We start from the raw sequence: 288,358 nt of genomic DNA, 5'->3' as shown, positions 1-288,358 counted from the left end.
TTAATATAAAAGAGAATGCTCAGTTTTAAATTATTTTATGTGAAGAATAGACACTTTGCCAAATTCCAAAGAAAAGACAAAATTCCCTCAAGTACAGTTACCTGAAAAAAAGAAAAAACCCAACAACAAAAAACAAACCCTCACCTTCATTCTAACTGTTCAGTCAAAAATAGGAAATCGTAACACTGCTCAAATCCTGTCTTCCCATATAAAGCCCCTACCCTTAACACTGGCTAATAATCACGGCTCTGCAAGGCTCAGAGAAACCACTGCTTAGATCTCTTACTTGGGACTCGGCTATGGACGTTCAGCTCTGCATGCCACAGCCTCAGCTCAAGTGCCAGCCTTTGCAGCTAGCACCTGCAACTCTCATCTTTCCTGTCAGCAAAGCACAGATGGAGACGCGTACCATTCACTACCTTACCAGATCAGACAGCAAAGCATCAGTATGATTACTGCAGTTTACATCTGGTTTTTAAGTGTTATTAAAGCTGGGATGCTTTTTACCATGACCCACATTCCCAGAAACAGCATCTAACCAGGGCACAGGTTTTTCTCAAGTTTCCTTGCAGCATCAGGTATTATTTCAGTAACAACATTAGTAATTCCAGGTGTGTCAGATATTAATTGGAAGAGGAGAGATAAGGTGAGAGCACTACATTTTTAGGCTTGTTAATCTTCAGTAAGTAATGCATGTTCCTGCAAGGTTGAATAAAACAGAAGATTTGAATTTTAGATAAAAGTAGCCAGACAGAATCACTAAAACCAGACAATACTGAATTGGATCAGTCACTATTTCTTGAAAATTCACCCAACATAATAAAAAGATTTATCTGGCCGTTAAAAAAAAAAAAAAAAAAAAAATCACCTGGAATATTTTATAAGATGATTTAAGATGAATTGGTAAACATGATTTGTATTCATGTTCAGCTACTTAGAAGTATGAAAAATATGTGCCTTATTTTTCTAGAGGAATATAACATGATCTATTGGGGGCAGGGGAAATATGAGCACCCCCCACCCCCTTGAACAGGACTGTTCAAGGTGGGACAAGAGAGGGGGCACCATGAACTGAGCAAGATATAAGGAGAGAGACCAGGCTACTCAGAGGAGCAAGAGTGATTCTCCGCCTGCCTTTCCTTTCCTTGCCCACCTCTCTCGCTTGCCACCTCAGAGCAGCGCACACTTTACCCTTGATTTAATGCACAGTGGGATGTTGAGGCAATTCTTCAAATTGATTCTGGCATCATTCCAGGTTGGCAGCAGGGAACAATGAAGTCTTTTTAAAGATTTGTTTTATTTGTTCAGTTGGCATAAAATGATGATATAGAGTTAAAAATAAATGTGCTGAGCGCGCCAAGTATAAAGACTGCAGGTAGTGTTCTGCTGCAAACTCTTGACTGGTGGATGGTGTCTGGGGAATGGCGCTGTTGCCCTCTCAGCACCACGCTGCACAGTATTACTCACCGTTAAAAGGAAACGGGGAGGCAAGGACTGAAAGCCTGTCTCCCTCACTGCTATGCCAAGGAGACCGTACAGATTAGACAATCTTATTGTAGAACTACTGCCATTCTCTTGAAATAACAGTTTATAAAATGCCATAAATAAAACAGCTTTTCAAAAGAGAGTTGATATATAATGTTATGACACTTTTACAGCTGTTTGTTGCTGGCATGTACTGTTGTGCATGAAATTCAAATGTTGGGTGGATATTAAAAAGATCAAAGAGCCCTGTGTAAGAAAACACAGCTTCACGTCTGCATTTTAAGACCCCTATTAAATTACCATCTCAGTTGAGGGAAAGGCTGTCTCCCCCCCATCACCATCCGTCCGTCCGTGTGTCCCCCCCAAACAGTTAAAATAGAAAAAGATAGACCAGACTTTCACATATGCAGGATCATCATGTTGCAATAGTTTGTCATTTAAAACTGTTTACTAAGTTGCAGTGAAAGCCTTCCAGGAATAGGTGCCTTTCTTGCAGCGTGAATACTACATCATCATAGTGTCTCTGTTCACCATTGTCATAACTGCACTCCCTTGGCTTTTAGGACCTCAAAATTTAAGTTGTCCCGAGATCTAAAAGAAAGGATAAACCAGTAAAAAAAAAGTTTGAAAAATACCATTTCCATATATGTCTGTCATTTCCTTTTTACTAAAAATAATTATCTCCAAAATCTTCTAACGTTCTCAAAGCCATTTTGTTCAGAAACAGGAGCCCAGATGTTTTAGTCTGGCCAATGTTTTATTTCAACAACGGTTTAATTTTCAATAGCTTTTGCAAAGATTATATGATCTGATACTTCCAGACACCTACCACTTCCTATTGCTAACAGGCTCACTGCATTCTCACTTTGGATAGGCACTGGAGTGCCTAAATTGAAGTATGGAAGTTTCTGATCGACTATATTTGGACTGAGATTTCACGTAACAAGCTATTCACTTTAATTCATGGAGAACAACCGTGAAGCCCAACAAATCACTAGAAGCAGAGATTGTAGGGGTTTTATAACACATTTGTTAGATATTTTCTGAAGGATCTGGGCCAGTAAATATTAGCAATTAATATGGAGGTGGGCGTGAAATGCACGTGGGAAATCAAAATATTATTCAAATCAGAAAAGTGCAAGTTGATACTTGTTTTATTTCATGGTATTCCTGGTGGACTGCTGAAGTTCATTGTATTTTCACTTTCCATCTTTACCCAATGAAAAGCTCAATATTAAGTCAGTTCTAAACTTTTTTTTAACCCCAGAATCCCAAAGTCTTACTGTTAGAAACTTGTGGAACTTTTTTTTTTCTTTTCTCTTTTTGTCATTAGTGTAGGTGAGGACTTTCTGTCCAACGAATTGGAAGGCGTCATCCTCTGCTGATTGCTCGGCTTCCATTACAGTGTCACCTAGTCATCTTTCACATGGCTATCGTGTGAAAGAGGATGCCACATACAGAAAGATTTGGCTCCTTTGCAAGGAGTAAGGAAACTGAGCAAAAATGGTATTTGTGCAGAAGTGCTTGTAAAGGAAACCCTTAATTTTATAGCTAGAAATTAGTTCACGTAATATGTAGTAATGGAAACTGTCACCTCAGTATATTTTCTTCCATTACTCTGTTTGCTTTCATAATGGAAGACTTTTTTGCAATATCAGCTTCAGATACCTCTTCTCTAGGGTGTCAGTTTTTCTCCCTGCATGCTAATAAGCTTGGTAAGCTAAGTCTAATAACTGAACTCACCCAGAAATGTGCAAAAGTAACAAGAAAGGTCAGGTCCTAATTGGACATGTGTTTGAATAAGGACAGAACATACAGTATACGTACCCCTACAGAGGCTGACGGGAGTTCAGTGTACAGAGAGTGCAAGCCTGAGGGGTATGGATAGCTTTCCCCATGCTAGCCCTGGAAATCCCTTTCTTCCAACCCATCCCCCTCCAGTTATTAGCTCGTGCTATGTCTGTGTACAAATAACAATTTAAAGAGCAATTTACTGGAACTTTGGAAACAGACATCAGGGTTTAAATCTGATAAAGTGAGCTCTGCATTCAGTTAAACTCTTGCTTGGGGCACGTCTGATTTTTCAATGATTAATAACTATTGCAATGATTTCTATAGTTCAGCATTTGCCAAGAGACAAGGGAGCAAACACTCCTCACTGCACTGTGCATAAGGAAAGTGATGTCTTGTAACTGCCAGCATCCCTCTCCCTTATGCCTTGAATTATACCCTATACTCAAAAGGCACAAATGCTTTCAGCAATGGTGCAGATAGCAGCTAATGCAAAACATTAGCAAAGACGTAATTTTATCTTGCCATACTATGTGAAGACTTGCAGAAGTTTATTTCCAAAGGGGCTGAGATGGTAATCAACTCACATTCATTTACACTGCCCAGTTATGAGCATTTCTATTGTGCCTTATTGAGAGAGAGGATAATTTAGCAGACTCCAGATCACTGGTTCAGAGGTCTGTTATTAGTACTAGTACTTAAAAATACATTTGTGTTGAACATTTCTGTTGGATCTGAAAAGTCTGAGAGTGTGGTCCTGCTGGCAAGGGCCTTGCAGGATTTAAATTGATTTTTGAGATATATGTGCCTTCTCAGCTAATTTATATTTTCTGCCTGGTTTGCTTAAGGGCTTTAATTCAGTTACTGTGCAGCATGCTCCAGAAGTGTACTGTTTGAGGCTATACAACTGCATCATGTTGAGGAGATGATTGTCTCCAGTTCCAGACTCTGCTGGGAGCTGTTTTACACTGCTAGTACCACGAGCTCTCTCTGCTTTGTTCATGGGCTGTTTAGTACATTAAGCCCACCTGCTAGGTATTGCAGAAGAGCCAAGGAGTCACAGGGATTAATTGGATAAGCCGTAAGAAGTTAAAGCTTGCCTAGACAACTGCCAACTCCTGCCCTCAGACATATTTTCCCCCTCCTGTCCTGTTTCTCCCTGAAGTCCTAAGAATCCCGATTGTAAATCATGATCATTACCTCAGCTGTTTGCTTCCGGGGAGGTTTGTTAATTCTGGCTTTCTAATCTAGTTGAAAGAGCCAAGCTAATCTCCCGGTCTGGTGCAGGGCGATTCCCACGCACAGACAGGATCATTCAATTTTTGGAGCTTCAGGTACTAGAGACTGGGCAGCATTTTCTTTTCAAGTTCAACTTTTAGGGTAGATATGTACTGTCAGCTTCAGAAAAAAAAACCAACCACCATTGCACCATGTCTGTCCACCTGCTGACCTAAATGTTGGCCATTAAAAAAACCCCACCAACAAAAACCACCCTACCATTTTTATGTGACAATTACATTATAATGGCACAGGAACTCCTGTAGGTAAATGTCAGCATTTCCATTAACAACCCAGAGAAGCACTGATGTGAAATTAGCTGACTTCTGGTCATGGAGCCAGCTGGTATCCCTCACTCTCCAGCATCAGCGGTCTCAGCAGATGCACATTGGACTCAATGGATTTAACAATTTACCTTTAACCTCCCAGCCAGAGCATGGCTCCAAGCCCAGGCAGCCTGCAGGAAGCAGGCACTGCCACGGTCTCTCCAGCTTGGTAGAAGCCCTTCAGGATCCAGAAATAACACACCAAGCTGTTTGACAAGTCCTGACTTTGCACTTCAAATATTATCAATATTTGGCAGCAAACTTCATTTAATTAACAATCTCTTACTTTAAAAGCAGATATATTCTTTTAATGAAACAACAGTCCTGCTGCTTTGAAGAATTCAGAGCAAGATGAAGCTGGCACCTAATGATAATTCTAAGAAGCCTCATTGCACCTTCTTGGCAAAGCTGTTCAAAAGCCTCGTTTCATTCCCCTCTCTGATCAGCGGATTGTATGCTGCTTTCAAGCTATAATACACATTTTGCTTTTTGATGATGCAGTGAAGAAGCTGATGTAAATAAGTAAAAGGCGATGTCTTTAGAAACCATACTTTTAGAGAAGGGGGAACTCTAAGATCACTTTGTAGGAAGCTGGAAAGTCTTTAAAATACATCATGGCACACTTCTGTAATGGAATCCAAGATATATAAAGTGTCAGAGATTAAGGTTTCAAGGTTTAAAAAAAAAAAATTATGCAATTAGATTTGTAAAAATGTTTGTGGGAGATTATGCAGCACTGTCGCTATGTTTTTTACTCTCATTTAATGTGTCATTAAGACATACAAAATTCTTCCTTAGTCTATCCATCAGCACTGTTATCTCCAGCATGGCAGGAGCCTTGAAAGAGATAGCAAGATAGCTCTGCGGTACTGGAAATTCTCAAAGACACACAAACAAACAAAAAAACCCCACCAAAACCCAAATGTCAAACAATAGCTATCATCAGAGAAGTAAAACAAGTCTGGGTTTAAGAAATCCAGCTCATGAAATGCTGGTAAGCAGAGATACGCTTTCTGCTCTTTAACATTCAGCTTTCAATATGGATGAAAATTCATTAGAGTCTCATCTTTTTAGGAAACTAAATTATCACAGGTTTCTGTCCTAATCAATGTGGCAGATGGCTTGGTTTTCCTAGATAGATGACAGCATTAGAAACATTTTAAGACAGTCATATATTCACATATAAAGCTCTAGCACGCTTTATCTAAAAAAGTTTACATTTCCTTTACAAGCTGCTAATAACGTCTCATAAAATTAAAGAAATTATTAGCAACTGATCTTTAAAAGTAAATTACCTAAAGTAACTGTAATTCCACTTTGATCCATTAAAACTTCCATCTTGGTATTGATTTCTCTTAGGCTCCACATACAGAGTTTATATTTAAAAAATAAGAAAGAAATCATTAGTAATGAATAGACACTACATTGAAGCGGCTTAAATTCTCATCACCGCCCACAAAATTTTGCCTATATCTCAAATAGTTCAAGAGAGTCGTAAGAAGTGTTTTCTTACCCACCCTTTGGAATAAATAAATTTGAAATCAAGCTAAGTTAAACCTTAGTAGGAGGTCTGAGAGTCAAGCTCTACAGTCCACTTCCCAGCCTGTTAGGGCAAATACAAACAATTAAACTCTGAAACACTGTTCCTCAAGACTATCCTCAAGATATTCGGTGTGTATAAAGCTGATGCAGCTTTGAATTGCAGTTTTTAAAATCTGAATCCTAACACTAGAAGAGGATACAGACCCAGCAATCTGCGCTCAGAGTGGCAAACGCCCATTCACAAAAATGCTCCTTTAAGTCAACCGCTACTACCGCAGACAGGGCAGTGGCTGTAGCTGCCTCTCCTTTTCAGTTACCTGATGTTGCAGTAGTACATAGCGCAAAACACCCTCTATTCATCTCAGGAGTTCAGAGGTACAGCTCTGCCACGCAAACGATTAGGATGGAAAGGATTAGAGGGAGAGGGAAAAAAGAGGGTTAACTAGCATCCTGTCAGTTCAACAAGGAGTTTGAAACAAACTGGTTTGCACCTCCTCAAGTAACAGATTCTCAGAGTTTTATTAGTACAAGGATTTGCATAGACACAATTATATGAGAGAAGAGTTTAATTTTCAGCTTTTACTAGAAAATTTGCTAATTCGCCATACTTTCTTCTCATGGGTATTTGCTTTATAGTTCAATAATGTCAGGGCACAGGTCAGTCACTAGTGCTCTGCAGAACATTTATCATGAGACTACTAATTAAATTAAACAATTTACGTAATCTCACTTTCCAGTTCTCAACCTGAGCACAAAGGCAAAGCAAAGAGAAAGAAATTAACTTCAAAACAAATGCCTTATAATTAAATTTTAATTTTCATAAACATGAAGAAAGTTAACAGCATTCACTATTCCAAATTAAGAAGTCAGCCTATTCCCCTTGTGCACATCAACCATTAAATTTTAATGTTAATGCAGCGCTAGCAGTTCTTATATGGAGTTCTTATAGGACTCTAATCCTCACTCCGAGAATCATCTGCTCCAACATGGTCCCCTCTACCACCATTCAGTAAAGTTTGTGTACCCTTTATGCTTGAGGAAAGCAGGGAAGAAAAAAAAAATTAACATGGTTCAGTTAAGTTGAGCAGAGATAAAACACGACGTTATTTTCAAGCATTAATTCAAATTAAGAGCCAGTCTGCATCAACAACGCCAATTTGCATTTCTTGCTTTCTGCAAACAGTTTTGTAAGTAGAGAGATTAAGTTACTTATAGAAAAGTTACTGAATGACAGAAACAGGAAAGCATCTCTGCAAACCGCAAGACTACAACGTAAATTCAGCAGGGTTCCCAGACTTGGACTACAAGTACTGCCTGTGTAAATGTGTGCTGCCAGAGCAGGATATTCTCGCAGTCAAAACACAGCCCCCAAAGGACTGTACAACTCCTTACTGCAGGTAAAAGTGTGGAGTATCACCTGCTTGATCAACCAGGCCACAATAGGATGAAACCAGAGTAAATCCACCAAATGCATTTTTCTAGAACGGCAGTTCTACTAATACGCTCACTCACTGTAACTTTCCAAATCAATATAAGCAGCCAGACATAAAGCTTTTTGTTGCTGATAGAGACTTGCCTTCCAGGTCAGCGCCACGAACGTGGCACAGAAATGAAATACCAAACAGCAGAGGAGAAGCAGAGTTGTGCAGAAACATTTTTCTTGTTGAATATGAACAGGTTACATACACTTTGACACAGGCAGACAAGCCAGTTTGCCTGAGTAAGAAAAGCCGGATTCAGTTAAGCCACAACTTTTCTTGCCTTTGGTTTCCAAATCTGTAAACATGGACCAATAGCAACCCTAACCCCTTCATAGATCAGCAGTGCAATGGGGGTTCCCCAAAGCTTTGAAATCCTCAGGTGTTCCTATATTGATACAGAATTGAGGCAATGAAATCTAAAGACAGTTTAAAGATTTCAACAGTTTTCCTTTTCAATGGAATTAGGAGACAAACTGAGAACTACCTTATTTTTGTATATGGTATGAGCCTCAGAATTGTGAATCACTGCTGACTACATGAACATCAGGCTGCTATGAGGTTCAGCAAGGATCAGACCAAAATGAGACCATTTTTAGTGCTTTGGTTATTATTTTTCATTATAAAAGATTAGGAAAATGGCCCCCCTCCACTAAAGAAAAAATAATTTCAAGCCAAAACAGCAGAACAAGTCCACTAGGAAAAGTTGGAAAAAAGGACAAAATACTTCCAGCATCAACATCTTGATGTTTTTATGCAAGAAAAATAAAACAAGTAATTCCACAAAACCTGACATAAAATTTACTTATTTCAATGAGTCAAAGCTTTGATTTTTCTTTCCAGTTCAATCCATTCACACCATTTGAAAATATGAATCTGTGTTCCACCCTTTGGGGAGGCACGGTTATGTATTAGGAAATTGTGCTGTAATGTTCTCCACTGTATGCTTCTGGTGCAGCAGTCAGCCTTTTTGTTGCACTTTATCTTTAGCGTAACTACTGCCCCTGATAGAATTCTGCATGAGTCCCTGTTAAAAAATAGTGGTAATAAATTTTTTCCCCCAAAACGCAGGTAGGTATTCAGAGTCAGCTGTTTTAAAATTTATGAAAAGAAGCAGTAATTTAAACGTGAGATGGGAGCAATTTTATTCCCATTTCAACTAATGCTAATGTTCAGATTTTAGTTATTAAAATTAATTTGCTTCAATTATATTAAAATCAGTGGAACCGTGTGCCACTGTATTGATGGATAATAGCAATAAGCACTAAGTATGATGTCTGAAACCTGTACTCACTGTAAGCAGGGAGCACAAATGCAGCCACACAGGCAAGAATAGAAAAAGGAAAAGAAAACTCATCCCTTTCATAGATGAAAGCAGAAAGCTACACACAAAAAATTGTAATCCAAAAAGTAAACTTCTGTCCGCATTTTAGGCGTATCATGTCCTTTGATACCAATCTCATATTCATGGACTTTCCGAAGCCTGGCCAGATCTCAAACTTCATCTCCTACAAAGTTCTCTTGTGTTCACCTTAAGACACAGAGCTCATCAAGTTCTACTATGCACTTCCTTTACATAAGGCAAAGCCAAAGGTTCCTTTTTTGCCCCCACTGTCATTGCAAAAAAGCAGAGAATTAACTTCCCAGCAAAAGGCAGGGGTAGGGCTGCAGAACAATACTTGGAAAAAATGTCTTCATCATCTTGGTAATCTTTAAAGGAGCTCTGATTGACCTTATTTACAAAAGGCTCACATGGATCTAGTTTTACTTAAGATTGAAAAGCATGTAATAGGAGACCATAAAGGTAACAGAGGTAAAATTCTTCAACATTGTGATCAATTACAGACTACCTTATATTTATCACAAGTGGCTGTTTTTCTTTGTGCTGATTCTATGCCCTTTATCTTCTAGATTCCCCTTCTTCCTTTTTTTTTTAAAGATATGTTTATTGAATAATTAGAAAACCTTCAATAGAACACAGAAAAGAAATGAGCTGGTAAAGTATTTGTGCATTCAGGCAAATCCAACTGAAAACTGAAACCTGTCCTCATGGATGCAATGATCCTTTTCAGTTTTGACATGGAACAGAACTGAATATATAGGAAATATCTGCCACAGACCTAATTAGCCCTGAGAAGACACTTTATTCAGTGAGAGCTGTAATACAACATCAGGCATGGACTGTTTAAAGAGGATGATATTATGGGCCAAGTAGTCGCATCATCTGTAGCATTCCATCTGGCTATCTTTTGAGCAGCAGCACCCATAGAGATCCACATTACTGTGAGGTAGGAGCAGACCCCTACGCAGACTTCACTGGGAAAACGATCACAAACGTTATTAAAATACTTGCAATTTAGCTGTTGAACAGGTTGTACATGACTCAGAAGATCTCAGCCCCATAGTCTCAAGGTGCTACACCAAAGGCACAGCCATGGTTATATGCACCCTCACAGTCCACCATCCATCCAGACCAAGCAGCAATTTCTCAGCCTTCCAATGCTCCAGTAGAAGTCACAGCAGTTCACTGAGCACAGTGCAGCTCTTCATCACTGACTTTGAATAATGTGAAGAATAAAATCCAGGATCGTTGGATTCAAAGGCAGGAATGCTTACTATCTACAGCTCAAGAGACTGTCAAGTTGTAGAGACACAGAACCAAATTGTGACAAGTTCTGTTTTTCCAATTACTTACGTAGCCTTGAAAAAAATGCATGGTACTTAAAATACACAGGGTATGACACCAGTCGGAAAGTTTTCACTAGAAGACAACAAACCAGGAATAAACTTACAGACTGCCTGAACAGTTGAGAACTTGCTCTTGTATGTTTTCATACACTTGCAAGCCAACATAGCCTTTAGACAAGGTAGTAGTCCAGAAATTAGTTTCAGAGCTTGGCATTCATTAACTGAATTGTGGTATTTTAGTTTAAAACAGTGTTTAAATATGCAGGTTGTTCCTAAGCAACATTAGTCCCTTCGTCCCTCAAGCTGAGAAAAGATCTGCTAGAATGTAAGCGTCCCCTTTGAAATGATCATTTCTTGCACAACGGTTTTCAGGCGTAATAAATTATTCCAGACCTTAAGTTCACATTTACCTCTATTTTTTGTTGCCCTTTACTTCTTCATGGTAGCCTTAAAAGAATTCTCTTTAGGGTTCCAGTATTATATTGTAAACTAATGTAGACCTTTGCTAGCATTTTCATTTACGTGTAGTGTGAGTTATGGACCCCTTAAATGATACTGAATGGCCAAACGATATAGGGTCAAACAGAGTTTGCCAAAGTTAATGCATATCATATGCTAGACTGCATATGAAACTTAACTGCTATCATTCTTCCACCATACTACTTTTTTTTTTAATTTTTATCTTCTACCTTTGGAGAGGACAAGAGAGTCAATAATACTGTGGGGGATTCATCACACAATAGGCAGGCCTTTTTCGAGCAAGGAGCTTGCTAAGGAAAGTACTGCAGAATGATCTGTACATTTTAATGGACCTTGAACAAAGATTTGAGCTTTCCTTTTTTTTTTTTTTTTAAACACCACATGAATTTTTATTAGTATATTACTCCAGACTTGTTTTGAATACTTGGGGGTCACCTTCTTTGTTGGAGCCCGCATAATGGCATAGAGGGCAAAGTGGAGTGGAATGAATAAATAAGGAAAGATTACATTGTATCTTTCAAGGACAGGAACGACAAATAAAGTTTTGGGGGTTGTTTGTTTTGGTCCTTTTTCCCCTCTCCCAGTTTTTAGCTTTTTTTTTTTTAAAAAAAACTTGTCAACACCTCATGCACTATTATGCACAGAAAACATCTGTCGTACTTTGGGACTAGGGATTCATTTTTTTTTTTATATAAGATTACAGTTTGTTGTCGACCATAAGCAGTCTTGATAATTCAAGCTTTAAGTGAAGTTTGCCTAAGGATACCAGATAAGAGCTAATGACAACTTAATTACAGATGTCATTAAACGTTTAACCTTATCACATTAAGTAAAGCCCATCCCACATTCTTCAGTTCAGCTGGCAACAGTCAGCCAGGAGAAAAAATACCTTCCCTGAGCATAAAGCCCAATATATCCCAAAAGAATTACGGGTTTTGTGCAAACAAAAGTCAAACTATGCCACTGATAAAGTCTACAAGTGCATAACCGTGCCTCTCTGCATCTGGAAGGATCATGCAGAAACCTGAGTTGACCTAAAATGCCAAAGCGCTGAGCACTCTTGGCTACCACCGATGCATGTGTAGATTAAGATCCACAGCATCCTACAGAAGGAACTCCTGAGGTCACGGGCAGGTAAGGCCCAGAACAAAGGGATGATGTGTGCCCTGACTTAAAAATTCCTTCAACAGGAAGAAATATTAAAAAAGGCAACTCAGTTTCAAGAGCATGTTGCACTTTCAGAGCCTGATGGCATCTCAGGATCAGGGAAGAGGAAGGAGGAAGCACACAAGGAAGTGGTTCGGCTTTTTAAATAATAATCCAGATCGCTAACACCCCAGCTGTCCCCATGACAACTGAGCTGGATTGCTTTTGAATGCAATTGTGGATTGCCAGTTTTTAACCCTCATGAATAAAAGGTCATTGGAGAAACCCACTTACATGGTTTCAAATCTGGTTTTCAGCGAGGAAGTGATTTAATGTACATGTACTTTTACAAATTAATATAAAAAAATTTTATCTATTGTTTGAACCAATAAATACAGAAAAGGTATTCCCAAAAAGCTGAAATAAAACATTTTTCTGCAGAACAACCAGCACTGGAATGTGAAAATCCCAGACAGTGAATGTGGGAGTAATTGTAACTTTTCTAAGAGTTTTTAGGAAGTCATTTTGCAGCCACCTAAAAAGCAGCAGTTCCTCAAGAATTAAATTCCATTATATTAAATGCACATATTAGGCACAAACAATATATGAGATATCAACTGTATGAAGATCAAACTACAGCATATTCTCCATACAGCCACAAACAAATCCAAGCACCCTGAGTAAGTTTGTACCAGCAATTAGTGCAATAGCCTTGTTTTCTACTAACAAAAAAAGTCCATGAAATTTTGGCCCATATTAATGCAAGCATCCACCTGTATGCATCGGATTAAGGAATCAAGGTCACCTGGTCCCCAGCACCAAGTTGTTTTGTTCAGCCCTCAAAGTCCTGGTGAGGAAAGGAAAAAAAAAAAAAGAAAACCAGCAAGGGACACTCTCACCCCTCCAGAGTACTAGGTAGAAAAGACAGCTTTGGCTAGGCACCATCCTGCCTTTGCAGCCTAAATTAAATTCAATACTTCTCTAAGCACATATAGTAATCCTAGAAGTGAAGGCAAACACAAGGAAAGTAAAATGAATACAGGAGGGACAAGGAGAAAGTGCTTGCCTAACACACAGGATCAGATGAGCATATTAGGCAGGCAGACATCATGAGATGCAGAAATGAAATCTAGGCATGCTGTGCTTTCTGGCAGTAGAAAAAGAGCATTTTCCTCAATCAATACAGAAGTACAGCCAGGCACTGCTCCTTGGGATTGCCCTGTGACCACCAGGCTGAACTCTACACCACATGGATCACCCAGTACTATACTGAACAAAGATCCACAACATCACACCTGCATATAGCACAGGAAGGGAAAGGTAGCCCAAAGGAAGCATCCCTTATTATGAAACATTCCTTAATGAAAAGAATCCCCACACATTATTAAAAATGGTGATACTGGATCATGTCACCAATAAAAAACACATTTCTATGTTTGTTTGTACATGGCAACAATTGGTAGCAATTTTTTTTTTTTTAAAAAGACCTTTTTTCAAGTCAATGTGCATTTTAGATCTATGAATTTTATTTTTAAATACAAGAATTTTAGTTTTCCTATTATTTCTAAACATCAGTTATTTTTGTCCTACTCCATTTTATTCCAGTAGAACTCAATTGAGTTCAATAGTATTACTGTTAATTTATGTTAGTATAAATTGAAGAATAATCAGGCCTGGAAGACTGATATGAAAAAATTAGATGTGCAGCTGTGGTTTTTAAGATAATGCTTTCTGAATTACAACAGACATTATGACAGTACAGGGTAAATGTGTTCCCTCACCCTGGCTGTGTTAATATGTTCCCTTGATTGTACTATACATATCAAAATGTAGACTATGGTAAGAGAACAGATTAAAATGCACAGTTGTGAAAAGGTCCACAGACATTAAACAGTATAAGTGCATTTTTAATTGTCATATTTGTTGCAAGGGGGTTTAAATCAGAAACCTATCACTCATTTCAAGCTACAAGTGATGGAGCCACAAAAAACCATAACAAAAAACCACCAAGACTGTAACAACGTAAACTCTTGAAGCTGAAGAGCACATTTTATTGTTTCTTTTTTAAATATGTTTTCATAGATTTTAATAAGTGCAGCTCAAATGCTGAAAGTTTGTGAGCACATTTGATGACATATTACTTAGCCATTGGCACACTAGCTGAAGAGAGCAGTAGATTCTCCATGAGAGGAAGACTTTAAATAAGATTAGAGTTAGACGTGACAGAATTCCCACATGACGGATCCCTCATCTAAAACAAGATCTACTAACTTTGCCATCAAGTTTGTTGCTGCAATCTGCTTCCCCTCACTTCAGGGACTGATCTAACGCATTTCTAAATATCTGGGGGCAAGAAAGGTGAGAACACTAGAATAATACTTATTGTGGCAAGTACAGCGCAGGCACGTGTATAGCAGAATTCAGCCAGAAGTCAGAGCAAGTATATCAGCAAAGTGTCAGTCCTTGCTTTGCTCTGGCCATGTGTTAGCTACTGGAAATCTGCTTTGCGATTGAACATTTTCTCCTTTAGGAGAGAAAAGTAGTCCAGTTTTATCCCTTTAACTGTCAAAAAGAACTAGGGTCAAGTTTCTCGTTTGCCAGATTTTCATTTTGGCAATTTGTTGAACATCTCTTCCTCAGTTTCATGGAAATAGAGTTGGGATTTTTCTGGCCCATGAACACAATCAAGATTTATAGCTATCCATCTTAACTTGGTCTCGACATTGATGGCAGTTGCCTGATTTCACTCCACTGATGTCAACATTTCTGCATCCATTTAAAAATCAGGTAAGGATCTGTCCTCAGGTATAGTAAGAGACTCCTGGTTTGCTTCAGCAGTGTAAAACAGACTCAAGTAAGAGTCCATTATTTCGCATCATAATTTATGAATTCATCAATATAAAAGGCCATTATCAGAAAACCCGTAGAACATGATGTGGGCTGTGGTACATGTCAATGTTGCGGTAATTCTGTCATGATTATTTTATTAAGTGCATATTAGCATCAGCCAAGTTTGCCTCGCAGTCAATCATTTGGGGCAAAAGGGGAGAATATAGCAAAAATGAAAACATGCTATAGGCATCTTGTCAACCTTAAACTGTGATTAGCAAAACTGCCTTTTCTTGCTTCAGAGGTATCAGAATTTATGCTCTATCTAGACACACTACCTTTAAAACACTGCCATCACCACATGGCAGCTTCTCATTTTATACCACTTATAAGCAAAACATCCTTTGGCCTATGCTGACAGATGAGCAGCTGTAAGGGTTTGTGCTCCTCTTACATCTCTTTGCAACTTCACAGAAAGTCTATCTCTATTAAAAGATTCTAAAAATCCAGCCCACTTTATTTTCTCAAATGAATTAGCTTGAAAAAATCCTCTACTAGAAATAACTGAAGACGCCACACAGAATTATTTAAGACTTCATTTCTCTTCCAGTTACAGTTTGATAGATTCACTTTATATGACATCTACGGACAACACTAAAAACCTTCATTTTCATCAAATACCACCTTAATGTTGATGGAGCCTAATTGAAATCCATGGTGTCACAAATTACCCTAGGAGTAGAATTACCCTAAAACTACATCAGAGATGTCCATATAGAACTGCCAGAAAAGCTCACACTTCTTTTAGGCTGCAACACCACCATCAGCTCACAGCTGTTATAGATTAATCTGTCATTTTTCTGGCATTTTTGCATATTAATTTATGGTATTGATCGTGTAGAGCACTGGGGTGTGTCAGGGTTAGCTTTGAAAATGAAATCCATTCAAAAATATTTTAGCAATACCTGTCATTTTTTAAACTTACATTGTACTGTCCAAAGTTCTTGCTTATAATATTGATTATTCTGTTAGTTTCTGCTATGACTTATTCTTACAGGTGTCTTAGAGCCATAAAATGGTATAGCATTTAATCCACATCCCACACTGCAGCTCCATAAAGTCTGCCTTCTAATCCTGCTCATCAGGAATTACAGAGTTCAGGTAAAACCTCATGTAAAATGTCATCCCCAGTTCTTTATTTGTTTTCAAGTATGTTTTAATTAAACATTGAGGTGTGAAAAATGTCAAACCCACCTCTTCATAGATACCTGAATGCAGTTGTGATTAAAACAACAACTATTTATTTATTTAAAATGTAATCAACAGCATAAGCTCCTGAGAGTTGAAGCAGGAAGCGGTGCACAAGACACACCCTAAACACAATGCATTCTTTACAGGTTTCTCAAGGATGCTGCCGCTAGGCTCTTCTGCTGTTCAAGAGTAAACAGACTAAGCAGTAAGAGACATAGAAGTCAGCAGCTGAAATGGGCTGAAGTTGCTGGTAGCTTGTTCTCCAGAAACTATGATTTAGTATAAGTCTCATGGAATATCTAGCATCTGCATACTCTTGCCAAAATATAAACTGATTATTACTTGAGTCTGCCAGCAGCCTGAAACAACTGAGCTATAAATTCACACATCCATCATAAAGATATATTAATTTTAAAGCTGTCGAGAAGACACAGATTTAAAGAACAGCATTATTTGATTCCCAGTAGATGAAGAAAAGAAGGAATATCAAAACAGGAGTCTTGTCTGCTGTCACAGGTGGGTGGAGCTTGACAGTATTCATCAAACCCTCATAGCTAATTGGCACAGAGATAATGAGCAATTCAGGGCGAAGGTGACATAGGAGCAGGTGAAGCTGCAGGAATGAATACACGTCCTTCTTGAGTACGTGCACAGGATAGTGTTAGATGCTGTTTTGTCCAGCCATTGACTAGCTCTTATTTACATCTCTCATTCTACTCGTTATTCTACAAAAAACATTAAACCAAAGAGCAATCTATGAGTCACCTATGTTTCCTCTACGAAGATATGGTATTGCTGCTTGAATGCAGATATGCTAAAATCATTTAGTCCTGTAGCATTTTGCTTTAATTCTGCAATCACTTCTAAACTAATATGAAATTCTTGACAACATGAGCTTTATTCCAAATACATCTATTAATGCTTCCTGTATGAATAGCAGAGGTATTAACAGTAATCAACTGCTGATTGTTTTGCCTATCATGTCATTTTATTAACATGCAAAAACAACCGGCCTTAATAAAGCATGTTTTTGAGTCTCTAACTTCAGTCACTATATCAATATATTGTATTTTCTAGGATTGAGGAGTCTGAATAGTGTCATACGATTCTCATGCAAGCAAACTAAGTGTAAATAAGCTACTAAAGCAGACTGTCAAATTAAAGATATGAAAAAGACCTTTATTAGCCCCAGTGTTAATATTGTTCACTTCGCTAGAATCCTAATAAACAAGACAGGTGATCAGCAATTCCATTTAAGTAACGTAAGTGCCATGCTCTCACTCTAACTCCCCCACAAATAAAGCAAATATACTTGTAGGTTGATCAGACAAAGGAAATGGTGTTCAAAAGCACAACTTTGATAACCAGAAATGAATTAATGTTCCTACAGTGCTTTAGAAAGCATCCCACAAATACTCTTAAAAAAATCAATTGAGCTGTGTTGATATGCAATAAGCAGAGCACTTTACACTTAAAATCACCACTGCCCATTCCAACAGGAACGATTGCAGTTAAAAAGGTGTTAAGAACAATCATAATCTGGTTCAGAATTAAATCCATCTTCATACCATGGTTAAGGATTGTAAATTAAATAGAAGACGACTCCCTACCTGTAAGATTTGTACTAGTACTTGTGCCATGATTCATTTAAACCAATGAGCTCATTTAGTACAAGTTGATTAGAAATGCCCTGAAATCCCCCTCACCAGATACTTTCTGTAGCTAGGACATTGCTGTTAGAATGAGAGGGGCCAGCATATCCCAGGGTTACACACAGCCTCCCACAGCACTCTAACCTATAGCAAAATAGTCCAGTAACTGACACGTAATAGCAGTTAAAGAGGTTAATAGCTATCCTACAGCTGATGCAAAGGACAAAGAGAGCTGTCATTCTTACTTGGAAAATAAGATGAGGTCAAAATAAACATGAATTACTCAATTTACAGGAGGTCGGACTAGCCAATCTCAATGGTCCTTCTTGGCCTTAGGATCTATAAATTTTCTCATGCTTAGATTCAGTTTCCTCTGGCCTATATTCAAGCTTGCTTGTAAATGCATTTTTATTGTGTCAATGATCACACTGATAAATGGATACAGGGCAGAGGATAAGGTCTGAAGCATCTTTGCCTATAAAAGTCCACCAGATTTGAGTTTATGTAGCCCAAGATGCTTAATTATCTACACCAAGAATATTTTCTTCAAGCAAACACCAAGACGCTGTCAGAGATCCACAGGGCATGCTTGCCTTCTTCAATCACACGGAGCGTGAGATTAGGCATCTAAAGGCATGCTTAATTTTGATTAGCATGCTTTGCAAACTCAGCAATCCCACTGTTCTTGGACCTGGCCTGGGATTGTTAGGATAATGCCATAAAATTGAAAGGATAGAAGCAGCCAGAGAGAAAGCGGAACAGCAAATCTGAAGCCAGACCCTTGTGTCAACACAAGGGCTTTGTACTGGAAAAGCAAATGAGCTTAGGGTCTTTTTAGTAAAGTTACTGCCTTCTCAGAAATATTGGTCAGAGGCAGGCAGGTTTTTCCTATGGATCCATGATAGATGCAAAGCAGGGGGATGAGGAAGACATTTACTGAATCATAGACAGCTGGAAAAATCATGATATCATCCTTCTTTTAAGTCTGCTTTATAATTTGGTATCTATGGGGAGTAGCCTAATCTTCAGAGCACACTAGCCAGACCAATTAAGCCTCCATAAACATCACTCTGAAAAGGAGACTGTCTCCCCAGTAAACATCTACTTTAATATGATCACATTTCAATGCAAAGAGGGAGGAATGAAAAAGGAGAATGCCCATGTTTGGTAGATTTACAAAATTTAAGTTTTAAAGAACCCAGCATAAAAGGATGTAGCTCCATGAAGAATTTCAGCAGTAGGGAACAAGTTGATGTACAAAACCTTTCATCACTGCATAGCTAGGGGTCATTAACACACAGGCCTCAGGCTAGGGCATTAATTCCCCTCGCTGTCTAAAAGTGAGAGATATACAAAATAAGCTTTTCATTGCAGATTTGAACAGTGTTAGAGTCTGCACCAGGTCTATGATTTGGGGGCTTGGTTTAGTAAGGGGTTTTGGGTGGGTTTTGGGGTATGTTTTTTTTTTTTTTTTTATAGTGTACTTGTTTTTACCTACTGGAATATGTCCTGCATTGCAAGACAGCCACATGCAGGTCTGATAAACGGCACAACTGGATTTGTTGTTCCTGTTCGCAATAATCAAGCTCAGAATTTACTGAGCAGAAGTGGAAAATGTACTTGCTGAGCACAAGCACTAGTACCACTGCCTCTAAGTGCTAGACCACCCATACCCAGATAAATATGGCACAGTCTTGAGTCATTGCCTTTCAGCCTACTTGGCTGAACCAGCTCATTATAATAGTTTATTTGAGTACCTAATAAAATTACAGCATTTATGAAAGGTATCATGCATCTACACTTCCCACAGAAGTATATTTTTTGATCCAACAAGAAGCTATTTTACAAAGCCTTACGGTAACATGAATGTAAAGAAATCTTTTACAATTTGAACAGGAAAAAATGTGTAGGTAATTTTATCTGCCTTAATTTTTTTTTTTTTTTTTTTTTTTTTTTAAGATTCTCTTTGAGAAATAAGTTGCTGTGATGTTTTGAATGTGTTGGCCAATTGAGTGGGTTTGCAAAATAAAGACAGATGGCAATGGATTACCCAAATGTTTCAGAGTGGGAAGTCAGCCATTTGCTGTGCCTCCAACATGATTGTTTCCAAGATCCTACCCCACTCAGTTCCCCTACAGCTCACATACCACCTGCTGCCCTACTATGGGGCTACATGGTATGAAGAGGAGTGTTGCGGGTGACCACTGGTCTATCAGCTATGGGAACAGAAGAGAATGGTGTGGGAAATCCTATACATACAGTTTTCAGGACAATGTGTGAGTATGAGTGGTCAAGTCCCATTTGCTTTGAAGTCACTAGATGTTGGCGTGACTTTGAAATCACTGATTTTAAGAAATTCTTGGTGCCCTGGGTGACTTCTGAATTTTTCTAAGCATGAGGTGAATCATGTCAACAGCTACTCAGAATTGTCTAGAAGCCCTGGTGTCCCTGATTCTTCACTCACAAAGTGATGCCAGACTGGAACCAGATTAAAGGGAAAGAGTAAGACTACAGCCCATGCCTGGCTAAGACACAGAGGAGTGCAAATCACAACAGTAATGAAACAAACTTTCCAGGATGTCCATCACACAAAAGGCAGCTAATGTGTCCACTGTCTGGGAGAAGAAACTCCCAGGCAACGCCATTTGGGGAACCGAAATCTTTGTTGCTGCTCTAAAGCAGCCTCTTTAAACAAATGTTTTTTAAAAAAAACAATGAATATTGGAATATCAGTTCACGCATCTGGTTCTCTTCCACTGCAGCACCAAAAAGGTTCATTTCAAGGGCTGACTGATGGTATAACTCAGCTAAAACTTTGAAGTGGACTATTCTTCCCATCATTCTTTCCTTTAAATAGACAGACCACAAGACAGGAAAAAGTTCCCAGTCTCTAAAGCCACTTTTTATTACAAAATACAAAAATAAAGTAGAAGATAAGCCCTTAAATATAAAGAAGTCTCAGGTCTGCTGAGGGAGAAAAAGTAAATAAAAGGCTCAGAAACAACCCCTTCCAACAGCCCCAGGAAGGATGACAAGTCCCTCCTGTTTTACTTTGCTGCACAGCTTCCCTCCAGGTGTTGCTTTAGGTTGTCTTTGTGACCTGAGCTGACCCCCAAATCCCTCTCAGGGATCAGTCTCTCCTTCCAGCAGACTCCCTGCCTTACACCACTGCCCCTCCAGCCTGCCTGCCTCCCGCCTCGTCTTTCCCAGAGCTTTCCTTCCCTCCTTCCCCAAGGTGACCCAGAGCACAGCCCACAGGACAAAGCAAATGTAAGTACTTTCCCTCACTGCCAGCTGCACCCTCTCCAAAAAAACCCCACCATATGGTTTAGCGAGCTGTGAACCAACCACTATACCACTAGCCTGAGACAAACTTATAAATGTTGCTGCAAGAGCATGACAAGCAGAATTCCCCTCTCCTCAAGGCTGCATCCATTTACATCCTCATTACATCCTTACCTGCTTGATTTTCCCCAATTTTTCCACACAAGCTCATGTTGCCAACTCACTGCAGCAACTTTGTGCTTTGCCAGAGCTGCTGCAGCCAGACTTGAGTTCTTTGTGCACCGAATTTGTGCATAGTTTGTTCTGCAAATTTCTTCCTCTAACACGGCTCTTACCATGTTCAGGCAACACTTTATTTTTAGACTGTGATTCGTTCCTCACCTGCTTTCTATAGCCATAATAGACCCCACTCAGTCATGTTCAATTTCTTCCCCATAACACTGAATAGTTCACTTATATGCTTTAAAATACTGCGGCTACTTAAAAGTTTTCAGTCTCAGCTGTGAAGAAACCACACAGGATGTTGATCCTCATGCCCCTGCCCTTTGCCATCTCCAAGTTACAGCAATCAACTACTGATGAGCCCAGGGGAGATCAGGGAAGGTGGTATTGCTGCTCTGCAAGCCAAGCTTCTGTAAAACACACCCTGCCATCCAACAGAGCTTCGTGGAAAAATGGCATTAGTCTGTTTTTATATCTGTTTGTACAGATACAAACTGCCTGAGCTTATCTTCTCTATAGTACTAGCATTTCTACACTGTATATGCAGTCTCAGCTTCAGACAAAATTCACAGACTGGTACTCCATTCTCTTTTTTTCTTCCTTATATTCACATATAATAATGAAGGAGGAAAGAGGCTGTCAAATGCAATAGGAAATCAGAAAAAACAGCTTTACATTTCAATTACTTTTACATATCATTAGGGCTGCTTTGCAAACGTCTCCCTTGCAACGTCAGGAAACCATTTAAATCCTCACCTTCCAAGAGTATGAATTCAGACATTCCTACAGCCAGGTATCCCCAGTGTAACCATCTTTGCGTTAAACCACTGAAACTCCCAGTGATGAATTTAGAACAGCTAAGCTATAAATCAATTAGTTGCATTAAAGGATTTCCTGTTAAAAATGAAGAGGCTTGTTTCTCTCTTTCGTGATATGACTGAGCACTGGGATCTTTTAGTCTCAGTAACTAGCATACCAGTATAAATCTATTTTTTGCCAGTCAGTTTCACTCATGATCCCTGTGACACAATATGATGATCAGGAAACTTCAGAATAAAACTGTCATTCAATTCAAACAGATTTTAAAGAATTACAGAACAATAAGGATGCATAAAGCTCACTACCCTGGACTTCAGGAGAGCAGACTTTGGCCTCTTCAGGGATCTGCTTGGTAGAGTGCCATGGGACAAAGCCCTGGAAGGAAGAGGGGCCCAAGAAAGCTGGGTAATTTTCAAGGATCACCTCCTCCAAGCTCAGGAGTGATGCATCCCAACAAAGAGGAAGTCAGGCAAAAACACCAGGAGGCCCGCATGGATGAACAAGGAGCTCCTGGACAAACTCAAACACAAAAAGGAAGCCCACAGAGGGTGGAAGCAAGGGCAGGTAGCCTGGGAGGAATAGAGAGAAATTGTCCGAGCAGCCAGGGATCAGGTTAGGAAAGCTAAAGCCCTGACAGAATTAAATCTGGCCAGGGACGTCAAGGGCCACAAGAAAAGCTTCTATAGGTACATCGGGGATAAAAGGAAGACTAGGGAAAATGTGGGCCCTCTCCAGAGGGAAACGAGAAACCTGGTTACCCAGGATATGGAGAAGGCGGAGGTACTCAATGATTTTTTTGCCTCGGTCTTCACCAGCAAGTGCTCGAGCCTCACCGCCCAAGCCGCAAAAGGCAAAGGCAGGGACTGGGAGAATGAAGAGCCGCCCACTATGGGAGAACATGAGGTTTGAGACCATCTAAGGCACCTGAAGGTGCACAAGTCCATGGGACCTGATGAGATCCATCCGCGGGTCCTGAAGGAACTGGCAGATGAAGTTGCTAAGCCACTATCCATCATATTTGAGAAGTCGTGGCAGTCCGGTGAAGTTCCCACTGACTGGAAAAGGGGAAACATAACCGCTATTTTTAAAAAGGGAAAAAAGGAAGACCCGGGGAACTACAGGCCAGTCAGTCTCACCTCTGTGCCTGGGAAGATCATGGAGCAGATCCTCCTGGAAGCTATGCTAAGGCACATGGAGGACAGGGAGGTGATTCGAGACAGCCAGCATGGCTTCACCAAGGGCAAGTCCTGCCTGACCAACCTAGTGGCCTTCTATGATGGAGTGACTACATCAGTGGACATGGGAAGGGCTACAGATGTCATCTATCTGGACCTCTGTAAGGCCTTTGACATGGTCCCCCACAACATCCTTCTCTCTAAACTGGAGAGGTATGGATTTGATGAGTGGGCTGTCCCGTGGGTAAGGAATCAGTTAGATGGTCACATCCAGAGGGTAGTGGTCAATGGCTCAATGTCCAGATGGAGATCGGTGACGAGTGGCGTCCCGCAGGGGTCCGTATTGGGACCGGTACTGTTTAATATCTTCATCAATGACATAGACAGTGGGATCGAGTGCACCCTCAGCAAGTTTGCAGATGACACCAAGCTGAGTGGTGCGGTTGACACACCAGAGGGACGGGATGCCATCCAGAGGGACCTGGACATCCCCCAGAAGTGGACCTGTGTGAACCTCATGAGGTTTAACAAGGCCAAGTGCAAGGTCCTGCACCTGGGTCGGGGCAACCCCCGGTATCGATACAGGCTGGGGGATGAAGGGATGGAGAGCAGCCCTGCCAAGAAGGACTTGGGGGTACTGGTGGATGAAAAGCTGGACAGGAGCCAGCAATGTGCGCTCGCAGCCCAGAAGGCCAGTCGTATCCTGGGCTGCATCCAAAGCAGCGTGGCCAGCAGGTCGAGGGAGGGGATTCTGCCCTTCTACTGTGCTCTGGTGAGACCCCCCCTGCAGTACTGCGTCCAGCTCTGGAGCCCTCAGCATAAGAAAGACACAGACCTGTTGAAGCAGGTCCAGAGGAGGGTCACAAAAATGATCAGGGGGATGGAACACCTCTCCTATGAAGAAAGGCTGAGAGAGTTGGGGCTGTTCAGCCTGGAGAAGAGAAGGCTTCGGGGAGACCTTCTTGCAGCCTGTCAGTACTTAAAGGGGGCTTATAAAAAAGATGGTGGCAAACTTTTTAGCAGGGGCTGTTGCAACAGGACAAGGGGTAATGGCTTTAAACTAAAAGAGGGTAGATTTAGACTAGATATAAGGAAGAAATTTTTCACGCTGAGGGTGGTGAAGCACTGGCACAGGTTGCCCAGAGAGGTGGTGGATGCCCCATCCCTGGAAACATTCCAGGTCAGGTTGGACGGGGCTCTGAGCAACCTGCTCTAGTTGAAGATGTCCCTGACCAGGGCAGAGGGGTTGGACTAGATGACCTTTAGAGGTCCCTTCCAACCCAAACTATTCTATTCTATAAAATGCTGGATTATAAAATGATTTTTTAAAAGGAGTTCTGAATGTGCAAACATTATTAAAAACAACAGATGTGCAGCTATTTCATGCAACATATAAAACATTTTAGCTTCGACAAGATTAATGCAAGGGCTGAGACTTTCATACAAGCAAGACCAAAAAGCCTTACTATAAAAACGTCAGCTCCACTACAGTAACAACCTAATATCTGAAATACCCTATTCTTTGAGAAGAACAGAACTAAGTTGAAGATACTGAATTAGCCATTGCCAGTTTTGAATGGGATGGGGGGAAATGGAATGCCTTTCCCACGGTGCTTCAAATTTCACTGGATTGTGCCCTATGCTCTTTGATCAGGTAGGCAAACAGCCACATTCAACTCCTTTGACCTTTGTCAATGGTATCAGAGGCCACATTACTATATTTTTACCCATGTTGCAGTTAATCAGATGAAATGAAGAGGATCATTAGGTTAATTAGGAGAACAAGGCTCACTAATGGTAATAAGCAACAGAACACAGAGCAGGCTTCAGTGGATAAAATATAGTGGCAGCTATTGGCACAGAGTATCCACAATTATTTAAATTAGCCTCGGCTGAATAAAGAGTAAAGTCTGGTCTAGTAAAGCAGATAACCCACAGCCAGCCATCCTGACCTCAGTGCTCACATGCCAAAGCCAAAGTCTGGCCTGGAAAGAATTCTTGAGAAAGAGCACAAATTACAACCTTGTTCTGCAAACGTCTTCACAACTTGGCGACACTTCCATTAAATTTTATATTCAAAATTTTAGTCTGAAGTTATCTCAAGGAGAAATTAAAAGTTGCCTAATTTACCATGTGCAGCTCAGCTTTGACTCAGACTCTATTCTTGATCATTACATTATGCAAACTACTTCATAAAGCTCCATAATCCCCTTAATGCAGCCCACACTGGTTTAAAAATTAAAAATCACTATTGTTTCCATTATCCTTTTAATTGGATGATGGCATGACTAATATACAATATAAAAGTCAACTATTTAATCACACATAATCATCCTGTTTTACATTTTATTCATGCCAGGTACTTCTAAATTCAGATGTTATATTGTCAATTAACATAAAATTTATAGCTTTCAGCTTTTCAGACACATTACCTCTGAATCAGTAAAATATTGAAGCTTGATTGAAATGCATGGTAGGAATGCAATGTAAAAATAAATAATTGCATACCAGACACTAGATGTTCTAAACATTTCGTGTCAGATTGTTGTGATTCCTCTATGCACGCGAGAGAAACAGAGAACATGATGAGCATTCGCCCTAATAACAAGGCTTGTTGCACTGGCATCAGCTGCAACACTCTTGGGAAACCAAGAAGTTCCTTTTTGCTTCTCTACAAGAGGATAAAGGAAGAAAAGAATGACAAGAGCTTCTATTCAGCAGCACATAAGCACCTGCCTTACTAAGTGATTTGATGAGCTGATTCCTATGCTAAATTGAGCGCCATATACTGCTGCAGAAAAAAAGGCATCAGAAATTCCTCTAGCAATGTTCACTCTTCAAGAGAAATTCTTTCTGGCTGAAGCAATTCCCCATGCAATATTACACTGATTCTGTAAAGATATCATCTGGTATTTTATAGGATTTAAGTGACTGACTACATAAATTATTTGGTTAGAGAAAGAACTACACATGCATTGTAGCAGACAATATCAGAAGAGTACAAAAATAGCCAAGATTAAGGTACACAGGCAGTTCTTTCTGGATTGTGGAAGGAGGGGCTAGACGGTAAGTTTTTAGTTAATGCTCAAGCATCTTGTCTGGGTCATTTTCTGAAGCATCTCAGAGCTGCTCATTAATTTTTAAATAATTCTTAACAAATATTGATTTGCTAATCATGTTGTGAACACAGTTCTGTGATTTATTTTTTTTCTTTTGTTGCTGTTCTGATGAATTTTCTGTTCTGGCAGAAAAAAAAAAACAAAAGAGCTTTCAGTTGTTGAAAAGTCATGTTTTGACACTTTATAACAGATTTCTTCATTTAGACTTCAGAATTATAGAATGTTTTTAATCTTTGTTCTAAATGTAAAAGGTCAATATCTCAATGAAATGTCGATTTACCTTGTGCATACTTTTTTAGATTCAGTTCACAAAACATTCAAAAGGTTTGAACCTTATGTCCCTGCTCTGAGAAAATAAGTATTTTTCTAAAAGCTCAGATGTTCATTAGACAGAAAAACTTATTACTCATTCTAGTCCCAGCCCATCTTTATATTCCCCCTTTAAAAGATCCACTTGTCTATTTTCCTCATGGTGAAATATTCATGGATTGCAATTTATGCAAAGGAATTAGTTTAAACAGAATGCTTCAAAATTACTATAAAATATGGTAAACCATTTGAATGGTAGAGAGAACACTAAATCTATAGAGGACTCATTTATTTGGGAGGACAATGTATGAAACATCTGAAACACTCCACTATTTAATAAGAGAAAGTTGAGTTTTAAGTATTAAATACACTTTGGAGTAAGGGAAAGAAGGTAATATTTTTCATAATAAAGTAAAAATAAATTACATGCAATTTAAATTGTAGAGCCATTACAGAAAGCAGTAGTTAATGTCTATGTAACGCTTATTAGAAAAAAATAGCAATTGGCTCTGTTATTAGAAATAAATAGTAATTGGCTGAACTGTAAAACTCCAAAGCAGTCAGATGAAGTCAGTCTTCTCCTAAATTAAATAGCTGCCACCTACAAAACAGATATGAAACCACATCAGATGTGTAGAATCGAAGTGTAATCTGAAACAAAACAGGAAGAAAACCAAAAACACACTATTGAGAAAATAAGACTGCTGAAGACCAGAAATGCTAAAATTCCACAATATTTGCCAAATACAGTTTCTAGAGTAGTTAAAAGAGCCCCTCAGTCCATCACACACAGAGATAAACAAAGCTTAGATGTCGCCAAAACTAAAAAAATCAACTACATGGGTAGAGCTGCCATTTAACAGAAAAAAAAAAAAGGGGGGGGGGGGTTGATTGGGTTAGGGTTACCAAAAACAAACAAAAAACCTTGATCGGGTTAGGCTTACCAAAAAAATAATAGGCATTTCTAAAATAAGCGGTGCAGGGTTTTTGGTTTTCTTTTTTGCAATAATTGCATAGCATGGCACACGCAGTTTGTTTTTGAAAGGTTTTGTACAGTTAGGTGAGAATTGCCTCGTGAAGAAGAGGTTTATGTTTCATCTGTAAGATACTGTAGTTAAAATCTGGCAATAGCTCTTGCAGAAGCTATAAAATTTGTTGTACTTTTTATGCTGTAGTTGTGCTGGAAGATATTGGCTGGTTCGAAGAATTACTACGTGCAATCTACAGCCTGTGTATGCAGGAGGTGAGACAAGATGATCATAGTGGTCCCCTTGGTCCTTAAAACCCACGAGCAGATGGAAATGGCAAAAGCTATGGAGCTTCAAGAGTTCAGATTTTACCCTGACATGAATATGTAATGCAACCTATGCTTACACCTCTGTAGAATAGGACCAATGTGTGGCAGCCCATGTTCTGATAACTGAAAACAGGGCTGATAGGTGATTATATTCCAGTACGATACCAGCATTGTTTACAAACTAGACCCAAAAGCCAGGTCTTTTTGATCCTAGTACAGAAAGTTTCAGGTATATGTGGACATAAGAGAGGCCAGGTCGGGCCCTCTGGTTATGAGGCCATGTCAGAGTGACCGGTCAGAGCTTCCCATCACACAGAGGTTACAAACGAGCTACTTTCCAACCCCATTCTGTCCTACTCTCTGAACAGACTGAAGGAAGAAAAGGAAATTTCCTTGTGCTTCTGTCTGCACTCATTCACTTCCTCCTCAGTCTGGTGCACTCCCTGCTCTCCATGTTCCCCGTCAACTGCTTGGATCATCTCTCTTAAAAGGGAGGTGAAATAGTTGAACTTTTGAGCTTTTGCACAGACCGGCTGCTGAACAACCCCCTAGCAATGTCCTCATCAATGTAAAGGCAAAATAGCTTCCCCAAAGTATTAAAAAAACCCAAAACCAAACCAACAAACCAAAAAACCCCAAACCTGCTGCAACAGGGTTCCTGTCCTGAAGGTAAGTTGCAGAAGCTTGGATGAATATTGATACAGTGCCCGAGAAGGAGTAAAAGCCTTCCCTGGGACTGAAACATTTATGAGTGTCAGCACCACCATGGCATGAAGGAATATATAATTCTTTGCTCATATTTCCTCTCTTTCAAGTGGGTGGAAGATAGCCCTCAGCATCCTTAAGTACCTTTGTATACAGTTTCTGTTTGCTCATTTGGTTTTATAGGTATGGTGTTTTAGGGCTCTAATGTGTTTTCCAGATGCAATAAATCTAAGTAAGTATTCATAAAGACTTCCGTTTCCCCAGGATTACTCCCTTTTACATGCCTGCATGATCTCTACCAGAATCATTTTACCTTAATTAGTATCTTCTGTACAATGCTACCACACAGTGTTGTTTAAGAACTACATATATCATTGACTTCTCCCATCTAAAATAAGAGGAATAAAATCAGCATGGCACTGCCCATGTTGAATCACAGATGGCTTAAAACTGGATCTTGTTGAAAAGACAGCCTTTCTTACAAGTTCTAAAGTTATTAGAGTACTTTTTTAGCTTAACAATAAGAACAGATTCAGCTTCAAGTTTCAGACACTGTGTTTGGTAGGTTTTGGTTTTGTCAAGAGCAATTCAAAAGTATATTTAATTTTTTAAAAATTTACAGTTCACTCCATAGAAGTTTTCCTTTCTTTTTGTTTCTTGCTTTGCAAGGTCTGTTGACATGAATAATTGAACTCTTTTCAGTAAGATCTTTTGATAGGGAAAAAATAATGTAGAACACCACAAACAGTTATGTAGAAACAGACCAAAAAAAATACTTTGAGTTTGGTAAACAAGTCCTGAAATCAAGTCTGCCTCAGCATGAAAAATACATTTTAATAGAAAAGAACTCAGATTTCCCTGTTTATATAATATAACGTTAATGCCAAAGAAAAAAAAAAATTGGTACCATTTCAACGTGAATCAACACCAGACAGTGCCAGCAGCTCTCAGTTCACATTTCAAGCATTCTGGGGCTCCTATATGCTGCTGAACTGGCATTTCTCAAGAGTGATATCACATTAGCAGTCCTGCTGGGAATAACATCCAGAGCCTACAGGAGATATCTGAAAAGCCACCTAGCAAGTATCTCATCATATCGAGATAAAAAGGGATTTGGGTGGCACAGGCTTGCCTTTGCCCAAGACATTCACTGTGAATTCAACAGGTTATTTTGGTTTGGTTTTCAGGTTTTGCATAAACTGTTCTGTGCCCTGTGCTTCTTTCCCTCTTTCCTTAGCCTGGGGCAGAGGCTGGTACAGTGTCTCAGCACTAGGGTTCCTCTGGGATTATTCAAGGAATTTACCACACAGTAAATATTCGCATCTATTTAAGACATTTCTTATTATGCCCAGCATCAGTAAATGCATTGGTCCGTCTTGCCTCACTCTGGCTTGCTAGCTTTCTAGATGCTCTTTCATTTATAAAGGTGCCCCAGATGTCCACTAGTCTGGTTTCAGAGCTAAGGAGAAATCTAATGTCTTTATGCCTGCTTCTAAGTTTCATTTCACTGGCAATTTTTGGCATTCTTTCACATGAAGCATCAGGAGCACATGAAAGCAAGTAAGTGTGGCATGGCGGATTTAGTATCTGCTTCTATGTATAATTTTTGTGAAAGCCATTAAAACACAAACAGAAAAGTCAGTTTCCTATGGTATGCCCATGCTAGGGAGTGCTGCTGTTTCTATTAGAGAAAAAGGAAAGGAGAAACAGTGCCCACCTCTCTCAGACTGATATTTTGAAAGCGGCCTTTCTTCAACTGAAAGCAGAGGAGTCCTTTGAAAAGAGCAGATCTTGAAATTAACATTTGAGTTTTCAGAGCAATAAGGGTTGATTTTTCTATTGATTTTTTAGGTAAAACTGACCGCTTCATGTATTCAGAATGAAGACAATGGTAGAAATAGATAATATTGTTAATGAAACTTATTAGTCACATTTAAGGGCCCGTCATGAATAGATACCATTGTGCTATGCACACAGAGTAGTGAAGTATTCCTGCCCTGAAGATGTTCTGTAAAGAGAAAAAATAAAAATACATGAACTGACTCTGACAAACATCAGCTCTTTTTCTCAGCTGCAGGGAGGAGTTGGTAAAGATCAAGTAAAGGAGTGGAAAAAACCAAACCAACAGAAAAGGCTAAGTGAAACAGAACTGGAGAAAAAGGTGGTGGTATGAAGTGAAAAATACTAAGGAAATACTCCAGCAAACAGTCAGGAACAGGGTAAAGTCCTGTCTGAGCTGCAGGAGGCCCTGCCTGCTTGCTTCTGCTACTGCTCCTGCCAGCTGGGGTCTGGCTGGCTTCCTCTGAACCACAAAAAAAAGCAGTGAATGGAGCACAACACAGCCTCCTATCCAGAAAGGATATTACCCAAGTTAGCCTTAGAAAATCATAAAGCATATACATGATGAAAATACCACACATGGTCCTCTTTTAGTTTATAAGCTATCTATAGTAGTCAAAGACTTAGAGTAGTATGAGCAGATTTCAAAGAAACAGCTTGGCTGGCTTCCCTACAGAACTGCAATTGCCCAAGTATTCCTTCATTCAAAAGGAGAAAGGATTCCTCCTACTTTTCCAGGCACAATTCAGAACAAATAATTCAAAAAATATTCATATTATATGACTCAAAATGATCTTTCTCCTTCAGTGGGTCCCTAAAGCACCTGTACACTGAGTACAAAAGCCCTTCTCTTCATTCCAAGGGTGGATGTGTTTTCAGGCAGGTGAAGTCTCAGCAACTTGCTAATGCAGTAAATTATACAGCAGAAAAACTGAGGGTGACAACACATCCAGCTGTAACAGCAGGCACACAAAATGTAGGTAAACAGTTTAATTACCCAAACATTGTCAGCTCCAGAGAAACTGATGAAAGATTAAATTCCCTTTTTAATCCCCTCACATTTCCCCCATGTGAACAGTCACCTCCCAGAAGTACAACTCTATCGTTAAGTTAAACAAACACAAATACAGCCTGACCATTCCGCCTCAGCTTCCCTTCGCTTCAAATCAACCTTACAACAGCTCTAGTCTTTCTCCTTATCTTTTGGATGAACAAACGCATTGGAGGTAAATCAGATTTCCTTTTTCTGGTATGCAGTCAAGTCAAGGGGAAATCATTCTCTGTGGAAGCTCTTTGCAGCTCGTAAATAGGAGTTTAAGACTTAAATAATCATACATCCTCCAAAATACAAAAGTGCCACATGCCCTATGGCAGCCACAGACTTTGATTTGGTTTCGGTTATAATGGTAACAGCAAGGCTTCTAGCAACTTCAGCTGAAACACAATCAGTTCCACTGCCCTTGCCCCTCCCAAGCTACTGCCACCTCTGAGAGGTCTGTCCCTTGTACATCTCGCCATTTGCTATACTCGCTTTCCTATGGCTCCTGTCAAACAGCAGCAGGTTGCATGCTCTAAGTAAGCAGAGCCAATTGTTCAGAAGAAACAAGGCTTATGGCAAAGTTTCTGCTGAGCTGAAGAAGCAGATTTTACTATGCAAATGGCAATTGCAGCAATCTTTAAACAGAAGTTGTTGACAAGCTTTAGGCAAGGTAAAAACAGACAGAAGAAAGCAATTAATTTATTATTTTCCCCTGTAAAGAACAGGGTATAGGTAATGGCCCATTGTAAGCATGAATAATACTGAAGCTGCAAGCAACATGGTATAATTTTAACATTCTACAGCCTTTTTTAATCAATCTTATTGATGTTCATCACATCCATAAAGCTCAAAAGAATGGGTTTACTAAACTTAAGGAAAATATAAGCTCTCATTTTGCGCCTTTCAGTTTCTTCATTACGTTGCCATAATGTCATCAGTGTAATATATTTCACCCTTTTGCCTCTGTTTTAGCACTCATTTTTTGATTCTGCTGTGATCATATCTGGTTCTTTGAAGCAATGAGATGAGTTATCAATACTGCTTTAACTCCACTACCACATCCAGGAGAGGAGCATGGTGTGCTGAGGGTGAAAAAAATTACCTGCTTTAGGACTGGGAAGTCAAGACTAAGAAGCAGAACATCCTACCATCTGACATACTGGCCTAAAGGAGCTGTGGGACATTAACAGTGAGAGCAACAGATGGGACTGGTAGAAATGGCTGTAAGAGCCGCATGGCTTTGCGGGAAGACTTTAGCCAAAGATTTGCCAGTTTAGCAACAGGTTACACTCTGCTGAAGTCTGCAGTATAAAATGAGATCCAGAGAACCGCGTTATCTCTAGGACAGAGAGGTCAAAGAATCTATTATATCTGCAAACCCCAAACATTGGGGCAGAGCCACATGGCTGTTCCTGTAACAGCGTCAGGAGCCTGCTGACTACCTCTGGAGGAAGACTGCAAGACAAAGTTTATTTAAGCCAGTTCTTCCACAGAAGATAGGCAACGTTCTAGTCTAAGCAGCATAGGGCAGATCAGCAAGCTGTAATGGGCAAGACCAACATTGCATGTTCTTTTGAGCCAGCATCTTACTCTGTAGTTGATGGTTTTAATTACATTATCCAAGGTGGAACAGCTCCGCTGGAGGCAATTAGATGTTTTGTTTACAAATGGCTCATTCAAAAGAGCAAAGTCCAAATCCCCACCCCAAATCAGGCAGAAAAGGAATTTAAACTGCAGACCCTTAAGCCACTGGGGTATAGGGCAGTGAGGAAGAGCTTTGGAAAAACACTTTGCCAAAGTGTCTTTCAAAGCTAGGCAGGAAAACAAGAGACTTCTTATTGTGCTAGGGCTCATCCCATGTTCTTATGTCTTCTTTCCAAATGCCACCCTCCTCACACAAAACCAAGAGAGATCACTGCACAAGAGCTGAGATTTAATTAAGAAAATAAACGAAGTTTAAGAACTGAAATACGTTGAACTTTGTCAAAGTTTTCTGCATGAATGGAGCGTCAATCATTTTAGACTTTCCTTGCAATAGATACGATAACAAAGGGAAAGAAACAAAACAAAATGAACATGCACACACAGGGAATTGTTGATCTGATGGATTTTGTTTTACTTGAAAAGTTTGTGTTTTACCTGCAAAGTTTTCAAAGTCATCACTGAGCATCTGAAAAGAAATTATTCAGAAGTTGTTTGTAACCACATGCTTGCCCTCAATCCGCCTCAATCTTAGTTTGTAATTCCTTGGGGAGAATGACACTTTTTTTTTTTAAACAAAAAAGCAGAAAAAAATGGCTTGGAATCTTGCCACTTTCTTATTAAAAATGAGTATCTACGCCCAACTAGTTGTGTGCAGACAAAAAAAAAAAAAAATCTGTGAATACATAATTTGAAGCACAACAGCATGCAAATATATTCGACAATTCATCTTGCTTAAGAAGCCTAAGGAAAAAAGCACACTAAACAAAAAGCGTGTGAAGCATTCCAAATGCATCCTGCTATGTTTGCAGTGATCACTTTAAAAAAAAAAAAAGTGTAAAGGATAAGAATTAGATAACCCATTTCATAATGACTTTGTAAAGCAGTGATCCAAAGAGAATGAGACCACAGTTAGATGTTCACCATCAGTGCTGCTTACAACAGCTTGAGCAGCAGCTGCCCTATCCACCCATTTCTCCAAGCCCTGTGTGTTAATGCATACAGCCCCACCATGAAAGGTACGGATGAACACCTAGGGGAAGGAAGAAAAAGGCAGGAACTGTTTAGCCTAGCAAAAGAGTTCCCATGTAACTATAGCCTAACAAACTACAGATAAGATATTAAATGCACATTTGGATAATTTAAGTCATCCAGATCTTCAAGTTAATTTACTTCCATGTAAGTTTAAATTAATAAGATTAACTGGTAGATTTTTATCATCACTTAATGAGTTTTAAAGAAACATCATGAAGTTTTGAAGTTTTATTTTCTTTGCTAAATCAGGTATTTAGTCTATTTTTTAAAAGATAATATAGTGAAATATGTAGAATTATAACATTTCTGTATTAGGCAATTAACAGTTTTACAGATTAGCCTTCTTTGTACTAGAAGCACACAGGCATAGCCCAGTGTCTTTAGTGTAGCACACACTTATCCAGACAAAAAACCAAACACGTACACTTTTCCAAATTAGTAGCTGCCAAGAACTAATGCCTATCAAAGCTCAAGTAGAAAACCAAGCTTTGGATCCAGCCTTAATAGAAGTTGTTTATATCCTCTTCAAGCTTTTTACTTTCAGGAATCCAATTGTTGCATAACATTTATATACCTGTTACCTTTAGTAAGTCCTCAGAGGTCTAAGCAGCAACGTTCAAATATGTGCCACATCCACGCTCTCATAACTGGGAAGGAAATCCAAAAGTGACTGAAGTCAGGTAACTCCTATCACTTTCTGCTGTGGCTTATCATATGGTAATGAAATGTTCCCGAAACTTCACAGAAACTGTTCTTATTTAATCAAAATGCATTACAGTTTCAAAGACTTAAGTATTCAGCATACGTTTTCAAGAAATCTTTCTCATTTAAGGCAGATGTTTGTAACAAGGTTTTTCATTTGGATAAAGGTCACTAGCTACAGTTGGACAGGTCATTCTGTGCCACACAGCAAATTGTTTCTTTGACTCCACACAAGATTTAATATCCTGTGAACCAAAGCGTAACATGCTTTTTGTTTGCTAACAAAGAGCTTTATCACAAGCACACGCCAGCGATTACGAGTAGAACAGACCGTAACTACAGCGAGACAGACCTACCTCTTTGTCCTAAGAGCTCCAGGCAGTGGGCAGCATCTACTAAGCAGTCATTGCATATGAAAGAAAAGGGATGACTTTGACCATCCATAACAGTAGGATGTCCTTTCTCTGTTGCTCATAACATCACTTCTGCTTTTGGCCATCTAGGCCTTTTCCTACTTCCCTGTCTCAGTAGCCAGAAACCAAACCAGAAGTACCCAACTGTCAGGGTACATGTTTTAACCAACATTTCCCCTTCCTTCACCATTCAATGGCTCTAACCGAAGAACACCATTCACAACTTCAGTGGTATTGGGGTAGCTGGGTCTGTACATGACACAGGTGAGATAACCAGGCATGAGATTCTTCTTACTTGCTTCAGGACCTTCATGTATGAGTTTAGTTAGCCCTGCGAGCCATAGGAGCATCGTAAGTTAGGTCCATGAAACGTAAACAGATTTCATGTGTGCCTGGATATTTTCCAGTCTGAATTTAGGGTAAAAGATGTATTTAATACTCCACAAGAAACTCTCCACTCTGGCTTTTACTGTTGGGGTTGCACTGGAAGAGTGGCTGTGAACAAAGGACAGTTTGTGCTGCTCTTCCACAATATCTCAATACTATCGTCTGTTTCCATTAATCTATCTTAATTTTTCTTATCTTTATTGGATGATTACATGGCGGGTAAGACATTTCTCTCCCATATCCTCTATCTGACCAGTTTGAAATGTATTAATCTGAACAGCATCAAATGAATGACTAAAACCCATGGCAGTGACATTTGTGGTGTCAGAGGAAGCGTGCAGGACATCAGAACTTGATCTAACATCTCCTGACAGTTGTAGCTGATTAAATGCTTAACCTCCCAATTCTTTTTGCAGTTGATGCAAAATGAACACGAGAACCTTGCTAACAAAGGCAAAAGACAGAACTCATCCCCAGGGATTGCAGCTCATGTAAAAACATTTGAGCTTCCATGATCATTTACTACCATTTTTATCCTGCCTCAGTCTTCCACACCCACCAAGAACCCCTGCACTGTTAGCACACCTTGGGAAAATTCCAGGGAAAACACACCAGTAGAGGAGGCTGAGTCTGACCATACAGAAAGGCCACAACCCTAGATATAGTCTTTGAGGTGTGTCCTGGTTTTGGACACCATGACAAGGTGTTATCAAGCCCTTTATCGAAATGCATTAACATTTGGGTTAAATATTAGAAAGAACTGAAATATAACTGCAAGAGAAAGCTTTCTAAAAATTGCCAGATAAATGCAGCACAACCTGTTTGTCAGCAGCTGCAAATCCCACACATGTAGCTGCATCTCCCACTACACTTGATTTTAGAGCCCATAACTGTGAACACCAAGTGCCTGTTGTGAAGCTGAAGGCACAGAGGTCTTCACAAGCAGAAAGCTGAAAGACACCTCCTTTGACTACTGCTAAGTGCAACAGAGCTGAAAACCACGCCAGTACACAAACAAGGAAATGGTTTATAGCAGGATGGCATATAGAGCCTTGGGAGTTAATTGGCCATAAATCATTTAATCACAGAAAACACCAGGACAGCAGAATAGAGTCATAGTTCGGAACAATTTTGCAAAAGATAATAATAATGCTATTATTTCATTAGCAGTGTTCTTTAATGAACTTGTATTCAATTTCAAGATCTTGCATTCATAAGTATTCTAGAAGCCTCAGCTACACTCAATCTTCAGACATTTTACAAGCAATCACTGATCTAAATTCCACTTGAGTTATTCTTTACAGCATAACGTACTTAAAAGGTATCAAAGTATTAAATATAGTACAAACAAACACCGGTATTTAATTCTGTTATATAAAATATTTTCATCTGCATTCAAAAGATAATGCAGATAGCAATTATGATAATAGTACAGATTATACACTACAGCACCCATAATTTACCTGCTACAATTTTACCAAGGCAAGCATTCTATGTCTCTATACTACATGTCTATTTGCAAATTCACTGTTCGACCTGCTCTGTCTGATGTTAAATGTATTCATACATATTCAAATGAAAACTGAGAAAAGTAAGTATATGACCATGACTGCCTATTAGAATGCATGTCTTGCAGCAAATATATTAACAGTGAGCTTTTGGTTATTAGTATTACCAGGGCACTATTGAAAAGAGGAGCGTTGTTAGCCTCACTGTCCTGGACAGGTTCCAAGGCTGGTAATTGCTTTCTGCATACTAGAATCATCCCTGCATTTAGAGTCAAGACCTCAAGTTCCCAAACACTGTAAGCTAAAGACGACTTTCCACCAGCTCGCTGGAGGGACTATCATGTGTTAAATGACTTACTATATTACAATAGAAAGCAGTGTCACAAGCCACTGTAGTGTATATTGCAGAGATCAGAAGCCTCTAAGCGTGATTCAGAGGTGGCAGTCTGCAATAGATTTCTAAAAGGGGGGGGGGGGGGAGAAAAAAAGGAAAAAAGGTGCCTTGAGTTCTCACAAACAGCCGTTCTTAAAATTTGTATTGTTAAAACAGAAGTACACCCACAGAGAAAAGGGCTTGGAAAAAAAACCCCATACTATCCTTAACAACTTGCCGGACACTCATCATATTGGTCTTGTGGATTCATGCTCTTGATTAGTTTTCCTCCTCCATGCTGAGGCTAAATTAAAGGACAAGAGAAAGATTTCACAATTCTCTTTCAAGATCTCTTGTTAATCTCAGGGCTGCTTTTTTTTTTTTTTTGCCTCAGTTTACAAAAAACTAAGAACAAAGAAAATGTCCTTACTCCACATCGTTGTGTAGGCACCAGATTCTGTCAAAGTGATGTGCCTCTAGGATTTGTTACAAAGTTGACACTTCAACAGGTTTTTAAAGAAATTTTAAATAAAATAAGCTGGAAAAGGAAGAAAGAGATTGCAGGGAATGGTCCTCAGATAGATGAATGAGGGCACCAACACTGAAGATTCCAGAAGAACTAAGTTTCACTTGAGCTAAAGATCCTGCATATTATTTCTTTAAGGCAAGAAAAATTCACTACTCAAAGGAAAAACTTCATAAGACTATTTACAGCAGCCCATCCAAGCCATCTACTTGTCAATGCAGGATGGTTCAATGCAGTGCATCTTGCCCAGGCTAATCCTAAAAGTCAGGACACCTCTTCTAAAAAGGAAAAGCAACACCATAGCTTAATATACCTAATGCAATTATTAAGCCTCTCTTGGATTCCTGTGTATTTTTAAATAAACTTTTTCCTCACTGGTATTTGCCAAGATATTTTTATTATTTCTCCTCTCTCTTTTTAAAGGTTTTAGAACTCATAAGTTCACTCGTGTTGACCTACTGGGTTCACACATCAGACATCTCCTGTAGGTACACAGTGTTAGTTCAGCAGAAAACCATGCTGACCTCTCTGTTTATCTTACTTAGTCAGCCTCAGAAGAAGCAAATCAAAACACTAAGGGAACTCAGTTCCCTTGTCTGCGGAAGGAAGGGAACGACAAAGAAGGTTAACATTTTCTGTTAATTTTTTCCTTCAGAAAGATCCTCTCCCGCTCCTTCCCAAAGGATCTTGACTATATCCCAGGCAAGGAAAGAACTGCAGATATAAACCCCTGAATTAAAGTACCCAAGAATTTCTTTGGGAATCAGTGTAAGACATGACCCTCATCTTTTAATGCCTAACATTTCCAAACCAAATTTAGAGGTGTGCAGACCACGCCATTTTGAGTAGTACTACTTTCAGAAAAAAATAAAGCCTCTTTTAGACCAAGTATCCAAACACCTGCAGCCAGTTAAAAAACTTTAGCAGTACCTGTTTTGGTGAGCTCTAGCACAGTAAGGAAAATTAAACTCTGTTTTCTAGGTACACTTCCCGGGTAGCTGGAACTACACCTCTGGGTAAGAAAAGAAGGAATTTACCTAATATTTGGTTGTATATAAGATGATTCAGCATGCATATTGGCAAAAACTATGCTAGATACACGTCCCTTCCATTACAGGGAGAATTATTGATTCTTCCTTGGTTTGTTTCATTTTCTTCCAACTTTATCAAAGTAAGCTATTATCCAACCAAGACAGCTGCTGCTCAGAGCAGCGACCGGAAAAAAAAGCATCTAATTTGGTACTAAGTATTCAGGATGATAACAATCACTGTACTCCCAGCACATTTCACAAAGGACAAAAAAGAGTGTGCATGTTGTGGGAGGGGAGAAAATGCACATACTCACTGACTGCCAAAATGTAACATCAGAGCAGGAGCCCGTAATCATCAAAGCAAAAATGGATGTAAAGTAGCAGTGCAACTACTGTTAAGCTCTTCTTGTCTTCATGAGATTGGAAGACACAACAGCCTTTTTATGTATGTGTATGTATATATGCACACAACTATTAAAGCTTGCTTACTCTTCTACACAAGTCTTTGCAGCCCTCATAATCTAACCTCTCCCTCCCTGTCCCCTCCCCAAGATTTTCTTCCTTTTATTTTCCTATTTCAAGCAGAACAAGCTCTCCGTAGAACAAGCAAAGTGAAATAATCACAGTGAATTGCACACTTAGCAAAGCCTCCACGAGCACCAACAAGAACTTTCCCACGGAATCAACCATATGGTGGTATGCAGCTGTATGCAAAGAAAATACTCAGTTCTCTGACATGCTACACCAGAATTCAGAGTTCTCCATTTGAATCATGCACTCTCAGATTTTGCTTACTGTTTTTAAAATGTAAAAATACACATTTACAGAGGAAACCACATTTAATGGGACACTGCAACCACTAAGACAGATTTCTTGTAAAATAGCATTGTCTCCTGAACAGGAGTTTTTGAAGTATCTGTAACAATAAAGTGTTAAGAAGACCATGCATCAGATAGCACTGCTCCCCCTCCCTGCCAGTGAAAACAGTCTGCTTAACAGCTTGCATTCTTCAACCATTAATTCACTTATTATTTCTGGTTACCCACTGAGCAATTCAAAAGCAGAGCAGGAGAAATCCATGCCAGGACACCAAGAGACAGAAACTTAAAAAGAAATATCATATATGCAGTACAGAAAGTTTTCAATAGAATTTAAAAAAAAATACAGACCCAAACATCTCTAGGTTTCCACTTTCTGCTTTACCCACTGATTTGGTGTAGCACTCGGGACCCACCTGAATCCAATCAAAGCCTTTAGGCAGCTACCCCAATGCCTTTGCTCTGTACTCTCTGCAGAGTTTGCACCTGGGGAAATACTGGCCCAGAAAATTAACTCTGTAACTGCCACGCTACTTAGAAATGACTATGGCACCAGCTTTTGTCAAAGCCTGTTGTTCTATTAAAAAGTGCCCCATTTCCCACAGTGCAGGCGGCCATGCAGGACTGACGGTTCCACTCTCCTTGGTCTGTTTTGCAAGGAGAGTTTTACATTTCACAGGCTGTGACATTAGCCTGTATTTTTTCCTTGTGATGTTGCTGAGCAGAAGAAAATAGAACTCCTTGCAATTGACACACTCTTCTCCAAATACAAAAGTACTTGTCAAACTACTGCCTTAAAGCTTAAAATATCCAAAGAATCTAAATTTCCTTCCAGCACATCCAAAGGAGGCACCTACCTATTTCATAAAGAATAACTCAAAGATTTCTATTTTCTTCTGAAATACAGAGATTGGGCTATTCTGACTCATTCTTGGAGTGGTTTTCACACTAGTGATGAGACAATGACAAACTGAATGGCCATGTCTCTGTCATTGTGCCTCGTAAGATAGCCAAAAATTCCATTTTTCAAGAGAAAACATCAGCTGAGGGATGCGTAGTGAGAAGAATGGTTACAGAGCTTACAATAGGTCCACAAAATACATAGAAAACCAAAGCTGAATTTATAGCTATTGATTTGGGCCTCTTCTGTAGGACTTGTATATGTACCGGTAAACAGTTGAGTAGGCAGGAGTTGTTTTAAACACACATCTGAACTGAAAACTTCTAACAACAGCATACGCTAAGTCCCAGCGTAGCATCACCCAACTACTCCCTCTACCATGCCAGGGCTTCCAAAGTTGTTACAGTCATCCTCAACCAGCTGCAATGGGGCAAATCCCCTCCATCAGGAATAACCATTTCTACATCTTCCATGGAATCCAGGAGCTCTCCAACCTGCTCAGCATTCATAGCACGGAAAGATCTACATCCGAGGAGCCAGTTAAGGCATTCTCCTTTAATAGTAACTTAATTCAGAAATGAAATGGGACTAATATGCAGAAAGAAATAAGGGCAATATTTTAATAATGACTCACCCCAAAACTTCATATTGCAAAATATTTCAAAAACTTTACATGACAGGGAGAGCTGTATTGTAAAATGGCTTCACAGTGTTTTTTGAAAGTTTGCTCTGTATCATTGCAAATAGTGAACTTGCAGCTTAGACTGCCAGAGAAAATTAGCCTCCTAAGGATGTAGGTGGGCATTCCCTTGGGACTGATGAAGCCGCCCAAGCATGTTAGGTGCCTGACTCCACTGGGAGCAGATTCCCAGACTATTTATGCAAATTGCATAAGGTGCCTGTCTGCATCTTTTCATGTTTTATAAACGCCTCTGTGAATTTGGCCTTGGGTACAGTACAGAAAAAAACAAAAACAAAGCCAATTAAAAGGAGGCTTCCAAGTGGTGTTTTAGTTTTCTTTCTGTTCACATAAAAGTGGAAGATATAATGCTTTACCCTCCTCAAATGAATGTATTCTAGAAGGGCAAAGCATTGTATCCTACACTTTTATTGGATTGGATCTCAGAACACTCTCCACCAATAATTAATGAACATCGCCTCACTGCTCTTCTTTAATCTAGATAAGCATCAGCAATATTTTACACAGCAGGGAATAGGGGAACACAGGTGTTAAGTGGCTTGCCCAAGGTCACACTGCAAGGCTGTACCAGAGTTAGGAATTAAATCAGTTCTCCTTCGCAAGACACCCATCCACAAACTTTTAAAAATGCTACTGAAGTAATGCCGCTCCTCCTAAATTACAAAGCCCTGTAAGTGCTTACATGCACTCTGTGAACATCTTTAAAATCCTTGTAAAGAGAAGACCCTCCATTTACATGTCATGTTCCCCTGAAGTGGGATGCAGAACTAAGGGGAAGGGCTCAACAGTTGTCCAACAGTGCTGTACCGTCCCTTTCTTGCACCTAACTGCGCATTTGCCCTGGCCCAGAAGCTATGCATGGAAAGAAGGGTAGGCCAGAGGAAAATGAGTGTACTAAAATACGATATATCACACCACCCAGTAATCCTTAAAAAAAAAAAGAATTCTGGACTGTATTAATTTTCTATCACACCATCCTGCTAGTGAGACTCCTTTCTTAAATGTGATATTAATGGCCAAATAGCAGCGAAGCATCATTGGAAGTTATGAGGAAATGGCAGATTTGGGGGCTTCATGCTTGTGTCTGTTTCTTGGAAATGGGAGAACAATCTTCTCTCTTTCTCTCTCTTTCTCGTTAAAGAGAAGGGCTACAGACTAATGACAATGTGCTTCTGTTATTATGTCACATCAAAAGTTACTGTAACCACCAGTTTTAATCAGTATTTTTCAAACAATAAGGAATATGTATACTCCTTATGATCTTCCAGTCACATTCTTTGTTAGCTGCACTGTCCCCTGTTAACTGAATAATGCTATATTGATGTTGGGTGTGCAGTGCAAATGGGATGAAAGCATTTTGTCGTACAAAGATAAAACGGGGAAGTTTTGTTTTATCTGCTTCCCAGCTACCAGGTAGTTTCTGATATCCAGGTTTATCCTTCTTTAGCAGTTCCATGGTATCTTTCCACAGTTCCTTAACAAATAATAACACTAAGCATCACTTTGAAAATTCATAATCTGCTAGGGGGAGAAATGTTTCCAAGTATCATGGAATTATTTAGTTTTCCACATTAGAAAACTGACAGTGTCTGACAGAGGGCTGAGTTTTCAGCTCATTTGAGCTGGTATAGCTGGAACAAGACTGTAACTGTTGGCATTATTTACCATTGTTTACCACAAGCTAAAACTTTATTCACAAGAATAGTTCTTCATAAATACAAGTAGAGATGCCAAAAAATTAGATTTAAGGCTCTACTGCCTGTAACTGAGCTCTTTATGAATAAGGATTACTCACGAGAGCAGAAGGTGCCCAAGGAGACCACTAAATCAAAACATAGACTCAAAACCAAAAAGGAATATATTATAATGAGAAGAACAGGAGAAAAGTAAACAGGGCAGACATTTGGAGCTGGAGAAGAGTGGTAACAGAGAGTAAACTGCACCTCCCACATTCTCAGCTGTCTACAAGGAATCAGCTTCACCTGTTGCCAGTAAGAAAGTCAGATTATTGCTCTATTAGGACTATCCCGTGCTCTCATGCCTTATCCCCTGCAGAAGTCCTCCAGACATAAGCTATCTCCTTACATGCATATTAGAAGTAGGTGAAAGGGTGGGTGCAAACAGCTGCTTTCAGCAGCTTTCTGATGGCAGAGATTTTCTCTTAATCAGGAAGATACCCCAGTACACTTCTTGGATCACTTTAAACAGACTTTGCACTGAGTGATTGCCACTTGCATGATGTAAATTTACCTACTAAATTCAAGAATTTGGTGTTGTGTTATGAAAAGCTGTGAATCATCAAAATGGAATGCTAAAAAGCCTTATAGGTATAGAAGACAATAAAAATTAAGCTTGTCAAATCAAACAGGTCCACAGATGTTACATTAGTCTATGTGATATGGCAAAATTCACAGAAAATAAGTCCTGCAGATGTTGGAAACGTGATCTGTAAGAGGATATTCTTTGACAAGTGGTAAGGGGACTAGAATAAGAAAAATGAGGTTAGGGTAGTTGCATTTTAATCCTTCATAGCTTCGTTGAAAGTAAAAGTCTACAAACATACCTTGTTGTTGGATTACTGGGACAGGTACTGAATCTGAGCTATAATGATCACAAAATGTTTTTTACAGATTTTTACTCATTACCAAGCCCCCTTGAATCTGAGCATCCACTAGTTAAGAAACTACAGGAAAGTGAAGTGTGAGAGAGGACTATGTAGAGAAAGTGGCATGCTGCTGGTCTGTCATCCTGGCTGATAATACGTCATATCCATTCTCTAGGCACCACATCTTAATGACAAAAGAGGCACACTTCACAATGAGAACAGTCTTCCTATAGCCAAGCTGGAAAACTTCTGAAGTAAGTCATGGCTCTTGCTCCATTTGTGTGTCTGGGTTTTCCCCTGATGAAAACAAGGTCATGGAGTGGTAAGCAAGTAAGAGAGTGTGGAAGCATACATGAACCTTCAAGTTACGAGATACTCCCAGGTCTTTCAGTTTAGTTGCAGCTAATGATAATGCATCATAGGTCACAAGCATTAAAAGAATGCATGTATAACTTACGTCTGATAAAATATTTAATATGACTGTACTAGAAACCCTAATTAAGTGTGGAGAGTTTAAAGTGAACTGTCCAGATTGTATAGTGACAATTAACCAGCTGTGACTAGGAACAAAGGGAAAATAGCCTGTACTAAGGAAGAAACAGCAATGGCATTTACATAATTTACATACATTCTGATTATTTGTAAATCGGGATTGGGAAATAGCAAAGCTATTAGCTCCAGATAGGATCACTGGGCATTTGTGTTTATAGCCAACACTTAATTCTGAAGCAATATACATAGGCGTAGGTGGGAATGAAAGTCATTTGGAATTTAAGGAACTAGATAAATGTCATAAAAATAAAAGAAAGCAACCTTATATTTACAAGATTAAAAATTCCCCTTCAAATTGTAACCACACAGACACAATTATTTATTTTGGTTATGTTTGAAAGGATTGTATATTGATACTGAGCATTTCCTAAGAAGATTTTTAAACAAACGGTGTCTCAGCCTCTTGATTACTTCTCACTGGGATAATTCAAAGAATCATGGTTAGTAAGGGCATATCAAACTTCGTCTGAAAGGGTAATCAGAGTGGAACCATTCACCCATTCTGTATAAAGAATGGTTTTTACCTCTCATCGACTGTCCAATGTTTGATTTAAAGCAGGAATTTTTCCTCAATTTGATTTGCAAAATACAATTGGCAAGAACAAGAAAGACATTTTATTCTTTCTTATTCCTATGGAAAATTTCAGACTTTGTACTGCCTTCAAATACAGTATCATATTCCTTTTATCAATTTATAATTCAAATAAGGCACCCTTTCTTCTCTGTAGGCTTACAATGCAACAATATACATTAGTTAGAGATGTCAATGTATGTTTTATTACAAAAGTCAAACTAGGCTTTATCCATAATTTTCTAAATCTCATTAAAGGTTCTTTCATATTGCAGATAGGATAAAGTAGCACTTTAAACTTTATAAATCTATTTCTGCTAGTACAGGGAATCTATTGCCATCTGTAGTTACAGTATATGACAAAGGAATGCCTTGGGGGTGAGTCTGTTCAAATGCAGATAAGGTGGCCTGCAATGAATCACTGTCCTCTGGAAGTGACTAGCTTGTTAATAAAAGGTCAGAGATCATAGCATCACTATTTCTCCAGCAGAAAGAGAAGCAGTGACTGGATTTTCTTTATCACTTCCTTTTTTTTTTCGCCTCACTGAAGTACTCTCAAGTATCTGTCCTTGTTCCTACTGTCTCTGTTTTGCAGATGAGCACTGCCTTTTGAGACAGCACAATTGCATAATCTATTTCTAACTAGGTAGGACTACTATAGAATTGGACTGTACAGATTTCAGACTTCTTTGCGGGATGTGATTCAATTTCACTTTTGTTGTTAAGAACATACATTTCTCAGTCGCACAAAACCTCCTTTTTTAAAAATTAGGCTAATACCACAAGATGTGCCTTGGAGGACATTTCTAATCAGGGATTATCCTCTAGGCCTGTCAATGATGGCATGTTTATTTCTCTTGACTAATTCCACTGAATTTTCTGAATGAAAATATAATAATGAAAATTTCTCTAGATAACTTACCAATTTATATGTGGCAGTCAAGGTTATGTCTCCATTTAAAACTTGTTTAGCCTCAGGCTCCAGTTCAGTAAAGAACTTAAGATCATGACTAAATGCTTTGCAGAACCAGCATTTTGGTGGGTGCATCTTGGCTCAGCAGTCATTTCACAAGCTAAAATTCCACAAACACTAATCAGAGCTAGTTAGCTCTTCTCATATAAGTTTGTATTTGGCCAGAAGTCTGGGGATAGCCCAAATCCCCAGATACATTTTTATCATGATAATTTACCTAGTGAAGTTTGCAGTTAAAGACTCTAGGGCAGCCATTCATGTATTTAGACTGAGAAGACAGTAAGGCTGTAAGAGCTCTAGCTAGCCAGGAAATATCTCCCAACAACATAGTATATAATTGGTATAACCCTGTTTAAATTTATCAAATACACTCTAGGGAGCCTGCTCCCAGAATAAAACAATCCAGAACAAATAGACAATCAGGTCCCAGAGATACTCCTTATTATTGCATTTTACAGCGATTCTTTTTCAAAGTGATCCAAAAGCAGCAGGGCTGCAGAAGTCAAACTGATAAATGGAAAACCTTCCCTGAGAAACCTTGTTGACTGACAGATGGGAGAGAAGGGGAGATACAGCAGAGCTGGGATTCCAAATGAAGCAGCTGGTCACTGCTTAATGGATTTTATCAAGAGTGGAGGATTAGATTTCATTAACCTATACAGACCCGGTAGGTACAATTCACCTGAGCAGAGCAGTACATTTTATACTGTAGCAGACTTAGGAGATTGTCGAAGGGTTGTGTGGGTCTTGTCCTGATATGAATTTCTGTGAAGAAAGGGAAATAATAAAGGAGAATCTCGAAAGGCGGTTTCTCTCACCTGCTTTTCAATTTCCTTGTTAGAAACTTATATTACATCCCCAGCTCCTCTGACCTCATCCTACCCCTAGAGAAATCTTATGATTTTAGAAGCATCTTTCTAGGCTGGCCATCTATTTATGATGTAAGTAGAGAACATACTCCACACAGTATTTGATGCTTCTGATACCTAAGAATTGCTGCCACAGAAGGCCAGCCTTTCAGTCTAGAAGGGAACTGTAGAGAGAATCTCTCATTTAAGCATCCTTTTGTCTCAGTACAACTGTTGCATGAATCAATTGGAATGGTAGCCATAGACCCTTTGCAAGACAAAAAGGGTTAACACTATTTTGGGACTGTGTTTCTCCTTTCTTTGCTCAGTTTCCTCTAGCATCTTGGGACATTCCTCTGGATTGATCTATATCATGTAAGAAAATATCACAGTCTTTGAGTCTCTTTTACAGTCACGGCTGAACAAAGTTGGTGAAAATTTTAACAGTACCATTTTGCAGCATTTTCACCACCTTTGTGTAGATGACCATACCTGCATGAGGGGTAAAGATGTACAGTGAAGCCCAATGAAATTCTCCTACACACAAATGTTGACTCTGAAATATGCATATTTTCCATAGAGGGAGATATCCCTGCCACTTTCCCCACTTAAAATTTTAGAATGCATTTGGAATTCAGAGGAACATGCAATCTACTCCACATTGAACTCAATTCTCATTTATACAATGCTCCATTTATACCAGTCTGTCAGCTTAAAGGACCTTTGGAGCCGGAGTAATTACAGTTATGCACACTTCATGGCCCCATTATTCTGACAAAGTGGCATAAGGAAGCTCCGATGCAGAAGAAAATCAGGTCTACTTATTTTTTAATACAGTGACTTTAATATGGTTGTGTTTTATCTTAAATTCTGCCTATATATCTCAGTCCTCTCCTGTGCTGTTGTGTGTTATTTCTATTGCTTGATACTATACTCAGTCTTCTTGGAGTATTGTGTCTTCAATAAAATATGAGAACGTTAGGGTTGAAGAGTAAGCTCTTAATTCAAGTCACATACTGAGTGACAGGGGAATGAAAGCCTATGTATTTTGAACTTATGCCATTTTCATCCTTTCAGATGTGCTTGTGGTTCTGCTCTGACTATAGATGTGTTCTCAGTACTTATCAACAACAACTCCATACTCACTGCATGGTGGTGATGTTCTTAACTCAGCTCCTGTGACATCTCATTGTTTTGAACTGATTTGATTCTCCTTTCTGGCAATATTCCTTGCTTTTGTCCTTCCCAGTTTTAGTAATCAGTAAACTAAAGAAAAAAGTTAATTTCTCTCTTTTAATAATCTTTCTCCCATAAGCCAGTTACAGGGATCATCCTTGTACTGGATGGGAAATCTTTTGGACTTTTTTTAGCATTCATTCCACCATATTGCATTTTGGAAAGTTCCCCAAAACTGTAAGACAAAATGTAGGTGTGCTGGGACAGGCTGTAGGTAATCATACCAAGGGATCTAGATATCAAGGGACAGGTTCTAGGTAGCCATCTCAGTAGAGCTCTATGTCTCCTTGGGGTTTTAGGTAACATGGCAGGGGTTCTAGGTAAACATGACAGGGATACCAGATCCATGAGTTCTTGGAAAGCCATTGGGAAATATCTGAAAAGCTCTTGAAAAATTCCTAGAAAGATTCTAGATCAGTGAACTCCTAGAAAAGGTCTACAGCTAGGAATTATTAGAAAGCTCTGGGGAAATTCTAGAAAGGTTTTGGACTGGGAAAATCCTAGAAAACATGGGGGATTCCCAGAAAGGTTCTACATTAAGGAATTCCTGAAAAAACAGTAGGAAATTCAAAGAAAGCAGCAAGGAATTAATCTCTATTGTATATTCTGGAGCACCATACAAAGCCATATCTGGGTTATGCATCTTTAAGCAGCAATGAGACACAAAAGATAAAAGGAGACAGGAGGGCAAATGAAGAAATGAGAATAGTCACCTAATTAGCCTTCTTCACTGCCATAACAGAAACCCATTAGTTGCAATAATTTTCATGGTGCCTTTCAAGGATCCTTATCTTTCCTCACCACAGAATCCCATTTTCTATGTTGCTGTGTCTAATACTGCTTTCCAGCCTCTTTGGTGGAAGCCTACTGAGATGAGATGTGTTCCTAAATCCGAAAAAAGTGTGGAGGTGGCTTGGAAGTGCTCTAACCACCAAGTCTTTCATTTGCATCATCTAGTTCTTGATGAATATCAGTGTAAGTGCTGTGTAACTACTATACTTCATGATTTATAAAATATTGTAACAGTCTTGGTAATGCTGTGGCCAGAAAAAGACCTTTTTTCAAGAACTGTGCTGATGAAAGAAACCAGATTATTGTGAATTCAAAGGTGAGGAAGGGCCCTACTTGATGAATCTGAGTTTGCAGCATAAACTGTTTTAAAAATAAAAACGTGAGAGAAAAGCATGTTGGAGAAAGGATCAAGAGAGAGCCAAGAGAAGCAGGTGTTTTGACTAGCCTTCGGTTGTGGCCATCTATGTCTCCATGCAGACTTTAAAGTTTCAGGAGGCTGACTGCTACTGAGTCAGCCCCTCTGCATGACATGCCCAAAGATTTATGTAATGACAAGGCGTGTAACTCCTGACATATGACAGAGGTCAATTTGAGGGTAAGCATCTCCAGGAGGGAACAAATTTCCCCTAATTGGGGGCCAGCACACCTCCACCAGGTGGTAGACAGTTGATTCTCAAATTGGAGTGTGCCCTATTATCACACCCCTCAGTGTACACCAGTCTACATCACGTCCCTCCTGGAGGTTCATACAAAGAAGCCCACACAAACACAGCTTATCTCTATTTTCACAGGAAAAGTCCGTAAGTAAGAGCTAATGCTGCCAGAAGACTGAACACCCACCAAGTGTTTGTCAGGGAAATACAGGTCAAAGCAATAGGACTTCCAATTTCAGCACTGGAAGCCATATTTCCTAAAGTAATGTCAAATGATAGTGGAGCTCAACTGTGCTAGACTTTGTACATCAGAGCCTATCACCCAGAGAGACTTCGATGCAGGCAGGAGAAATAAAGCACAGGTGAAAGGACTGCCTCAAACAAGCAGAGCAAAAATGTCATGGTAGCAAAAGTCAGGCTGGTTCTGCAAAGGTAGGGTATTTGATGAAAAAGATCGGAGTTCTTTTCCTTCCTATTTGCCATTGCTTTCTAAAGAAGAATAAGACCCTGTGCTAGAAGCCTATTAGTAGCAACTGTGATTTAAATATCTGTAGGAAGCAGGATTCAGATTCAAGAATGAAGGGCATGAATTCTACAAGGCATATTCATAGAAATACATTTTTGTGATGCAAATATAATGCATGTGAAAGCTTTGCTCCCTGCAGCATCTAAGGGCTCATATCTGACAATTCTGTAGATAAAGAACAAGGTAATTAATTATCATGCCAGAAAATATTGTAGTGGTGCTCCCCTTCTGCAGCTTCTGTATGCGGGCAGTTCCACACCAGTTGTTCCAGTTGTCCCTATGCAATATTTGACTTTTTGAAAGTGGTCCCCCAAATATAAATGAGTATTTCAGATTAAAATTAAAACCGGAATGGAAATGTATTGTTGAAAGGCCACTGTTTAGAAGAGATTTCAGGGCAAAATGGAGTATTAAGGTTAACCTCATACTGTGTGAAAAGATAAAAATCTTTTCCCTGTGTCCCAGTTCACTACGGGTTCCCTTTTCCAAAGCTTGCTAGCTGCATTCTGGGAACAAGTTTCCTCCACACATGGTAGTTCTTTTCTTGGATGCAGCTGTCCACATAGCTAGAGTTAAGAGGGCACAATACTTTTAGAGGGAGATTTCTGATAACATTTTTTTTTTTCATTTTATGAGTAAACAATCAGATCTGGGCTCATGGAATGTCACAGAAATCTGTTTTTCATGTGTTGGTAGTTTCTTATTCTGATTGGCCTTAGGTCTCACAGTACACTAAAGTATGCAAATGCTATATGACTTATAGGTACATCTTTTAATACTACACCGTCCATGAAAGCATATCTACAAAGTAATCTGGTGAGGAACTGGCAATACATAAATAAAAAAAGAAAAAATTCTACTCAGATTTATCTCTCTTAAAGTAAATGTAGCTTGTGCACATAGTATATATATTTTACAACTATATCTTAGATAGGTGGTAAAAAATGCCCTCTTTTCCATGCCCATTTTGTGTGCACAAGGCTGCATTTGTATAGGCAAAAAAATAAAGGACCCATCTATGTACTTGTGCTGTTACGTTATTAGACCATCTAGCATAAGGCAGGAAGATGGTACACTTGATTCAGATTTGTATTTCTGGAAATCTGGCGTTTGATGCTAAGCGAAAAATGGGTGTGAGCTTTAGCAGTCACAGTGGGCCAGCTCCGTTATCCGGTAAGATTTAAGTGCCTAAATGTCTGTATGGATCTGGTTTGCGGTGTGTCATCAACACCGTTCTCACATCTAAACTGTTTCTCAGTGCATAAAAATCAGTAACAATGGCCTTGATTGTAGACATTTCAACAGGAGTTTAACTCCTGGTCATTCCTTCTTAGGCTAATAGGAATTTGTAAGGAATTAGCATGTTAATTCTAGAACTTCCTATTCCACTCCAGAGATCTGTCATCTTAAACGACTTCTGAGCATCAAGGCTCTCATGCTCTACTGTGCTATACTATTGTAGACATTTATCAGCTAGCAGAAGAGAGGACTTAGTCCAAAAGATTTGCTAGGTTTCAACTCTTTAAAACAAATATAGTAATAAAAATATGTTACCAATTCTCTTTCAGAAGGCTATCTACAAGGATGACTTCACAGTTTGCTGAATCACGCCATATGTGAAACATTTAATACATGGGACAGAAGAAAGACAGGAGTGCTGAACAGGAACCAAAGGATTTGGATGCATGAATCATATTGGAAAATGTTTCTATTATGGTTACTAAATCCTCTATTGCCTTTTTTTTTTCCAAACAGACTAAACAGAGAAATGTTTCACTTACTGTAGCACTATTAATACACATGGCTAGAACAGCAACAAGTTCCGTCCTTGCCTTGGTCTTCCAGTTGTCCCCTTCTTTACCAATTCTTGTCACTACAGGTCAGTTCAATTGTTACAGAGCTTTCCCCATAATACTGTGATTTCAAAGTAATTCCTGACTACATCCTTAAATTACCAACCGCTACACATGCTCCTGGATCTCCGGGGAAAACTAACCAGCGAGTTTACGTAACAATGCTTTGCACATGGGAAAATGACTGAAACAAATAGATGCAACTTAAACTTGTTGGTCAATTCCTTTTTGTTTTATGTGTCTGAACTGTTCAGCTCAGACAGGACAGCAGCTGCAGGCAGAATTTTCAAGGAGACTCTCTGCTTGACATCTTAAAGATATCCCTCCTAACCTCGATGTTTACTTTTGCAGTGACATTTACATGGATAAAGGGACTTGTCTAGTGATCAAGGTTCTAAAATGGATGATTTCTGTATAATATGCAAGTAATACAGAGTCTGTTCTATATGGTATTTCATATAACAATACTGCCATATAAATACACATTATGAAGCTGCTTTCTTCATGGTGGCAAGCAGTGTTTCAGGAAGAGAGAAAGAAATTCATACAATAGCAAGATCGTAATACCAAGGAATTCCTAATAAGCGTACAGTAAGCAGAGGAAACAGATGAGAAAAACTGGGAAATAAATGCAAAGATAGATTTATTGCAGTGCTAACAGATTGCATGAAATGTGGTGGAAAATGCAACAAACTGGGAAATAAATATTGAACTTCTCAGCTGCTCAGATAGATATGACTAATATTTACAAATTGGGAACGTATGTAATTCAAGTTAGCTAGCAGAAGACAAAATCCTAGAAAAGACAAGGCTTTTAGTAACCTCTTTACCAGTTAGCAGGCCTCTCTGATCCCTGAGGTCTTTTGACTTGATCCGCTAACTCATAGACTGCTTTGACTTAGGATTTTACTTCATTATACATTTTCCTAGTGACATTTTTGTAGTGAAGAGGCAAAGTATGGAAAGGTGATATCATAAACATTCAAGAAACAGAGTTTAACATGCTTTCACTATATGAATATAGAAATTTTAATAAACTCATTTATAAATGATTGTCTGTAATGCTACTGTACAATGGGTAAAGAAATCTAATTAACCATAGTGAGTCTAACAGCACTTCCACTGTCAGTCAACAGAGCTGCACTGTATGATGAAATTATTATGTGTGCTATTTGCTCTGTACACAAATTAATTGACATTTTGGATGGTTGCTACCATGATCGTTTTACAGACTGCACTTGAAATAAAGTAAAACACATACCAAATGGAATTAAATCTAATTGAATAATGTAATACTAGCCTCAGTCCATTTCTCGCCAATCAAAGATGTAATAGGTTTTGTAATACTAATTATTAATGACTTGCAATTTGTAGAACAGATTTTTAACAGTTGAGTTAGGCCACCCACCAGCCTGTAATTTTCAAATTATCTTTTAATTTACTGGGATTACAGATTTTAATATGTGATGAAGTTTCTTTCCAAACTCCTAATGCACTTAAATTTTGGCAATACATGGTTCCTGTATTCTGTACCTGCAACTCTACTCAGAAATGATTATTTTGATTCTATTCGGTAGCAGGCCACTTAAATAGTATAAACATCTCTAAAACCAAATAAAAGGCCAATGGTTCTGCCAAAAAATATGCAAGTTTATCTGAGCAAACTATACAAGAAGAGCGGATTGGTGGCTCTTGGTTTTGGTTAAGATAAGTGTAGAAGAGATGACTGAGATGATGAAGTAATAGCAAAGCCCAGAAATAGTGTGGACAGGTAACTTCAAAAAAATTACTTCCTCTCTTCTCGGTAGCCTGTGGGACTTGCCTAATCATATAGAAAAACAAGCAGCACATTCTCCATGTCACACGGTGAGAGACTGCGTGTAGCAGGGATTGGTTGTACCAGAAGATGGCAATCCTCAAGCATTTAAACCTCAGACCTCCAGCTCCCCAAAAGGGCCTGACTCCACAACCATGAATGTCTGTTAGAAGCAGTCTCCCCTGGTGGCAGACACAAGCAAGTATGAGTGATCACAAGGTCAGCGCCTAAGAGGTCAAAATCTATGCTGATGTACCTGATGTTCTTCATAGTGTCATATGCTTTTTTTCAGCAAAGTGCTCTACTGCATGCTGAGCTGAACCAAGATGCTTACAACCAAATGCTTAATTTTAATCATATGCTTACTTTGCTGAATGAAGACTTCTACTGGGGTTTGTCCTTACATCTCCAATACTTAGTTTAGCTTACCACTTATTACCACTTATTACCACTTTTATTATTTTAATGAAGAGGAAAAATTTCATACTATTGGTAATAAAGTGATTTGCAATATTATGCATTTTTTTCCAAACACTTTCCAAGTATTTTTTTTCTCTGTGCAGAGTAGAACTGAACTTCTAGCCTGCATTTGCAACTTACTCATATTAAATGAGGTTTTTTATTTTAGTGATATCACGCACAAGGACAGAAAGCTAACTGTGGGACACAGAATAACTTGTTCATGAAGGAGTTAAAGTATTCATCAACAGGAGCACTTTGAAAACACAGGAAATTCTGATCCATCACTTAGCTGTAGGCTTATGTGACATTTACAACAAGCGTGTATATTTTGAGATAGTTGACAATGACATCTTTATGTTTTTGTTATCAAAGCTTCCATCTTACAATCCCCTTTGGTCCTGAGTATTGTTAAAAATGTGCCAGGGTTATGGCTGTTCATACCTTTCCTCTCCTAAGTGCTAGAATGATCAGAGAAGAGCAAAGTTTTATGATCCCTTCAAGGTATTTGAAAATGACACTAAATGACGTTTATAAAGATTTCTAAAAGTCAGAAGAGCCTTATTTTCTTTCTGACGGCTTGTTCTCATCCTTTTGAATTGTGTTAGATGCCAATTCCTCCACTCTCTTTCTAGAAAAATACAAAGCTTAAGTTTCACAGTTCCCATAAAACTACTGACAGCACTTGCAGATCAGCCATCGTGGACTTTTTCTGAGTAACAGCTTTTCTTAGGACTTACATGGTATTTATCTTCAGAGCTTACTGCAAGCATTAACTGTTATATTTTTGCATCCTCGTGAGGAGTATCCCCATTTTACAGAGGAAAACTGAGGGAGATGAAACCAATTTAAAACCAGGCATCAATACAAGTAATTCTTCCTGGAACTTGGAAGATTTAGAGGAAGGAGTTAGGAGAAGGTTATTTTCTTCTGAACTGTTGCAAATGAACACAGAAGTTCAGTACACACTGTAGCTGAGGAAGTGCCATTCAGACTGCGGCTATTGCAGTCTGTTGACTATAACTGTAGTTGTGCTGTACGAGACCTTGTGCCTCTGGAAGCCTCCTACAAAAAAACCTGACTGCATGGTCTGTTTTAAGCACATGAATAACTCCATTTGCTGAATTACTTTTGTGATGAAAGTTATCCAGCTGGCGAAAGGCTGAATTGAGGCTTAATTCCAAAGGAAATGTGTTCAAAATCAAAGGGTGAAACTCCCATTCACTTTAACGGGAACAAGCTCAGACTCAATTGATGCTTTATGGACTTTTGCAACATGTGAAAGAACAACATCTAATGCTAAGATAAGCATATTAATCTCTGGTTTCAGAAATCTCATACTAACTGATTTTGCCTAAAAAAATACTGGATAAGTGAGGTATTTTCTTGCAGAATATAGATCTGTTTAAAGAAAACCTTGATTACAAAATGTAAAAAATCTAGAGAGAGACAAGAACGATACTACTTACTAAGTGTGCTTCCTCTCCCTTCTTAACTGCTATTCATAATTACAGAAAAATACAGCAATGTATTTCCCAGAAAAAGCAAAATGGTTCATGCATTGATACAGAAAAATAGTGAGTAGAAACAGGCAACAGTTTTAAAAAGATTGTGTCTCATTGTCCACGTGTGCACAAACCTAAACAATATCCACAGACAAAGAAGCCAGGGAACATGACTTTTTTCTGAGACATACATCCTCTAGGTTCAAGCACGAAGCTCAGGAGAGAACAACTTCTAATGAGTTCCTGCACTTCTCACCGGGCAGTCACGCAGGAAACGACGTGTGCTAAGAGTTTACCTCTTTCCAACCAAATGCCCTGGTGGCAAACCTTAGCACAATGGGAAAAGCGCTCTGCAAGCAGATACCCATTACATCCTAGGGGGAACACGACTTCCCAACTCAATCCACTCTGAGAGCAGCATAGCCTGAAAATTTACAGCACAGCTGCCTTGACTAACACATACATAATATTAATCTGATATTGCAATCACCATTACTCTATGTGGCATAAGAAATTACATTAAACAGGCACCAGGTGACAACTAGCTGTCAAAATCTGTAATAAGGAACCAGTAAGATCCATATCAGAATATTTTTCAAGATGTGTGTTCTTTTAGATTGAGATGACAAAGAAACCTTAGTATCAAAAAATATATATTGCTTTTGATCTTCTAATTAATTCAAACTTGCAAGAGAGGATGGAGGCAGAAAAACAGAAAGCAGGAAGTTCTCTTTCCTGCTTTGTAGCTACTACAGGTGGCTTTAGAAATAGACAGAAACATAGGGTGACATGCTGAGGTACATGACAGCAACTTTGTCTCCCTTTTACCAAGCAAAGTTGCCTTGAATGTGGCAGAAATGGTCTTGCATGGATTCTGGGGCAAGGTCTAACTGCAAGCAGTGTGCTAAACCAGCCCATCTGTGGTTGTTAGGCCAAGTGTGTAGATAAACACAAGGGGACACAGAAGAGGCATCAGTACAGACCAAATACCCCTGTTGCCAGAATGACCCTGCTGGAACACGAGGAGTTTGGCACAACTGACATCAGTCCATAGAGTCTCTGAATTGAGTCACAGCCGAAAGCTAGATTAAAAGAATGTCCCTTCTCATCATCCACCACTCTTGGACTACACTGCATTCAGTTATTACAAAAACACCCCCCCTCCAAATCCTGTTCTTTTACCTTTTTAATTATTTTTAACAGGCAAGTTCACTAATACACTCCCAGCTGTGGGAAATAAGAATATTACAAGGACGGTAATCATTGCACCACCCAAAGTCATTTTTATCTAGTGACTTTGATACTAGCAAAAAAATCAGTTTTCCCACTCTACATGCCTACTCAGAAAAACCTAATTCTGTGGGCGCAAAGCTGCCAAGACTCTCAAAGGACCTATTGAGGTTTATTGAGGAACTGCAAGATAGCATGACGTTTTAAACACTTCTGTGACTAATTTCTCACTTCCAGAAAAGCTAAATCACTGCAGTTTACATATGTCTTTTTGAATTAGAAGAATGTTATTTCACAAATACTTGATGTCTTAACACTGTTTGCTGGAGTTCAGACATGAAAAAGGGATTTGGACTGAAAATAAGTCTTTATGATAATGAATAGACTGACTCACAGGAAAAACACATTGATTGACTTAATAGTTAACTGCCAGTCATTTTCCTTGTTGCTTTGTTGGGGGTGTTTTTAACTTCAAATAAATTGCATCGTTATCTCTACCAGTAAAATGCAAATTCCACCTCAGTTTTGATAAAGACCATCAATACAAGAAAAGAATTACCTTCATGTCCATTGCACTGATGGATTCTTAGAGGCTGTATTTTTACAGTGATACGTTAAATTTTTTATCAGTTTCCTTAGTGAGGTCAGCACTATTTATAAGCACTGAAGATATTCTCAGAAAATACAAGAAAGCATGGATTTATGGAACAGGAGCACTAGAAATTAAATGGCAATATTATCGCTCAGTATTTATAGTTACATTCTCAGCAACTCACCTGTTGCTAGTGGCTTTCTAATACTAACTTGCCTAACCTCTGAACCAAGAAGATATTTAAGCATCTTTGTAATTTGAGTGGGGCTACCTAAAAGCTTAAAATGAGACACATGACTATGAGGAATGAGTTCAGGCACAGACAAATAGGAAATTGTTATGGGCAGCAGACTGCTGACAATGATGAAATCCCAACAACGCTAAAGCGAAGCCTTTGAGCCCCATCCTCCTTGGTTGACTTGGACCACCAATGCAGCATGCCCCACACATCGACAGAGCTGAGCAAGGGAGGACTGGAAGCTGGCCGAGTCCTGCGTTGCCTCACCACTTGCTGGCCACTGGTGTTACACAGCCTCAAAAGAGCTGGGCACTTGTGAGCCATTCTTACTCTTGAAGTGACAAAAGTCAATACTGCCTTTCTTACTGCAAATCATTAACCTGGTCTTACTGAATTCCGTGCTGAACTGTAGCCCATTTTAGAAATGCAAGATAATGAGATACATACAGCTTGTCAGAAGCCACATAGTTGGCACAATCAGGACTATAAATTCTTTCCTAATCCCATACTTATTCCCTGAGATTAGAGTTCCTCATACAGGAAATAAATAACTACCAAAGGTTTGAGTAGACAAATTTTTACTTCTTATTTTAAAAGAAATATGTATGCAATTCTTTATCATAGCTTCAAATGTTTGCATGGCATGCCCAGAAGTTTTCTGGTAGATTTTTGCAATTTATTATGATCTTTTACTGCTTCATCTGAAGTTACTTGGAAAGACATTTGACTGTACAGTCTAAACACAAAAGTCCTTTTTGTCTTCTACAAACAATTCAGTTAATTGCAATAAAAAATGACTAATGCAAGTTCCACCTGGAATATAAGTGTAAATATAGAATAAACTTCAGACAAGGAGGAACAGTGTCATATTTATGTGATTTATGACAGCAAGGTTCAATGCTATCACTATGATAATTTATTCCAAGCAACCACTTTCATTTCAATAGTGGTTAGGGTCCAGTTCTGGTAAACAGATTGGTAACATTCCCTGAGCTGGACAGTAATAGACTGCTGGTTTTGGATGATCTTCAAATCCCCATTTGGATTTGGAGACCCTCGAGCTTTCTTCCACCTGAGTGAACTGCAGCATTGGCCCTTTCTTTGATTTCGATTTAACATTGATTTTGGTTCATGCTTACAGCCTAGGCTGTTCCCAGTGGCAATTCGGAAGCTGACTCACAAGTTCTTCCATCATCCCTGCCATGGGGCCAGCAGCCCCTGGGACAGAGGAAAACAAGAGCAGGAACTGTTCCAGCTCTGCCAGCTTAATTGCTGGAAACATGCCAGAAGCTTCAGACAACTTCAATAGCAGGCCTTTGCTGATCTGACTTATTTTGACAGAAATGAGCTAGGGAGCGCACAGGCAAGCTGCTGTACCAGATCAGTGGGAACCTTCAGCAGTGCAGTAGTGATGAATGGCAGCAACCTCTTCCATCGACACAGGGTAAACCACAGTTCAACCCATTTTGCTCAGAAGTTGCCCAGTTCAAAACAATTTCTACAACTGATCTTTTCCAATCCAAGCTAATTTTGAGTCAAATGAGTCAAAATGCTGGCTCCTCTGAGAAGGTATGAACCTTAATTCTGCTTTACTGAATTGGAATGTGTTATGTTAGTACAAAAACCTTTGAGCATGTGGATTTTTTAAGTACTTTTTGAACTCTGTTTGCATAGCTAAACCAAAAAGGCTTTCTCTGTAAATCTGGCCTGAAGAAACTAGGTGTCCAGCTTGTAATTAATACGTTAGGTACTCTTAAACTCTGACAGAAATCCCAGCTGCAGCTTCTAGATAGTAAAATCCTCACAATTAAAATATACAAATATGCTTCAGACACCTGTCTAAAACCACTCTGCAGTCATTTTTACCTCTAGGCACATGAGTAGTCCAATGACTTCTGTACAGCTTAAAGGTTGGCAAGATTAAGCTTAAGAAGTCTAGCCAACTGTATAAATATGAATGGAACTCAAATAAATGCAGCAAATATCAAACCCCTACATTTTAGTGAGTTACAGAAGGAGTTTTGAATGGAAACTCATACAATAAAAAATTGATGCTGCAGCCAGCATTTTTGTCTGTTTCGAACTTAAAACTACACCAATGTACAGAGGAGAGTTATGTTCTGCTTCTACCCCAAACACACCCTACTATATTAAACCATTGCCAAATTCTACAGTGAAAGCCTGATCCAAAACTCATCAAAGTCTGCAGAAATATTCCAATTGATTTCAGTGGGCTTTGGAATAGGCCCATACTGACATCCATTCAACTTTATTGAACTAAGCTTTCCTGTGGAGCTGCAGCAGCCAATATGGCCATAATGACTGGCTTTAGCCAAGCTTTAAGGCTACTACTAGTCAAATAACATCACAGCAAGTAAATTACAGCAGAATGAACTCATTATTATTTCTCTAGATTTAAAAAAATGCATGTTTTCTGAGCTCACTACCGTATTTTCCAGGTGAAGAAAACTTTCAGTTTGCCTCTGATCCCTCATAGATTTTTCAGTCTGAGTCACAAACTACTTGTTTATCACAGGCCACTGAAATAAGTATAAAGTTTGTATGAGGATGATAAACATACCACGCTAAAAAGATGCACAAAAATCAATATATTTGGGAGTTTTGGCTATCTGCTAGCAGCCAACATCAACTACCTAATTTTTTCCTGCCATTAAACTCATTAAAGTTCCACTGACATCAATAGGAATTAAACATGAGCTTGCCGCTTAGGATTTGGCATTCTGTCTTGTCACCAATTTAATTCTTTGCTGACTTAAAGGGCAACACACCCTTTTACGACAGGTCATCTCACTTGCTTGAGACATTTATTTTCCCACATGTAATGCCATAATTTCAAGGAGACTAGTTTAGGAACAAGAATGTCTGTGTAAATATAAAAGATAAGGTCTCTTTGCGGGTTTATTATGTTCTGGATTGGGATGTTATTGTAAGAAATTAGTTGGGAAAGCCCAAAAGAGAATTTACAGTCAAATCCATGGAAAACGTTCATCTATTTGAGTAAAGGAGTTTAGTAAATGTCAATGGAAACATTTACTGAGCATTTCCTAAAGCGTGCTTAAATACATCTAGACTACAGATAGAGGATGCCACTCATGCCTTTTATAATACCAGAGTAGGAGATATTAACCTGGGTTTTAAAAAGGCATAAAGAATTGCATATGCTGTTTTGCATGACACTAAACACACAGAACACTCAACAAACAAGGCCTTGGGTTCAATAATAATTGTTTCTTCTGCTGATCTGAGCCTTCATTTGATAACGTGATCTTAAAAATTTCATTAACTTTTGAAGAACCAGATGCAAATCTTATTTCAACCTCTTTAAAAATCTATACTAGTTTGGTGCTTCTGGACAACTCGTTCAGTGCCCAAAGGCATATCTATGTAACGGCATACCTGACAAATGCCCGCTCACCCACAGGCTGCCTTAGTTCCCTAAATCCTATGCATTTCATTTTGCCCAAGAGGGATAATTCTCAATTGCCTAAACTTAAGTATTCAAATGACACTCAGCATTCTGCAATCCTATCAAGTAAAGAAATCCCTCTTGCTGCACAGTCCCACTGTTTAATGAAAAGACATCAAGAAATACGGGAATTCAAGTTAAGTCAAGTCATTTGTTCCTAAAGAATGACTGTGCCTCATGTCCAGCCTCACTGTTCTCACTGCGCAGATGATGGCAATTAGTTTGTTAAAATCCTGACTCTATAACCCATGAGAAGAGACAGAGTAAACATCAGCAGAGACTGCTGCAGTGCAAAGAGCACTTATACTACCCTGAGAACTAGCAAAATGAATACAAGAATCACACTGACTACTAAGTGCCTGCAGTCCAATTCTTGCTTTCAAATAGTGATGATTTTGTCCCATCCAGTTGCTTTGAAGCACTCAAGAAATCTGATCTACTGCAATTAAATACCGTCAGGATGACTTGAAACCTATGACTCCTACACATTTATCAGAGCCGATGAAAATAACAACCTAGCCTGTGGTTTTTTCTCTCAAAGATCCCCTCCTTCCCTATTCAGAGATCCAGGCGTCCTCATTTTGCTAGCATCCAGACAAAGGTGCATTTTACAAGTATGCCCTAGGCTGGAGAACTGTTTATAAACCAACCTATGTTCAATCTATTATGCATGCATCCCCCGCTGGACTATTTGTAATATGACCTCTGCATACCTGCCAAGAGCTGGGATATCAGTTTGAAACCCAAAGCATCTCTCTCCCTCCTCCTTCCCTCTGCCTTACAGTGATCAATAAAGACATCCGCAGTCGAAGCAGTTGCAGGATCACCTTTTCACACCTGCCCTGAGCCGGGATTTTCGTTTGCAGCCCAAAGCCCCTAGCCCCTGACGACACACCGAGCCACCCCCGAGGGCGCTACGGCCCGGGGCAGCCCCCTGCCCACCTACCCGCGCCGCGCAGCTCCCCAGCCCGCAGCCCCTTGGCTCTGCCAACGCTGCCTTTCTGCGCCCAGTTTCTCTTTCCGCAGAAAGGGAAACCCAACCTCTCCCCGCGCCAGGTGCACCTCTTTTTTGGGGGAAAAAAAAAAAAAAATTGGACCCACATTTTAAACAAAGTGAGCAGCAGCTTCTGGAATGTGCCTGAGAAGACAGACAGCCGCGGCCGCGCGGGAGGGAGGTTTTTCCTTTCGCCTTCCCCCTCCCCGCTCATGCCGGCCCGGTCCCAGCCGCAGACCCCCCTGCCGCGGTGCGGCCCCGCCGCCGCCCGCCCAGGCACCGCCTCCGCGGCGGAGCGCTCGCCCGCCGGCCCGCGCCCGTGCGCGCCGCCGCGCCGAGCCGAGCCCCCGCCGTGCCCGGCGCTGCCGCCCGCCGGCCCGCGGCACCCCGCAGCACAGTCTCCTACTCGGGGAAATGGCGAAATAGTCGGAATTAGGGGAGGAGGGGGGAAATCCAACGAGCTATGGTACCTCCTTACAGCTAAGGTGGTGGTAGGTGGCTGCAGCAAGCGGCGCGGAGCTTGACCTCGATTTGTTTTTGGGACTGCAGGCGGGAGTGGCAAATCCGATGAGCTGAAAAAAATAAAAAGCAGGAGGATTTGGGGGTAAGTAAGAGACTGCCCCAAAACTGACACTGCTTTTTTTTTTTTTTTTTGGGGGGGGGCGGAATCTACGCAGAAGTATTGTGGTTTGGGGAATGCAATTAGATAGGCATTGCAGCGCAAGTACTTCGCTAACTCTTGGCTGTATCCTCTTGTTGCCCTTCTTACCACCAAAGCCGCGAGAAGTTTGGGTTTGTTTTTCTTTTCCTTCTTGTTTAAATAAGTTTTAAAATATTGGCATTCTTAGCGAAGCCGGCCGGCCATGCACGCAAGCCCCCGCTGCTTGCAGACTCTGGACTTCTGCAATTGAGATTTGGGAGGGACGAGCGCCAATGTAATACGGCCCCCAACCCCCCGGTCCCGGGGCGTTTTCGCGCTGCTGTGCCGCCGAGCTGCGGGTCCGGAGCGGCGCGGGTGCGGGGCCGCGGCCGGGGGTGGTGGCGGGGGGCGGCGGCGCCGGGGCCATCCCAGCCGGGGAAGGGCAGCTCCGTGCGCGGGGCACGAACGACCCCTGCAGTCGCCTGGCGGAAAGCCGCCTCGGCTCGCCGGGGATTGCAGAAACCCCGGCAAGGCTGGAGGGAGCCGGCTGCTACGTGCTCCGCGCCGTGGAGGTGCGGTAGCATGCGGGGGGCGAATGCGTTGCAGCGGGTATTAATCTCTTTCCGCTCATTTTGTAGCAGCAGGAGAGGACCCCCCCTCCCTCCGCCGCCTCCCTCCCCCAGGCATGCTGGCACTGCCCCGCTGAGACGTGCAGAGTTTGGGGTTAACTTGCACCTGGCCACCCTGGAATAGAGACTCTCCGGACCGGATCAGTTGGGGTTTGTTGTCTATGTCTTGTTGGGAAATCTGGTGGATTTTTTTCTCACTCGTGGAGGAAGAGCCTGGTGCTGGCAGTTGGCTTCGTGGTCTTTTTTGGAGGGCGAAGGAAGGGAAGGGATCTCGCTTGAGCCGTGCAGAGAGAGAGCTCGGACATGTGTTGTCAGCACATCTGGGGAATACAGTCTGCAAGTCCAAAAGGAAATTTGCTGGGATCGTTCAAACTGCGATATTGATCTTTGTTATTTTTTTTCGCCGAGGGATGCACTTGGCATGAGAATCGGAGGATGGAAATTGTTTGGGAGGTGCTTTTTCTTCTGCAAGCGAATTTCATCGTCTGCATTTCAGGTACGCAGCTAGCACAGAAAGGACAGGGAGGCAGGGGAAATACCATACAGGGTTCCCAGGCTTCCCTTAGCAAGGGGCGAGAGGTACAGTTAAACCCAAATCAAAACAGTAGTTGAAAAATACACGAACAATGTATTTGTGAGTGGATTGTGATGGAAATCAACAAACATCAATCCCCCTCCCCTTAATGCCAATACCTGTGTAGCAATTACGATACACGGGTTGCAATAAATAACTACAGTGTACTGATTAAACAGATGCTTATAATTCCTAATGTACCTGATTGTGATAATTAATCGCAACATTGCAGTAATCCCAGAATTTCATAGCTCCTGAAGTTCTTTAACTCGGCCGATCTGTGGATGTTAAAAGGTTTGCGGTTCATTGGCAGAGTTGTCATGTTCTGGTACCACAGTTCAGGGTCTGCAAAGCAAGGAATGACACTGAAGAATGTGCGTTTGCTTTTAAAAGGAGCTTTACTGTGGCTGTGCTCTGAAAATGAATTTAAGAAAAAAATAGCCCCCTTCAAAGAACTCCTTGGTTGCTGGGATTCCAGCTTTAGGCTTCTCATTTTAAGCTTGCAAGGATCTCTCTCCCCTCCAGTATGTAGAAGTCGGGTAATTTCAGTTGTCACCAGAGCTTGTCCAATTAATGAATAGGCACGGCCGGGTGTCTAGCGTAAAGGATTGGAACAATTTATTCTTGGGGAAAACACTCCCTTCTACTGCAAAAGCCCTGGCTGCCTTGTTAATTTGTCATGTCAGTCATGCTGGAATAATTATGTTGCAGGAGGCAGGAGTGGGGAGGTGGCCAGTTTTGTAGTTTGGGACACTTCAGGGAGCCCCATGGGAATCCAGGCTGCCTGCGTCTCCTGCCGTTCCACTTCTCTGCAGGCTGCCTCTGCCCTCAAGTCATTGCATAAATCCAGAAATGGGAACGCAGGCAGCACAGGCAAGGCACTGCGGGGCGGGGGCGTAGGGGGTCCTGGTGGACATCTCAGTGTCCAGTCTGGAGGTGCTTAGGGAGAGGGAGCTCCAAAGCTCCCTTGGGGCCACGCAGAGATTGGCCTGGGCCAGCTGCCGGCTCCCAGCCAGCCAGCAGCCCCTGCAGCATCTCACCCTGGCAGTGCCTGCCCCCACTGCGCTTTCTGCAGCACTTCCTGACTGATCCACCCTTACAGCCCTTGGACTGGCGACACTTACGCTAACATTTGGGGTGGCAGCATCTATGTTTATTTGTATTGCCTGCACCTGCCCCAAAACTTTTTTATTCCTGAGCAAATAGTGTTGCTGTCGGCCCGCGGGGTATGTCAGCCCTTCTTTTATCCCTACAGACTGGCACCATCTGCTACCAGGCACCCGGATGACACTGGCAGCACCCCAGGCTGACCTTCCACTTGTGCCCATTGGTACCATCAGAATAATTCACTCTCTCACTCTTTAGAACAGCAAAACCTGCTGCCTCTTGTCATTTAAATCTCACACTTATCTATTTAGCTCAGCGTGATATGCCACCTGTCCAGTTCTCTTCAAATTAGGCACTTCTTAAAGTACCACAGTGAGACTGGAAAAATGAAGCTCATCGCTTTCTTGGCCATTCTGACAGTAATATCCTGAGACAGAAAGAAGCTGTCCCATTCTGTGCAGGTCCTTATGCCACGCATTTAGCTGCCAGTGTTTCCTAATCTCCCCCCCTCCTTTCCTCATCTTCAGACATGGGAACCGGGGCTTCTGAAACTGATAGTGCGATCAGTCCTGTAGGGGCTCTCATCGCTCTCCATCTCCCTCTAGCACTAAGAACAGACTGATAACCATCTCTCTTTTCTTCTTCTCTTTTTTTGTTCTTTTTTTGGGAATGAAGTGAATAAATGAATGCTGGGATGCTTTTGCTGCATGGTTAAAGCTGTGGTTTCAAACAATTTTAACCACATAGAGGATGTGTGCATGCATTTAGGCTTTTTTTTTTTTTCTTCCTCGGTATTTTTATTTTTTTCAGGAATCCTTGGGATTTGTCATCTTGGTAAAAGGGATTAAGATCTGTAGATATCTGACTGGCACTAATGCTTTGTATCTTTCCTCTGTCATCCTTTTCACACTATGTTTTGTAGCATATTATCTAGCTGGGATGTCTGGATAACAGTGTAAGTAAGAGAAGATGTAATGAAGCCTGTTAGGTTTGCCTCAACGCTGGATTCCAGAAACTGGGTATTTTTAGCACTTCAGTACTGGTCATTCATTCAACATGTTACTTAAAAAAAACACTGGTTGAGCACACTGCTGCAAATTACAGGGATGTGAATTAAGGAATGTGGTAGTAGTATTTTTTTGTTCTTTTTTCTGTTTCTTATTAAGTCAGTTGTTTCAGCAATGAAGATACAAGACTGGTCTTCTGTGCATGGATCTTTCCTGAACATTAGTAAACGCTTGATTCAGTGTGTATTTAAACCTGTGATGGCCCTCCTGCTAATTCCAGTGGTTATTTGGATTATGGCCTATTAAGGGCTGCTGTTCAAAGGGATGATGTCAGTCACTGAATTGAACAGACTATTAAGTTAGTTTATCATTATTAGTAAACTTATTTATTAAACATAGGTTCAATCTTATGTCACACTGTCTTTTGCTATGTATTTACATGACATTTAAATATAAATTATGCTGAATGTAGCACTTATGCTGTGTTTCTTAACTAAAATAAATAATGAAGTTATACAAATGGCTTTTTTGTGTCTCTCACATGCGTGAATTTTTGTGAGACAGTATATGGAAAGTAATTTCATCTATTAAAAAAAGGCACATATATTTTCAAAATATTTTATACCTAACGTATTTTTTATCAGTCAGTTACCTGTGCGTATGATCAATTGCTTCATTTGGGAGAAATGATACTGAGATTTAGGAATAATTATTTTTTTAATTACTGGCCCTTGTGTTTGGGAAATAATTTATCTGTGAACTTCGTAAACTGAATATTTTTGTTTTCTTGGCATACTGAATTAAAGCTTTTGCTACTTGAAGTTGCTTGTTTGAAAGGAGAATCTAGTTTCTTTGTGCAGATGCAAATAAGAAATAAGAACAGATTGAAGGACCAAGAAAACAATTTCTATTCTTTAGAAATAAATGAAAGCCCTCTCTTTCCTTCTAAGTTATGATGCATATTTATTCCTTTGAGTTGTAGTCTCTGAGGAAAAATAGTCATGATTTGTATTATGACTTTTGAGGTTTTGTTCCTTTTAATGATACTACAGCATAGAAGGAACACAGGGCAATGGAAGTGAAGATGTCCTGTAGATAGAATGCTGACATAAGACCTCTCTGGTTGTTGTTTCTTTGAAGATGCAGATAATCATGGCACAGGGATTATACTGTTCATATAGAAAGAGGATCATAGTTGTTGGTATGATGTCCAGAATTTCCTTCCTGGGTGATAATATTACCAAAGATTAATTAGCATCAGCGTTCTCAGGTGGGATGTTGTTGATCCCATAATGGCTGCCACCTTTGTTTGCATAGTCATTTGTATAAATCATGAGCAATTTTTTTGTGATTTGTACTAACAATCAATTTCAAGAAAAAAAACAGGATGCTGTTTTCAAACCCTTGCACGATACTTCATTTAAATAAGAAAATGCTACTGTCGTGGGCATTGATTAAGAAGGTTTCTATGTCCATTTTCTCTTAATCCATCAATGAAATGATGTATAAAACCTGCATGTTCAACATCTTTGTGGCTTCCTATGAACTGATATATTACCTCTTATTGTTTTGGCTTGCGGGAACTAATATGGATGAAATTCATGCAGTCCCTACAGCTCTCTCATTATTTGGAAGTATTTTCATCCTTTGCTGTTGTCCTCAAGTCACGTAGGGACAGATCCCTTTTATGATGTAACTTCTTTGGCCTGTTTGGCAGCACACAGGGGTGATAAATCATGTATCATGAACAGCTAAGATGGTATAAAAAAAATCCTGTCTATCAAGGAATTCCACTGTGTATTGAGCATCTCATGTAGCATCGCCTGGCATTGAGGGCTAGGGGTGTATTTGGAGCACAGTTGCACTTCATTCTCTGTCTTGCTGCTTCTGCAGTCTCTGAGCTCTTACTACCTGGCATAACAGAGAGTTGTCCTATAGGAACTCTAAATTATGCCAAGGCTTGAATTACCTGTTGAATGATGGTCTGTAAGGTCTGATAACTCTTATTCTCTTAGCATTGTACAACCTGAGATAATTCAAGCTAAAGTAGTCTTGTAGAAGAGAAGACTATCAAGGCTCTAATGTCCAGTAGTAACTAACAGTGAATCGTTCATTGTTATGTTTGGACAAAAATGTTGGAACCAAGTTAATTATTCTCAAATAGTGTCACTATTTTCTGGCACTTTTAAGTAAGAAATATAATATCCTAGGGGAAGGAATTATTCATAGCGCATATATATATATATATATATATATATATATGAGAGAAAGTAATCACTAGGCATATAGGAAGGTATAACATGCAGCCTGGTGCATCTGGTAGCTAAGAGCTTTTGGCATCCAATCCATTATAGTATTCTTTCCTGCTTTGTCCCATCTCCACAGCTTCATGTGTGTGGGCAAACCTTCATGCCTGCATGGAGTTTGTTGATGTTACTGAAAATCCACGTGGATTCGATCCTCCTGCTCACATTCAAACACAGGATGGAGGCCATATGTTGGATCCAAAGACTCTCAGTTCCTTAGCACTCGAATGCTTTCTCACTTCAGAGATGTTGCTGCCTTTTCAAAAGGTGTGAAGATGTTTCTGCTTTAAAGTTCTATGGAAATAGCCTTGTAGTCTCCTATAAATGTCTGCTTTACTCTTTTTTTTTTTTGTGTCCTGTATTTTTCATCATTCTATTTTTATTGTTAGTTTTACAGCTAGAGCGTGACCAGATAGGCGCTAAAGTGCCAAAACAACACACATATTTTTAGCTTATGTAAAGGTAGTAGAAGGGAATGTTTATGAATAGTTTTGCACGTATTGTGCTGAGCTGTTTTCCATCCAATAAGCTGATGGAAAGAAACTGGTAATCGCTGCTATTCTTTTCCAGATCTCAGTGATGAAGATGATACCCAGTTTTCAAAGGGACCTCTTCACCTTGTTGTGTTGCCTCATTGTTAATGCACTTGAACTAGATACCAAGCCTCCAAGACAAAATTATTAAGAACAGGAATAAAACCCCAACTCAAATAAGCACTCTCAATTTCAGGGTAGTCTTTAAGTCTTTAAGATATAACTGATGTTATAGAGAAGTTTTGCCCTTGATATTCTTGGAAAGGTTTCAGTTTTTAAATCTACAACAGCTAGATTTTAAATTCAGCAAGGATTGAAATGGCTTTCCATTTGCATTATGAAAATTCCTTGTATACCAATGAACGAAGAATTCCTGTTTACCCTAAAAGGCTGTTTTGCTTATTTGTTGCTATTGGTCAAATTATCGCTTGCTTTCTTGGTTGAAAGGTGGTAATTTAGCTGAGGAGGGAGCTGCTGTTTTCTTCGTTACTGATTCTTTATGGCTAAACTTAACATGGCAAAGACTGAAGTGGATGATTGGCCCATCTGGGCTGTTAATAGAAGACTATATAAAACTGTTTTATCATTATCTCATTACCAGCTCAAGCAGCAGACAAAACTAGATGACAGTTAGTTATGGACAACACTGACATACTGTGATAAGTGTTACTTTGCTCTTATCTTGGTTTTATCTTAACTATACATCATGTTGGAAGGAATAGAAAATAGGAATCAAATTTTAAATGACTTGTTTAGAGGCAACACTGTACAGTGTGACTGCATTTCCATTGTAATGCCATCAGAAAGTGCAAAAATGCCTGTCCATACAGGGGAGAATATCAGTTAGCAAAAAAAAAATGCCATTGTGATACATAAATTGAAACATTAATGGTAAATAAATAGGAAAGAAATTTTTTAAAAAGATAATAACCTGGCATTTAGGAGAATTTGCAGCCCAACCTGTTTACAGTTGAATTCAAAGTAGTAGAATATTTTATTGCTGGTTTAACTATTGATGGTTAAAAAGCTGTCAAGGGTCTTTTAATGGAATTTCTTGAAGATAAAATAGCAAGTTATTATTGTCATAAAAATAGAGGACTGAAACATTTTAGACCTATATTCTGTGTAGTATAGTAGCTTTTCTGGTGATGTAGACAAATATTGGGTGCCTCATGGGCACATGGGTGCCCATAAGTGTAAACTTCTTATTTGTCAATATGGGAAGCATTTTCATGCAGTGCTTAGCAGTTGACTGTTGAGGTAAGAAGGCATAAGGAAACCTATATTTACACCCACCTTAAAAGACTTTGGAACTCCGAGAATGTTATAAATGGCTTTAGAGTTGATGAGATTTGGGCCTTACGAATTGCAAAAACTTGAAGCTTGACAATGAGAAAAGCTTTAGATGGCAGGTCTCTCTGCTCCTGTGGAGTGCCAGGTACAGCCTATCCAGGATTACAGCCCTAAAATATTTAATGTTCTTTTATTCATCTTGAAAAATGGAAGGTCATCAGTTCCCACATACATAGCGTACTGAAAGCAATGGTCAGAACTAAAGAAAAGAAATGCTTTCATTGTTTGATGTATTTTTCCATATGAAAACATTTCTGGTTTAAATTCATGGATCTGTAACATTTGTATTTCTGTAGTAAAATTAGTATTAAACTTAAATGCCCCACAGTTTTATCGTTTGTAATATTATTGCCAGAAAAATACCACAGCAGCTGTAATTGACAACTAATTAGAATGTACTTTTTAACAAGATACTAAAATAGGCATAGAGATAAGATAATATCCATAATGTTATCTGTTCATTTTGACATTCTTTCTTCCTCCCTTTATCATTAGTGCTTAACTTGATCACGCTCAGAATACTCTGTTTGTCATCTAGCTTTTAAGTATGGAACAGATAGAGTTGTGCACTGACTGGTCCAAAGTGGCTTCTAAGCACATGCATGGAGGAGGAAACTAAGCAACATTATCCTTTTTTCCCCCTCTAAATGTGTTGACATCTCTAGCTTTTGGAAGTAGCATTTGAGTAGATGGATTTAGAGGGAAACATGGTTTTTGAAAAATCATCTTCTTGTCAGTTTTGTGGGTTGTTTCCAATTTAAGTTCTTTCCTACTGTCAACTACTATAGTGCCCTGTTCTGCTTCAAGAATAGTCATCAGAATGGAGTTTATCTGTTCTGCCATGGGTAGAAAGACTGGCACAGCAGGACTTCTACAGAATTTGCCTTACTAATGCTAAAGATAATGAGTAATAGAGAAAGGTCTTTTGGTATGTGTGACTAAGGAAAACTGCACCATTTGAAGTGATGTTGGAATAACCATGTCCTCCAGCAAACCCTGCCTGATAGCCGTACTCCCGATAGGATGGCAGCTGGGTAACTGAAGGAGCAGGTCAGGAAGGATTGCTACTGCCACAGCTAAATTTTGTTTGGCAAGGTGACATACTTGGGCCGCTAGAAAGAGCATTAATTTGCGTTTGCCATCATGGCAGAGAAAAGAAACTTCCTCTCCTTAGGAAGGAAGGTAGTGCTGAAGATTTGTGCTTGCTGGCAGAAAAGGATAACAATACTTCAGTAGTGTCCCCTGAAAGTGAAATTTTATGGAGAATGAGCTATTTGTTCATACATGGGTGGAATGCCATACCATTGGCAGCTGAGGTGTGTTATTTCCCATGTGGGAAGCTGCAGTTATGGAAGGGAAGGGCTGCTGCTGCTGGAAGGAAAAGGTGTTTGATTGACCCTATGCTGGTCCTAATCCTGCTGCTTGGGAGTGTGTGAACAGCTACTGACGGGAGATTTCTCTGACTGGGATTGCACGGTCTGGGTTTTTCTAAGAATGAAAGGTATAAATGAGAAGAGCTTTGTGTTATATTTCAGTCAAAAAGAAAAAAAAAAGATTAATTTCGGTGGCAGAGCTTGGAACAGTTTGCAGGGAACATATAGTGTTGGCCACACTTTCACAAATGGAGAAACTGAGGTAAAAATGTCATGTTGAAAGGTCACCCAGCAGCAATTTAAGTAATTACAGCCCATTTTCACTCTCATTTCTGCCTTGCAGCACTAGGATTACTCTTACACCTTGTTTCTGGTCAGACTATGACACTGAATCACCTCACTGAGGCAGTGAAGCACCTCACTGAAATGAGGGAGCGCAAGGCCTCTGTGGCGCCAGGGTCAGGAGGGAAGGCAGTGATGGACCCTGGGACAAGCCCACAGGCTCTGTGGCCTCATCCCCCATCCCCGGGGTCTGGCTGCTTCGTCCGTGTCAGTTCTGATCCTGCACAGCTGAGTAGCCTTGGGTCAGGCTGTGGAGAGAACTGTGAGAAGCCGTGTCTGCTGCCTCAGCGGCTTTGAGCTGCCTTTAACCTTGGCCCTTCGCCTGCCCTCAGCCTTGTGCCCTGCTGCTCCTCACCTCGCCTCGCCTCGCTGACTGGACTAACCAGCTTGACCGCGGACCTGCCTCCTCACCGGGGATGTGTTTCCTCATCACAGACATGCCTGGCGACGGCGGGAGGGTGGCTGACCTGTGTGGCTCTCCCTGCACCTGCTCCTCATGTCGGTCGACTGAGAGGCTGTGCTCCACAGGAAGGTGACTGCCCTTGTGGCACTGCCTGCCCTTGCAAACTCCTAGAAACATCTTCCTGAAAATGGTTTCTGTGAGCTACATGCTAACACTGCCTTTCGATTTCTGACTGGAGGGGGGATGGCTGCAGCTGGGCACACTCGAATTCAGTGGACGATGAAACCTGGCAGTCTGGCCCCAAGAAACATAAAACGACCATTTTTAAACCTCTAGAACTTGAAGCCCAGCTGAGCAGCAAGTTTGTGGTCATTCCTGCTCCCTTGTCTCTTGACTTTGTGCAGTTTGCTTCAGCTAGATTTATCCTCAGTGTTTAAACTTGTGTGGCTTCCCTGGGAGTGAAGGGTCACAAATGGGGCCTGGTGTGTCCTCTCAGAGGCTGGATCCCTCCTTCTCTCTCTGCCTGTGTATTACAAGGTATTTTTTCTCTTCATAGTAATAGCAGTGAAGATATCGTGAGGTATAATTATGGTATATTTAAGAATTACATCAATTAGAGTTTAACTTAAATTGGTTTCCAGGAGTTAGTGTGATATTAAGGTAAAATTCAGACCCGCACAAGGTTCCTCCATAAACGTGTTATTTAAATTCTGCTTAAATTATTAACATTCATTCAGTTGGCCTCTTTATGGTTTTATTGTGACTATGAGTAACAAATAGGTTCCTCAAAGTGCAGCACTTTGCCTGCCTCATGTTTCGCATCCACTTGGTGTGGATGTGGGTGACGACAGAAAGGTAAGGACACCAGAGTTTTTGGCCCTAAATTTTCTTTTTGAAATTTGCTCTCTCAGCAGACAAATAAGTTCCTTTACATACTGATGTAGTTGATGGATATGCTGTGTACACATATGTGAATTTATTTTGGGGGGGTGAAATCCTCACCCCAGGGCATTTCGCCCATGCTGTCCTTAACTCCCACTTTTTATTTTCTAATATATTCACGTGGCTTCACCATTTGCAGTTTTTTTGTTCACATTCATATTTATAAGCGGTATCTTATTGTTATAGTATGTTTTTGTGCCTGCTGGAAAACAAAGTAATTCCACAGTCTCCTCTCTCTTTTGCCCAGATGATCCTGAGGGTACTATGTGGCAGTTAGTAATTGCAAGTGGGATTTAAAGTTATCTGCAGATGCATAATTTTTATCTTCTGTAGCCCCCCTGGCACTCTCTCCAAGTTGTTAACAATTCATCTTTGCAGTCTGTAATTGTGCCTTTGCTCTAGAGTCACAGGTATTTAGCTCACTGTGGAACAGGATGCAAAATAGAGTAATAAATAATATGATTTATTTTTATTAGGTAGCATGAGTATGTTTTCATACTTGTGAGCTAAAAACTTAGTCATCCTCTTTAGATTTTGTTGTGAGACGTTAATATACAGATTCAGCAAAATGCAAAACTTACTTAAAAGACATGCTTAAGTGTTTTGCTGTATCTGAGTCTTAATATGTAATTGTATTAAAACAACTTAGATGAAGGATGTGCTGAAGAGCTTTGCTGAAGCAAGGAGTAGCAGTGGTATAATGCATGAATAATACAAAATCTTTGGAAAAGCCCAGCTAAAACGAGCAGAAATTTTCATAATCTCTTGATTAAATTATACAGTTGTGTAGAAACTAGTTTTTTATCCAGGTAAAATCATATCAGTTCTTTGTGTGGTAAAGTGAAGATACGGACTTTTGTAGTATGACTAACATAGCAAGAGAAACTGTACAATCAGAATTAAAATAATCTGGATTGTAGTTTGTTAATTTTCACTTTATGGATGCCCTGAATGAAACAGACACCATTTTTCAAATAGTAAAAAGATTTCCCCTGGACTACAGTGAACAAAACCAAAAAACTAAGAAGTGAAATAACAAGACATGAGTGGTAATACACAATGCTTTTTATATGTGAATTTCTGTTCCACCTTTTTCCAGCACAAATTTTAATTTTACTTTGATCAGCCCTCAAGTCCTGATATAAAGAGGACATCCTGTGTACAGACCTGGGCTGTGGGGCTGTGTGGCATGGTTGGTGGAGGGACAGCGGCACAGCCGTGCTGTGTGATGAGGGAAGACCCACTCTACCAGGCGGTGCCAACAGTCATGCTTGGGAAGCCTCATGCCAGTTTTGTGCAAGGAGCTGTCACAGCCTAGATTGCATAAGCAGAGTTTAGCCAGACTGATACAGGAAACTTCTTGTGGGGGATCTATAAAAATACTTGAGGTTCTGTCTATCCCTCTGTCTGGGACCAAAACAAGCCAAACACGTCCTCTCTACTGCTGAGAGAAGGTGGTAGCATATTCAGTATGTATCAGTAGAAAAATTCCTCACATTTTAAATGAGGTAAGGCTTCATATATGGTATTATGAATAAATTTCTACTGTGGGCAAGAAAGTTTACGTAAGTATTGCACTATTTATAAAAATGGTTGGACAAGCTCTACAATGTATTTGGGCTGTATCTACCAAAGGGCACAGAGCCTGCAGACTTTCTCCTTTCTCTCCTCCAGCCGTTGTCCTGCTTTGGCTCTACTTGATGCTTCACAAACAGCAGCAAGTAACTCTCATAACTCATGCTTGTAACTCTCCCATTTTTAGTTCCTTACTCTGTGGAACTGGGACCTTCTATGTCTACTGTGGTTTTATGTTTTTAAATACTTACTTTGCAGTAATAAAAGAGCATAACTGATAAGGTAGCCAGCATCTTCCTTTTAATGCCCCTGAAAAAGAACCTGTGATGCAGATTTCAGACCACAGCAAATAACAGTTGAATTTAAATCCTTTTTTGAAATGTCTCCCTTTCAATGGCTTCTGTATTGATATCCTGATAACAGTTGTGGAGGACCAAATGATGAAGTGTGTCTTGATCACATAATGTCATCACATAACTGGACACCTAAGAACTGATTGTAGTCATTGAATATTCCAGACCTTGATCTTTGAAATAGAGCATTCTTATGTATAAAAACAGAGTATATGACATAATACTATTGCATTATTTTTAAAACTCTTTAAGTGTTTTGGATATAACTTTCACTGATATTATATAAACTGTACAGAAATAATCTCCTGGCATTTGCTTGGAATGACAGTCATCAATTCCTACACGTTTGTTTAAAATCTTACATACACACAAAAAAGTATTTGTTTTACACAAGTTTGTTTCGGATACTTTTCCAGGGAAAAAAGCAAGCTTTGCTAATATAGGCTGAAATAAAGTGTAAAATAAAATCTTCAAATCAGCTCTTAGTTCACAGAGGTAGTGTGCAGTGGAATTACTCTGCCAAAAATGTTGGCACTGAGTTTAGTTAAGTATTAAGCAGAGGTCTCTTGGTAAATAGTCCCATTAGAAACATACTGTGACCTCTGCTGCTGGGATTCAGGTATGTGAGAGAACCGTGCTTAGGAGCTTTACTAGTCATGTGGTCAGAATGATTTTCAATCACTTTGGTCATTGCTGGATTAAAATTGAGGCTGCAGAGATTAATGGTCTGTTGTTACTAATCCACTAAACCTCTGTTCCTAGATCTTTTAAATTGACTGAACCTATAGATTGTTAAGTTACTGAGAGATATGGATTTGTAATGGTTTTAACTATCTTTCTTGATATTTGGTGTTAGCAGTATCCTATTATTTATTGCTCTTTGAGACAGTGATCTTGGCTGTTTTTGAATGGAAGTGAACTTTATACTTTTTATTTATACTATTCTATAGCACAGTAGACTTGTATCATTTTAAATGAATGTGGATGAAGAAAGCTTTACTGGGCTTATATATGAGCTGGCATTAGTAGAAGCTCAAATAAGAACAATAGAAATTAAATCTTGCTTTTACTCCGTTGTTACAAATGGTGGCCACTGTCCCTAACTGTCAAAATAGCCACTATCTCCCTTCAGCCTGTCTGCCATTAACAGTAGTGGTTGTCCCCTCAAGTGTGTTTTACTGACATTTGAAGGTGTGTCCAAAAGTGAAATGGCTGTTCAAGCTTTTGGGAAATAATGTTTTCTAAACTAGCGCAGTATTTGGAGTATCAGGGCTCAGGGCTATTCCCAAAGATCTAGCACAGTTAGACATAATTTCTGTACTTAATTTCAGTACTTTATTTCTGTGCAGGTGTAAGAAGTTTTCCCTGGGTGAAAAACAATGTACCAAAAAAAAAAAGAGGAAAGAAATGAGGAAACAGTTCATCCATCTACTGAGACATGAGGAAACTTTGGCCACAATAGTGTAGTGGTTTGGGTTTCAGCAGGGATCTGTAAACAAGATGCGTGAAGAGAGTTTTAACAGGTCTCTGTCAGTACAGTATGGAAGAGACAGGACTTAGGGGAGAAGGATTAATAGCATGTGGAAGAAATCAGACTGATTGTGTCTGGAAGAGTTCTAGGGGCATTTAATCTGAGTGGATAGCTTTACATTAGGCAAGGAGAGGGATGGAGCCCCTCACGTATGTGTTTTGGGCCCTATTTACTACATTTGTGCTTAAAGTTGCAAATTGGAGTTGTTTTGGCTTTCAGGTGTTTGTAATTTTGTGAAATACCCCATTCTAAAAGTGTAATTAAAAAAAGAGTTTGATTTTGAGTTCTAGAAGAATGTAAAATATATTCTTTTAAAAATTATTTCCTTTGATGAAAGGAGTTGAGTACCTGGTGCCTGCCAGATTGGTGTGGACACATGCAATGTCTACATGACATACAGAAGAAGAAATTGGTTTTGATTGAATAAATAATGACAGCAGTCTAGCTCTAAACAACTAGGTTTTGGTGCTTGTTTAAGCTGTGTGACTACCTCTTTCATAGGAAGCATGCTTAAATTATCATCTAATTATGTCTTTTTCTGAATGTGTTTTTGATTCCTATCATTATATGCTGAAAACAAGCAGAAATTTTTTGCTTTTGTGTTCACCGCAGAAGATACGGAAAAGTCATAGGAAAGTATACTTTTGCATTTTAACTGCACTTGCATTAATCTGCTTGGGAGAGGGGACTAAGCTGTATTTGTAATTTGTATAAATTAATAACCCATTAAAATCATTGAAAAATAATGCATTTCTGATTTAAAGGGTCAGTATGTCATAAAATTTTATGATTATTAAATGACTACAAATGTATTCTACATGTTTTTACTAACATACAGCAAGGTAACAGGGCTTTAACTTTATAATTGACTTACAACTCTGTCAGAGAATTCTAGTGATTAAAATAAACCCTTTATTTCATGCAACCATCTCTGTTTCTGAACCCTGGTGACTTGGCTTATTCTTTTGCCTTCTGGTTATCTCAGTAATAGTATGTCTTGATTAAGGACTGCAAAGAGCTTTTACATCTGCTCTTGTCACAAAGCTATGTAGGATAAAGTAGGCCAAAGATAACTCATCATGCAAACTATGGACCCCCAGTTATTTCTTTCCCTCCAGATTGAATATTGTGTTCAAATAAAACTGGGACTGTGGAAGTAAACCCAAAGCATTTAAATGGATTTCTGGCAATTTCTCAAAGCTCTCTTGAGGAAGAAGAAAATATTAATGGAAGACTGAAATGTATATGACTGGATGAAAAAGATGAAGTTATTGTCCTGCCAGCTATTAGGAGATACAGTCCTTATCCTATAGGAAATCAGAGTTCACCATCTAAGTGAAAACAACAGTCACACTTACTGAGGTGAATAAATCAATGAGAACAGTTATTGTGAAACTGAAAGGAGAAAGTGACCTCTTTCTTATTTGCGATAGAAATACCTGATACCAGCTAAACACGAGGCCTGTCCTCAGGTCATGTTCTATAGAAGACTAATTTGTGAGAACCAGACACTAATTAAACTTGCAACATAAGGGAGTTAATGTTTGCAGCTTCATACACAGGCTTTGAAGCTTCAGCTGCATGTTGCAAGTGATTTAGACCTGGGTCTAAATTATAGGCCCACAGTAGGGTGGAAAAAAGTACCCTGATCTTTAGCTAGCACTTAGGCCAGCCACTGAGCAGTTCTTCCTACCTAATCAGGTTCACATTGCAAACAAATAAAGCATTTGTTGAGTGGAGAGACACCAGGTAGCTTCTCTGTATCCCTGTAATGCATTTGTGACTGCCTACCGAATGGCTTCACAGGGTTAAGTCGAATTGCCCTACCTAGTAGTTGAAAACTTATTGTGCTGTCAGACTTAGCTTTCTCTGGTTAGACACTTTAGGGACCAGGGGCTTGACTGTCCACTGTCTAGCATCCGAAGTAGTTATTTATAACCCCACTGAGTAAGTACGAAATATGACTCTATTAGAATTATAGCAGTTTTTACCCACTTGGCTTGAACATAAACTAACAAGCAGCCAGATCCTATATTTATGTAAATCAACGTAACTCAAAAGATCTGTTCCAGTTAGAGAAAGGAGCTAGCCCAGAGCATACGTACTGCAGGCTCAGGTCCTGGGATATGTCAGTTTGGTGAGTTTGGCTTTTGATCAGAAGTAATATGCCTACTAGCTCTGTTAACCTGAATGTTTATTGCATGGTTCTAATCCAGGTTTAAGACTGACTTAAATATTTTAACAGTTGCAAAATAAACATATAGTCTGCTCATTTTGGGGGATTTGTTTTTACAGCAATCACACAGAGAACCCTATTATTGATAGTCCATTTTTTTAAAGCTTCTGTCATCTCTTGCACTCTTGGTATTGCTGTTTTTTTCTCAGTTGCTCTTGAAGGCAATATTAACAGATGGTATGCATTGCTCATTAAATCTCCATCTACACCTCTCCAAGGACTGCAAAGATGTTGGGAAACAGACCATGTTACTGCAGTAAGCACTTAGAAGCTTGGAGCTTACTGTGCTATTCATGAGCAGTTTTCACTATCAGTGTGTTTTGAGTGCTATAGCAGTAGAGTTACAAATACATTGGTGAGATATTTCTAATTTAGCCAAGTCCAGGTATGTGCCACTTTCTCACAGATTCAGTAAAATGTCTGTGTTTCTCTCATACTTGCCATATTTGTGCTTTGGTAGTGTCATAGTCAGCTGCTCTTCCCTTTTATATAAATGTCTTAATGCTGGACATTAAACCTATATATCTGTAACACTTAATTTCCCACCTCCGTTTACATGTGTCACCTGAGGTACCTTTGCTTTTCCTTGAGATCACTTTCTCTATAATGCTTAGCTCTTCTTTTTGTCCTGTCTGCAGTGATGACACTCTTTAAATAGATTAGATATATAGATGTTACTTTTAGGCTTTCTCAACTTGAACGTATCTTTGTCTGAAGAGGCAGCGCTTTGATGTGCGAGTCGAAAGGGCATTGTGCCAGTGTGGAATTCACTTTCCGTATGTTTCAAATTGGTGGTGAGAGATGCAGAAATCCAACTAGCAGATAAGAATTCTCATTTCGGCTTCTTTATTACTCTGATTTGGAACTGATGGGATCTGACTAGCAATCCCAAACACATCAATATAGCCAGAAATAGGGTGCTCCCATCTTGTTTCTCTTAAGCTTTTCTTTTCTTTAGTAAAGTGTTGGATCAGAAAGGTTAAGTTGTTGTTGATTCCATGGTTCATGGAAGGTTAGGATTTAGTTCACATTTCTTTCATAGCTGACCTGTGTTAGGGGTAAGGAAGCTAAAAAGTGCATAGTACATTACGTGGAAATGAGATCTACCCCTACCATTTTTACAGAAAGAAACACTTCAACCCTTCCGTGTTTGAGCTGGTTTAAGTGGGCACAGTAAGGAGTGGAAATTCAGTAATCTCTCCTAGTATTTTGTATTTGTGTTTTATGATTTTCTGTTGGCTAGGGATATTTCATGTTCTAAAAGCAAACTCTAAATAAAAAGTTATTTTAAATAATTTCAATAAAGGGCTACAAAAAGCTGTATAGGCACTCATAAGATTAAATTAACCTGGTTTGTATTAATTTAGATGATTGTTTATTTGGAAGAGGCTAAAGTGAACCTAGTAAACGCAGTTTAAATTTATCCAATACAATTTCTGAGCATAGGCAAGAAGATTGCCTACCTTACATGCACATTTGTTCCTTGTGATTTACAAGAGGCAAATGTTATGGAGATTTATAAAATGAAGGGGCCATCTAAAGTAGCATCAAGAAAATAAGAGATTTTTTAAGTTCCCAACTTAAGAAAATGAAAAGTAATACAATCAAGAGTGGGACAAAATGCTTTTTCATGTACAATTAATAGAAGTGGAGTCCTTAAGCATGAAAATATGTCATTGTGTTAATTCTCAACATGCCAGTGATACTATATTTGTCAGTAGCACAGTAGGACTGATCCTGATCCATAAAGGTGCAAGACAGTAAATGTATCAGTCCTCCATAATTTAAAGTGGTAATATTGAGAACTGAAGCTGCTTCACTAAGTAACTGGAAGACCTGAGCTGTGCTTAATTCTGCTTGGAGTCTTGCTTCTAATCGCATTAAAACTGCTGAAAGTTTTATGACTAACTTTCACTCTACCGAAATTGGACTGCAGGGACAGCAAGTGACTTTCACCTAAGATGTTTCAAAGCTTAGGCAGTTTGAGGTCATTCACTTTCTTTCCTGAGGATAATTTTCTTCTCCTGTTCACCCTCTGTCATTGCTTGCACCCATTCCTTAGCTCTGAGTTAGGAGAGGGAAAGGACAGGAGTACACCAGTATGGGGGATAAAGAGTATTTGGTTGTAAGGGTTGGAATAAAAGACGAGTGGAGGAATAGATAAAAGAATGAGGATATAGACTAACAGGGAGGATGCTGGCAATGGAAGATAGCACTGAGATTAGGTGTTTCATAGTGCACTTTGCCAGAAACAAATGAGGAAAAGCATTGATGACAGTCCACTTTCCTACTTGCTTTTCGTTCTGGTCCTAAATAGATAGGAATTGGATTGGTAGCTTCCATAAGAACAAGACAATCTTTTTGTCGGAAGAATCACGGAGACAGAGAGACAGAGAGCTTGACTGTTCAGTCATCAAATCTTGATTTTTTTTTTTTAACCCTTAATTAGAGCACAGAAACTGTCAGAATCCTTGAAGACAAAATTGTTAATAACTTAAATGCTGAAGTTCTTCACTACGTAGCTGTTGACCTTTGAGGAGTCTGACTGCTTACTGAGATTATTTCATTAGTACTTGCACATTAACTTCCTGCCAAAAAGTCAATCTGATTTTCCTTTGCATGGTTTTGTTATTTTGAAGGTCTTCAGCTGTGGAATAAGATCCACTATGTAACAAAGAGCTGGCAGAGTTGGAAGCCTTCCAGTAAAAGCCTTCCCAGGTTAAACTCTGGTGATGCTGAAATATCACAAGTGTTTTATGTGGCCTCCTTTCCCTTGTGCCTTACCTAACATAGCTGTTCTTGAAGAGGGCAACAGTTAGTTTTAGTTCCCACTGCCCCCAAGAGAATATTCTACTTGTTATTTACAGGATGGAATTTATACATCATTTGAACTTGGGACTTGGACTTTGCTTTTGTTCTTTTATCAGCCTCAAAACAGTTTTTTTAAAGATGTTTATGATGAGCTTAATGACCCCTCTCATAGAGTTGATTAGTTATGCTGTAAATGACAGTATGGATCTCATCATATTTAGGTGCTCAGCGTTTCTGCATTCTTGAAGACACTTAACACGAGCTGCCTGAAATAACATGTAAATACCACAATGAAAAAAGCACAAGGAAAGGCTGTGTCAGAAAGGGCTGACTGGAGGGCAGATTAACTACCAGTGGCTATTAGGAAAACGTCAGTTTCTTTCTGATGCAGGATAAAAAAGGAGGAAGATGGATGTACACTCTCTCTTCTTTTTTCTCTTCTTCCCCTAATTTCCTCCCCAAAAGGAGAGAAAGGTCAAAATGTCACCTGAAAAAGCTGGATGGAGCTAGCAACTTTCTAGAGGCAGTTAAAGATGTCTGAACTATGAATGTCCTATTTATTGAGCCTACAGGGCTGAGATCAAATTTTTTATGATAGGCAGAAGTTGATGAGCCTGTCAAATACTTAGAGCCTGGAGGATGAAGGTATGTTTTATACCTTATCATTAGACTTTGAGTTCTATCTTTTGGTATATTGGCAAGGCCTGCATTTCGCAAGGTATAGACTAAAGTAATTCGCATGTTCCAGTCCAGCAGAGTAAATAAACAGCTACATTTTGCAAATCTTGCAGATTCAGGATCAGTTTCAAGGAGAGCCCAGTTAGAAGCATATGAAGGCAGCCTGGCTTGTCCCCCTGGGATAGGGCATGCATGACTGTAGGTACTCATCTAGTGCCTGACAGGATGGAGCTCTCCTCCTAATTGGAGCTTTTGGATGCTACTCCAGCCTAAATGGTATTGTGCACAGTGAGTCAGCACAGCTCCACTGATCTTGCTAAATATACATCTGACTTGCACTAGCTGTAGGCTGTCTCTTCCCAGAGATGAGAGCTGTGGGTCTTATTTTGCTCTGCAGGTACTAAGGGAACTTGAAGCAAATGTGAGAAGGCATTATTATTATTATTCTCAGTTATTCCCAGGTTAATACAGTGGAACCTCTGGCTCAGGAGATTCCTAAACCTCTAGCTGTAATGGCTGGAAGGTTTTAGATGAAGGATCTCTCTTTGCTGCCTATTTTTGTATTCTTTTTTCCAACACTTTTGCTGCTGACTATTGCTGCAGATCAACAGTTCCCAAACTTGTTTGCCCCTGCATCCAGGGTATGGGATAATGGGGGATGGAGCAGCTCTGAGAATCCTTTGCCAGAGAAGGGAGGAGAGTGTGAAAGATCTGGAACAAGAAGCGTCCATGGATGTTAGGAGCTTAGAGCTTAACAGTCTTCCCCCATTGGGATTACTTTCTTTCAGGACCTTTGCTAAAAAGCAGGGGCTCAGCTCAATACCTGTGGCCCCTGGTTCTGTCCTTGCCGAGTGCAGTGCCTGCCCCTTTCCTCAAGTTTCTTTTTACTGCTGCAACTGCTGGTCCAGGTAATCACTTCCCCTCTCCTACTCCCAGAAGCTCTTCAGTAACCCACTCTTAAAGGAAGTACTCATGTCTCATCTACGGGGTTCTTCCCAGGTTGTTTGATGTGATCTGCTGTTGTTCTTTCATATAAATTACATCCACATTTATTATGGTTGCAAATATTATGCACATTTGTACACAGATGTATAGCACATCACATACATACATATATTTGCATATACGTGTGATAAAAATGGAGTCAGCATCTGAGAGAAACACATTTCCTTGATAAGCTTGAAATAAATTACAAAGCCTACATCTTTATCAGATGAAGTGCTTTGGGCTGGATTTTGGTATCTGCTATAACTGGGACTGGCTGGCTAGGTGAAGGCAGCTGTGCTAGGTGCTGAGGTGGGAAGACGAGCAGGCAGTTGGTGTGGAGGAGATTGCGCCCGAATGAAGTGCTGTGGAATGGTGGAGGCAGAGAGAGAAAGAGAGGAGAAAATTATGTCTGAGAGCCAGTTAGGTATGGGAAAAAGAGGAAAGACCTAACCTTGTAATTACTTTGGTAGGTACAAGAATTATGCCATTTGGTAGAATTTTTTTTGTTTTATTAAAAAATAAGAGTGGGGGAGAGGCAAGTGAGGAATTCATTCACACTTACAATCTAAAGTTATCTTAACACTTTAGAAATACCGGAAGTATGATTGCCTGTGCAAGGATTGTGTGGGAAAAGACACTAATTTAGCATATTCTCATTTTATTGCAGAGGTTGTAGGACACGGTGAATAAAGGAGGGGATTGCAGGAAGAGGAAAAGATAGTCGGAATTTAAGGCTTCTCTAGAGAATAGAATTTTATCACTGTCTCTGCCAGAATTTGTGTTGCTTGGCAACACACTTTAATCAAACTTTTCAAGGGTGGTCACTAATTGTATGCTTCTTGTTTCCCCCAAGGCCCGATTTGCAGAAGTGCTGAGCACTTACAGCTGAAACAAGTCAATGGGAGAAATGTTTTGTATGTATCAAATGCTCTGCAAGTCTATGTACTGTAAAAATTGTACACTGGCGCTACAAATGGGCTAATAAAAGGTAGAGAAAAATCTTTCTCTGACTCTGGCATTCATTTGCACATTTGTAGAAAAGGGACACCACCTCTTCAGGAACGCTCAGGAATCAAACATTTTGGGAGTTTGAATCATGTGCTAAAATCCGTGATACTTTTACTTTGAAGTGCTAGGAAGACTGGCTGAAGTGGCCTTTCACGGCACTGCCTGGTTGGCTTCAATTAATGAGCCTTTGAGGGTTTTCTTCTGCACTGAGGGTCTAAGCAGCAGCCCTTTCTCTCTATCTCGGTCCCAAGTGTTAGGCTGAGGAAAAAAAATACTCAAATAGTCATCTTAAGGAAAGCATAAAGCAAAACCAGTCCCCTCCTTTTACTCAGCTTTCTACTTCCAAGTGTTGGCCCCACCTAAATTTCTACTAACTTATCTAACCTAAGAACCATTAGGTTCTTACATAATTGTTAGGTTGTTGACTGCAGTGGAGGAGAAAGATCAGACCCTTAAAAAGACAGCTTTTGCTATCTTCCCAGAGATATCATAGCTTTGTAACGACAGCAGTCTTGTCTACTGTGGCTTAGACTGAAGTGTGGAAACCTCTTCCTTCCTAAAATCCAAACAGATCTTTTTGATAACTTTTTGAGGGGAAAGAGCAAACATTAAAATTAATCTTATTTCTGTCATGTTACTATAGGATAACGCTAATGTGACTGTGGGCCATATGTAATGAGGTGACTGGCTTCATCCAGCCCCTAAAGTGCTTCTTAATCTGTGTATTGATGATCGTAGACCATCTAGTTCTTCTAATGCATGGAAAACTATTAAAGAATTTCTATATTAGCCTTTTATAAAAGGATATAAGCATGTGTAGGAGGTAAGTAAAACATGTCATGTTTTAATCCATTAGGAGTGACTGTGGTTCTTAATTCAAAGCCTAGAGAAATGTAATTTATTTAAACAGTACTTTCTATTTCTATAGTACCTTTTACGCAAATATCTCAAAATGTTTTCCACTAATTGTTATACAGAAATAAAGAGATGCTGCTGCTCAGTGTGTAGAACCCTCTTTGGGTAGGTCAAAGACGGTTAACTCATAGCTCACTGCCAAATCAGAATAGTAGGTCTTTGCACTGCATTCAGAGACGTAATTGTCCAGACAAACTATAAAGCAATGAAAAAGCTGCCTTGAGGGTCTTGGGGCTTCCAGGTCCAAATCTTGTGTTGTTCTTAATGCAGATTTATGTGAGGCAGGGCGGCTTACAGCTAGTTAGTATTCAAAGTTGAAATAGTGTAAATGATGCCAGTTTTTATTACGTTAGTTAAGTCCAATGCGAATGTCTGTGTTAGCATTTTAAGTGGATTCTGACCTCATTTTACATTGATTTATGGTTGAAATTGTGTTTACAGTTGTGACGCTAACCTGACTAGTACTGTACTAGTTTCTGTTGACTGACTTCACATGAATTGATGGAGCCTCTGGGATTGCAGACAAGACTTTGACTTCTTTGGGAAACAGTGCCAGGGAGAAGGGTAGGGGGTGTTAGATGATGAAGAAGCAGCTTTAATACAAAATGCCTGTTCAGGATGATAATTGTCCTAAGGAAATAAGCCAGTGTATGTCCCTCAGGTGACTTAGTACTGTCAACCCCATTTCACCACAGCACTTGCGTACATGTTGTCACACTAAATCCAAGAATGTGGCTGCATGCAGATGGAAGGAAAGTGGTGCTATTGTTTAAGCAGGCATTCGGAGTTTAGGGTTTAATATTTTCCTTAGTCTGTTTTTAGCATTTCTTTGTCATTTCTTTTAAACCTGGGATGAATGAAAAGTTGTTCAGGGGAGAAGAGAAAGATTGGCACTTGAGATCAGAGGTGACATGATTTCAGAATTGTTGTGCTTTTTGAGCCAGTTAAAATTTGCTAAGCTTCTGGATCCCCTTGACACTTACCAAATTACAGCAGTGTTCTCTGTGGATCACCGCTGTGTTTAATAGCAACAGCATGGTTAATGCCTAACATTTTAATGTGTACTTAGCCTCTAATCTGTGACAAGTCTATAATTGTGTATTAAAAATTCTTTAAAGATGTATGATGAAAAGTGATTAGTGATCACTTTTAGATTATTGACTTAATTTCCAAAATGGAATGCCTAGTCTGTTGGGTTTTTGTTTGTTTTAATACTCAGTAATGTAGCTTGATGGTCCACAAGACCTTAAATGTTTTTTTACTCTTTGATGTAGAATAGCTACCAAAAGAATTAAAGGAAAGAAAATGTTGACATCCTTATGTGATATAGTTTGCTAAATGCCAGTCATGCCAAAGTGTCATTTTACTCATGCCAAATACAGCAAAAAGTTTTGCAATGGAATTAATTGAATACGACCCAAAGGAGAAAATTTGTTCTTTTACTGTGAGCTATTTCTGGGGTAGGGGAGAGGGAAGGGTGTAGATCTCCATTCAACTCAAATCCAATCTGCTGTTATCCCTGCAAAGACTGTTAGAATAAATATTGCCCTACAACTCCTAGGATAAATACTGAGAATTATTGAATTATCTTTGAAGAAAAGCATATTTTAAGAAAGCATGAACGCAAAATTGATTATTTTTGTTTAAGTAGTCTTCTGTTTTTTTGGAAGTAAACAGACCTTACTTACTTCCTCAATATCAGAGGTTGTTGTTTTGTTTACTGTCCTGACATCTCCCACACACTCAGGCTGCTTTCTAATGGCAGAAAATAATGAGAATAAATGGCGATTGTTTGTAAAGTAAATGTTATCATTTAGCAGGTGAACCTGCTGATGGCATAGCCCCACCAGCTGAGCTGTGTGGCAATAGTAAAAGTCCAGTGCCACATTCTTCATATCTACCTTGGGTTGCAGTTGGGGAAATCACAGTTAAAGAAATCCTTACTCAAAAAGAAAGATTGTGATACAGATGGGTCACAAAAACCTTGTGTTTGTTCTGGAACCATATTCAGTGCGTATTTGAAGTCATCAGAATAATTCCTATCAGTTTAAATGTTTTAGAATGCGCCTAGCGTAAGCTGCTATGAGAGCACCATTTATCAAAATGCTGTGTTCTGCAGTGCTGTGTCAGTCTTGTTAAATCTTATTAATCTTCGTTTGTAGAAGAAAACTCTTTGAGTTACATGGACTGCTTGCATTACGAAGAGTTATAGACTCAAGCTCCTTATGTATGATGATGTACCAATAAGAAGACCATAAACATGCATGAATTTGAGAACCAGGAGGTGAAGGCAGGACATGGTCAAACATTGCAAAATGGAGGCACATACAGAAAGGATTTGGCCTAAAGTCCGAAGGTCAGGAGAATAGTTTGAAACAGGTGCAGCCATGGTTAAACTGTTCTCCAGCTAAATAATGGGGTCTCTCAAGTTCTTGAACAGAGATGATCTTCTCTATTTTGTACTGTTTCTAGTATATGACCTATACAACTTTTTGGTGTAGCAAAAAGTACAAAAAAAATAAATAAGAGCAGTCTTATAAATAAGAGCATCAACATATTGCTGCACAAAGTTGTGTTGGGGAAAAAACAAACAGATGCCACATACACAGTACCATAAGGATTTACGAAACACATGATTCCTTTTAGGTATGTGGCTGGATCAACTCCAAGCATGTGTAGAAGGGTGGGGATCAGTCTGACTAACGTAAAATAAGTTGGCATCTTCTGGTACTGAGCTTAATTTCCTGTGTAGCTGAGTGAAAACCTGGCATCGTAGCATGCCAGTTGCAGTGAACCTGGCCTGGTACGAAGTTGAAAGCTGGATAAAGGACCCTGGTGTAAGATCCTTCCCATGCGTCCAGTTTCATCATCCAATTTTGACCCTAAGCATCTGTCTAACAGGGCTCAAAATCAAGTTTACAGAGTCAGTAGTATTGTTCATTGCATAATTGTATGGTCACCCTGACATACATAGTGGACTTTGATTTGTGTGCATTATTCATCAGCCCTCACTGGATTTCCCTGGTGGTTAGTGTAGAGTTTCATGAACAGCCAGGCAGGCATTTGTGCAAAGGGGAGAACTAAAATGTGCAGAATTCAGTCAGTTTCTCCTGGCTACTACTGTGACAACTTTAATGTCTATGAGATTAATGTCAAACTTTCTTAATTTTTTTTTTGACACAAACAAAAATTTGTTTGCTTTAGATTCATTTCAGTATTTCAACTATTTTTTAAAAAAAAGCTGATCTCCTCACTAGTTTGCCTAGCATTGAGGAGGTTATTTCAAGTGGACTTAGAGTTTATAGAATAGCTAGGATGTTACGCATAAAATTCAGTGTGTTCCAATGGGAAGATCAAAGGACTGGAAGTGACTTACTTCCTACAGAGTCTGACTTCTACCATCATCATTGTCACTGATGGTACCACTGATGCATACCTTTCCACCCATTCCTTACCTACTTGTGCTCCTCACCATCCAGATACAAATCAGATCTGATCCTGCAGCCATACAGCCAAGTTAGCCTCGTACTGTGTACTGTAGCTCGTATGACCTGCTGAGAGACAGAGCAGTCTATATCTGCTTGGATATATATGCCATGTGTGACTTCAGGCAAATCATAGTAAAGAATGACAAGCCAGTTGTCAGCAGAATGTGGTTGATACTTTCCTTTCAGGACTGCAGATGCTTTGAAGTGGGCAGTCTGGTTGGCCATGCCTTTCTCACCTGTAGCTGCAACCCTTTCTGCATACATAAATGAAAGGCTTAAGTGGCAAAGGCTGAAATACAGGGAAGGAGGCAGGTACAGGACACGAGGACATGATTTTTGTTAGATGCTGTGTTTATGGAATAGATCTATAGGTCTGCGTATCGCACTGTTCTCTGTTCCCATCTGCAGTGCTCAGCATATGTGGAAGACTCAGCAGGCATTTATTTGTGGATAATCAGGTATGGGATGTCTGTGTCTCCAGGGTATGTAGTGTGTTCTTCAGGCAGCTGCACAGGAATGAATTTACCAGAGTTATCCTGAATCGTTCTTTGAAGCATTCACTGATCAAAATTTAATACAATAAGAATCTTAACTGAAAGAAACAAAGCTTCTCTGAATTGACCTAAATTCAAGGACGTTTCCCTCTATTTCTGATATTTTGAAAGCTGGTTTACTGGGGCTCTTAGACTTACTGCTGTTGGAGTATATTACTTTGTACTATTACATTGTGGTTGTGTTTTTAAAGTTGAGTATCTATACATATCAATAGATGGACAACTGTTTAGCATTTTTATAAATTAAATGATGTAGGCAATGAGTATTTTTGATGGACAGGTTTTTCTGTCCTGCTGTCATATTCAGTAGTTCACACAATAGTTGGTAGGCAGCTAGCCTTTACGGCTAAGCTACTGGAATGAACCTATCCACAGCTTGCCTCCAGAAGTTCTGCCCCACAGAGTGTGCAGGAGGCAGGGCTGTCACAGCTCCTAGGATTTCTTTTATTTTTTTCAGTCAGCGTCTTGGCCAAAGATGGAACATTGAACAATAAAAAGGGTTAGAAGAGAAGCAGACCTTTAGAAGTCTTTAGAATAGAGGTAAATATAAAAATATGGAAGAAACCTGGGTAACAGGTGCAATGCTGTCTGATTTTCAAAGGACACTGGAGACTACCAGGCATCTCCGCTTTAGATATGCCAGGCCGATAAGGAAACATATACATTTAAAATCTACAACTTCCATTTCCAGTCCTGAGTTGGTTTTGCCCTCACTAAAAATATTCTTTCCTCTTGCTACAGGCAAGAATAAAAGACTGTCTGAAACTTCTGTGGATTTAGACTTGGAAGAAACAGGAACACACAGATGAAAGGAAGGAAAGCTAGGAAATCCCTGATGAAATCTTTGCAGTGGCATATTTCTCCATACAGTTCCCTTGAACTAAAGAAATTTTTTAAATTCTTACCTTTGGGGTTTTTTTTTAATTTTTCTTTTATCTGTGTCCAAAGGCTCATCTCTCAAAGACAGGGAGAGCAAGCTATGAACAACAGATACTCAAATGAAGGTAGGTTTTTTTCTACCTGGGATTTCTGCATCAATAATTTAGAAAGTGATTAAAATTCTAGATCAGCAAAGTGAAGCAGGTACAGGCATCACAGCCATCTTCCATCTTAACTTCAAAACTAAATGAAAGAGAGGAAAGAAACATATCACTGCTTTTGACTAATGTCTAAAGAAGTGGCTGAGAAGGATGAATAGGGGACATCTTTGCAAGGACCAGGAAGCCAAGAAATTTAGTAGGGTTCAGAAGGATAAGCTGCTCTCTACAGTCACCCAGGGTAGACAGAGCTGTATCATTTCTAGCCAAGAATATTGTTGGCTGGGGTAGGAATAACAGAACAGCAGCAGAGTGCCAGAATAACACTGCTGTCTCAGGAATCAGTCCAGAGAGGGGGAAGGGCATGACTTCTTCCAGGATCAGTGGATAAACACAACTATGGGCAGATGGATGATAGAAGTAATCTCTGAGGGATATTCCACAGAACTGCAGGGAAGCAAAAATGGTGAGGGGGAGGTATGGAGAGTGATTTGTCTCTTGTCAAGATTGGGAGCATGATAAAGTAAAAAAAAAAAAAAAAGTTCTTCCCCATCTTCACCTGATGAGTGGGGTAAACAAACAATGCTTCCAAGCTAGTAAAATTTTTAGGGATGTCTTTTGAAAATAGTCCAAAGTAAAAAGTAAGCCAGTAAAAGCTCTACCTTCAGGTATTTATATGGCCGTCGTCACTGTAATATCTAAGCAGTAATTAATAAATTGGAGTGTCGATACAATACAACATGGCTGGCCACTGAGATGAATAAGATATGTTCTGTTCTTACCTGTCTTGTCTTATCCTGGCAGCTGATCTGACTAGAGTGATTTTTCCCTCTTGCTGCTCCTCAGTTCCTCCACTGCAGTTCAACTTTTCCGCAATTATTTCCCATCTCTGATTTTAGAAGTCTGAAAAAAAAAAGCTGCTTCTCTTCACTTTTTCCAGGTTTGGATAACCTTTCACCTTAACATTGATGGCTACTTAGGGTAAACAAGTAGTAGTGAAATATATGTACTCCATCTTATCCATAGGGGTTGACTTGGTGTCATCATCAATGATGAAGACATCATTTGGGTTACAGGGACTTAAGTGGATTGAGGTGTCAATAAGACTACTTTATTTTCTTCTCTACTTTCCTAAGCTGTCTCTTGTGTTGTAAATTAAATTTATGCCAAGTAAGTTAATGCTGGTGATACACAATGTTCATATTTGTCTTGTGGCCAGTTTAATACTAATGGGATTCTGAGCTGTGCACTTTGTTTTATAAAATGATTCGGGGTTCATTAATGACATAGTGGGTAAGTATAATGGTACTTTGCAACCCTGGATAGCTTTTTATGATGCAGGGCCAGAGTCTCTGCTTGCTTTTTGGGGACTCTAAGAATCATTCTTGTTGGGAGTTGCTCTAACTTGCCCCAACTATCTCAGAAGCAAATATCCTTCTTTAGTCCTTTTTCTTTCCTCCAGCAATATACACTTATTTTCCACAGTTTTTCTAGGAATGTGAGTGAAGGAAATGTATATAAAACCCTTGTATTGTTAACATGGACCTTGGAATTTTTGATAGCCCATGGCATCTCATTGTTTGGTAGCACACAGAAATAAACCCGATGATCCTAACCCTTTTTGGCAGTTTAAAGGGAATTTAATGAGTTCATTGCTATTTAAGATTCTTCTATACTTGCCATGTATAGTAATGGGAACATGCATAAACTCCGGTCTCTTTTGAAAATCTGCATGATGTAGAAACATTATTTTGAGGAAGTCAAGATCTGCTTTAGTCTGAAACAGTATGTTGAAAAATAAACATCACAATCTTCTTAACACCACTGAAAGTACTGCTACTTACTGGAAGAAAGGCTGTCACTTGTCAATTCAGAAAAATTAGCTAGAAAGTGGGTTTTGTTTTCCCCCATTCTGTTAAGAAATGTCTAGTAACCAAGAACCAACTATTGGTTGAAACTGATAAACTGCAGTGGCAATGGTTGAAGAGCAATTACAATAAAGCTACATTATGATGGGTTCAATTTTCTGTCATGATGCCACTGCCTGAAATGGATCCATATCTTGGCTTATCCTCTGACAGATTTCTTCTTGATGCTAGCAAAGCTGTTATTATATGGCCAGAAAAACATTTTTTGACTTTGTGATCTCAGAAAGCGTCAGGACATAAGGTTTAAGAGCTGAGGATTTAGGTAGTCCAGTGAGCTGTGACATGATCTGGATTAGTGCCCTGACTGTCAACCCCAGGATGACTAGAAATCTAGGTCTCTGAATCCAATTCAGTATAATCAAAATAATTTTGCCTCCCCTTTGCCATTAGCTTTTGAATGACTTTGTGTTCTTTGTTGCTATTGTTTATATGTAGCTATGTTAGCCAGGAGAAAATCACTCTTCCTGTCTCCGGAAAGTGCATCATTTTGTGTTGACTGAAGTTAGAGTAATGTATGTACAAGACCTACAGATTGCCATTCATAGTTCTGCTGAGTTTTCAAGGGAGATTGAAGGCAGCATTCTTCCCTCTTTTTCATGTATGTCCCTTTGTTACGATTGTGGAAAATGCTCATAATAGTATTGCTTAAGCATTATGAATTCTCTGCATATGATGTAGCTCTTTAGAATGTTTCCATATCACGTTCTGGACCGCAAGTTTTCATGTGCTGTAAAATTCAGTGGGATTTGAGGCTACTGTGTATTTTGTAGGATCAAGCACCTAATATTGATGCCGTGCCGTTAGTCTTGAGGTTAATTGGAAGACCTTTATTTTTTCCCCTTGAGTTTGCCTAAGCAGTGATGAATACTTAAATTCTAGGCACAGCTCCCTCATGGGAAGACTGCTGAAGAAATAATTTCTCTTTCCTGGAGCCAAAGATTTGGGAAAAGAAAAAAAAGATCTGCCTGTGGCAGCTGACAGGACAGTCCCCAACTGTTTGTACTATTACTGATTGGTAACTTTCTGTTTAGAGAATACTGAGAGCAACTAGGGTCAGAAACCCGAGGAGACGTCAGTATCATATGTGCTTCTGAGGAAGGAACTTAGTGGTTTCCTCTTAAAGGAAGCCCTATTAATTTAGCATTAATAATGTATTGAACTTTAAAGGCTCAAGGATATTGAGGCCATTTCTTTGAAGTTGCTGAGTGTCCCCAAACCGCATTGAAATTAATGGGAGTGGAGGGCATGCAGTGCGATGTAAAGTAAGAGCTATTCTGAAGTTAATATCACAAGATATCTTGCTGCTTCTTACTGCATTATTTTATAGAGCTCTTCAGACTTTATATCAGACATGATTAAACAACTCATTGGAGAGGAACTACCCCATCTAACACAACACAGAATAGGCTATTGTGTATGCTGACATGCCTGTCAGAGACTCTGGAAAACATTGAGACAACCAAATTGTATTAATGTGGTTTAGGACCCATGAAACCCTAAGCATGCCATCAGTGACTGAGATGAAAGGTGCTGAGTTTCTGGCGTTACCCTTTGAATTTCCCACACTGCTTGCAATCAGTGTTATGTTCTAATTGCTGCAATACAGCTATATATTTTTCTCCCACGTTAATGTAATTGCTTTGATTTCTTGCAGTAGTTCAGCTTTGATGCAATTTTGACTCTTGTGCCAGAGGACAAAAAGAACTGTACCTCATTCAAAAGTAGTGTGAAACCCATAGATATGTATGGGGTCTGAGGAAGCAGAGGCTCGCATCCCTAGTTGATAGTAATTTGTAGGTAGAACCTTCCGCATTCTTTCATATCAAAGCTGCTCAGCTTTCCCAGACAGCACAGAGAGCTATGTAGAAGTTCCTTGTCTCTCAATTGTTTCAGAAATGAAGTTTTGCTGAAGAAGAAATTACGAAAAAAGTATTATTTTAAAAATTGAAGCAAATAACATTAAGTGTAACACTGCCTTAGTATTCCAGCCATCTTAGCCAAAAAATACCTGGAGAGGGCGAACATACAATCTTTTACATTATGTAGTTTAACTCTTGTACATGTGTGTTAGTCACATTAAAAGGGCAGCAGCTTTATAGGGACATTTGATGTGCTACAAACTGAGTTAGGAACAGTATGCAGAGTTTCGTGTTAAATTGGGTGCAGTGACATAAAGTAATTCACCCTGCAGGGCAATCCATCATTTACATTGGTGTTCTTAGGTGCTCAGGAAAGAGTGAGTCAAAATGGTTTTAACTTTTTCTGACTAAAAGCTTTAGATACAAACCGTGCTTTTGTTCATTTATAGTAGAACTTAAATAGCAGTTGCATGATTGGGCATATGTGCTTTATGGAAAAGTGCTTATTACAGGTTGGGACCCACCACCCAAACCCATATATTTATACAGCTTCCTTTAACAGCATGATATAGCATGCAGTTACCTAGCACGTTCATCTCATGTTCTTCATAAACATCATTGGGAATGACTCCTGCTTACACATAAGCTTATTTAAACTGTTTTGATAGTATTCAGAGGTCAGAAAGCAAGGAAGTTGTTAACTAATTACATTTCTACAGCTGAGTGAAGCACAACTTACAAGCGCCTAATGAGCACAGTTTCATGGGATCCCTTCTACTAAATCCTGCCGTTTCCTTTCTTGAACAATGGGATGATAACTGGTATTACAAGCCAGTTTTTTACAGGTAGATAAATGAAAGTGCACAGTCACCTGCAAGATTAATAGCAGAGGAAGAAATGATGTTCTGGAGTCCTGCCTGCCAGTCCTGTGCAGTGGCCTTTAGATTGGCTATCCCTTGCCTTTTCCCTTTCCTCACCTTTTAAGATTTGAAATTCTTTAGTGAAAATGTTCACAAATATATTTGATTGGAGGGGATGAGAATAATACCTGCACAAGATTCTTCTCTCTGCTGAACAGATCTGAGCCTTACACACACTTTGTACTTCCTGCAAACTGAGTTATTGCTAGATACTACCGAAGTCTTGCAGAGTTCTGGTGAGAGAGTGCTGTAAGCAGAATGTGCGTCCTCATATAGGCTTAAGTACTTGTAAATGTCTTAGTTTATGGTTCTTCAAGCAGCATTTAGTGACTCTGGACACTTGGTGGCTCTCATCAAAAGCCAACTACATAGCAGCAGTAGATGCAGTTGTTAGCTATGTTGTAATGTTATGCCACATTGTTTGTCACTGCTACCAGCATACATATGAGTCTGCTTGTATGAAATCTCACCCTTTGGCCCAGGTTTTTAATTGGAATCTTATCAGGAAACAAAATTACAATAAATAGAAAATACACAGAATAGTCAAGTCTCTGTGCCATAGCAGAGTTCCCATGATAGTGCCTTACTTTTGCCCTCTGACGTGATAAAAACAGGTCACGTCCGTTTTGCTTGTGTTGAATACTGTTTGGAATTCATAGCACAGTGAGAGCTTTTACACATGGGGATGGAGGAAGAAGGATTTATGGAATTGGAAAGTATTAACTTAATGAAAGAGCATTTGCATGTTTTCTGAGCAAAATGTTATCCAAAAAGAAAAAAAAAGAAGAAATCTGGCATAGCTGATGAAAGCATTTTATTTATTGATCCCTTTATAATCCTTTGTTTTCTTTTTCCTCCCTCATTGTATGGTGATGCATACAATGTAGGCTGTAATATTCATAAGCAGGCTAACCTTTCTTGTCCTGTAACTATTCACTTATAAATGATGCTTTATATAGTGCCTGAAGTATGTGTTGTTAGGTTCTTTTAATATAAAAAGGCTGCATAAAAACATCTTAAATATAGCTGCAATTATGTACAGACTTGTTTTAAACAAACTGAACATTAATTATAGAGGGCTGAATCTTCAGCTAATTGCATCTGCTTAGTTCCCCTGCTGTGAGGTCCACTTTATACATGTGTATTCCATTTGCTTTGAGGCATTTGTTGGTGTGAGCTAAAAGCTGGTACTTGTATGACTGAAGATGTTGAAACTGATTTTTTAGATTGAGTAAGTCTGTGTTCCCTCCAAAGTTTAGGCAACCCATCCTTGGGTTTAACAGTGTGCAAAATATCCATATAAAATGTAGTAATTAAAACTATTTAAAATAGTTACAAAGTATGTACATTACCTAAGATTCTGGAAGTGGAGTTTAGCAAAAATAATTAAACTTTTTCTTACAGCCCTTTTTTTTTTTTTTTTTTAACCCATCCTGCACTGTTCTCTGTAGGGCTAATTTTCTATTAGAACACATGATCTTCTGAAACACTACAGGAAAATTCCTCCAATTTTAATTTCTGCCATAAGGCACAGCCATCTTGGATTACTTGTCAATGACTGAAGAAGATACCTTGAGAGTGATGAAGCTGCTCAGTGAACTATGGAACTGTGAATGGAAAGTCAAATAGTATTACACAGCTAAGCAATAGCTTCTGCTAGCTGGGAGAGAAACAAGATACGGCCTATAAAAGCCCATAGTCTGTGGGACGCAAAGGGTAGATATAAGTGAAGATCACACCAGCATCTAATACCTTATAAATACATCTTCCATTTTCAGTGTGCACCATAGTAATAGCAGATTTGAGGATGTATTTTTCTTGTAGTAAGCACTATGCCATTTTTCTGTGAGTTTTATATCAAAGTATTAGCAATGAATTAATGCTTTGCACTGAGTTCATTATGAAACTGTGTGGCTCATAGTTGCAGCTGGTTTTCTTTTTAATCTTATAACTATGCAGAAGAGGTAACCGTGATAAAAATGTTATCGTGTATTTAATGCCACGGTAATACTAGCCAGGTTATCACAAGCAAGACTGTTAGGATAAGTTGAGTAGGGATAAGCATGCAGAGTGATTAATATAGCAATCAGAAGAGCTCAGATCAATAAAATTCAGATGAAAAAAGATTTTTTTTTCCTAACTGCTGTGATCCTGATTCTCCACAGTCTAGCATTTTATATCTGTGTGAAATGGCAGTAAAGTGAATGGAGAATTCTGATCTGGCAGGATTCTGCTCTTGGCTTATGCTCAGATGTGAATGACATAAATGATGGCATCAGATACAAGCCTTTCTATCTTTTATTTAAGTATAGAAAGTAAGTAAGTAATTGTAGAATGACTTGTTTATATCTTGCAAATAAGCATATTTACTGAGGGGTATTTTGTATTAATTACAGCATTTTATATTACATCAGCATTAGCATTCCAAGATGATGAAGACCTCTTTGTGCGGCAAATTATATGCAGGTATTTGAGCATCTGCATCATGGTACCTGGTATCTGATACAATGTTATCTAATGATTTTAAAATAGTTTTACTGGCTGAGCAACAGCTTCTCTTTGAAACATAAGCCTACTCATTTTAACCTCTAAGCTAGATATAGTTAACTGATGACTTTATGAAGCAGTGGCACCTTTTGCTGTTTGCATTTACTGTACATTTTTATGATCCTGTACAATGCTGTTCCCCTATACATGGAAGTCACTAGGAAACAAAAATGCACGACATCTTGCAGAACTTAGCCTGTAATTTTATGCTCCACAATGAGACATACCTACAATAATCTGACAAAATGAAAGCAACACATGTCGTATCAGCTCCAAATAAATACCCTGTCTCCTCTACACCAGCTGCATTGAAAGTGATCTGACATAATGGTGTTAATATCAGCAGAGCTACTAATCTCAGATACTAGTGATTTCAGTACTGAGGGAGAGAACGCTATAGCAAATGGAGGTCATTCAATATCCTCTAGCACTTTGGACAAATGTGGCATTTTGGACTGTCCCTACTAACGGCAGAATACAGTGCTAACACTGCTGTTACAGAGCTACTTGTGCAGGTAATCTACTCCTAACAGCAAAGTGTCTGTTCAGATGGGCCTGTTTATTTTGGTGCCTTGCAGAAGCAACAATATTGCTTGGAAGCAAAAGGCATACTCTAGGTTTTAGTGGTAAAAGCAGAAGTCTCTGACATATCAGAAATGAATATTTTTTTTTTAGATATTTAACCCTGTTTAGGAATACAGTATTGCTTTCTAGATCTTTTGCCTCCTCAGTATCTTATGTAACGGGTCATGCAAAAAAAAAAAAAGGAGCTGCTGTGGAGGACCTGCAGTGTTCTGGTAGGAACGTAGGAATATCAGAATCCACAAAGCAAGCACGCATGTCTCTATGGTCCGCAAGCGGGAGAATTGCAATGAGAGATACAATAGGATGCTGAGAGAATTTTACTATTTTCAGTGTCATGAGGTGGCACGTAGGAAAAATCCTTTTCCTTGGCAACAATTCCTGAGCCATAAGGTTGAACCTGTTTACCCAGGCACGGTGCCATTCTGTCAGATGGGCATTGATACACCAATTGTAGAGACCCTGCGTTGTATGTGCATCAGGTGTAAGTGTCCCAGATAGGATTCCCAGCAAGGATTGTCCATATGTCTGTCCATTCTAATTTTATATTCCCTTGTTCCATTACTAATCCAGGTATGGGTCTGATTATGTTTCAAAAATAGAGAACAGCTTTTTTCTCCTTTAATAAGACCTCTTGCCCACTTGCATAACATAGGTTGGAGTAATGGTTTAGGATAAGTTTTTGGAAGACAAACTTTCCTTCCTGGCCTTACCAGACCCCTTCCTTCTGCATTCAGAGAAATGAGAGCTTTATAAATCTTTTTCCTTTCTAAGCAAAGTCCCTGTAGGATCCATCAGGGTAAATCTTTGGCACCAAGCTAGATTTCATATGCACAGCAGAGTGGAAATCTGCACTATTTTGCAGGATGTTTTGGCTGAACTGGTATAAAGCATAGAGGTTTCAGGGTTCAAGAAAGAGCGTGGCACTGGGGATTGTCTCCCTAGCTGCTCTCTCTCAACCACCACCTGCCTTTCCTCTTGATTTCCTCAGTGGCCTCAGTTTTCTGTAAATCAGCAGGACTCCCAGCATTGCTCTTTCCCTATCTTAGATATTTTATATTGCTATGGTACAACATCTTATTTTGCTTATTGTACTCCTTTTTATGTGTTTCATTTTCATGTGTATTGAAGAGATAAGTATCTGATACCTGTGGAATGTGCAGAGTGATGCCAGGTCATGCTTTTCTCTGATAGCTGAAGCAATTGCACAGGCAGCCAGTTATTTAGTACAAAGCTTTGATAATGTAATTTTCTTGCTCATCTCATGCAGTCTGTTCCATACTAATGCAGCAGATTTGAAAACATATGACAAAAATCTTAGTTTTCCTGATATTCCTTTTGGAATTAGCTTTACTAAATGCTGGGGCAACACACTGAAGCAGAGCTGCAGAGCCAGCCTCTTTTGATTTTGGTTTTTGATTTTAAACTCTGAATAATGGATTATATTTTTCTTCTGGACCTGGCACGTATCATTTAGATTGGCCACAGAGTGGGCAAAAGCAATATGTTTTTTGCTTGTATATGTTTCTATGAATGCTGACAGTAAGCGGTTGCATTTGAAAATACCCATCCTCCCTGAAGTCTTCTTAACTTGCCTCTATCTACATATGTACTTTTTTCACCAACTTCTAAAATGCAGCTGCCTCTGGTTGGCTGAACCAGATTTAGCTGTGTATATTACTACAAGATGCACTTTAATGCAATGTAATTTTCTGGGAAATTTTAAGTAGAAGAATGACTGCTGTGCTTTGTGGGGACTCACTTATTAGTATCCTCTCCTATTGCTGAAGGATCCTGAAATCTTTAAGGACTTCCTTTGCAGAGCATAGAGGCATAAAAGCAACCCGCATAAACCAGTGTTGAGATCCAAAAAATTGCAGTTCAGACTGGATATGAATATTTTGCTGTTCAGATATTTTGATTTTGGGTTGGGATTTAACTTCTTCCAAATGTTTGTATAGTGCAGTCCAGCACAACAAAGCCACACACAGTTTGAGTTCTCTAGACAATGATATAAAAGTTAAAATAATGAAAATAATGTCATCTGGAAACTGTAAAGCGTGCACAGTGGAATAGTCATTGCAGTTTAACGTGTCACCATTCAACTAATGGAATGAGCATCAGTACTGGAAGGAGAAATCTGCATCCACACATACCCCATTCCACTAGTGTGTCTGGATTTCTGGTAAAGCAGCGTGTTGGTCCTTCTGTCAGTATGTTTAATTAACTTCAGCTTTACTTTTGTTTCTGCAATTTACAGTCAGTTAAATCATAAATATTGTTTTGTAACTGATAGAACAGTATGTAATGGTCCTCATCTTGTATCCTTTTTAGTCTGAATGTGACATCCACTTTGTAATTTTTAATGACAACAACAATTTTTATTATATTGCTGGAACTTTTCCCTGGGGTAATTGTGTCTTTTGTATATAATATGTGATCTATAAGTGAAACTGAAGCAGAAAGCTGGTAAATCCAGCATCTTCTGTAGCTGCGTATTTATGTTAAAAATTCTTGGACCTAGTATAAGAGATTGAAAGTATCTTATAAAACAAAACCAACCCAAAATTTAAGTTAATGATACACAAGGTAGCTGAGCTTTCTGCAGTTCAGTGAAAGAGAGTTTCTCTAAATATGAAAATATCAAGCAAAATACAAGTGAAGGCAGAACATATTTACATATCAGCTCTGATCTGCTATCTTATGGAAATCAGCTGCATGTTTGTCTTGCTGTGTGTCTGTAGGCCCTTTAAAAGTATTTCCAATTAACAGAGATTTTACATTTTTGGTTAAACATTGGAACAGGCTGCCCAGGGAAGTGGTTGAGTCCCCATCCCTGGAGGTATTTAAAAGACGAGTAGATGAGGCACTTAGGGACATGGTTTAGTGGGTGGTGGTGTTGGGTCGATGGTTGGACTCGATGATCTTAGAGGTCTTTTCCAACCTCAGTGATTCTATGATTCTATGTTGACCACAAAATTTGCTCCAGTTCTGATTTCCTTCAAGACAAAGAGAAGTAATGACCTTATGAGTAGCAAACTGACTGATCAAGACCTTTCTGCTCTTGGCTTTTCAGGAATTTAGAGAAGTCATTTAAGCAACAGTCTCATCAGGGGCAAACCGTATCCAAAGCTTACTTTTATTGTTACAGCCTTCAGCACCTTTCGTTGTGTAACTGCACTGTGCTATCAAATGCAACTGTAATAGAGTTGCATGTCACATATGCGTAACAGAAGCAAGTATCTTGCCTACCTACCAGGATGATTGTGGTGGGGGATAAGCAGCGGGTGCTACATTGCAGACGGACAAGATAGCAGAAAAAAACTTATATTCCTGCCTCAGCATTATAGCATAAGCCAATATTTGTGAAGCTATGGGCTATGCATTTCTGTTCCAGTTTTGGGACTCAGAGCACATGGGATGAGAGGAGAAGCAGTTATAGACACAGTTATTGCCTGTGGTTCACTCTGTCACTTCTTCCCTTTCAAAGTGAGAGATTATTGGAGAACTTGGGAAAGGAAGGGGAGAAACTGCTTTTCAGTCCACCAACTTGGACTCGGATATTGACTACTGTATATGAGCGCACCCTTTTTCTCTGAATTTTTTTCCCATACTGAATTTATGGGTGGCACAGAAACCATCAATAGTGCTATAGATCCTCATTTTCTACCTGACTTTTTAAGTTTAGTGATCAGTTCTTCAGAAGCTGAGTATGTTTTACTGTAAGAGAAACAGGGACAAGGTCCTCTAACATACAGAAGCTTAGCATAATTCAATAAATTGAATAAACGTCACTTGGGAACTTGAGGAATGGCTCTTCTGTAGAAGATGATACCCTGTTTAGAGTTTCCAAAGTTTATGTAATTAAATATTTCCTATGCTTTGCCTTCATTTTATGGTTTGATTATTATTCTTTGATTACTTCTTTCTAGCTCAACAAAATTCACCAAAAATCCATGAAGGCTGGTGGGCTTATAAGGAGGTGGTCCAGGGAAGCTTTGTTCCAGGTAAGTGTAATTTAAAAATCTTAGTTTTTATTAAATATTTTTTCACTGGAATTAATATAGTTGGGTTTGGGGGAGATTTTTTGGGTTTAGTTTTTTTAATCCATTGCAAAGATTTGAAGTACACAAGTACTCAACATCACATTGTAGTGAAGCATAGAAAGGTTTTTGTCAATACATTGTCCAAAGACCATGGCTGTTTTTTGGGAAAGAAACCGCTTTGATGACACGCCTGGTTTCTCTCAGTAGAGTAACATGATGCTACTTCGTGAATGTGTGTGTTCTGTGTATAGAAAAGAGAAAGGGAGGACTGAAAAGCAGTATTGTTAACTGGATGAATATACTTATCTGATGCAGCATTTCTAGATAATCCCATTTCTAGAAATTTAATAGTATATTAGGAAAGGAACCTAATTGAAACATGAACCTAACGTGCAAGTTTCACTGGTTTTTGTTTTGGAAACAAGAGACAATGAGTGAAAAAAGATTAAATCCTTACTTGGCTTCAGTAAGATTTAGTAAATGGTAAATAATCAGTAGGCAGCTAAAAGGATCTAAATAAGCAACACCAGCTGAATTTGATTAGCAAAAGTGAAATTCAGGCTAGCAATAGCCGGGCATTGGTCAATATTGGTAGAACTCCCCCAAAACATGTGCATTGGTCATCCTAATGCCTTATACTCCTTAACTATCATGTGGTCTGAGTAGGCCTTAGCTTGTTCTTTTTAGCTTTGGATCTCTCTTAACACATTTCAGGATTCAAGCTGCTTGAGACACTAGTAGTTCTTAGGCTGACAAGGTTTTATTTTGGTTTTGACCTGCATTTGACACCTGATCTTTTTGTGCTCCCTTTCTGTAAATTATTTTCTTTCTTTCGATACGAATTACTTTGTTGGGTCTTCACTGTTCCATTTGACTCGACGTTTCCCTTAGAAGAGGAGTCAGGAAACTTTAGCAACCTCCATTTTCTGTTCAGTTGTGGAGCTGATTTGACAGTACATTCCTCATTCAGTATACAGAAACATTTAGTGATTATTTTGTTCAGTATGTTTTCAGTGCAATTGAGATGAATATGCATTAATTTATGTATATTAGCTATATATTACAAGCTAAAACAGTGCTTCAAGTTCTATCATGAATGCACCATGAAAATTGCTACATGATCTTTATTTCCTCAAAATACTAGAAAATACTACTTGGCCACTGTGTGATCTATTCTAAGAATATGTAAATTGGATCTATCATCAGATATTTTCAATGTTGTGACAACAGTTACAATCTGACAGTCATTTGAATATCCAAAATAGTGATTATCTTGTTAGGAATACTAGTGCAAATGAGATGAAATATTTCAACCCACAAGTTTCTGGCACTGAAATTCTTGTGAAAAGCACATATGAAAATCAACATCTACAAGCCTGGAGCTTAATTACATACTGATGCAGCACAAAGTAGCTTTTCAGATTTACTTGAGATTGGTTTGGGCTGTCAAAGACGCTGCAGTGTATTGTTATGCATGTTTAGTTCCTAATGTTGATAGCAGGGGAAGAAACCTGGAGAACGTAACCACCTGCTTTCAAGAAATTTCAGCCTTCCTGATTTGCACGACCCAGGTAGATGCCCAGTAGAAGGTGAATGAAGAAATACTTGCTTAACGTACCTTCTAATTATTTCGGCTTAAAGTTATTGAGAAAATGATTTAATTGTAAGCATGTAAAGAAACGTGATCAGGTAATGCTTGTGGTATTCTAGTCTTAATACTGTGAGAAATTTGGACTTGGGAACATCCTTAGAAGATTAATGAGGAAATAATCATGAGTCAAACTTTCAAGAAGGAAGACCTTTTAGACTAGTGTGGAGAGACACCTCCTTTCTGAGAGAACCCTGAATTACCCATACATGTTGAATATCGGACTAACCTAGCACACATCCTCAAGAATTGGTTCAGAAGGACAATTATGAACAGTTCACTGAAGTGGCTATGCAGAAAGCAAGGGTAATTTGGGGGCACCTTTCTTGCAGACTGTCACGTTTCTTTCAGATTCAACTCTGCAACCTGCAAGCCTCAGCAGAAGAGAGAAATCCCATAAATTTTTACAGAACAAACAACTAATTTTTTTCAGCAGCACCTAGATTTGGGTGTCTTTGAAAACCATATTTAAAGCATTTTGAGGATGCATTTTATGGTTATGATCTCAGACTAACACATCACAAAGGATATGTTAGTGCATATTAAGTTTATCCATAATGTTAGCAGTCACATATCAGATCTCGCATGAGATGCTAATTAGCACCTGAGAGGTGATAGCTGCGAGGCAGTCTGAGGAGCTATAGCTGAAGTTGCTGACTGATGTGCACCGAAGCAAACAGCTATAGCCATCTGCTAAGATGTTTCCTTTCCACAGCTGTTTGTCCTGTCCCAGGGCTGGAAGTTACCACCCCCAAAGATATTAGAAAGGAATATTTGTCCAAGACACTGTCACTGCAGTTCAACACTAGCATCTCAGCTAATATGATTGACATGAATACAGCTCTTTAGCTGCTTGGGAGAGCAACCACAGGCAGAGAGATGACTAATTGGGGGTAATAGCATTGTAAAACACTCCAGGATGAGTTGCTAGAGTTTGTCTGTCACAGCTTTGGCTGTGTGAATACTTTTCGCCTACTTCAAAGCAAAGTCACTGTCTTTCTTTGAACTGTCACTTCTTCTTTCATGTATAGTTGTGTAAGAATGCATTTAGGAGTGTATCACAATATGCCTAGGTTAGACTATGCCATTCATAAGTTTTTTTGATTAATACTCTGTTTTGGATGCATTTAAGTCAAGTCCTAACAAATGCTCTGGATCCTGCGCAGATTTGTCTTCGAGCAGTTCATAAAATCAAACCATACTTCACTACGTTCCCCAAATCCCAGACTCCCTATACTCTAGGATAGATTTTAGAAAAGTTATTTTAAATCACTTTCTAATGTAATATGTTCACATATGACACATTTTTTCCCCCAGATTCTGGGATTCACAACTTAAATTACATGTTGTAAACCAGTGGCTTACAATCACTGATGTGTATCTCACAGGTGGGAGAGGATGTAGGCAGAGATGAGGTGCAAGAGCCATCACACTGTCTTTCCCAACTTCACTTCTTGCACTGCTCAACAAAGAAGAGAGCAATGGCGACTGACAGGTTCTCTCGCTATAGTAACTGTGGCTCAGGTCTTTCTTGGTGCCAAGCCTTGCAAGTGAGGGGGCAGAGTTGTCAAGTGCGTGAAGGAAGGTGCATCAGTGGCTGGATCTGTGTATATACTAGTGATGCATAAAACACTCTCCCATCTCTCATCTTTTCTAAAAGCAAAGAATTGCTCTTATGGTTTAAATCATGTAGGCAAACAAAATAGAAAGTAAGTAGTGCTTTAAAATATTAATTGAATGCAACTTAGGTTCTAAATTAAACTTCAGGGAATGTTCAAGGATGAAGAATGAATACTTTTCTTCATGCATGGTGATTTGCATAATAAATTATATTATTACATACTTTCACTACATAGACTTTTTCTGGCATGGAATATCAAAGTAGTTCATGATGGGTTAAAATACATTTAAATAACCTTTTTTACATCTTTTGTTTGGCTGAGTTTCGCTGTGACTATTAATATGTTGTGTTACTGAAGTAGCACAAGCATTTTCAGGGTGGCAAAGGCAATAATATTTCAAACTATTCTGTACCATTTCTTTTACTTGAAATAGATGTGCATAACCTTTGATACTCTTGTGTGTCTGACTGTATTGATTATCTTCCTAATGCTCCTGGTTTTTTTCATAGCATCATAAAAGTGGGCGTTGGTAAGCATAAAATATAAAGGTGGTTAAATCTAATTTGTGATCATGGAATTCACTTGCCAAAACTCCATCCTGTTACTGAAACTTTGGACGACATGTTAATACAAGGACATAAGTGTTTCTTGCCCTGTGAAGACACTGTCTTCATGACCCTTACTGAATTATACCAAGTCTAAAGTTACTTTACAAGGTGATAGTGCTAATCTTAGCTAAGAGGAGGAAGTCCATCTCTACCAAATAATGAGTGAACTTTGCAGAAGGAGCAGATAATGTTCTCCTCCTTCCTTATAATAAAGGTTGTAAAACAACTTCAATTCCAGATAAAGATCTATATCCACCATGATTCATTATTGGCTACAGATCACCAAATCAAAGGCTAAGATCACCCTTTTGCTGAGAATCTGAGATGAGAAATCCCCTGTTCATAGTTCCTTTCACAACTCATTTTACTATAGAAGGGAAGAGACTGCTAGAGATTGATAATACTCCTCCTGCCTTTTGCAAGGATCATGTTGATGGGATTATGCCCTAACATAGACCAGCTGGCAAAGCTACACTGACTCAAAAGGAACACAGGAGCAGTGTTTGTGAAGCACTGAGAAACTCCCTCCAAGGAGGAAATGCATTAATTTGGTAATGATTTACAAGGAAAAAAAAGCCCGAAACAATTGATGATCTTGGTCATGAGTGCCAAAACCTGATTTTAAACTTCCTGCTATCGCCATGTGCTTTTGTTATGGCCCACACAGGCAGTTCAAGTGTCCCTAGTTTCTCCTGTGTGGGCTTTAAGTTTTCTTTTTATTACAGCTTTAAGATTTCTTTTAAACTACAGATTTCTTTATGTACATGTCCAAAAATAACATTTGACGGGCAGGTCACTGTAAGAACCATGAACTGTTTGTCCATGGCCTGAAACTGAGAGATATGAAACTTCAAACCCAAACACACCTTAAACTTTCTGAAAAGCTCATGTATTCTGCCATCCTCCAATCACATAGGGGTCTATTTCATACATTAAGACTGGTGATCACTTAGTTTGGCTGCCTAAATAATGTAAAACATAAACCTGCTGATTACTACTCCTGCATTGCTCCCTTTTATACTAACTATAAAATTTCTTCCAGTCTTATTTTGGGACTTCAGGAGGCTGCAGCATCACTCACCGTCTGGTGCATTGTCTTGTCAGTGAAAACAGTGGTGCTGTCTGAGCTACAGTAATGTTTTAAACAGTCTGCACACACTCTTCAAAATCATTCAGTCTGGTGCCGGCTGTGGAGAATTAACCAGCCATATACAATTATTTATTGGAACAATCATAGCAGTTTTTCTTTTAGAAAGCAATATATTGGAACACTTCATTTCTTCAGGGTGATAGAGCATAGATTCTGGAAATCATTCACTTATTGATTGGAACTTAAGTTAGCATGAATAATATTTCAGCTTTGGTTGTCAGTTAGAGATATCTTGAAGGAAATATATTTTGTACCAAATATTTTCTTGGTTTCTTCCTTTGGTGATTCTGCAAAAACTGACTGTTTACAAATCATGTAACTAGAAAGGAAACTAGATTTTTTTGTATTTTTGCATGGGAGTTAAATATAATTAAAATGTAAAACCATTGTCTCACTTTTCAATGAATTGTTGATACAATTCATTATTTTAAAATAGCAACGAACAGATGAGTTGACTGCTTTTAATTTGGAAGAAGAAAGGAACACTGTTGAGCGGAGACATTTGATAGCCTCAGTTCTAATACAAATATGGCAACATTTGCTCATCTTCATATGAATTGTAACCAAATTGTAGCACTGAGTTTGAGATACTCTCACATTAGTAGTAGTGCTGCACTTAATGAGACTATCAGAATGAGTCTGTAATTTTGAAACTTCCATAAAAATGTAAAGAGGCTGGTTAGAGAATGACTAACACTCAAACGGTTTGATTTATCCCTGAACTTATGTATGAAAAAAGTGGAATTTAGCATATTAGGATCTGGTTATGGTTCTACATAATACTGTACCTTCACAAGTAAGTACAATTCCATGTGATACAACTTGGTCTCCATGTTTAGTCAACATACAGTCTTACTAAAAGAGTTTTATGGGTACCTGTCTGAATTAAAGCTGAGTTTTCCAGATTAATGGTTTCATGGGTTGGATTTTGCTGACAAAGCCTCCAGTGCTCCTGTTATGTGGATACTGACATTTTACTGGGAGATGAAATGTCCCCTGGCAAGTCAGTGATACAACTGAGAACCATGCCATGCTTCTTGATAGCAAGAAGTGTATTAACAATCTCAATCTATGTCTCTGAACTTCTGATCATGCAAAGCCTTAAGCAAATATAAATACTGTGAGTTGTTTTATGAATTTACCTGATTTTAATACAAATGTGAATCTGCTTGCTTTCATGAATAGATGGAGAAATAATGCAAGATACTGTGTTTGAGTGGTGATCTGTAATGTTCTCCTTCAATAGCAATCACAGCAGTGGTAGAAGAATCGAAGTTGACATTGATTGTGAAGATGCATGTGTGAGAAATGGGACTTGTTTATTCATTTAAGAAAATGCTACAAGCGGCTGCTGAACAAAATGTCAGTTTAATGGTATTCTAGGATGTGCACTAGGGGCGCCTTGCTTGTGTAATGGGCACGTTCTTAGCAAGTTCAGGTGCGAATATACAAGGTGTTCATTCATCTGGCTGTGGTCCAGCGGTCTTCTGTCTGTCCAGTAACTCTTAGTAATTAAGCAGGATTAAGGGCTTTGTCCTAAACGCTTTGGTAGCGATCCTTCTCTGGGGTTGCCAACCAAGCTGAATCCTGAAGTCTCATCTACCCTGTAAGAGTTGCAAAGTGAACTTCAAAGGCATAAACCACTTTGGCTGATAGGACAGCCCTGTTTGCTGTAATTTCAGTTGGGCCATTTCTGTTGCCAGTAACTAGCCCTTAGAATAAGGTGCCAACAAGGATGGCTGCATTAACTAGCAATATGTTAATTTTTTTTTAGCTACATCCAACTTCTGCAATGGCTTCCCAATACGCACAGGAAATTTTCTTCTATTTGGTTCCTAGTTTCTAGCTAGCTTTGAATTACCTAGAAATCTCCCTAGAGGCTTTCTGTGAGACTGTTTCCTGAATTAATAACTATGGTCAGTCTCAAGCCAGGAAGAAAAACTGCCACTACAGCTTTCTGAATGGCGTCTTATCCAGAGCTGCCAAGGTGATGGGCAGTGAGAGGTTTTTTGAAACTCCCTTTCTAAAGGAAATAAAAGGGAGGAACAAAAAGGAGGAAAGGGAGTAAAACCAGGAGATTGATGGGGTGAGTAGGTTAGTCACATTATCTTGTCCAAACAGCATTATAAAAGCTGTGATAGACTATGTTAGGCCTAGTTATATCAGTTTCCTTCCCCTATTTATGGCCTGTGTACCTTTAATGTTCCAGTGGTGGGTAGTCTAAGCTCACACTTAATAGGCAGAGTCAAAGAGAACCTACTGTCTGTAGATGCTCTATACTTGATAGTAATAGTTAGAATATTTCTTAATCAGAAGGAAATAGCTCCAGCTTTTTATCACTTTCTCCATTAGTTCTGTTTAGCAATGAAAGAAGACTATAATAAAACTTTGAGTCAATGCCAAGGAAGATGTACACGACCACAGGATGCTACATGGTGTGGCTCTCCAGGGCAGTCTGACTGTGGGAGAGGTGTCCTGGCAGAAGGCCTCCAGGGAATACACTCAGAAGAGGGCAGCTCTGTTTGCCTGCCTGCAGCATGGACCTTCTCCCCTTCACAACATCTGGTGGCACTGTGATTTGGTTCCCACAGCCCCCTTCTCACTTGGCTAGGGACCCCAGGATTGGGGATCATCCTTTACAGGTGCTTTTGTTACCAACATGGAACTCAAAAAGTTACTGTCTTCAGGTCCTTCCCACTCCTTTGAATACCCATCTATGCAGTCCTTTTTACAAGGGCCTTTTGAATAGAGTAAGTTACTGTCTTACATATGGCCTGTAGCTGCAACCGTTTTGCAAACAGATCTCGAATACTTTTTTCCCCCCTAAGCTTCCTTCACTCCTTCAACAAAACAAATAAATAAATTTTAGAGGGCAAGCAATGTGAACTAACCACGGTAAAGAGCTCTGAAAATCTAAAATTTTAAACCTTGCCAGACTTGTGGTTGGACCACAGTTCTTTGCTAAAGTGATCTCAGATCCCTTTTCCCTTAACAGCCTAATTATCTTTCTTGGGTGTGTTTTTTCCTCCTAAGTTATGATTAATATCCACAGAAGAAAAATTGCATATAACAGATGTATCTCGGACTTTGCTTCATTATACTGACAGGGCCAAATGATTCAAGTTGTCTTCCTGTCTATTTCTAGCCACAGTCAGGGACTGCAAAGGTCAAGCCTTCCCTTTATAACAAATACTGCATTGGATAGCATGTTGTATCTTGCTGTGTTACCAGCTGTCTAGTACCTCTCCTGCTGAACCTGCAGGTTCCTCCTGCTAGGACACAAGCAGTATCCCCCTTCTACTTCAGGAATGTGCTAATATGGAAGACCTTCAAGGCAGCAATCTGCAGATCCTTGTCAGTTATTGTACCTTACACTTTGCTGTTAGGTTAGATGCCAATTTTAGGGATAGCAGTGCTCCAATTACTTTTTGATGAAGTTGAAAATCCTCTTTCCCCCTATCCTGAAGTGGTTGCTGTTTACCTTGCAGTGACCCTAGTATGGGTTATAAGAAGAAAGAATAATTAAGTAGCACTAATTCTTTGAGACAGCTATACTTGGTAGGGCTACCACAACCTGCATGGGTGATGTCTTCTATCTGGGAGGAAGTTTAAGAGATGGCGGTTACCATTTGGGCATTTATATCTACAAACAGGAGAACAGGGAGCAGTATCCAAAACATCTGCTGTCCTATACACTGTGGAGTCTACAATCATTACAGAATCTTGAAGACCTACAGTTACTGTTGGTTAAGTAACTGCTCTTACTGCAAATTTAATGCAATTTATTTTTTAAAATATTATCCCAGCCAACTTTGAACTTGTTAAAAGTGAAAAGCCAGCAAGCCCACCTCTGTGATCCTGCAAGGGTTCACCATTCCATGATGAGCACATCCTCTTAAGCTTTTGCTTAAAAAAAGAAGGATCATTCCTGTGTTAGATGTATCATCAAAAGTTTGGGGTTTGGAATAAAAAGGTAAGGCTAATAATAGGAATCTTTTTTTTTCTTAGGTTCTTCACTGTGACCTAAAAGCAAAGGAAGGAATTCCAAGTATAGAAACTGGTATATATAGGAAAGGATTTATCGTATTCTTGACAAGCTAAGTATAAAACCAGTTGAAACAGTGGTCCATGACTAAGTCATTAATAAACTGAAAGCTTGTAAATCCTTACTTTGAAGGAGTATTCAGGATACTTCTAAGCACCAGACAGCAAGGCTCCTGCGTGTTCATGCTGCTGAGTATATATATTGGTGTATTCAAGGAGTTTATCTTATCTTATGCCTTGACAGGCTACTCTTCACACAGTATCTTAGTGGTTCTCGTCACCCTTTGGCAGTAGACATTTTGATGGTGTCCATGTCTTAGAGGAGTAGAATTGAGCACCAAGAAATCTGATAGAAGAATTAGTGGCTGCTCAGAGACCCAAGGAACTTTTCTAAGCTAATAATCCAAACAAAGTGAGTGATGACATCTGCCATGGTTGATTATGTAAGGAGGGGACTTAGAGCTTTGGCTATTAATGACCTCGTAGTAGTAGTCTTTTTTTGTGCGTGTGCATGTGTGTTTGTACAAGACGGATAGTAGCAGTCATCACTCCCTACATTAAAAAACCCCTTTCTTTATACATTTTCATTGTATAGTGTAAAATAAGTTAGTGTCTCTTGGAGAAAGTCACTGAGAATAACAAGGAATAGTATTTTTCTGTGCTAATAATGTTCTTCTGTAGTGGCATGCAATTGGACTTAATCAGAGAAGGGTTACAATTCTTCAGCTTATGTTTGCTTAGGTACTTCTCCCATAAATCCGTATGGGATGAGAGAGAAATGGAAGGGATCGCAGTATAGCATGGAAATAGAGATAATGAGTGACACTAAGAGGTTGCTCCTGTCATTATCCCACTTACAAAAAATACTCTTGTAAAATGCTTTGATTAAGAGAATGATATTTAAAGAGTACTACAATTACAGTTTGCAGTTATCAATTAGGAATCCATATCTTATTTCACTGAGACTATTTACATCGGGATATTTTGGTGACTTCAAGGAGATTATTCTTAACTGTTACATTGGTGATGAATCTAGCACCACTGAGGACTTTATATTAATACAGCATGCAGTATCCAATTTGTACCTCTCATTAGTACAATTTAGTGTCAGTAGTGTAGAATTTGCTACTTCATACAGAGGAAAATATGGTCACTGCAGCTACACCCTTATCTGTGGTTAAAATAAACTCCTGTAAATAAGACCACACCACTACTCTGTGTATGGTTACACAGAGTAACTCTGCTTGTTTTTTGTTGTCAATGAAAGCTTTAGTATTACTCACAAAGAACTTCCCTGTCAAATCTTGTCCCTTGCCTAACGGAGCAAGAGGTCAAAAAGAAAAGGAAATGAGGCTGTTACCTAAAGGTAGATACATCATATAGTATGCAAGTACTTCCCTCATAGACTGCTATGATTTAAATTGTGAATAGGGAATCAGAGGATTGTTATATCATAGTGTTTATTCAGTAGCCTGCAAGAACTTTATTTCTGAAGTACCATGTGTGTACGTGTAGGATTACTTGGGCTCTTCAATTAGGGGATGGCTATTGACTTGATAGTCTAAAACCACTCATTTGTACTCAGTGAAAATTTCCTCCTCTGTAACACCTCTCTAAAAAGGTCAGTTGTGAATTCACTGAACCATGAATCCATTGAACACACTCAGGAGCAAAATCCATGCTCATCATTTACCATGTCTGCCTGCCTATGAGTACATGGAATTATTATTTGGAGAAGTTTTACTGCTGTTACTTACACACATTAAAATACAGCTATCGTATAACATCACCCCACCATGGTATTTCTGGGCACATGCTACTGGTGGTCATCAAGAGATTTACTATCTCTTACAAAGAAACTCACCATAAAATACAGTCACCTACTTAATGCATTTCCGGCTACCCGCTGACCCTGCTCAGAGCTGTAAATCTCATTATAGTTAGTGACTCTGGCCAAAGAAGGAAGCTTCCTGAATGGTATTGATTGGGTTTTTTTCTACTACTGAAATATTACTTAAAATTGTCACTTCTTCCTTTCTGAATAGAGTGGGGTTTTATATTAGGGCACTTTTTCATTTTGTATTTATAAAATGTACAAAAATGCATTAGGGTTTCCAGACCAAGCAGTCACCAACTTTATAGTGAGGACATAAACCCTGAAAATAACAGCAGAACATCATAATGGGAATCCTGACAGGCCGTTAACTACAGCCGTGCAAATGGCACTGCTGTCATTCACAAGTGCATGTAGACAACATCACAGCCTGCAGCCTTTCAGTCTCTGGCCAAAAGAGAAAAATGCTGAGGTATGTAGCACAAAATAAGCAGGTCACACTGGAAGTTGTTCACTTGACACCAGAACACACTGCTGATAAGGTGTTCCACCCCAACACAGAGGTGGTTCTTTAGATCCTTTTTATGACCTCCCCCTAATTTATTTTTTCTGTGTCTTTAATATCTAAGAGCTTCAGTTATGGGAGCTCAGGTGAAGAATGTCTGTCTCTGTCTTTACACAGAGAGGTCATTTTACAAATATTAAATGAGATGTAGGTAAAGAAAGATGGATAAGGTGAGTTCAAGGCAACAGTATGGAGGTTGGGAGAGAATTAAACAACCAGTTTAGATACCTGCGTCACCACGCTAGTCTGCCTAGTGTCCCTATGCTGTTGATTAAAAAAGAAAAAAGATGTTCCTGCAGATCCTTTGGAGAAACCCACGTCTTTTGGCTGACTAAAATGAAGTGGTACAGCTGCCCCAACAGAGAAGCAACAGTAGGCAACAGGATGGGCACTGTGAACTTTGCATACCTCCTTCATGTGCATTACCAGATTTTCCATTTCAAAGGCTCATTTTAATAGAGCCGAAGAATGTTACATGATTATTTGCAGTGAAATTTTGGCGTTATCTCATACCATGTTATAACTTCAGAAGTGAGGAAGGAAGAAGGGTGGGTGTGTGCAGGCCAAGTAGTAGCCAATTGCCACTGTGTTTCAGTTTAAAAACGAACCCAAAGGCTGAAAAGCACTAGCATTTAAGCAATGACATTTCAATCAGATGGTGAGAAGATGAAATTTTTCTTTCTTGCTTACAAGAAATACTTTGGTCAGGCTGGGTTTAGTAATGTCTCTGAAATCCGGGCGTTACTTTGTTTCTACACTAGAATAATTAGAAAGCAAGTCTGGCTGAAGTAGTCCCTACAAAAGCCAGCCACTGCCAGTTTTGAAAATCCTAGGTTATTACTTTTGTCTGAAAATAGGTCCCACTGAAAACAGTGGTATTTGCTTGCTGAGTCAAGTGCTACATCCCTTGAATAAGGACATCAGAAGCTGATTCTTTAAAAAAAAAAAAAAAAATCAATATTTACAAGATTGTATTCCTTTTACAGTGTTTTTATTTAAAACCATCTCTTTCCAACTTCTTTAACTGGAGTGAAATTACTTATTTAAACAGCTGTGCAGTGTAGCCTCCATCTCTTTTATTCTAGAGTGTTTACACTGCAATTCCATTAATAATGTGCTTTTTGAGGATATCATGTTTTAATACTGTATCCTTTGTTTCTCATGGAGGGGAGGGGCTGAACAGAAGGAATAAACCTTTGTACCTGGGATCGTGCTAGTGTTACCACAACACTAACAGGTATCTGATGAACAGGATGCTCAGTTCTGAGAGGAGCCGCTCCTTCGAATCTCCATCAGATGCACTTAAAGCCATATCAGGGGCCAGCTGCCCTTCTACAACATGCAGATAGGAATGATGGCTAATTCCCAGCTTTAGTCCCAGTTTAGAACTGCAGGATTTAGCTGTTCTGTGTGACTCAGAGGATATAGTATATGACATAGGAGAAAGCATCTCAGATAATGTAGTCAACCTTTCTGTATTTTCAAACCAGGCTACACAGGCCACGGCTACAGAATACCCATTCACTATCACATGTGAGGCCATTTCCCAGGAGTGAGTGCTGATTCCATTTTGCTTTTCCTATCCAGCAGTTGAGCATCTTCAAATGGCTTTTCTTCCTAGTCTTAAATTAGGCTTTCTTAAAAGAAAGAAGAAATAAATGACTGAAGTGTAATAGGATACGGCTGAAACACATTGCATGGCCTTGGCAGGCTCTATTATCCACATACTATCTTCAGAATTACCCGGTATTTTAATGTGCATTTAAAATTGGTTAACAGAAGTATAAATTAAAGTAATGGAGAAACTAGTCTCTCAAGATTTTATTGTTCATTGTAATTTCACATTTATGGGCTTATTGCTTTGTGGCAGGACTTGTGGCTTTTTAGTTCTAGAGAGTATAGTAGTAAGAAGACAGTGCCTCACTCAGACCTTGGTGAAATCAGTGGAAGTCCTTCCACTTGACTTGAACAGGCTCTGTCTCGGGGCCATAGTCACATTATTCTTACTGTCGACTGCTTGGATCTAGTTTCCCAGTTAAGAATGCTGTCCAGTGCAAATTAATTTTTAGATAGACTTTTAAATACTGTATCCCAACTTATTTTACATTATTTTTCATGCAACTCCTATGCCTAGTTTAAGTAAAAAAGATAATTAAGAGGGGAAAATGAGGAAAATGAAAATTATGTATTCATTGAGATGTGAAATGAGATAAGAGTTGTGCGCAAAGATATGACTCTCTTCCTACACCTCTAACTCAGTGTAACCACAATGGAATTCTGGAGAGGACCAAAGGAAGAATACTAATTAAAGTGGCAAAACTGCATTCAATTGAAAGACATGAAGCTATTCTCCTGTATTAATCATGCTCAGGTTTCTGTCTGTCTTACCATTGTTTCGCCTTTGTTGCTGATTCTGTAACTACTCTTTTCACAGCCTTCTTTGAATTAGTAGTACATTTGGGCAGGCACAGATACACACTTAAGGAAGGATACAGAGCTACAAGTAATATTTGTAGAAGATAACATAGAAATTCTCCCAGCTTGTTACATCGTCATGAGTATTTATGCTTATTTGTATCCATTAATTATAACAAGCACTTTACATTTGCGTAGTTGTGTCAAAACTCTACCTAAAACACAACTAGATTGTGAAGAGAAAAATGTGAAGGAGCTCCAGAACATGAAGATTATAAAATACTGAAGAAAAAAAATAGTTACTCAGTGTCATAAACAACACTTCTTGATTTAGAAAGTCCAGTTTGAAACACAATATTTTTTTCTAACCGTTTTCACTTTCAGAACTGGTTTAGCAGTCTAAGTCCCAGTGGCCTTTTAAGATTGATGGCCAGATCTACAAACTCTATTTAAGTGCTTTAAAATGCAAACAACTGGCCAAGGAAAAGGAGCTAAGTGCATAAGATACACAGTTTCTCCCAAAAGGCTCTGGGAATTGGGCATCCAACTTGCTTAGGCAAGAAGATAACATCCCAGGAGGCATCTACTGTATCATCTACCTACAGTGCCTGAAGACCATCATAATTCTGACTGTAAAGTTCCAAAGTAATTAAATCATCTTTAAATAAGAACTTTAGTCCCTGGAAGTGTGTTCTCTATTCTCTTAGGGGTTGAAAGTGGGATAAATAACTGAAGTATTGGTTAACCCCCCCCCACCTCCCAAACCTTACCACATACTAAGTGAGAATTCAGGGAAATTTAAATTACATTAAAGCAGCATAGGCAGAAGAAATGGGTTCAAGTGAAATATGTTCTTGTTTCTTGCCTCCTTCTGGAAGGATTTCTGGTAAACTGTTTCTAATGTGCCCTTCAGGAAGCTGTTACTGAGATACTGGCATTTAATTTTCAATTTCCTGCTTGACCTTGTTCTGCAACATGAGTTTGCATTGGTTTTCATGCATAATGTACGTAAAGACACCTTCAACTACTTAGTACATAACACTGTTGCTGGGCCATATATTTAGAGTGAGAATTTTGTGGAGCATGCTGTTCATAATTGGAGAAGAGGGGATTCTTAGTTGCAGGCTCTTAAATACAAAGCTGTTGGAATATTGTCAACTGGCTTTAATAAGAAAATATTTTCACAAGTGTTTTAAAGACATATTTTTGCTTACCAATCACACACCTACAGACACATTTCCCAAACTGCATTAAACTACAGAATATCATCCTCTGCATTACATCTGCCTCTGCAGAGAAACAGTGCACTAAATCTTGCAACGTGACCTGTCTGCAAATATTATGTTTGTGGGATTGGGGTGGAGAAGGGGGGTACTGGGTTCTTCTTTGCATTCTATATGATTCTGGTGCTTTTATAGACGGAATACTTGTCTTGCCCTGCCACTTGCTATCACTGGATAGAGACAGTAAATGAACATTTTTGTCTTAAAAAGAAATGGCACAAGAACTTCTGTCTTATTTTGTGTCAGTAAAGGAAAGCTCCACTTTCCCTCCAAATGGCCTGTTCTGTGGCTTGATGTATTTGCTTTTATAGCCAGAATCTGCTGTCAGAAACAGTGCACTGGGCAGTCCAGCCCAGTACATACTATTCTATGATTAGGAGATGGAGTTTTTACTGATGTGACTTTTAAAACTCTCTTGAACTGCACAGGGGTCCTACATATTGCAGTGTTAAACATGCAAGCAAATTCATATTTTAGTGAAGTACTTTCCTTTTACAGCAGAAGTTTAACAAATAGAACCAGACAAGTGTCCTTATTCAGAGAATCTCTAAATTTGGTATGTGTTTTCACTCCCTAACTTGCGTCTTCACTTCGTGATAGATATTTTCAGTGACCCCAAGATGATACTGTGCCTCACCTCCGAATGGCTATGGGTAATCTTCTCACAGTACAACTTTATTTTATGTTCTCTCCCTGCCATACTTTGCATGAAAGTAACTGTTAAATATACAGAGAATTTCATATTATGAATGGATGTAATCCGAGATATATTTACATATCCTCACTGGCTGGCTGAGCTAATGCCCAAATTTGTTCTTTGTCAGAGTCTGAATTCACTATAAGCTTAACAGAAATGATCAAACTTTAGTCTAGCCTTTCCATGAGCTCAGTTGGATTTTTCATCCTGAGAGCCCCATTGCTTCAACAGAGACATTCAGCACCTGGTGGAGCTCACAAACCTACATGGTCCAAAGAATAAGCAGAAATAGCTGTATCTTTAGGCATTGCACTAATAAGTGATCAAATTCTGCTTCTTGTATTTCCTTCCTCTAAAACAACTAAAACCTCCAAACAGACTCAGCTACTGTGTAGTGCAAACCAAAATACCAAAGACCAGAGAAGAAGATCACAATATTAAATTTCACTAGCCTCTAACATCTTAAATTAATTGTTCTATTCATGCTGATATTAGGTTTCTGGGTTTTTTCAAGTAGGTTTTTCAGAACCACCTTCTTTACTACACGGCTCTCCAGTTGAGGTGCATACAGACACGTGCATGTGTGTATATACACCTGTATCTATAGAGAGTTTTAACATTTTTAACATTTAACACTCAAATGTTTGATATATAAAATGTTTATCTATAGCGTTCCTTATGTAAGACCTACAGCTGTGTAACAATAGCAGGAAATAATACATCCATGGTAGAAATTAATCTAGTAGTTGAAGAACAGCAGATGTAAATTATACTACAAGACAAAGCTTAGTTCAGTGGATTTTTATGATGTGTGGAGATGGATAAATTTCTCCTTGAATGCTAACTGAGATCTTCAACTGAAGATGCACAAATAATTTCAGGTTGGGTATTTTTTAATTTCTTTTAAGAACTGAAACAACCATTGGGATGCACAACCTTTTTTCCCAGCACTGTCTTGTCAAGAGGCAGTCACCTTATTTATTAATTCTTTTATGGTTTTTAACATTTTACATTTTTATGTGAATATTCTTCTGAAAAGATTTGGGCTTTTAAAAATCGGTTTTCTAGAAATAAGCCACAGGAAATCAGGATGATAGTGTATAATTCTACATTAATATCAGCCAACCAATATTGGGAAAAGACTGTTGTCTTAGATGCAAAAAGATGGGTCATCTTGGAAAATTCTTATGTCTCTCTGGCACTTTTACCCTGTTTCTTATTATTTCTAACGAATTCTTACTCTGTTATTTTATGTAGTTTCATCATGCTTGGGTACCAGGCTGTATGTGATGCACAGCTTTAATTATCTTCATGTGCCTTCAGAACACTCTTACTATTACTTTAAAATAGCTTGTACATTCCCATTTGCAAATAATCTAGAGTATTGTATCCAAAACAGTGTTTTCTGTGATAGCTGAATTGGGGATTTGAGCTGATTTTAAATTTCAAACACATCATGAATCGTTGAACCCTCAAACAACAAACCAGCCCAATTCTACTTTCACTTACAAAAATACATGCCAACTTTAGAGATGTGCACTGTGAGAAATTTTGTATTTATTTCTAGTGCTTAATCTACTGCAAGTAATTCATTTGATAAAAGATCATAGGAGCTTGGGTGTTTGATGATCTCATTTATAACCTAACGAGCATTGCAGTGTTCCTGTGCAGACACAACAGAGAGCTACTAGGGCTAATCAGCAAAGGGAGAATAGGATGTTTTGGATAAGAGGAACAGCATATCCATACTGTGCAAAGGATAGCAACAGAAAGGAAGAAAGTTACCATTTTCACTCCGATTTAGCAATGCAAGTTAGCATGCACTTAATCCAACGTCCTTTCCAGCTGCTGTATCTAAAGTTAGGAACGTACTTGTAGGAGGACCAGCAACCCACAATAAAGCACAAGAATGTCAACAGCAAACTTAGCTCTGATTGCTAGGTCCATGAGCAATAGTTTTATGCAAAATTGGGTTTTGCTTTGACTGAAATAAATGGAAAAATTTATTTAGTAAAAACAGCACAGAATTTTTTCACTTTCACAAAACTGGCAGCTAAATCCAAGAACATATGTCCAATTTACTGTGTGGGCAAGGCATTTCTACAGAACTCTAAAAATAAGTTGTTGTGTATGTTTTCTGAAGGTGGGAGTGACCTTCTGGAGATACTTGAGCTTTTAGGAATCATCTTCAACAGGAAATGAATCACCTTCTGAGTTCACCGTGTTCTGTAGGTATTTCTTGTTCTAAATTTAGAGTCAGTGGGACTAAGTCTCTTCTCACAGTTTTTACTTCAGATTTGCCGTAGTATAAAGGGTGTGGGGAATAATCTGGGTGTGGGGAATTGCTTTTGGATTCTGCCACAACCAAAATAATAGTAATATGAGGTATAAAAATAAAAATTGGCCAGTAGAAATGACTACCCTTTTGTTTGTAGGTGCACATTATGTATAATTATGTAAGACTGGTATGTAGCTCCCATTCTAGTCTCCATTTTCAAGCTGATTATAAATATCTAAATAAAATGAAATAAGAATTCCTTGTTGTAAAAGCATCCTAAAGCATCTCAGTCCAAAAGCACTAACTAGCTTCCTATGTGTTTGAGATTTTCAGATACCTTTTGTTTCTCACCTCTACGTGGTATTGCCATTCAGTGCACATAACAAGATACAGTATTGGAAGTACTTAAGGAGTGAGTGTTCAGGTATTTAAAGCACCAGTGATGGAAGCCTGTACGTATTTCATGTCACTGTAATCATATTCTCAGTAGTGTTTTTGCACTGTCATGGCCTCATCACAAGATACTACAGTTCTTAATGTCTGGTTTCTTGCCACTCAGTTTTGTTGAAACTAATTTGTAGATACTGCAGCTAATCAACTGATTAAAGCCTAGCTGCCTACACCAGGGCCCTCTGCTGGTTTACACTAATAAGGCTTTTCCAGTAACTTTTTTCAAAGCAGAAAAAACACATTCAACCTAGTTATGAGCAAGTTCATATCTGGTTAGTTCAGTGAGAATTCAGTGTTAAATATGGCTATAAGAGTAAACAATAGATAGTGAGCCTCAAGATTCAGTTCTCTCTTCAAGAAAGAAGAGGGTTCCATTTCTCTCCACTGGAGAAACAGTCCTATTTGATTGAGAGAACCGAAAGGTAACAGTCAACATGAGAAATCATCACCTGTCCTCAAAGTACTGAAGAGATTCCAGGATCTGGAAAGGAAGACAATGTAAATCAGTAGATATTCTTCAGCCATAGTCTTTGGAATGGGTCATGTGGAAGTGTTCATGTAGGCAAGCCAAAAAGATTGGAGAAAAGGCACCAAGTCCTAAGTAAACACTTCCAGTACTACTGTCAGCAACTCTCCTGATACTCACTCTGCCATGCCCCAAACACAACCAGTCAAGAGAAGCCCTAGAAGTCTGAGCTTCTTTGGAAAGAAAATCTCCTTCACATCAGCTTTCAGAGTGAAAAAATATCAGGTGGTACTTGTTTTGGGATATATGCTATGATTTCACGGGCAAACTTCCCAGAGATTGTTTGATGGAACAGAGAAGCCTCATGGCAGCAGGCCAGCTGGCATCCTCAACAGCACTTCATGACCTTTGGAACCCATGAGAAACAAGCAAAGCTTCTTCCACAGATGGCTATCAGCCTCCTACTCATCCGTTCCTCGTTCTGTGACTCTGAAATCAATATTTTCATAGGCAGTTCAAAATTCCAGCCGGACCTTCTATGGACATGCACTCTTCCAGCCTCTGTTGGTAACCATTTCTTCCATTTTTACATGGGCTTAGCCAATGGTTCTTGGTGTTGAAAGTCTTCACCCCCCAAACAACAGGGATTGCACTTTCCAAGGTGAAGTTACTGCATCATCCAGTCTCTTTTGTCTTCAGGGAACCCTGCTCTCCTCAAAATATCTACCAAAGCAAAAGAAATAAATAAACTTTGCAATGGCAAAGTGACTCAGATTCTACTTTGAAGAACAAATAGTTTTCTAGCTCTAGTTTTTGTATGTTTGCCTTTGGTCCTTGTTCTGGGTTCCTTGAATGCATCCTTCAAAATACAGAAAGAATCAATGGTTTCAGAGAGGGACCTCCTGTTGTCTGTTGATTAAGATACCTTGTCTTTCACAGCGCTGTGAAAGCTGAATTTTCATTTTAGTCTGGCTATGGCACCATCATATTTGAGTAGAAGAAAAATCAAGATTAATCCTGTCTTGTAACTAGCTAATGTTATGGACACCCCTCTGGTTTTTGAAAGACTTGCATAATAGGTCATTGAGATTGTTACCTGGGTTTCACTGTGAGTTAAGAGCAATTTACCCCTAGCTCAGATCAGATTCAACTGTTTTTACCTCCCTCCCCTAAATCTTTCCAACAGTCCTAACACAAGGCTAAGTCTTATCCCCACATGAGAAGGGACTTACTTCAAACTAGCGTATCAGTTCTGTGCATCTGTGATACAAATTATACAAGACTTCATAGGTAAATAGGAAGGAATTTAAATTTTCTGGTTCTGGGAGTTCAGTGCTCCATCCACAGACCATTTCCATTATTCATAACTGTATGTGAAGATCACTATAGTTCTTTTGGAAGAGACATCTCAGTATCCAAATATAAACTTGGATCATGAGACAGGGTTTCAAATACAGTATGTGCCAAATCATGTCAAAGCAATGAATAACCTTAATTAGAGGCTTTGCTGTACCCTCTGATACTAACTGATGGTATTCTTGCAGTTTGAATTAAGAAATATCTGATTCACTTTCATTAAACAATGTTTGATAAGCATTTTCTTCACTGTTTCTGGTTACATCATCAACTTAATTATAAAAAATTATTTTCCTGGGGACACACAAGTGTAATCAATGGAAATAAAAAACCCCAATCATAATACATCTATACGAAGGTACTTGCTCTAGGCTTTCTATTCTCCAAAGACATTTTAAAAAGACTGTTCCTCAGTTGTCTTTATGAAATAAACGGACCACAAAGTAATATGGAATAGTGAAAATGTTGCATTTCTGTGTTTTGATATGTATGAAAACGTAATCATCCTTGATTTCTGCTACTTTCAAATATATTTTCTGTATTCTGTCACTTTGCACTACAGTGTTTCATTTCACTGAAAACCTTTCACATATGGCCAGGAATAGGACCATCACTGGAAAGCTTATTCTTAGAATATTTCGAGGCTGATCATGAAAGGGCTATGTGTCCTCTGCATTGAAAATAAAATAGTAGTTCTTTGTCAGACCTCTAACATTGCATATTTTAAAAATGCTTATCGTTATTTGTAACTATAGGAGCTTGTGACTTTATACACTTTGCATACTGTATTCCATATTCTTTAATATACATGTTAGTACCAAATTTCAGTGAACATAATTTCAGTGTGTTTTGCCAACTCATAGCATGTCTTAGCAAAGGATGAAAGAACACTGAGATCTGGCCTTCTGACAACATGGTCCAGGAGTAACCCTTGTGTCTCGATAATGTTGAGGCTTTTGTTGTGGTTGTTTTTAAACCATTGCCACTTTCCTAATTAGCTTTTGTCATGTTGTCTTTGAACAGCTAAATAACTGAGATCTCTTTCAGGTGTCTTGTCTTTGAGATTAATTGTAAACATCTGCCAACTGGTGAGGACAGTAATTCTTGTAGTTGTTCAGCAGAGTTCCCGAAAGGATATTAGTTTATTTTCTAAAGCCCTGCTTTACAATTTCTTTGTAACCTCCGATTCTGTGTCTGGATTTTTCCTTTCTCTCCTTTATTAACAGTGTGTTCCTGGTTTTATGTGTAATACTTTAAAACAGTAGAAAAAGGTAGAAAGTAGAAATCAGCAACAAAGTAAAATGAAAATAGCCAGTTTATGTTGTATTTCATTCTTAAGATGGCATCGGACAAAAGTATGTGTTTATGTAATCTGTAGAATCTTTTTCTATTGTCAATGAGAAAAATTAATTGAAAAGTTTCATTGAAGCCTTTCCTATAAGGGAATAAAAGTTTTCCAGTATCATGCCAACATTTGGGAGAACCAAAAATATTTATTTCAAAGGCCAGTACAAGTAGGAATAGATGGGTACGTACATAAGCAACCTGAACAGATGGTTAAAAAAAATTAAAGTGGATGGCTGAGAAAAGGTCCCTCTGACATTCACTATTAGAGACAACAGTGGCTGTTAATAAAGCAGAGTTAATTCTATAGCAAGGAGTGAAATATTATTTAATCAGCAGTACTTCATACATAATTCAATTAACTGCCTTCACTCATCAGTATTAACGAGAGCTGGAGCTTGGATTAATGTGCTTGAGCTTCATAACAGCACTCCCAGTCTACTTAAATGCTGCCAAAACTTAATAAAGCGCTGCCAATCAAATTACAGTATCTGAACCCAGTGCATCAATGTGCTGATATCACAAATCATCCTATGCTCACATCATTGTTTGCTAATTCCTTATTTATGCTGATCTCTGCACTAAACAGTTTAATTAGTGTACAGTGGTAGAACAAGTTAAATTTCTTATCACTTTCTTGATGATGTCTTTAGGATCATTCAAGTTGCTGAGCAATAACTATAAATGGTGTATCCATGTGCTTTCAAACACAAGATTTTTTAAGTATTAACTTTAATCAGATGCATAAATTGCCATAGAGGGATTTCTATGAGTCAGAAAAATAAGGATGCTAAATTAATTTCTGCTTTGGTTCCAAAGAACATTTCTGTTGTGGTCTATGCTTTTCTAGGTATAACAAGGATCTCGCCCTCGGTTACAGTGAACAACACTGATTGTGCCATTTGCTGCTGCTGCTAGTACTCCTTGTGCTTTCTCTCACTCCAGGAAGAGAGAAGGGACAATGAAGGCTTCCAAAATATTTTCCTCTCTACTGTTGAGGGATTTGATTCTCAGAAGCTGATGAGGCTGCCTCAGCAGAAGCTGAGAAAATGATGCTTTGGTATTATGTCACATTCAGTGCAACCTGTGGCCAGCCTCAACTAGGAAGCTTCAGAAGAGCTAAGCCCAACCTTACAGAACTGCTGAAGGGGGCAGCAGCCTGAGGCTGCTTATTCCACCTTTAACTCTTCTGAAATAAATCTCTGCTGCTCCTCAAAACACTTGGCCGTGTTTCAGCTGGGTGAATTGAGGCCAGACCATGGCACCCAAAAGGAGATTGAACTGCTGAAAAGTTCTTTGAAATGTAAGCTCTGGAAGCATTACAAGCTGTCAGAAGAATCACAGTAAGATAAATGACATAGAGAAAACATAGACGAGCATGCTTTTTTTTTATATTTCTTTTTAATCTTGACAGAAGAAAAGAAATGAAGATGTTGGAGGAATACAGGTTTTGTATACAGCAAGGGCCTGATAGTTTCAGGAGCCCACAACACAAGTTTGAGGGAAATTTTGTTTAAAAGGAATTTGGAACTGTAGATCATTCAGAAACATGTTCTGGGGGGCAGAAAGGCATGTGCAAGTCACACTTGACTGGATTCTACCTGAGTAGATTCTACCCTTTACTTTGCCTTTGAAAATTATTCCTGTCATCTGGAGTATGTGAAATCCAAGGAAATAAAAGGTGTCATAACCATTCAGTTCCTCAATTCACGAGGTGAAATAGCAGCTAAGGATGAATTCCAAGTGGTGTCATTCTGTTGGGAGCTCTAGCACTGAATTTGGCATCAAGTCTCTTGAGGAAAAGTGAAGATTATAAAGTGCAGCAGAATACATAAAAGCATGAGGCAGCAACCAGAATTTCTCAGAAGAATAGAGAAACTGGGTCTATTAAGTACTTTGTAAGGAGGAACAATATTTATGCTATATGTTCACCAAGTAGTGCCATCTGAGGATTTAGCAATTAATCCAAAAAATATTAGATGGTAAAGGCTAAGTTGGATATATTTTAAAAACAGAAAACAGTGGAGAACCAAACCCTCAATTTGTAATAAAGTCAGCACAACTCTTATTAATTTAAAGAAAGCCTCACCAGTTTGCAACCTTTTCCATACAGTTAGTATTTCTCCTTTACCATGCTTTTGATAGGAGTTTTAACAGCGGAAGATGGAATGCTAAGTTGAAAGCAAGTATTTCCTGATCCAATATAGTTATCAGAACCTGTATAAGGATGGCAGATTTTCAGGGGTCCAGCACTGTGCAAACGCCTCACAGGTGGTAAAAGTTAATCTCTTGAGCATAAAATGAGCTATGTCCACATTGAAAAAAATAGTTTGAATCTTGTGATAAAATTTAAATCGTACTTTATCCTTTTGCCTTCTATTTAAAATAAATAAAGATTATCTGAAGGAAAAAGTACACTGTCTACACAAAATCTGGTTTAGATTAACAAAGAGGCACTCAGGCTTTCAGCCATTTTAAGCACTGAAGTCAACAGAGAAAGGAGAACCACTTTCTAATTCAATTTCTAAGTTTCAGACACTTTTGGTGACATTCAAAACAAAAGATTGATCAGAAAAATCAGCAGACAATACATGATGTGAAAAGTGCTACTGCAAGTATATTTCAAAATGGAAACAGAAGACTTGGTGATGAATGGACTGCAACAGGATGTTTTTCAGCAGTGGCTATGTTTGTCAATGATATAAAAAGCTGGCAGCAAATATAGCACTATTGACTTATGAATGATCTAGACACACTCAGTTTAAAAACAAAAGAATAAGTAGCTCATGCAATTCACTGTAGCAAAAGAGAATATGGCGCTTGCTGTGAGGGGACACATAGAAAACTGTCTCATTTCTCCATCTGTACTCTTAATAGTAACATTGTCAAAAAAACCCCAGTGTGTCAGAAGTTTTAATAGTTATCAAAAAAATGAGGAACAGATCCTCCTGCCAACCTTTTCTGCTTGTGAGTTTTATGCCCTCCACAGGGGGAGTGGCATAGACTCCATGCTGAACGTCACTGTCGGCCGTAGCTCCAAAGTCAGCTGTAAATTCACAGATCTCAAGGCTAGAAGATGCTGCTAGATAATGGGTATGGATTTTCTGTACATCATGACTATGTGTCATCCACCTACCACCTGTACCAAACCTAATAATTTGTCTGAATAAAGCAGTACTCCATAAACTTTACTGCTGAGCAAACAGCACGCTGTTGGCAACATCATACTTTGCTCTCCCTTTCAGCTCATCAAAAGATGACTCAATTACCATTTAAAAGTTTATACTGCCTATGAAGTCAGGGACTGTAGCATTAGTAGTCAGCTTGAATGTGTTTTGAAAAGAGTAAATGTATCTTAACAGGAAGAACTGACAGGTTTGCATGTAAGTGTTACAGGACAAGCTGCAAGTGTTGGTGTTAATTTTAACTAGGATTATGTATACAGTGAATAATGGGCAGATGAAAATGACAGATTCTGTCAACATTTAATAGGGGATGATAATTTTAGTAATGAAGAAAACATTTGAACAAGCCTGCCTAGTTTATGCATTTGCCCAAATTCAGAGACACCCAGATTCAGAGATTCAAAATGGAGGAATTTTTTCTCCCACTTGAAATCGCAATTTCTTCTCTTTCTGGAAAGGTCAAGACAAAAGGTAAAATTGGTAATTAGAAACATGCTTGTGAAGGTTTGAGTATTGTGCTTTCTTAAGAGCTGTGGCAGGTATTTGCCTCTTAAGGTGCTTTTACCTTATGGCAAAGTTTCAGGGAAGCTGCCTTAACATTATGTCTTGTTTAATGTTGAGCCTAAGCCCGAAATGTTCACATCATCTTGTTTTTAAGGAGTGAAAAGAAGCTTACTTAATTTTAAATCTATTTATTCTGCCCAGTGCCACCTGTTCCTGTACAGTCAGTGGCCAGAACAGTCATTGCCAAATTCAGGATCTGTGGAAGTTGTTTTCTAATGCAAAATTTAATAGGATTTCTTTACAATTTAGAAATGCTAATGTACAAGGGATAAGAAGAAGAACTAGGAAAAGAAAGAATTTAAAAACTTTTGACAAACTGGGGAATTCCAATTTATTTATTTAAACCTCATTCATGACAAAATATGGGGATGTGCGTGCCGATTGAGAAGCTAAATGTATTTATGCGTTTCCACACTTCCATGTTGAGAACTTTTTTTCCTTGTGAGAGTTATTAAATGTTAGCCACGGAGTATCCTGTCAGATACTGCTTAAGCTTAAAGGAGAACATCCAAAGATCTTTTTAAGGGAGTTTAAATAGGACAGCTGAGTTAGGAAAGAGATGAGTATTTAAGTATGAGAGCAGACAGAAGTAGACAAACTATCTGCATTCATCCGTCATCAAGGTAATGCACCAAAACTTGCCTAATAGATGGTTTGTTACAATCAAATTTTCATGCACCTTAGACTACAAAAATAAAGTAAATACAGAATATTCAGCTTAAAAAGAAACTAAGTAAGAATATCCTGTGTATCTTAAATTAAGGGGGTTTTGTGTACAGGCTAGCAAGTTGCAGGAATCATCCTAAACCTTATATGTTACTTAAAAGCACATTGTGACAGGGATCTAGTGGGAGTTCATATCAGATCTCTGAAATGGAAATTATCTTCTCCTAGGTTTGGGTGTCCTCACTGGGTGATATTCTCATTGGTTGGGTGTCCATTTTCTTTGCAACACCCAAGTGAGTTTTCAGGGATCTCGAGGTCTAGGATTTAACATCCAGCTGGGTTTTACATGAGTGTGAATGAAATTTCCAGCAGAAGATTTGAGGAGAAGCACTTTCCTCCTCCGTTACAGAGGGACCAACTATGATTTTACCAGGAAGTACAACTCATGAGTAGTTAGAAGAAGTAGATAGGTAATGCATGTGTTAAAGACCCACCTCTAACATACACATAATGAATAGTTCACAGGAGGAAACTTGAGTCCATCAAAATGTATTGGGTTTTTAATACTGTTAACACCTGTTTAAAATGTGAGCTTAATGCATCTTCAGCCTGTGGAGAGTAGTGGTTGCCTTGGAAGTAATATGTTTGTTTTGACTGCAGAAAATGAGGTTCATCTGCTTAATGAGTTATAGAGTGTTTTCAGAGTTTTAAGGAGTTATAAGAAGTGTTACCTCAGGGAAAAGAGGTCTTAAAGAAACCTCACTAGGCTGCAAAAACTGTGCTTCCTACTTTTTCAAAGAGATTTCTAGAACTGGAGACTTCATAATCACTGGCATCTTTGGAGACACCCAGGCAGGTCTGTGATGACTGCTGTGGACTTGTACATTAGGTAGTCCATCTGAACTGCTTTATCTAGACAACATTTCATAAGAACTTTTGATTTAAAATGCATCACAAAATCCTTCCACCAATGATGGCAGCAAGAAGCTTCAGATGGTATCAGAGAAGAAATTTTGCAGAGGTTAGTTTAGGGGGTTTTTCATTCTGCAAATTGGAGTGTATTTTTTGAAGGAAGAGAAACTGAAAATGGGCAAACTCAATTGTGTGAACAAAAATAAAGGTTCTTCCTCAGCCACCTGCAAATATCCCCCTCTGTTCAAAACGTTGTGTCCACTTTGATTTTATATGCTACATAGCAAACATAGAACATTCATGAAACATGCCAAAAAGTAGAAGTTAAAGGGGGAGTTTCAGGGATTGTAAAAGACATTAAGCATAAATTTGGAATCAGATGTACATAATTTATTTAGTATCTTTTGGCAAGTGATTTGTATTAGAATGTGTCTGTAATTCAGGGAAGCACTTAACTGCAAGCACTAATTGTATTTATAAAAATGTTTTGGCCAGAAGAGAAAGGGATTACTTGATAACTATGGCTTTTCTGAGGAAACAAAATGTTGAAGGATGTTTTGCTGAAGAAATGATCAAAATTTTTTGAAACACACACAAAAGAAGAAACAAGAGGGAACTTTAGATAATCTAAAACTGGATGTTTTTCCACCAAAAAACCTGCAAGACATCCATTTTGAATCACCAAGAGTAAAATTGTTTTCTGCAAAGCCAGATAATTTACTATTGTTAGCTACTTCTTTCTTGTTAGGAAATACTCAGTGCTCAAATTGTTTCCTTTTGAAGCTGCTAAGATTTTCAAACTTAGGATGTGTTGCCGCTGAATTCATTACACTGAGGTTTCAAAAGAGTGATTATTACTAAAAATCACAATCATAGCAAACCAGTGGAGTAACAAGAACACCAGGCATTGTTATGTTCTGAAATATCTCACACGCAAATACAGCAAAAAGTATTACTTCACATCCTAAGACTCAGGAGCAAATCACTGGGCCAAGTTCCAAGTAGTGATGTATAGAGACCATTTTCTTATTAAATTGGCCACAGTTAATGCTACAGAAAATAAATTAATACTCCTCTTGTACATTAGGTAGTAGGCTGGTTATAAGTGGTCCAGGAATTGTCATTATATTGCTCTGCTGGTTTCCTTCGGCAGCATAATAGATATATCTGTTACTCTAGCTGACAACAGCTAATAGTGCAGAACAAAGGAAAAGCATCACTATTGATGTAGGTGAAGCTTCCAATGACAATTGCCTAACTATAAGACTCAGACTTTGCCCTGTTTCTCTTGCACCACAATTAAATAGCAAGGTAATTCTGGGTAGTACCGTTAAGACTTTAGGAAGACAGTGTTGCTAACACTAGCCATGAGAATTTCTTTTGTTTGTTTTGCTAAGGTCTTGTGATTCATGTTCAACCTTTTACTTAGACAGAAAATATTCCTGAAATAAGCACTTTCCATTTTCCTCATAACATATTCAGTCTTTTCTGTTAAAGAAGAAAGGCACGCAGAGTAAAATAAGTTTAGTCACTGCACATAGTTTATAGTTGCTAAACCGCTGTTGCTCTTCTGCTAAGCTGAATGCAAACCAAGAGGGATTTTTATTTCAATGTGTACCACTACAGTTCAGCAAAATTTCTACAGCTGTTTGAAAAGCAGGGTAGGAGCCGAATTGTTTTGAATCTTGAAATACCTTTCCTAAAGCTCAAACAGAAGAGTCCTTGCATGTATTTTTGTGAGAGATCAAGATAGAAAGCTTTTCTTAAAAGAAAAAAATTCTATTTGTCCTGTCACATCTCAAAAAATCATTCCATTTGCTGTCTGCCTGGGACAGTGCCGAAACTCGGTTAAGTAAACTGGAAAGGAATACAATTTTGATTGTAAGCCTGGAGTTTACTTCTCTTTATTTCATCAGACCATACTGGAAAAACTTGTTGAGAATAAACTTCATCTATAGTGAACAGGTATTTGTACACAGCAATTTTAATAGGATTTATGATTACTGACTTAGCTATGGTAGCTTTGTGTTAGAGGAAGTTTAAACAGAAGCAAGAACACTAAAGATAGCTATTCTGTACTTACAAAGCCTTCTGGATATTACTTCTACTAGAAGTGCGTAAGTAATACAAAAGCGCTTTGCCATATACCTAAAACACATAAGGCTGTTATAGAAAAATAAGCATTATGTTCATGAGTAACACAGTTTGTGTTCACTTTTTTACTGAGAGCACAAGTTGAAATCGTGTCAACTAGCACTAAATGTATTCAGATCAGCTAATATAATTTGTGTTTAAAAAGGAGTACTTTATTTTTTGCTAGTGTTAAACCCAGACTGGTGCACTGATGGAACCACTTTGTTACGGTTCTAAATGACCTTTTGACAGGTGCAGTTTCTCCATTGGGTCAGAGGGAATGTTTACTTCAGTATGTTTATTCAACTAATTAAAATTGAAACTGAAAAATCGAGTGGGAACTTAAGTCAGAATTTTTTTCTTCAGAAAAAAACTAGGTAGAAAAGGTTAAGAGCTGGTAGTTCCAAAAACTAAGGAATTACAATTAACTAGTTCAGTTAGCCCTATTTCCAGTATTACTCTCTTCGTATTTCGATTTCTAAAAATATCAGCAAGCCTGTGACAGAGTTCAACTTCAGCTTGTATTTTCAGTGATTATGAGGCTACAGATTTTGCCTCTAGGTGACATTTCTTTGGATTACCTGGTGTATTTGATAATCATATTTGTAAAATCAACTCTAAAATTTATAAGAGCTGGATCCATAAGAAGGTACTTTTGACATTAGTCATTTTTGCAGCCTTTTCCATGTGCATGACCATAAATTTTCTACTCCATCTGGATGTAACCATTTAACACTTTTCTTCCTAAACCTCATTTTCTCAAGGAAGGTGTGATTTTATTCTTCTACTGCTAGAAAGACCATCAAATGCTGTATCCACAGGCTGAAATTATTCAGAAAATGAGATGTATTCAGTTCTGTGTGAAGGTCACAAGTGATAAAGCCTCCAAGGCACTATCTTCCTGTGAATCTTTGCTGCCAAAAAGGCAACGTACATTATCTTTTACACGTCTCCCTTGGAAGCAGTTGATGCTCATTCCTTCTGAGCTGTTACAGTCTCTGGCAGAGAGAAAGAGGCTGTTGGGAGTGTTCTAGAGCTATGGGCCCTCTGTTCTCCCCGTGACACACTGGGAAGTAGGTTGTGGTCTTTGTGCCTGTGAGAGATTTTACAGTTCTGCATTCTGTGCATTGCACCTCTGGCTAGTCTCTCCACTGCTTTGCTAAAACATATTGGGCACTGCTGTGATGCTCTTCAAGGTGGAGCAGTTACCTTCCAGATTGGATGATGCTTGTGCACTGCTGTATTTCTCACATAAATAGTGTGCTTGCTACTGTCATTTTTCACAAGCTGACATAAGTCATTGCAAACCACAGAAAGAAAATGTCACATGGTTATTACCTTACAAACTTATGCCACCTGCCAGCACTGGTCAGACGAGCAGCATTTTTTTGTAGCGCTCTGATTGACACTGGTATGAGATGTGCCTAGCTTAAGAAAACAGTTAGCTAAGGAAGGGTTCTGGAAAGATTACTGCTGTGCTAAACAGCTTTTCAGTCATAGTTTGTGGAGTTGCTAGTTGGAAATAATAGAGGGCTCTCCTTGCAGTTGCTATTTGATCTAACCTTGAGTACACACCTGACATTCACAACTCAGTTAATCCCGTTGGCTTTTCCACATCAAGGCGGTGCACTTCCATTTTCATGCACTGATGACAGCATAGCAGTGCATTTCCAAACCCTATCTTACATCAAGAGGGAGCATCCACTCCTTGCCTGTTACCTGCATCAATTCTTGCTGATGCATTCAGAGCAAATTTGATCTTATGATTCAATTGCTAGATTGAGTTGTGTGTTTGACTGCAGTTGGAAGCTTTCAAAGCAATTCGGGGGAGTTGCTCTTTCTGTCTTTACATGTATGTGTTAACAGTGAGATCAAATTAGAAACAGCAATAGCAGTGTATCAGAGTCACACAAGAGTATGATAGTGTCGCCCTACAACACTGCAAGGAGATAGTTCCTTTAGCCTCCATCCTTAGAGTGTCCATACTGTTCTGGCACTTTGGCTTACACTAACAGTCTCCTTGAGCTGTTTTCAAGTAATCCTCTCTGAACAGCCTATCCTGTGGGTCTACTCTCTGACCTGATGCTCAGTCCTGTAGCTACTGGCCTCCTGCCAGCTGCTGGGAGACTGCCGCGATGCATAGCCCTGCTTTGTTGCACAGCCTCCATGCTTGTCCTTCTCTGGCTCCTTCTTTATGTAATCCCTTGCCTGTTCTCCCCCATCCATCGAAGAGCCATTCACAAGGAGATTGAAGACACCGAACTCAGGGGAAGCACTAATCAGGCCCTGCCTATTTCAGATCCCTGGCACAACATGCAAACCCTTTAAGAACACATCATCTGCCCTCTGGCGGCTAATTTTAGATGGAATAATTATGACAATACCTCGGCATGGTTTAACTCACCACTTCTGATTTAATAATATATTGTAGCACTTGAGAAGGCCTTTTCTTAAACAAATTCAAGCATTAAAAAAAAAAATCATGCATGTCCTGGTCTTACACACTTTGATTTCTTAGCACCAAAGATCTAGTACCTGTAATATAACTAAATAAGATACATACATATATTTACCTACTTTTTGCAGAGAGTTGATTTAAAATTTAGACAGCAAAAGGATATGAGAGTAGAGATCAAAATCTGTATTCTGTGCTAAGTTCAACATAAATTTCAGTCCCTACAGGCTGAATCTATAGCTGTTGAAACTTGCAGGCTATCTTCTTTTTTGACAAAGTATGTAGAACGGCAGTGGATCAGTGTGCACCCTGCCTCACCTGCGCACTGCCTCCATGCTCTGTACTGCCACTCCCTGCACTGCTTTGTAGATTCCTGCCCAAATCTATTCCCCCTGCATCCAGCACTGTCTCCTCCCTTCCTCAGCTCCCAAGCAATGCCTAGGGTATTTATTTGCTTGCCTTTTTTTTCCCTTCTGTTTTTTGGGGGGAGTTGGCAGTGTTTTGGGGGTTTTTTTTGTTGGCAGACAAAAGCAGCTTGAGAACCTTCCCAGTTAGCCTGTCTGATGGGAGTGCTGCAGAACATTCCTCTGTATTTGACTGCAAATACAGAAACTTCAAAGTAAATGAGAAAACACTTACTGGTATCATTAAATACACATTTAGGTGAGTATTTAAGAACCTTCACAGCCTTGTGAAAACCAATATATTTGCAAAATGTTTCCTCACTGACAGCAGAACTCAGCAGTTTCATTTGCTGTATCTCTGTCCAAAAGCAGCCTCAGCAAGATCAGCAAGGTTGTTTGGAAGCTCAGATTCACAGCAGAATTCAAAACTGAATGCATTAACAGACCAAAAGGTTTTAAATATGACCTTGTCATTAAAAAAAGTGCAGTATATTTGAGCAACACATACGGCATTTAATCCAATGGTAGAGGAGTTCCTGATAATGGCAAGTTCGTAAAGGATATTAAAACCAGAAAATTTGTTTGAACAATAGGTATGCAAAACTTGAGTAAACATGTAGTATTTGCCTTGCATTTGCTACAAAAGCCAACAGGACCGTGGACAAACCCACTTGAATAGCTCTAACAAGCAGAAGCGGGTTTGGAGTTTGAAGAGGGAAGATGTGTATAACATGCGATGTCTCTCCAGCTATTTGTTACATTTTAGCCATTTGGTGAAGATGAATAATTTCATTTCTTCTCTAGTTTGTAGGGGATTTACAGATAGTCTTGTACCAGTGCAGTTTCTTTCCTCTTTAAGAAGTTATTCAGTATTTATGTTGTTTGTACAGGATTTTTCTGGACTAGACACCACACTGATAGAATTTTCAGATTATAGAAGTGGCCCAGTTTTTAAAGAAAAAGTGAGTCCTTTCCCATCTTCCCTTATTTTCACCCAATTTCAGAGAACTCAGAGAATGCATTTCAGTATTTCTGAAAATTAGGCCAATGACCAGCCTTACACTCATTAGACTAGTTACCACCTGACATTCAGCTGATTGATGATGCGGGGATTTGTTGGGTAGGAAACCGTTACATTTCCTATGCAGTGTATTTGTCCGGTGGTGAGCACACAGAACACAGAAATCAGATAATGTGGCATCAGCCAAAAGAAAACCCTTGCACTCAGCTATCCTCTTACATCTCAGACAGTAATTCCTGTGTAAAGAGTTTGTCAAATGTTGTAGAGACCAGTAAGATACAAACACTGTTCTTCAGGAGGAAGGGAGAAGACAGCAAGTGAGACTCCTCTAGAAGATCCTTAGTTATTGGGACTCACATGCAGCCAGGTTCATCCCGAGTCACAGGGACCACTAAGCCTTTTCTGCTTCTACCTGTTGCACACACAGGGTAGCAGAAACATCCCAGGAGTATTTCAGCCAAATCACTCAGTACAAGAGAGCTAGATTCTCCCTAAACATGCAGGTTTTCCTAGATAATGATTAAGCTGGCTTCTGTGCACAGCAGCAGCCTACCTGTAGAGGCTGTGTGCCATGTGGTGTATGTACAACATGTTATCAAGGAAGCAGTGACTAGATTCTTCCCTATCAGAAAGATCAGATCTTTAGTGTAACTGCAGTTAGGAAAAGCAGTAGATGACTCAGTGAAAGATCAATCACTGGACAGCAATTAGCTGAATAGTTTGATGTAACAGCTGAGGAGAGGCCAAGGTTTCTTTCCATTCCAAAATATTTTGTAGTAATGCCTCTGTTTAGAGTTGTGGCTTGACAGCACCGTGTTGGACTTCTAAGAGATCAGTATTACCCAACTTTTTTTCAGCCTGTTAGTAAGTGCATCTCATCAGCTGTCCTAAGGACTTCTGGCCTTTCCAAGAACAATCAAAGTTACAGAGTTTTGGTAATCTCACTGTGGAAACACAGCATCCCTGGGCAGGGCCAGAGCCCTGTGGAATGGGGTCAGAGAAATCTGATTACTCTAGAAAATACCAGAGCACAGAACATCAGTGTTTCTGTCTTGAACTGTCATTACAGATATGAACTGCAGCGCTCAGCGGTGAACTCCGTGCTTGCTCCTCACTTGTCTTTGCAAGTCAGCAGAGCCAGGACATTTCTGCATTACTTGCTGTTATTAGCTGTAAGAGTCTTGTGGGAAGCCAAAGTAGTACATAGCTACAAGTAATTCTCAAGAAGCCACTGTCACACACAAATGTTTTGGAGAATGGGACTGGTTAACCCTTACTGGATGCTCCTTACACATAACCCTTATGCCTCAGTGCCTGCCTTCTTCAGAGTGAATCCCTTAATGTGCTGTAGTTTCAGAATGTGATGCTCATTATATTCATCCTAACAAAGGAAGTGCTAACAGATGCACACATATACTGAATTTGGCAAGAAACAGTTAAATTCCATCTTACTACCTGACAGTTATGTTTGTTTTAGTAACAGTATGCTGTGAAGCACTGGGATATCCAGAAAGAGCACTTTTGATAGAATAAATATGCTGTCTTCTGTAATTTATGTTCCTTCTTTCATTTATATTTTTCAGCAAAAGGATCGATACTATCCCAAAGACATTAAAATAAAGCTGAATCTACAGAACAGAGCTCAAGTTATCTGCTGGATAAGCAGTCTTTCCCCTTTCCTTAAAACAATAAGTTCCAAATTATTTTTCTCTGAACAACTTTCTCCTGTGTTCCAATTTCATCTATGTGAAGCTTTCTTCACTTTTCTTCTGGATCTTCTTTAAAACCTTAGATCTCACTCACCCTGCCTCAGAACAGTTGTTCATTTTAATAGTAACAGCCAAAGTCCCCAGTTTTACAGCATGAACCACAGCACAAACAGAAAAACGAAAGATGAAGAAACATGAAGAGGAAGGTTGCTTTTAGAGATCATATGATAGCTCAAAACCTGGGTTTCCTGCATTTCAGTGCAAAGCCCTATTTAAAGGGCAGAATGACCATCGCAGCTTTTTTGCATTTCATCTTTTTCCCTTTCAGTCTACATTTAAATCCAGGCCAAACTCTCCCTCTTTTCCATCCCCCCAAATTACAATGAGCGTCAGACAAACTTACTCAGTTGTGATTGCCGACTTGCTCTTTGCCTGCTTCAAGGGGAATCAGTTGAACCCTGGCAGTGATTGATGACTGAGAGACTGACCAGCCTTGATTAGAAACTGCCAGCTGAGTGGCAAGTAATTGATCCAGCTAGTTACTCATACAAGCATCCCAGGCACTGGCAGATGTAATAAGGGAGCCCGGTGTATGACTGAATGGCAGATACAGGCACTGATCATCCAGTCCAGTATGCTCAGTGTCTTGTGTTGAGAAAAGAGGGAGGGGGTGTTGCCTTCCTCCCCTCCCCTTTTTCATTTTTAGCTCTTTTACCAAGAAGGATTTCCTTTACCCAAGACTGACATTGTAATGAGCACTCTGCACCAACTCCATTAAACATCCCAGTTTCTTTTTAACCTTTAAACCAAACTGTCCTTTAATCTGTTTTCATTTCCATTTCTTGACACAGTTATGGTAAACCTTTCAGCAGCGGAAACTTCACTAACATTACACAGAAAGACAGTTTTCCCCAAGACTGTATATCGTTTTGACTGGAATGAGAGAGAGAAGTACACTATATTTTCAGGATAGTAGTAACAATGGCCCTAGAAGATTGTTACTGAAGTTGCTTAGTTTTGGACCTGGATATACTTCTGCCTATATATGCACCCCTTCCTACTCCTGCCATATTAATAATGCAAAAAGAAGAGATAATATGAAAAGCATCAATAAGTACCTTTTAAGCAGCTGACCTATATTTTTGGGAAACATTAAAGCAGTATTTGATTGTATAGTTTTAGTATATGTGTTAACTCATCACAGTGTGGCAGAGAAAAATCTAATTACATACTGTTGTACAACTGCTCTTTACCCTAAGATTAACATAATTTATATAAAAGTGAATTAGTCTGTTTTAATCGGTGCAATGAAAGAAGTGGTAGTGTTTTTACACTGGTATCCCAAATGTGTAGATGAAAATAAGAAAAAGCTTTGCAAGGTTAGAGGTCAGTAATTGTGATTGCTAAATACTTTTTTCCAGGTAACACTCTTAATTGAAGAAAATGTTTAATTAGGCAGAAATAAGCAGCTATAATTTAAAAGGTAAATTGAAGAGGGTATTGCAGGATGTCTCTATTAAAGGCATAGCAGAAAATTAACACTTTTTTAAAGAAAGTATCTTTCCAGAATCTTAACTCCTAATTCCCCCTTCCAGATTTCTGTTCCTTCTCATTTATCCAGTGCAGTTGTTGAACTTCTGTCATTAAGAATCCTTCGTAGAGAGGGAGATGACACTTGAACAGACCAGTATGAAATTAGTAGTATGTAATATGATGCTGCTAGAGTTCTTCACAATTTTCATTTTTTTGATACATTTCAAGATTTATTGATGAAAAATTTTAATATTTTTTACCATCTTCTGAATAATGGTAATGCTGTCTTACTCTCAAGGATATATTTCAGCTGTCAACTTTTTGCTTCTTAAAAAGAAATCAGAATACTTTCAGTTCTCAAATTTGAAAACATTGTGATACTGTCTAATATTACTGCAGTCTGGAAATTTCTGTGACCAATTACTCACATGAATGCCATTCTATACTCTGTCATTTCTTTGGTGTCCCTGATTTATCTCTCAAAGCCTTTATGACTTTACGTTTGGCTTTTATGTAGAAGCAGAGCAGGTCATGTGGTTATCCAGAGGCATTAGTATGGTAATTTTCTTCAAGTTGAGTAGGTGGAAATAATTAATGGACTGCTTTATTGATGTACATAGATAGCTGATTCTCTCTGTGGTTTCAATTCCCAGCTTCAATAAAATAGCTTGAGATTTTATCTGAGGGACCAGTAATTACACAGGGCAAGAATAATTGCTGCACAAGTACAATCTGATTGTGTTTTATGCTATTGCCAGGGCTGGTGTTAAAGCTTAAATATATAAACAAGGATCTGTTGCATGAGTAAGTTGACTCCTTTTATTTAAACTCATGAACTCTAGAATAACTTAAATTCAGAAAATCTGTGCTCTTAAAAGTTGAGCAAACTTCAAAGAGGAAGTTACAGTCTTAGCGCAGTGCAACACAAATAACTTTACTGTCTTGACTAGACTCCATCTCCTATTATTGACAGTGACCAGTAGCAGATACCTTGGGAAAAATAAGCACCTATAAAAATAAGCACCATAAAAATTGGATCACATTTGTTACTTTTTATCTCTCAGACTGATGCAGATTTTATGTGAGGATTTTGGCAATTCAAGTCACTGTGGTATTCCTCCTAGAGTTCTGACCGACACTAATGAATTTGTTCATTTTATCAATTTATACTAGAAGTCATTTTTCTGATGCTTGATTTTGAGACAGGTTCTCGGATTCATTCCCCATAAAGAAGCTCCTGTGTGGGAACCTCCCTAGGCACCTTTGTAAGCAATAAGGAAAAGAACTGATACAGCTTTACTGCTACATTATCTTTCATGCGCTCCTTTTACAGTTTGAAAAAAGTTATTAGTGGCTTTTATGCCTTTAGCAAATTGTTCTTCAGTGTCTTTTTTTGGCTTGTCTTATTTTAGTTTTAAATTTAAGTTGTCAGAGTTTATAATCTTTTCAATTTTTCTTACTTGGACACCATTTTTTGAAGCATGCTTTCTTATTTCTAGCCACCTCCTTTATTTTTCTGTTGAAGCTTGCTGGCTTCTTGGCCCTATTTAAACAAAGGCTCAGAATAAACACATAAAACCTTGAAACTTAGCTTATATTCTGGCAATCCCAGTGCCCATTTTACCATTTAGGTGTTCTTTTTAAAAAAGCTTCATCATTTTTATGTAGTTCTTCATTACACAAAAATCGACTACATAAGGCTTTTCATTCATATAAAGATGCCGAATTCAATGTAGTATGATATCTACAATACAAACTGTTGCTTCTCTAATTACTTCCTAAACCAAAGTCCCTGCATTGCTCAGACCTAAATCAGAGGTTGTTTCCTCAGTGAAAGGTTTGCATAGCTAACACTATTTTAATGTCCTACTTATTCCAAGTGCCCAGCACAGGAAGCATGATCATCAGATCAGTGAGACACAGAAGGTAGACAGGAGGTTGGTGGCAGGACAGTCTCCACTTGTATCTAGTTCTGAGGATGGCAGCTTTTTTTAAACATGCTTTTCTCCCAGATATCTTCTTCTCTATTTGATTTGCTGCTAAACTATCTCATTCATTTATATGAGGCAACACAAGGAACATAGTAGAAAGTCTGCTGTGTTTTTCCCTGAACTCGGAAGTTGTACTGAGAAATACGGGGCTATTTCCTGGATATTACAAAACTTTGCAATAATAGAAATCATTTGCCTACTGTGCATGAAACCTGCCTGCCCTTTGCTTTTGTTCCCAGAGCAGTAATAAATCACGTGTGTTGCCAAGGTTAAGCACTTTTAACAAAAGTTAGCTTAACAAATATAAGCTGTGAGTTGATCATAAGAGACCTTAGGAAAGTAATGCAAATGTACAAACAGGAGGGTAGAGCAGGGAGAGAGAGAAACTTAGGATTCTTTGAAAACTTTGAACAACTAAGAATGACTCCTGCCAGTGATTAATCATGGCACAGAATAGAGATCAGAGCCTTAAATCAGGAGAAAAGCAGAGAGAGACACGTGATTTTATCTTAAATAAATTCTCATATGTTTTATGGCTTAGAAACAAAGATTATGATTTTGGTGTAGAAACCTTGCAGAGCCACTCTTTGCAATTGCAGTCACATTTCCAAGTAAATGCAAGTATCTTTAAGGACTCCCTAGATTGTAAAGTTGAGAGCTGATGGGGTAACACTTCACCAGGTATGGCATGGCCTTCTAGTCTTTCACAGTCATTTCAGAATGGAGAACACAGCCAGGACTTGAATGTAGCAGACAGACACAGCCCAGCACAGCTTTGCTACCAGATGAACCCCCAGGAGTGCTCTGTCCTCAGGGCCGGGTGTGCTGGGAAGCACAGCATCATCTCACCCCACCCCAAGTGCTGCATCTGTTCTCTTCTGAGCTAGACCCAACTATTTCAGTCAGTGCATCATGAGGACTCTTCAGAAAATGCCTCAGAGAAATTCTGGCTACAGGCTCTTTATGGCTTTGCTAAGAACAAGATGCAGAAAGAGAGCATGAGGTAGAACTCTGAGAAACTTCTTTATAAATAAGCCCTCGACAGCCAGGCAAGTGATTAGGAGACACTGCTTAACTGTCCACAACCCTTTCATGACCTAGACAAAATTTTGAGTCCAGCATCATATTTTTTCTAAGATAAGTAGTATTTAAGACATGATACACAGCATGCGCCTCTGATCCTGTACTGGGAAAACCACTGCCTCCTTTCACAACGTAGATGCAGACTGTTACATGTCCATCAACACACTCTGTAGACGGTACCATTACGCTTATCTGCAAGTTTGCTGTACCTACAGCATAAGGGCATGCCACATAAGGGCATCCTTATCGGACTCTGTTCACTCATTGCTTTTCTCTGGAGAGGGGAGGCTTGTATTTATTTAGGCAAATCCTTGGTACTCATCACTAGGAGAATAGCATTCAATCCTTACTTTATTGTTCTAGCTGCTGTTATTTCACTGTTGTTATGCATAGGTTTGGTAAAAGCCATCAGGATCCCTCATTCTATTGTGTCATGCTGATACTAGAGCATCTTCATATATCTCAATATAAATTGTTCCCAGTGAATAGAAAAAAAGAGCAGCTGCAATAAGATACAGACTGAATAAGGATGTCAGAGATATTTTCATAGGTGTAAAATACAAGTAATCCCCCCACTTTCTCCCCATATAACCCCCCCCCCCAAAAAAAAAGTCTGTTTTCCATAGTGTGCCAACATACAGAGGAAATAAACTTTGAATTTATCCAATTTTCCTTCTGTTATGAGAAGGTTGAAGGCATGACATTGATCAGGCAAAAACTTATCACTTTATGTCTATGTAACATGTTTGCAACAAATCAGCTCTCAAGCGGTATAAATTTAGGGGGATTTATAGGCAAAGGCAGAGATGACATGACCAGTATACAGAAACATTTGGTAGAAAAACCAGTAGCTAGAGAACCTTGTTAAATGAGATTGTAAGCTAGTATGTGGGCTGCATGCAAACTAGCTTGTAAGAGCAGCTCCTGTACAGCACAGGAGCCAGGCTGCTGCCTAAAATGCTTCAAAGGTCCACACACAAAGATGCAGCATATTCCCACTCACACATGACTAGATTTTTAAGAAAATACAACCTAATTGTGGGGAAGGAGATACTGTTTCATTAGTGACTTAACCCCTAGTAGAACCCTGTCTGTTAGCTAAGCTGGAATAATAAAATGATGAATATTTTGATATGTTTTTCTAGATTCATACACTAATTTCTTTAGACTAAACAGTTAATTCAGTATTTGTGTTTAATTTAAGCCTTGGTTTCCTACATGAAGCCTCCTTGGATTTTTCCATTACTGTTCTAAATACTTTTCTATTACTTTGAGCATCTAAGCAGCAGCACTAATTACTGTAATTAAATGTAATCAGACATTAATATTCCATAAGATCCCCATCCAGTAGTTAACTTAGGTGTGCAGTCTTAGGTCAGTCATCCTTAATTAACCTTCAGTTAAAGCATAAGCAAAGTCGTTCTGATCACTGGAGTAAGTTTACCATGGCTGAACTTTCTTTTTGTCTAACCATAGATAACAGAGCTAGCAACAAGCACATATTGGAGGGATTCTTAAGCATGAGCTTCCTAGGCATTTAGAAAGAAATCAAAGATTGTAACACGGACTTACATGTCTGGGTGACAAGTCTAACCTTTGCAGTGCAACATCACAATATCGGAGCTCCACCTTCTTGACTTTCAGGTGGTAGGCTGGTGTGACAGGCATTGCACAGAATGCAAAGTTTCCCTGTCAAAAACAGAAATAACATTATAAAACATCCCCTCATAGCAGCTATTTTCCAGTGCAGCTTTTCTAGGACAATCCCAGTTGCATCATAAATTCTTTAAGTAATATGATCTTGAAGATAACGGCATGCCCTGTTTGGCTTGCCATTTGTGCTGGTTTTGGCTGGGATAGAGTTAATTTTCTCCATAGTAGCTAGTACGGGGCTGTGGTTTGGATTTGTGCTGGAAACAGTGTCGATAACACAGGGATGTTTTTGTTATTGCTGAGCAGTGCTGACACAGAGTCAAGGCCTTTTCTGCCTCTCACCCCACCAGCGAGGAGGCTGGGGGTGCACAAGAAGCTGGGAGGGGACACAGCCGGGACAGCTGACCCCAACTGACCCAAGGGATATCCCACACCATGTGACGTCATGCTCAGCATATGAAGCTGGGGGAAGAAGAAGGAAGGGGGGAGAATGTTTGGAGCGATGGCGTTTGTCTTCCCAAGTCACCGTTACGCGTGATGGAGCCCTGCTTTCCCGGAGGTGGCTGCACACCTGCCTGCCCATGGGAAGGAGTGAATGAATTCCTGGTTTTGCTTTGCTTGCGTGCGCGGCTTTTGCTTTACCTATTAAACTGTCTTTATCTCAACCCACGAGTTTTCTCACTTTTATTCTTCCAATTCTCTCCCCCATCCCACTGAGGGGGTGGGAGAGTGAGCAAGCAGCTGGGTGGTGCTTGGTTCCCAAATGGGGTTAAACCACGACATCTATAAAACATGATAGGAAAACACTTACCAAGATCAGCCATTTTCCTGAGGCTACACTACTCAGAAGATATTTTCCACCTGTCTCCCCTCCAAGGAATATCTTCCCAATGGGTTAAGTCTACTACAAATGTGAGGTTCAAATCCAGGCAACACTCTATGTGGCTCCCACAACAGTAGCCAAAAACTGCAAGCAGAAGCAAACATTCACACTGCAAAATCCTGCATGCAACTAGCTACAGCAACCGAAAAGCTTTTTATAAGCAGCTGATGGGGTTGTTTTCAGCTCCACCCTCTGGGCAACACACCTGTGCTCCTGCCCTGAGGACTCAGCCACATGCTCCTTCCCCCAGCCTGAGTTTGTAGACTTTGTCACACACAGTTTGTAGATTAGAAGGATGCTTTGAGGCTCAAAGGTTATGAAAACTTTTAACAAAATGTAAAAAGAAAAAATAAAGCCAAAAAAGGCATCAACATTCGGACCTGTGAAATTTCCACCTGCTACGCAAAACTACAGAATAATTCTGATAAAGTCAAAGTTGCCGTATATACTTTAGACAGGGACAAAGTGTGCAGACACAAATTTAAATGTGTCCTTTGTGTATCTTGTTAGTTGCTCTTTACTCATTTAGTCAGAAATTTTTTCAGCGTCCAAAGAGAAGTTCAGGTTGATCTTGTCTATAAATCGCAGATTAGATGCAATATGAACCTTCAGCCTGCAGTTACCTGATGAGAAGCGGTATATAGTTACATCACATTTTTCTTCTTTTTCCAATTAGGGGCACAGAATCTCTGAAAGTAACTCAGCTTGTCAAAAATCAGGTGTTCCTCCATGTTCCAAGCCATTGCACGTACAGGGAACTATCCTTCTTCACCATCAGAGTGTGGCTTTTCCAATGTGATTTTTTTAGATCAAAACTTCAACTAAAGAAAAGTTTGGGTGAATGGAACAGAAATTAGTAGAACCTGTCTAGAGGGCAGGCCTGTTCTCTGGAATGAGAACATCCATTGTTCTCACAATGTGTGAGCTTCTCTTATAATAATGCTGGTTTTTTTTAAGAATTCTACTAAATACGAACACTTTTAAGAAGTTGAGTAGAATGGAACAATTTCAGTCCAAGGACACATTGTATGTATGCAAAATTAGCATAAGGACTAATGGGTCACATTCCTATTGCTCAATAAATATTCTATAATACTAACAGCAAAGGAGCTATTAATAATTGAATCTGGGAATATATCTAGGTACTTTCAAAAGAGAAAAAAAAACCCCTTCTTTCCTGATACAAAAATATATGAAAAAATATGTTTTGGTCTTTATGCATGGAGTTCTAAATTTCAAGCGCTAGATGAATTTGCCTGTTTTCAGTTTCAGTGTATGTATGTAGACAGTATGACAAGTTTAATTATCTAGCTATCTGCCTTGCATGTATTTCTCTAGTCTTTCCAGACTTCTCTTAAACTTGCACTTTTTTATATTTTGCAGTTCCCTCCTTTTGGGGTTTGGTGAACTCAGCTTGGAATCTTTGCTCTGTTGGGAAAAGACAGTCACCTGTCAATATTGAAACCAGCCATATGATTTTTGATCCCTTCTTAACTCCACTTCGCATAAACACAGGGGGAAGAAAGGTATGTGTTCTATCAAGTTCTGGTATAAAAACAAGAAGTTAGTAGACTTACAAACATTTGCTATATTTTATATTTCTAAAGCATTTACACTTTTATCTCAGTCAGCTCTGAGGCAGAATAACAACAACATAGTGCTTTGCAGATCACATATTTCATCGCTGCTGGAGAGAGAGCAACCATACATTTTTAGGTGTCTTCTAGCACATATTTTTTTTTCATATTAACTATTACTTGGAACTCTGCTGTCTGGAAGAATAGCATCTCACTTAGAAACTCCACGTTTGTAATTATATTTGGTGTTCCATCCTGAGTGGCATTTTAAAGGTGCTATTCTAAAAGTGTTGTTTAAGATGGCCAGGACCTTCTTTTATTCATCTAAATGAGGATGACATTGCAGTGCCATCACGTTAAGGGGTAGTAAGGGACAAATGAGCTTCTTTATGTTATGAAATAAAAGGAACTATGAGATACGTATCTCAGCATGGGACAGGCAGACAGATGTGTTCAAAAAGTGTCTAGTTTCTGTGTTATCTACAGCATGTTGGCACTCATAAGAAGATTTTTTTTATTGGGCATCTCCTCACATATATTAATTAGAAAACATAATGGCAACATTTATTTTAATAGATCATAAGTAAATCTCCAAGGATACTGGATCAGATGGAAATTATAGGTTAGCAAAGACTATCTTACTCGTATAAAATCAGCATGATAATTTCTTGTTGGAAAGTGACTGCCACAGCTGACTGGTTTATTAACCTCTATTGCTGACCAAACCTTATCTTGTTTACCCGGATTTGGAAAGTATATCTTAATAAGCTGAGGTACGAAACCAGAGTCATTCTTGGTTAGATCATGTGTATACCTGTGGCGTAGGCACCTAGACTTCTAGGCTAGTCTCTGTAGATTGAAGGTGGAGGCAGGAAACAATCTTGACAAAAGGATGCTCTGCAAATGGGTGGAGATTGCTGTCTGAGGTATGTGTACATATAGAAATACTGCTGATAGATGCTTATCAGTGATCATATCATCCCTTTTTTATACTATATCTAAGTTACGTTAGGAGCTAAAATTTGCATGAGGTTTTTATTGTAGTAAAAACCTTAAGTTCAGTAAATGTTTCTAACAAGTTTTTGCAACTCAGCTATTAAAGCATTGTGCTAATGCATGTATATAAATCAAAATAATTCACAAGAAATTATTTATGACTATGAATTTGAAAAACATTCAAGCATGTGCATTTGTGCTTGCTGACCCAGTGCTCAGAAGCAGAATTGAAACTGTTATATGTCAGTGAAAAAATGCAGAAAGTTAACAAGTGTAAACAATGAAAGCATATTTGGATCCCAAGCATGTTTCACTTTTAATAATCTCATGCTCATATCAATAGCATAGTTAGGGACATTTTACATACATGGTTCTTAAAATTATTTTCTGCTAATTCATTCTTTCTGTTTACTAAAATAATTATACTTACTAAAAATGAGGAGTACAGACAAATTTTAGAGTATAGCACCAAAAAAAATTTTTGAGACCTACTTGGTTCCTAAATTGCCATTCAAAGCATTTCAAAAACCAAACTAATCCTAATGATTATGCTTAATGATTTTTCTTTCACTAAAGAACGTATTCACGGTATGGAAGTTTGAGGACAATCCTCAAATAACTAAGTTATCGATTCTGTTTATCCAACTAGAGGGTTGATATTTTTCAATTCTAAAATTATTTTATAAATAAAACATCTTGAACCTGTTAGCACTGTTGGAAATAGTCGTTAGTTCATAATGTTTTTGTGTTGCTTCCCGTATGTGGGGGTGCTTAAAAGGGTATTTTAAAGATTTTCTTGCTTATTCCATGCAGGCAGTTATCTCTTACTCAATCTGTAATACAGAACAATGCAGATTAAAAGCCATCGTGACTTACAATATCAGAACAAGCAGAGACTCTAAGAAAAGGTTATTCCAAAATGATTTATCTTCTCCTGTTGTCTTGACAAATGAGATTTCTGCTGGAAACAGCATGAGGTGTTAGGAATTTGCTTTGTACTTCCCATTGAGGTTCTGGTGGTACATGTGCACATACGTCAGAATCGATGTAAGCTTCGTCACAGAAATGATAAAATGGGGTTATCGTTACTTACTGAAGGACAGTAATGCCTCCAACTGTGGTCCAAATTTCAGGGTAATATGTATGTTTTGCTTTTTAAATAGAAATGCATTAAGGATTTTCATTTTGATACGAAAAAGTTTTATTGATTCTGCTACTTATGTAAAGGCTAACATATTTCAGATTATTTATAAATTATAGTATGACATAATATGAAAGTCAAGAACAAAATTATATGGAAGTTGTCAGTGGGTCAAAGCCAGGAGTTTCAGAATATTTAGTATCTTTAGCAATTCTAAGAATTCAACTGTTTTTTTGTACCAGCTCAGGATGAAGCAAATGTCTGATTATTAATAATAATCCGAGGCACCGATGGCCTGGGAGATGCTGTATCAATAACGAGGTGTTCTTACCACACTCACAAATATTAGCCTGCTGCTGTCAAACAGTGATGGCCTTCTATCATGTTACAAGAACAGGATTTGTTCTAGTTGTGGTTAGTCTGTTTTAGAGCAATTTCTAAAATGGTTCAATCAAAATTCTCCTTTGAGGAAAAGACTGCAATTTTGGTACCTTAAAAAAAATTCTTTGCTCATAGTTAAGGATTCAGTGTGGATTTGATTTGGCAGGTAGTATATTTGTGTTCACTTTTTTGGTAATGTTTTTTATATGTTAAAAATGGAGGTGTGTTTCATATGGGCTGAAGCACTTTTCGTTTTCAGGGCAATGAACCAGTTGATATAGCAGCCAGGGAATTTCTTAGACAAGACTTAACTGTGATTATGCTGTACACGGAAGTATTTTATGGAACTCATCCTAAGAAAAATGATGAATAAATAAAAAAGGGATTTGATATGGTTTCAAATCAAAGTTACAATAAGCTAGCTTACATACATAGTGAACAAGAGAGACAGCTAGTTGCACACAGTCAAAATTATACACCTCTTTTGAACAGGGAGCTGGGAGGAGAGTCAAGCCTTACAGAGAGCTAGATGGAAGGAAACGTTCAGTACAGTGAGTCTTGGAACAGTAACTTCAAATTTTTAACAAAATTTTTTGCCATTAAAGTAGAAATCCATTTTATTTCAGTTCTGATTTGGAAAACAATATTTCTACTTTGTGTGCTTCACTTTTGAAATTACCTTAAGAAGCCACAGAAGAGGTTCACCCACAGGAACAGAATCCAAGACCAGTCTAGCAAAATTCAAATAACACATACCTGGGTGATGTGATCACTGACTTAATACTTCCTCTTAACTCTTTCATTCCTTACCATTTGTTTCTCTTGGGCCTTTATTTTTGGGGGTGGGGAGCATTGCTTAATTACGTGTTTAGTTCTCAGTTTCCACATCAGCAAACCAAAACTGTTCCAAACCATTCCATTACAGAATTTATGACTAAGGATTCCACCTTAAGTACATACCTTTCTAGCCGATTCCATTAGAGAGGTTATTTTATTTCAGTATAAGTAATGGAAGGCATTTTAGTAAGCTAGGTTGAGACTTTCCTACAGTTATTTAGACCACTTGGGAATAAAAATAAAATTTTCCTGTCCCTAAAGAAAAGGAATGGTCTGAAAGAAGAGTATGAAGGATAACATCACTGTCTTCCTACCCCACAGCCTACAAGGGGAGAAAAGTACAGTCTGTGGCCTGTTACGCAGCAGGTGACTTAATAGTTACTTCTGACCTGAGACTGAGAAGAAACTTCTTCCCATTCCATTCAGGAGCAAAAGAGATGGCAGTGCAATGTGCCAAATATTTATACCTCTTTGATCCAAATTTTCTCAAGGAAGTTCCAGTGAGCAGTAATATATTGCTTTATGTGCTGTCCAACAATTGCAGTGCGGTATCGGGTCATGGATTTACAATTCAAGCATCATCAGATGTTACTCTGAATTGTGCTGTGTTATTTTGTATGTTTGTGCTTCTCCATTTCCTGAGAAAGTGGCTTTTCAGGTCCTGAAGGCTGAATATCATTGATACAGATAATTGGATTTCAAGATCCAGAATCTCAGCACAAGATATTTAACGACATGCAGATAATTTCCCAGAAGAAATGCTGCTTTTGAGGAAACTCCCCAAGTTTCAGTTCTCTCGCAGGCCCAGCTTTGTCTCTCAATTTCCATTTTAGTGAATTTAACATGCAGCCCATTTCAGATAAAAACAGCCCTTTTTAATAAACAATACAAACCCTTATTAATACGCAAATCACACTCCTCCGCTCTGTCCCAAAGAAAAACACCGTTTTACTTTCTCTGCTTTTTTTCTTTGGATTCACATAAGCACCAAGGCAATCAGCAACAGGATAACAGAATAACTTTACTGACAAGCCAGTGTAGTTTAGTGACATTTAGGCAGCAAGCACTATGGGTTTCAGTCTCCAAAGCAGGGATTTCCGGACTGTCATGGCTGATAGTAGTGGATGAACAAACCACCTCACTTCCCACTGAGCTAGTCCTCTGCTGGGATTTCTTCCTCCGTTCACCAGTGCTGGCAGTCTCTCTTCTCCAAGAGCTCTGCCTTTGGTCCCCCAAAATTTGTCCCCTGACTTACTGTAGCCTATCTGCCTTTGATCTCCTCATTCTCTGTGGACTTAATTTCAAGAGCCCTATTTCCAAGATTCTTTTAAGACTGAACTACAGTTCTGGGCCATACTTATTTTTTTTCTCCTAAAAACATGTTAAGTAACAGCATTTGCTTTAGACACTAAGTGCACCCTTGCCAATTAATTAAACCTTGTCACATAAGTGATGCTATGTGTTACTACACATTTTAGGTCATGCTCAAGGACTTAAATTGTGGTTTAAAGTGGGTAAAGTTCTGTTTAAAATAACTTTATTTTTAAGACAAGGCAGGCCATTGTTCCTGATGTTGACCTCTGAGGAAATAAACAAATTGATGTCTGCTGGCCCAGGACTGTTCTATACATTCTCTAGCTCAGTGTGCATAAAAGAAAGTTACTCAGTAAGATCCATAAGTCTGCCTTCTCATATGGGACATTAATGAATGCAATCACGTATTATTCAAATTAATATCTTTATAAATAATTGGTTCATTCTATGCATCACAGGATAATGGTGATATTTAGCAGTTTCTAAACTAAAATAGGGTAGGAGAAAAGAGATTTATGAATTGAAATCACTTAAATGGTTTCTCTGCCAGCTAGTTCTGATTCCATGCTGTTCAATCAATTCAGAGTATTACTAGCATTTTTCTCAAAAGTGCAATATATGACAACTGCCAAGCTTTGCTTTGGTGATTACTAAAAGGACAGATACTGGTGTGAACCATATTTCAGCACTGCAGGAATATAAAAACTGAATTGTTAGAAATTGTCCAGGAAGAATGGATAGCAGTAAGACATCAATGTCATCTGTAAACTGATTTGTGCTGAATTTTTAGAGGGCTTAATAATATGATGTCTTGATTTAGTGGCTTTAGAAAGTCAAAAGTCTGATGCAAACATCAAAAACTTCAATGAATAAAAAATGGACTATAGTATTGCTGCTTAAATAATTGTTTAACATTTCTAATATTTCTACAGTATTGCATGTTCTCAGATGTGTTAGTAAGTGAACATAAAATGAAACCAGCAGGTTAAAGTAACTTGTTTATTCATCCTCATCATTGACTTCAGAACAGGAAAAAATGCTAAGTGTTACTTCAGAGGTACTGGCAAACTTTGCTGTTAGTAGACCATACAGAGGGAAAAATATATCTTCAGGGTCTAGATCTGTCTCTATACTGGGACTTGTGTCCTTATCACTTCAGTGATCTTTTCTTGAGATTGAATCAATTTGGAATATGTGGCGACTCAAATGTGCATCTTGGTGTGTTCTACATTTGTGGTTGTCTGTGATAGCGGAGCTGAAATCGTAAAGGAGTCCTGAATGGGCACAAGAATGCATTTCTACAGCTTCTTCATAGTATCAAGGGTTTTTTTGCTCCAGTATAACTACTCTGCTTGACATCTAATCTTGTCTAGTGTCATAAAACAAGCTCACTTGTCTGCCATGGGAGACTTCCAAGGAGATCCTAGATTGGGCAAGAAGTGATTCAGCGGGCTTACTCCACAAGCTAGATTGTACCCTGGTTTAGAGCTCAGGATGGTCCCATTCTGGCAGCAGTACCTTTCAAATCATGTTAAACTGTATCTCAGCTGCAGCTGTGTAGTAATTAAAAGCAACCCACAGTATCCTTGCAAAGGTGGGTGTGCTAACCCTGGAAATGCATTCAATGGGATGTTATTTGAAACATCAAGGGGATCTGCTGCTATAGTCATTGGACAGTAGATCTATTAGGAGGATATTATTGAAGCTGGGCTAGCTGATACTAGCCAAAGGTCTTGTCCATTGCTTTATTTTTTCGCTCCTCAACTGTTTATTTCAATAAGTTGCTTTCCTGTTTCCAGTTCCTAATGATGTAGCTTCAAAAAAAGATTGGAGCAGCAGCTGGCCTCCAACTACTAAATAGTTTGATATATTCAAAGGAATTTTCAAAAGTACCAACTTTGTTCTTAATGCCCTTTTTCTATCTTCTAATATACATCGTGCACTGTTTTGATAGTATCTTATTCGGATTTATTTCATCCTGCACTTAGGTCTGTTTATATACCTAGATATTTATTTCAAGCCTTGCAAGGCTTGTATGTAAAAGTAACAAAGATCTTGTCTTTGTACTTGATTCTGTACTTGGAGCTATAACCACTGATATGAAAAGGCTGAAGATTTTTTTTCTCTCATGCTGATCCTGCTGTCATAGTAAAGGTGTGGAAGTCTCCTAACACCATATGCTTTAAATGGAATATAAGTTTGTATTTTAGCATTGCTAAAACACATTTCCTGGTCTCAGAAGGATGATTCATTCATTGCTTTTTTTGTTACAAACATAGAACAATAAATATATGGCATATTGAAACTTAGTAAAATATGATAATATTTTCTTGAAAGCAGGTATTTTTGGCACAATATCAAAGAAATGTTTTTTACTGAGAGCCTGCTGTAATGGATGGGGATGTTCCATGTCATTTTGTACACAGAAGTTGAATCATATTATCAAAGTCAAGGTATCTGGGGAAGATGCTAGCATATATAAGGTTATTGTTCAGCTGCCACCAGTTCATCTGAGGCAAAACATTTGCTGTGCCAACCAGAACTAATGAGAATCCACATACCTCTCCTCCTGGTAAATTCTGGCCTCAACATTTTACAATTTTGTGCTCTCAGTTCGATGGCAAACGGCTGCAATTTGTAAAGTAGTTTTTATGATCGCTGGTTATGTATATTGGAGACTTCGTTTCTTTTTCTTCTCAGAAAGCAAATGTTAGGTACCTGTTATGTTCAGTTATCAGTCTGATATTATTATATTCAGAACTTTAAACAGCTACGTAGCTACAGTAGCTAACATTACCTGTATTTAAAAACAGCATTACAGCAGTTTCTTAAACATTTAATTTACACAGCATCCAAGACAGATTTTCTTTTTTCTCTTTGTAATCCATATAAGCCCAGCTTGAAATTATTTTGAACCGATAAATAAATAATTATTCATCAACAGCTCAAAATAATTCTTCTTCAGTTCTTTTTATTTCAGTATTAGTTTATTCTCCTATGTGAGTTAAAACATTTGAGCTTTGTAGCTTCCTAGCTGGCAGGTAAGTATATTGCATAATAAATAGTGTTTCTAACAGTATGTTGACTGTGGTTTTGGCTCTTCACCAACTGAAGTTGCTGGCAAGACTGACTGTTAGCCAATCAGCCTTTATATCCTGCATCCATCAACTGTGTATTTATATCCAAGCTATTTTTCCTGAAGATGATTTACAAATTGCTCTGGAATTCTATAACAGAGTGTAGATTAGGAAACCAGTTTAGAGGTGAAGAGAGGAGACTTTGTAACGTATGTTAGGTGTCTGCTGCCCATCTAGGCAGGAGATACATTTTGGCTGAAGATCTGTTTGTGGGAGTAAGGTACTAAGCCAGCTTTCCGAATAGTTATGCAGACAGCAGGCACAGTGATTGCTTGTGGCCTGCTGGTGGCAGCTGTGAAGTGTGAGTTGTAAGAGACCCAGCTGCTGACAAACTGGAATCAGACGCAGCCATTGAGGAACCTGGAGAAAAGGTTCTCTTTCTTTTTTTACATAACTCTCACTTTCATCCAAAATGGTTAAAGCTATGGACTGGAGAATGGTTTGTCATTGGGTTGCAGCAACCCCAAATAAGTGAAAACAATCAGGAAATAAACTAAGATCCACATTGACTTATCATCAGTTCATTCGCATAAAAGTTAAGAAAGTTAAGGTTAAGTAAACCTGCTTTGTGGCTGGAGCATTAAGCACAAAAGAATTGCAAGTCTGGTGCTTGTGAAACTTTTTTTTGGTTTTGTGTCTCCAGCACGACAGATAACAGTTGTCTTAGTCACATGTCCCTGTATTGTTTTACACTGAATGTAATCAAGAAATCACCATATATTTGGCAGGGATTTCTGCCTGTCTTGCATCTGGAGTAGGTTCTTTATAATAGACATATGTCAATTCTGCTGTAAGCAAGAAAAGATGGGATAAATAACACTGCTGCCAGGGTGAAATACGAATTGCTGTGGCAGTCAAATGTGTCATTCAGAATTTTGAGTAGCAGTTTGGTGTTAGAGAGAAGTGCAAGTTCATTGTTTTTCCTTCTGGTACTGTTAATCGCTGATTGTTGAAGATTGAAGCAGGCACGGTTTGCTTATAGATAGGAGAATTAAACTGTGTATTTTAGGATTAGATGCTAGAAAGGAGCTTAAGGGAAAAAACTGAAGCAGTGGTCAATGAACTGTATCTAATAACCAAAAACAAATCTGTGGATCAGCAGCTTCTCATCAAACTGGGATCTGGATGGTAAAGCAGTGGGGGTATTTAAGCTGCGTGTCACTCAACAGGCTGAGGAAAACCATCAGTAGGTGATTCTGGAGCAGAGGAGGAAAATGTACATAAATTGGGGGTAAGAAACTGTTCTTAATGTAGGGGACAGTGTATATTACAGGGGGTTGCAGGCCTTGCAAGAAAATTGGAAAGAGAAAATAATCCTTTTGTATGTACCCTTTTTTCATTTGGGATATGTTGTTCCTGTACAGAAAGTGACAGAAAATCATAGCTCATAGTAGTATTGCTTAGATGTGTGGTAGCCCTCTGTGTCACTTAGGTAGGTGTTTGAATCTGTAACTATTGTTTGTTTTATGTAACTTTCAACTGAAAGCAATTATAACTGAACAGCTTTACCTCCAGCTTCTTTATGAAGTTATTGCTTGTGTCCCCGAACAAGAAACAGTCCCAAACTATCAGTGTAGGTCTGACAATGGAAATTTTAGCTTTTAAACTGAAAAAACAGAAGGAAGTTAAACTTGACTACCAAAAATCATTGGGGAGGCTGTTTTAACTGGCAGTTGTGAAGATGGTTAAAATAAAGAAACATTTCCTTTTGTAAACTTGCATAGAAGAATAGAAAAAAAAAGTAGACTCTTGATACATCAGTAGAAAATGCCAAATACATAACAGTCCCATTTTCATGAGTCTTCTCTAGGATCCAGTTCATCTTTCCTGTCTCAATTTAGAACATTTGTCTTATAGGAAAAATAAGCGTGTTTTTATGTACGCCTTTGTGTGTATGTGTATGAGACTCTTAGCTTACCTCCTTTTTCTAAAGCTGTATTCCATCATTCATCATTTCAGCAGTCAAATAAAGGCGAATGAACATAGAAGGTTTCTTCTGCAGTCTATTTTCCAGAATTTTTCAGAATCCCAAAACTGACTGTAAGACATTTGATTAAAGCATCGGTCTGGAGAAACAGCATCATTTGTAAGGAAAGTCAATAAACTGTTGATTTTTTGAATTTATGTTTTGTCTCCATTGCATTAGCTCCAGCTCTGAATAATGATGTGAACAGGTAACGGGATGGCTTCAGTAAAGTTATCTTGAACTTAAATCTGTATAACTTGCATCCCAGCTTAAAACCGTCTGAAGGAAGTTCATATGGTGCTGATATACCCTGAGGGGATTGTTTCACAAAGGCAGTTGGAGCATCTGAAGTGACTATTAAAAGATAATTCTGTTTTCTCAAGAAAGATGACTCTTTACTTCAGTGTTATGAATTCATAAGGTCTGACTATCTTAAAGCCACTTTTAGGATCAAGGTGAAAACATACATCATATAAATATAAGTAATGCTAATCTCTAACCTATGACATACTGCTCAGAAAAAAAAAATGTACTTCATACTGCACTCATTTATTTTAACAACTCAGTGCTACCTATCTCAGGGAAGCTATTCAGCAGAAGAGGATGTTGCATAGAATACACTAACTTACATGGCATGTTGCCACACAGGTACATTTGAGGTATATATCGGGGCTGAGGAGGAAGGGGAAGGAGAAGAGCAGGCAAGGGTTAATAAGGGCAAAATGTGTTTCTTTACTTTCTTTGGATGTGTAGTAAAAAGGAATGGGTATACCCTTTACTCCCATATCCTTTCTTCTGTGCCCCAGCCAGCAGCTGGAGGCAGCATATCAACATCATAATTCGCTACTGGTAGTATTAAATCCCTATACTCGCATTCGGCAGTCCTCCGTTCTCTGCCATGCAAATAGCACAAAGAAATATATCGCAGATATGACTTTAAATCACAGCATCTTCTAGGGCTATGCCAAGGGCAGCACAGCTGTGCTGAGGTGGCACTTAAAAGCTCCTTTGAAGATACTTTGCCTTAACTAAGTATTTAGCATTAACTAAGTATTTCATCTAGTCCTATTTCATCTAGGACTATTTAAGACTACCCAAAATAGTGTTCAAATGTACTGTGCAAAGAAGCCTTTGGAAAAAAAAAGGATTAAAATTTGAATAATTTTTAATCACACAAATGTACTTTTGGTATCATCACAGCCCTTCCAAAGAAATGTATTTTTGTGTTTAGTTTTGTAAAGCATGTTATTTATATGATGGACATTAATAGCTATGTTTGAGCGACTTAAGCTTTTGATGCAAATATACATTCATGATCTTTTCTTTCAGTGTGTTACTAAAAACAACAGGCTGCCATGGTTTCGATAGTCTGAAGATGGATTGGGATGTAACTCCCTGTTTGACACATATGGGGCTATTTACTAGGTATTGCTCTGTTAGAAACACAGAAACACCGTTAAACAGGTCTCCTGGTTTGATGTTGCCCAGGGACAGATTTGAACGCTGAGAAACTCTGCACCCAGAACGTCACTACCAAGATGGATTTGGCATGGACAGAAGGCAGTGATATTGGAGAGATTCTCGGATTCGTTAGCCACCCAACAGTAAATCCATGCCTCAAAATCTCAACTTTAGGCTTAAAACTTTGGCACTTTATCTTGTCTATTTGAAATCTTCTCAATGCAAGTAAGCCACTGTCTACCCCTGACCAGATGGATGTTGTGTCCAGGCTTTTTATAGTGCTTACACCACACTCCTTTTTAATATATATATATTTACATAAGGACATTCTTTGGAAGCACAGGGATGTATGCCAGCATCTATGGTCAAATTTCAGACGGAATGGTCCTCTATTATCGTGCAAAGTTTTGTGCCATCTACTTACCCACTTGTCATCACCCAAATGTCCTCAGTCCTTGAGGTAGCTACATATTGGTCATAAATGTTTTTTGTATCTTGTTTCACCTTTTAGGAGGCCTCTTTGTGACAAATCTTCTGTTAACACAAAGTGTTCCATAAACAGAAGAAATAATGCAGCCTGGTTTCCTGCAGAATCTCATTTTAGCTTCTTTATAGCCTCTGTCCCCCATTGTCATTTCTCCACCACGCCACAGATCCCCTCCATTAGAAGGCAAAGGCAGAAAATGCTGTGGCTATTTCCAAGTTCCTTTGTGCCAGCTAGCCTGCAAATGCACCTGCTGATTGCCCAGCTGACAGCTGCTAACAGCAGTCTATAATACCTGAGTTTTACCTGCCTGTTCCTCAGTACAAAATTGATTTGGTCCTTTCTTCTACCCAATTTTCACAAAACACTGAGATACCTTCTTCTTTGTCAAAGTTGGATGAAACTGGCCAACAGATACTGGAGTTAGTGCAGGGAAAGCAGGTCAACCAGTTTGTTACTATTATAATGAATTATTTGCAGTATCTTTTGTCATAGGCATCTTATTGCAAGCAGCGTGTGTTTGTGAAGGCAGGAGCTATCAAAGCTAAGGACTTATGTAACAAACAGGGAATTTCACGGGTAGATCTATATTAAAGAAAGAAATTGCATGTCCTGTAGATTGCCGCTGTTAACATCACCGTTTTGCACATCAGTGTTTAGCTGCTATTTGCTCCAGCAGAAATGCATCATTTTCAATATCTTTCAGGGAGTACAGCAGTGAGAACTCAACATCGTAAGGAAAATAAAGTTAATAAACTGATAAGAATGTAACATCGCTTAACAATATACCCAAGTAGTGTCTCACCCAAGGAGTTTTCATTCTTTTAGAAAAACTTTGTTTAGAAGATCCAGCAGCATTTGAACATAAATGGTATGCTGTTTTCTTACTACTGTGATAAATTCAAGTTAGGGAGCTAAGCGTCACAAAGCCTTCTGAGAACCACTGCAAACCGCAATGCAAGGACACATGTAAGAACTACTATACTTATACTGAGTAAGGTCACAGCTAAAATCCTCTTACAGTTATGTGGTAAGTCTCACAGGCCAAAGGTGCACTACAAGAGTATCTGCTCAAAAGTACCAAAGCTAGCTCAGAGAAGAACAAGCAGAGGTATCAGCTTAAATTATGAAAACAGGGTACCTGAGTTGGCACTGCACAGCTGGTCTGGAGCTCAGACAGCCATGGTGGGCATCTCTGCATTCGTCTCTGTGGTTTGGGGAAAACATCTGCCTAAACAGCTCAGGATCTTTGAATGGACTGATATTTTTCCAAATGTGTTCTTTAAATGCTGTTTGAAGTTGAAGGTTTGCTCAGTTCCCCTTAGAATTTTACTGCAAATATCACCAAGATATTTATATGTGTCCAGCTGCTTTATCACCTCCTGTTCCTACTCTCCCAAAACAGTGCAAGGGAAGAGGAGAAATTATTTAGCGGGAAGAAGTCTTAGACCAGTTTCATGATGAATGCTCACCTCTGCAAGGGGAGGCATAATATCCTCATGAAAGGACCAATCCTTCATTCTCGATGACTATCATGTTGTATGTATTGCTGCCTGGACTGCTAACAATTACCCCTCATCCCCTACAAATGAAGCAAAAAACATAAAATCAGAAACACAGTTGTGAATATATTCTTCACCATGAACTCCGAAATATGTTTGTTCATTGTGCTAATGAAAACCTCTACAAGGCACTAGATAAGAATCCAGAAACCGTCACAAGTGAGGGAGTATTTCACTTGCATCTCCATCATTCTTTGGGTAAAAACCTGTTTCATTTCCAGATCTCTGATAATGCTGTTAATAACGAGGTATTCTCAATCCAGTCTCTTTCCTCAGCTAGTTCTGGGCTCTCTGATTATCTCATTGAAAGGATTAAGTATTATTTTGGCCAATGGATTTTCCTCATATCCTCTCTTCCACTTAGACTTGTCTTTTCCTGAAAGCCCTTTAGCTGTAAAACCACATATCCGTTTCAACATCTAAAATCCTTTCTCTAGTAATGTTTGTCCCTTTTTAGTGCACCATTGTGCCCTGCATAACTAATCATATGAGTAATGGGATGTGCAGTGAACGATATACTAAAGAGATTCCTAAAAAGAGGAACTACTGGGAGGAGCGAAATGAATGCCAGCACTTCAACTTTTCTTCCTGCCTCTGCCAGATGCCATCTGTTATCTTTAGAATGTTTGGGACTACCTTTTTCCTGTGAGCAGCATAGAGGTGATTACTGGAGAGAGCGAGCTGTGCTGTTGAGCTGTAAGCTGGTGCTGCATGGTGTGGAAGTATGCAGCAGCCTTTAACTGAACACTCCACGCAGAAATTAGGAACAATATTACAGCATCTGGTGTATGTAATGGGAGAATAAAACAGCTGTGCTAGATGAAATATTGAGTATGTCAAATTATTACAACAAACTTTATAAATATTACTGTTAGTCTGACTGCAATCATTTTTTAATAGCTTGAGAAGATGGAAAGAGAGAGGAGTTCTGCACATCAAATGTTACAAAAAAGAATGATGCTACTGTAGAGAGCATGAGGACCAGCACCCAATTAGAGCAGACAGAAACTGGCTGCAAGCAAGAAGGAAACTGGAACAGCAATTCCAGAATGAAAAGGATAGTTCTCATCTCCAGATCTGCCATGGTAGCAAGAGTCCACAAAGCATTAAAGAGATATATTTTGCAATTTTTTGCAAAATGAAAGTTACATTTCATTAGCTTTTTATGGTATTTCGAGCCCAATCAATAAGCTTTACTACCTGTATCCTCTACTGGCTCATTGAAGCTAACTGGGCTATCAGCTTTCTGTCTTGATGCACTGTAGATGGGCAATCACACTTTATTTAATGACTAAAACGGACACCTGTGGTGATACCAGATTCTTCAATGAGATATGTAATTGTTCCCAGCTTATGCAGCTTTTATTGAATTATTATTGAAAACATAATTTCGTGCTTGGTTAAGTGGTAAATTTAATTGATTCGCTAGCAAGATACAGTAACAAATAAGACATTACCAGTATTACTTCTAAGAAAGGAGAGGAAGTTCTGTATAGCTAGCCAACAAGTATAAATTAGCTAAGCACTTGTTGGTTAGCTTTTCAACATTTACTGCTGATGGATTTAAAAGTCCAGGAAAAAACTTTTCCATCTAAAGTAGGTCAGTTGTGACTGAAAGTTGTCACTTAGTTGTAATATAGAAGTTGAGTCTTGTGGGTGTATTACAATCCTGGTTAGTTTTGGTAAAATGGACTTGCCACTGGTCCTGCTTTTTGGTGGCCTCAGGACACAGATGAGTCATTGACCGGGCAAAGGACTTGTGGCTGCTTATGGGATTTCATTAACCACAACTAAAAATTTAGCATCTTCCTTCATGTAGATGCGTGTGCGTCTATGCAATACTTTCACAAATGCATGCAAAAGGCACAGGAAAAAGGTAAGAACTATCCTTTGTTAAACTGAAGTCAGTGAGACATGTCTGAACATGGACTGTGTGCAAGGTACACCCTCTTTTTCCTTTTCAACACAAAACACATGAGAAAGACTTAGCTGGATGAAGCCATGGATTGCTTTATGCAGGACTGACAATAGTGCCGCTTGGAGCAGGAGATTGGACTAGAAACCTCCAGAAAGCTCTGCCAACCAACATTGCTTTGAGTCTGTCTGTTGAACAGATTCTGGCTGCTTTAATCCTTAGCTTCTCTCCAGAAACATTAACTAGTATTCCTCTGCTTTAACACAGGCATCTAAGAATAGCCTGAGGAAATGCCTGCTTTTCTTGGTAAGGAAAACCTGTCTTTTAGATGCCTGTAGTTTAATGAAATTAATTTCCCCCCTTACTTCTTGACTATAAAGCAGTTCGGACTCTTTGACACCTCAGAGTAAATGCATTGTAAATTAAAGGTAGCTAGACAATTTTTCAGTGAATTTGATGAGATGAAAGGGTAAAGCATTCACTGGAAATACATTTTTTTCACAATAGACTGGAATTTATGGAAACCCTTACTGACTTTGCAGTTACACCGGTTATTTAGCATCTGCAACACTACCTGCTTCAGCTTTCATCACTGTTAGCTTACCAGTTCAACTGATCATCTTATAAGCACAGAGAAATTGCATTGAATATACTTAAAATAATTTTTTTCTTAAAAAAACAAGATTATTTAATTATTTTTGCAACTTTGCGCAACATAAACACGTATTACAAGGTTTATGGCTTTGGTTCTTACTGGCTGAGCTAGCAGTATTTAATTTTAAAGTCCAAGTCACTTCATGTAGGTGAAGAACCAGAATTAGACACTAATATTTATGCTGCATCCCTAAAAGTCAATAACACATTAAAATGATTAGGTCTTTTACGCCACAATTGTCCAAATTATGTTTTCTCAAGGAGCCCTACCAACCTACAAAATGTTTCATCATTTTTCTACAAAGAATCTGTGGTGATATTTTTACTTGAAATAGCAAGATTTAGTCCTTTTGCTTTCTTTCTGCCTGAACTCCTGAAGCACTGCTGACTCTACAGAAGCCAGTAGGATTTTTATTCTGGCCTGTTGGTGTTTGCAAGCAAGTTTTAATTCAGAACTTTTGGAGTCTCTTTTGTATGGGTTTGAGTTTCTTCACGACCTTTTGAAGTTGAGGATCCAACACACTTCACTGGCCTAAATGTTAATCTTTTTTCACTAACCAAATTTTGCTTAATTTACTTTAACATAGAATCTCACTGCATTCAATGGAGTTGCTTTTGGCAATCAAAGGAAACTATTTGGAAGGGTATAGCAAGCAATATTTGGTTCTAGTTGAGGTGTAAGTGGATAAGTTAAGTAGTATAAATACTGCTAGGGAGTAAAAAACCCTGATTTTGCCAAACACATTTGGAATAGAAAATAGCTTAATGCATAAAAAAGAACATAACATAGCGAAACTATAGCTTTTAACTACTGAATCTATGTTTCTACAGTGGAACTCATTGAGTGTGGGCTTGAGAAATCACTGGAAGTTAAAAAATGATTACTGAGTTGAATACAGTAATTTAATGAATTAAGGCAAAAAAAATTTGAGAAATACACAAATTGTAACAAAAGCCTGGTTAAAAAATAGATAGAAGTTAGAATTTTCCTGGCATGGAAAAGTCACTTAACAGCCAAAGTTCTAAATAAAAGGAAAATAAATTTTTTAAAAACCACACAGGGGAGTAGTAAATTCGTAATTTCTGCTGCATAAGAATTGGCAAACTTCTTGCTAATAACTGTAACATGCCTTCTGTGTGGAAATATTTCAGGACATTAAAGACAAGGACAGGTATTTGGCCCAGTGCTTTTGCCTCCAATATACAATTTATGTCAGCTTTATCTTTCCATTTTTTAATACACTGGGTTTTTTCCATCTCTGTGAAAAATGGTCACACAGAAGTCAGGAATTCTAGTGAGACTAGACTTTTTTTGAAATAGAGAGGTGTGTCACTGTCATTGGTTTGTTTGATGTTATGCTGGCCACCATTTTGTATCTTTGTTATGAGACTCAGTAGCAACACAGCTGCTGCATGCCTTGATATTATTATGTTTTTAACCAAAGTAAAAATACCTTCAAAAAAACTTTAAAGATATCTGAATTGAATTCAACCATCTTTCCATCTCTGCTTGTCGCAGGAGGAAAAACTACTCTTTTCTATTAAAAAGCCTTTGATTAATTGTTCCTGGTCTTGATAGCCTTTTAGAAAAGGTTCTTTACAAGCGTATGTAGCCCTTCTCTATTGACAAAGGAAGTGCTCCATGTAATACCACATTTTCTCATTTAAATACTTTCTCAGTGTTCTGGTTTTTTTATTATGTTTGCAGCTGTTTTGAAGCACCTTAGCTGAAACCTTCAGAAGTAAAGTACACACAAATGTGCTTTATTAGCCTTTCTGGCTTTGTCTGTCATGATCCCTCGTAATTTTCTTTGAATGCATACGTCTTTCTTTGATAGTTGCATATGAGATTACCAGTGTGGCTCTCAACAAACAAGGGTGCATTTTAAAGGATAAGCAGAGTGCCTGTGAAATCATTGCACTGCATTACTGTAGCTTATCTTTCTACTTTCATGGTCTGTAGTCCTCATATGGATTTATTTCATGTGTGCTTGCACACAGCTTTGATAGTGCCTTGTACCCTTGCATCATTTGGCCTGCTTAGACTCACCGTAAAGCCTTATACTTAAAGGATAATGTTCATGATGGGGGAAGTATACAAGGCAATAAACAGCTTTCGCAGGTGATTAAACACACTGAAGCAAAGCTGCAGCATTTGAAAACCCAAAAAGCTGTTTATTGTAAGCATGGCAACATGTCGCAAAGAGAAGCTGTGCTTAACAAGCCACAACATTAAATAAAAGCTTTTCTTTGCCTTGTCTTGCAAGGACTGGGAAGTTTTGTAGTGCTGCCTTCATTTCACTGAATAGATCTTTCCTTCTCGTTTTTAATAGCGTGGGTGGCTTTCATTGTGTCACATACGGTATAACAGGAGATAGTTCCAGTGTAATTGCTTGGGATGAAAGCAGCAAAATGTCTTTCTTCAAATCGCTATGGAGGTTCTTGATGATAGTCCTTTCCTCCTCTCCTCACCCCACAAGAGGCCCCCTTTATTCCAAACTCCTCTTTTTGCTCTTGCTACTACACCTTTTGTCTATGTTTCATGATTTGGTTTTTTGGTTGTTATTTTTCTTTTCAATGGTATCTTCACCTCTACTTTCCCCAGCACTTCAAAGTTTTCCTAACAAGAATGCTTGAGGCTGAAACATTTAGCCACTTTAAGGAGGAGGTTAGAAGCAGGAGCATTATAAGTCACAACATTTTTAATGCTAGGGAATCTCTGTTACACAAATAGTACTGCTTTTGTAATGATGAGTTATCTAAAACTGAACAGCCTTTTTTAGCAATTAAAATTGACTAAACCATATGATCATCAAGAGTATTTTCTTTACAATGTGATGAGTCTTTTTTTATTCCAACAGAGGACCATTTGATAAACTCTTGCAGACTTCTGTGGGGCTTCCTGTCAAATGCAGTGAATAAAACCACATTTGCAATTTTTCAACCTCAACTTACTAGCACACATAACAGTAGTTAGATATCACCATGGCTATTTGTGCAAGTCAGACACTTAAGTGATACTATAGTTAACTGTTGGCACAAACTGTATGACAGAAAAATAAGTCATAGGTCAATATGGAAGTCTTCATATTCCTCACAGAAGACTGTCATTTTCTATGAATGTGAATGGAAGGAAACTTGCAGTCTAAGGAAAGAATATTTAATATTTTGCAGTGGTTCACAAAGACAACATTTTTGCTGTTTATTGCTGAGAATTACAGCACAGTCTGTCTCATTTATAAATTAGACCTTCAGGCAGTATCGTCTATGAAAGGAAAATATGAAAGGAATAATAGAAGTTTGGTAACTAGCTTAGATTGAAGCCATATGCTGTAAAACAGAATTCATCAGATAAAGCGATAGTCAGGAAAAAATCTGGTTAGCAATTCCAAGTAGTAGTCGACTGAGTTTTTTTTTTCTTTCATCTTGTCCTTTAATCATTTGTACAAGAGCAATGTGTTTTAGGGAAACTAATATTGACTCATTTATGCATACAAAATCATTCCAATAGTGTTGTAAAAAAACCCCTGTGTACATTACATTCTTGTCTCAGATAAATATAAATCCAGTATACTGGATTTGCACCAGTATTACTGAAACACAAATCTATCCTTGAATATCTTTATCCATTGTGCTCTGTTAAGTTTATCTAGGCCAAATCCCAAATGACTAAAATCATGGCTAAATAGGGAGAGCCAGCAAGAAGCATTCACATCATGGCAGCCCCTTGGAGAATTTGTAAGAACTGCATGCAGATGAATACAGTGTTTTGTGATGACTCCTTGAGAAGGCAAACTCAGAGCAGACACTGGTATCATAAGGAAGGACACACATAGGAAAAATGTGTTTCATCTACAGTCGCTGGAATACGTTCAAAGGTAACTGCTCATCCACAGATTGTGCTGTACCAATTCAGGAAAACGTGCACATGATGTGTCTGCACAGGGCAGAAAAGATGAACTGCAGAAAGAGATATCAGTCCCTGAATGTGAAAAAATATAACTAACAGTATTTCTGTGGATTTTCTGGGAAGACAGGTGTCATTTGAAGATGTGCTGAGGATTTCAACTGTCGCATTTGGAACAGGAATTAAGGCTAATGATAGTAAACATATTGACTTTCTTTTAGAAATCTCATTTCCCTCTAAAAGGAACATGAGTTGTTTGTTCCCATTTCAACTTAGGAAAGAAGCTCTCTCAGACTGATTTGGATTGCTTCTCACAAAGGTTAATTCTGTTCTCCATTTACTGTTGTCTTGTCAATCCCTATAATGAATATAAAGTAAACATAGGTAGCTTTTTATATTTATTGTATACTTTTGAATATACTCAGAATAATACGGAGAACTGGTTTGAAGGAAATAGAATAGGACGCTTGTATTTTGTAATTTTTAAATCGTTTTTAGCTAACCAAGACTGGTTTTGCAAATGGATTTTCTCCTTTTTGCCAAAGATGTAACATTTTTCATGTGTGAATTTGACTAGTGGATTATACATAACTAAAAGAATGCTTTCCTGATGAGTAGTCAGAAAAGCCAGATGCTTTTAGTGGGAGGTTTTTGGTTGAAATAGATTTGGTAGGGCTTTTTCCCCCTATTGCACTTTCCATCAAAATGTTTGTTGCTCATTTTAATTAAAAACATGAATTCTATTATTTTCTGCGCTATAGGGATGAATATCACAGTAAAGAATGTTTCAAGAGAAATAAAGCTATTCCATTAAAACTTTTTTCCTGAAACATAAAGCCATTTCCATTAAAGAATTTTCAGAGGAAACTTTGTAAGAGTTCTGGGACCATATTTTTAACATAGTTACATACCTAACAAAGATTTACAAATGTTCTGAACCTCATTTTCATCAACAGAACTTAGTGCCAGAATAAGTCTATGTCGTTCAAAATCACTTCAAGTGTCTATTTGCATCTTAAGGACTGAATTAGTTTTAAAACTCTGACCCCTAGACTTCTGTGAAGTAAATGATCACTTAAGGCAGTGTTGTCCTCCACTAGATTAAATAGACTTCTAATATTGTATCTTCATCTGAATATATTTTCACTTCAGCCACAGTTAATATGAAATATACTGCATTTTGTATTTGCTGCATGAAAGGAAGATTGATTTATTTCAGGTAGTTTATAGACTATTTTATTATTCACATCAAGATCTCATCTATTCCCTCTGCATTCATATTTTATAGCACTTTAACTGATTGATTTGATTTGACCCAACACTTTGATGGCACCTTTGCTGTGGATTCTGCACAAATCATTTACTTGACTCATTTCAAAACTATTTACCTTACCCTTGGGTTATTTTGTGAACTTCTGGCCTTTTGGTTCTGACCAGATTAAGCAGGCAAAATGCAGGTAAAACCCCAGTCCCTGGGGATAAATGCCTTATTCACTGACTTACATCATCATATTTACAGTGCTGTACAATACAACTGTATTCATACCAATGCAGCAAAGACTTCAGAGTTTAGGCCTGAATTTGTCTGATTTCCAAAGCACCTCTTGGTGTGCTGGTTTTTCTCTGTCTGGACTGCTAGGAACAAATCAGGTCTGGCATAAACGGTTTCATCCCCACCGAACTCAAATGAGCAATACTGGCTCTCACCCATGTCTGAATTTGCCCATTTTGTGACACAGGAAGGCAAAATGAGGTTTTATTCCCAAAGCTCGGTGGTTCATCTGCAGTATGTGAGGTAACTGTGATGGTGAGGCAGAAGCAGAGCCTGGATCTCTGCTCCCAAAGCAGACATTCTGCATTAGCCTTCCTCAATATGAAACAATTTAGAACTCTACTGTACTTCAAACATGCACTGATCATTTAGAAACCCTTAATAAACTACTCAGAAATGAGGCCTAGATAAAAATTCTTCCAAAAAAAGGTCTTTTAATTATTTTTAGAAAAAATAGCAAAGTAACTCTGGGTCTATTTTATGATTTCTTTCCCTTTATCTGTTTTGTTTTCTTTTCTCCATGGTCCTGCATCTCACAAATGAAGAGAGTTTTGGCTTAGCAGCGTGTTATCAGAGGATTTGATCCTTCTGGCAATTAACTTCCTACTGCTTTTCACAGTTGTGAATGATTCTCTTACTGGAGTTATGGCTCGTTCAGAACTTTCTCAAACTAAATTTACATAAGAATAATCTGGCGTTTGTGGTTGCTCTCATACATACACTTTGCATGTGCTATTTCCAATATAAATGCAAACCTCTGTCTTAGCTGTGTTAAATATTACTACAGTAGGCCGTAGAACTGCAATCCCTGAAGTGAAACTTGCTTAATGGGGAAGTTGTGCTGGAATATGCATCAGAAAGGCAAATTCATAAGCTTTCATTGTGAAGACTAACACCTGTCCTGTATGTATGCATAAAATCCCATTCACTTCAGTGAACCTGATTAATTGCACTGTAATGCTAGTATATTATAAAAATAAGTACTAGAGGAATTCTTTAATAGAAATTACTGCTATTCTCAAAGATATCATAAGCTTATAAAGAAATAACGTGGTTAATCTTAATTTCAAGATAAAATTCATCTCTCTATATTATTATGACTTTCAAACTGTTAATTCACATACTTAGTTCTAGGTTGATTTAGTTAGTACAGATTAGGATTGCTACCCCAAGCCGTTACTTTATAATTCTCTTTCTAGATCAGGCCTCTTTTTTTAAAAAGAAGTCCAAGTGCTGGAGTTTATTCTTCAGCCAAAATCTTTACATGACAAGGATGAAAAACTGATGGTGACTGTGTGTTTTCTAGGTGTTGTCTTTCTTGACAAATCTTATTTTATGTTTAATCTCTGGCTTCACTTTAGTTTACAAACATGCTAAAACTATTTTAAATCTCAGAGAAGGGTAAAATAAAGTTTCCAAATAACAGGTTATAAGTTCTCGACCTTTTTGTAGTAGATGTGCTGAGGGTGGATGACTTATTTCTCTTTGACTGAAATGCTTTCAGCATCTGGCTTTTGCAAACAACAAAGGCCATTCCAAAATGATTGTATTTGGGCTATGACCGAACCTATGCGGCTGTTATATTTACAGTACAGTAGATGTCAAATAACAGTCAAAGTAATTTGGGCATCACGGGAAATAATAGGAGTGATTCTAGTGCTTTCTGTGAAAACCTTCAAATTCCCATTTCATTAAAAATTCCACTCTGCAGCTGGTAGCAGAGATTACTAGGTTTCACCATCTGTGCAGATTAATGTTTCCTAAAGGAGAATGAATGCAACAGATGAGATGGCTGGCTTTTCAGATAAAACAAAAACCCAAAGTAGAATCTCTTCCCTGACTCTTGCATCTTACACCTGTTTCCTTTTAATCACATGACTGAATTGTTTAGGACAAACAATTCCAGCTTCCCTTAAAGCTGATTAATTTTAAGAATGCAGATCACCAAGATGTCTGTGGGCTTGTAACTATGCAGAATTAGTGATGGGAAGAGTTAGATTTTATTACAAATCGGTTGAACACCTTCTTTAGATGTTATTCTGCTCATATCCAAGTAAAATATCTTCACCCAAACATGCACAGTGATTTAAAGGCGTCACAGTATGTGCTACAGGCTGGATTAGCAGTGACAAGCCAACACGGGGAAGCTCAGTTGCTTCAAACCCACGCCCCTGTTGTTTTCAGTCTCATCTCTTTCTTTTCTACTGGCCATAACTAATCTTTCCAGGAGAGCAAGCATGTGATTAATTTAAATTGCGTTTTTAATCAATCCTATGTCACTACATATCTTACAATGTTATAATTTTCAAATTACATTAGCTTCACCGCACACCAAACACTGAAATAAATTCTTGGCAGTGATTACTGTATTAGGATGAATCAGTAAAATTAATAGAGTTTCTGGGTTTGCCAGGAAATGGGATCATTAATTTGATTATTTCTTGAGGGCAAAAAAGGAAAGCACAATAGGCAATTACGGTGACCTTGAAACATCCACTGTGCTTATCAAGCCAGGTATCAGTCCCTGCCTAGGTTTCCTGGTACACAGGCATGTCTTCCCTGAAATAAAAGATGTTTTGCTTTGTTCTTAAGCGTGCTGGCCAGTAGGGTATCTGAGACAAGGCAAAGCGTAGTGCAGTGGGGTCGGCAGCCTCCCATAGAGGCAGCCCGCAGCAGAGCGGGGAGGGGGACGGCTGCCTCGTACAGAGGCAGGTATTGCCAAAGCCTCTCTCGGTGGTAGCGGAGTTCCATGTTTGTTCTTAAAAAAGACACTCACCCATGCGTAAGGAACAGCAGTAGCTCAGGGTATTACCATCCATATGGATTAAACATTAAAAAAACCCAACACCCCAGAAACCAATTACTAATACAAACATGAAAGTGGATAATTAAACTCACTGGCAACATTGGTCCTTGCTCTCCCTTGCATTTTCCTTTTATTGAAACCCAGCTGTTCTTTGGCTGTTGCCAGGGGTAACCAGCAGTGACATTCAAGGTCATCGATGAAAAGCAAGCCTTTTTCCCATGAATATTTTCCAGTTTCTCAGAAACTTGCATCTTTGAATAAATTCCTTTAAAACAACATATTTTGGTCAGAATAGCACTTGGGTTTGGGTTTTTTTGTTTTCTTTCCATTCACTGCGCTTCTTTGGTCAGACTGTTACTGCTCTTCCATGTTAATTGTAACGAGCGATATCCCCAATAGCTCACTGTTCAAGTAATGTCTCTCAGAAGTGTATTACAGTGTCACCAAAGCTGCTCTGACCTCCTTTAAGACAGATTGGTGACACCATAGGAACATACTTGTAAAGCTTCCCAGAGCCGCCATACCGTCAGAGGCGGTTTGGTACCAGCGACCCTTGTCCCATTTGTGTATATTCTACTTGAGCAGCAGCAAGTCTATTCATTTTGGTATTTTGCATATGTTATGATTTTCTTTTCCCCTTTCTGTATTGTTGGTGATTCATTTTTATGTCGTTTTCTGCCAAGCAAATAGTTTATAGAGTTTATTAAAGAACTTTCAGAGGAATAAAGTCAGAGTTTCATGGGAAGGTAGGGAAAAAAACCCATTCTTTTAAATGGGAATTTTGTGGTGATTCATCATGCAGTTCTACTTCATATGATTTTGAAGTGGTTAGGAATATGCTGTATGGTTTAAATTGTTTTTTATTTGTTTTTTTATTTAACCTGTATTTGTCCATTGCTCATTTTATACTTTTTATGTAAATAAGCTGCCTGATTGTGGACTAGAGAGAATGAATATTTTCAAGTATGTTTGATATTGACTGTGAGTTCCCCATACATTGTTATTATTTTGTCAGCTTTCCAAACCAGTATTTTTCTCTAAAAAGATGCTGCTTAAGAGATGAATATCTGGGAATGGAGGAGTCAAGTTACGGCTTTGCTTAGGTGAGCATAACTCCCTTTGATGCAAGTGGGAATTTCACTTGTTTATGTGGTGTGTAATTTGGAAAAGCGCATTTTACATCTAGTTTGACCCAGGTTTTCCTATACCATATTTGGAAAATAGAGGGAACAAGCACAGCAGACATCAGAGTCTGTATTCAGTACCTACCCTGACCTAAGAGCATAAATTTCAGTGTTTTGCAGCCAGCAATTTGAAGGTGAAAACAGACCTGTCTACTTACCTAGGAGGGAATTCTCTCTCCCAGACTCAACACAGCTTTTTCAGAGCTGCTTAGTTGGCATCTAAAAGCACTGCAAGTGGTTTAGGCTGGATTATGGGAAGCGCCAATGACAGTACTTACCTATTTTACAAGCAGATTATGATGATTAAGTATTAATTGCTTGCAGTGTAGGTGGATAGATTTTAAAACTCACCAGAGGGCTTTACAGCTTTCCCGTGAAGCCTCCTTGATGGATAAATGTCAGACCCCATCTTAACAGAACAATTGTCACCGTCAAAATGTTGCCAAATGCTGGTGTGACAGCTGACATCGCAGGCAGCGTGCCTGGATCGGAGCTGGGGACTTGAACTAAAAGAGACGTAGCTGTAGGTTTATTCGCACTGAAATGTCGCTGCACCGGGGTGTGTCAGCAGAGGGATGAAACCTGCACCACAGATGGAGCAGTAGGTAAGAAGGGGCTTATACGCACAACCCAGCATCCCACAGCAAGAGTTTAAGACGGACGGGATTGTCATACTTTATAGAAAATACTGTCATTATTTTATTTATTGTACATGCATATTCATAGCATTCTCTAAGTGCTAGGGACTGAAAAGTGCCTATGAAGCATACAGCCTGGGTTTTGAGAGAATACAGAGAAATTTTTCTGAAGCCCAGAGCAGCTTTATGGATTGTTACAGAAATTCAGAGTGTATAGCTTAATTGGAGGAGTGTTTGTGCTTCACTGCGGGAGTCAAGGCCGCTCCTCTCTTCTGTTTTATCTTCCCTCCTTTCTTCACTTCACAGTCTAAATACCTGCAGTGGATTTCGATTTAATTTGCATCCTGCAGAAGGTAAATGGCAGAAGCTATTTCTTAACATTACTGCATTAGAACTGATTGTTGGAAGTTTTGCAAGGAAATCTTGTCACTCCTTATTCTATCAGGAGAGAGACATACTACTTTCAAATACGGTTATTATATATTACCTGTAAGGTAGCTTTTCTCTGATGGGCCTCATCTTCCCCTCCCACCTGGATGAGATGGACGTTTAAATCTGTCAAAATGCTCGTTTCATGCTATGAAAAATAACTGGACAACGGACAAGAGGCTTGTGGCTTCGAATTTGCATATGTGATAAATCATCCCACAAGCCTTTCCTCCTGCAAGAGTGTTTCTGGGATTGGGCCCTGTATTTGGAAAACGACTGATAAAGACTCTTTTTTAAACACCTATGATTTCAGAACAATGAAGCTTGCTGAAATGTAAGCACTTCTGAAAATGGTAATTTGTTTACATGTCTAGGAAATAAAAGGAACTAGCAGCTTTTGATGGTCAGGGCAACAATTCCTGTGTGCTCTTGAAATTTCTGGAAAATATACGCATATTCTATTTTGTTTTGCTTATGGTTCACACACACTCACTTGGCTTCACTGGTAATATGTGTTAGGAGAACTACTCCCCTGGGTAGATTTTGAAAGGGTGGCTCCAACATTAATATAAACTCAGTTAACTCTAGCATATTTTGATTTGCAGAAGATTAATGGACATATATAAGGCCTAAACCACCTTTTTCTTCCTTACACAGATTATTGCATTTATTTCAATGAATTTTTCAAATGAATAATGAAATATCAGGACATGACCCAGAAACATCTTATACTTAGCTGTGAATATCATTCAATCAAATGCTTTGCTCAGCATTACAGACTTTCAGTAGAACTGAAATTTTCCTGCAATATAACCACAGATAATTTGACACAAACTAAGCGTCTTTGCTGACTTGCGAAACAAGATGTTTCCACATATCATGCCTTTTGTGCCACTAGCCTCTTTTTAACGAGATTAAGAAATCAATAGTTGTGCTGTCAATAGAGTGTAAATATTTCGAAAAGATACTGTGGAATATTTCTGGCCAATACTTCATTCAGAAATGGAAAGTACGCTGACCCTACTTCAGGTTCATAATGAGTTGGAACCATTTCACATCTCTGAAATTCAGGGAAGAACTGTTTAAAATACAGGCCATACATGACTAATTAGAAAAAAAATAAAAACCCATAACATGAATTAAGCCTACTTGAAATCCCTAAAGTATAGACATTTACTGATGTAAATCCAGGGATATATAGCTACAGTTTTACTCTGACACTGTAAGTTTACATTGTTCATTGAATTAGTACAATGCTAAAAAATTCCCAGTGCAGATAGGTTTAGAAGTGCTTGGGCTAAACATGTCATATTACTGAGCTGACAGAGTTCAGCTTTGTTGAACATTCACAAACCAAACCTATTTTCTCACAGCTGTCTTGAATGCCAGAAATCTGTGTTTTTAGAGTATTCCCAAAAGAACCTGTTCCACTTCTCTGTTCATCGTACCACTGACTAGATTGTTTTATGCTCAGCTTCTTTTTGGTAGACGATTGACTGATTAGTTAATCAGAGAGATAGTTACAGACGTGCCTTCTTGGAACTACAGGCATTTCTAGAACAGGATATTCTGTCCTTTTGGTACTTTTCCCTAATATTCCAGTTTAAAATTGGTGAACCCGATGCACATTCCCATGTATCCACTTTATCCCATTTAAAAATAGCCATGCTGTTACTGCGATCTCATAACAAGACAGATTTTGAGTTTTCTATATTAAATACAGTGAAAGCTATGTCAGTAATAAATACGTGGTTCAAGAAGACACATGTTCCAGTCTAGAGAAAGCGAAACCATAAAAGAGGAGAATGTCAAGGGAGCGTTTATGTTTCATATGAGGTTATAAAGAAATATAGAGAACAGCTATAGTGCAGGGAAATGCAAACAAACAGGAAAAAATGGATTTTCAGATAACTACAGAGAAAGCTATTTTAAGTGGCCACGTACACTGGCAAAAGAATGAGTGCCTAATGGAGGTGGTCTGCTGGTTGTGTGGAGAACTGTACTCTGAGCATTTGCATCTGTCTCTCAAGGCAGAAGCTTCACTAGCAGAGGAGTCTTTTATATGACTTCTATATGTGCATCCTGCTCCACCTGCACTTGTGTGCAGCCTTTGCAGAAAGTTGTCATTATGGAATCCAAAATCACTTCAGCCTTAAAAGTGTAGACCCTATGCCAGGTGCAGTGAAATGCACTTTAGACATTCACTGCAGGCGCTGTTTCTGCTGTCTTCGTCTTGGATCAAGGTTAAAGACACAATACAAATCTGCAAAAGGCAAACTATTCCCTAATCAGCAATTCAGTTATTAGAATTCTGGCCTTGAAAGCAGGAAAATATAAAGGAGGTCTTAAAAAAAATAGAGGGGAAATCATGGAAAGGCAGCAGTAGACAGATAGATTTGGGAAAAAAGGACTGTTATCCACCCTTTACCCATCATTCAGGCTTCACTGGGGCTGCATCCTTATCTGCTGTGTAAAGAAACTTCAGGAGAAGCCCAAGGAAAAACCCATCTGCAGAACAATTGTCCTTTTTTTCCTTCATTTCATCCATTTTCAATGAAACTTACAGACCCAGCACCAACAGTTTACAAGTAAGGGGCTTACCCTTATCTCCATTCCTTTTGTGAACTGGAAAACAACTGCTGATCTGTAATCATGTCCAGCCACCTAAGGGGAATACAACTTCCTACTGCCAAAACAGACCACCACAGATACTGGTGAATAATTTAGTGAGTATAACCCACTTATAAACCTTACATCCAGTTCTCAGTGCCTATGCCCACATAGGAAATTACCGGGTCTCACATCTGAGAATGTAATGCAATACAAAAGAGTCCAGCGCTAATAGCACATTTCCCACCTGAATAGATGAACATTCAAGGTACATTTCTTACTACCACTGTCTTCTCAAGTACTTCAGACATCTTGACATAGCAGCTGAGCTCATCGCAATCAGCTATAAGAACTGTCCTGATGAAAGTATCCCTTTTTTTCTGCATGATCAGCTCCTTATAATCCAACCAAGCCAATACAGGTTCTCATATTTATATGGGCAAAGGGAGACACCACTGTAATAGCTCAAAAGCCAAGGGCATGCCACTGAGACACCAGTGGCAAATCACTGCCTTCTTGAGCAGATTTGTCCTGACAGCCCTATACAAAAATCAAGAGAAGTAAAACCATGACTTTACACACTACACAGCTGCCATATTACAAGCGATGATGGCAGAAAAAAAAAACCAAAACCAGATAGAAAGAAAGGGGAGAACTCAAGATTGCAGGGAACTTCTCAGAGCCGAGTTGGAAAAACAAAACCCACCACTATATAACTTCCCAGCTAGTTCTGGAAAATCATAAAATGATGAAACAGCAGCTGCCTTGGTCTGGAGCGGTACTGGTGAGCTGACGCCATGGGTGTATCATCCTTGGTTTTGCCATGCAGATAGGCATCAGCTGAATGTTCTTATTTTTGTCCATTTTAAAAGCAAGTATTTCCTCCATGAAGAGCGGAATTAATTGGGATTCTGCACATTAAAATGTCAACAGTCTGATTCATCCAGTGGCCTGCTATGCAAATAATTTTTTCTCAGTGGAGCTGGACGTATGTTGCCTGTGTGAACTCTCATTCCCTTGTAGCCCTTCCAGTTTCATCTAAACTTGTATCAGACTCTTTGTGATATGTTCTTCAAATATCCCAGCAGGTGTTTACAAAGGAAGCCTGCATTTCTAATAACTGGTTTGAAAAGCTACTTATACTTAGCCATGTGTTTTTGCCCGTATGCGTCATTTATATGTATTTTCTTTATCACTACTTCCTCAGAAAGCTAGTCTGTTCTTATCAAGGTTATTTTTCAGTGTATATATATATTGGGATGCTCTCCTATGCATTTGTATAGGTATAGCTTCTGTATATATTCACAGAGTATCCAAAATAAAAACCTATTAAAAAAAAGTTGAACTTAACACATGATCTCAGTTTTTGCAGTGCTGTAAAGTCACAACAGTCTCATTAGCAGCACTGCTGATATCAGAGTCAGGGCTGATGTGTTCAAGAAGGAAAGGGGAGCAGAGCTGAGTACCAAAAGCACTAGAGGGTCAAATCATATATACATCACTGCATCCAGTACAGACATTAAGATTATTCCAGATTTATACTACTGGAAGGAAAAGTAAAATTTTCAATTCTGTGGTCTCTGTACACTGTTTTTTGTGGTCATCTGTACGCTGCTAGCATTCCTTAAAGCAGTCTCAGTGCATTTCCAGAGTGAGCTGAGATGGCAGACAGCTACAGGAAGGATTATAACAGTTGTTTAAAAAAAAGGATAATGGAAGCAGTCTCTTTGGGAAATAGCTTTACATATTTCATAGCACCTGGCTCAATAGTGGTGATGCCCAAACTATGTTAGCAGTCCCTAGACACAACAGAAACACAAATAGTGAGCAGCTGCTTTGTGGAGACCACAAATAAATCATCAAAAATTAAAAAAAATGGTTCAAGGATTGTATAATGGAGATGAACAGAAGTACAGCAATATTGGAGCAGTTTTTGCAAATACTCATGCAGTCAAGTTCCTTAGATATGCTGCTTCTTGTCCTAATTTAATTCCCATAGGTTTTCTTAAGACAAAGCAAAACAACACCTAGAAGTTTCAGCCTGTTATTCTGGGAGGATTCTAACCTGAAAACAACCTGAACATATCCTGGGAAGGCTAAATAAAATCTAAGGGTCTCTTTTGGAGTCATGGCTAAAAGAGGGAAATACATGAGAAAAAGCCATCCAAAACTGTTTTCACATAATTTTTCCCAATTCCTTCTCACAAGTAATGAACACAGGGCATGTCTTTCAATCTCTTTTGAACCTGAAACTTTATGAATGATCGTGTTTTTCGATACGAGGACCTTTTGAGATACTCATCTTGGATCTGTCTCAGAAATTCCTAAACTGGGGTAAGCTACCCTCTTACGGGGGGTTAAAACAGAGTCAAATATTTTTCAGGTCCGCCTGCTCCTTCCATTTCATCCTGCATCTTTGAAGCAAATTAGTTGAGATAACAAAACTGGAAAACAGCAAGCACTATAACTTCCCAAGATAAAGCAGCATTTTTTCCAGGCTGCACCTGCTCCACCAAGTTGTAAAATACAAGCATCAAAGCAATAATACTGTTTATTTCCCTTAAGAGCATTGATACCTGATGCCAGTGCTTTGCTGGGGGGGGGGAATGGGAGAGGGAAGAAGATGCATCAGTAGGAGCATGCACAGCCTGGGAGGGGAGCCCTGCTTGGGGCTTCAGCTTGATTGGCTGACATCCTCAAACCTGGCAATAAAGTTTTACGGTGGAGAATAACTGCAGTGTCGAGAAGATTCAGCAGGAAATAAACTGCTGATGAAGCACACAGGTTAGGGGTTTGGAAGGTAGAGAGACAATATTTTGTCTGGATGAATCTGTAGATTTTTCTCTTTCAGGCTTCTACCATGAGTTAAAAATTGGCCCCAAACCAAATAATCCAAATCAAACAGGCCAAAGTCTAAATGGGTTAAAATCAAACCCTGTCTGGCTTTAATAAGCAGAAAGTGTAGCTCATCTTCACTGACATTGTCCTTTGCTTTTAGTTTAACAAGAACTGGATTTTTATGGGACTTCTTTTAACTTAGTTGTCTTATTTGCTTTTTAGTATGGCTGAGTAAAGAATGCTTGCAACATGCACTGGAACCATATTAAACTTTAATGAATAAAGTGCTAGAGTACCACAGGTTTAGTGTTAGGCTAAAAATGTTAGGTCTGAAAAGAGGAGACCAGATTTCCATTTTTATTTACTAATATAAACACTAGCGTTAATAATTAATCTAGGATTCTATTAAGGAATACTTTGTTGTTCAAGGAAAGGATAAAAATGGGAGGGGTGTGCAAAGGGTCAGTGAGACAAATGTGACATGGCGTAGACCTGCTCAGTCACCAGAGAAACCAGCTAGTGTAAATTTATTCCTGATAATGCAGAACTTCAGAAGAACTGATTAGTTTTGCAAAAGAATCTTTACAGCTCTTTGTTCATTTTTAATGCCTGACTTATATACCTTGCCAGCAGAATGAATAATTACTACCATTCTGCCTTTGTTTGTATTTCCTTATAGTCCAACATATTCTGCACCATCAAGACGAGATTCAAACACCAGTAATAAATTAAACTAGCTGCCATGGCACCTTTATTGTTTCTGCGGATTGCATCTGTTGACACTAGATGGATGGTACAAGATAAAGAAAAATGCCCACGTTAAAAGCCATGAGGGGGGATTTAAAACTTTCTGAGCACCTGAGTTTGATTCAAATGCTGATTCAGGTTTAAGTCAAATTAAATGTTACTTGTCTGCTCTGAACCATCCCAATAGCTCCAAGTACTGCTGCTCAGTGGCTTTGTTTCTACAGTATTCACCCACAGCTCTGAAAAAGGGAACCAGAGGCCAATTTAGCCCTAGATATGTATTATAACAAAAAATTCATGCTACCCATGGGCAGAGTTACAGAGGCAGGATAGCAGATCCTGTGCCTATCAGTTTATCCTTACTCAGAGGAGTACTATATAACAGGTTATCTTGCCTCAGGTAACAATCCCAAGGCATTGAAATGTCTTTTCTTTTCCAATAGGCAACTTGAGTATCTCCTCAGAGAATTTTTCAGGTTGTTAATTATAAAAAGGCAGTAAAATTGTAAAAGAAAAGACCGAGACTGTGATCCTGGATTACGCTGCTGAGCCATAAATACCATATAACTAGAGTTACGGGAAGAAATTAATAGAAAACTGAAGCTGAGTATCAGGAAAAACTTTCCAACAGTGAGAGCTACTAGACTAGGAAGGTGTCTCCCACATTAAACAGTAGATGCTCTTTTTACTTGAGAGTCTCAAAACTGAGCTGGACAAAGAGTTCCATGAGGAACCATCCCGAAGAAGCCTTGCAAACTGATCTTTTTTCCTGACGTACCCAAAGCACTCGGAGAGAATACGGAAGTCACTATGGCCTTGACAGGAAGCCCCTGTTCCTTTGCTTTCCTTGTCAGTGATGCTCCTTAACTTTATTATTACATGAGGTTAAAAATATTCAGTTAAAATATTTAGTTGCTCTCTCACTATATCAATCAATGGTTGCTGCCGGAGGAGAAGTCTTCATAAACATGGTGGTACACATCAGTGTCCGTTATACACAACAGAATGCATTTATTTTTCGATCAGAAATTTCTCTCAACCCTACTTTATTAATTCTTCCTAGTAATGTAGGTCTTGTAACATTCATCTGGAATGTTTTAACCTAAAATATTTAAGCAGGCTCTATAGCATTTTTCAGAGTAATTTTTGTTTTATTAATGACATTCCAAAAACAGTTTATTACCATCTATATGCAGTTCTTTCAAGGCTGTTTTTTGCAGGTCTAGCCTACATAGCATACGATGGGACAGTTTCTATCTGGTTTCATTTTTATTGCTGAACACAAATGTAGAGTTTGTGAATATTACTGCTGCCCTGCAGCTCTGGTAGTTTTTTATGCTCTGTCTTTTTAATGATTACGTGTAGTTTTTCTTCTAAATGCCTTTTCTACTGTGTACTGGAGTTGTGAAGTATTCACCGACTTCATGAGATGTGACCAATGCATAAGGAGGAAAGGGGATTTGATTATTTAAATTGCATGGAAAAATATGTATACTGTCAAAACAAAGAGGAGCGTAGGATTGTATTCTCACTTACACTCATACAAAGCAGGAGTAACTGCATTGAAACTAGCGGACTGATATCACTACAAACCCAATTTAAATATCAGTAAAATCAGGTCTACCAATTCAATATACAAGAATACTGTAGTTTTAAAGATCACATTTTATTGTGAAAACTGTTTACCTTTTACTTACCCTGCTGTCAGCAAAGCTAAAAGTAATTAAAACTGGCGTAAAATATTTTCCAAATCCTGGTTACTTTTTTTCATTTAGCAACACTTCTTACAATCAGTTTCTCTCACTTTATGTGGATTTTTTTTGCTGTAGTGAAAGCATTTTACTATTACTGCTTTTATTACTCATTATTGTGAATATGAAACTGCACAAATTGGCAAGGATCTCAGGAAATATTTTCATATCAAAACTGGTTTTAAACTTTTCTTATTAAGCTGTATATTTCAAGTTGATTGACGCGTACTAAGGTTTGGATTGGCTTGGGTCACACAGCATAAATTGAGCAATGCAGTTCAAAGCACTCTAGATTTATACTAGTGCAACTCAGTTAATGATCAGATTCCTAAAGTGGGATTAATCTCCTGTAACTGTAACCATCAAGTTTCACTTAGGCTACATCAACGCAGAGAGATGGGCATTTCCAGAAGTAATTCATCCTACTCTAACAGCCATCAAAGATAGGTGAATGAATTATACTCTGTAGGCACCCCTCGCTCTCCCCTAAGTATAATGGTAGACAAGACTATTAGTTTAAAACAAGACAATTAGGTATTAAATAGCAAAAATAAGGCAGGATGACTCTGGGCCCTCACATCTGAATAAACTGGAAAAAAACCAGACGAGATAAACTGTTTTCTCAGAAAACAAATCTTTTCGCCTTCATTTGCCTTATATTTGTGTACCTGCAGAAGCATTTAGACTGCATACGAGGTAATTGTTGCAACTGGTTCTCTTTGCTATACCACCTTCCAGCCGTTGGGCCTGAGGGGTTACATACACCACAGCACTGTGCAGTGCAGCATCAATACAGCCGGGCTACGGTCATTTTAGCTGAAATGGCTCCCTGAGCTGCACACGTGTGCTGGTAGGTGCTGGTGTTACTATGCAGCCTGGTTTTAAATCCTGACATAGAAACAACTCTGAAATATTATGTAACTGGGAGAAAGGACTTATATTGATTTAGTTTGTTTTTTAAAATGATCCAGGTTTTGTTTATTAATAATTTTACATTATTGCTGATGTACAGTGCAGCTTATAATAAGACAAACTATGTTTTCTTACAGTTATCTCAAGTAAAGAAAAGATAGCATTGAGGCTCATCTGATGAAATTATACTTCTGTAGTTTAAAAGATTTTCCAGTTTTATCTATTTATAAAATTACTTGAAGCTGAGGATTAAAGAGAAAGGTTTAAAGCAGAAAAGCTGATTTAAGACTGAAGATCTTTCTTAGCAGCATCCATTTAAAGTTAATCTTTGATCATCTGTGAAGCTGATTACCTAACATATAAAACCTATAAAAATTATCCTCTCTTTTATTATGGAATACAAATATTGTATTCTTTCAAATTCAGCTGATCATGAATAACATGCAGAAAATCTGCTAACAAAACAGTAGTCATAAATGTTACAGAGAGATACAAACAGACCACGATGGACGGAGGCAGAAGGATAGCAGAAAGCTTTGTCATTGTCAGTCGCAGCAGTGAAATAGAATCGTTGGATCACAGAGAGGGCTTGTAAGGCAGAGATATAGTTCTCCCAAGATAGTGAAGGGTTCAATATTTAAACATTCTTGACAGAGAACATAGAAGAGGTCCCTGATACACTCTTACAATCTAGCTATTGATTTCATGTGCTCTTCTGCCTGGATATTAAATACTCCAGATACCACTCCATGCATCATGCCAAAGTAAAAACAAAAAAGAATGTTCAGTTTGCCAGATTTTCTTGTTGGGCCCCCTGAATATTTGCTTCTTGCATTCTCCTCAGTAAATGTGTGATGCCAGCTAACTCAGTTTCTCTAGTCCAACTATCAACAATAGCACCAACAATACCAACATCCACCAAAGGCAAAGACCATCCATATAATCTCTTAATAGCAGAGCTCTTAAAACTGCTATACTTCAGTGTCTCTGCTGACCATTTCTGCCTCTTGGAAATTCACTTAATCTGAGGAGGCTTACACAGCAAGTAGGAAAAGTTTTCCGAAGTTTTTACATCCTCGGACTTACTGTAAATGGAGGGGTTTTCATTTAATCTTTTACTTTATTCCCACAAGCCAAGAGGGAAGGGGGGAAGAAGATGAGAATCAAGGACAACACTACTGGTTATCAGAATCCAGACAAAAATTAAGCAACTTAAGAGTCATTTCTCAGTTTATAAATCACTTTGTGTCCATCTCTGCACTTTTATTTTACACGTGTTTGTTTTTAAATTATGCAAGAGATTTAAAGTCTTCTCTGCTCCCATCCTATTTGTATTCCAAAGGTTCGGTTAACAGTGCACAATGACAAATATATGTAAGTCCAGAACAGCCTTGAACAGTTAGGAAAGCTGCTGGGGCATACTTTTTTCTGTACCTTCAGAGTGCTTATCTGTTGTTTTCATATACAAAATGAAAGAGTGCATGAAACCTAGGCTTATCGTTACTTTAGCTAGAAAACAAAATCTTGCTTGCCACAGATCAAGATTTCGCATTATCTAGATATGAAACCTTTCCATTTAATTTCTCTATTAAACTGTGATAAGGTGTTTGTTACGCCTTCTGCCACAGAAACCCATCACACATGGGATTTGTGTTTCCTGTCTATTATGTGCCCCCTAACTTGAAATTAAGGGCAGGCTTAGTTAGTTTTGTATTTAGGCAAGCTCTGGATACCCATTCTGAGAAAAAAAAAATCTCGTTTCAACATCTAATTTGGACAAAAAAAGACTAAGTGTAGGATATATCTGGGTAAAATGTGTCACTGGCAGATCAGTAATGCCATTTGCAAAGTGTTTTCACGTTGTCTGAAATGGCAGCTGTTGAGATGATTCTAGATAAAACCACTTTGCTCATTAAATGTGGCTTCATTGGCACAAAAATCCGTCCTGTGGAGTGCATTTTCTGAACTCGGGTAAAACCAAAGAGGTTGCACTGGTACAAAGACCCAGCCAAGGGAATCTAACTGCAGGACTTGGTGGTAGTGTGCTGCTTACAGTACTTAATCCACTGAAAACACAGAAGAGGGGTGGTTCCCAGGCAGTACTTACTGTTTTAAGAACTGACTTTTTCATATGAATAAGTCACTTTTGCTATTTGTTCGTGCTTGATCTTTGTTTCTTTACCATTTTAGGAGGCTTGGTGTCGATGAGCATTAAATTCAATTTCATGGGCTTTATGAGACTTATTTCTCAGAAAAATGCTACTCAGTGCATAGTTACTGGCACATCAAGAACAATGATGTACTTTTGTTGAAAACATGTATCTGTTTTCTAAATGACTTGGACTGTTTAAAGAGTTCGTGTTTTAAATAGCCCAAATAATACCGATCGCTTGCTTAGAGAAATAAAATCTGATTTATAGTAATTGAAGCACATTAACCTGATTAAAAATTATCTCTATTATCCTATATTTAATACCTAGCAGCTTTGTTGCCGAGACAGTATTGGTTTACGCTGAGAAGGGATTGCTCTGTCAAATAGGCATGTTCAGCAGCAAATAAAATAGGGGGAATTGAAGAAGTTGAAAGTGAAAAAGGAGTTGGTGATTTTAGAAGTGGTTATTTAATGCCCCGTGTGTTTATCTGGCCAGCAATGACAGTTTCATGGGAGGAAAGGAAGAATATCCTTTAGAAATTACTTGAAGTACTGGAGGGTTTTTCCTCTGAGATGACAACTCAAGGAAGATTCCTGAGCATGACACGTAATTGGAACAAACTACTGGAGGCTCAGAAAGCTCCATCCTGTCCTGGAACAGCTGTTTTACAGCGACATATAGGAGCAATGCATTTGGCTCCAACTTCCAGATCTACACTGACACCCAATTAAAAAAAAAAAAAAAAAAGAGTAAACTGAAGTATTGACAAGATTTTCAAAGTGGGTTAATCTCTGAACTCCAAAAGAAATTTAAACATATTAAAATCTGTTATTGCTGGTTTAGCACATCTTATTTTTGTAAGTGGAACAAACAAGTGGAAGATGTGAAATATGGCCCTAATATACCACTTCTTTAGATATGAATAGTACTACGGGATCCTTCTGGAAGAAAGCATATATAAACCTGTGAGTTGCTACCATGTGTTAAGTATGGGGCATATGTTATGACCTATTATCACAAAAAGATTTATAATCATTTTAGAAAGAGAAGGGGTATTAATCTTTGTTATTTCAATAAGAGAAAAAAACTTTAAACCTTTTAGATTCACATTCTAACCTTCTGTATTCCTTTTGGAATTTAGAAGTTAGGCATTTTTCTCCTGAACACTAATAGGAGTTGTTGGAGCAGAATCACTACTACCCTCCACCACAGTGTTGCATGCAACCCCATATTATTCTTCAGTTAAGAAACAATATGCCATTTCCCAGAGTCATAGATCCTATGTAATGTAGAATGTATAAGGAAATATATAACCTTATAGGTACCTATTTTTTCTAGATTTCAGTTTGCAGTGCAGTGTACCATTATACCTTACAAACTTGAACTATATTAAATATAAATCATTCACATGCATCATATGCTACTTTTTAAATGAAAAATATGCATTAAAAAGATTTGTTCAATCTTAGCCTTCTAGCATCAAAGATCAATGTGCAGTCTGATTAAGTTGTGCTCTATAGATTTCTGCAGTCAAGTTCATCAAAGAAACCATTTCTCTTCCTCTAATGATGCTTGAACCTAAAGTTCTTCTCTGAAGTACTTTAATTTTCACTTGGTCATTACAAGAAGACAGTGACTTAATGAACTGCAAATAGGAGAAGAAAGTAACATAAATCATTTTTGCATCCTTTTTTGTGGAATTAGCATAACTCTTCTTTCATCATTTTAATGCCTCCAGTGATTTCTCCACATATGATGGTAAAAATTAAATTATACTGCATTTTTTGCAATCCAGTGCATCAATAAAAATATAAAATCATTAGAATAATCAAGATGAATTAATGTCAGCAAACTGTAATATTATTTTACATTGTGCCACAGTAACTGTTAGAGTGAGTTTCCTGCTAAGATAATAGTCACTAAACATTTATCATAAATAATCAGTTAAAAAATTATAAACTATTCTTCTGTGAAGACCTTCTCCAAGACATTTATTTCAAAAATATAAGCCAATGGTTTCTTGCCTTACTGCTTCTAGCTGAAGGTAATACTCAGAACTCAAAAGTGAGATAGTAATTTAAGATGTTTTCTTTCTGGCTTCTCACAGTGCGTACTTTTGTATAACCTTAAAAATCATGTTGCCATTATATTTTTCTAAAATAGAAGACTAAATCAGTCATGAAAAAGAATATACCTGAAGACATAAAAACAAAATAAAAGCATGAATCACATCAGAAGGTAGTAAAAAGCAGACTGAAAGGACAGAAATAATTGCTGGCTGGTGTAATTTTTCTCAGTTTAGTGCACTTACGCTGATCTTGAATATGTTCAGTTTGGAGCCACCAGGAAGTGAGGATACTGGAGGATTTGCGTGACAACAGTCCAGTGTGCTTATCAAAGCAATACGTAGAGCAGTGAAAAACACAAACAGGTACTTGGCTATTTTTGTTAAGCCTATCAGCCCTAGCTGCAGGTACCTCCCAGGTATTTTTGAGAAAGAAGCTTTGTTTCGAAGTCATTAAAACATTTCTAAAAATTTTACGCTTCAATTTTGTGTGAAAATCTGTAGTAATGTCAATGGAGAAAGGAAATCCCCGTATTGTAGGAGCGCGCTGCAAAAGTGTTAATACTGTTTCAAAATAATTATAAGGAGCGTGAAGCAACCGCTATTCATGCAAAGGGAGATCTTCACTGCTCTACCTTGTTAATTGCTACTTCCAGAGAGAGGAAGAAGGTATCAAAAAGTAACATAATTTTTGGATTTGCACCAGCTCTGGGCTTGTCCAGAATTACAGAGTTTGTTCAGCAAACCACTGAACTAGGCAGCACTTTTGGTCCTCAGCTGTGTAGGTAGCGGTCATGTAGGAAACGGGTGGTCCTTCTCGGCTCAGACAGAGAAGCTTCAGCTAACTCATACTGGTGAAAGCAGGACGAAGTTTGAGCGTACCGGCCACAGCACAGGCCATTTGAAGATCTAGTGCTGGCTGGAGGTTTCCCCCTTGCTTGGCACATATATCGAGGGTAAAGCAAGGAATTGCTCCCGAGGTGCTCAACAACAGCTGGATCAAGCAGAGGGGAGTGCAGGGCAGTCCCGTCACACAGGCCAGGATTTTGTATTTAGTACAAAAAGTACTGCACGTACTGAAGGAAGCTAAAAAATATCTAAACGTCTGAAAAGCAGAAAGGAGACCCAAGAATACAAAACACATACAGCAGCTACTGACAGCAAGTAATGGTATAGGGGTGGCCCCAGGCGGCGCAGAGCAGTCCTCGGGTGGCTGTAACTGCGACTCAGTTCACCCTGCTTCCACTCTCCCCTCTCTCACTCTCTTCATTCCCTTTGTGTGCCAAAACCAAAGGTGACGTTTTCTCTGCCCCTTTTACAGTCCTTTTAAATGTTATGCTAATTTTGCATCCGTATTTCTGTTTCTACAATCTGCCTTTCTATTAATGAAAAAAATATTTTTCAACAATTAAGTTATTAGTACATTCTCAGTTCCAGGGGAGTGCTTGTTTTTATTCTTGAGTGTTGATTATAGGTGATGAGGTCCTTGCACTTGCCGTGTTCTGGAAAGGCTCTGATGTATATGTATAAATAAAATTAATATTTATGGTCAGTGGAGCCTATTAACCTTTTAAAAAACTGAAATTAAAAGCTTGGATTAATTGCAAATGAATGATTCAAAATTGTCATTTACACTTTTGCAATGTAATGGTTTGAAAACAGTAAATATTTTCAGCATAAGCGCCCAGTGGAAACTGAAATCACTGGTTAAAAAGAGATTATATGTAGCTTTTGGAAAATAAGAGTTTTCTAAACTTGGCACTGCTATACTTCAGCACTTCCAGCACTGAAGTTCCTTATAAAACCAGGATGGGGTAAAAAATCACTGCAGTAGCCATGCAAATAGGTCCCCCAGTGGCTTTAGGCATTCATTATTAAACACAAAGTAACACTGCAGGTACGGAGCAACTTGAAAATTAAGGCATAAATCTTTAACTGCTTGGGCAATCACCTATACAGGTAGTACTCCAACAACAGGAACTGTTTAGCTTCATATGCTGTAATGTTTTTTATGCATTTTTTCTTCATTTATTTTAGAAAATGATCTTATTTCAATAGTAACTCCAATGGGAGCTATTGTACAGTATTAGGCAACAGGAGCAGCTTAGTCCTAGTAACACACCTTTAAATATCATGTGGTATTTTTGAATACTAGAGATTTCAGTTTAGCTTTATGAAACTCTTGTAGTAAATACAGGATAAAGCAGTTCTTTATTAGACTTCTGAGTTACAAAGAGCCAAATACTGTTACTCTTGCTACCACCGGGGATTTGCTCTAATAACCATCAGTGAAGGCGAAGATCTTTTTCCTTTTAATTACACACACTCCCAAATCACTGGCATTATCTAGCTGTATTTAAGACTGGAATTTAATCCAAAAATATAATATAATTTCCATCATTTAAAAATTATCAATTTTCTTTTGTGTATTTCATGCGAGGGAAGATTTTCCTTCAGCTTTAAAATTTCATTTTCAGAAATATATGCACATGTCTAACTTTGTAATGCAATTGCTATTATTTTATTCAGTGATCAGTTACCCTTAAAAACAAAAATTTAAGAAAATCATAGTCCTCTATGTCACTCTATAGTCATTATAAAGTGTTTCACCTCTGAAATGCAATTTTAAGTGCTAAGGGATTTAAGTGTATCTTACTGATTCTGTACCAACTTTAATTACAACACCAATAATGTAGTTTTCCTGAATAGCCCTTCTGGAGAGTTGGCCAGGCCTGTGACTGTCAAACCAGTGCCCCAGCTTCTTCTCTGTTACGACGATGCATAAACACTGTTGTGGGCTGTGTGCACTTGATTCCTCTGCCACCTTACACTGAGGAGGACTAATATTTTCTGGCAGTAATTCAAAATATAGTCTAAGGAAAATACACTTGCTTATGTGTAATTGGAGACATAGCTTGTCTGGCCATATCTGTAGCATTTGTAGTCACATGAAAGAGGAAAAATTCAGTTAGGGTCCTGGGTCCCGTTCAATATTCTTGGCTCATTCTTATTAAAATATTGTTTTGCTGACAAACTGAGATGACAGCAGTGAAATATGAGATGGTAGAATCCCAAAATGTCTAATGCACTTACTGTACTATGCTAGCTGTGTTGTAAAAAACTAAAATAAATTAGATAATGCCACTTTTATTGTCATACTTCAATACTGCAGTGTACAGCCTTACTTTCAAACCCTCTCAGGTCATCCTGAGTAGTACCGACAGACCTGTTTAGAAAAATCCTAGCTAGGATCTACAAGGAAGGGAATAGATTTCTCCTCATTTTCTTATGTCTCTCTTGCACCCTCATCAGGCAAGCTAACAGAATTTTTAAGCAAATGCAAGCCCCTCCCTTATTTCCTGTTCATCCTCCCTGAAAAAAAATCCCAACCTCTTCTTTCTGGGGAATAGAGTTTGCATTAATTGCTGCTTCAAACAGCATATACTTAAATGTGGAAATTCAGTCTGAGATGAGACAGTAATGGAAATCTTGCCCCAAAAAAGGCAACAACTTTTCTCATAAGGATTCCAGTGCAAAAGAAAAGAGGCAGAGAAAATATGCTACAGGGCACATAAAGAATCGATTCCACACAAAATGTGTTTCAGAAATTTCCCACAAGGCATCAGCAGCTTCTTAACGCAGTTCATTCACAAATTCCTTCAGGGAGCTCAGTAAAGAAAGGCAGCTGATTCCGCTTCTCTACAGGTCCATGTGCAAGAGTACGTTAGAACGTACTCGAGGATTCAGAGAGGTGCTTAGAGCTTCCAGAGCAGCTGATACGCAGTTGACCGCTCATTGGCTTTGGTCCTAACAATTTAGGCTGAGTTAGGTCAAAAGTCCCTAGTGGAGCCGGTACCATTTTCTAATTGAAATGCAATGGCAGCCGAGTAGCTTGCTCCCTTGAATGTCCAAATCTTAAGTCAATGATGGCTAAATGAACAGAAACGATTCTCATGGCGCAGAACTCTATTTGTAGCTCTGCAGCCACCTATCACTCTAGTGTCTAAACTCATCTATCCATCTAAACTCAGTAACAGTTGCAGAAATCCTAATGGACTTCAAGGACTCTCCAGCAGCGTGTCATGCTTTTGGCAGCCAAAGCTAGGCTGTAAGCAGTAACTTCAGATTTGGACAAGGTGCTTTTCTGTTTCCTTTTCTTTATGCTTATTAATTCAGGTCTAAACAGGTCTAAAGAGAAATTGTAGGCAAAAGAGTGAATGAGAAGGGGAAGGAACAGAGAAGCACTGAATCCGACTACATTAAACGTGAAATTCTTTCTACAATAAATGGCTATTTCTGTTGCAAACTATGGAGCAGAAAAATGCGTGATTTGGCAAGATCATCCACAATAACTTATCAAACAAAATGGAATATAAAGAAAAAATTACTTTTGATAAACTTCTCAACATGAACTCAAGAGATCTTTCCAAATCCTGTTTTCTGAGAGTTTTCAAAAAAATACAAAACCTGTCCTAACTTAATTAAAAGAGAACACTTTACAATGTGAAACAGCTTCTGAACTTGAGCGGTAGCAACAAAAAATCCATACAAATTCAAAACGCACAGTCATTCCAGACTCTTGCATTAGTAGCTTGATCACCCGCCCACATTTTCTTAAATCTCTTTTAAGGTTTTGGGCTACAGACTACTGAAACTATTTTTATTCCTCATAATATTCTACATAGGGAAATCACAAGGTAAATGTTCTGGTAAATAGTATCTATGTGCACATGAATACCCTGAATGTCCTTTGTGTTGCAGAACAATAGGACAGTGTTTTTAATGCAAGCAAAGATGACAAGAGGAAGAAAACTAATGAACATCTGTAAGTGATTGGAAAGGTCTAGTGTTATTCGCTGCACACAGATCAGGGTGGGGTTTTTTCTCATGCGAAGAAGGATAATATATCAGTTTGAGAAAAAGGTTTGTGAATTACATGTAAAGAAGTCCAAAAGGAGAAAATACTGCAGGAGAAACAATGATGTTGGAAATATTCTTTATAGTTTGTAGAACATCCACTGAAGTTATCAGGTCTGTCCTGATGCTTCATTATTTGATGCTTCTAGGATATTGTAAAATTCTATTTTTAGGATGCCTCTATTTCTCAAGACTTCTGAGTCACAAAAATTCGTTTGTTTTAGCTAGATTTTTTTAAAAATTGGGTGCTAAATCCCTCCTGAAGTTCAATGATATCTAACTTCCTCAGGCTTCTCTGAAAAACTCAGTTTTAATATCTGTAAAACTGGTTAATAGTTCTAATATCATAAAGAGCTAAAAGCAATGGAAGACTTACTGACTTCATTAGGTTAACACTAACCACTCCTCTTCCTGAGAAAAATAATTAAAAAATCACTTATTGGTTGTAGAAATGCTCAACATAAAGCCTGCTATAATCTCCTACCGTGTTCACAGAGGACATTCTTTCTTTTATGCCTAGGGTCAGTAAATAATAAGAGTTGTGAGCAGTTGTGTTTACCTTTACTATTATTTAAATAAGGGAAACTGGTGGTTCCTCAGAGAAGCTCTGCATCACACAGACGCTATGTTCATCAACAGAATGAGCTGCCGCTGCACTGGGACTCCAGACAAACAGCCATGACTACAGATTGGTAATGCACATAAACCTGAGAAAGTCCTCCTCTGAACAGGAAATTTCTCTGCATTTGGCAGGCTGCAGCCTGATTCTGCGTGATACCAGCTCTGACTTGATGAAATTCACGGGCCAAAGTAGCAGGCAGATGCTGGGTATTCTAGTAGCATCTGACTGCCAAAAACCATTCTGTGGTGCTTCTAGACCTGGGCAACCAGCTGTGAGACATGGATTCAAATGACCTGGAAAGAAAATTTGGCTTCATTGAAATCGATGGCAGAAGTCTCTTTTTCTTCAGTGAAGCCAGGATTTCATTCCTGGCAGTTGCAAAGCTTCTGTTTGTACTGAATTGTTTTCCTACTGTCAAGTCTTGTTAGATTTGGGGGGGAGGGAGCTGTTTCTCCTGGAATTATTTCTGTAGCTGAGCCAAGATCTAGAGAATTTCTCTCAAGCAAACCACTTCTATTTTTTTTAATTTTCAAAGGAAACTTGGAAACTGTTCTTGCCTAGTGCCAAGGAAATGAGACTTCTTTTTTAGCAGAAAAACTAAACTTGGATACAATTTTATAAATCAGAATAAGACGATAGTAATGAGGGCTTCAGAAGCAGGAGAATTTATGAAGTTGTATGCTGAGCCATAGGCAGGCCCTATGGAAAGGGTTTGCATCCAAAGCTCCGAGAAGTCAGTGGTCAGATACCTCATATTCTTATTAACCCAAAAACTATTTACTGATGGAGTTATTGATGCAACATTAGAATTTGAGAGCTCATAGTGTGCAGCTTTACATGCTGGTCATTAAACAGCTTCGCTGTTGCTGGAGGCTACTGTGCATGTGGTATTATACCTCCCGGTTTGTGCTCAGCTCAGCTGCTGCCGTGTATTTACATGCACTGAGATGAGTGTCTCGGTTGCACAAGTGAAATTCTGATTGTCTCTATCCCTCCTCCAGCCAATCTGCGAGGTAAAGATAAGCAGATCTCAAACATGAAGAGACAGGTATATTTTGCAGCTACGTAGAAAACAGCTAAATATTAAGAATAAAATCCTGTTTTCTGTGCTAGTGAGAAGAGAAGGCAAAGGAGCCTAATGTCCCTCCCCGGTAGCAGATGGCAGTCTTGCACCTGGCTCCCCAGGCACTGGGAGCAGCTGCAGCTCCAGCCACATTACAGCAGAGATGTTCCAAAGCCACAGGGAGAAATCACATTCCTAAGGACCCTTTGAAATAATTTGGCATTGAATACCTTTTTTTGCTGCTGGAAAGGCCCCTTTTACATGTCAAAGTGGAAATGGCATGCAGAGTTGGTGACCAAGACCAGCTTTTGTACCACCAATGTAAACTACCATAGTTGGTAATTTAGCCATAATCATCTTTCATGTCCCTTGCTCAGTGGTATTAAGGGGTTTTCTGTCATGACAGAATAGTTGTCGTGCAAGTTTAAACTCTTAAGTGATTTTCTGTAATGCCATTTTTCATTTGTTTCAATTGGGCATAGAATAATCCCTACACCATTGGAAGAGGTTAAAAGAGTAATAAATGTTTTGATACCTGTTTTTGAATTCTTCACAGCAATGTGGTATAAATTGACTCCATCAAAGTAGCACCTGATGTACAGTAACATCACAGATAAGGAATTTTGGTGTAAATCCTATAGCATAGAGCACATGTTTGCACCAGTGTGTTTTAGAAACATGTTTTGTATTTTGAAAAATATTGCAGTTGCTTTGGTACTATCAGTGCAGCTAGGTGTAATCTATGAAATCAAGTGCTGAAACTAGAAGTATGATTCTTTACCTGGAGAATATACACAAGCTCTAGTCACTCCTACAGTTGAAAGAAAGACTGAAGCTCAACATTTACAAAGCAGAATTGTGTGGATTTCCCATCCCAGAATGCCCAAAGCAGCCTCACTTTGCATGTCCGTATTAAACATATCATTCAGTAGCAAATGACGACATTTCACCAAAGTTTGGCATATGTTTTATGTCTAAAATACAGGCTGGATGATGCACGTTAGATCTGAGCAATGACCCTAACACAGGATATTTGGAGGCATCAGAAGAACTGACCTTCCCAGATCAGTTTTCCTGTATTGATTTAGTCCTTGTATCTCAGCATTTAGTGACTGAAACAACTATTTATTATTAGAAAGCATTTTACCTGCTTAACTCATAACTAATTTTTAACACCCCTGGGGACTAAGCCTGCATCCCCGTGCACTGGAAACTTTTGGATACACTGAGGGGGTGGAGGGTGCATGACGGAACCAAAGTTAATACATACTTTATGCCGCCTTAGTGAATGTTAGGCTTTCTCCAGTACTAAAGACTGAAACTCGTATTTGTAGAATGCAGGAGGCTGAAATGAACAGTTTCCTGAACAATGAACAGATACTACTTAAAAAAAGATCTCTCTTAATTTTGTAGACTGTCATTTTGTTGTAAATAGGCTACTTTTCCATATTTGGGTTTTAATCCTGCAAATATGAAGGATATTTATTTATATTTATTTATAAATATTTATTTAAATAAACAGGAATTTTCCTTCTTTAGGTCCCTAGTTTGTCATTCATGTGCAGTTTCATGCCTGTACGTAACAACTCACAAGAAGGACACTGATATGAATACTCATTATTCCAACAAATAAGATTATTTCTGGACAGAGTTACACAGACCTAGTAGACAATGTATCGGACCAAATCACTGGGGTTAACTGTACTTTTATTATTGTATAACCTCTGAGCTTTCCATATACTGTGTCATTCTTGCTGACAATAAAAAAGGAGAGTTTCAGCCTTTACCTTTATTTAGTTGCACCTACGGTGTATTTTACAAGAATGTATTTGCTACTGAATGCAGTAACAAATCTTCAAATTTATTGAACAACTTAGGGCAGCAACCACTCTGTGAGGAAAATAACCCTCTATGGAAAAATAAAGCACAAGTTTAGAACGCATGAGCAAACCAGTTGATTGCAGTGCTCCAATACTTTAGTTTTCATTGAAATAATAATTATAATTCTAACAGAACTCACAAACTACTTTAGGGGTATTTGAAAATTATTTTAAAAGCCTTTAAAAATTATTAAACTGGTGGAGCATACCCTACCAGTGACTTAGACAGTCCTATTGCTTTGACATACTATATATGAGCAGCGTATAGCAATGTTCACTTTGGTTGGCCATTATTTCCCTTACTCATGCGCATGTTTGCATAAGGGTTGGAGACTATCTGCTGTGCTGCTCATTTGGAACTGAAATTTATTGTTCACTTAGCTCCTAAAAAAAATCTAATTTTTTAAGCCAATAGAAAATTGTGTGAATTATTCACCTTGGTTCATTATTATAAGATATTTTATGGTGACACCACAGAAGTCATTATTTATAATGTATGGGATCATCTTCTACCGAATGTTTTCTCCTTTATCTTCTTGTAAATGTCCTGAAACTATGAAGTATATCTTGAATCATCCAGTCAAAAGTGCCCAACAATGATAAATAGTCGCATTATGTGCACAGGATTGCAACTGTAATGTTTCTCCCCAAAATGCGTATTAGCTTTTACTTCTGAGAAACAAGACTTTTGATATAAATTTTTCCTTAAGTGCTTCACTTTGTCATAACACTGAATATCTACCCTGCAGTTTAGATGCAGATGGAACAAAAATTAGGGTTAGGGAGACTGTAGGCTTCTGGTTTTGAAAGAGAGTGAACTAAAATTAAAACACAGATTTAAGTGTGAAGGAAAACCTATTACTTGCCAGAAATAAGCCAGCTGGAGTAGTGTGTGTGAAGGAGAGAGAGACACTGTGTGTTTGTGATAAATTGTGGGAGTGAGGTTAACTGTAGCAGTCGGACTTTGGCAGATTAATGTCACGGAGAGAAGGTGACTTTTAAAATACCAAACCAGAATTTTTCTTCTGGAATTATGGCTACAGCACAACCAAGGATACTGTGACACCGAGTTGGAAAGCTCATTTTGTTTAAAGAGAAAATGCTCACCTGATATGTTACTAGATGTGGTCAAACTAAAAGACAGACGGTTAGAACTTGGTGAAAACTTCTCGTTTAATTGTGTTTGTAATCCTGATTCAGATAAGATCAGAAGTAACTTTCCTAGTTTCTGCAAAATATATTTTCAATGAAATATCTGCTTAGAAGCATCATTACACGGTGTTTCAGAAACACCGCACTCCTCACAACATTAGAGGCTTTGTCTGAAAACTGACCTGCCAGTCCAGTCAAGCCATCTCTAATCTTTAAGTAGTTCAGCACCTGGTCCTGTTCTTTCATTGTCCTCACAAAGAAGCCTAAACCACAACAGGTTTCCGGTTCAAGTCTTGAAAAAGATGCACTGGCCAAAATTAAGCCCTTTTTCGTGTTAGGCTTTATCATGACATCTTCTTTCTAGCTTTAAAATCCCAGAATGAAATCAATAAGGATTTTGTATTTATTTTGAGACTAGGATTCCATTCTTTGAACTTTCTGCCTTTACACATGCCCTTAGACATGGAGAAAGCCAGAACACCACTGTTTAAATCAATGTTGCTGCTCTATTACTGAGAGGAGAATCAGGTACAGCGACAACGTTCCTGTTGTATGTGTATGAAATGTTCTGAAAACAAAACCAACGGGGCATAAACAAGAACAGAATTTAGTTAATATTAGACAAAATATTATTGTTGCAGTAAATTATGAGGTGATGTCTTGCTGAGTGAAATCTCTGAGGAGCGCCAAAATTGTAACGTTATGTACTATATTGACAGGTTCATGTAAAATTCAGTACAGCCCGCTACCCCTTGGCAGCCGTTCTCTGCAAGAATGGATGTGTCAACCCTCATCAGCAGCGGTGGTGGCCAGTGCAAGACGTGCCTCAGTGCTCCTGGAATTTCCTCTCTAACAGGCTGCTGTGTGGGTGCTGTAACATCCTTGTCAAACAGACAGGTGGCTGGTCAGGGTGGAAAGGCCTTCCCACCGGTACTAACGCTGGCAGATGTTTTCAGTGTTCCTGGCAAAATAGTGACAGTTTAACTGAAAAGAAAAGACGGCGCGATGAGCAGCGAAACGCACTCCTGAACACCTCTGTAGGTGACCTGGTAGGCCTGCAGAGCTGCCTTCCATCAATATAAGGTTGGGAAGGTGGGCGGGATGTAAAGTCGATATTCTTGATGGATCCGAAAGAAAACTCCAAAGCACAGACCAGCCCCTTTTTACAGCTATTAACTATCTATTCCTACTTACTGATGAAACTCCAAAGCGTGAACAGAGCATACAGCAAAACAAGACATTTAAATGTTTAGATTTTCTCCCTGAGCACCGAAAAAGCTTTACTTATAAACTATTTTTTTAAGATAGACTAAAAATACCTGCCTCTTCCCGTTACCGTCCAGAAATCAATAGGCAGGAAAGCAAATTACTGCTCCTTCTCTTATGTCTCTGCTATTATGGTCTCAGTGGAGTGAAATTACTTTACAGTTAATTAGATTTTTAAAAAATATAGGATGGTTTCTGTATAATTCCATTGGGTGATTCTGTACCTCCCCAGCTTTTTAAATCCATTTCCGGGAGATGAGGCATTGATTTGGAGGAGATTTAATAACCCATTGGTAACTGTATAATCACCTGTAGCTACCATGCTAGCATTGGCTAGACTTTCTAATAGCTATAAGCAGCAGGTCAATACTTCCAGCAAAAATATGTATCTGTTTTAACAGCCCAGTCCTATAAAAATCATCTGGAGTTTTTAAAATGTGCATCTACTTCTGAGTTTTAGTTCAGCTCAGGAGTGTGCTTTCAAAGCAAATCTTCTCCTCATCTCTACTTACTGAGATTTAGTTCACATCTGGGGAACCACCTAACACGATAGCAGAAACAAAAAAATCTTACATCACTCCGTGCGTGGGGGCAACAGCATGGATGAGGATGTGTGGGGGTATGCAGGGGATTTCAAAGACATCTGAAAACACACTTCTCACAGTAAGCTCCTTCCTCCAGCACTCCAAAACTTCTGATATTTGGGACAGTGCATCTTCTCACCCAAGGTCTTGCAGTTAGGAAAAGGTACTCTATAGCTAGAGATAAATTTCAGAGGCATACTGAAAAAGAGAGCAGCATAATTTTTTAAATATTTTGATTTCTCATTTTTAGCCATCATAAATCTACTGCTGACATTTTATCTGGGTTGCTTAGGTTGGTGCCTTGCCTTGGATTTTAACTTTATCCCATGGAGAAAATAGAAACTGAAACAAAATTAAAAAATAACCCTCACGTGGAGATCCTTGCTACTGTGGCTGGACAATTTTCACTACCCATCTTCAGTGATGTCTGAGCACGATGCTATAGTTTGTAGTACAGATGTGACCTCAGTTTCAGTCTCCTGTTATTTCAACCACTTTCCTTTTGAGCTTGAGGTAAGCTCTTCCAGTAGGCAGCATGCAGCAGCACGAAGAAGTGGTATGCAGTTAGCACATCTATTGGAAACATTCCTCCAAATACTATTATTATACTTAGGCGCTGTGCGATTTGAAACAAATAGGTGGAAAACTCTGACTTTCCAGGGTGAGAGACCTCCCTGGGAAGTGCCTTCAAAATACATGTGATCTTGTGCAATTTATTGGATTTTGTAGCAAAATATTTGTTCTTGAGAAATCACATTATAGGTAGCAGAGGAAAGTCTTTAGCTGCTTAGCAGAGTGGCATCTGGAGCATCAGGAACTCCATCAGCGTTGGGGAAATCATCCTAATCTTTCCTTTTGTTTGCAGTGACATTTTTATAGGGGCTTTCCTTTTAGCACATCATTGATTGAGCTTGAAATAGCATAATCAACTCAGTGGGAATTACCAGTAATAGATTACAGCCAAATTCTACTTTCAGTTATGGCTGTCTGAGTCCACGTAATTTTGCTGCAGTTACTGTGTATTTACCTTAGGGTAACAGGGACCAGAATCCATGAATCTGCATTTCCAAGACAGCATGATATTTATAAACCTTGGAAAGTAACTACTAGTTGAACTTCATTGTTTAACTGTAGGTTGTTTTCCTCCTGAAGAGAGCTACCCATTATCATTAATTAACACTATTTAATCAAGATTTTACTTTCCTTCTGATTTTTTTAAGACATTCACATTTACACTGAATACTTTCAAACCAAAATTTTGTTTCCTCCTGTTTGACTTTAAATATACATTATAGTTTATTACTACTTTTTCCTTCAATCTTTGTATTACTTTCTTTTCTCATGTGTAGTTAATTTAGTTTTGCTAAGCTTGGTTCTTTATGGGAAAAAAAGAGTTATGCTGGGGTTTAAATGCTTTTGCCTCACTTTACTGATTATAATTATTGAAGTTGTGCTTTGAATACTAGGGGTTATTATTCACATCCTTTATCAGCTTTTATTTTAAAGTTACGTCCTGTTTTATGGATACACTTTCCTAGTAATATCTGGAGCGCAAATTGGAATTTTGGGTTTTTTGATCCTTGCCTCAGTGTACGAGCCTGATTTTCAGCTGATATTGGGGCTTCCCAGTTCCATGTAATTGCTACAAGTCCTGCAGTTTGGTCTAAGAAGTGGATATATACAAAATGAAGCCTTCGTTATTTTAAAAGAAGTGCTTATTCCCAATGGATATGCGAGAAAAAATGAAAATATGACATGAAAACAGTAAAAGTCATATATTAAAAAAAGAATCACTCCATATATTTCCTAAGCCACTCTCATTATTTCAGTGTGTTTCTTGGGAGTTTTGAATACTTTAGGAGTGGCCAAAAAATGAATATAATCAGTGACAGCTGCTTAAATGCGTCTTATTTTTCCTTAAGTTAATGTGTAGGTGAATTTTTGAGTGTTTATTATCTTTAGCAGTCATACCTTAACAGATAATAACAAATATTTTGGATGCATTTGTTTTTTGATCAGATTTTCAAAGTAGCTCAGTTCCCAGTTAACAAATATGGGAACCATCACTCTTTCTGAAGCCCCAGTAGCTTCTGTTGTTCTCAGTTTGAGTTCCTGGGTTCAATACACTTCTGAAAATACAGCCCTTGTTGGATATCTCTCAAAACTGATCAGAGTACAGGTGATGTCCACATACTGGAAAAGACATGAACATTAACTGGAACCTGCCATGCTGTCAGCTGAACAGAGAAGCGGACAATAAGGTAAAGTTACAGTTCCAGCATCTGAACTCTATCACGTGGAAAGAGTTTGAGCAGTACATCTCAAATCCGCTCACTTTTCCCGACTTATTAAAGAGTTACAGGCTGCCCCTGGTTGCAGTAAATAACAAAACGCATGCAGTAACTGGCCATGTCTGTCAGGTTTGTGACTAGAAGAATGTCGAGGTCTGAGCATATTCAGAAGCAGATGGGAGCCCAGCAGGTAGATAAACGCAAACCTCACCTTCAATGAGCACTTGACAAAGAAAGGTCAGAAATGAGACTGTGAGAAAAGAAGTCACAAATAACACTGAGCATGTGCCCAATGACACTAGGGAGGAGGAAGACGTCTTTCCTCCACAGATACAGTGTTTCCATATAATAATTTAGTTATGAAGCAATGTCTACTCAGTTTTTAAACTACTTTATTACTGACTGACATTTTCTTTAAATTTTAACTCGTGCAATTTAATGATAATCTTTAATTTTCTTCTACCCTTATAATGTAATGGGAAGCAACAAAAATAGTAAGAACTAAATTGCAGACATTATAAATACTTTTTATCAGAAGAATGTAAAAAAGTGCATTCATACACTATAATGCATGAGAATTTTAATGTGTGATGGCTTTCAACATTTTGTTTTCCTGCAATAACTGCTCTTTGGCACTAGTTTGTGCGTGATTAATATTTTTATTACTGTATGGAGTAAGATCTCTTCCACCCTAGATTGATGACCTAGTTTTTAGAAACATTAAGAATTTTCATGTCCCACGGACTAGTGGGAACTAAAGTTCCTGAGCTTTCTTCTAGAAGACCAAATTGTTATGAGCAGCCTATTTACCCATTTTGTCTATCCACACACAAAAAAAAGGTTCTCTGTGTAGTAATTTCCTGTGGCACAGCAAAGAAGTCTGGGTCATTTCAATCAATATGTTTGATGACCTGAGGCTTTTGGGTCCCTTTGTTTAATAGTATAGTGCAGAAAATATTCTGCTGAATTGATTAAATATCTACTTGAAATACTAGTATAAATAAGTGCTTTAGAGCCTATTTCTCTTAAATTGTTTCCATGTTTGAAAAATCATTCTTTAATGTGGACGCAGTACTTGCCGTATCTTTCTTTTTTCCGCTTGGTCCATTTTTTATGTGCTGTTTGAGTGTGACAGCTGTGATATCAGAGAGTCTCAGGAACCTGTGACTTTGGAAATAATTTCAAGCACTAACTTACAAGAACTAAATATTGCTGCTTTCCAATTTATGCTGCTAGTCCTGTCTCCGATTCTAAGTTATGTCTCACAAAAAGCCTGCAGGTAGGAAGGAGCTGGCAGTCAAGGTGCAATTACAAAAAGTTACCCAGGAGTTTTAGTTTGCACTTCTGCATTACCTTCCATGAGCAGGGAGGTTCACTGCGATGAAGGTTTTGGGTTTTAGGTCTAATGCTGTGGTTTGGCTGAATGAACTCTCTCTCTATCAAAGGAGGTAATTTTTGCCATGTGTGCATTGCCAAGGCTAATACCAGCCCATTTATGTATTTAAGCATGTTTTATTTTGTGCAGTCAGACTGTACCCTTAACTTTCTCAGGTATAACTTACTGGAGAAATGTTGTTCAGGAAGCATCAGAAGGCATTTTTGTAACTGGCAATGGAAAGACTATGAGTGAAATTCCACTGAGCAGGATTTGGTAAAAGGACATAGGAAGGCACAAAAGTGTATAACTTTCTGATTTACTCCCCCCCCCCAAGAAAGTAATAAAATTTCCTCAGTTTTATTAAAATCGCATAGACTACAAGTCAGCCCAGGCTGAAATTTTACCAATTCAAATGCAAAATTCTTAAGACCTTTTTCACAGATGATGTTAGCTACAGAGCTGTCCTATTCTCATTGCTGTGAGTACAGTGATGCTGACATGCAGATTGAGGTCAACTCATGTCTACCTGATAACGCTGATGTTGTGTTCACTGCTCTCACAGCATACCAAGCTCACACGCACGGTTCCGTCCTTCTAGCTAAACTGCTGAATTAAGGAGTCTGTGTACATAAATAGCAGTATGATTCAACTTGGTTCACAGAATCAATCGGTTAAACTAAGTTCATCTTTCATTTCCTTGACTGTTTATGAACATGTATGTATGTGGACACAAGTGCATTCGGGGCTGACTTAGAGGTTAGAAAAGCAGCCAGGGATGCAAAGATGCTTCATATGAGTTGATCTATATTCTTCAGACCCAAATATTTTTCCTTTATCAAGAATTTAGTGCCACCTGAACACCTACATGGCCTTTTACTACAGTCTGCAGGACGCAACATATTTAAGGGTCCAACATATTTAGCAGATTCTACCCTCTCATGACCCACCGCTCCTCCCAACTTACTGGGCCATCAGCTCCTGTGGAACCGAGATCCTTGACTCTGGCTATAACAGCATGCATGAGGACTGTGCTTCATAAAGATTGTGAATCTTCTCTGAGTGTCCTCACTGGCGTGCCTAATTGAAAAATGGGTAGATCAGAGGCCCAGAGTGAACTGACAGCAGAATTGGAGCCTCTGTTCATTCATCTATATTAAACAGTAAAACAACTTCAACCTGAAACAAAGCAGGCAAGGTGCCTGCTTCCCAGTCTCCATGCACGCACACCCACGTGCACTCCCTCTTCTCTCACCCACATCTCGTGTATAACAGTGTTGTGCAAACACACTTACGTATTTATAGCCTGCTGTAATGTTGTTGCTTGTTTTATTTTCTTGTGCACACAAGCCTAATTAACAGCTATCACTCAATTTATTCTTGATTTAAACATAATTAACAATATGCTTAAGTAATGATTTTGCTTATGTCTACTAACTGAAGCCAAACTTGTCAAACTATTGCTCCATTAATTTAATTCTTCCTCTTGATTTAGGGAAATTCAATTACTCTAATGCAGTTAGTCGTACAGTAAATGTTTTCAGTTCTCTTCTGTTGCTTAGACACTTCCACAGTATTTTCTAGATTATTATAATTTGTTGCCTAGGGAGTGCACGAGCAAAAAATGATATCTTTATAAATTGTCAGATGTACCTGACTATTCTATACAAGTTCTGTATCATAAAACGCATTAGCTTCATTTTGATTTTAAATAATCTACCAAATGTCTTTTCTTCTACAATATCATCTTACAAGTGGGGAAGAAAGTGATCCAAATAATTGTTATGATTGACAGTCTTATCTGTCACTGTCAGCCCAGCACATGTTCGCAGGATGTTCTACAGAGACTGGAGATGGGCAGGAAGGGAAGTATTCCTCCAGAAAAACCACTTTTCCCTGCAAGAAGCTGGGTGCTGGATTTCAACAGCTGAGGCTCCAGTGGACATGTGCCCCAAAAGCTACATGTTGGTGCACAGGGTGATCTTACAGGCTTCACCTCTGCACTGTGTGAAAAAGCAGTGTGTTCTCTTAAAATCCTTTAATTCTGCCCCACACCATTGCTGTTACATGCATTCCTACTTGGCTGTTTTAAGCATATGTCTATTTAAGTTTTTAGTCATATGAACCTTGTTAAAATCAGGGAATTGCAACTGCTCAGATCATTAGTGAATTCTTTCCCCACGTTAGCTGGAGGGGAGTCTTTCAAATATGGAGCGTGTCACCGTAACTTATTAAGAAGCTTGAAGATCCAATAGCTTGTTACATATTCTGGTTACTGACATATGAGTGTTTAGGAACAGAGGTACTATCCTTAAGGTCTCTGAGAATGCATACTGTGCTACACTGGATGAGTAATGCCATTTGCTTGCTAGTAAAATTCTGGTTCTTTGACTGGTTTTTTTAGCTGTACTCCTCTGTTCAGCTGCCTGGGACAAGGCAAGACAGGGATGCTGTTATGATGTCTCTCAGGACTTGAAAAGATATCCCAGTAGCACTATCTCTGCTGATGTAGAGATAGCTGTCTTGTGAATATTGCTGGCATTTAAGTCCCTAGCAGTTCAAAATATACCCTGAATAAGAGAATGGGTAGGAAAGGACCACGTGGGAATCCAAACGCAAATGTTCTGCCTTAGAGAGCAGCGTGTTGTTAGCTGCCAGCTTTTGAAAGGTTTGTGGTCATTTGGGGGGAATCTTCAGCCATCTACACTACGATGCTCCAGGAGCTCAGTGAAGGCTTGTTTTATTCAGTACAGCTGAGGACAAGGGCTTGCATTTTATGAGCGATCAGGCCTCTTAAAATCTCCCTTGATAAATAAAATAAATGACATGTGCCTCTGCTGTCATCATTTGAGTGAAAAAGACCTGGCTTGAAACTTCCCCAGCTCCCACCGATGCTAGCAGAACTCCAAATCCAGGTGTCCTGTCTATACTGCAGTTTATACCAGTTTAAGAGTGAATCAGTTTTGTTACATAGATACAGTCCCTCTTAAACCACGATCTGTCTTGTGTGTAGTATCAATTAAAAATAAATCCATGTAAACAAGTACATAGTTTCCAGATAAAGACTTGAAGCTGTTTAATTAAATTGGTCTAAAAGTAACAAAGTCTTTCATATATATACACACATACCCACACACATATATTTGTATGTTATATATTAGGAATACAAAAACGGTGGGAGCCCACAAGAAACAAAATGGAAAGAGGAAAGTGTTTTTAAGAGCTCTAAATTTGGCAGGGCACAGAAGGCAGGGGAGTGTTAGGCAAAGGGAAATCAAACTGTGACTAAGATTGCTGTGCCAAGAGCTTTGATTAAATGATGCCTGAGTTGCTTCCTGTGAATACCTTACCCCACCTGGTACACCCTACCCACTTGTTACAGATTTCTCCCAACATGAAGCTAACTTAACCGTAGAGCGCTGTTCATACATATGGTTAAGTAAAATTACACATCTTAAGCTATGAACAATAGCTGCACTACATCTTACCTTGCATAGGAATTTATTCGTATGTGTAGTACTTTCTGAAACTCTAAACATAAAGGTCTAGCATTCGAACATAATTCACATCAGGACCCCATCAGCCAGGCAACAGATCAAGGCCGGTCACCCTCCTCGACACTCACAAAGGGGTACATTTGGGCATTAGGTTGTGCATTTTGTGGTGTCCTACAAAGAGCACCTTATCCAGACCTTTGCTGATATTCATGTTACCCACAAATAGGATGGCACAAGAAGAGTCACTGCTAGTTGCTGTATATGGTCTTTTGTTACTGAGATGACATCATGTCATTTCAATCTAACTGAAGAGGTCTTTCTGTCAAAACCAAAGATGATCTTAAGCTTTGCTTAGAGCCAAAAATTTCACAAGAAGTTGGGGTAGGGTGGTGCCTCTTTCCCCAGTAGAAATAGCCTAATTCCGGCTGATCTTGCTATGGTTTTGAGTCCAAAACGTGGATTTTTTTTTTTTACAGGATAACCTGCATGTTAATTAGCTTGTTCTGAATTCCTAAACATTGCACAGATCTGCAAAACTCTATATTTGCCAATAATCCTCAGATCTCCTATACTGCCAGGAGACAATTTGTCATTTAATCTTAAAAAAAAAAAAAAATCATCAAGGAATTTTGAATCTTAAAGAAAAGCAAAACATTTGGACACAATGAGGTATTTGATTTCAAATAAAACTCTAGGTATGTGGACCAAATTGCCAGGTGACCTCCATAGTTTTTAGGCAAATGCATTTGCTTAAATTCATGTCTTGTGTGCGCGTATGCTGACATGGGGTGAGTAGCCACTTGACTTGTACAAGTAAATATACCCACCATTTTTCAGCCATGTTAGTTAGGGCAAGTTGAAAATTTACCCTAAACCTGATTTAATATCTCATAAACCCAATTTATATGTCCTCTGCTACAAATGATCATTGACTGAGTATTCAAAGCAGAAAGCCAAGTGAACTACACATAAAGAATGACTACTTATCTTCGCGAGGCATCCTTCCCTGTGCATATTGAATACTTTATCTTTCCAACGGTCCCTTACAAACTCTCTGCTATAAACTCCAGATCCGATTCTCCTCTCACAACAGTGTAAATCAGAAGTAACTATACTGAAGCCAGTGGATTTATACTACAGTAAATCCAACATGAGAGAAGAATCACTCAGTTTCACATTGACATTGATAAAAAGAACACCAGGCTCCATATACATAAATGGCAAGAAGCTTCCTTGAGTCCATTCCAGTTGGCAAAAGTTATTTGATAAATACATTTTAATGAGGCCCTTTTAAGCTGTGTTATATTTCACCTGATGTTTATATGGTAATTCTTAGAAACTGGTTTACTGCATGAAATATAAGATACTTTGATGCAGTCATCTATATGTATATGTGAGAACAGAAGGTTGGGTGTGCCACATATGGAGAAAATGTACAATTTAGGGTTCCCAAATGGCATCTTTACATAATTGTTGGAAGACTTAGAGGAGCTGAATAGCTGTGGTGGTAAAAAAGGAAAGAGAATCATAAAGCTAATGATAAATAAATATTTGCATGCACATGTCACACAATAATTACTAATTTAATGTCAGAAGACAAAGAGGAACAGCTGCTAGCTGTATTTTCCATAATAAAAAAGTTCACAGGAATTTAAATGTGGTACTGATACTAGATTTGAATCCCTTCCTGTATTTTGCAGGTATTGTTAAATATTCCCTGAAGTTATCCTTTCCCATATATTTTTAGTAATAAGCAAAAGTTTTTCTTTTTAAAAGTATGCGGATTCTGTGAAATGACAGGTTTTGCTTTAAATAGGATTTCACTTTAAAACAATAAAGAGGAAATTCGCTAGTTATCAATCCAGCATATTGCACAGATTGCAAATACCTCATATATTGGGGCTCTCAGCAAAAATAACATAATTTGACAGTAGTTTGGAAACAGACCTCTTGCTTGTCAGAGACAGTATGAATCCATGGCTGCACAGGTTTCAGCAAAGACAGTTTTTAAACAACTTTCTAGTATTAGCTTGCTAGGGCCAATTAGCTGCCAGTGGGATCATACTGTTTCTGGCTCTGGGGCTGCCTCTGTCAGCAGCAGCTCCAAGTTCTCCGAGAATATCAGGCAGCGTGGACGTGCTCACCATTGATCTAATGTTTCACTGAAATGCTGCTGTTTAAATGGAAGCAGAGTAAGTCTGGTACCAGTACCTCATGAAAACCCAGCCTGAAGGCTTCAGTGTTGAGGTTCAGAGCTGGAGACGGTGGTCTGCATGTATTAGTGACAGTGAGTTAAGCAGAGGGGAGAGAGAACGAAGGCCTTGTGGGATCTGACGAACTATCGGTGTGGATGCAAAGAAGTGGTGTCCTGCTTTATCCCCCAGACACTGTGACAGAGAAGTCAGAATAGAAGAAACTTTCAGCTCTGCTAAACCAGCCCATAGCAATATGGAAATGTGGTAACCTGCAGCTGAAAATGGAAATTTAAGCAACTCCTGAGATGTATGCAAGAGAGGATAGGCTCCTCCTGTGAATTTGTCCTGGAAAAGGGAACGTACTAAATACCACAGAGCTGAGCATGACAGCTGTACGGAATTACTCATATATTAAAATTTTGTAAGAAGAAATGAAAGCTTTGATTTTGTCTCAATTCATGTTGAATCATGTTGCATCCTGTAATAATAATCAACAGTAATTTTCAGACACCATTAAGATTTTTAGAAGGAACTATTTAATATTCAGGATTTCTTTTTTGTCTAATTTATCAATATCATGAAGTTAGGGAGGCTTCGGGGGGGAGGGGGGTGGGGTGTTCTTTGTTTGTGCTAGAATACACACAATCAGTAAAAGTCTTTCTGCTTGACCAGTCAGATTTTCCTTGCTCATTTCTAGAGTTTTCCTTTGAAACCAAACTGTTTAATCTTTCTCTAAAAATTGTTTACTCCTCTTTTATCACCAACTTGCTTTCATAAATGCTGTCAGTGCATATGATACCCTCTCTACTTCAGAACCTGCTCATAGCTGTATATTCACAAAGGTGATAAAATACATTTGATTTTCACTGAAACAAGCTTAAGGGCCCTGTTTATAGAATATCTCATACAGTCATGCAGTATTAATTCCATTTGTGTGGAAGTTAAGCTGTGAATTCCAAACAAAATAATTCTGCCTCACTGGGGTGAAGGTTGAATTTTAGAGTATAATCAAGTTCCAGAAAATGGAAATGCCCCATGTCACAAATGAGAAACTGTCTGCATAGTAACTACCATAATTAATTAAAAATTTATTACTATTAACTAGACTTAATTAATATCAAGCAGAATTTATTCTTCTCTGCTGCATACTCTTAACCGGTAAGTGGAGCACTTATGGTCTAAAACTTTCAGTGAGCACACTGCAAAGCTGGAATGAAACTTCCTAAGATGTAGTGGTTTTCATGTTAGTGTCTAACTTCTTGTTGCTGTATGGTGTATCTATACTGTAGGCTGCTAAACCATCCCATAGCTGTCATGCTCACAGAACTGAGCCCGAGATTAATTTTGCTTAACTTTGGAAAATGGAAGACATTGATCAGAGAGGAGCTCCTATCTCCCCATTGTTTCATTAGTCAGTTCATGGTTCTGACTGCTTCCCTTTCCCTTAGGCTGGGGCTATTTCAGAGCTCTACTGCTACCTCCGAAAGGTGCTTCATCGACTCCCTGTTGTAGTCCTGCAGTGGTGCAGCATCCTGTGTCTGCCCACCACTGAAAGACTGCTTGCTCATAGTAGTGTGAGCCCTGAAAGTTGAGCTTCTAGCCTGCAGCTCTCTCGCTGATCCCTGCAATAGATCTGAAAGTGTGGAGCTGGAAAATAAACCCCAAGCCACCAAGCTACAGCTCTTCCTAAAGCATAATGATAATCCTTTGTAGTGTTTGTGGTTTGAACGATCACTAACAACTGCATCAGTAGCAGAGACCCTGAAGATAGGCTGGTCACAGATCAGAAGGATATCAGGAAACATGCAGAAGCTCCTTAATTGATTTCTAATCCTTTTTCAGCCTTAATCTTCTTTTTCATAGTAAGATTTGGCATTACACATTTTCTGCACACATGCTTTCTAGATGATGTAGATTAAGTCTTAGGTCTCTGATTTGCTAGAAACAGCATGTCGGTAGGTTAGCTCTTACTGCAGCCTCGTACTGGAATAGCGCAGGATTATTCTGTCTGGGCTGGTATATTCAGCCAAAATATTCATTAAAAGTATGCGAAGTTGGTTCAGTCATCCAGGATTTTAATCCATGCTTTGTTCTGTGCTTCACGAGTGTTTGTTCAATCTCTTTGCCGTAGCTGGTCCTGTTTTATTTGTGCATTTATTCCAAAATTAGACTTTGCATATAGCAGTGCTGGAGCCGGGGGGCAGGAGGACTTCTGAATACCTTGTGGCTAGGGTAGGGGACACATTTCAGGAATAAGAACAAAAATACTGCAGATAGATATTTTGAGTACATATTGGTTATCCAATTATAATCAAAAGGCGGGTTTTTTTCCTTACTAGTTAATGGTATAGTGTCTTCTCATTTATGATGTGAATACAGAATATAAATGGATAGACCTCTTCTACTAATATGGCAAATATAGATGCAAGAAAGATAGTCAGCAGTGCATGCTGAATGGTGAAGCCCTATACTATTAACAAGACAAATATTAATCTTTTCTACTGAACTTTTTAACACCCTCCTCCATAGATATCCTGTAGCAGAATCTGAAGTCTCCCAATTTGGGACATTTGAAACATGGATGTTAGAGAATTCTGTCCCTATAAAATTCTGTACAAAAATAGTTTCAGGATCCTATAAAAGGATTATAATGGGCTTTTTCAGTGCTTTCTAGAGAAGCTTCTAGATTTCCCTACAGTTAAATAGGAATTTTCCATAAAGATAGGGAGGTTTTTTAAATAAGGACTTAGTCAAATTTACAACTACCTTGACAACTATCACCTGATCTTGCTTGTGCTGATTCTAATAGGAGAATATGAGGCTGTAACTACAGTAGAGATACAGAACACTATGTTCATCCTTTCAAACTCAGAAACGAAGGTAGGTCAGTGCTGACAATGTGTTTTGAATTGTTCCTGTGTCATACGCTCTTACAGCACTACCAGATCCACACTGAGGTAAGACTTTATAATCTGTCCCACAGTCTTGATCAGGAGAAAAATGTGTTCACTAGCTTGGATGAAGCACTGCACTATGGAAATGAAAGGCTGAACATTTACTGAGCATTTTCAGCTGGGTAGAACACACACATTCCTGTGCTACATGCTTTTGTCAGGATTTAGGTATCTTTCAGACGGCAAATTGCAGAAAGCATTCAGAAGTCCTCCTGCAAGCATTACAAAGAATAGAGACACAGAACAGATGACGGTTTTACCCAGAAGAGCAGAAGACCCTGGGGACCTTCCCATGTGTATTTAACTTGCTGCAGAGGTACATCGGAACAGGTACTATAGGAAAAGCAGACTTTATAACTGTGCTGACTACCCATATATATAGGACTGTAAAAAAGAGACCAAACGAACCAAGTCACTGAAAGATGAAGGGGGGAAAAAAAAAATCACTTTACACAATTACAGATGAAAACATTAGGATTAACATTTTCCTAATACCCTAAGGGACATATTTAGGAGTTTCCTAGGATTATTAAAAGCAGCCCTCGGCATTGAAATGTTATGACTTACAGAATTCTGTTTACTCAGCACTTCTGAGAATGACGTCATATCTGCTAAGGTGCCTAGATGTGGAAAAAGTTGACCTAGATTTTCAGACTTTCAGCATGCGTGGACCAATTCTGGTTCATCAGTCTTCACGTGTCTGCAGGTCCCTACAATGGACTCCACTGCCTTGAAGGGATTCAGCTGCTGCCAGCTGGTGAAGGTGGTTGGCAGTCCCATGTCTAGGGGGAACTAAGTTATGGACATTTATCGCTTTGTGCCTCCTCATTTCAGTGTGATGGCATCAGGGCCCAGAGTTTGAGGAAGACTGTTTGGGTCTAGACCATAGAATTTTTATCTTAGAAGCTGTTGGTTTCATTTTGTTTTGCTTTTGTGTGACTGGACGTACAAGGAAGGAAAGGCAGGGATTTAGGAGTATTAGATTTATTCATTTTTTTTTAATATATAAATGAAAAAGACAACAAGCAACAGTATTTAAACTAGAAACCTGAAATCCCTTAAAGGTGATTTGGCCATAATGTTTTTATTCAGGTTTTTACTCAATACCTATTACTATGTTGTCAGTTGTCAGCTTGTATATATCTCATTTTGTTCAGTAATCCCTTGGTGGTTCTGTTATGCTTTGTCCTCTGTAAATTTATGTTGCAAGTCTTTCTTTTTGTGCTAGGAAAGCATAAGCTGGTAGGAAAAAAAGAAAAAAAAGAATGCTTTTGTAAAAGAGATGGCATTACAGCCTGAACACATATCCCTGATAAGACATGCAAATAGGCACCTATGTATTTGGTTAATTATGTATATGCTTTTAGTCCCAGAATGGATTTGTGTATATACAAAACCACAGTTTCAATACATGAGCTACACTCACTTGAGGTGGAAGTTAGAATATAAAAAACATTTTTCCATTTCAAACAGAAACATTTTAGGATGTTTGCCCCTAGATGTATTTCGTTACAGTCTAATGTGTGCAAGAATTTTGCATTGTTTCCATTTTATTTGCTTGCTTTAGTAACAGGTATGCTATCATCATATAAACCTCCTGCCCATTTAGCCAGAGAGTAATCGATATAGTCATTCAGGTATGTAACCCTTTTTCAGTAGGTAGACTGAGCAGGTGGTGTTTGAAGACACCATGATATTCGTTAACATGTGCAAAGCTTTCATACGTTCAGACAAAAGTAAAATAAATTCCAACAGTGATGAAAAATATTTTTGCAATTACAGGCAACTTTTTAAACGTTACATGTTGACCTAGCCCTGGGTTTCCATCACCTTTCCTCTCTGAGTAATGTGATTAGCTGTAATGTTATCTTGAAGTATTGCGTGTATCATCTCTCTCCAGCAAAATGATCTAGATCGGAGGTAAGAATGTGTCTGCCTGTTAAATGGTGAAAGTGCTTAAGTCATTTCTCTATACATGAAGAAATCAGTTGTTGGAAACTCTTTGCAATTAAGAAAAATAGCATCCTTCTCCCCTTACCATGGTGGGTCATCTCCGACTTAGGAAAGAAAGCATTGCCTTTCCCCACCCTTGCGATCTTACGTTACCTCTAGAAACTCCTGCACATTCACTGCTCGTGCTAACCAAAGCTCCCGTTAAACAGCTTCTGCCCTTCGCTCAGTGACATGCCCATACTTAGGGATGGAAGTTGTCATTAAGGCTGCATGCATAATTCAATTTGGTGACTGAAATCACCTCTGAAAAGAGGAAATCTACCACAGAAACTTTTAGGGAGCCATGCCTGTCTGGTTTTTATGCGCAGCAGATTTGGCCCAGTGTCCTTATTGCAAATGAATGTCAACAATAGAAGGATAACAGATTAGAGTTCTAGCAAAAACTTCCCTTATAAATTCAGCCGTTTGCCAAGTCAGTTGATGCCCTACTTTCAAGACTGTCATAGCAAGCAATTCTGAACAGTCTCTGCTTATTAAAAATGGAGTACTAAAATCAATATAGCAATATCTTGTTGGAGAAAATTCAATTTATCAACAGGTTTGTCATTTTAAAGATGATTAAAGGACTTGTTTATTAGGCATCATACAGACTTTAGAAATAGTGGGTATGAAAATAATAAGACATAAGCCACAGTAGACTTACAAATCTTTCAATTACATCAGGAAGTGGATATTCTGCTGTAAGTGAAGGCCTGGAAGCATTTCCTATCTTTACTTTAGACCATATCAGTCACCAATTACATATTAAAAACTGGTACTGCTCACAGATTTCAGTAGCTCGGGGTAGACCCATTATTCAGAATCTGTGCATTTAAAATTGTTAAAAATGCCAAGTGTGCTGAAATTTTCATTAACATCTTGTGAGAAATACTTATTCTGATCTGCAAGAGTTAATTTTTGAAAGCTCCAGTTCAACTTCTGCCTAAGTCCTATCTAGTTAGTAAGAACATAAGCACATTTAAAGTATTTTCCTCTACTGCAGGTGAGAACAACAAATCTGAGTGTGAGAACGAACTCTCAAACTCACCTTCATCTAGGATAGAGAGCACGAGGCTGTCTTTACACTGTAAATAAGATGCTCGGTACCTTTCAACTTCTCAGCTATAATTCATCACAAATAGGAATGTGAACACACAAGTGCATGTGCAAACACCCAGACTTGGGAAAGATAACACTTCACAGGCATTTGGGAGCATTCAGCCTCCAGTTTGCGTGCTACAGAGAAGGAAAAAGGTATAAAACGTAAGAAGAAAAGCAATTGCTAATAAATGGGAATGCTGATCCATAACTGAGTATGAACTACTATTTTAAAAGATACTTCCTGAGAAGATAATAAAGATGAGCCTGTCAACATTATTGTTTCAACAGATTAAACATTCTTGAAAGTCTTTGGAATACATATGATAAAACACTTCTTAAAAATGAACTTGTCTTTTATGTCTGGAATGCTATGTTCCTATCTAAATTGTATCCCTATTGGAAGAGCGTTTAATCATATGCTGATTCCTAGATAACTTCGTCCCATAACCCCTTTCTCTTTTCCTTATGGACTCTTCTGCAAAGCCAGGTAAATCTGTATTTTGGTAAGCACAGTGACCAAGAAAAACAGAAGGGAACCGATGGTAAATTGGCATGATACAAAAATTGTTTTTCTAATAGCCTTTTTCAGAATCGTTTCTCACCATTTCTTTATGATTTGAGCTAGCAGAAAAGTGTCTTTCACTCTGCATGGAATAAAACACGCTTGGGAATGATGTAAGAGGAAAAAATTGCTTCTTGGTGTTCAGAGCTTTGTGTCATTTTGGTTATGCATAAAAGTACTAATTTACACCACTCCAGTGTACATGGAGCTGTACAGAAGATTTGAATACCAAAGAAACAGCTCTTCACGCATAGCCTTGCAATCTATAAACACAGCAGGTAACGTGGAATGGGGAAAAAAGCCAACCAACCAACCAACAAAAACCCCAACAGAATAAACACAAAATCTCTTGACCAAGTTTTAGCAGAAGAATGCTCATAAGTGAAGTCTTTCTGATTGAAAGGGTTTTGTATGTACATGCACTGGAATGACAACGTACACACCTAACACTGAGTCTGGAAACGTCAGAGGAGGCGAGGTCTGCCTCTGTGCTGTCATTTAGCCTGGAGCTCAAGTTCATGCCGTAGCCTAAATTTCCCAGTCTTCCATCCAACTTGCACATTGACTCTTCGACACATTTGAATTAGAGGCATATTGGAACACAGAGAAGATTCTTCTAGTTACGCTAGAATTCACAATTATTGGCTTTAGGGAGCTCTATTTCAAAAAAAATTTGGGGTTGTGGTTTTTTTAAAGTGCACTGTCAGGAAAAAAAAAGAGTTTTGGAATAGAGCGAAATGTCAGGAAAGGCAAAGATAAGTTCAGGATAGGATTTGTTTGTTTTTCTTTTATTTCTACCTCTACTGCAGTTCCACTGTTTTCTCAACATAAAAAGGTACACAAATGCTTTTGAGGCAGATAAAATGAGAAAAGTAAAACAGTCCTCTGTTAAACAGGAACAGTAATATTTGTAACTAGAAAGGCTAATTTATTCACCGTCTTTAAAGAACTAGAAAAAGCAGGCCAGGACAAAACAGCTCTCTTCTGCTGAAAAAAAAAAAAAAAAAACAAACAGTGAAATATGCCACTAGGCAGAACAGCTCATGATTTTTGCATGCCACAAAGGATTTGCTTTGACACATAATGAATTTTATTGAGGTCAAATTTCAAGTTATCTGAATACTAGTTTACCTCCAGAGATACAGGGCTCAGGAAATTTTTTTGCAATAACTATACATTTTTTCCTTGACAGTGATTTGGGAAGCAGCTTGATATTGTGAAATAGACTGCTTTCAAAAACTTGTTACAGTTCTGCTAAAAAAGCTGATAAAACTTTTGTCCCTTCCATGGCTAAAAAGCTGAGCTTTATAGATTCTTCTTTTCATTTCCACTGACTTATAATTTCAGTAAAGCATTCCCATGCTTCTCTGGCTACACCACGACACAGACACTGCAATTCCCCTTAAACAGGGTTCAGTTCATTACGTCTTCTTGGAACTTCATGGCTAGAGTGGTCAGAGGACTTTAAAAAGTAGCAGCGGTCACTTCATTATTTTAGAGGGTTCATGAAAACTTAATAGGCCCAGAAATTTAGAACTTCCTGGCAGCAAAATGAATTAGAGAAATAAAGAACTACAAGTGGGGTTTTCTGGCTCTTGTAAAATTGTATCATTAACCTTAATAATGGTGTGTTTTGATTGTGGTGTAAAACAGATGAACTTTGAACACACATCCCTTACCCTGCTCAGAAAGCTGTGTGCTTCTCAGTCATTCAGACAGCAATCATGCTCTGGATGCACAACAGCAAGAAGGTTTTGCCAACTTATAATCTAGGCCCGCGTGTGAGGACAGACATTTTTCTTCCTCATTCTATTCACAGAATTTAGTGAAAAAGAAAATATTTTATTTCTGTATATGTATATAGAGAGATATATAAATGTATATACATATATACACATATAGAGATACATATATATAGATGTAAATGTAATAGAGAGAGATAGAGAGAGATGCATGTATATACATATACAGATGTGTAGATGCAGGTAAATAAAGTGGTGAGTGTCTTAATAATCTACACAACACTACAGTGCTATTTGACCACTTAGCTTGCAAGATACTTCTCAGATTAATTTAGCACAGCCTTTTTGTTAATGCTATATACAAATAGTAAAGCAGAAGATACACCAACAGTTTAAAAAATAATTTAAATTAATCAACTAGCTATATCTCATCTGTTTAGCAGGGAAATTTCTTTTAAAAGTTGTGTTAGGAATGAAAGTACCAAAGAAAATGTACAAGCAAAATAAAGATATTTGAAAGTCTGAATACATTTATTAATATGCAATTGATCAAATGAGATATTAAGCATCTAATGTCTAAAATCTGTCTTGCTATGTGGAAAACATAAGGAAAGTGAAACACACGAGTTTCAATATACGTCCTATGAATTTCCATCTCATCTGGATTCCACTGGAAAACCTCTGACGCTTCAACCAAAGAGCTCTCTGAAAGAAGAGCTCTGAAATCCAGGCAGCTGCCAAAGGTCAGTGCATCTCAATATCACTCACTAAAAAAGGACTCAATTAGAACCACAGGATTTTAACATATTCAATTTTACATTTTAAACCCACATAAAAAATGGAAAGAGTAATTTTTCATTTATCTGGATTTCTCACAAGTTCGTAGGCTTCTGTACCATTTACAACCTTTTGAAAATTTATGTAAGCCTTCAGATTTTAAAAAGGCAGCTCTTTTGACATCCCTTTATCAGAGACAAAAATTATCAGTAACATGGTTTTTAATGCAGATTCTTCAAACTAAAATCTCGTTACTGATTGCTAGACTAAATTAGCCCCAGTTATTCTCTCGATTACTTATTGACTTAGCCTAATTCTAAACTAAGGTTAATGAACTAAAAGGAGCACGCAAATGTAATTTTTCCCTCTTTCATATAACGCTTGTAACTGTGTCACAGCACAGGATGAGACTTGTCATTAGTGGTAAAAAGGTGGCTATAGAAACGCAGGACTGCGAATTGCTGAGTCTAGTTCTGCAATCATACAGCATTAAGCCTAACTTAGAACACCCCGGAACAGCCTTTTTAAACACTAGAGCATGACACAGGCACACGACACTTCAAAACAAACTTGAGTTCTCTGCTAATAAACCAAAGTCGCTCCAGAATCTACCACCGTAAAGACACATCCATGTCTGCTGTTGAAGCACTAATAGTATTTATTTAAAAAAAACCTGACAGTGGTCTCAGCATGGAGACTGTGCGCCATTCTGTATACGATCACAAAGAACTTGGAACTTGACATAATCCCTACACCATTTTACCTGGCTGAAGATACCTGTGATTATTGTTGCCTTATCTGCTAGGTATCTGCATGCTGCACGGTTCTTGCTGCATGCAAAGAAGTCTCTTAAGGTCACATGGCAACATAACTTGTTTTCGCACATTCCTCTTCCATGGCTTCAGTTTGCCTGCAAATACTCAGGCTGTAGGTTTCAAGATACTACACAGCAGAAGACAGTGAACACTGAGATCCAGTCTGCTTTCCCACAGCAAAACATTCTTCGTTATTTCTTTTTTCACCCCAAACAGCATGTAATGGATCCCTCCATGCAGAAAGCTCTCAGCATCAAGATATGTCCCCCACTTAAAATCCTTACTGGTCCCTCAGGCCTTCAGCCAGCATTGGTGGAGGCAGATCCCTTGTCCAGTCACAGAAGCCAGTTTTTCTGCTTGCCTATTTCAATGATTTGATTATAATTTTAAAAATCCAATGAAAGCTCCGGGGTGAAATTCACCTACTACATATGGTTTAAATGTAGTTGGAATATTTTAGATTAAGGAGAGCACAATTTCACTGTAAAGCTAGCGTCAACACACACAGCAATTATTAATACTAGACACCAAAAATTCGGCTGCATCTGCTTCAGGCTTCATAGTTACTAACAAGCAAAAATCATTGCATTAATGGAGTAGTAGAAATACAGTAAAGCACTTTATTATCTCTAAAAGGCAGCATGTGGCTTATAGACTCTGTGGGGTATTACCAATGTCCTAGGAGCAGTTTCATTCATTCACATCCTGTGGCATATAATTATCTCAGACTAACCACGACCCTGCGGGTCCTCTATTAAAATTGTATTTTTGTTACAGAATGGTGTATACATTATTGAAGCACATTGTTTTGATCACTGAAAATTGACATATTGTGCTCATTAGCCAGTAAGCCTGAATATTTAATTTATGAGGTTTGCTCCAAGTTTTTTACAGGTCAATCACTTAGGGGAAGTAAAGAGGCAAAACTGCAGAGCAGTGAATGGAAAAGATTCTTACTGAAAATGGTGCTTTAAAAAGCAAAAAGCGTGTCATGCCATATGCTGATACATGACATATTACATTAGGCAGGTAAATGGGTTAATTGGACTCATTAACATCATTTCCTTTTTAAAACTTTTCAACTAAGAAGATGAAAAGATTATTTGAATCTTTAAACTTCTCTCTTACATTTTACATTTTTCACATGGGCCTTTTTTAATCAAATATTGATGATGATGATGCCTGTTGTTCTTCAAAGCTCAGCAATTTTATTGCAGCTCCCACCCAGTAAGTGTAACTGTATCAAAACTCTGGTGTTTCCTTATCTTTAATTCCCCCCCCTCCACTTTTTTTTTAATAAACACAACATAAGATCTACTGGTTTCTTGCCAGAAGAGGCACTCTGGGTATTTGCTTATCTGATGGCCTTCAAGCAACCTGCTGAGCCTGCATCCTCCAAACAGTCGGTTGTAGGCTAGAAACCTGCTTGACTGATGCAACAGACCCCGCAATTCTGTCCCCAAGCTGAAACCACCACTTCAGAAACTAACGCCACGATTACAGACGTGTCACACAAAAAAGATTAGTTTTAATTTTCTTCCTGGCTGTGGCAGTCCCCGTGGTACATAGGTGAAAGCTATAGGGGATGGGTCAACAGTGCTCTCTGCTGGCAGCAAGGAAAGCTTGCAGGAAACATGGCTGGAATTTGCCTTAAAATTACCTTCAAAAATAAAGCATGAAATACTTTGAATGTGTATCTATGTCTAAGGCCCCGAGACATTTATAGGCAAATCTATAGCAGATCATGATTTACAAGGTCAAGCAGCATGCTGTTTATTGCAAACATGATTTTGAAAATGACGTTATACTATCAGTGTTTCCACAATTTCTTTATATATTGTTGCATGCAACGATTAAGTGTAAAGATGAAGGCAGGGAAAAAGTATTATGAAAAATAACCATTCAAATGTACAAATATTAATCAAATGCACTTAAATAAAACTGAATGCTCTGTAGAAAACAGCAGAATTTTTAAAAAATCTAAAGTTCTTATGTGTGTGCATTTGTATGTACACACAGAGAATACTGCAGGACAAGGATAGAGCTCTCAGAAGTTTGGAAAATATATAGAACAATTGTCTCCTATTTGATTATATCAATCTCCTCTTTAAAAGAAGACTTTAAAAATCAAAAACACTCTTTTTAAACAACTGTTAAATAACTTAGAAGAATAACACCGTAAAATCGTTTTATTTCCCAGCTTGGATCCCCTCTAACAACAGCTAGAAAATCAAGACAGCAGCATAAAACTACATCTAAAACTAACTGGATGCCATAAGCACAATATTAAGAAAATAAACGTTCTTGTATAGCCATTGCTTTGAAATAAGGGAGTGTAATTCTGGTGCAGAGAACTTGAGTAGGTTACATTTGAAATTCTAGTTTGGTGCGATGCTTCGTCACTGTCCCTGAAGTCAGATTTCAAATCACAGACTTGCCCTGAAGTCTATGTAAACTCTGTTTTCAAACCCTGAAGCACTCTGCTTTGCACAAGAGAGATATAAGGTACTTACTGCAATACAATAAATTTAAATCAATGAGGACAGTACTTTATAGCACAGAATATGGTCTGGCCAAGATACTATGGACAACAATCAAAAAACATTAAAAGAAAGGAACTTGCTTGAGGGATTCAGAAAAATATGATTCAGTTTAACACTGCACTTAGGAACTCAAGTTCAGGTGACCTGAGCTACAGAGTGAAATTTTGCATGGGATGACCCCGTCTAAGTGTCAGGAAGAAAATAAAACCACCTGGCATTAACGCTGACTTACCCCAGTGAGACAAAAGGCAAGTGTGTGTCTTGCCTTTTTGTAATGCAATGCAATTTTTCCATTTTTTTTAAGCACTCTGAGACCCCTAGATGGCAGATGCTAGGAACAGTTTAATATTAATATTTTAATGTTTCCATGGAGCACTTGCGCCTCCATGAACCTGCTAGGGAGAGGAGTTGAGCAGAAAACCAGTGCCACGTTCCAGGTTCCTTAGGATCCGTGCTGCACTCCCTAGACCACCCACTGCTGTCGCTCCATGGATACCAAATGGCAGAACCCAAAGGTAATGACAAAGTATGTGGCATTAATAGTTCAGGTGCTGCTAACGGGGGAGGAAAGCCCACCACTCCCTGAGCTTGCAGAGCTGCTTTCCTGTTCCGCTGGAATATAGGACTCCAAGAGGAAAATACGGAAGCCAGGTGGCAGATGATAGAAACTTGATTATTGCAGGATATAAAACTGGGGCACTACGACACCTTCAAAACACTCTTCAATCCTCAGTGATTTGCTTCCCTACACAGTACTAGGCCCTTCTTTGGGCTGTATCTATTTTCATCCTAAAGAAAGGAACATCTAGTATTGCAGATAAGATCCAAGGGCACCACAGCAGGCAGCCATGCACAGTTGATTTTCTTGCTTCCTTACATTCAATGCTGCTCCACTGGCAGGTACTGATACAAGTTTAAAAATGTTCTTGGAACTAATCTTCAGACCACTCTTACCTGAATAAATCCAAAATGCACTCTTTCGCTATTTTGTAAAGGCCCCTAGGAAGCAAGAGAGCCTGTGCTACGCCTTGAAGAAAGGTGACAGTGAACTGCTAACGTAGCACGGGATTGAAAGGCAAAGAGTCCATCCCAGCTCCTTCTCCTTTCCTCTTGCATTCCCTGCTTACATTTCCAGCATGGCTTTGCCCTGAAACAGGCTTCTTTTTCTGTCACTTCTGCTCAGGGTTTTGAAGGCTATTTTAACACAGACTGGAATGTAAAGATGTAGGCCACAAAGGAAGTTCTGAAAAATTTTTAACTCAGGACTAGTTGCGGAAGAAAAGACGAAGTGAACAAGATATACAATTGACTAGGGCACAACAAAAATGCTTCCACAAATGCAGGGTTAAAAGAACATCGTTAGGAAAAAAATGTTTCGGGATTATTTGGAGGTTTTTTTCCTAATGGTCATAAAGGTCTGCAGAGTTTCAAGACAAACATGCATCAAAGAGTTTGTGTTTATTAGGTGTGCATTTTTATTGACTTTGCTTGTGTTCCACCTTTCAAAGAGCAGAATTAGGACTTTTTTGTGATCACAGGACCAGCAAGTTATACACAGATACCACATGAGTATTCAGATCTTACTTACAAACGTAGTATAGAATATATTAGCAGCGTGTGCCTGTGTGGCTCTCTTGCATCAAGATAAAGAGAGAGAATAATGCTGCTGGGGAATTATGTGCACAAAGCTCTGTGAAGCAAGAATTAAAATGAATGAGATTAAATAGAAAATAACTACATCAGGAATATGTTAATAATTTAATTAAAGTCTACCAAAGTTGAGCTATTCCACAATTAAAGTTGAAGCCCATCAACATCTGTTCTACTTGGGGATTTTGCCACAGGTAAAATTACCTGTTTGGGAACGTTTCTTAATGTATGAGGAAAATGGGGTCAGCTAAGAATGTGGTATGATCATTAACCGACAATGTTGGACTTCACTGTTTTCTCAGGCAGGCTTTTACTGACGTTTTAATGTATGTTTTCTTTACTATAGTCTCATTTCTAGTGCATAAGATAAATGTGAATATTGATCCTTTTGAAAAATAGGAGGGCAAGAGTTAGTGCTCTTTTTTTCCCCAAGTTGGTTTGCTATGTTTTCATCTTTATATAACTTTCAAGTCAAACAGAAACGGAACAAAAGGGTTACCTAATAACAGAGCAAGAAGCAACACAAAGGCCATCTTAGCACCAAAGATCAGTCCGACACATTAAGGAAATACTTATATAGATCTTAACAGATCTTTTATATTATCCTTTTAAACTACCCTATAACATTTTATCCAATCCACAGAATGGTATAAAAAATAAATACTCTGCTTTCTGGAGTAGCAGATGCTGTTGACCATACCAGGCAGAGTCAACATCTTTCCCGTAAGGCGCCCCGGTCTTCATACTGTTTATCTTGTAGGAGAATGTACAAAAATACAGAAAATACCTCCTCGTTAACTTCTGTGCCTACAGCCTTTTACAAGACCACATGCAACTTTGCTTTCTACAAAACCAACTCAGTTTGATGTTCTAAAATGAGAGTTGCTTTAAAGGCTTGGTGCCATAAAATATGGAGAATCCTTCTTTTGTCAGTAGGTTCACATAATGAATAAGATCAGAACCTTCTTTTTCTCCAGTAGCAGTTAAAACTGTGCATAGTGAAAAGAAAATGCATTATAGTCTGCTGAAAACAATGGAAGACGACTTTTTTTTTCTTGCATTGTTTTTTGCATGACGCTTTCCTACTGAGTATAAAGCATTTGTGGACTTCGAGCTTGCAAACAGAAGGTGATTGCACTTACATAATACTATGTCCTACAACTGTAAATGTCTGTACTTGAAATATACAATTTTAAACGTGATAAGATATTGGGTTTGTATATAAAACAGACAATATCCCGAACCGCAATAAAGAATTTCACATAGTGTTGCGGTGGTACTTCCCATAGTCAAGCACAGCCTACTATACAATCTGGGCAAGTCAGAAAGTCTCCAGAAATAAAAGAAAAATAGTTCCTAAATATTTCAATCTTTCATTCAGATGTAATCCGAGTAGATGACAAACATAAGACACTTCTATTCTTCTTGTAGTAAGCAAATGCCCATAAAAGAAGTGCCCATTAAAAGTTGCTAGTAATGGTGGTATATGTTGGCACTCTCAAGAAAAGAAAGGGGCATGGGCCTGTCAGGTGCAGTTTGGTCCTGAAGCTGGACTGGCATGTGTGGCTACTCTTCCCTCGGGCACACACTCACAACAAGAAAGCTAGTGCTTCTCTTAAACCTGAGAAGACCTTGCGTATCTGCTATTGAAGATCTTGGATTTTGTGCTTCCTGGTGACAAGGCTGTGTGCCCATGCAGGAGGTTTTTATAATCTCACTTCACGTGTTCATCCCTCCCTGCAGGTCAGAAATGAGGCACGTCAGATACTCCATGGCGTTACTGGTATTCTCCATCTGCAGTTACGGAGGGAAATTCTGTTTTAAAACAGTGAATACAATCTCATTACAAGCACTGCATTTTTATGAGGGGGGAAATGAGAAAGACAAATGTTACTCCTGTTCATTAATTTGCCTCTTATCATTTCCCCTCTCTGCTCTACAGAGAGTTATTTGATTCATATTAGGGGTTATTTGGGTCACTTTTACCTTCAGAGAGAAAATAATGGTAACCTAATTTGAGATTTGCACCAATTTAAGTAAGAAAATGGATTCTGAATATTTTGCATAGTTGCTAAATTTAACTGAGTGTTCAGTGAAGCATGAGTTTCCAAATGTGAATAAGAGGCTTTGAACCATTTTCCCCTATTTGTTTTTAAACTACATTTGTTACTTATGATGAGCAATTTTGTGTCATCCGTATGCAGTGTACTGAAACGGAATTCAATAAACTGACCTTCTTCCACCTATTAAACTAAACTTGCTACTTAATTATTATGCATGCAAAGTCAAGCAGAAAAACTAAGGAGCATTTATAAATAAGATCATTGTGTTTTATTTGCAATGAATAGGAATATTTGTGTTTATTACTTTTCATGAGAAATTTATTACTGTTTATTTTGAATTGGAATAAACACAAAAAATAGAACATCTGTATCAAAGCTAAAAAACCACAACAATCAAAATCTGTTTAATCTCATCCATTTAGTTCTATTGCACAGTCTGTTCAGTTTAACTTTTTACAACATACTGTGCAAGAAAACAGGTCATTTAAACTCCGTAATTAGTATTACAGATAAAATGACACTGCAGCAATGTTAACTACTATAGTAGTGATATAGTATAACTTATCATACATAATCGTCATGTCTTTAATTTTAAATTGAAGTGCAACAAAGCATATTTTTGCTATACTTACTCTTCTTAAAGTAAATGAATGTTATTCAAGTGTACCATTTGTATCCATGCAGAATGTTTTTAAATAAATCACCATTCTACTTTAACTCAAACTAGCATATTTCACTTTCTAATGGCATAAATTAAGGAACCTCTCGCTATAGGAACTTTTCCTATGACAGTAGAAATTATGACAGAATTATATTCCATGTGAAAAATTTCCACAATAATTTTCTTTTTCATTACAGCAGCTGTAAATCAGTTTGCAAATGAAGCACAACATTCACTCTTTTTAAAAATAAAGATGAATCTTGAAGAGCATTACAGCAGTTTGAGGTGTACTAGGAACTGGAGATACATGATTGAATTGTAATTAATTCTGTACTGCTATGGCTAAAATATCTGGCAATTGTAAACAGAAAATATTCATAACAAAACAAAGAGACTTGCAGAGGAGGACAGTGAAAGTTTTTACCTGCAGCTCCAGTAGGAGTAGGGCTCCCTATTTATGAATAATTATATCTCTGCTTTTTGCAGCACCTTTACTTTTAGGTAACTTTGTTATAAATATTAAAAGAAGGGAAAAATGAGTTAAATTTCAGATTTGTTCAAGTGTACTTAAATAATTTATGTCAGCTGAAATGTTCCCATTTTCAGTGCAGAAATTTTGTAATGAAGCCATTATTCAGACCTTGCATAAAAAATATTCTAAAAGCCTACTTATTTAGAAGTATAATAATCCTATTCACTGTGTTAACCATGTGCCCCTGGCTAAAATATGTACATATGGATTTAGCAAAATATTTGAATATACAGTATAAGATTCAAAGCAGAAGTTGAAATATAACCTCAGGTTGTGTATTTCATCTCATAAGATGTATTGCTACATTTAAATGAAGGTGTGTAAAGAACAAAATCTTGAAGTACATATAAACTACTTCCTAGAATTTACAAACTATTTTGAAAAAATGCCTTTTTTTCCCCCTCCATTTTGTTTAGGTCAGTGGGACGATGTATAATACAGGGAGACATGTATCTCTACGATTAGACAAAGAGCATTTGGTCAACATCTCTGGAGGACCGATGACATATAGTCACCGCTTAGAGGAAATCCGGTTACACTTTGGAAGTGAAGACAGCCAGGGATCAGAGCATCTACTCAATGGACAGGCTTTCTCTGGGGAGGTATGTCAACATATCTGGAGTTACAAATGAACCAGTATGAATTACTCGCTTTCCTTTTCTGCCTGAAGGTATTTGCAAACTAATTTGTACTCATAAAAATTGTTTCCCTTTATCCATTCTGAAAATCAGGGAATTACTTTTTTTTTTGCCCATGCACTGCAAATTGTGTGACTCATATCTAAAAATGAAACTGTTGTATTTATTGTATGCATAGACACCCTATATTCTCATATGTGCTACTTACAAAGTAAGCAAGTATCTTTTGATGGGTCCTTTATATCCCTAGTAAACGCAAATACAAGGTTAACCACAAAGTAATACTGAAAGTGCTTCAAGTTCTTACAAAAGTGCTACTTTTGCTACTCACTGGTGTGTAACACTTTACATTGAGCATCATTCTGCCTTTGATTCATGTGAAAATAAGGTGATACTTGATTTTAGAGAGGGTTCACAGAAGTCTGTTGGTCTGCTCAAGACATAAAATTAACTCCACAAGTAAACCCTGGCAGAACTGGTACTTGCTTTGTATTTTAAAAACGTGTCTGTAAATGTCCCATAAAAGACCGTAATTTAATGATCCTGGTAGCTATTGCAGGATAGCCCATTACTCTTGCTGGATAAATACTGTAGTCTTGTATATAGAGTACTTTTTCAAGATGTATAGTAAAGTTTGCAGACTTTCTGGTAGGCAAAGCAGAATCTTTCCATTCTTCTTATGTAGGAGCATTTTTACATAGAAGAAATGCATGGGTTTTGTAGTACCCCATCCTTCATCAGCTTGTGCCGTGTCTGTGAACTATCTGGCACGCAACTCTACTCCACAAATCTTAACAAATAAAATAATGCTTCAGAATAAGTGTATATTACTGTAGGGATTATTTTTAAAGATACTCAAGGTATCCTTTTACCATTCTTTCAGAAGACAAAAATGAATAGTTTTTCATAATAAAGCACTTATTTTCTTGGAGATGAATAATCAAACTACCATCTGTACTATCTATCACAGACTCTGGTGATGAGTCAGTTAATGCATGGCATTTTCTTTGGCACTGTGCAACAGCAGTTATTTAAGAGTAGGAAATTAATTGCAGAGTTGTCAAATGATGGTATTATAATGGATGGTAATAATTTGCTTTGTTTTATAAGCTACATAGATGTATAGTATAGCCAGTGGCAGCTTTTTCATGAAATTATTCATGTCTTACACAACTGACTTCTGGTTGCCTTCATTAAATTCTGTGATAAGTGAACATATAATGTATTACTCCTTTAAGAGCTGAAAGTTAAGTAAATAAGGTCTTTGCTTTGCTAATCAGATTTACAGAAGAGCAATATTCAAACAAAAGCAGGTTGACTGAACAAGATAGCCAAAATCTGGTTGAAACATACCATTGCACTTGATACGATGTATCAGCATAATTTCAGATATTTTTAAAAGAGTTTTTAAGTTATAAATTCATCAGTCATAGACTATAACAAAAGGTAAAAACGTAGAGCATTATTTTGCAATACTTAATGTTAATACTTAACTGGGCTCTTCTGGTTTCGAAAGTAGGAGTTTTGAAGTACTATTAACATTTGGTATTATTTGCTAACAGAGACCTCAAGTTTTTCTTAATGAAAGTAGAAAACCTAGCTAAGTGGAAACCACTGTCAGTCAGTCAGTCATGCACAGCTGGATCCACAGTATATGCAGGATTCATCTAGTTATCTGAATTCCTCCTGCAGTGAATAAAAAGAGATTAGCATCTTCAGAGGATGATCATTCCTGATAGCCAGAGACGTATCCCTTAGGACAAGACAAATCGCTCTGTGGAGATGCATCTCCCTTGACAACAGAGCAGAGACAAACAACAGGCCAAGTAGCTTAGACTAGACACCTCCATTTCAGATGGCGAGATGAATTCTGTCCTTTGAGGATGTGTTTTTCAAAGTTTCCGATAGCCATTGTGGGCAGCTAGACAGGAAAGTTCCAATCAGGTCAAGTATTAATCACTAATTTGAACCTGCATCTCCACAGTTAAGGCCTATTTATAGAACACATACTGTTTCCAAAGTACAAGCACAGATTCAAATCAATCATGCTGAATAGCATGGGTGCAAATTTTCAATGAAGGACGGCAGCTGACGGTGTTCTTAGAATATACATCCACCCATACAAGTGCTGTCTGTATAAATAAGCGGTTTTCGATAAGCTCTCAGTACTGGAAGGTGTAATGTCTACAGCTCCCAGCAACTACAGTAAGAAAACGGTAGACAAGCCAACTGACTTTATGACAGAGTACATGTCTTTATAATGTAACGTACGCTTTCAAGACTGTTGCTGCTAATTACTATCACTTCTGCATTGGATAATGCTGTCAGAGGAGATGGGATAAAGAAAAATAACTGCATAAGTGCATTAGTTTAAGTTAGCTAGTGCAGGTGAGAATAGCAATGAATATTTGCTGGCTTAGGCTTTAGCAGATGTAGGCAACCACAGAAAAATCATTGGAGGATTGCACTGTTTGACTGCTAATTGCACACTAACTCCCACGACACTGCCTTGTTACTGCTGTTCTTATTTGGGTTGGACAAACCCACTATGGGTTTTACTGAAACCTCTATTTTGCTGTGGAAACAATTCTCAAGGATGAAGTTACCCAAGAAGTGTGATCCATTCCAGTAGATCACAATGAGCTCATTCCTATTCCTCCTTCCCTCCACTCCCGTCCATATCTGTCCCCTCATTTTCACTGAGGTCTCCAATGCACATTAAAGTCAGCACATTGCAGAGAGAGAAGGGGAACCTGGGGAGAGGTCAGGGGAGAGAGCAGTACTTCTCCCTCACAGCACTGGCAAATTATTAGATTGGCTCAAACAGACCTAAATTAAATCCAAGTGCAGACAAGGTGGAAGCTTTTAAACAGACCCAGTGTATCTTGAAGGAGCTGCAATGTTCTTCACGCATCTGGAAATCCCACCTAAGATCCATACTAAGCAAGAAGTTTGTTCTTAGGGACTTTTCTTGCCTAGTGAAGATGTTCTGCAAGTGGGCAGGCACTCAGAGCAAGCTAGAGAGCACTGGAGTGGTACCATGGCATGAAAAACAATCTAGAAATAGCAAATTACTTCAAAATATACTGTGGTCTGAATGATACTAAGAGGCTTGGAATTTTCAGGCTTTAACGTTTAACTAGGTGTTAAAGGCTATCGAGAGAGATCTCTACAATAATCTGGTTACCTTTTAGCCCCTAATTATCACTTCAGTAGGCAGAATAACTGAACTAATGCTTAGATAGTTTGAGCGTACAGGCTTTAAAACTGTGTATCAGATTATCATCAATATGTTTGGCACTGCTTAAGGTAGAGAGAAAGACAGGCTTTGGAATGCTTCAGTAAATAAATTGAGCATTTACTTGTCCCTCTGATACATACTTGAGTGTGTTTCATTCCCTACTCTTTGCATAAGCATCCTACTGTATTATAACGATTAAAAGAAAATCTTGGCTCAAGCAAAGTCCCCAACTAGGACATCAGTCATTTGTGTCTGCTGCCTAACGTCTCTATGCAAAACAGTTTTTAATGCTTCAGAGTCCATATCGTTTAATGAGAAAGACCATCTTCCTTTCAGACAGCAGCAGTACAAAATACAGCAGAACTTACCAGAGTGCTGTTGCTCAGGCACTGTCTACCTTGTTAAAATAAAAAGGTAACAATCTCCAAAAGGTTCATGGTGAAAATAGGATCCTTTAACTTTACCATGTGGCAGCGTCAAAAACCCACACCAATTTTTCTTCCTAAGCAGAAAAATGCACTGCAGGAGACCTCCAACCACTTTATGGCTGTGCACTGTAGTAGCCTTATCAATGTAAAGGCAGAAAGTCAAGGAGCTTAATTATTTGATGTTATGCACTTTTCACAAACTCAATAGCTGGAGACTTTCAAACAAGAGACCATAGTCCACAACACATGGAAAAAACAGATTTCTCCTTCTCTGCCCACCAAGTCACCCTTTGAAAACCCATTGACAGAGATTATAAACACACAATGATTTCATCTGCTACATAAGAAGCAAAATGAAAGCCAGAATACTATCTAGATAAATGAATACACATTGCAAGCTATACACACAGTTTGGAACTGAGATTTACTTTTGCTGTTGCTAAAAGCCACTAAGAAAACTGAATAAAATACAAGAAAATGGGAATCAAAGGGGGAGGCTGGAAATACCGAAATACCAGCCTTCTCCTACTACTGCAATTTCTTTAACTGCAGGCATATTCTATGTGAGTGGGGAACTTCTAGTGATAGTAAAGGATTACTTATCAGAGAGATCAGTGTTGCAAATCCAACTTCTGATATTTTTAGAAGCAGGACTGTCAGATAGACAGCCTATGAGAAGCATCTGGCCAGCTGGAATAATTTAATCCAGCCTGCTGCAGAGTTAGAGTACTCTGAATTGTTAAATCAGAAACAGTGGCTCTATCACTGAGACCTTCTGTACACCTTTGACTTGCCTGTGTGGTTCCAAATAGCCTCCCCAAAAATCCTGATGTTGGTATTGTTTATACCAAAAAAAACCCAAACAAAACTAACCAAAAAACCTTTACTGGAATAAAGTACTGTATATGTACTATGACTTTAGTTATGTTGGCAAAACAGAACAAGTCACGGCCAGTTAGTATGTCAGAAGAAACGGCAAGTACAGGGCAACTCTATATTGTATAGCTTGTTACAAGCCATTTACATCTCCTTTTATTTGATAAGGCCCCTATCTTCTTCCCAAAAATTTCATCACCTAGAAGGTGAACGTCCAGTTGTGCCTCCCACGTGACATTTGGCTCAGGACTCTGCCTCCTTTTCTACCCTCTGGGTCAGTTCTGCACAAAAGCCCCTGTTTTCTCCACACAGTTCCCTACACTTACCCAATATTTAGATTCCTCTCCCAAGTCTGTTTTTCTGTGTTGTTCTCTATTGGAAGCCTCACTGATGTGAGGATTTGTGAGTCTAGCATGGCTCTTCATCAGATTGTGCTAGCACATAGTCCTTCCTCTTCCTCAGGAAAGGAGCATTAAATCAGCCAGCGACGTCCCTGAGCAGAGAGGACGGGAACGTCCTGCTTCTTCAGAACTGCATTCCTACAGGTGGTTACAACGCCGAAGCAGAGCTAGCTGTAAGCCAGCCCCTACTACACCTCGTAACGCTGGCACTCCTGCCAACGGCTTGCAGAAGGAAGTTTGAAATTCAGATCTGTCAGTTGCCACAGGCCATCTGTATTACATTTTGGAAACTTTATTGGAAATGATGCAGGTCATTTTTAAGTATTTCAGCCAGAAGATAAGTTTACTGTACTCCGGCGCTTATTAATGTTGAAAAATAAGCCTCTGAGGAAGGTACCAGATGAGGGAACACATGTCTAATGGAAGGGTGGTTTGGTAAAATCTCTATAACCTTCAGATTAATGTTCAGCTTCAGAGGAGAAAGGCAGTAGGATAATGAATTAAATTGCTATAGGAACAGAATATAAATCAGGAAGAGGTGGTGGTATTGTCATCATTACAGTATAAGGAGACTATTCACATGAGTAATTCAAAATAAGTGGGAGATGAACATGTGCGTTAATTGCAAGAATGCACCTCTGTCCACCCTAAAGATTACGGGTGGTTTCACCCAAAATTTTATAAAATATTCCTATCCATAAAAAGCAGAGTTAAAGTCCAAAAGGCACTTATTCATCAGCACATGCTTATTGTGTTTTTCTAAACCAAAATCAATTTTATATTTTAAGTTAATTTTTTTTTATTGCTGGTTAATATAAAAGAAAATGGGATTGAACAACATATTAGCACAAATTGAGGGATATTCACACCTGACTGTAGTCTGCTAATTTAAGAGCTCTGAATCACCCCATGGAAATTCCTTTCCACCCTCTATTGACTTTATAAGGAAATTGGGCTCTGACAGAGATGTGTTTTAGTAGCAGGCTGCCTGGTCTGTCTCCCCTCTAAAACTACGTGGAGATGAAATGGCTGCCACTCCCTCTGGACAGCAGAGCCCTTCGGATTTAAAAGCATGGTCCATAGGAAAAAAAAATTGAAAGTATGGTCCAAGGAAGAACACTGCCAAGATAATCTAGACAGCAAAGCTTGCAGGGAGGCATACTGGAAACCTGTGTTATTTTATAAAGTGAAACTTACCAAAAACATTTTTAAATGCTCCTACAATACTTCCCAAAGAAAAATGAGATCATAAATCAAGATGCTAAGCAAAAGTTTTGTTGACTAAAGAGTCATTAAGGTGCTGAGGCTAATGCACTTACTGTACCTGAACCAGCAATAAAATAGTAGGTAACCATAGAACAGTATAAATGGAATAGGAAGATAAAAGTTAATGCTTTAATTTACTGTGTATTTTTCTGTCAGATATGGGTCATATTGTTCCAGAACCACTGCATGAAGTAATACAGAATAATTAACCATAGTCTCTTTGTACAAACATGTAATTTAGATTACATAGCCTGTTAAACTGTCGGACTGTGGCCTCACTGCCAGGACTGTAGCCGAGAGCAAGCAGAAGCTAAAGCAGCAGATCAAAATGCTCCGAGACTCCTGGGCAAAGCAGAAAACCTGAACATCCCTTATGCTCCCTGTAAAACTGCAACGTTTAAACAAGCCTTCTACACATCCACAAATACATCCTATGTAGCTGCTATCTGCTCTCGTAGGAAGAGGGGCCACAATGCCTCTCAGCTCTGTGGAGCCCAGGTTGCCTGCAATGCAGCCACGCTCCTGCAGTCCCGCAAGCCAGCTCAGCACCAGCCTTCTGCCTGAACCTGAGGTGTTTCAATGAAAGTGAAGGATAGAAAAGTTTGGGGCACGTAGCAATTGAACGAGTAAACTTATCCCCCAGTGGTTACCTAGGAATACACAAAGGGACAAGCTACAAGATATAAAATATCTGCAGGTTTCATGAGATACTGCAAATAATTTCCCAAAATCTAATACTAAATATCTGAATGTTAGGTTTTATTTCCCAGATTTCTCATATTATTTTGTTCTGACCCTTGTGTACTTGTATTTCTTAAACAATTCAAAGCATCTGAGTTACACACATTTAACCGTCACTTTGATGATGGATAAGAAACAGGTCTGCAGATAAAAATGCAACCTAATTGCTGTACCCAATTCCATTTACTTGATTTCATGTTCCATTAGATTTTTGTAGGTTTTTTTGTGGGACATTTTCAGCGTTATATACACTTGCATGAATTATGGACAGAATGTGGGGAGAGGAGATGACAGGGAGTGATTCCTTGAAACCAAAAGCTGAAAACGGGTGGAAAGCCAGGCAGTAACTGAACCGTCTAAACATCCATGGCTACTTGGCAGTAATAACAATTGTAAAGTACCAGTCAGAATAATGTGTTGACATCCAGATATTTTGTAAGCAGCAAATGGGCAATATTTAAAATGGACTCGGCGTTTCTTATCGAGGAAGCTTCTCCTTTTGAACTACTCTGTTGGAAACCACGAGAAAGATGACTTTCCAGGAATATGGAAGAGAAATTTTTGTGGTATATTTTACATCAAAATGCAGTAAACTTCCTACACCGGCTATGTGCTAGAAATGCATCTTGATCCTTAGTGACCTTCAAAAGCAGTTTCATCTTTAACACTTCTGAAGTGGAATAGCTGACTTTTAACTTATGTTCCTTCCTGTATTTTTTTGGCTAGACAGTCATCTTCAAGTCACGGGTAATATACGCTTGTTAAATAACAAATGCCAAAACTCAATAGCCAGGAGAAGTTCTAAAATCAAGTGGAGGTGTAGCAACTATAAATCACTGATAAGTATATAAATAGAAAAAATACACAGCAAGTAAAACTCATTTTTGTATGAATGGCTGCATTGCTAGGCAGTGCCAGTATACTCTTGCGGTCACAGTCTTACATTTAGTGCTGTTGGAGTCATACTGCCATTTTAAAAGGAAAATTAGATTCTAGAAATAGCCTGTTTTATCCTTCCCTTAGGGAAAAACCTTAATTACACAAATCAAGTTATATAATGTCCAAACTTCATATCAGCAATAAAGAATTTTACTTCATGTATAATCAGCTTCTCATACCATAAATACCACTGATGATTTTTTTCACCTTTCTAAAACTTGATTAGCAGTGGAAATACAAATGAGGTCTTTGACTTATTTTTTTGCAAGGGGAAGAATATACAGTTCATACTATAGGTCTAAGTGTGCATTTTATGATAGCACGGATAAAACTGGAAAAGTTTAATGGTTTTATTTGAAGCAAATTGTAATAGGATGTTTCTCTTGGGTGTATAAACTGCAGAAGTTTAGTTATTGCACCAACAGGGAATCAGGATTGGACCTAGATACAGCTATGGCTCTTTGTAGAATACAAACTAAGGAAAAGATAGGGGGGAGAGTTACGTATTTACTTCTTTTAGCAGAAAGACTAACAATAACATATAATTGAAAGGAACAGTCATTTAATTTTATAATCCCAAACAATCATTAGATACCATCTGGAATTTGAATGATGCTTCAGAACAAGTGTTTAACCACTTATAAAATTTGAGACTAAATTTCAGGTACCTGAGCAGGATTTTGATCTTTGTTTTAGGCTTGCACTTTTTCATTTTATCAGATTACTGAGGTATTGGTGTAGTCATTGCAGGTGAAAAATTACAGCTCACTGTCACATCAAATAAATGAAGGACCTTTTCAGAAGTATTTTATATGTCATCATTTTGATTATTTAGACCTGGTAAAATTGCCCGAATCAAATTGCATTAAGTCTTTCTGGAATAATTGAATATGTTAACATTTCAGACAACAAACGATACAGAGATCACCTGATTTCTGTAGATTATTAATTGATTTCTAGAAAGCATTGTTAAATATTTAAGTATTTGAAAATTTTGTATATAATGTTTCAGGGAGTTATTCTTAAAGCAATGAATGAAAGGCTGTTGAAGTTAGGGTACCAGCTGTTACATGGCATTGAAGTTCTCTTCATTATTTCCACTGACATGCAATAGGACTTCTACTCTCAAGTCAGCTATAGCAAGAATCAGAAATGTTTCTGCAAACATTTGCTTATCACCTAAGTCTGAAAGCATCCACATTCCCTAGATTTCTCAATGTTTTACCAAAGCATGTTATTCTTCCTGGATTCTGCATAGGAAATTCTAGGCGCTTGATACAAGGAGCTCCATTTCTGGGGCCCAGCAATTTTTGCTTCTCTATATTGTCTTCTGGAGATTTTGTGATACAAGCTCCATAGATACAGCCTGCTATATACTGAAATTTAAGAAACTGTACAAGCAGATTTTTAGAGTTGTTTGTTTTTGGGTTTTTTTTTCCTTCTTTTTCATTATCTACACATATGTGGGTGTTCCTTGCCAGAAAACTTTCCTTCTTTGGAAACTGCTTTTCTGAATCTTATGGACCATCCATCTATTAGCAGAATTGTAGGAGCTGCCTAAACAAATTGCAAGCTCTATGACAACGTCAGCTTATATTAATGTAGCATGTGACACAGCAAAATATCTGCTGCATGGAATAATAAATATTGAATTTCTTAGATACTGAGTGAAACAGATCCCTTTAGTAATAAATATATTTTTGCACATGTTTACTTTTCAGTTACCAACTGTTCTCTTTTTGGGGGGAAGGGAGAAGTGGAAGAGAGTGTCAGTGTTCTGAGAGCACAGTCTGTCACAGACTATAATCTAAATCCCTTTGGTGCCTCAATTTTAAAATCCAGCATCATAAAGCAATAAGGTGGAGTTTTTCTGCTTAGAGTAGCAGCTGTACGGTTTGCTCTTTTAAACCACTGGGACATTAAAACATTCAGCACTCTAAACCTCCAGTGTCACTTACAAAGTATTCATTTTGCCTCATTCCAAATTATTATCGTTTGCTTGGGGTGACTTTACTTGCTACGGGATGATTCTTCTTTAATTAAGGAGTAATTTACCTCTGCAGCCAAAAAACTACACCCATTTTGAAATGGGTTTTATGTTACTTGGTAATGATTTTTCCACTACACTTCTTGTAAATTTTAACTTTTTCCCCAAACATATTTAATGTAACATTCCAGAGAAAGGAGGAATCAGACTAACTTCTTATACAAAAGCTCTTGCAGCTATTATGGACAGCCACAAAAGAAACTAAAAAGCAAGCATATGTGAATTTTTATTATCTTTGCAATTTATCAAAACAATAATAATAATAATAAAAAAAAAACAGTGAGCAATTACTGTAAGCATTACCCTGGACAAAACTCTCATGAAGGCAATAGACTTTTGTCTGAGGTAAAACTCTGCGATTTGTTATTTATATACTAACCATGGACATCCAACTGTAAAAAAACATAATACCCTTTTAGCCCAGTCTCTCTTAACTGATACTGCCTGTGCACTGGAGGATGAATGCTGGCAATCAGATTATAAACAGAAGAATCCAGAGTTAATAACAAATGAGACACAACACTTTCAAGATACTGGTCCATCACCATCAAACACAGTGAAGTTCCTCAGGCACTTGCATGTTTGGTGCTGAGCACTCACGCAGCCACATATGTCTTGGTTGCAACAACTTGTTTAACGCCTAAGTGAAGTCAAAAACCATTAGTTCCGAGATCAAGCATGGCCCTTATAGCCCAGAGAGTGGGGATTCACTTCAGAAGCTGTCTTCTTCAGTAATTTTCATGTTACTCTATACAAATGGAAGAGCTTCAGGCAGCGAACGTGACCCTGATTTCGAACAGTCTGAACTTGTTGGTAAGGCCCTCTTGTAGGAGGCAGGAGTTCCTGGCTCATACCCATGTTCAAATCAGGCAAAGGAGGCAGCCAAGATGGCACGAAAGGTCTTCCACATCCTACGTGGATGCTCTGGTCGCTGTGACTTGGGACCTGAATAGTGGGGGGACCACATCCTCCTAGGACTGAGTTAGCCCAGGAGGAGCTCCAGCCCAGAAGTCTCCCTCCTCCCTGATAATAATTACTGTTTTCTAATACACAGTGGCAGCTGTGAACCCTTACCATTAGCTCTCTAACCTTCAGTTTATTTCTGTAGCTTCAGCTACTCCTTTGTTAGGTCTTTGTCCCTTACCTTATGTTTAATAGTTTCTTATGAGGCATTTTAGTGTCCTAGTAAAAAAGCAACTAAATCACATCAATTCTAGCTGCCTTTTTATTACATTTTCAGGGAATGCTGTGAGGTTGCAGAGTTACAGTTTTCATTTAGCATGCTGACTTGACCTTCCACCATCACTGTAGACCTTCCCTTAATTAAAAGCACACAGGCATACACTGCCTCCCAGAAAGTCAAAATACTTTTTGTATTTTGACAAACCAGCTAGGTAATTGGCACTTTCAAAAAAGAGTGAGAAGGAAATACTTCTAAATCTTGTTTTCTTTAGACAAAATTGTGATAGATAATGGATTAGGATATTTTACAAACAATAAAGGGAAGCAAACTTAAGTTTTCGTTATCATTTCATAAGCATGTCTTTCTAAAATTATTACATTTAGATCAGTTTCTCAGGCATACCTGCCTTTAAAATAGCATGTGAGCAATAGTAGGCACAATAGCATCAGTGTTAACACTGTAGAGAATAAGAATTTACAAGGTTAAATCACATTTCTTCGAAGTCCATTTTCTTCCCATTTACCTTTTAATATCTCACCTTTATCTGTCTGTACTCTTATCTCTGTATAAACTAACTGGACATTACTGCACACACCTGCCAAGATTTGCTGGATTAAAACTCAGTAAAAATTAATTCATTCTATTCAGTTACTTTTCAGTAGTTTGGTTGGGTTTTTTAATCTAACTGCCATGAAAACATTTTCTAACTGACGATTTGCCATAGGCACATTAGAAAAGCATCATACACAAGTTATTACTCTGAAAGGCCTATCAAAGACAAAAAGAGTTCTGGATTTTAGCTAGAAAGGGCAAGTCCATTACTGTCCATCTCTTCCCATCATCTCGAATTTTATTTACTATTTCTTATCAAAATATGAACACGCTACTGCCATCTAGTCCTTGGAAATTCTGCTAATAACAGTGTCAGTTGGTAACACCATCTTAATCTGCTTAACCTTCAGTATAGGACTGGTCAGAAACAGCTGTCACATTCTCTCAAATGCATAATTCCTATAAATAAAAATTATATATTTTTTATTTTTCAAGGCATATTCAATGTGAACAGTATACATTTGGCATATTTTGTTATGTGAATTTTTGCTCTTCTCACCTTTAGCAATTTCTTTCCCATTTCCTCTGACAATCTAAGCACAAAGTGATCAAGGACTGAGCTATCAATCCTACACAGTTATCTCCAACCTAGCCTGATACTTTGAAATCTTTGTCCAAAGCGAAGCATGTAGGTATGGTCCTGAGAGGCCCATCATTTTTCATGCTTATACAGGACTTAATCTTACGGCATCCATGGCTACAGAAGCTCAGCCACCCAATTCTCATTACCTGCTGCTTTTCTGCTTCGTACCATATAAGTTTGAAATACCCTGGGGTGAGGTTGTGTAGAAAGAAGTTGCTTCCTCCTGCTCCAATCCACCACGCTATCAATGCAGTACGTTTTACTGCACTAAGAATCATTACATAAAGCAGTAGAGGAGCATGGCTTTCAAATTGTAGTTCTGCTAAGGTTCTCCAGAAGAAGGAAGAAACAAACCTTTATCCTTTTTTCGAGAGAACAAAAAAAGCCTATGGTAATATGCGTAAATGATGAATCAGCAAACTTGTCTGAAATAAGGAATTCTGATTCAGAAAAGGATAAAAGACTTCTTAGTACTAAGTGTACTGCTGTTAAGTGCTTTGAGAGAAGACAAGTTAGAGTTCACTACTTGCTCTCCTCACATAAAAAAGAGGGAAGGGTCAATAAAATATCATAAAAATATGCTACCAATAAAAGCATAATTAAAAATACATAAAGTATTTGCAGAACAATCCATCATGGGTGAAACCTAAAGGCCTTTTTACCACACATTCCTTTAGCAGGACATGCCTATACGTCGAAGACAGAAACTAATAATCAAAGAGACAGTCAGAGCTCTGGTCCCAGTTCTGCGTACTGTGAAATTACTTTGCAGCTTTGGGGTTTGTGGATTGTTTCTAAAGAGTACTGTGGCGTAGACCTGTGGAGCCCATTTTACCCAAAATACAAATTACTACACCGAGATTGCTCCAGTTAAGCTAGATTTTGGCACATTTTGTTCCATTTTCACCTTCAGAGCAGTGGTCGCAGTGAGATATTTCCAGTGAGGTGGCTAATGGACAAGCTCACAGGAGAATGCTGCTGCTGCGGTTTTAAACAGTACCATCCATCCCTGACCACTCCTGCTTTAGGTATGATTAGTGCCATAAAAGAGGCATCAGACCAGAATATTTCCATGCACATCCAAGGCTGTGAATTACAGCCTAACGCTAAGAGCTGTGGTTTAAGGCAGAGTTCTCTATAGGAGTCTTAAAGCTCCCGTGCTCTAGGTACCCAGATTGTCCCTTTGACAATCTGCCTGTACCCACAAGCAAAACTTCATACACGCTTACAGCCCTGCTGAGGGGAGGGACATCCTAGGAAACCAACAAATTACTGTAAGGTAAGCTAGAGCGATGAAGGCGTCGGGTCTCCAGGCTCTTGGCTAAATCACAAGACACAATGGCAGGAAGTCAGGGAGATTTCTGATAGCCTCTGCTTGTGTTTCAGCAAAATTTCTTTGAAATCAAGTTCCCTCCACGAGGTACTTTGGTTTTGACACGTAAGCATTTTCCAGCAAAACCCTGTTTCAGCAAAAAAAAAATCCTAGCTAGTTCTGCTTATGATTACTGTAAGGCCTTATTCTGTGTGCAGCCCAAGGGTGTATTCAGTTAAGAGGATTTTCACTGTTTGATTTGTAGCTTAGAGCCTCCCTATCTACTGTTCCTAAGTCACAAAAGGCACAACAGAGGAACTGTTCTTCCTCCCAACTGGTAGAGCTATTCCCTGGGGCAGTTAATTGGGGGGGGGGGGGGGGAAATCACACTTATTCTTCCAGATTCTGATAAATGTCTGTTTCATTCTCATGGGATTTTCTTTTAGAAATCCAGGAAAATGATGAAAGGAAAAATGACGGGGGGGAGGGGAGCAGGGATGATCAGTTTCTGAAGTTCCAAAAGCCTTTTTCCTGTGGCTTATTTGAAAATACATACCTACTTTTTAGATAAACTCAGTACTGGAGATAAATACTTCAAAGAAAGTTGGAAATGTTTTGTTAGAATTCTGAGCTTTCAGGCAGCACGTTTGGGGTCTATTCCCACAAATCTTCATATACATTAACAGCCCCATTGAAATAAGTGAAACCAAGGACATGCCAACAAATGTAAAGGAAGGTAGGATGTGTGTTTACAGTGCAGTTGTTACTGTCGGGAGCACAATACAGTGGGTCACAATACAAGGAAAGCAGGATGCAATCCCTAAGATTTAAAATATTTAAATGTATCTAAATTTTAATGCTTTGGCTCCACTGTGATCTTATATATGAACTTCATATTCATTTTTTCTTATTTGATGTACATAAGGTATTACCAAATAATAAAGTATCTAGAAATTGCTAATACTGTAGAAATTACCAAGTTATTAGAGTGAAAACAGAATTTTTAAAAAGCCACAGACTTCTTTACTAGCACAGAAGAACACCTCAGTTTTGTGATGCCACCTGTCTTTCAAGTGATCTTGTAAACTCATCAATATTTTGGTTGTGATCATCAAACAGTCTTTGGGCAGCTTGAAGTAGATTGATTTTACCTGTGTGCTGCTAGATGGTATTCCTTATTTTGTGCTCGGAAAGTGGCAGTTTATAACTCAAAGTGAACAACCATTATTAAATCTGAAGATGTACATTGTTTAAAATAAAAAATTTAAAAAATTGAGAATTCTAGAAAACCAACAGAATTACTGAGCTGTATCATCTTATATCAGCTGAAAATCTGTCCTTTAATGTTTGTGAAGAGGAAAATAAAAGTGCAATGAAGAGCTGGAAGAGACCATCTGTCTCCTTTTAGTTTGTTGTTTTGTTTATAGAGTTGGGCCTGAACCAAAAACCTAATTCAGACATGTCCAGTGTTTGGAAGCGGTCACATTGTGGTCCCCTGGGATATTCAGAACTGCTGATAGCTGCTCACAACAGACACTAATGATAGCCCTTGTAATGCTTTTTGTCAAATGCTTTATGGTCATTAACACGTTCCCCATTAACTATCAGTTACCTTGCGGTGTAATTATTTTGCCGATTTTACAAATGGGTAGACTGAGACAGAGAGACTGAGTCAACTGCACTCATGACAACAGACCACGGTGCAGTGAAGACGAGAACACGAGATTTCATGGTGTTTTCAAAGTCCCAGAAATTTTGGCCACCTGGTTTCTCAAAATTCATTCATAGTGGTAGATGGATATCTTAAATAAGCAGGTCTTGTCATTGTTATTTCTATAGCAAAAGTTAATCACCCCAATACACGCTGCACTGTGCAGACTACAACACCCCACTATATTAAAGGACAACCATGAATTTCCCATCATGTATGCACAATATTCTGCCACCCAGAAAATCTTCTATGTTCCATACCTGAACGTGTCTCATACCAGCTACTTTTTAAAGTTCCAAACTTGTAATGTAAATGTAGGAAAAGAGGCAGATAAAAACAATGCCAAATAGAGAAGACTGTAGTATGATAAATATGCCAAGCTAAGTAAATCTCAAAATACTTTCTTCTGAATTGCAGTAGGGCTGTAAGCATTGACAATATTAAAAGTCAATGAAGCAGTGAAAATAATTTACAAGATGTATTCTCAAAGTTCATGGAATGCTGATATGGTAAAGGTCTTAAAAAACATCTCTAAATATATAGTAATTTTTCTTTGGATGTATAGTCTCAGATTTTTTGAACCATTTAATTATTTTGACAGTCTTCAAACTTTGAGATGTTGATTGATTCTAATCAGTAGATCTGTAATTGAATAACTGTTTATCAAATTGCTGTTAATGAAGCAAATAAAGCAATTTATCCTTAACATGCACACATTTCATTTGTATACATTATTTACACCATTCATCTGTGTGGCAAGTGGAGCCTTACCAGTTTCTACAAAACAAACTGCACTATGGTAACAACAGCAAAACAACGATAGGCTTCCCTTGTAATTTTAATTCATATTGGAAATCTAATTTACAGCAGTGGCACTATGCGTAAAAATAAAAAAAGCCATGTATGGCTGTGTAAACACCTCCAGCTGCGGACAGTAAAGCTATTGCCAATAACTTGAGAAAGAACAGCACAGCCTTTGTAATCTGAAGTCTGCGACCTGCTGCAATGCATCAGCTTTCAACTTTTTGGGCCAACTTTTCTAGAGCGGTCAGCCCAGTGAGAGCTACAAACTCTGTGTGTGTGTGTGTGTGTGTGTATAAAAAAGAGAGAGATAAAAACAGCAGCAATTGAATGCTGAGCTGTTTTGAATGAATGATCCACTATTAATAGTTGGCTAGGTGAAAATATTTTCCTTCGTTGCTTAAGAAGCTGTCTCCAGCATTTTGATTCATGGAAAATTTTCCTCCTCCTCCTATTCCGAAGCAATGTGAGCAGCTCCTGCTTTAGGTAGACTGTGCTGTGGAATTGCTGACGTCTTTTTTGCTTTTATTGCTCCTAGTAGTTTTACCCTTCTCCCCATTTGTTGTTAATAGTGGAGGAGCCAGAAGGAAACGAGTGCCTGAGGAGCTGACAGAACCCAGCTGCTGGTTGCCCCGTCTTTGATCTGTTAGGCTCATGACTATAGATGAGTTTGTCATGGCAGCAGCATCCTCATTCTTACTTCTGTTTGCTCTAAAGTTTTGTCTGTACTGAGATTAGAGCTTGTTTTTGTAGTACAGATGGACCTGTATGGTCAAAGGTACTTTGCTGAAACAGAGTTCCTGGAAAATACAAGCAGATACTGCAGAAGTCATTGGCAATGAAGCAATTCAATAGCATCACTCACAGAACGTTGTCTCATCTACTCTGCAACAGCGATCTGTAATTGAACCTCAGCCAAAGGGACCATAGTGTTTTATCTGGATCTTTTATAAGTAGTAGGAATTACATTGTCAAAGTAGATCTATCTTTATCCCTTATGAAATTGTTTATTCACCAGACTTTAGTTAGCCGAGAACAGTGTAAGTATGGTGACTGAATAAAACTGCACAGAGCTGTGAGCAAGCTACTGCTGATCTTCTAGGCCTGCGTAATAACTTGTCCCTGTTCCACCCATTAAACTCCCCTTGGTATCAGGAGGATTTGTGATGGTTGCCAGACGCCAGGCCCCAACTCTGAGATGTTTCTCTACAACTGGGTATTGAATACTTCACTTGCAAAGTGCAGCAGGAGCGTGAAAGATGCTAAAAAATAAGTCTGTTCTATTGTTCCTTGCTAAAAACGTAGAAATTCTAGCAAAGATAAGGAGGACATCAAGTCATTAATCAGAAGTACAAATACAGTACTTTCACATCACTACTCAGAGTATGAGCAGATTTAGCCTGTGTCTGTTCTCCCAGCTATGTTCTATGTTAAAGGCAGCCCTTGTGTCGTCTTTTTTTTATACAAACAGCATATGTACTTTGTAGTGCTTCAGATAACGCAGAATAAACTTTGCTAAAAAATTACAGAACGTAAAAACTTAGTGCTCTGAAGTTGGGAAATGGGAATGAAAAAGCTGGTTTTGCATCCATTAGGTTGCTTGCCCATACAGTTTTTTTGCCTCCCTCTCCACTTTCTCATCTGATCTGCCACAAAGAGACATCAGACAGGGTGAATCAAACAAGTCAAAATAATTCAGAAGGGGTTTTTTTTTCAGCTACAACATCAATTCTGCTGAATTGCAGCATCACTCTATACATTTAGGTTGCACATTAATGTTGCCCTCCTGGCTTTGATAAAAAGCTATAGAATAATATTTTTAAAACACAGTTAAGTCAATGCGACATTTGGGATCTTTTGCATTTATGAAATTTAGTGACTCTAATTATGCAAGATCAAAGCTAAAAACCAGAATGCAAAGCCAGTTTGGCAGCACAAAGAACAGGTGCGATACTGTAACCTGCCAGGGCATCTGAACTTACTCTTCTGTGCTCTCAGAAACACTTGCAAAAGCAACCTGCGACACCCTCAGAACGACATAGACAGCAGAGCACCAGTGCTGCCCTTTCCCACTGTGATGGCCCCTTGAAAAAGCAGCAGTCTGGTTTTAGACATATATTCACTAACCTCTGAACACCACTGCGAAAGGAAACTAGGGTATATTTAAGGACCATTTTGGTTCTCTAGGAAATGCACCGTGAGGAATGGCACAGCTGGATAGCAGTGCTGACATTAGAAGAATGACAGATTTTAAGTGACAGGAAGAAACAGGACAGAAGAGGGCAGGGGAGAGGTTTGGTGTTCATAAAAGCAGTGGAATATGTGGGTCTCAATATGGGCAAGGAATACGTCATGGATTTAGGTGGCACAGGCGTCATTATAGGAAAGTCTGAAAAAGAGCATGGCTCAAAAGGAATCCAGTCTGTGCCGGGCACACTCATCCACTAGCATGTGTTTGATTTCATCTTTCCATCTGCTGGCAGTAACCAAAGTTGACAGGGGCTACTGGAGCAAAATTGAAGTCTATGAAATTAAGGTGGGCATCCTCAGTTCTGCGCAGAAATATAGACTGACTTGATAAAACAGCTGAGTTTAGTTGAGATTACAGGGGAAAAAAGTAGACAAATTGAAATTTGGACTGCAGCACAAGAGCCAACAGCAACTTTATATAATGTGTTTGAGAGACGTAATGCCCTGAAGTACTAACAAATGAATTTTTACATCTCATCCTGAGAGTCTTACAGATTTTTTTTTTTTTCTCCTGGAAATGTCCTAAAAATCTCAACCTTGATGTTCAAACTCACAATTATTTTGAGCAAACCTGTTTCTCTGGTGAGTTGCCCTCTTTTCTTCTGCAGCAAATTTCTTCTACTTGACTCCCAGTTCTGCACACAGTGATTTATTAGAGAGATTGCATTCCCCCCCCCCCCTTCTGGAAACTGTCAGTTTCTGAACAAGATCAAATAATCTCCTGCGCTTCAGTATTGACTAATTTTAATTATTAAAACCTTTCTCCCAGGAAAAACTCTTCATGCTGTTTGCTGAGAAACCAGCAATTTTTAACAGAATTCAGGAACTTCTTGAGGAGATCAGGGAACACTAGAGACAGAATTCTGACTTTAAGCTGGGCTCACAGTTCAATGACATTTTTTTAAGAAGTAGGAAGAACTAGCTTTTTCCTTTACCTTTCTTCTATCTGTGTGTCTCCCTTTAAACTTGCAACAATGGGCTTTGCAAAGGCTAGAGTAATAGTAACACATAATTTGTTATGCAGTAAAACTTAATCATATATATTTAAATTAATTATAAAGCTAAACACATACTTTGCATATATACTACACTTATTAAAATCAGAAATCACTCTTTTGTTAGATATCATTTTAGTGATCTGCAGTCCCCTATTGCCATGATTTTATATGGGATCCTTTCCTCACAACAGCCTAGCAAATTGATATTGTTAAAGTGTCAATGAAAAAAAATAATAGCTACATTCGTATTGCAGTTTCCCACATTTAAGTTCTCAGGTTTTCACATCATTGACAAATAATTAGATGTTTTAGCAAGGTAATAGGATAATTACACTGTTGCTCCATAACTCAAAATCTAAAGACAGCACTATCTACATTTAAAGTATAATGCAACTTTGCCTACAGACATTACAAACCAGCATATCTTACCACAACAACAAATTGTTTACTGCAGTATAATGAAATCAAATACACGCTTAATGATGTAAGCTTGACAAAGTAATAAAGTAATATATAGAGTCAGCATTATCCTCAATTAGGTGTCTACTTTAGACGAAGAGTTCTTAACATTACAGTTCAAAGAGCTGGATCTTTATCTGCTGTAATTTTCAGCTCCATTTCATCTGTGCACTAAGAGAAAGATTCTGTTTCGCTGTGCAAGAGCCGTACCACAGGGTAACGTACATGACAAAGAAATTAAATAAAGGCAGAGGTGGTGGGCACAACATTAGGACTAACTGAAGAAACTACAGCGGGTCAAATTTGTGAATAGTAATTTCATGGGGGAAAAATAAGACAAAACACACAGGAGACATTGCTTGTATTAAATGATCTTTTCTTGCATGTCTAACGAAGAGCAGTACCATTCCAGTCACTGTGCACCAACATTCATAAATATTTGCCTGATTTTATGAGATGGGCATGAATTCAAAGCTAACCACAGTATTTGCCACAGCCCAGCGTTACAGTCACGCCGTGAGCACACAGCTCCCTGACTACCTGGGGAAAGCAGGACCCCCGATTCACGCTTTAAAACAACCGTCCTCCCAAGGGTGTTTTAGCAGGTGGAGGTGGCTGCTGTTGGGCATGGGAGAGGGGCAGGCACCATCTACTGCTCTTTGCCTCCCCTCCTCGCTTACGACCAGTAATGCCGCTAAAGGAAATAGTGCTGCGAGGAGGCAAGTTGAAAGCCGGTTGCTGCAGAGCTGCAGCTGTACCTTTCACAATCCCTCACTTCATTCAGACATTAATCCCGCACAGAAGTGACACTGCAGGTCCCCATTCAGTTAGTATTTCAGGGGTCTATAGCTCTTCCAGTAGGAACTGGAAGCAGCAAGAAATAAATAGTGTGTGGTATTTGCATGGCAGTTACAGAAACATTTTGAAGGCCAGGCCCTTTGCCAGCGAGAATAAGGAGCTGCTTTCACAGCCTGACCAAGGCCAGGCTTTCTGCCAGCAGAAAATAGTTTACTATATGGACAAAATAAATTTCAAAGACTTTTAATTGGATCATCACCCAAATTCACCTTTTCTAATTGCAGAAAGTCCAACAGACTAAAGATTTCTTCAGGAGTTCAGCATTTTTGGAGCATGGCACATTCCCTGGTTTTCTTTCATTAAGGAAAAATATCTGTTTGGCATTTCGGGTATTTCCATGCCAGTATTTTCAGCATTTCAGCTACGTAAATTGACCTGCAAATGAATAGACTGTGTTTTCTAATGGGGGAAAAAAAAGCTTTGACTTCTGTTGTCTGATGTATAAAGCCTGCTGATAAAAACTGCAAGTGTGATTTACTGCTGCCCCTTTCACCACCATCATGCCCAAGAGGCATATTTTGCGCACTAAAGGAACTCTGGACTCGTCTATGTTTTAAAGACAGACGTGTAAAACACTTGTGTTGTAGATCTGAACTGCTGTTGCTACACTCACCACCCTATCCAGTGAAGAGCTGAATTACCAGTTGAAAGATTCCAGATTCATAACGAGCCAGATTATATCATGAACACTCACACACAGGATCCCCAAAGCACTCTGTGCTCAGGAACCTCCGTTCCACAAACCTCAAATCCCATTAGGCAGAACTGCTTCTAAGGTTGGAGACGATGCAGCATGGTCGTCCTCTGTCTAATTCCTAACTGAAGCGCTATTCACTTTTTTACAATGAGGCTGTCTGCATAACTGATTTTCTTTGCCCTTTTGTCCTTTTAATATTCACATCTCACTGCTCAAACAGCCCACAGAGACACGACAGGTACCATATTTCTGTTGAAGTTGCTATTCATTTTCATTATTTTTCACTGACCTTCACTTATTAACTTTTAAAACTTGTGAATAAGTGTAATTTGGGTCACGTTCACAAAGGCTAACTCTCAGCTTTACTTCCTAATGTTTAGATGGTATTTTCAGATGGCTTCTTGTTTCTAAGCATTCACGTTATACAGACAAGACAAACTGTGAAGCAGAGGTCATTGGTGTTTAGCTGGTCTGGGCGACAATTACCAATGAGTTAGGAAAAAGATTGCTGCTGTGCTGAAATATATAATTAGGAAGTTTCTGAAACAGTGGAAAAGGAGGGGTTCTTTTCTTGCCTATGTGAAGCTGAGACATTTATTTGTTGTAGATGTCAGGAAGCAGCTTTAAGGGATGATACACAACAGGAAATTGCAGAAAATACCTTTAACAAAGAAAACCACTCTTAGATCCTTGAACTTCAACCGCAGTATAATTAAGGCTACTGGAAAGGCTCCTGTGATCATCATCTTCCTCTGTTTGTTTGTAAATGGCACCGATCAGCAGTTGTGTGGCTGTACCGAACTGCTCTTACCATGTGGCAATTTTCAGTGCCCTTTACAAGGTACCCAGAAGAATGTGTTCTTACGATAAACAAATGCTGCTGTGTGTAATTTCGTGCCCTTTTAATTTATGCTGTACTGCATTTGTTGAGTAGTGTTTGCCAATATCCTACTTTCTTTCACCAAGTCTGCAGATAGAGCTAAAAGGCTTACTTTATAAAAGATAACTGACTTAGTTATGACTTCTAAGTGCCAGTTATCTTTCCTACTGAGTATAATGCCACTCAATTCATTTAGAAACAAGATAATTTTATAGTTGTCTGCCTTAAGCTGTACTATCTCATATTCTTAGATAATTCACGTCCTTGTTTTGACTGTTCATTTCTCAACTTCAAACTTAACTTCTAAACTACAAACGTGAAACTGTCTCTTATGCAGTTCACATAAACAAATGGCAGTTGTACTTGCCTTAGCTTTAAAAGAAGCTTCCAGAATATTCTTAAACAAAAAACAAAAAACCCCCTTATTTTCTGCCTGCAGGGTGGATCTGTGCCTTCTTTCCTCTCAATCTCTGACTCTGAACCTTAAACAGGAAATCCTGGTGTGAAATTTCTTCAAATTATTTCTAAAAATTTGACTCTGTAATATGTCATCTCATCTACCACAGCATTAACATCCTAAAGGACCTTCAATAATTCAATAAAACATTCATTCCAGAAATGCTTTTGGCTATTTTGAGTCAAGCTGGGCTTCCTCAAACTTTTCTGTGTTTGAGCCTTCAACTTACATTCAAAGATTTAACACTACAATCACTAGCAATTATATCCATTTCAAATTATTTTCCTCTTTTATCAGGCTTTAAATGTTTCCCTGTTATCACTCTTTAAGGTGCTGAAAATCCAAGTGTCCCACAGTCTCTCCTGCCAAAACTATTTGTATTCTGAGCTTCTTTTTGCACCTTTCATGGGTGATGTGTCGCAAATTGTCATGGATCAGTAACACAAACTGAACTTCATAACATGACATTCATTATCTCAGTGCTTTCCCCAACACTGTTAATGTTACATCTGAGCATCTCACAACACTGTTACTGGAGAAGTGCAGCTATTCCCATTTCAGAGATAGCAAACTGGGCAGAAACGGTAGGAAGACATGCTTAAGGGCAGAAGAGTTGAATATAATTTTCTTAAGTCATAGGTGAGCAGCCCAATCACTAAAGGGGAAAGAGACTCTTGAGAGAAAAGCATGTGTCAATAAATCATTCAGAAAGATCCCATGAGACCCTGTGTGTGTTTTCACATTTGACTTTCAAGGGATATACTACTAATATTTTGCAATTCCATTGGTTTAAAACAGAAAGGCTCATCTCACCAAGTGCATATGTCCATCCTCCACGTTTATGTGCCACTTCCCCTTCCCGAAGGGCAAGCAGACCATCTCCCTTTCCTCCCCTCCTCCCTGCTAGAGCAGCCAATTTCCACACATCCTGTGCTAAGTTCTTCTCCCACCCCACACCTGCCAGCAGGGAGTGGGGAAGGAGAGGTCACCAAGCCATGTACCGTGGCGGGAGCAGTAGTGACTGACTGGATGCCTGTGCTAGGCTGAGATCAGGCAACAAAAGAGAGCATACGGGCAGGCAGGCAGGAGCTGCTGCCAAATGGGCTGGACAAGGACTTCCACGGAACTCAGATGGGCCACACCAATAGCTCCTTAAAATGCACCCTCAATGTTATTCCGTGCTTTCCTCGTACACACACCTTATTGTCATTTTAAGAATATAAAATCCCATGCTTCATTTTTGTCACGGAAAAATGGTATTCTTAATTTAACAATACACATCTGTACTCAAGAGAGCAGGTAAAACTGGTAACTGCCTTGTTTCTGCTTCTGGTTTGTAATCCTAACAATAACCTTTTCTTTGCTTGTTAGTTAACATCGGGTAGATTAAGCTCGACCATTTTTTTTCTACTAGATTATAAAATGAGGACAAAAGGGATAAGGCCTAGATCAACAACTAGATTTTCACTAGCCCAAATTCTTTTAACTTTTTTTGCTCATTCTTTTATTCGTCGGTCTGTGGTATTTCTCTGTTTGCTCTTGCCCACCATGCCCACCCTTTGAACAGAAATGTAGCTACAGATGGTACTTTGGCAAGGTTGACTGAGAGCTGTAGTGGTATCACATGTTGTTAGAGAAGGCTTGAACTGTTAATGCATCTCTGTCGCACCGTTCAGTGACCTTGCACGTGCGTCCTTTTGACTCAATGTCTCAGGGTAATACAGTGAACAACAAAAATAGCATCAATCGCTACTTCACCACATTTTTGACTTGCAGGAACCATTTTCTCCTGCTTTCTAGACTGATTGCTAAAGAAATACAGAATTCTCCCAGAAATTCAGAGCACCATTATGTAACTGAATCTCCCAAATGGAGCGTTTATACTGAATTCATCATCATGGTGTCTGAGCATCTGTTGTATTTAAAATGAGAAAACAATTTAAATGTAGTGTTTAGTCAGAAAATCCTGCACGAATCCAGAAATGATGATAGGCTCATCTAATAGCCTTTTTTCCTACATTACCCCTATTCTCTCTTAAGATGTAACTTTTGTAGATGATGTATTGGGTCAGTGCCAAATTACAGCTTGCAATGAAATTTTGCGTCAGCCAAGACATAATCAACATTAAACATTTGAGTCTAAGGCTTCATTTTGATCCTCACACAAAGTGAATTGCAGAACAGCGTCATTTATTTATGTTTACCCAGCTCTTGCTCATCTGCTAACAATGAACGACAAGAGTGGTTGACTGGCAGGTCAGCCAAAAATACCCCATGTTTAGAGTAATCGGCAGTGGAAGGCTTCAGCAATGACTGCCCTGTCAAAAATTCTCCTGAAGTCACACAGCAACCAGCATCACAGACACATCCGTATACCTCTGGGGCTCAGTTTGGATTTTTCCTTCATTATGTTTCCTACTATCTGGAAGAGAGTACAAATGGTTGTGACACTTGCAACAGTTCTGGCAGCATTTGGATGGCAGGAATCTATCACCTTTTGCATTTATTTCTTCAGCCTATCATTTACTTAATTTTTTGGTGTTAGCACAAAGGTGAAAAGTCCTAATAGCTAATTCTGAGACATGCACAGCCAATCTGACCTCTTAAGCTAGTAATTTGTACTTTTTACTGTAGTCCTGTGGATGCTTAAACATCAAAGTTTTAAATACTGTCTAAAATAGCCTTTTTTCCTACTTGTAAATGAATCAAAGTAAGAATCATAGAATCATTAAGGTTGGAAAAGACCTCTAAGATCATCGAGTCCAACCGTCGACCCAACACCACCACCCACTAAACCATGTCCCTAAGCATCTACACGTCTTTTAAATACGTCCAGGGATGGTGACTCAACCACTTCCCCGGGCAGCCTGTTCCAATCTTTAACCACTCTTTCAGTAAAGACATTTTTCCTCACGTCCAATCTAAACCTCCCCTGGCGCAACTTGAGGCCGTTTCCTCTCGTCCCATCGCTTGTTACTTGGGAAAAGAGACCGACCCCCACCTCGCTACAACCTCCTTTCAGGTAGTTGTAGAGAGCGATGAGGTCTCCCCTCAGCCTCCTCTTCTCCAGGCTAAACAGGACTTACAAAAGAAATAAGAACATATAAAAATATTAAAGAGAAATACTTTAAAAGCTTCTACACTTCCTTCAGGTCACATTTTTCATATTTTCTAGCTGCAATGGTTGCATATAAACAAGGAATAAGTATGTTTTGCTCTGCTAGTAGCCTCATCAGTGTAAGATACCAGGTCAGCAGCCAAAACGGCTGTCCTGCTTCAGACCTGATTCTCACTGATCGCTTTTCAAAGTACTATTAAACACCCAGTTAGAGTATCTTAGAACAGATGCCCCAGAGAGCTTAAGACTCTCGCTCACCTTTCATTTGTATGTCTGCATCTAGAGATAACGACTTAAACCTAAAGCAGGCAATGCTACTTTTTTTTCCTTTTTTTTTTTTTTTTTTTTAAGAGTCATAATATATACTGAAAACAACACGCAGTGTTAACTACTTACAGGGAACCCTGGATAAAGCTCACTGTTGAACACCATTTGTTGAACAGAGGTATTGCAAGTTAGTTCTTGTTACCAACTGGTCTAATGAGGTGTTAGATACCATTTGCAGTTTAACTGCTAATTCCTAGCATATCATTATTTCTAGTAAAGTAGATTTTGCAGCCAAGTATAGTTAACCCTTGACTGCATTTCCACTTTTCTGCATGATGCATTATTGCATTTCTCTGCACGTGCTTTTATACGGCTGTCTGCTCAGAAGCAGGACAAAACTGAGTTCCTTCCTTGCATTCTTAGTCTTATTCTTTTAAGTGAAAAAGAATTATAATATTTTTTATTTATCTAGGATACAACTGCTGGCATATTGCTATAAGTGTGGATGACATGCCTTTCTATTAAACCAGTATTTTACAGGCATTTCTTTTAAATCACGAAATAACTGTCAAAAGCACTAAAGGGAAAAAAAAACCCAAAACCACAAACCACATTTGTCAGCAACAGCCTAAAGAACCTCGGCTTTAAAAGAGAGAACAGCAAAGAGAGTCAGAGATATAAAATTATTTCAAACAAATGTTTTTTTCATTTCTCCTTTGTTATATTAAACTAAGTTAATCCTTTAAACTGATTTTAATCTTAAAACCACAGTAGTTTGCTGAAATGCTAAGTAAACTGCTGGAAGTATAGGTGGTCATGTAAAATTTCTTTTACCAATTTACCAACAATGTAAAAGTACCTCTCTGCTGTGGGCTTATACATAAAAAATAACAGACAGGTAGATCTATGGATTAATTCATAAGTATGTGGGTAATACCACCTTGGCCGATCCTGGCATTTCATAGTAGAGTACCCTGTGCATGAGAAAAAGATGGTTTTGTTTTTCAAAGACAGTTACTGTGAATCATGATTTCTATCTTCTTAAACAGCATTCTTCTGAGCCCACTAACAGCCCAGTTCTCCAGCTGTTACTTTGAATAGGCCCACTGAAAGCGGAAAAGGGACTGAGACCTGGACCAGAGAGATAAAGTTCTTACCGCACTTAAACTGTAATGGCTTGTGCTTTGAGCAGGCCAGGAGTATCCACCAAGATGGGATAATTAAATACGTACCATCTTAGTGCATCCTCCTTGCATATGGGTGAGTGTGCGTGTGGACAAACAGGATTTGATCATTATAAGAATTCAGGAAAAGACAACATTAACATCCAGCTCTAAATCCTAACCGATTATGAAAAAACTGCAGTTAACTTTTTTTCTTTCTTGAATAGTCTATGTGATATTTATTAGGCCTATTATTAAGCAATACACCACAAAAATCCTTCATCGCTTGCCAAAGATAGGAAAATTTCCACTGCATCACTGCCAGGTATTGGTCCAAGGAAACAAGACAAATTAGGACCACAGGTTCTGAGGAGCCTGGTGCATGTTTTCACAGATGGTGCTGTACCTTTCCATGAAGCAGAAGGTACATTTAATTTAAGAAAAATCTAAAAATATTTTTGTCACCACACAAATTACACATCCTAGAACCAGGGGACATTTAAAAAAAAACTCATTTCTTCCACAAAGTGAGGACCTCAGATCTCAAGATCTCATACCTGTTCAGATCCACAAAATCAATACCATAACTAACTCCTAGGTGATGTGATGTTACTGCTCTTTCCAAAGGGTTTTTACAAGACCTGTAAGAGCAACTATATTTTAACACTGGAATATCAGCTGTTGTTATTAATAGGTTTTAACTCATTAAAATTATTTTCCTCACTGGACACCTGCCATGCAGAAATTACATTACTTTTGCTGTTTTTATTAAACTTTGGATAAAAAAAAAAAGTATAATTTTTTTTTTTCCTTAATGAGATCTTAGCCACTTTTTACAAAGACTCTGCATTTAGCTTGTCTTCTTGAGCAATTTCATTTGCTTTTGTTCCCTGCTGTGCTGGAAACATGCTTTGTGCTTGCTCTCAATCAGGTATCCCAACAGTTTATCAGGTAGCATGGCATAATACAAATATAGTTACAGATTAGCTGTTCCCTGCTGCCATTCACTTCATGGTTTAGATCCCTTGTCATTTACAAATCAAAATGTTTATGCACTCAATTATAACACTTCCAAATGAGAATAAAAGGTATTCCATTACTCCCAAGACGACTATGGAAACATTTGCATGTAAAGTACTGTGATACTCTAAATCCCCTCCGTTTCATATTTCTCCATGTCTCACTACAGTGGAACATCTCAGAGTGATCTAACATTTATAAAAGGGTTATGCATGCACACCAGATCAGAGCTTTGTAATTCGCAGAAGGTCTTTGTCCAAGTTAAAAAATTGCTAAAAGATTGCTGAAAAGAGTCCCTGGAATTTTTGGCACCCACAAGCATCAACACAGCAAACTGCCTCCTTTTGCTTAGCCAAAGAGCCTTGGTCAAATGCCACGCAAAAAATATCCTGCTACTAGCTCTGCCCAAAGATGCACGTTTCACCCGTGTGAAGGATCAAGAAAAACAGCAAAACGCATTGCGGAGGCAAACCAGTACAAACGATATGAGTACAGGGCTGAATTTTATCGAAGTACAGGCAAAGAACAGGTTATTACCATTATAAACACACATGCGTATGTGTTGGGAAAGGGAATTAGATGTTTTCCCCACAGTGGCCAGAACATGAGCCATAATATCAGCCTGTCTATATTCTTTTGCCCGAAAGACATGGCGCACCAGGCTGAGGAGAGTGCTCAGTAGATTACCCCTAATGTACTGTCGTCAGCTCCTGCTGACATTCCCAACACCGCCAACCTCCGGTGTCTAAAAACGGCTGTGTCTGCTCCTGGTCCAATGCACATTCTTGGGTGATGGAACGAGGGCACATTCTGGATTTTCATCAGCTAAAAAAAGAGTAATTAATCTTAATTCTCCTCTTCTCCCTGAAAATTAGAACTACTATAGCTTTAGGGAAACAAAGAGCTATCAGTTGTTCTGTGGCAAATTAATCTTAAAGGGGGAATCTTCCAAAGAAAATCAATAGCTTATAACAAGATTCTGTATTAGTGTTTGAGCCCTGAAACTCAAACTAGAATCAAAGGGTGCTTTCAGCATTGCAAGTTTGCTCTTGTTGTGCTTTGTTTTTAATACAATGTCATCATCTGAAAAAGTGAGATTTTCACATATGAGCAATTTTAATTATGTGCGGCTTCACCTTCATGGAAGACTCTAGTAATATTTAGTACAGACTGTAAGATTACAGGTATTACAGGCAACTTTAAAGAAATTATTCTGAAAAGAAGGAATTAATAGGGAATTATATTTTTTATCCTGCATGTAATATTCTATATCTAAGACATCTTTATTCATTTGTACCTTTCTAAATTAGTCTGTTCCATATGAGAAACTTTGAAAATGATGTCTCCTTACATGGTCAATCTTTTTTTTAAAAAAAGAAAAACCTAATGAATTTAACGATGGTGCCATGGAAACAGCTTTAAAATTAATTTGGATGCAGGGAGGAAGGGTACAACTAACACAGAGAAAGTGACAGGTTTCAGAAGAAAAAAAGTCTGTCTTCATTCAGCACTGGGATCTTTGAGAAACAATAACGCATAGCAAGGCAAGGGGATCTTTTCAAACTATAGTGAAGCAATATTTCTCAAGCACACTCTCCAAAACGGTTCATTACCAAACTGAGATGTGATAAGGAGAGGCGGAATGGGGCAGAGGCATACAAACCTGCAGGAATGGGAAACTTGAAATGAAAACCACTTGAAAGCACTGGTAAAGAATGCCAAAGTTCTCAGACAAGTACTTTTATTGTAAAGACAGCACAATACGGGGTGGAGAGATCATTTATAGATCAGCAAAGGAAATAACTATTCTAATTTCTAATCAGTTCAAGTCTGTTAACTCATTCCCACAAATACCTATTGACTGCCTGCAGTCTGGGTGTGAGTTTTACACAGAACGAATTGTGTCTCTTTCGGACATTGAGAGAGGTCTCCAACAGAGCCGGGACACTATTATGTGCTGAGGCCCGTATCACTGACCGCAATGTCATGTGTTATGCAAGACTAGAACTGCACGGGACAGTAGGCTCCTTGCCATGAGTCTGGGACAAATAGCCTGTATGTGGTCATATGTACTGCAGGAGTTTTATTTCCAGAAGTCCCATCAGTAAAAATGAGAGTTTGATATTGACTCAGGGCTTCCATGGCTGGAAGGAGAATTTGGTCCTTACTTTTACCCATTCCTGCACTAGACACATTGGTTTGTTAGCTAAACTAAGTTAATCTAATTCATTGTTATTCTGGGACTTTGCACAGAAGAAATTCTAGTCTAAAGCAGATTTCATCACTTATTTCCTTGATAATTCACTAGTTGGTTTGGCTGCCAGTGTGAATAGTTGTACATAAAAAGAAAAATACGTTACTAAGCCTAAAAATTTCAGTGAGTGCACAGTCCCCAGAACCATGATGTTATCAAAGTTCAGTGGTACCGCAACGTGATGACTAATGAGCCTATAACCTCTATGTGCTATAGAGTAAATGCTCTCATTAATTCTTTACAAGACCTTTAGAAAACATACTGCATTTATCCTGCTTCCTAGCTGTCAGAATTTAGTAGATGACTTCATTGGCTACTTTGACATTTTTACTTTTTCGTTCCAGTTTGGTTTGTTTGCTTGCCTTAAAAAATGCCTACTGGGTGAATTGTAAAAAGGTCAACCAACAGCTCCCAAATCCAGACAGGACAAAAGTAACTGAAATTTACACATTATAGCAGTAATTTTGACCCTTACCATATTTTTTTGGTCTGTGAACTGTTAGCTGTAAATATAAAGCTATGTGCCAAAGATCTTCTAACCTTCCTAATGCAAATATTCTCTTTCCTTTCAGAATTTCCACTACCCCTTTTTACATCAATGTCCCAGCACTAAAACAGCATCACTAAGGGATTTGGGGAGTGGTGGGAGGAGAGTGCCTGGTGGATTTTTATATTAGATCATAAGATCTGATTCTGAGTAATTTACTTATAAGCAGAATACATTTTGCAGTCAGGGCAGAGTGTAGGAAATAGAACTGTCTGAACACTCCCAGAGTTTGGACGCATCATTTATTTCTCAACTTATCATAGACTGAGATAATAATGGTGTAGGTTACACATAAATTGGGATGCTGTTATAATTCAGATCACTACTAGTACACATGGTGGTGGACACACATATTTGAATGGCAAAGCAAGGCTTTGTCTTTGTAACTTGATTGTGCACTGCAGATCGTATAGGGAGGTCATTCCTGCAGAGAAATCCTTGCAATTGTATTTCACTACTGAAGCATCAGACATTGCATTCATCCAAACGACAAAGTCACCAATGCAGGCACTAAACCCCATTTCAGTGTTTTTTGGGGTGGAGTTTTTTTTTCCTGATTATAAACATGGAAAGCACGCTATGATGAAATTTCTTTACTGGCAGTATTAGTCTTTGGCCATTTGTACAGTTAAAAAGACCACCAGACATAGATCAAGTTAATACTGATCTTGTTCACAGTATGTAATTCCAGAAATTTCAGTGGACAGCCTTTAGATGTATGCCAGCACATGGAAGACACACCTGATTTTTAAATACAAACGTCAGGCTGCTGCAATTCTAAAAATGCCAGAACAATGACCTTACTTTTCTAATTGACATCTGAAAATGAAGATAGATATCTTTAGGCTAAATAAAGGTAACTAGCCTTTCAAATTCTTAGAAGTACTTAACTGCCTCACGAATTCATTAAAGTTGTTCATCTTTAAAAAAAAAGTGAGGCTACAAATTGCAATATAAATGGTAACAGTGTCCTGTGATCCCAGACAAATCAAATACCATTGTTCTGGGTAAGACATTTACATATGCAGGGAAAGAGATGAACTGTGCCTTCATAATTTAAAAGTTCCAACGAATCATAAAACTAAAAAGCAGAAGAAAAGCTGTAGGAGCTAAGGAGAACCTGGTTAACAATAATACAGTAAGTGCCTAACTGTAGGAGCTTTTGTAACTGAGTTTGTAAAATCTGGGGCCAATGAATATTAGTATTTTGGATTCTGCAAGTGCTGGTTTTAACAGTTCCAAAGCCGTATCCCATATGTTTCTTCAAATATTTCAACCCCTGACTCCTCTGTGTTTGGCTTGAGGCTGAAAAGTACAGATTACTTGATGCCCGTGGCAAGTGCTGTTGCAACAGGGAAATGATGTCAACCCCTGCAGTGCAATTCATAACTTGATGTGGGTAAATTCACTTACTGACAATTTAGAAGAAAACATGCTGGTGCTGTGCCAGTTGGAGCCAGATGGTGACTGAAATTATTAAAATCACGCATGCTGCAAACCTCTGAAAAATTGCACTGTCACAAAATATCCTAAGGATAAATGGGATCCTAATACAAACCAATTGGTGTATAGAGAGCATTTGCAAACAGCGTATGGTATGATTTGCTACTGTTTAATTGTAATCTTTCCCTTCCCTGTTTCTAGGTTCAACTAATCCACTATAACCACGAGCTGTACACAAATGTCACAGAAGCTGCAAAGAGCCCTAATGGGTTGGTGGTAGTTTCCATATTTATGAAAGTAAGTATTCAGTATTATCGTTACCTAATATAGAGACAATGGACTACTTTTCCCATGAGCTGTAAATCTAGGAATTAGACTCCTAATTATACTATAGCAATGCCTAGAGGCTCTGATCTGGAATCCAGAGACAGCATCGTCCTAGGAACTGAACACAATCTCTACTCCAAAGCATTTACAATGCAATGTAAGGAAAATGAAAAGGGATAAGGGGGGGGGGGGGAATCCTTGTATCATAAACATCACTCCTAACACTTTAATGGCTATGGGCAAAAGCTACTAATTTTGCAGATTTGGTATTTCTTCATGAAATGTTATTCATTCAATTAAAAGTAAATCTCTCCTAGTAGGTTGAGGCCCTGGGAAAGAGGGCATGTTCACTCTTTGGAGACATGCTGATGTTTCAAGTCAGCAAAATAAGATTTTCTCACAATGTTATTTAAAACATCTTAAACTATCAAAACTGAAAGAACATTAAAAGTATAACTCTTGATATCTTCCATTTCACAGAACGAGACAGACAGGTGAATATTTTGTCATATTTTAGTCTCCATCCTGTTGCATTCAAGATGCATAGTTAGGTCTAGAAATTACAGTGATCTAGCACTGAACTCAAGAGTTAATAGTTTAGTCAAACCTCCCTAATTACATTGGAGAAACCTTTTCTCTCATTTTATACGAAGAATGCATTTCCCCAAAAAATGTTGTTCATATTCTGCCATTACATATCTCTGTTTCATCAGTCTAGAAAAGCATATAATTCTGAATAAGTGCTTCATGCTGAAATAAATAACTTTCATCATCAGACCTTACATATTGGATATCCGTTAATTCCCTTTAGTACTCTCTAATCCCATTTCATAAGGTAAAGTTCTGGACAAAGCATTAACCTCAGAATTAAAATATGCATTGCACAGAGCACATTGAATAATTAGATATGAAAAATGCCCATTTATACAGGTCTAATATTTAAGAAAGATATTTAGGTTACCTTTTTCATCCAAAATGCATTGTATTATGACCCAACGATCTGACTTGAATTCGCGCAAAAGGGTAAAATTGAAGCAAGCCTTCAAAATGCCCAGCACGCCAATTTTGTCTAAATAATGCATCACTCATGTACTTGCTGCGTTGCACACCTTTTGTAATGAGCAACAACATTTAGTATCTGCCTCACCCTATTTTTCTCTAGGCCTCTCTCACTGGCATGAAAAGATGTGTTCTATTTTAAATGTCCAAAGTAGTTAGAAAAACTTCTAAGTGGAGAAGTAACTATCCGAATTTCCACAAAATGGAACCTGAACTGAATTTTCCTGAAGGCTACCTGTCAAACAGAGCTGGATTACAGTTTGTCCAATAGCCCATTTATTTTCCTAAATCTCAGTTAAACTTTTTGTGAAGTTTTCCATTTTCAAAATAAATTGATTTCATTCTGGATAAATGCTAGATGTATAACAGCAGCATCCAGTGCTGATACAAAAACCCACGTCACAGAATAATTGAAAGATAAGTAGGATATTCAGGGCTAGCTACAGAGGAACTAAAATGTCTCCATAAAAAAATGTGATACTTATTTTGTTGCTAACCAATAATAATTTTGCCATTTGCAGTGCAATAAAATCTCTCATTAAATCATTGTTGATAATCAACAATTATATTGTTGATAAAGTACATACACCACCACCCACCACCCCCCTACAAACAAACAAACAAACAACACGACAACAATGCCTCTAAGCCCTCTATCTTTTTTCCTCTAAATCCTCTTCAGGTATGCTTATGTTAATGTAGGCTGAACAGTCTATGTGTATGTATACGTGTATGTATACATATTTGTGAGTGCACGTGAGTGAAATTTAGGCATTTCATACCTGTATGTAAAACAAAGGGAAGACAGATTTTATTTGCAATCTAAATAGTCTGCTGCAAGGAAAGTATATTTCTCAATAAATAGAAAGATAATAGAATACTATATGAAAATCCTACCTAATTATATATAAGCAAATCCCATCAAAGCTGTTGGAGAAGAAACCTGTACTCACGCGTGGATTCAGGCATTAATTTCTATTCATCCTGTTCTCCCATCCCTTTTTTTTTTGGATTTAGTTGTAGATACCAACTTTCTAACAAGTTTTGTTAGAAAGTTGTCTAAGTAATTATTTCCTCTTCCCAAAACAGTGGAAAAAATGGCAGAAACAATTTGGAGGAGTGGCAGGAGAGAGAGAATGAGTGTGCGTGCGTGTGCACATGCAGAACAGCTGCATTTCCAGAAGGTAAATGTTCGTGAGAAGATTTTGACATTGTACATTTTCTCTTCTGTAGGTATCTGAATCATCAAATCCATTTCTAAATCGTATGCTTAACAGAGACACCATAACAAGAATAACATATAAAAGTAAGTTTCTTTTAATTTACTATGGCTAACAGCTGTATGCTTTTAGTATCAACATATTTAGCAATCCACTGAAACAAGAGGCACTTCATTATGGGCAAAAATTACAAAGTTTGCATTGCCAGCAACCCTGCATGATAAACTTGGGAACCTGAAAAATCTAGTAAGGTCATCAGTTCATCAAATGGATTTTGAACTTCAAAGTCTATTTTATGTTTGAACAAGCAATAAATTAAGGAAATTATACTTAACAAATACATATACTGTATTCACACAGAATACTCAGGAGAAACTGCCTACTGTTAGCAATAAAAGTAACACGCGGAGCAGCCTGGAATATATCAAATCAAGTTATGTCAAGATGCTGCATCATTAACTGTGGATTTAGTATTCATTAATGCTTTCTTTTTGTACAGAAAAGTTATGACATTTCTATTCAACTATTGCTGCATTTAATGGATCTATAAAGAGGTCATTAACATAGCATGTATATTTGTTGCATTCACATTTGGAAAGCCTTTAACTGATAATGCTCAATAATTCCATGTTAATCTATTGAACTTGTGGAAAACTGGAGCTTAAATGTCAGTGAAAATTAGGCTAGTTTAGAGAAAGTCATAAAAAATACATATATCTCAATGGAACAAATTAAACCTCTTCTCCCAAAAACCTTATTCCCTTTGTCAAATATTCACTTGAATTCCAAGCAGCCATTAAGTTAATAAAATAAGTTAAACAATACCAGAATTTAACTTTCAGAAAGTACACAGCAAACTGAAAAAATAAGGAAAGTATTGTAAAACTCAGCCTTCGTTTGTTATTCTGTAAACAATGACTTCACATTTTTCATAAACTACATTAATTTTCCTCTTGTTTATGAAAGCTGGGTGAGAGCTGTTCATGGTAACTGGAATGAGACTGGCTGTCAGGACTCCAGGATCTGATTCACAATTCTGTTAGGGTTTGCCTCAGTTTACCTCTCTGTAAATGAAATATATTGTACTATATACTCTACAGCAACACAGTGTTACTTGGAAAACTTTGCATCTGAAACTCCAGAGATCTCAAATGTCCATTTAACTTCAACAAAAGTCACTGAACTTCAGGTTTATGACAGAAGGGTTTGGAGAGATTTCTATACGCATCCCTAAAGCACACAGTCTGATTTCTTTCCATGGACTCCATCTTTTCCCCCTCCCTGCAAAGCCAGGATTGTAAAAAGCAAAAGTGAGGATTTGAGACCAATGTAAAGTGAAAGCACAGAATTTTACCCACTAATTCCTGAACAAGAGAGCACTAGAAACATTTCGAGTCTTGCCATACAAAACAGAATTTGAACAACTGAGCCAATCCAACCCCATTCTGAAGTAGATAGTTCAATGTCCTCTCCTATAACGCACACCTTTCCTCCCACTGATGTTTCTCTAATTTTACCTTACAGTTAACGAATCTCATTACATCTTTGGTCCAAATAAGAGGCCTCTATTATGATAAAACTCTATTCTCCATGACACCTATAGAAAGGAAGGCGACAGAGGGTTCCCCTCAGAACATTTTTTTCCAGATTGTTCTATCAGTATGAAATGTCGTCTTCTCTGCAGGGAAGAAGCAGGAGATTAGCCTAGTTTTTAAACTGCCTGTCTTGATTCCTTGCAAAAAAACAGCAATACTGTTCCGTAAGAGCTTCCTGCCTACCGGTGCTGCTGCTGCAGCATCCTGGAGACAGGAAATTATTGTTGAGGCTGTATATGCTTTTTCAGGCTCTTTCACCCCCAAATTACATATTCCTGGCTTCTGTCTGGGGACCAGCCAGAAGATCTCTGAACTGTACCACTGAGGAAGCTGCTTTTCCCCACGTACACACACACACAGACCTGTCAGGTCCCACACGTTGAAAAAGAGAGGACTCCTGCCTCATTTTTCCCATCACAGCAGCTGTATCTCATGCATTTACATGAGCGTCACAGCCTTTTTTGTACTCCTTGGCCCCACATGCTACAATGGCTGGCCAGCAGAGCAAAGATAGGACAACTTGTGGTGGCGCAGAGGAGAGGAGAGGTCACGATTAGGGATATACAGCTCCACAGGGCGGGAGGGCACCGGCAGCATCTTTCCCTTGTTGCGTGAGTGAGCATGCAACTGTCACCCACACCAGGAGGCAGGCATACCTTCCCAATACAAACAATTTCTTTTGTACGCTGCACTTAAAAGTGGGCACTCCTCCTCTCTGGAATTGACAGCATCCTACAACCTTTCATTGGTTGTTTTGCCTCTTCAGAAGGAAAATGCAATTCCAATCACACCTAATTTGGGTTTACTAAATGAAATTTCGCATGAAGATGAACACATAACATAGGCTGCAAAATCAGTGATTAACGGAACTGTTTTAATTTTTAACCACTGTTATCATTAGCAAGTTTATCTGTTAAAAAGAAATCCTTGGTAGATACAATGCACATAATATTCTGCAGCGTGTTGTGTTACTTACTGTAGTAACAAGTATTGACTGGGAATTTTTTCGTGTAAATTGGGAACGTGAAAGTGTTATTGAAAGTAAATTTGCAGTTGTCTTGCATGATGGATTATAGCATCATTGCTGAAAACTAATTTTACCTCTTACATTGCAAGGATTTCTATTCTGCCTTTATCAGCTGGAGTTTTTTAGCTTGTGCTTTAGGGGTCCACTCCTGAAGTCAATACTCAGCAGGCTGTTGACAAAATGACCAGTCCCAGTGTGCTCAATAGGAGCGTGGAGCGAATGCTAAGTGGAGCATAGGTTCAGAGTCAGGACAGTTAGTAACATCACTAAAGTACTTTTTTCAAAGAACAGCAACAAAATTAAGAGCTATCTATGCTGCTGCCTGAAATTTCCATGGACAAAATGCATTAAAAGGTGAATTTCTACTCTTAGATATTAATGGCTACAGTGAAGTAAATGGGACCCCAAGGAATTTTTATGCAGATTTTAAATGCTTATTTTATTCTGTTATCACAGCCCAAAGAATCTACTGTGAACTAGTTGAAACAAGTGTTCTTTCAAACAGGCTTTAGTCAGAAGCTACATGAACATCTCTAAAGAAAAACTGCTTTAATATTCTTCTTTAAGTATGACATTTGAGGGTATAAGTTTGCTTTCTTTCAGAACAGTTATGCTACATTAACTTTCACCCAGTGTTTGCTTAACATTGGAAAGAAGTAACATTTTAGATTCCCAAAATTCCGTATGAAAATTTGGGCTTGTCATTCTCCACCGAAATACTGCCAAATATTCAGCTAGACGGAACAGCTGTAAAATTCTGAATTTCCTCAAATCCAATCTTTAGCTATTTTATAGATAATGTACAAGTGAATAAAGTATTCCGATTTTAAGATATTATCCTGAAAAAGCTTAAGATCCAGATGTCTGGAAATAAGAGACTATTAATTTCTCAAGGTTCATGTTTCAGTGCGTTCTCTGAAGGACTGAGCTCTTGCAGCTCCTGTCACAAGCAGTAAAAGCTCAGCAGTCTCAAACCAAGCCCCAAGGGACTGACCTCAGGTATTCAAAATGAATCTCTGTCAGCCTGGGTCTAAGTGACTTGTGAAGGCTGGTAAATGGAGAAACTCTGTGTCAGGATTAAAAAGCTGAGGATCTCTACATTCCTTACCCTGTAAATCTAATCTAGTTAGAGCTGTACTTTCCCTTTTTGGATTATCATAATATGAACTTCAAAATCAAATGGACCTTCCTTCATTCTGTAAATAATATATTCCCTATAAATACTATTGTTTTCAAGAGAACATACATAGAATTTGCTGTGAAAGCAGACACCACGTGCCTATTACAAATCTGGGATAAAAGAAGAGGATTTCCATCGTTTGCTAAGAAAATTGTCAGAGTCAAGGCCTTTATGTAAATGAATATGAAATCTAATGAAATCTAATTTGTATAGAGAAGAGTTCATGAGTTCAGAAATCACCCAAGGCACAAGCGGATCAAGATAAAGAGAACGTGGGCTGTAGATAGGAATGATGCTGAGAATCTAGTAAAGGCTGAATGGGCTTATTAAAGGAGGTTTGTTACTGGTAAGAGATCACACATGGTGATTTTGACCATTTTGAACTACGTACTTGCAATAAATATAAGACAAGACATTAAAGTCTTGTCTAGTATTGCAGGTATGTTGCAGTCTAGTATTAGTGCAAACCCAGCTGTTCTATCAAGATGTGGGGAAAGGGAAACAGCAGAGCTGTTCGTGGGAAAAATGTCGATAACCAAATGCTCATTCTGTAGTCTTTTCTCAGGCCATTCTCATGGAGTCATCTGACTTCCCATGGGAATATAACCCATATACAGGCGTGAATAAATACTGCTTTTACTTGGCCGAACTCTTTTATTTCATTATTTCATTCACCCCATCTTTCCCTTTTCCTGAAGTGATATTTTCCTCCAGTTTCCCATTAATCACAACCAATGGATTTTGACACTTAGCATAATTTGCTGTCTCTCCTTAAACATATTCCAAGTGAAGACAGAGGCAATGAACCAGGTTTGGAGCCACTTCACTGCTGGGTGCTGGTGGGGGAGATGGCCGCACATTTTGTAGTCCTCAGTATGCAAACAAGGTAACCCAAGCAGTTGATCCAAAGCTCAGTAAGGCTATGGAGAGCATCTCGCCTGATCTTGAGAGCACTGGCATATGCCGGGCTTGCCTGAATGAGTAGGAGGACCGTGCCCCATGCTGCTTCCACACTGTTACATGCCATATTCCACCCCCGGAGTGCTATTATGTTTTGAGAATGACTAAACACTGTAAATCCACAGACAAAAGTTAGAAGCCCATATCAAAATAATGAATTACATTCTCTATTAAAGCAATGTGAGGCAACTCCAAAACCCCCATGATTACCTGCTCTAATGCCAGCAGTAAATCTGTTTCTGTATCTTCCATTTGATAAGTAGTCCCATTGTTAATAATCTGTGCACTGTTCTGAATACAAATTAGTCAACTAGAATGTGGCACACACAAAATATAGATATATCATCAATATCCCCCATCTGCATTAATCTTTAGTTAGCTTTCCATTTCCTAGTAAACATTTCAGGGCAAATTCTACCTTGTTTAAATCATTTTAGTCCAACCAAATTCAATATGGATGTGACAAAGCAGATTTGGTCCTTAGAGTTTGAAACTATCTATTCTGACTGACTCCGTGCCATTTGGAGCTAACACACCACTCTCCATGGTTCATAAATAATGAACAGGATGTTCATGTGGGAAAGGCAAAAATGTGTGATGACTCATTGAAAACAGGCACTGGCTTGAAAAAATGCATTCACTCTCTTCTCGTGTAATTCTAGCAAAATTACAGCTGCACTGCAAATAATATTTTAAATGAATAGGACACAGGTGTATTCAGTCATCCCTGGCTGTTAAAATTTAACAGCATTTTGACTCTAATACTACAGCAATTTTTTTGCACTTTTGTCTGGAAAATTTGGGGTTTAGAAAGACTCTGTATTCCCAGGCCATGGGCCAGTGAAGGCTGAGCGTGTTAAAAAAAGGTGACAGTCAGACACCTACAAGACACTAATAGTACTTTCCCCTCTACTTGAGGATCCAGCTATATGGCATGGAAATTACCCTGGCTTGAAGTGCAAGAACATGGCGGAAGGCTTTATCCCTGACAAACTTGAAAGGACACGGGAAGGGCTACAGATGTCATCTATCTGGACCTCTGTAAGGCCTTTGACACGGTCCCCCACAACATCCTTCTCTCTAAACTGGAGAGGTATGGATTTGATGGGTGGGCTGTCCCGTGGGTGAGGAATCGGTTAGATGGTCACATCCAGAGGGTAGTGGTCAACGGCTCAATGTCCAGATGGAGACTGGTGACGAGTGGCATCCCGCAGGGGTCCGTATTGGGACCGGTACTGTTTAATATCTTCATCAGTGACATAGACAGTGGGATCGAGTGCACCCTCAGCAAGTTTGCAGATGACACCAAGCTGAGTGGTGCGGTTGACACACCAGAGGGACGGGATGCCATCCAGAGGGACCTGGACATCCCCCAGAAGTGGACCTGTGTGAACCTCATGAGGTTCAACAAGGCCAAGTGCAAGGTCCTGCACCTGAGTCAGGGCAACCCCCAGTATCGATACAGGCTGGGGGATGAAGGGATGGAGAGCAGCCCTGCCGAGAAGGACTTGGGGGTACTGGTGGATGAAAAGCTGGACAGGAGCCAGCAATGTGCGCTTGCAGCCCAGAAGGCCAGTCGTATCCTGGGCTGCATCAAAAGAATCGTGGCCAGCAGGTCGAGGGAGGGGATTCTGCCCCTCTACTCTGCTCTGGTGAGACCCCCCCTGGAGTACTGCCTCCAGCTCTGGGGTCCTCAGCACAGGAAAGACACGGACCTGTTGGAGTGGGTCCAGAGGAGGGTCACAAAAACGATCAGGGGGATGGAACACCTCTGCTATGAAGAAAGGCTGAGAGAGTTGGGGCTGTTCAGCCTGGAGAAGAGAAGGCTTCGGGGAGACCTTCTTGCAGCCTGTCAGTACTTAAAGGGGGCCTATAAGAAAGATGGCGGCAAACTTTTTAGCAGGGCCTGTTGCGACAGAACAAGGGGGAATGGCTTTAAACTAAAGGGGGGTAGATTGAGACTAGATATTATTACTATAAGGAAAAAATGTTTTACGCTGAGGGTGGTGAAGCACTGGCACAGGTTGCCCAGAGAGGTGGTGGATGCCCCATCCCTGGAAACATTCCAGGTCAGGTTGGACGGGGCTCTGAGCAACCTGATCTAGTTGAAGATGTCCCTGCCCACGGCAGGGGGGTTGGACTAGGTGACCCAAACTATTCTATGATTCTATGACATGCCAAGATTATTTTGTAAAATAACAAACACATTTAAAATATGAAATAACTGTAAGGCACTGGTCAATGTGGTATAAATGTTACCACTCTCACCTTGACACTAACTGATGCTATAGCCACTAATATTGCTACCCCAGAAGCCTGTAGCATGTTGACTGCACTATGTCAAAATAAAAAAATTTGCTTTGCCTGTGATGGTTGATTTTCTGTTGCCCAAGACAGTAGTCTGCAGTCCTTATTTTTTTTCCCATTAGGTAGTAGGAGACAAGCATTTTGCTCATCTAAGTTTCATACTTCAGCTAGAATATGTTAAATTCAAGTTAAATTACTCTTTTCTTTTTTAGTTCTTATACGCTTCTTTGATCATTCATATTTCTTTCCTTGGTTCCATTTACAATCTTTTCCCGATGGCCAAGGAACTGTTTATCAGCTTTAAAAAAAAAAAACCAACACAAAACCAAAAACTGTTTAAACTTACAGTGAATGGTACATGAAAATATCAGAGAATCCAACAGAAATGCCTGAATTATTGACATTGACTTAAAAGATTCACTTTCTTTTCTTTAGTCTGAGCAGTATCTTCTATTTTATTTGTACTATCTTCCTTGCCTTCCACTAAAAACAATGTCTTGTGTATTGAAAAGGGAAACACACCTAAATACGCAGCTTTCCTTGCCCGCATTTTAGCACTCACTCTGCAAATGAACCATATTGAACACACTACATGCAAGTGAAAGCATGCAAAGAGATTTCACAACATTACGGCTCGTAACCATCCCAGCTTTCTCCGAGATACACGATAGCAGTAGCATATAAGAAGTAAAGTGTGTATATCCCCGAGTATTTCCTATTAAGGAACTCCTACAGCCTAAGATTTGGCAGGAAATTCTGAGCTCCAGTTTTGACAGCACTGCCAAAAATATTGTAGGGCCAGCATTACACAAGGGAAATAGTGCACATCGTATCAAAGTTCCTCAGCCTTTTCTATGAATTTTGAAAGATATAACCATATCTCATTATATTTTGATACATGTGCACAGGGTGAATTCTGTTGCAGAGGGATACCTCATTAATTCACAGGGAGACTTACAACAAAAGCAGGGACTCTAGTAAGCTGCTTTCCGGCATACTTTTTCACCCCGATTTTAGCATTCTGAGTGAGCTTGCACTGCATCCACCCCCACTGTGCACATGAAAGGCCAGCAGGCTTCATTGAGCAGCTTTATTATCATGCATTAACCTTAACTTCCTCCTGTGGTAGAAGGGCAATTAAGTTTTAACACTCTTGGCCTTCCCAAGGCTTTGTTGAGCAAAAACTGTTAATCACTCCAAGCTACGATAAGTCGACATTCTCCAAAAGACTGTTGCATCTAAATCAATAACTGCAGCTTCAAGAAGCTTTTAGCTCCAGTTCTTAAACATGATTCAGAGTTTCACTGTGAATGCTTGGGCTAAACTCACAGAAGGTGTGCACGGGCATCTAAGAGTAGAACTCAACCCAAGCAGGATTAGTGAATTCACGTTACTTGTTCTTGTACAAACTGCTGGAGCATTCAGAAATGTATGTTCATTACACTTCATATTTCGGTAAAACTGATTATGATGTTCTGGAATAAGGATTGTACATAAAAAGGGTGGGATATTTTTTTGTGAAGCTATTGTTTTATCTCAATTATTTTCCTTCTTTATTCTCCAGATGATGCATACTTACTACAGGGGCTTAATATTGAGGAACTTTATCCAGAGACGTCTAGTTTCATTACGTATGATGGGTCAATGACAATTCCACCCTGCTATGAAACAGCAAGCTGGATAATAATGAACAAACCTGTCTACATAACAAGGATGCAGGTAAAAATAATAAAAAAGTTACTCAATCTGGTATAGGTACAAAAGAGTATTTTAAACATATATATTTGTGGCTTTACATGCAAAATCAGATTCAACCTTTTGCTGTAGGGATCTCTGCCTGCAATTTATACCATTTGCAAAAGCATTGAAAAGTTTTTTGCCAAAATGAAAACATTGACTATTTAGAGCTCCCTAAGTATCTATACACACACACACACACGTACTTTGAGGTGGGCCCTACTTTCAGTGAGGGTTTGAACCAAATGGTTTCCGGCGGTCTCTTCAAAACTAAATTATTCTATGGTTCTGTGAATAGAGATATGGGGAAAACAAATCTAGCAGTGTTGTGCAAAAATAACTGAAGTTTTAAGTATAACAGAGGCCATTCTTAGGTCAGAAAGAAACAGACAAATTGTAAGTGACATTCGTGGACATTTAAATACACATCGATAGCACGTTAATGTGACAGAGATCCAATATATGGATCAAAAATCAGCCAGTGCTTTCTGGTATAGAATAAGATGACAGGATAGACATTGCAAGTATCTTCAGAAAAATCAGACTGAAAAATTGAAGCCCCTATTAGAAAGAAGCAGGATAAATTATGCAAAAGAAAACATGATTAATTTCATAGTCAAAATTATGCTGTTGAGGAAACACACCAGTGGAAAAGCCATAGAGACTACATTTCTGTATGACTCGCTTACAATCCAAGGCCTAACACCAGAAAACACCAGGTTAAACACCAATTGCAGTCTTCTCCAGAGTTTCCATCAATGAGTTGCCTACGGAGCTGTGAGCTAAACTAAAACCTATTCTCTTGCGTACTAGAATCCCGAAGGAATACTTGAACCACCATCTGCCTGTCCCAAGCATGCAGCAGAGCAATCTGGCCTAAGAAATGAAATGAGGAATGATAAGACAACCCTAAAGATTACTTTGGGATTTAAAAATCATATTAACCTTATAAATAAGATGACTTTAAAAAGCCTGAGAGATGTTATATCTTCATGATATTCCTTCTGTCCAATTTTGTCTAGATGCAGAGAAAGCACTTTGTTTCTTTTCTAAATGGGTACTTTGGGAGAATGACGCAGCTGAGCACAGGCAGACATGCTGTACATTCTGAACTTTTCAAGCAGGAGACCCGAACATTTTCCTACAAGCAACATTTTTAGTTACAACATTAATATGCAAAACAAGGATTAGAATATTTCTGGAGTCTATGCTAGTACCTATGGGTTATAATCTCATGATACTTACTCCTTGTCACGCTTTACTAGTTAGTTACATCCTCCACTATTAGTGCTGCAAACTGATTTCATGGAATACTTACTAATTACATCATGTACTCAGACTGAAAAAGCAACACACAAGTTTTCCCTGGGAGCTGTTAAAGATTTTCAGTATGTAAACCCCAGCTACTGGATTTCCCCATTTAAGCATTAAATGCCACAACCAAACCTCTTAAATTGTACACTGACATGGAAAATATTTTCTTTTTATATTTTTAAACCAAAATATTTTTAGGGTTTCTGATTTACAAATTGCAGCTTTTTTCCCTCCTCTCTCCAGTTTCCTATACAAAGTTTGAAAGATTTTGGTTGACTTGAACCAATTAACATGCTTTTAGCACAGCTGCATAGTCATCATAAGAACCATTGTCATCTGCTTGTAGTTTGCATCCAACCACTGCGGGGCGCACTGAAAATCCCGAGTGATTCAGTAATTCCCTCTCTGCTGATCCGTAAAACCATCTCAAAAGAAGGCCAGAGTCTACCAGAAGAACACTACAGACACAGTACAGACAGTATCAGGACAGACTTGTCAATGGAGAGAGGATTTTGCTTTTTAACATCATTAATTTCATGACTTCAGCAGCATAACTCTGTCAGTTATCCTTTCCATCCTGACTGGCCATACCTGCTTCTTGAGTACCATCATCCAAAACTCTGTCTTCTCAACTGGAAGCTACACTAATAGCTACAAAACTTAGGAAATTAGTTCTTGTCATTCATCAAGTTCATCTTCTCTGCACCAGCTGCTGCCATCCAGTACTCTGGATTCCATTTGTTTCCTGCTCAGCCAAGGACACCTCATACCATTTTCGTTTACTCCACACAAAACTAGTTACTTTTGTTTAAAATGGGGCTCAGAAACAGAGGACCACAGAAGGAACAGTTTTACCTCGTTAACTCTTTCAACCCACCTCTGACTACAAATCACTGAAATTCTGTTTAACTTTCATTTATTAAGTAGTCTATTTAATAGTGTTGTATGTTGTTTACTTGCAGGAAAGACCAGTACTAAAAATCCTTGTTTTGTATTTTGTATAGATGCATTCTTTACGACTGCTAAGCCAGAATCAGCCATCACAGATATTTCTGAGCATGAGCGACAATTTCAGACCAGTCCAGCCTCTCAACAATCGATGTATCCGAACTAATATCAACTTTAGTTTACAGGGAAAAGATTGTCCAAACAATAGAGCACAGAAACTACAGTATAGAGGTACGTTCTACCTCCAGAATAATCCTTTCTATGCTTACACTGAGCTCTTTTCTTTGAGAAACCCAAGTGCATAACAAAGCGTACAAATAAAAACAAATGAAACTCCAGATCTGGGGGACTAATGGTATGAGTCAAACATTACATATTTGAAATGGATGAGGAAATTTGCCCAGAAACATGCAGGAAAAGCATGACAAAAAACAGTCTGGGACATCTAATATTTTTTTAAAGGCAGATAGGACAGGCCTTCAGTTTTCTAGCCTCATTTTAAAGTCTTCTCACCTTACAAAGTGCATTTTGCTCTGTCTTACCCACCTTGGAAAGAAAAAGGGGGATGAGCTAGTCTTGATGACAGCTGATCTCAAACAAAAGAATAAATTTCACTTTGGAGGTGCGCCACCATAACAAACACCCAAATTGGAAAGTTTTGTATTACACAATGGATATTAAACAAATGAACCAAGCCAGTCTCCTGCTGGTAGAGTCTTACACTGCCACAGCTGGGGGCTCACAACTGAGCTGTAATGTGTCTTATGGATCTTTTAGCCTACGCACACACAGTTGTATTACCTGCAATAATGGTATAAAAGCGCCTTCTTACCAATAATACTATGGTTATGAAGGAATACTACTGAAGGGTGGAAAAGAAAACACATTTTCAGCAACAAGGCTGACAACTGAGTTGCAATACTTCAAAGAAACAGTCATTCAGACTTAATTCTTTTCCAGAAAGAGGAGGAAACTGAACCTCCTGGCTGTTTCAAGACATTTTAAGTTCCTAACACAGTGTTAAATCCAGCCAGTTTCATATTTGGAGTTTATTAAAGCATAATTGTTTTTTGTTTTGTTTCTCTTTCAGTAAATGAATGGCTCCTCAAGTAAGAAAGACAGAGCAGGCAGAACCCATAACCTCAGTGGAATGCGACTACTGTGAATTGACATAATCTAGAATGCACCCAACCTCACTCTCTTTGGGTTCGCGACAGCATGTGCAAACGTGCTGTAGGAAAAGAGCTGCCATGTTGGAAACTCAACTAAAAATTCATTCATATGATCGTTGGTAATTAAAAAAAAAAGTAAAAAGACAGCATTACAGTAAATGTGATTACAATTTTGATACAGTTTTCCTGAACTAATTTAGCTTCACAAAGAAAGACTTTTCAGCCTTTGTACATATGAAATTCTTCCTCTATTTCCCCCTCCCTCAAATTAAAAAAAAAAAAAAAAAAAAAAAGAAAAAAGAAAGAAAAAAGGTGGCTCGGTACAGCATCAAAGTGGAGTTGTGTTCTGTGTGCCAAGTAATCCTTGGAAAGCTCTCATTATTTCACTATCATTAATGGATACTGACAAGACAGAACAAGACGACTGTTGAGGAAATTTATTTCTAGGTTATGATCTTTCTGTTCATTTAATTAAAAAAGGGACAGACTTTGAGAGATAAGTATTGTAAATATATCGCTGCAGAATATAAAGGAAATTGAAATATTTCCCTCTGTCACATATCTGTAGTAGGATTTGCCAAAATCAGAATTGATCCATTTTCTGTTTCTTGTTTTACAACAGGTCATACATCGTGTTGGTTACTATTAACAACTCAATAAATGTGTTTAACAAATTAATTTAGTAAACTTGCTTTGATTTATTTTTTTCCTTTCTGAAATAATATGCCTCTACTACTCGTGGCTGCGTTATTTGGGGGGGGGGGTGGGGGGGTGGGTGTTGGGTTGTTTTTTTGGTGGTTTGGGGGGTGTTGGTTTTTTTTTTGGTTTTTTTTTTTACTTCATTTGTTTGTTTGCAGCCAATTTAAGTGATGGCAATTGGGAATGCACTTAAAGCTAGTATAACTTCAACTCTATGGTCCATCATTATAATAGGAGCTGGGCTCAGAAGCAGAAAGCAGTTGAAACATATCTCAGTTTAAAATTGCCATTTTCCCTGCTGAATCCATTATGAGGACAAACAAATTAAATCCTGTAAATTGGTGGTGGAAAGGGATATCTTTTCTTTACAGATGAAGCAGGAGCTGACCAAGTAAAAGCAAATGCCTTTTTTCTTGTTTATAATGGTCATTCACTGTGTTTGGTTACTGTCAAGAACTCAATAAATGTGTTTAACAAGTTCACATAGCGCATGTTTGACCTTCTTGCACATTAAGGGATTATTTTTTATTTATTTTATTTTTATCTGAAGAGGGGGCAGACCTATGCTATTCCATTCCTAACGCTCACTTTATAACACTGAACATGTTGAAGTTGTTCACAGAAAATAAGATGCAGCTATAAAGTACCATGCCTGACCAATGAGTTGTTTATACAAAATGGAAAAATAGGCGCTACAAGAAGTGTGAGGGAACTGAACCACTGTAAGAAGTTATAGATGTTGCAGGCCAACTAGCTTTAACATGACAAACACATTATTTCATCTTTGGCTGAAGAGAACAGTGCAGGTAGCATCAGACAGGAAACTCTTGAGTCTGTGTTGCAGACAGCGGTTTGGAAAGATTGCAATTTGTGTGGCTTCATCTGTGACATGAAAGGGAAAGTTATCAGGAAAGTGAAAACACGCACAGGCTGGCATTCAGCGGACTCTCAAAGTAGGTACATGGATGTAGATGGAAACCTGAAAGGAACCCAAAGTTGTCAACAATTAAATTGCTCGGTGAAAGGTGCGGAGAAATCACGAGGGAGAGAGCAGAGGTTGGCCTAGGTGGGCTGTGACACAGTGATGCCGTATTTGTAGCAGGGTTCTGGGCTGATGACCCTGGCCCAGGATCCTATTAGCACATATATAGTACCTGATCCTTAAGTTATTTCATTTTGAGCGTTTCAAATGGCTTCTATATATCAGCTTAACACTGTGCAGTGATCTGAAAAATCCACAACACAACCACAGAAATGTCACACAGTGACTGTTACACTGTAGATTAATATTGTCAAATTCTGCACCTGAAATAAAGCAAAATTATCACCTTAGATTTACCTAGCTAATAAAAAATGAAAACCAACACAAGTCACACACATTTAGTATTTTTGAGTTGCCCTAGTGATCTACAACTTTTAAACTTGAGGTGCTGGGATTGTTTCCACTACTTGTTTGGGTGGTTTGGGGTTTTTTAAGCTTCCCCTATGATTGTTAAGGTTGTAGAGTAAAGTTACTGAGAGCACAAACTCCACAATGCTTCAATCTGTGTTTTTGGACAAATATCTGGCAGTTGTTGATCCAAGTTTGTCACTGACAGAAGGTAGGGAAGATAAGCCAGGCCTCCATTATAAAATTTTTAATAAGTAATAAAAACCTATTTTCTATTTTACTGAAAGCTGATTGAAGGGATTTAAGAGGAGGGAGAGAGATGATAGAAGGGACTAGGTCCTAGGAAGGAGTCATGCTGTGCTTCGAATTAGGTGAGGCTGCAATATAGAAGCCCTGCAAATAGAGAAATGGAGCAACCATACTGGGACACCGCAAATGTATTTGTCAACTTTTCCAACTCGATTTTGTGAGCTAATGAACTCCATCTTGCCATGATTTATTTAGGTTTTTGTTTTAATAATAGATTGCAGTAGAAATAGACCAAACCAAAGCTTAGAATTAAATGTCTTGCACATTCTTCACATTTCAGTAGTGCTCAACTCTAGACATCTAAGCTCCAGTTTTTCAGATCAGGCATGTATCTCTCTGTCAAGAGACACTGAGCATCCAAAGAAAGCCACACCTTATCACAAAGCCTTTAAGCAAAAAGATGAAGTTTCAGTACCAACCAGCTGGCACAGAGACAATCTTCCAATGTTCAGAATCTATGCAGCACGGCAACATGTGCACGTAGTAATCTCTCCAACTTGAGTGCTTTCTGTCCGCGATGCTCACCAGAAGCCTGGCTGCACACGGAGCTCAATACTCACTACTTTGTAGTAAGAGCTGAATTTGTGGCCTCAATACTATCCCTGCCCGCACCATTCAGATTATGAGTGAGATTCTTTCCTTGTGATAAGGCACAGTACAGGCATGAGCTACCTGGCAGGGAATATAAACCTGGCAGCGGTCCTCAATGAACAGTCAACACCACAGGCAGCACCAGGTTGCCATGTCATGGTGATAACAGACATTAAGAACCTAATACTGGGAGGAAATGCTCAGATTTGATCTTCTGCTATCACGGTTAAGAATGTGATATCAAACCAGGTACCAAACTTATCAAGCTCATTTGATGATAAAAAGCATGAGAAAATTCAAATTTACAGTACTGTAAAAGCCTCTGTTTCAAGTAGTATTCAAAAAAGTGTAATAGCCAAGCTTTATAAGCTCAGTTTTTCCTTTAATTTAATCAAAGGAAAAATTGTTTTTATACAGAGAATAAGAACTAAATAGGATCTGTGGGATGAAGGCAGAAAGCAGACCTTCAGCATAATTGTACCTATAGATACCATGTATTTCTGTCCTTCCACCATTCTATTCCAGCCTTGAAAGCTAAACCAGCAAGCAAATATCTCAAGGATCTGCCGTGCAGCTTGGATATTTTATTAAAAAACAAATTCCTATGAATCAAAAAACATCCTTTCTCACCATTTAAAACCTCCTACTTTTCTATAAAGTACATACTCTGAAAGAAGGGAAAATGGTGCTGAAAAACTGAGACCTGAGATCAAGGCACTGGCAGCCTCCAGCAAGGCTGGGAACAATTGCACTCGAAGGTGTGCAAGGCTGTACTCCCCTGTACTGATCCAGAAACTCAAACTCAGACAAGCAACTCAATCAAAAAGGTAAGTTGGCCAGCAAAGATCAGAAGAACTTAAAAATCACCCGAATTCATGTTTTTATGCATAGCACTGCTTGCTCTGAGCGTCCATATGCTGTTCTACAACCTGGCCTTAAGAAATGTCAACAGTAACTGCTGCTCAGATGACATTGGTTTGTCAGGTACCCGAGACACGGGGGCCTGGCGGCAGTGGGCTGCCAGCAGCCAACATCGTTTTAAGTACTTTGCATCCAACGGTGTTTCGATCTGTAGGACTTTTCAAAACATTTGTTGTAAAACAAAGAAAAAAAACCCCTTAGGATAATACTTCAGAATCCTTCCTGCTTCTGACAGACCCTGCCTTTACTCTCCCCATTTTGGTTTTCTGGGGGTTTCACACCTTGCTACTTCCAACACTAGCCTTCCCTTTCAAAATTATAAGCAGCTTTGAGCAATGCAGTAAAGGCTTGCCCCACAGGAACACAATACTGCCATAAAAATACAAGAGTTGGCAAGTCTCTTGATATTAACTGTTGCTGGAATCAACATATTTCAGCTGCCATTAAAAAATTTAAAATAATAATACAAAAAGAGCTGCTACATCTATTAATTGGTAAACACAAGCTGGAAAGCAGGATATGATTGCACCCAAAAGACCAAGACCAGAAAGCAAATAAACCCCTGCCAACATTTAAGGTATCCCTTGTGATCTTTAATATTAAGAAGGAGGGGTGTTTAATTTTTTTCTTTTATTTTTTTCAAGTACTCAGGGTTAACAATACTAAAATTCCATCTCAATCTGAAAATAAAGCTGAAACTTTCCTGAGCTGCTGCTTTCAGGAGCTGAACCTTCCCCAAAAGTCAAGAACTGAAGGGAAAACTGTAACTGATCAGTGTATTTTATTGCAAATACTAGAAATGCAGCAAAAAGGCAGATGTTTTGCATGTTCTGCTGTACATCTCAAAGCTTTGGAACTGGACACTACCCAAAAAATCCCACGTTTGGTTCCTATACTCAAAACAGTATAAATTTTTCAGACAGATCAGCCATAACTGCTCCATGTTTTGTTTGTTTTTTTTTTTTTTAATTAGATTTTATTCCCTAGATGTAATGGCTGACAAAGCATAGAGAGTTTGCTGTAAGAAACACTGATTTACTAGCAAAAGGCTTACCGCAGTTCTCAACAGCTTATTGTAAAATTACTGTTTGCACGGTAAAGAACAAGAACCATTTATAATGTGAAACGTAATGCAGGCAAATATTTTCCGTTTCCTACAGTGTCAGGCTTCTATTCTAATAACTAAAGATGTGTCAAACACATACTCAGAGCAGAAAATGAAAAACAGGATAATAAGTCTTATAAGGATGGGAAAATAACGCTTAGTGATTAAATAGAGCAAAAAGTCCTTAGAAGTGTTAGAAAAATAGAAAGGAAAAAAATTGACAGTTTATTAATTTAGGCAGATGCTCCCACCCAGTAAGGGAAAAAAGAGCTAGAGTCAAAAGTAAATCCAAGTGGAACAAAGTTACAGCTGCAAAATACTACCGTCACCCCAGAAGGAAGGTTAAGGCTATGAACCTCAGCCTTGGGTGGCTATTCCCAGCACAAGGAGACAGTCAACACCTAGCAGAGAGATCTCATTTTCTGAGACATTCAGGTATTTGCATCCAGGGCATATGTTCAAATGCACAAGTGTAGAGTTTTTGCTTGATCAAGGGAAAGCAATGCTGAGTCACATTCAGAATGTCCTTCCCGATTCCTTGACTCCAGTCTGGATGTGCCTCCTCAATGCTGTATCAGGTGATTTTGCAAACCAATCTCTAGGGCTCTGCAAAGAAATCAGAGTCTGCCAGAAATAACTCATGCTTTGCTTTGCTTCGCTTACTGTCCTGCTGCACATCTACGCTTTAGCTGAGACTACTTGGAACTTAATCTATGCAAAGCTAATGTCCGAAGGGCAAAGCAGACCTCACTCTTATGTTACAATGATGGTAGGATTAGCTGAGGAAAAGCGAGGGCAATCGAAACACAAATCATGAAGAAGGATTTAATTATGAACCACTGTCAATATGATTGTTGCGCCCTGACTCACCTGCACCAGGGTTATGTCTTACAAGGGCACATAGAATGGGTTGCTGACAGGGCCTCATCTCCAAACTTCTCCCAAGTGCCAGGATTCAGAACACTCCACATTTTTAGATGGTTCAAGGTTTATTCCTGCTATTTTTGTTCCACCTTAGTGGTTTTTCTCCGGGGGGGGAATGTAAATATCACCTGAGAAATTTAGCTCTGTATGCAAGTTTTGAGTCAAACTTAAAGGTTTGTTTAAACACCCCGCTTTGGCTAAGGGTCCATTGGCTGCAGTCACACAGTTTAAGTTGAACAAAGTCCTTTACGCTAAAATCTGTTGGCATGCTAAACTGTGAGACAGTGGAAAGTGGAGGAAAAAGGAGAGGACAGGGAGGAGCCAGGAACTGAATGAAAAGAGTAACTGACCATAAAAAAAAAAAAAAAAATCTCATCACAGGAAATTTGTGACATCTGGTTGTGCAATGATTGAGTCCCTGGGAAGAGACAAAAAAATAGCGCTGGGAAAAATATTTAAAAAATTGTTGGATTCCCCCCCCCCAAAGTGTAAATAAGGGAAAGGAACAAGCATGAACTTCTACCAACAGCACTAGTAAATTCATCGTCAGCAAGTTGATGAAAAGACCAAAAGTAAAAGAACAAGGGGGTGCCACTTATGTATATATCTACACAAGATACTTGTCAATTTTTTTAATTTTTCTTTTTTTTTTTAACCATTTTTGACCATTTGATAGGGAAAGATCACTCCTCTAACAGTAGCACTTCAGACTTAACAGCCTAAAAGACTCTTGGATAACTGCCAGATTTAGCTTGCAAGATGAGTAAGTGATTGTAAACTACACATGGTAAAGAGGTGGGAATATATCAAATGATGAGGAAACGCCATGTTAATATTCAAATATGTGATAAAGATCTTATGAAGGTATGTTAAGACAACATAGAAAGTCATAAGCGTAACAGTAGAAAACCGAATTCGGGAGAATCACAAGGGGAAAATATCAATCTTCTCCCTCTGTCCTGAATTTTTCCCTTAATGATACAATAATACAGCAGCAAGCCGATTTCAGCTTTCTGCCTTCTTTCAGGCATAATTTAAAATTTGACAATATGAATAATAGTGACATTTTCAGACATTCATGCTGAAGTTTTGCCATACTGGAAGCCTCATTCATTAAACATTTATTTGTATCTGTGTTCTATGAGCTGCAGACAAATTTACAGAAGTGGACCTCTATTGACAAACATTTCGCCCAAATGCTGTCTGCATTCCTCCACCACAGATGGCCAGCTGAAATGCTTGCGTTAAAAACCAAATCACTGAAACTCTGCCATACCATAAGTGGTGGCAAGAGGGATTGTTCTACATGGCCTCTCCTTAAAAGCATATGAACTAACTAAAGCAAACATCCCCTTTTGAGACCTTAAATCATCGAGCCCAAACTACAGACCAAGAGGACTTTGGCTCTTAAAAGTCTTGATGAATCCCAGCATAATTCAGAATACAAATGATGAAGCAGGTACAGAATAATTCCAGCCTTCAAATTTCGGGAATTTACTCTTCCCCCACCTGCTTACATGTCGCTTGCCTTACATACAAATAGAGAGAACTTCTTCATAGGGGACATACTTTACTGTAAGCACGGGAAATGCCAGAGGACATAGTCATTACCCTAGGTAAGATTTCTGTAGGCACTCTAAATGATCTGAACTGAAACGTCAATGCGGCTCTGCTTTTTGGTGGGCTGATAGAGCCACGGGGGGGGGGGGCGGTGGGTGGAATTAAAGCAGGTGAACTTCACCCAGTTTTCTAATAAACAGGTTATTTCTACTGAAGACCTACTATTCAACTCTGTCTCTGTTTTTTCACCACACTGCGCCAGGGAGGCAATGCATGAAGGTTTCAATGGCATTTGGGGTACAGCTTCACTGTGGATGTACAGCCTTGGTGCTGGCTTTCAGCTCAGAGCCCACCTGCACCCTTCCTCCCCCTGTGCCATTCCGGCTCTGGCAGCTCAGCCAGCTCTTCAGTTTATTAGCGGGTCTTTCAGATTCTTCTGTTCCCATGTACTTGCCATGCACAGCAAGATAATCATTCCCAGGGCAGGGATATATTCTCCCACCAATCATTTAGAGCCCTGTTTTCTCATCCTCCTTTTAAAGATTAATTAGCCCTATCTTTTAAAAATAAAAATTCTAAACTAGATAGAAGAGGTTGGCTCATAAAGCAGTTACAGCACTGTCTGGATTTCTACTGCACAGGCAAACAGCGGCTACCTTCAAGCCAAGGGCAAATTGCAAGCTCAATTCTCTGAGCAAGGATTCATACCATTACATGGCAAGCTAGCAGCCGACCCTTGTGACTGGCATTCAGGATTGTTATGCTTTCGTATGAGTTACATTTCACAGGAGGCTCATCTGCACAGACCAGTGCCTGAGGCTGCAAGCCTGAAAGCAAGCAAGTCTCCAGCAGCCTGACTGCATGGCCCACAGAAACACATCAAAAAGCTGATATATGGATATGCTGTCGTGATTCACCATGTTGCTACACTACAAATCAAGCAAAACAACAGAGATCACACCGACTGCTATTATCAGGGCACAACACTAGGAATACGTGGCATGCCTTTTGCTTCCCTGCCTCCCATGCCTCGATACGTCCATGCTAGTTTTCATCACACAAATTTCAATATCGGCTAGATCAGAGAGCAAAATACATAAGTTAATTACTACCAGCCTGTCCTACTGCGACACCTAAAATAGCTATTAGGGACAAGCAAAGTAAGTATTAAGAACAAGCAAATTAGATTGGCCTTCCTTACCTCTGTCCTAGTGTTTATATACACATATCAATTTTGGTTTCCAACACAAAAGTGTTTCTGCAAAAGTACAGACTACATACTCTATTTTGATACATGATTTTCATTCACGAGCAGTGCATGCAACTGTGTAAACAAAAGACCCGGGAAATCTGGGGCCTAGTTCAAGTTTAGAGAAACTATACTCCGTAATAACAAAACTGTCCGTGCTCTATTTACATCTGCTTGATGCTGCACTGTGATTTTGAAAGGACTGTGAAATAGATGAGAAAGGAAACAACTGTCTTAAAGGCAGGAATGAGGTTAGATTGTTTAGACTATAACAGCTTGCTATTTTAGGATATTTGTTTGCACGGCTACTATGAATTTTTTTGAGGTTTTATTATCTCTTCAATTTTAATATCTCAGAATAATAGTATCAAGTTCTTTTTCCTCATATTTGTTATTTATTTGCAGTTTTATAATAAATTTTCACAAGTTAATTAGAAAGTTGCTTGTTTGGGGCATTTAGGGGAAGAATATGTCCTGTGAAAATAATATCAAGGTTCCTTACATAAAGGATTCTTCAAAGTTAGACTACACAGAAAGAAGGCAACATATTTGGTATCACCTTCATGCTTGCCAAAGCCAAACACGCTGAAAGAGACAAACACAAAACAAACAAACTTCTCCAAACTTTACAGCCTTAAAATATATTTTCTCTTAATAGAATTTACCCTTATTTGGTTTACAAAACAGAGCACGGAAATAACGTTCTCTGCAAGCAGCTCCATAAATATTGTGAAATGACTAACAAGAGACACGCGGCAATGGAATCTAGTTGCTTTTATAGTCTAGGATTTGTCACTGTGAATCAGAAGGTGTTGTGAAAGGGTAGTAAAGTTTGGTGAGTGATTGTGACAGGCTGGAGCTTAGCAAGGTAAGCAGCCCCTTTGCATTTCAGGAGTGGGCATCTTATCATGATGGGGGGACGAAAGAAAAAAAAATCAGTAAGATTGAATTCAAGATGTTTCTCTTCATGAAAGTTTTCATGTCAACAGTCATTTCAATGCTAATGTCAACATTTTTTTTGGAAGAAGCAGTACCCTGTAACGTTCATTAGGGATGTTGTAAGCATCCCACAACATATGGTGTCTCAAATCCAATTACTTTTCTATTCAAACCATGACCTTGAATAGGTTTTTAAAAGAAGAACGAACACAGAAACAAAGCCCCTTTTGCTTATTTTATGGCTTAGTGGTATACTACTGAAACTCAGAATTATGTCAAATTGGCTTTTTGTTTGTTTTGCTTTCTCTTTTTTCCAAATTTAAAAAAGTTATGGAAGCTTATTTTAAAAAAAAAAAAGTAGTGGTGGCCACATCTACTCCCTAAGTCTATTTGCACATTAAATGCACCGTGTACACAGAAAAGGGTATTCTGAAATACTTTAACCAGCCATTGGCTAGATTTGGTTTAAAGTGTCTCTATTCAGAAGGCTAACATTGAACATCTCTATATCCTGCATAGCCTGAAGCTCAAATTCCTCTCTGCGTTGTGATAACCTCATAACCCAGATGTACGAGAGGCTCACTCTGACCGGGTTTTCCTCACTGCAGCTGCCCGCTTTGCATCATTTCTGAATATCAGTCTTTCCAGTTCAACCCATGCAAAAAAGGACAGAAAAATTTAGAAGAGCCTGTTTCTAGGGCTATTATTTAGGCCCCACACCTGACTAATTCAGGAAACAAAAGAAACCCTTTCCTCTATATTTTACCTTTGAAAGCACTAACTTCACATGAGGCTTATTTGGCAATACTTGTTTGCTGGATAGAGCTTTTCTTCCGTGAACAGCTTCCCCTATATGATTTTAACAAAAGCTCCAAGGGTATTTTGCTTATGTGAAGATCTAAAAATCTGACCCATTCTATGTCAAACATATTATGCTTCCAGAAAATAAGTTCTTTGTAAATATAAATGATATCTTATTGGAACTTATCCACTTGCCACAAGAATAGGGATATCACTGCGCTGCTACAAAAATACATGTAGAAATAATACTGTTATAGAAAGCTGCAATTACTTGCCATCTTTTTGCAAGTTCTTCCTAAAACAGATTATATTGTTACAATATAAACACCCATGCCTTTAATGGTACAATTAAATCTGGAGCAATTAGTGTAGATAGGTACCATAGTTCTTCACTGAGCTTTGCTTAAATATCCCCAATCATACTTGCATTTTAATACATTAAGATATGTAATTAGGTTTAACGTATGTCCATTTGTTATGCACAGTCACTGGAAATCAAGTTCACTTTGAATATATTTTCTAATTGATATTTAGAAACACTGGCAGACAAAATAAGTGCTGGAGCTATATTAACACAGAGATAAATACACTGACATAAACCTCTGTTACCCTTTTTAATGGTGAGAACATTAATGCAAGACATTATTTCATTAAAATATTCATAATTTTCCTCTTAACTTTGAAGTAACTTCCAAGCTATGGAAAGATCAAATATGATTCGTATTTTAGAAAAAGAAATATTGATGAAAGAAAAATCCAGGGAGGGGAAAAGAAAAACCCACCCAGGGTATATACCACGCAAATAAATGAACTGAAAGGGCTGACTTGTCTCAATAGCCATCAGTATTATTCACGGGAACAGAGCTCAACAAGAGAAGCCATCTTTTAAAATATTCTGCATTTGTAGTGTTATTTATAACAGGAACTGAGCAGAATGAGAAGCTGACAGCACTGCAATAGGAAATATGGTCATTCAAGAGAAGAAGTAATGAGCTTTCTGGGACTTCCCCACAGCCTGGGGCTTGTGAGATGTTTGTTCCACCAGAGGCTGTACTTGCAATCTGACAAATCACTGCCCCCTCTTATGTCTCTGTTCACACCTAAAAAAAAAATGTGATAAAACCTTAGCACAATAGGGAAGGGTTGACATAAGAACAACGACATAAACAATTCAGATACTGCAGTAATGGAAGCCCTGGCAAAGTTTTGGATAGATTCACAGTACAGACACAGCCACAACAGTGCAGTATTTCCTTTTTTTTTTTTTTTTTTTTTAAACAATACCTCCAGGGATATGGAGAGCAAAACTTAATCCCCATTCAATGCCATGACGAATTGTCAGATCTGCCTGACCAGCAAGAATTGAGCTATCAAACTACAGCCAGCAATGTGTAGGTAACAATATTGAGCATTTAGATAATGATGATAATTTTCCAGATGCCTTGAAAATGACATACCACCCTTTCTAGATGAGGTAACCGAGGTAGACTTCAGTGGCTAGTACAGGGCTACTCAAAACACTAATTCCAACCTAACACCAAGTTCTGTGCCCAGGCTGCACCTTCAAATAGTTATTTTCCATTTCCAGTCTATTTCACTGCTCGTATATATTTTCTCTGCATCTTCTCACTCCCCATAGTGAGCAGAGAGATAAGCACACTGAAAAGCTTGCTGAGCAAGATCAGATAGTGTAAAATAAATAAATTATTCAAAGCATACCAAACTCTGTTTCATCAAGGCTCAGAACAGGCTTTCATAAAATCCACAAACAACAAGATAAACAAAATATTACGAAAAAAGGAAAAATGTTACTTTAAAAGCAAAAATGTAAGGTTAAGGATAAAGAAAGAGGAGAGGAAAATGAAACAAATGTAAACCAAAACCAGTAGTAACTATTCTTGCATGATGTTGTTCAGAAGAACTCGAGTAAGATGGTAGCAAATGCTTCTATTAACATTGAATACTGTCCTTTCAGGATGCTGTTCAATACTGGCAAAACATGGGGAGGACAGAAGAACTAACAATGCCTGACAGCAAACAGAAAAAGTACGCAAATTCAGCGCTTAACGAGAAGACCCGTATAAGTGATATGATTCAGCTTAATTAGCAATATGTTTAAGAAATATTCATGTCTACACAATTTTTAGAGGTGGGGGACACTTTCCTGAGGGGAACTGGAATACAAAAATGTGTACGCAGGAGTGTCCTATGTTTTGTGAAACAAAAGACGTCTCTTCTTCAGACCTCTCTATCATCTTTCACTGTGCTGAAGAGCTGTTGCCATGAGACAAATGTTGCCAATTTTTTTTTTCATGTATTTGCAGGCCCAAGTTCAGCAGTGATCGATTTTTGATGGTGACTTTACAGAGACTTCACAATATGCAGTTGTGATAACACACAAATTACAGAACAATACTTACTGAAGAATGAAAAGTATGAAGTACCATACTCATTAAAATGAACAATTGCTTAATTAATGCTCTACAGCATGTGCATGATGTAATTCTAAAACAGAGCTATCCTACTGTATATGGTAATATCCCCCCAAATCCCTAAGCATTATTTTTTTTTCTTTATTATTTTTTGCATTCTTTACCTAGACAAGACTGAGAAGGCCTTCTCTTGTGAATTGTCATAATTGCTTTATTTTCTGTCAGCAGCTGCACAACAGCTATTGCAGTTCAAGGCTGAAATTCATGTCCTCACATTTTGCTTCCCCTTCTTATAGCAAGAGATGAAGTACTCCTTTCTCCCAGATGCATTTCAGCACCCCAGAAATACCTGCATTTGATTCCACTGGGAAAAATCCTCTCTAATTGGTAAACAATTTTGTGCTTATTAAGAACAGGTGGTGATACAGAAATGCAAGATGTAGGGGCGATGAGAGAACACTCGCAGCCCACCTGGATATGGCAATGGGAAAAACTGGCACTAAGACCCCAGACACTGCACAGGAATATACTGTGTACCTACAAATGCATGAGAAACAGCAAGCTAAAATTAATGCATCTCGTCACATACACTGCTGCCACTCTTGTTAACAAATGAAAAATAATCCAGGACCTTATCACTGGCACTGACATATCCTGTATCACTGAAACCTTACCAGCTGATACCCAGGGCGTTACACTGCCCCATCCCTTCCCTCACGCACCTGATACATTCATAGACCTGGGAAAAGACACAGAAGCACTGCACTCATCTTCTCTGCTAATATCAAACGCAAGGGAGATGACTCAGCCAAGACCTTCATATTCAAGTTCATTCATTTGACACTTGAAACCAGAGTCAAAGCCAGCACATGGCTTATATTCATTTATAAAGTATCATGGATGGACAGATTCATGAAGGAGCTTGCCAAGTCTAGGAGGAAACTATAAAAAGCGTGTCGAGCTAAGACTACCCAGTGTTCAGAGTGATTGGGTTACAGACAAGAATGCCTCAAACCTGATGTCGCTTTCTTCCCTCAGATTTTCACGGGATATCTGTGGTTTCACCCCTGTAAGACAGTCAAATCCTGGGCCTGGCCTTTCTTTTAGAAGAGGCCAAAGAGCAAAAGACATCGTAACCTAATCATTACCGTTCATAGAGCACTCTCCAATTCCCACCAAAAGGGTACAGCAGCGATCCTGATTTGACCACAGAGTGTCATGAATCCCAATTCCAAAACTGCTGAAAGAAGCAACGTTACCTGCAGGGAGTTGAAACCTGATGAACCAGCGTTGCATCCTCAACTCCGTATTGCCTGGACACAAAGCAGGGTCTCTTCAGTTTTCTGAAACTTAATCGTGTGAAGCAGATGAGCAGAAGTTCAAGTCCTAATGGCAGAAAACAAAAATGAATAGAGATCAGATAGAAACACAGTCTGAGTTGAAGTTGCATTACCCACACTTGAGAACCACCTTTTTTTCCACCATCTTCATTGAGTCAGCCAAAACTTATTTCAAGAAACTCTCCCAGGTGGCAAACCCCAGGCACCTACAAACTTTGCAGAATCCGTGTGAAGACTTAGAGACTTGGTGAAACAGAACGTTCCCATATAAATCCACACAGTATGCCTATGCTATAGTACGTAAAGCCAACAACAGTCCAGTTTTTAAAACAAACAGCAGAGTCAGATCAGTGTTGTGTCCTCACTTAAAATCCCTCGAGCCAGCATATTTAAAGTTCAGCCATAACACTGCTGTTACAGCTGTAACACTGTAAGCAGTTACATTTATCCATTTCACTAATAGCAAATTTTCTTCTCCTTGTATATTCCAATTTGTTTCTTAATTCTATCAAACTAAATTCCTTTCCGCAATTTGTATACCATTCTAAAGTACAAGATGAACATGTTTGTAAAAAGCTCATTAAGTTATTACCTTGTGCTTTACAGTATTACGCAAGTTAAAATTGACTACAGATTTCTCTTAAATATGTGAGGGGTTTTTTTTGTATCAACCTATGTGTTCATTTGCTAAGGAACCAGTGTTAATAGAGAGATACCAATTCTTCTCTCCCCTACTGCTCAAAACATTATGACTTCTATTTATATATATTTATACACACACAAAGTACCATACATGTGGCAGTCACTGATTATTCTATAATGGTTAAGGGGATTCATATATCACAACTCTGGCATACAGATGCTATCATCTTCAACTCATGTTTTCAGAGCCCTGAGGATTTTCATTTTTTAGGTTGATACCATAATTTCTCATGTTGTCAGTTCCAAACATGTGTATTGACAAGACTGTCAAGAAGTTGCCTTTTGTGCATTTATTTTCTCTCCCTCAGTTAATTCAAAGCTTTTCAGATTATGAGAAAGATGATTTATCCTTTAAGGTGTAAATAAATTCAATGGAGACAACGCATTTAAATTTATTTCTGTTATAGTACCATTAGCCGTTCCTTTCCAATGAAGCTTTATTTTTAAGCGGCCCTTTGGCATTCAACTAGCATGCAGCTTTTTGGTCCAGGACTTAGGAAGATGAGAACTCAATGGATGATTTTATTAGATAACTTTCTATGCAGTTCCATGCTGTAGCAAATTATAATTATGTATTATAAATACCATATCTTGGCACTCTTAGTTTACTACTCCCCATCATAGATAACACCATAATGAAAAATACTGAGAGTGAATTTCTAGAGAAAAAATATGCATTCCTCCTTTCTTTCAACAGCCAATAAACAGAAAGGTATGTGATATTTCCCCAAAACAACTCTTTAGACTAAGAACACTGCAACATATAACCAGAGTCCAAATATCAGATTTACCAGAGCTGAAAAACATATGGCAGTAGGACGCTCAGGTAGCAGAAGGAGGAGCTAGTGTAAGATGATCATTTGAGGAGGCGGCAGGCTAGTCCTCAAGAATAACAGCAATAATTCAATAACAAAATAACTTTTTAGTTGAAACCAAACTGGTCATGCCAACCACAAAACATTCATAATTTGTTAATAATCTTAATGTCTAATCAAGTTGATTATTTAGCAATATTAAAAATCTCACTTGGGATGAGCCTTCACATATAATCAAATCTTCCCATTTTCCTTTCATTTCTCTACAAAGGGCTGGGGTAGAGTTTGTTCAGACATG

The 288,358-nt window shown here is 38.6% G+C and overlaps 1 protein-coding gene across 3 annotated transcripts; it reads left to right on the top strand.

The window, feature by feature from the left end:
* The first annotated feature begins 63,130 nt into the window (after positions 1-63,130).
* CA10 (carbonic anhydrase 10) lies at positions 63,131-272,982 on the top strand. Of its 3 annotated transcripts, XM_076353773.1 has the most exons (11): positions 63,131-63,384; positions 64,059-64,199; positions 64,458-64,545; positions 102,931-103,005; positions 146,380-146,522; positions 224,664-224,849; positions 257,639-257,734; positions 260,057-260,129; positions 268,677-268,831; positions 271,168-271,342; positions 272,202-272,982. In XM_076353773.1, exons 3-11 carry the CDS (start codon positions 64,485-64,487, stop codon positions 272,222-272,224), a joined length of 987 nt encoding a protein of 328 aa, XP_076209888.1. In that variant the 5' UTR covers positions 63,131-63,384; positions 64,059-64,199; positions 64,458-64,484; the 3' UTR covers positions 272,225-272,982. The 3 variants fall into 3 exon arrangements, with proteins under 3 accessions (XP_076209888.1, XP_076209887.1, XP_076209885.1); XM_076353772.1 differs by having other exon boundaries at positions 64,062-64,545; XM_076353770.1 differs by having other exon boundaries at positions 64,059-64,545.
* Positions 272,983-288,358: the final 15,376 nt, after the last annotated feature.

The sequence above is a fragment of the Aptenodytes patagonicus genome, chromosome 16, assembly GCF_965638725.1.
Source record: "Aptenodytes patagonicus chromosome 16, bAptPat1.pri.cur, whole genome shotgun sequence".
Classification (NCBI taxonomy): Eukaryota; Metazoa; Chordata; class Aves; order Sphenisciformes; family Spheniscidae; genus Aptenodytes; species Aptenodytes patagonicus.
Note: the sequence above shows the minus strand (reverse complement) of the source record. Positions and strands in the feature narration are given on the sequence as shown.

Excerpts from the sequence above, each read along its gene's own strand:
- CA10 (XM_076353772.1), top strand. The coding sequence starts at position 64,485 with ATGGAAATTGTTTGGGAGGTGCTTTTTCTTCTGCAAGCGAATTTCATC. Across the intron at positions 268,832-271,167 it reads TCTACATAACAAGGATGCAG|ATGCATTCTTTACGACTGCT; the intron begins GTAAAAATAATA and ends TATTTTGTATAG. Across the intron at positions 271,343-272,201 it reads ACAGAAACTACAGTATAGAG|TAAATGAATGGCTCCTCAAG; the intron begins GTACGTTCTACC and ends TTTCTCTTTCAG.